This window comes from Bos javanicus, chromosome 7, assembly GCF_032452875.1.
Source record: "Bos javanicus breed banteng chromosome 7, ARS-OSU_banteng_1.0, whole genome shotgun sequence".
NCBI lineage: Eukaryota > Metazoa > Chordata > Mammalia > Artiodactyla > Bovidae > Bos > Bos javanicus.
This window is the reverse complement of record NC_083874.1, coordinates 51,046,048-51,285,416: the sequence shown is the minus strand read 5'-3', so window position 1 is coordinate 51,285,416 and position 239,369 is coordinate 51,046,048. Positions and strand designations below refer to the sequence as shown.

The 239,369-nt window shown below is 40.8% G+C and overlaps 8 protein-coding genes, 1 long non-coding RNA gene and 2 other non-coding genes across 24 annotated transcripts; 5 read left to right on the top strand and 6 right to left on the bottom strand.

Moving 5' to 3' along the window:
• Positions 1 to 19,679: 19,679 nt before the first annotated feature.
• LOC133251346 (SLC35A4 upstream open reading frame protein) lies at positions 19,680 to 24,684 on the bottom strand. The gene is made up of 3 exons (XM_061423683.1): positions 24,582 to 24,684; positions 22,774 to 22,872; positions 19,680 to 22,164 (listed from the first exon to the last, which is right to left on the bottom strand). Exons 1-3 carry the CDS (start codon positions 24,594 to 24,596, stop codon positions 21,967 to 21,969), a joined length of 312 nt encoding a protein of 103 aa, XP_061279667.1. The 5' UTR covers positions 24,597 to 24,684; the 3' UTR covers positions 19,680 to 21,966.
• On the bottom strand, positions 20,578 to 21,552 carry SLC35A4 (solute carrier family 35 member A4). Its single transcript, XM_061424852.1, has one exon. The coding sequence runs from the start codon at positions 21,550 to 21,552 to the stop codon at positions 20,578 to 20,580; it is 975 nt and encodes a 324-aa protein (XP_061280836.1).
• A 168-nt stretch (positions 24,685 to 24,852) lies between the features above and the next one.
• Positions 24,853 to 31,253, top strand: APBB3 (amyloid beta precursor protein binding family B member 3). Of its 5 annotated transcripts, none has more exons than XM_061423674.1 (12): positions 24,855 to 25,252; positions 25,524 to 25,687; positions 25,767 to 25,843; positions 26,621 to 26,681; positions 26,893 to 27,039; positions 27,162 to 27,289; positions 27,707 to 27,821; positions 27,961 to 28,045; positions 28,289 to 28,372; positions 28,585 to 28,748; positions 28,887 to 29,078; positions 30,708 to 31,253. In XM_061423674.1, the coding sequence occupies exons 1-12, from the start codon at positions 25,204 to 25,206 to the stop codon at positions 30,942 to 30,944; spliced, it is 1,503 nt and encodes a 500-aa protein (XP_061279658.1). In that variant the 5' UTR covers positions 24,855 to 25,203; the 3' UTR covers positions 30,945 to 31,253. The 5 variants fall into 5 exon arrangements, with proteins under 5 accessions (XP_061279659.1, XP_061279658.1, XP_061279662.1 ...); XM_061423678.1 differs by having other exon boundaries at positions 24,858 to 25,252; positions 27,162 to 27,291; positions 27,682 to 27,821; positions 28,633 to 28,748; XM_061423676.1 differs by having other exon boundaries at positions 24,859 to 25,252; positions 28,633 to 28,748.
• Positions 31,254 to 31,346: 93 nt separating this feature from the next.
• SRA1 (steroid receptor RNA activator 1) lies at positions 31,347 to 57,538 on the top strand. Of its 3 annotated transcripts, none has more exons than XM_061423680.1 (5): positions 31,347 to 32,051; positions 32,177 to 32,302; positions 36,629 to 36,837; positions 37,297 to 37,405; positions 37,529 to 37,979. In XM_061423680.1, the coding sequence occupies exons 1-5, from the start codon at positions 32,027 to 32,029 to the stop codon at positions 37,768 to 37,770; spliced, it is 711 nt and encodes a 236-aa protein (XP_061279664.1). In that variant the 5' UTR covers positions 31,347 to 32,026; the 3' UTR covers positions 37,771 to 37,979. The 3 variants fall into 3 exon arrangements, with proteins under 3 accessions (XP_061279664.1, XP_061279663.1, XP_061279665.1); XM_061423679.1 differs by having other exon boundaries at positions 32,004 to 32,051; positions 37,559 to 37,979; XM_061423681.1 differs by lacking the exon at positions 37,529 to 37,979 and adding an exon at positions 56,640 to 57,538 and having other exon boundaries at positions 32,011 to 32,051.
• On the bottom strand, positions 38,922 to 41,424 carry EIF4EBP3 (eukaryotic translation initiation factor 4E binding protein 3). The gene is given in 4 exon segments (XM_061423684.1): positions 38,922 to 39,263; positions 39,423 to 39,596; positions 41,255 to 41,284; positions 41,287 to 41,424. Coding segments are annotated over 4 exon segments (303 nt in total). The 5' UTR covers positions 41,357 to 41,424; the 3' UTR covers positions 38,922 to 39,234.
• On the bottom strand, positions 47,302 to 152,034 carry ANKHD1 (ankyrin repeat and KH domain containing 1). Of its 6 annotated transcripts, none has more exons than XM_061423665.1 (35): positions 151,587 to 152,021; positions 126,640 to 126,793; positions 118,164 to 118,320; positions 117,328 to 117,475; positions 116,418 to 116,565; positions 114,477 to 114,710; positions 111,957 to 112,051; positions 108,107 to 108,344; positions 107,680 to 107,871; positions 105,868 to 105,977; positions 95,881 to 95,937; positions 87,720 to 87,807; positions 86,161 to 86,288; positions 85,833 to 85,976; positions 84,410 to 84,512; positions 76,279 to 77,037; positions 70,301 to 70,446; positions 70,020 to 70,131; positions 69,412 to 69,557; positions 68,817 to 68,959; positions 68,169 to 68,382; positions 67,161 to 67,336; positions 66,785 to 66,947; positions 63,696 to 63,791; positions 63,120 to 63,236; positions 59,822 to 59,996; positions 58,346 to 58,802; positions 57,746 to 57,892; positions 55,721 to 55,870; positions 53,934 to 55,546; positions 50,830 to 51,048; positions 49,623 to 49,874; positions 48,904 to 49,079; positions 48,053 to 48,217; positions 47,302 to 47,774 (listed from the first exon to the last, which is right to left on the bottom strand). In XM_061423665.1, exons 1-35 carry the CDS (start codon positions 151,875 to 151,877, stop codon positions 47,715 to 47,717), a joined length of 7,773 nt encoding a protein of 2,590 aa, XP_061279649.1. In that variant the 5' UTR covers positions 151,878 to 152,021; the 3' UTR covers positions 47,302 to 47,714. The 6 variants fall into 6 exon arrangements, with proteins under 6 accessions (XP_061279649.1, XP_061279650.1, XP_061279651.1 ...); XM_061423666.1 differs by having other exon boundaries at positions 50,872 to 51,048; XM_061423667.1 differs by having other exon boundaries at positions 49,623 to 49,823; positions 50,872 to 51,048.
• On the top strand, positions 123,603 to 123,709 carry LOC133252269 (U6 spliceosomal RNA). Its single transcript, XR_009737882.1, has one exon. It is a non-coding gene; the product is annotated as a U6 spliceosomal RNA (small nuclear RNA).
• An 86-nt stretch (positions 152,035 to 152,120) lies between the features above and the next one.
• LOC133251348 (uncharacterized) lies at positions 152,121 to 195,375 on the top strand. Its single transcript, XR_009737589.1, has 2 exons — positions 152,121 to 152,726; positions 188,678 to 195,375. It is a non-coding gene; the product is annotated as an uncharacterized LOC133251348 (long non-coding RNA).
• On the bottom strand, positions 155,093 to 155,165 carry TRNAE-CUC (transfer RNA glutamic acid (anticodon CUC)). The gene has a single exon. It is a non-coding gene; the product is annotated as a tRNA-Glu (tRNA).
• On the bottom strand, positions 190,466 to 204,756 carry SLC4A9 (solute carrier family 4 member 9). Of its 2 annotated transcripts, XM_061423671.1 has the most exons (22): positions 204,275 to 204,756; positions 203,765 to 203,925; positions 203,358 to 203,471; positions 201,767 to 201,822; positions 201,466 to 201,623; positions 201,130 to 201,217; positions 200,620 to 200,774; positions 200,194 to 200,310; positions 199,838 to 200,012; positions 199,565 to 199,698; positions 199,136 to 199,398; positions 197,991 to 198,049; positions 197,590 to 197,778; positions 197,348 to 197,461; positions 195,995 to 196,156; positions 195,670 to 195,848; positions 194,960 to 195,032; positions 193,489 to 193,557; positions 193,111 to 193,284; positions 192,381 to 192,536; positions 191,933 to 192,025; positions 190,466 to 190,890 (listed from the first exon to the last, which is right to left on the bottom strand). In XM_061423671.1, the coding sequence occupies exons 1-21, from the start codon at positions 204,700 to 204,702 to the stop codon at positions 191,972 to 191,974; spliced, it is 3,078 nt and encodes a 1,025-aa protein (XP_061279655.1). In that variant the 5' UTR covers positions 204,703 to 204,756; the 3' UTR covers positions 190,466 to 190,890; positions 191,933 to 191,971. The 2 variants fall into 2 exon arrangements, with proteins under 2 accessions (XP_061279655.1, XP_061279656.1); XM_061423672.1 differs by lacking the exon at positions 197,590 to 197,778.
• A 13,891-nt stretch (positions 204,757 to 218,647) lies between these two features.
• HBEGF (heparin binding EGF like growth factor) lies at positions 218,648 to 230,628 on the top strand. Of its 2 annotated transcripts, XM_061423662.1 has the most exons (7): positions 218,648 to 218,999; positions 219,197 to 219,370; positions 220,681 to 220,734; positions 222,227 to 222,404; positions 227,687 to 227,842; positions 228,667 to 228,757; positions 229,171 to 230,628. In XM_061423662.1, the coding sequence occupies exons 1-6, from the start codon at positions 218,954 to 218,956 to the stop codon at positions 228,737 to 228,739; spliced, it is 681 nt and encodes a 226-aa protein (XP_061279646.1). In that variant the 5' UTR covers positions 218,648 to 218,953; the 3' UTR covers positions 228,740 to 228,757; positions 229,171 to 230,628. The 2 variants fall into 2 exon arrangements, with proteins under 2 accessions (XP_061279646.1, XP_061279648.1); XM_061423664.1 differs by lacking the exon at positions 220,681 to 220,734 and having other exon boundaries at positions 218,652 to 218,999.
• The last annotated feature ends 8,741 nt before the right edge of the window (positions 230,629 to 239,369 follow it).

The following is a 239,369-nucleotide window of genomic DNA, read 5'->3' as shown; positions in this document are numbered from 1 at the left end:
GCTCTTTTCAATGCTACTGGTCAATATATCTGTCTTCATGCCAGTACCATACTGTTTGATATGAAATCAGGACGTGTGAGGTCTCTAATTTTATTCATCTTTTCAATATTGCTTTGGCTTCTTGGGGTCCCTTGAGAGTCCATATGAATCTTAGGATGGATTTTTCTATATATGCAAAAAAAAAAAGCCATTAGGTTTTGATAAGATTTAATTAAATTTGTAGATTGCTTTGGAGAGTGTTGATATCCTAATAATACTGTCTTCCAATCCATGAACATGGGGTCATTTTCATTCTTGCAGCAATTTTTGTAGTTTTCACTGTACATGTCTTTCATCTCTTTAATTTCCAAGTATTTTATTTTATTTTTTGATGCTATCTTAAATGGAATTGTTTTTCTTAATTTCCTTTTCAGACTGTTCATTGTTAGTGTGTAGAAACTGCTTTATTGACAGACTGTCGGGACTTTTATCAGGTACTCTTGTACTCATTTTGGCTGTGCTGGGTCATCATTACTGCATGCAGGTTTTCTCTAGCTGTGGTGAGCAGTGTCTGCTCTCCAGTTACAGAGCAAGTTTCAGTAGTTGCAGCGCGTGGACTCAGTAGTTGTGGTAGATAGATCTGCTTTGCAGCATGTGGGATCTTCCCAAATCAGAGATCAAATGTGTGTCCCCTGCATTGCAAGGCAGATTCCTAACCACTGAACCATCACGGATGCCCCAGGTACTCTTAACTACTCATGCATAGTGAAACTGAGAGAAACAGACTTGGGTTAATTCCTACTTCCAAAGGCCCCTACATTGGACTTATCTACAGAGAGGGTTGCTGACCTAAAGTCACCTTGAAATGACGTTCAAACAGAGGAAACTGCACCTACACCAGGACAAGAAGAAGACAACATCAGAAGTAGACAGCTTACCCAAGATGCTAGACCTGATTCATATGATCATTGATCTTTCCTTGACTTCTTGGACCTTTGCATATAAATCAAATGTTTTTCTATCACGGGCACAATCCTATGCTTGTTTTTTAAAAAATCAATCCAGTTGTTGTGTTTATGGCCAATAACCTGTGTCTAGTACTTCCAGATTACCTTGGTGGATTTCTCCACTCCAAGGCTCTCACTAGATGACCCTTAGGAAATTTACCTTATTTTAAAATTTTTTAGAAATTACTTATCTGGCTGCACCAGGTCTTAGTTGTGACACATGGGATATATGATCTTCCTTGGGGCATGCGGGATCTCTAGTTGTGAGGAGATTTATTTTAGAAGAAAGAAAGTTCAGTCCTGTCAGACTACTCTTGATATTACTAGGTGGGATCCTCTCACCTGGCCAATAAATAATACCTGTTGTGATCTTCGCCATAAATATGAATTTTCCTCTAAAGTTACTCAAGCTTAATCAGAGCAATAAGCAAAAATTCGTGAAGGAATAAAACTTCCCACAATCATGGGATGGATTTATGTGGTTAACACCAGGCCGTGGTCATTTAAGTTTTAAGGTCCCCACAGTTGCAAGGGGTCACTCGTAATTGGGCTTCCCTGGTGGCTCAGACAGTAAAGAATCTGCCTGCAATGCAGAAGATCCTGGTTCAATGCATGGATTGGGAAGAACCCCTGGAGAAGGGAATGGCTACCCACTCCAGTATTCTTGTCAGGAGAATTCCATGGACAGAGGTGCCTAGTAGGCTACAATCCATGGGGTTGCAAAAAGTCAGACATGCCTGAACTATTAACACTTTTATCTTGGGAACAATTATATTATACTAAGAACAACCAGCCTAGCAACACTAGGAAACTGGACTAAGAGGCTTATGGAAAGTGCCAATTAAGATTGGTACAGAATAGACTAAGTCAGACGACCTGAGGATATACTGGGCTACATCTAATGCAAGTTTCTGGCTTAATTTTCACTTATGATTTTAATAATACTGCTAGCTATGTTATTTATACTTTGCCTGTTTCACAAGATTAGATTGTTTTTTCTTGCATAGCTAAATGTGTGACAGAGTCTCTGACAAAAATCCATAGTTTTATATGAGATCAATGATTGTAATAGAGTAACTCTAGATATGGGAAGATACAACAAAAGGGAATTTTTCCTAGACCATATCATATTAGGAAGACAGGTGGTCCAGAGTCCTTTGATTACTGTTGGTAAGACTTAGTCCAATAACAGCACACTGAGTAGCCTATCAGTGAAATCTTCACCAGACCGAGGAATGAGTCTTCCTAGCACCATGGGACAAAGTGGTCATGAAATGCCTCCCAAATATGGTTGAGTTTGTGACCATGAGGAGGCCCTGTCAACTACAAATTGGTACTTGCCATCTGCCTCTACAAGGATTAAATCATGTGCTGCTGCAGTGGCTGATTTTCAATGTCCCCTGAAAGGAGTTCAGGGTGGAGAGCAGAAATGAGACACTCTGTGCTCAGGGAAAAACTGGCAGGACAGGTCTTCAGATAGTTGGATATTGTCAGGGGCTGATTCTATGAGCCTAATCCTTGTATCTCCTTATATTTAGAAAAGCACCAAAATCCTTCATGGTGATGACTGTTCCTTTTGACTAGCAGAAACCTTCCGGAAAAATATGTGCTTGACTGCATATACTCTCCCTTCACCACAATCACATAGATGCTGACCTCCCCTTCCTCTCTAGAGCAGTTTCTCAGAGCTATCTGAGGTGCTGTCTCCTGGGATGCAGTCCTCATTTTCCTCGAATAAAACTTAACTTGCAACTTTCTTGTTGTGCATTTTTTTAAGTCAACAAGACCTGGAATCAAAGAACACTGGGGATTAGAACACACAAACATCAAACTATAAATACCTACTTGTGCTTAGCCATTACTACCAAAAGCATCATTTTTTAAATAAGCAGATGTGTGTCAATCAGTGCAAAATACAATAAAGACTTGTTAAAACAGAACAGTACTTTGTCTCAATGGCTATATAAAGGAGGTGGTTTTGTTTTTGTATACATCTGGTCTGACAGCAAGTTGTATTACGCATTTAAAGCAATACATGCCCTGAAAGCTTATATTTTCAGTTGTGTACTGAAATCAGAGACCATCTTTTTTTTTTCTTTTTATTAGAGCCATACTAGTGAGTATGGGAGAAGGCAATGGCACCCCACTCCAGTACTCTTGCCTGGAAAATCCCATGGACAGAGGAGCTTGGCAGGCTGCAGTCCATGGGGTCACTAAGAGTCAGACACGACTGAGCGACTTCACTTTGACTTTTCTGCATTGGAGAAGGAAATGGCAACCCACTCTAGTGTTCTTGCCTGGACAATCCCAGGGACTGGGGAGCCTGGTGGGCTGTTGTCTATGGGGTCGCACAGAGTCGGACACAACTGAAGTGACGCTGCAGCAGTGAGTATGAGGAGAAGGCAATGGCACCCCACTCCAGTACTCTTGCCTGGAAAATCCCAGGGATGGAGGAGCCTGGTAGGCTGCAGTCCATGGGATCGATACAAGTCGGACACAACTGAGCGACTTCACTTTCACTTCTCACTTTCATGCATTGGAGAAGGGAATGGCAACCCACTTCAGTGTTCTTGCCTGGAGAATCCCAGGGACGGGGGAGCCTGGTGGGCTGCCGTCTGTGGGGTCGCACAGAGTTGGACATGACTAAAGCGACTTAGCAGCAGCAGCAGTGAGTATGAAGTAGTACATCATTATGTTTTTGATTTGTATTTCTTTAATTACCAAGGATTTTGAGCATCTTTTCACATGCTTGTTGAGCTTCTTTTAATAAATATCTATTCAAATTTTTTGCCTAGTTTTAATTTTGTTTATCTTTTTGCCTTTCAGTGGTGTATAATGATGTTGAGCATCTTTTACTGCATGTATCTTCTTTGGAGAGATAGCTATCCAAATCTCTTCCTCATTTTTTTCTTGTGTAGTTTGTCTTTTTGTTGGTGAGTTGTAGGAACTCTCTATCTATATCTTGGATACTAGATCACTGTCAGACATATAATTTACAAATATTTTCTCCCATTTTGTTGGTTTTCATATTTTGATGTACAAACATTTTTAACTTTGATGAAATTCAGTTTATCATGTTTTCTTTTGTTGTGCTTGCTTTTGGTATCATATTTAAGAATTCACTGCCAGATTATGTCATGAGGATTAATTTCTCCATTTTCTTCTATGAGTTTTATAGTTTTAACTCTTAAATTTAAGAAATTGATCAGTTTGAGTTAGTGTTTGTGTATGGTCTGAAGTAAGGGTCCTGTTTCATTCATTTGTATCTGGATATTCAGGTGTAACAGTGCCATTTATTAAAAAGATTAATCCTTCTAATTAGGAGATAGATGGCCCCAGGCTGAACAGTTTCTCCCCTGTGGACAGAAACTCCATAAAGCAGGATGATGGAACAGGCTGGGTTCTGCCCAGATAAGTGATAAAAGACCACATATTCTTGAAGTTAAGGAAACCTCCCTGCCTACACATGTGCAGAAAGGCTCACTGGAGGTCAAAAAAGATGGGGGTGTCACCTCATAGTAAGTGAGGCAATCACCCACAGGCCTCTTCACTAGAATCCAGCTTGGCTAAGAGATGCACATGCGCACACAGGAGGACCCTGAGATATACCAAATACAGGCTCAGAACCAGACACAGCAAAGTGATTGGCCAAAGAAAACTTGGAAGAAATGCCCCATAAAAGTGATTCAAGCTACGATGAGGGTGCGACTGTCTCTGAGCCCACCTGTACGTCTATCCACATGTGCTATACTCTTTTTTGTCCTAACAAACCCTTGTTTCACTACTTTTTATCTTTGTGGGAATTCTTTTCTGCAAAGTCAAAAAGTCAGGGCTTTGTCACTGACCACCAGTCTAGTGGCTAGGCTCTGGTACCCTGACTGCCTAGACCTGACCTCAATCTCTGGTCAGGGAACTGAAGCCTCATCTCAGGCCGCTGCAAGCAGAGGTCAACCAAGATCATTTCCTCACTGAATGTTTTTGACGTCTTTGTCAAATCAGCTGTCCATAGAAACATGGGTTTATTTCTGGACACTTACTGCTCTTTGACTAATCTCTGCTTCTACGCCAGGACCACAGCATACTGTTCTATTACTCTTGCTTCACAATAAGTTTTGAAATCAGGAAGTATGAGTCCTCCAACTTTGTTCTTCTTTTATAAGATTTTTCTGAATATTCAGCACCTGTTGAAATCCATACGACTTTAGAAAGAGGAACAGTGGCTGAGAGTGAAGGAATGAAGGAACTCCAATATTACACTAACACTTTAAAAGAGGCTCAGAACACACCAAGGAAACCAGAACTGAAAGAGACACGTGTACTCCAATGTTCATCGCAGCACTGTTTATAATAGCCAGGACATGGAAGCAACCTAGATGTCCATTAGCAGACGAATGGATAAGAAAGCTGTGGTACATATACACAATGGAGTATTACTCAGCCATTAAAAAGAATACATTTGAATCAGTTCTAATGAGGTGATGAAACTGGAGCATATTATACAGACTGAAGTAAGCCAGAAAGAAAAACACCAATACAGTATACTAACGCATATATATGGAATTTAGAAAGATGGTAATGATAACCCTGTATGCGAGACAGCAAAAGAGACACAGATGTACAGAACAGTCTTTTGGACTCTGTGGGAGAGGGAAAGGGTGGGATGATTTGGGAGAATGGCATTGAAACATGTATAATATCATATATGAAATGAATCGCCAGTCCAGGTTCAATTCAGGATACAGGATGCTTGGGGCTGGTGCACTGGGATGACCCAGAGGGATGGTGTGGGAGGGAGGTGGGAGGGGGGTTCAGGGTGGGGAACACATGTACACCCGTAGTGGATTCATGTTGATGTATGGCAAAACCAATACAATATTGTAAAGTAATTAGCCTATAATTAAAATAAATAAATTTATATTAAAAAAATATAAATAAATAAAAGAGGCTCACAGAAAACAATGACCTGTCCTTTAGTTCAGTTATACAAGATGTTGGAGGGTGAAGCCATCTAATCCTGAGACCACTTTTGCTTTTGGAACCTGCCAAGATTGAGGAGAAGACAGTAAATCTGGTTGACCCTGCTGTGGGTGACATTTTGGTAGTAAAATATAATGACAGGCTGAACTAATTACTCTTTATTTTCACATAACAGCTGGTGGTGGTTTAGTCTCTAAGTCGTGTCCGACTCTTGCGACCCCATAGACTGTAGCCCACAAGGCTCGTCTGTCCATGGGATTTCCCAGCCAAGCATACTGGAGTGGGTTGCCATTTTCTTCTCAACGGGACCTTCCAGACGAAGGGATTGAATCTGGGTCTCCGATACTTCACTCGGTCCCCTGCATTGCGGGCGGATTCTTCACTGACTGAACTACCAGGGAAGCTCACATAACAGCTACACAACGAGATATAACAACAGGCATTGTTGGTAAGCATACAGTATCAGTATTGATAGGCAAATGTATGGGAAAATACAAGCCTTCTATGCCTACCCCAAACTGATTCCTCCAAAGGTTAGGCATATTCATCTTGTTACTATTGCTCCACCTGTTATATAGATGTACACTGAATACTCCAATATTTTGGCCACCTGATGTGAAGAACTGACTCACTGGAAAAGACCCTGATGCTGGGAAAGATTGAAGGAGGGAGGAGAAGGGGAAGGCAGAGGATGAGATGGTTGGATGGCATCACTGACTCAATGGACATGAGTTTGAGTAAACTCTGGGAATTGGTGATGGACAGGGAGGCCTGGCATGCTGCAGTCCATGGGGTCACAAAGAGTTGGACACCACTGAGCAACTGAACTGAACTGAACAAACTGAACACGAATATAGATGGCCAGACAGGTATGATTCTTTTGGTTGTAACAGATCCTTGGCGAAAAACCAGAGTGGTTTGTGATATAATGAAGAACATATCTGGTCTTCGTCTCCAGTTACTAGCACAAAGCTTCAAAAACCTTTGTAATTACCTAAGCAATAGGAATCTCTCTGTTATGCTAATGAGATAACTTCCGGCAGGGTCCCTAGATAGCTTCAGGATGGAGGAGGTTGCTCACCAGAAAAAAGAAAAGAAAAAAAAAAACAATTCAGGGACTTTCCCTGGCAGTTCAGTGATTAAAACTCTGAGCTTCCATTGCAGGGTGCGCAGGTTAGATCCCTAGTAAAGGAACTAAGATCTCGCAGGCCACGAGTGCAACAACAACAACAAAAAAAAAAAATGCAGATGAAAGGGCTGGAGTTGGATTCAGTCATATAATTTATGATTTAATTAATCATGACTCATTGAAAAATGCAGGACAATGAGGCTCAGGGAGCTTCCTGGTTGGTGAACATACTGATGTACTGGGAAGGCACACCCTCACTCCATAGAAACGAGATCCTTCACTCAGAACCCTGCCAGGCCTTGTCCAATGTCGACTTAAAAAGTGACTGAGCACAGCACAGCTGAGTTCTGTAAGTCATTCTATCAAAGTATGGAAGCTGCAGAAGAAGCGTCTGAAGTTAGGGCAGTCTTACTGCAACTGTGTCCTCACCTGTGAAGTTTGGCCAGACTCTGGGGATCTCGTGACAGAAGCAATTTCATCCTACATGGAACATGATTCAGTCACAGAAAGGAAAGAAGTACTGATAGATGTGTTAGGTAGTTAGAATAGGAAACAGGAATCCAGATTGGCAGCGGCTAAAAGACAAGGAAGGGAAAAGCCCACGAAAATGGAATAAAGGAAGGTCCGAGGACCGGAATGAGGAACTCAGGTAGAACAAACAGTACTCCTGGCTAGCCCAACTTACGTAGGGCAGGCCTAGTGGGGAGGAAAAAATGTATAAAAAGAGGAGCCAAAGGGCTGGGGGTCTCTCTCTCCCGTGTGCTGGCACGCTCCCCCACTCTCTTCTCTTCGCATCTTTGGAACGGCATTCCCTCATGCCTCGAGGATGTATTTTCCTGCTATTTTCTAAACAAATAGAGCTGTAACACGGAGCTGTAACACTGATCTGTCTAAGGGCTATAACACGGTCTGTTTGAGACCTGAGAGCTATAACACGGTCCGTCCGAGAGCTGTGACAGGCCGAGGTCTCTAACGTCTGTTGCTTCAAATTTTTGTTGAGATGAGACAGAAGAACCGGAGAGCATACACTGGCCTGACAGATGCTACAAGCCAGTCACCAAAAGAACACATGTGAGTCCACTTATATGAAATGTCCGGAATAGGCAAACCTAGAGAAACAGAAAGTAGATGAGTGATTGTTTAAGGGTCAGCATAGGGTGGGGGTTAATGAGGTTACAGTAAAGGAAATCCAGTTTCTTTATAAAGGGATGGAAGTATTTTAAAATTAACTGTGGTGATAGTTATACATGTCTGCAAACATACCAAAAACCATTGAAACACACACTTTAAATGGGTGAATTATATGGTTTTTGAATTATCTCCCAATAAAGCTATCATTTAAAAAAAAAAGAGTGGTTATCTTTTATAAATACATACTGAAATAGCTATGTGTGAAATATAAAGTGTCTGGGAGATGCTTCAGAAGAATCCACTAGGGGTGGAAAGGAGAACAGATAAGACTGGCCGTTAAGTTGATGATGGCTGAAGCTGAGTGCTTGGAGCTTCATTAAACTATTCTCTTCACAGTTAATGTCTGAAATTTTCATAAGAGGAAAAAAAGAAAAATTCCATGCAACAGGCTGACTCACTCAGAAAACAGAGGACCGTCACTCCTTAGTTATTGTTTAGAGGCCCTGCCCAGAGCCCTCAGGTCGGGGAGATGAATTATTGAGGGGAATCTGAGAGGCACAGAAGCCATGGAGTGTGGAGAGGCGATGGGCACAGGGGCCCCTTTGGGCCAGGGCCCCTTAGCCCCCACAGCCCTCACTGACAACCCACAGGCCCAGTTGACCGTGGTGGTGGAAGTAGAGAGGACAAGATCTGGTAAGAAGCCCCCACACATTCATCTCAGAAGTAACACAGCCTGGGAGAGCCTCCTGGGAGGGGGGTAAGGCAAGATCATCTCACTAGGAAACTGAGGCAAAGGTTGAGGGCAGGACTCGGGGGTCCCGGGAGCTCAGTGTCCCCCAGGAGAGTTGACATGAAGTCCACTTGTCTCAGGCCCCAAGGAGACCTGCTTCCCTACGCTCCTCCTGGAGGGGGCCAAGAGCATCCGCCTACTTTGGCCTGGGCCTCTGGAGAGTCAGGTAGATATGGGCTGGGCTGGGGTGTGTGTGAGTACAGGGGAAGATGTCAGTGACACTGTTGACTCCTGTCCTGCTCACAGGAACAATGCATCACCTTTGATAGAGTCCTGGGTTCTGATGCTGCTCAGGTAGGGGTATCTGCTAGGGTGATGGGAGATGGTTGGGAGCACTCAGAACCCTTGATCCTGGGGTGCTGAGTGTTTCCCAAGCTCTTTGCTCAGGGCGGGCTGGGTCAGGGCACCTGAGTTGGGGGTGTGCCTGTGTCTCCGGCAGGAGGCAGAGCAGGAGCTGTTAGCACGAGTCCGGCCGACACTGGGCTCAGTGGGCCGAGGGTACAGTGTGGCCCTGCTGCTTCGGGGTCGGGAAACAGAGGCGCCCCGGCTCGTGCCTCAGGTGAGTCCCAGAGAAGGCATCAGGCATAGCTGTTTCGAGGCTCACATGTTGCCTCCTCCAGGAGACCTCCAAGAACTTTCCCCTCCCCACCCTAGCTGGACTAGATGTCCCTCCTCGGGGTTCCTATAGCGCCCCAGAGTCCATACAGGTTGTTTTGCCAGCATCAGTCATGAAGCTGTTGAGAGGTCAGGGAAGGTGGGAGGCTGGGGTACATAGGGTGTGAGTCAGGGAGGGGTGATATGCAAACATCAAATACTCAGGCAAATATGATTTTCACTGTTCTTACTAATACTGATAAAAAAGTTGAAAGTTTTGTTTTTAGGCTTCATCAGAATGCCCCCAAACTAAAATAATTGCCTCAAAACCTTGTCATGAGCCCCTACCCTTGCAGACACCAGGTCCCACTGAAAATATCTGCTCACTTGTCTGGCTTCCTATGAACCATGAGCCCTGGGGCTATTTTTGTCTTGGCCACCATGTCCATGGCACCTAGCACAGGGTCAGGCATAGACTTTGCCCTCGGGAAATGTTGAAAAAGAAATTAATCCTTTCTCAATCTGCACTGGACCCCTTTCTCTACTTCAGCTGCTACAGATGCTGTTTGAAGAAGCTCTGCCCCTCAAGGGCTCTGACGCTGTGCTTAGCACTCTTAGCCTAGTACAGGTGAGGCCCTGGGGAAGGGGAAACCTGGGGAACCAAGGCCATGGTGATGCTGCCATAGAGCCTGAGACTCGAGGGCAACCTGAAGGGCTTGGGTCTCTGCTGCTCACCAGTGTTGGTTTGCCTTGCTGGGCTCTCCTTTTTTCTGCCTGAAATGGCTGAATTTTGGTGTCCTGCTTGGCTCACAGGGCCCTAGTGGGAGAGTCATGTGAGCCAAAGTCTGAGTAAACATTTGGTTTGTAACAGATGTTGTGCTTGTGTGATCTCAGCTCAGCACCAGTGGGAGGATCCGGGACCTGCTGACTCCAGGGGCAGGGAACCTATCCGTGCTGGATGTGGCTCCTCTGGGCTTGTGAGTGTCCAAAGCCCAGTGAGGTCTGAGAGCGCTTATCTTTAGGCAGGACTGACACCCCAAACCAAGTTGTTGGAGACTTCTCCCCACTGCCACTCCAAGGAAGAGAGGCTCTGAACTTGGGGTCTTGCTTACAGGGCCTGGGTTTGCCCCCAGGACTCCCTCTCACAGTCTTCCCTTCATCCCTCTCACTCTTCTCTCCACCCCATCCACTTATACCTCCTCAACTCTGTCATCACCATCCCAGGTGACCTGAGCATCTCACTGAGCAGAACTCCAGTTTATCCATCTATAAAACGAGAGCAATCCCAACTACCTTGTTTCCCACACTGGGCAGATAATAGGAGAAAAAAATAAGATCATGAGGATGAGAGGCTTCTAGGGGACATACTGAGCTTGGAGCCTTGGGGATGATTCTTATAGCCTCTAGGGATGCCCATGGGCTCCCCATGCAGAGATTCTGGGGGCTGGACAGAACCCTTGTGCTTAGGAGCTGAGTTCAGCCTTCCCTTCCTCCAGGGTGGTGGAAAATGCCAGTGAAGTGGAGGTATCTGACTCAAGAGCTGCATCAGAGCTGTACTTGCGGGCTGCATGTGAAGCAGGCAGGTGAGGACAGGAGAACCCCTGTCATCCCCCTCTCCACCCCCCCTGGTCATTTGGCCTGATCCTATGGTCTCCATCACAGGAGCTGCTCTCTGCTCACTGTCACCATGTCCTGCCTGGGGCCTGACCCTCCTGAGGGGCCTGGGACCCAGGGCATGTGGCAAGGAGCCTTGCGGATCCTGCAGCTTCCAGGAGAAGTGTAAGTCTCATGGAGGTTTTTAATAGCTTTAGGGAAGGGTTGGGGAGGGGGTGGCTAAAATATGGATGTAGAGGCCCAGGGCAGCATCAGAGTCTCCTCTTTCCCTCACTTCTGACATGCTCAAGGATTTGCTCCCTTTAGTATTTCTTGTAAAGTAGGTCTACCAGCAATGAACTTCCTCAAATTTTTTGTTTATCTGGGCAGATCTTATTTCTTGCCAGATGTAGAAATTTTAGTTGACAGGTTTTTTTTCCTTTCAACATTTTAACTGTGTTATCGCACTGCCTTTTGGGATCTATAGTTTCTAGTGAGAAATTGGTTTTTAATCTTATTGAAGATCCTTTGTACATAGTAAGTCTTTTATAAGTTTGGGGGTAATTTGGGAGCATTATTTCTTCAAATATTCTTTCTACCCTTTTCTCCTCTTCTCCCTCTGGGTCTCCCATTATGTACACGTGTGTACACTTGATGGCAGCCAACAAGTCTCTCAGGCTCATTTTCCTTTTTTTTTTTTTTTCTTTCTGCTCCTCAGACTGGATAATTTTATTTGACCTATCTTAGAGAAGGAAATGGCAACCCATTCCCTGGGAAATCCCATGGATAGAAATGTCTGGCAGGCTACAGTCCATGGGGTCACAAAGAGTCAGATATGACTTAACAACTAAACCACCACAACCGCACCCAGATTTACTTGCTCAAATCTGCCCTCTAGTGAATTTTAAATTTCAGTTATTGTACTTTTCAGCTCCAGAATTTCTACTTGGTTCCTTTTTATAATTTCTATCCTATTGATAATGACTGAGATCATTTTCTTGATTTAGTTTTCTGAAAATATCTAAGACAGTTGATTTAAATTCTTTGTCTATTGAATCCAGTGTCTGCTTCCTCAGGGGCAGTTTTTATTCATTTCTTTTTCTTTTTTTTTCCTTTGAGTGAGCCATATTTTCTTATTTACATGCTTAATTTTTTTTCCTGGAAACTGACCAATCTGAGTATTTTTGTGAAGACTATATTATTTACTGTGCTGGTCCCTTAAGTCTCCATTCTTTTTCCTCAGTGCTCTAACATTTTAGACATGATAACCTGGTAATTGTGAACGTTGGATTCTTCCTCCTTTCCAGGGTTTGACTTGTCGCTTACTGTGGGCATCAGCCATCCATTTACTAAGTTACTTTTCCAAACAATTTTTGCAAAGACTGTAATCCTTGCAGTCACTGAAATCTTCATTCTGTTATCTCAGTGCTTAGCCAATGACACAGAATTCCCTAACCTCCAAGAATGCATCCCCACCTCAAAAAGAAGATAGGAAAGGGAGGAAAAAGAAGAAGGAAGAGAGGAAGGGGAAAGGGAATGAGGAGAGAGGAATGAAAGGAAGCAGGAGGTGGGGAGGAGGATAGGAGAAATAAAGGAAGAAAGACAAAGAAAAAAAAACCTCTAGGTTTCTACACACTGACTGTGTGTTGGGTCAGTCCTTCAGTGCTTAGCCAGGCCATTTACAGCTCTGCCTTAGCTTTACATCCTGCTTGCACTGAGCCCTAAGTCAGCCAGAGGTGAAAGCCTATGGTCTTCTCAGCTCTTTTCTCACCGTGCACACTGCCTTGGACACGTGTGTGACTTTCTAGGTCCCCTAGTACACACGGCAATTTTTCAAAAACTCTTATTTCCCCCAAATTTCACTACCCAACTTTTCTGCCCAGTCTTTTCATGTGTCTACTACTTGCCCTGTTATTTATTTCTTGTTCTTTCATCTCTCAAAGTTTGGAGGGACCACCCTCTGGCATAGCTCCTCTGCCCCAAGGAAATTCTAAGACAAGGGAAACAAAGGGAAACTCCTTTGTCAGTCCTTTGTGTGAAACCCGGACAGTCAAAACAAACACAATTCCTTGGGAACGAGATCTACTCCGCTCTTTTCAGAACCAGGTACCGCCATCAGAAATGTGGGCTGTACTGGGGAGAAGGTTGGGGGTAGAGTAACTTAAAAACACCACAAAGACCTCTTACCATAGTTAAGTTGCTTTCTCCTGGTTAAACTTCACTTGATTGCTGTAAACCTTTGACTAACTCCTAGAGTTTCAGTAAGGTTGATTCTGACCATTTTTTTGCCAGATGGTTCTGAGGAGGGACAAAGCCCTAGAGTTCCCTATTCTGCCATTTTTGTTAATGTCACCTTGCTTTGCCATTTTAAAATTGGGTTGCATTTTTATGTATGTATGTATTTCCCCCCTGCAATGGAAGCACACAGTCCTAACCACTGAACCACCAGAGAATTCCTCAAGTTGTACTTTCATTACTGAAGTGTAAGAGTTCTTTATATCTTCTGGATACAAGTCCCTTGTCAAATATACAATTAAATCCTTTTTTACTATGAGGATGTATTATTTGTGTAACCTAAAAAATAATAAAATAAAGATCTATACAAGGTCGCAAATCTGTCTGGTGGTACACAAAAGTGACTGGAAATAGTCAACCTTTCATCAGAGTGTGATCTGGGCCAGTTCTCTCCCCATCTATCAGTGGGCATCTCTTTTCTTTCTCCCTCCCTCCCTCCCTCTGGCAGAGACTGTCCCCTGCTGCAGGTACTAGCTGGCAATGTGGCTGGTGAAGAGGTGGAGGGCTCTCTGACCTGGATTGCCTCATGGCTTCTGGAAGGAAACAACTACAGTGGCCTTCTTCTTCGCCTGGATCCTCAAGGTGGCTTGGGGTAGGGTGTGGTTTCTTTGGGAAGCTCTAGGATCTGGCATTATCTGTCACCCAACCAGTTGCAGCCCCAACCCTAGCAAGCCCAGAAAGGGATGGGAGGGCCAAGATTCAGAAAAGTCCCAGAAGGGTTCAGCTGCCAAAGCCTGGAAGGGTAGGGCCAACAGTAAAAGCCTCACCCTTTCAGTGGCCTTCAATGGTGTACCAAGCATTTTTATGGTGACTAAAACCTCTGATTATTACCACAACCTCATGAGGCAGATCAAATCCACGGGTGTGGAAAGGAAGACAGGTTTAATTTATAAATGAGGAAAGGGAGGATCAGAGAAGGGGAGGTGCTTGCCTATTTTCACACACTCTTTAAAAGATCAGGACTCTGTGAAATATGATGTCAGAGATATGGAAGAGGTCAAGTGGAGAGTATAGAACAAATAAGAATGGTCTTAAGTTGATAACTGTTGAAGCTGGATGACAAGAGAATGGACCTCCCAGACTCTGCATATGTCTGAAATTTTCTGCTAATAAGAGTGGGAAAAAAAAAAAAAAGTCTGGTGCTCTGTCTCCAAAATCAACAGACATACATTCATTTGGCCAACGTATTCCCAGACCTCACCCTACGTCAGGCCCTGTGGAATGAGGAAAATAAGCTGGGGCAGTTCACATTCTCAAGGACAAAGCAGGGAGTGAAAGAAGTGTGTTTATGTACAGACCAGTTTGGGATCATGGTTAAGGGCACAGGCTTTAGTGTCAGACAGAACCTGGCTTGAGTTTCAGCTTTGCCATTCACCAGGAAGTTGTTTGACCTCTGAGCTCCAGTTGCCTCATCTGGAAAATGTGGAGGGAGGCAGAGTAAATCAGAGTTGCTGCCTCATTGGAGCATTGTGTGTATAAAAGGAGACAATCCACAGAAAGCCTTAGCACAGTACCATCAAACACATGTAAATGCCTGATAGGTGTTAGCTATTTTTATGAACAATACTCTTAATAAAAATTAAAAGTATTACAAACAGTGTGCTTTGGATTTCAGAGGAAGGAGAGATTCATTCTGTGTCTCCCCTTACTAGGCAACCCCCTGAGCTTGTTCCAGTCTGCTTTGTTGGGGGCTGCAGAAAGGAGGAGGAAGGTGAAACATGTGAGGCCCACCCTGTGGGATGCAGTAGAAGAGGCCCGGGCCCGTCGAGCTGGTCTGAAGAGCCTGCGATCAGGCCTCCTTGGGGACGCCCTGACAGACAGTGGGCTCAGTCAGCTGGGCAGGGCACTGCGGGAGCTGCATGTGAGCAAGGTGAGGCCTGGGGGTGCCTGAGCCAGCAATGGCCAGAGCCTACCCAGAATCCTTTCTCTGTAGGTGGTAAAAGCCTGGAGCCAGCGCTGGGGAAGCTGGATGCTCAAAGCAGTCAAAACTGAGGCTGTGGGGCTCCCAGAACCACAGGTACATCTTTTCATCCAAACTCTTGGGAGCCCTAGATGTCTGCTGCCTTATTCTGTCTATAGCACACTGTAAGGCAGCCCTTCCTTCATTCATTAATGTTCTCATTCTCAAACATTTACACTGACCACTCACTATGTACTGGGTATAACATCATGCAGGCCCTGGAAAACCCCTGTCCTCATGGAGTTTACAATCCTCTGGAGAGAAACTATTACTCCGTGATCAGTGCTCTTAAGGGCTTATCCGAAGGGTTCTATGCAGGCACGCAAGTTAGTATTGGCAAGAGAGGGAAGGTGATCTCATGGAAACTTGAAACCTGAAGGAAGTGACTAGCAAAGATGAATGAAGGACATTCCAGGCAGAGAAAATAAGAGGAAAAGTCTCAGAGGTAAGTCCTTGGTCTCTTTGGGGGACTGCAACCAGCTCAATCTGCTGGAGGATAGAGTTTGAGGAAGAAAGTCCAGGGAGAAGGATTGGTGAGTGAAGCAGGGGCCTGGTCATGCAGGTCTTTGTAAATATATTGAGATGTTTGGACTTTGCCTTGAAGGTCAAGGGGAAGCCACAATTTATTTTAAACAAGGATGACAATACTGCTCCCACTTTTCAGCAAACGGAAACTCAGAGAAGTGATGTGAGTAATCCAGGGTCTCTGGGGTCATCAAAGGCAGCAGAGGTGCAGACATCCAAGTCTTCAGACCCAGAATAGTGCTTTCATTCTCTTAGGATGCATGGCCTCCCTTGGGCAGAAGGTGGCACTGTCTTCCATGATTTGTCACAGGGTGGCTAGAAGGTCGCCTCTGTCCAACTTCTGGTCCTTCCCTTTTCATAATTACTTAGTACTCATTTTTTACAGCCCTGGGCCTTGGGGATTAGGCCTATAAACTCCAAGTTATTGAACAGGGCTGGCCACTGCTTAGTGCTTTGGGTGCCTTTTCTCATTTAAGGCTCTCTACAACTTTTATCAGCTCCACTTCATGGATAAGAAAACGGAGGCTCAAAAGACTAGCCACCTGCTTGAGGTCATATAGCTAAGAAAAGGGGGTGGGGTGGGGCTGGGACCCTGATCCTGGGAGGAAAGGTACAGACTTCTCACTCATAATATATTCTCAGCAGGTGACACATTCAACAGCAAGCCCCAGCCCAGGTCTCCAGAAGGAGCCTCAAGGTGAAGCTGGTGCTTGGGGTGGAGCTGGAGGTCTTCTCCATCTTTGGTTACTTAACTGCATTCTCTTCCAGTGGCAGGAAGAACAGCATCTATAGGACCTGATCTCCACCAAATGCATCCACTCAGGGACTCTGAGGAACAGGTAATAACACCTCATGTACCCCAGAATAACTGGAAGTAAAGAGTCACAGAGTGCCAATAACATGTCTCCTGCTTACTTTGCCCTAACATCAGGGAAAAAAGCAGAGCTTCTGGCAAATAAAGGGCCTGTAGAGCTATTGGATTTCTAAGGATGGGCATAGGAAGGGGCTGTTTCCCTACTAGGGCCTCCATGGCACCTCTTGGCAGAAATTGGTATCTCTCCTCCTCCCTCACGGCCTGAGTCTCTGTCCAGGGCACAGGTTCTTCCAGGCCAGCTAGCCTCCTGATGCCATTCTAGGGGCTGCCCTGGTAATGGGGCTCTGCTGGAAAGGTTGGGCCCTTTATCCCAAGACTGTGTGCACACATGGGCTTCTGGCTGAACCTAGATCGATGTCACATAGGCCCAGCAGGCCCCAGATGTGGCCCTACACTTCTTCCTGGCTCAGGCCCAGAGGCACAGACTGCGAGAACAGCACCAAGTGTGGATCCAAGAGGAGCTGAAGCATATGCAACAGGAGGAAGAGGTGGTGGCAGGTGACCAGGTCAAAGGCCTAGTGGCTGAAGAGGTGAGGAGGGCCCAGTAGGGCCCAGTAGGGCCTAGTAGGCCAGGGCCCTGGCCAAGCAGGGGGCTGGGGGCTGGGATCTAGCCTCAAAGACTGGGCGACACCCTCTCTCATGGCCCTCACAGTTTTGTGGGGACAAATGAGGCAATTCTCAGTGCTAAGTGCTGTGAAAGAGGGAGCTAGTGACTCACTGGAACAAAGAGGTGTACCTGGACCAGGCTGGAATGGAGCAGAGATGGCATCTAAGCTGAGGCTTAAACGACAAACAAATCAGCCAGAGAAATGCACTAGATTCAGATCCACAGGGCAGTTTGTGCTCATCACATAGAGGCATCCGGTAAAGGTAACTTGTTTAAACAAGAAACAATACATGTGTGCACAGAGGTGGGGTCAGGGGAGGTGGGAGACATGTTTTGAGAAGAGAATTCCGTAGGAGCAAAAGTCCAAAGGGAAGCAATGGCAAAGTAGGTTCTGGATGTTGTGTATTTTCCATCTGGCTGGAGCCTGGCAGGTGTGCCGTCAGAGGCAAAGCTAAAGAGACCACCTGGTGTCAACACTCTGGATTTGGGCTTTACACCGAGGATGATGGTGAACTGTTGAAAGGCATGTCATCTCAGTCCTGTCCCTCACTAGTCATGTGAATTTGAGCAAGTTAGGTCACTTCTCTGATCCACTGTTTCCAAATCTATAAAATGGCAACTACCTCAAAGGTTATCATTACCTCAATTAAATCATAATATAAAGTACGTAGAGCCGAGCCTGGCACACAGGCTGCACTCCACAGAGAGCATGTGTTATCACTGAAGGACTCCAAGGAGAGGCAGAGATGGCACCGGGAGCAGACAGTGCTGAGATGTCAGCTGGAGGCCCTTCAGGCAGAACGGGATGCCGCAGAGCAGGACCTGACAGCCCTCTATGACCTACACGTGCAGGCTGCCCGGGCTCAGACATGCCATGTGCTGCAGGTCAGTTGGGAGAGACAGGGGGCAGGCCTTGAGCTGGTCCTAAGGCTACCTGACTGATGGGAATCTTGGAATGTGGGCACAGGTATTTCGAGCCTGGCGGGGGCTGTGCGAGGAGCAGGCCATGACCACAGAGCATCACTACCGCAGCCTGCTGGCCGGCATCTTGCAGGACTCCATCAGCTTGGCCACACAGAACCAGGAGCTCCAAGCCCAGAATAAGCAACTTCAGCAGACCAGGCTGGCAGAGCTCGTACTGGATACCTGCCCTGAGGAGAAATCTGGTGATCAGGAATCCAACAGGGGCACTTTCTTCTCTCCTCATTTGTAAAGGTCCTAGAAGGGAGAGGCAGTTGGGACACAACAGCCAAGCTTACCTCTACTAGATAAATAATCACATCACTAACCAGGATGCAATGTGCCAGTCCCTTGCTAAACACCTAATATCCATTTGATTTAGAGATTTCCACTACTCTATATGGAGATGCAGGAGACATGGGCTCCATCCCTGGGGGTCAGGAAGATCCCCTGGAATAGGAAATGACACAGACAAAGGAGCCAGGAGGGTTACAGTCCATGGGGTCACAAACAGTCAGACACAACTGAGTGCGCACATGCACACATACACACACTACCCTATATTGTAGTAGGTATCATTCAAGCTGCATTTCAGAGATAAGCCTATTAAAGCTAGGAGAGGTTAAGTGACTGTTCAAGGACAGTCTGCTAATAAGTGCTGGAGCCAGAATTAACACTCAAGCCTGGTTGGCTATAGTTCTACACTGCAGGCAGTAGTGGTTCAAAAGTAGTGTCCATCAGAATCACCTAGGGAACTTACTGAAGAGAAAAAAAAGAAATAAAAAAAGATTCCCAAACCCCAATCCCTAAGATTCTGCTTCAGCAGGACTGGGATATTATCCCCTCTACAAGCTTACCAGGTATTTCACCACAGGAGTGGGGCCTGACATCCCTCTGGTCATGAGAAGAGACGACAGGCAGGAATACCAGTGAGGGATTCAGAGAATGAGAACCAAAACTACCTTGAGTCCTAAGAGTTCTCTAGCCTACAGTCTATAATCTGTGGGCTCGCAAAAGAATTGGACATGACTTAGCAACTAAACAAGTTTTGTACTTCAGAGAAATTTCCAAAGCTCTGTGCCAGAGAAAATTCGGCTTCACAGAGCTCTCAAAGGAAATTACCATGTTGGCAAGAGCTGAGAGAAAGCAGCCTTTTCTCTTAATCTGTAAGTCACCCCAGGATTAAGACACTTAGGGAACCAAAGGAATGAATTATGTTTGAGAGGAGCTATGCAACACAGAAGACACAGGACAATCATGACCAACTGTAGGAATCACCTACATCCCAGAGCACTTTATTAAGACCTTATTGCATTTAGACACTGATTGAGTTAAGCAAGTTTCCCTGTGCTTGGTCCCAGGCCACTCCATGTAGAGTTTCCCCAGGCAGATGGGAGCTGGGTCGCTGCGAGCAAAGGGCAGGACCCAGAGAGGGAAGAATAATACCTCCGAGGAGCTCCAGAGGGGACAGTGGGCCTTGAGAGAGCCCTTAGGGTGAGCAGAGAGATCAGGAGTGTAGACTCAAGCCAGGGTCCAGGAGCAACATTCCCTGAGATGAGTCAAGCCCCAGTCCTCTCTGAGGATTCCAGAACAAAGGCTAGGTGTGGAGAGAGCAGGGGGTGTTACCTCCAGATGCTGCTGGAGCCACGGAAGCATGGCAGAGGCCTGGGTGATGGACATACACATAACCTTCGGCAACTGGGCTTTCCTACAATGACACTGGGAGATGAGCTATGTTATGGGGGAGCCATGTACCATGGTTGGGCTGGAGCAGCCAGCACCAGGCCTGGGGGGCTATGGGTCTGCTGGGGTGATCACAGCAGGCAAGGAAAGCCAACTGCATTCACGCAGGATGAAGCAGCATGCCTCCTCCATCAGCATAGGATAACTTCTCAGGCCTCTGAACGGATGCTCCCCTAATTCCTTAGTCCGGAAGTAGTTGTGGGGGGTGGAAGAGTTTTCTTAATCAAACCCAGCCTTCAAGTCTCCCAGGGATAACCTACCTCCAGAGACTAACGTGGCTGCTCCCACTTCCCCCGCTTTTCTTACAAGGCACTTGTTACAGGGCTGCTGAGGGGAGGGGTCAGCACTGGGAGGTGGCTCTGATGGTGGTGCCCAACCTACAGGTCAGGAGTCAGGATGGAGGTGGTGAGGGGCTAGCGACTGCCGTAGTACAGGCGTACTGCCAGGCCAATGAGCAGTGTGGCCAGGAAGAAGGCAGCGGTGAGCTGAAGCCGCAGCAGGGCGGCTGACAGCACGGCGTTGACCACTAGAGAGCAGGACACGACAAAGAGGCGTGTGATGCTGCTGCCGTGTTTCATGACGGCCGACATGAGCAGTCCATTCAGTGCCTGGCTCAGCACCACGAGTGCCATCCATCCCGAGAAACCCTCCAGGAGGCCCGGGCCGGGGCCACCACCTGCATGCAGACCTAGGTTCAGGAGCACACCAAAAGAGTAGAGGAAGAGGTTTTGAAGGGCCAGCGGCAGCCGCTGCCGCTTCATGAGCAGCTCTGTGTACACAGAGGACAAGCCGGAGATGAGGCAATACAGGATGAGAAGCAGCAGTCCCAGTGGAGTGATGTGCAGGGGCATGGGGCTCGTAGCAGCTGCTGAGGGGGGCCCGGGAAGGGTGGTCCCTGGGTCCTGGAGGCCCCCGGCTGCATAGCAGGCTCCGGCGGCCATCAGCAGCAGCAGCGCTAAGCCCTGGCGTGCAGAAAGGCGGTGTCGGAGGCAGAGGCAGTAGAACAGGGCTGTGCTTCCAATCTTGAGATTGCTCAGCACCTGGTAGGTGCTGGGGTCCATGTAACGTTGCAGGTAGATCACCAGGTTGTTGTTGGCGCCGTATAGCAGGGCTGACAGTGCAAACGGGGCGGCCTGGCGCCAGGGTGGGGTCCCCTGGGGCCATGCTTGCCAGCCCACCAAGAGGGAGAGGGCGCAGAGCAACAGCTTGGTCAGTTCAGTCAGCAGTACAGCCGAGGAGGGTCGGAAGGGCATACGGCCGTCCACGTGGCACAGTGCCAGCAATGGGGCATGGGCACCGTACATAGCAGTGGACAGGAGCAGCATCAGGGTCCAGCGGGCCTTCCTGGGATGGCCCAGGCCTGGCACACCCCCGTCCTCTACACTCATGCTCAAACTAGACCCTGGGTGGCCTGTGTAGCTAGCAAGGCGGGGTGAGGTGGGCTGGGGGTTGTGACACGTTCAGGGAAAATCAAGTTATGGAGCTGGCTCCCAGGAGGGAGGAGCCTTGAGAGAGAATACTGAGAGTCAGAGTTAGCTGCAGACTCCACAGTAAGGGCTAGAAGAGGAAGGGTGGATAGTCTTGGGGCCAGTTCCATGGGGTTATGGAGGCAAGGGGTTCAGGGTGTTGGCTGATGAGCCACTGTCCAGTCTCTGCAGGAAAGGAAGCAAGGCTGAAGGTGGTGGGAAAGCTGGAGACAGCAAATGGGTGAAAGCCAGGGTGGCCAGATATGGCATCTGTGGCTGAAGGCCTCCACCTGCTGCCCCCAGCTGCTCATCCTGCCTCCCTCATGGAATCCAGAGCTAGTCGGGCCCTTTGCGCAGTGATCGAAGATAGTCCCTCAATGTCTTCTCCACATTGGGCACAGCATATGCCTGAGCTACATATATGCCAGTGCAGGTGCCCACGGCAAAGCCCAATACTGCTGATGCCCTCAGTTTGGCCACCACATAGCCAGCCAGGAAGCCCTTGAGGAATGGAGAGGACAAGAATGAGGCATCCTGTAGAGGAAAATGTAGGAGAAAAGTCAGCCTGGCTTTCCCCTTCTCTACCTAGAAGCTACTCAAGCCGAGCTTAGCACATCCCACTAGCTACTCCTCCTTACTCTGGAAAACTGTAGTATGCTCCCCGAAGTTTTTCAAGATTCTGGGGCAGAAAAAGAACCTAGGAGTCATGACCACACAATGTCAGAACCCTGAGGTCTGAAAACTCTAACCAGAGAAGCCCACTGAGAGAGATGTCCCTGATGAATCTGAGCCCTGCGTGCTTCTCCAGTCTTATTTCCTAGAATGCTGCCCCTACTGCAGCCAGACCAAACTGCTTTCACCTCTCATGTTCATCATGCTACCTCCCACTACAAGGGTTTTGCCTGTGCTGTTCCACCTGCCTGGAATGTTCCCTCCTCCCCTCTTTACCCTGTTAACCCCTATTTAAGATTCTAGTTCAACTACCATTTATAGGGAAACATTCTTTGGGGTCACAGAGAACAGGAACTCAATAAACAACAACTTGCTGAATAAATCTCTACCACCCATTCAAAAGCATATTGGATAATAAAGCCTAAGGGGGGTGGGGTGGTGGTGGTAGGCAGCAGGCACACCTTTCTTTACCTGGCCTACACCACTGTTGACTTCATCTTCCACACGCTGTTGCAGGCGTTCCAGCTGGTTCTTGAGAAAAGCCAGGTCCTTAAGCTTGGGAAGAGAATCCTAGGACAAAGAAGAGGCTGGCTCCAGAAGGCTGACACAGCCCTCTACCCTGCTCAAGTCTGAGCCTGAGAAACCTCTTCCTATAAAACTTTCCTGATGTGATAGTAGTAAAAGAAGAAAGGCATTGAAAAATAAAGAATTCACATGAGGAAGGGATGACAGATGGGATCTGCATTGGTAACTTACAAACACTCTTACAGGAACTTTATACAGCAAGCAGTGTATAGGGGAGGAGAAGGGACAGCTGCTGCTGCTGCTGCTGCTGCTAAGTCACTTTAGTCATGTCCGACTCTGTGTGATCCCACAGACGGCAGCCACCAGGCTCCCCCGTCCCTGGCATTCTCCAGGCAAGAACACTGGAGTGGGTTGCCATTTCCTTCTCCAATGCATGAAAGTGAAAAGTGAAAGGAAGTCGCTCAGTTGTGTCTGACTCTTAGCGACCCCATGGACTGCAGCCTACCAGGCTCCTCCGCCCATGGGATTTTCCAGGCAAAAGTACTGGAGTGGGGTGCCATTGCCTTCTCTGAAGGGACAGCTAGGGGACCTTTAGTTAGGTTTATCAGGAAAGCACCAGTCAGTGAGTTAAGTGTGCATTCTTAGTCTCTCAGTCGTGTCTGACTCTTTAGACCCTATGAACTGTAGCCCTCCACGCTCCTCTGTCCACAGGATTTTCCAGGCAAGAATACTGCAGTGGGTTGCCATTTCCTCCTCCAGGGATTTTCTCCATCCAAGGATTGAACCCAAATCTCTGGCGTCTCCTGCACTGGAATCTTTACCACTGAGCCTCCTGGGAAGCCCATTAGTGAGTATAAGCTACCTGAAAGTCTGTCTCATCCAGTGTGTTTGGAGGCCTAACACAGGAACTGCAGATACTTAGTAAATGTATGAGCGGTGCTGAACTTCCAGACTAATGGTGAGTAATGGCCTGAGGCAGTTCCTTGGACAATTTGGGGGTAAACCTGATTTCTACCTAGGCTTCTCCTCCTTCCTCCCTAAAGCCCCCCCAAACGAAATGTGTGGATGTATGAGCTGGAGTTTGGTGAGGAGATAGGGAAGGTGGATGTCTGCAGGAGTATGAGTAAATGAATTCAGTGATTCTGGTCGTATGTAAGTATGAAATTAGTAAGTGCCCAAGGAATGTGATAGAAAACGGATGTGTCTCTGTGGTTTAGAAACTTCCCATCTCTAGAAGGAAAATTTCGGGGGTTAAGGAATGGAGTAGAGTTAGGAGTGTCTGCAAATAACTTAAGAATCGCTATGGTCCAAGAGTGGAAGGTGGGGGGACACTTGGGAGAATCCCTGGCTCTGCTTGCCTCGCGTAATGCTGTCACCCCACTTCCCTTTACTGAGGCAGTTGACAGGAGTAACTTCCCTTGTGGGCTTCCCTTGTGGCTCAGCTGGTAAAGAATCCTCTTGCAATGCGGGAGACCTAGGTTCGATCCCTGGATTGGGAAGATCCCCTGGAGAACGGGATACCTAGAACGGCTACCCACTCCAGTATTCTGGCCTGGAGAATTCCATGGACTGTACAGTCCATGCGGTCGCAAAGAGTCGGACACGACTGAGCAACTTTCACAGGAGTAAAAGTTTGCCCCCAGAAGAAACAAGGGGCACCCTCATCCAGGAGCCTTTCCAATTGTCGCCTCTCCCCAGGACTAAAAAGGCGGGAAGCCCACCCCCGACTGCAGACAATCCTGATGTCCACTCACCTTGTCATCCGCCATCTTCCCTGCAGAACTTGTTGCGCAGGCGCAGCACCGCCTCCCTCCTGGCAAACGCTGCCGCCATCTTTACTGAGGGCACAGGTACTTCCGGGGCATTTCAGGAAAAGGTGGAGGCGCTTTCCTGACGGTCCTCTTTTCGCAGATACTCCCACGTGACCTCTCTCATTGAGCTGCACCCCAGCCGCGCCAGGCTTCGTGTGCGCGTGCGCAGACGATCTGAACGCGATGATCTCACTTGTTCGCGTGTACGTTCTGCGTCCATTCTCCTGGAGGATCTTCCGCCGCTTGATGAGCTCACTGTTGAGCGGTGACGTCACCTTGTGCGCCGCGGTCCTTGAGCCTCCCCTAGACTTTCGGACGCGAACGCGCAGCCACTGGGAGATCTGGACGTCTTGTTTACACGCGCCACCTCTAGACTCCAGGCGCTACCTTGGCGGGTCCTTTCCCGCCCCTAGGACCCGGCCTCTGCTCCTCCCTGTGTTTGTGCGGCGCCCGTTGGCCTGGCGGATTCCAGCGCAGAGAGGCTGGACTTGTAGGCACAGCAGCTCCGGAGGCGTGCTGGGCTGAGTGAGGGCCGGCGAAGGCCGGCGGGAACGCGACCAGGGCTATGCTGGGCAAGGATTACATGCTGGCCATCATTCTGGTCAACTGCGATGGTGTGCACAGAGGGTCCAGATGGGAGGGTCGGGAGCTGAGGGAAAACGAGGGAGCGCGAAAGGCTACCTTTGGCTCAAAGACAGGGAGCCTGCCTTTAAGTTACTTGCGTACGTTATGTCTTGGGATGAGGACCAGGGGACAAATGAACCCAGATCTTTGCAATGCAGTATCCAAGGTTGGAAGCGCAAATATGGGTTCGAGGAAGGGTTATGACAGTGTTATTCTGAGTCCACAAATAAGCCCTCCCTCTCCAATCCTACGTTCCTGTAGACGACTTGTGGGGGGACCAGAGTCTGGAGGGGGAGCCAGGCCTGCCCCCTGGCTGGAGGAAGATCCGCGATGCTGCAGGTACTTATTATTGGCATGTACCCAGCGGTAGCACTCAGTGGCAGCGCCCAACCTGGGAGTCAGGAGATGCAGAGGACCCAGGCAAGGTAGGTGGAGTGCGAGGAGAGGGCTTGAGCTCATGTGTGGACCTAAGCTTGCCACACTGACCTATCCCTCTCTCTACAGAAGACAGAGGGAATTTGGGGACTTCGGCCTCCCAAGGGGAGATCCTTCTCCAGCCTGGAGAGCTCACTGGACCAGAGGTAAGGGGGAGAGGCCAGGCAGAAATGAAAAGCCTGGGGTTCCATAGCACTCAAAGATGCAGCTGGACCTGTTACAGTCTGCTTTCCAGCCCAAGTTCTGGGGTGGCACAGTGGTAAAGAATCCACTTGCCAATGCAGGAGATGCAAGAGCCGTGGGTTTGATCCCTGGTTCAGGAAAATCCCCTGAAGGAGGAAATAGCAACCTGCTCCAGTATTCTTGCCTGGGAAGTCCCATGGATAGAGGAGCCTGGTGGGCCACAGTCCATGGGGTTGCAGAGTCAGAAACTACTGAGCCACTGAGCACACACACATACACACTATGTTCTTGGTTCTGTCCCATATTCTTGATTCTCCCAGTGTTTCGTTTCTTGATCCAAGCTCTGTTTTTTGCTGTATGGTTGTTTTATGTATTCTGGGTCCTGACCTGTCATGTTCTACATCTTGCTGACTACCCTACCTTCTGTCCATGGAGGTTCCTATCCTGTGTTCAAGGGTCTTCTTGTCCTGATTTGGGGCACTGGTCCACATTTTGGACCCTGCTGCATGTTTGTAAGTTATATTCTATGTCCCGTGTGTTGAATTTTTCCTCAATTTTTAAGCCATGCTCTATATTACACTTATTTAATATGTCCTGGACCCTGTCTCCCTCTGAGTTTACATTTGGGACTCTATATTCTGCTTCTTATCCCACATCTTGTGCCCATCAAGTAGTCTGGTTCTCACCATTGTGCCTTCTGTAGGAATTGTGATCCTTTTATGAGCTCTGCTCTATTCCAGTAACTCTCTGTCCTGGTATGGTGAAGAATCCTACATCCAGAGAATGGAGCCAGGGGCTAAGGTAGTGACTTAAGCCTGAGGGCCAGCCCAGGACTTTGGGGAGGGTCCCCCAGGGAAAGGTCAGGGGTGACACTGGGCTGAGCAGAGGTGATAAAGGGTAGAGGGAGGTCTCCAGAGGGTTTATATATGTGGAGCCTGTGACACCCTGCCCACCCTACTTGATCCTCCTTCCCTTACTCAGGGGCCTTCTGTCCTTTCCTTCAACCCGTCAGTGCTTTGCAGTCCGCTCTCTGGGCTGGGTGGAAGTACCTGAAGAGGACCTGGTACCGGGGAAGAGCAGTATCGCTGTCAATAACTGCATCCAGCAGCTGGCCCAGACCCGAAGCCGCAGTCAGCCCCCAGATGGTGCCTGGGGTGAGGTGAGCTGGTTGACCCTTCGAGGTATTCAACCTAGCATCCAGCAGAGGTGGCTGTCCCTGAATTGCCTATTCCCCATGGCAGCCACCTTCATCTGAGCTCCGGCCTGACCTCTCCTTGGCAGGGCCAGAACATGCTGATGATCCTGAAAAAGGATGCCATGAGCCTGGTGAATCCCCTGGACCACAGTCTGATCCACTGCCAGCCTCTGGTGCACATCCGTGTATGGGGTGTGGGCAGCTCCAAGGGCCGGTGAGGACCCCCTGCATCCTTACAAGTGAGAGTTGCTTCTCCTTCCCCCTTGCAGGCTGTGATCCCCACTGATGCTCATTCCCTGTATTGAACCCCCGGACACAGGTCCTCTGACATGGACCCAAGCTCTGCCTCCCCTGCCTGATCCAGCCCTGGTTGGGGAGGGTGGGCTCCAGCCCAGCAGGGACAGACAGGGGAGAGTCTGAGAGGCTGGGCTGATTCTCTCCTGTGCTCCCACATGCTTCTGGAACAGTGACAGGTGAGTGACAGCCAAGTGCCTTGAGCTCCAGCCCTGATCTCCCTGTTCCATCCCTGCGTTAACTCTGACTTCCAGCCTCCTGCAGACACTGCAGGGCCCCCACCCCTACCCCAGCCCCATCTCTAGTCCTGCCCTACCCCCATCTCTGACCCTGCCAGGGACTTCGCTTTTGTGGCGGGTGACAAAGACAGCTGTATGCTCAAGTGCCATGTATTTCGCTGTGACGTCCCTGCTAAGGCCATTGCCAGTGCCCTACATGGGCTTTGTGCCCAGGTAAGGGCCAGGAGTCAGGTAGGGAGTGTGGGTATGGAGCTGGGTCTGAAGCTGCTAAGGTTGTTGGGTTAGGGTGGTATTGGCTCCCTTACCTCACTTCCCCCTCCCTTCACCGCATGCTGTCTACACTGTGTTTCAGATCTTGTCGGAGCGAGTGGAGGTCAGTGGTGATTCCCCTTGCTGCTCACTAGACCCCATTACCCCTGAAGACCTGCCTCGACAAGGTATGGGGGGCGGGGGGCAGGGCTGCAATGCAAAAACAGACTACTTTGGTGAAAGATGGGGAGGGAGATATTTAGTACTTCTCTGCAGATAGAGGACTTCTGAGGTATCCTTTCCCAGGGATCCCAAACCCTAAATTGGAGGAACATCCATGGCCTTTTTCCTATTTGCTCCAGTTCCCTTAGAAGGGTGGAGAAAGGGGTCATTGAGAGAGTACCCAGACCAACTTGGTGTATGTATTTCAGTGGAGCTACTGGATGCTGTGAGCCAGGCTGCTCAGAAGTACGAGGCACTGTACATGGGGAGCCTGCCAGTCACCAAAGCCATGGGTGAGAACTGAGTGGGCTGGAGGGCTTGGGCTGTGTAAAGGAAGTGGAAGGTGGAAAAGGAAGGATCTACCACCATTTCTCAGAGTGCTCCCATGGCCTTCTGTAGCCTGGAACCCCTTCTCCACTTAGGATTTGAAGCCTGATCCCAGCTATTCTGTTCCCATCTCTCTGAATCCTAAGTCAGTGAGAGGGGCTTAGACACTCCTTTGCAGATCCTTCTTTACGCCTGGGAGACACTGAGGTGGGCATGTCCCCCCTAGGCATGGATGTGCTGAACGAGGCCATTGGTACGCTCACCACCCGTGGGGACCGGGACACCTGGGTCCCTGCCATGCTCAGTGTGTCTGACTCTGTTATGACTGCACATCCCATTCAGGTACAAGCCAGAAAAGGGTGAAGTTGGGAGCTGTGGAGGGGTGGGCGGGGATGCTAAGTGGTTATTGCTTGCTATTGGAAGTGCTCAAGGGGTCCAGCTAGTATCTGACCCTTCAGTGATTAGGCCTGATTTGGTCAGGCAGAGGCTGGTGCAGAGGAGGAACCACTGTGGCAGTGTCCTGTGCGCCTCGTGACCTTTATTGGTGTTGGTCGTGACCCACACACCTTTGGTCTCATTGCTGACCTGGGCCATCAGAGCTTCCAGTGTGCAGCCTTCTGGTGCCAGCCCCATGCAGGGGGACTCTCTGAAGCTGTGCAGGCGGCTTGCATGGTGAGTCAGGGGTGGGAATGGGTGGGTGGGATTGCCCTGCAGCTGCTCTATTCTGTTCACTGGGGTTCAGGATTAGCAGCCTCTCCAGAGATCACAGACCAGCACGCCAGGGCTGACTGTGGTTCGGGAGTATTTTATTTAACCTTCACGCTGTTTTTAGTAGGTTTTAATTGTCAATATTTAAAGGCCAGGATATTTCACATAATAATAGCTATTCCTGTTTTTCTTTAAATGTCAGAAGCTCTGACACTTGGGTCCATATGCGTACATTTCAGCAAAATTGTGTAAGGGCTGTGCCTTATAGGGTGAACATTCTCTTTCCTGTTTTCTCTCATTTAGGTTGTTTTCTGGTATCTGGGCATATGAATGTGGGATATTTGCACTCAGTTCAATTCACTTACTCACTGAAATATAAGTAGTTGCCAGAACTCAACCATACTTGACCCTGGGAATTCAGTGGTGTGGAAAGCATGGTCTTTTCCCTCACAGAACAGTTAGGTTAGAGCAGAGATAGATGAGAAGGAAGTTGCACATCACAGGATGATGGATGCTTTGGCCCCTTCAGAGGTTCAAGGAAGCTCTCTGAAACAGGTGATAGAAAACTGAGAGTTGAAAGTCCAAAGAGGAAAGTTATCCAAGTGAAGGGGAGTGGTTTCAAAGATGTGCTGTCAAGTACAGGGAACCACAGTGGTCAAAGTGAGAGGGATGTCAGTGTCTGAAAGAATGTAATTTACCTGGAATACACCAGTGGGGGTAGGGTTGGTGGGTGGAGGAAGGATGGATGGAATGAGAGACAGGGGCAGAAAGAATGGCAGAATCCAGGGGTACTCTTTCTGCCCCCTTCTGATGCCTATGTCAGAAGCTTTCTCTGTCTCCTTTATACTTTAATAAAACTTTATTCCACAAAAAAAAAAAAAAAAGAATGGCAGAATCCAGGTCACAGAAGAACTTACAGGGTCGGGTGATGAGGTTGTTTCATCCTGAGGCACGATGAGTCATTGAAAGGTTTTGAGCAAGACAGTTAAGTCAAGTTTGTGGATTTGGAAGATGACTTAAACTACAGTACAGGTTTAAGATTTGGAAGACACCAGAGGAGTAAGAAGACCTTGTAAACCCTGTTGAATTCAGGAGAGAGAAGAACAGGGCAGTTTTGCACTGGGACTGGGTTGTAGAATGTCCCCTTGACGAGGGATTCCACTTTGCCAGGGGCCAGTCCACTGTAAGGAGAGAGAGAGAAAGCCAGCATAGTGGGAGGTATGGTTAAGAACACAGGCCCTACAATCAGAACTAGTTTTGAATTCTATCAATTTCTGACTCTGTTTCCTTGGGTGAATCATGTATTCTCATTGAATCTCACTTTCTTATTTGCAAAATGGTGATTATAACACCTGATAAATAACTGGATCAAGTAGAGTATGCAAAGAACTTAACACAGTGTCAGGCTTTCCTTAAATGCTCAGTAAATGCCAGGTTTTAGACTTTTTGTTAATGAGCTACCTGTAAATGTTGTAGGGGCTCCAGACATGGCAGGTTACCCGCTTCTTTCCTCCTGAGGCCTTGTCCTGTGGAAGCTTTCAGGGAGTCCAGGGGCCAGAAGGAGCTGGATCCTCACATTCCTCTTCTCCCTAGGTTCAGTACCAGAAGTGTCTTGTGGCCTCTGCAGCTCGAGGCAAGGCCTGGGGTGCCCAGGCCCGTGCACGCCTGCGGCTCAAGCGGACCAGCTCTGTGGACTCCCCAGGAGGTCCCTTGCCACTTCCCATGCTCAAAGGAGGGGTTGGGGGTGCAGGAGCAGCCCCTCGAAAGCGGGGTGTCTTCTCTTTTCTTGATGCCTTCCGGCTGAAACCCTCTCTGCTCCACATGCCCTAAGTTAATTGGGGAGGACTGGGGAAGGAGGCTCTGGGTCCACGCCCAATTCTGTACCCCTTCTTTCCCCAGGGGCCTGTAGCTCTCACCTTTTGGAGCTTTCTCTGCGTGCCCCATTGACACTTGCCCACCCTCTATTGCCCAATTCATTGTATGGGTGACTGAGAGGCCCTGTACCACAACCTAGGCTGCAGGCTCTCCTTTCCCTGGGTCCCTGTGTTCCTTGCCCCTGTCCAACCCTGGACAGTTGGCTCTACCTCAGCAACACTTTATAGCAAAATCAGTACAAATAAAAATCCCTCGGTGACCTCACTGGATGTAAGTATATTGGGCCTGGGACAGGGTTGGGAGTTAACAGCCTGTATGAGATGAGGGTCTGTATCTGTCCTTGGTGTTGGTGGCAGCTGGTAGTCACATAAGGGGATGGGAGAGTTGGAAATCTGACTTCATTTAACAAGTATATTTCTGAAGGACTTCTCTGTGCTAGGCATTAAGTCGGCATTGGAGGTATAATCAAATAGGGGCTCCACCTTCTGAGACTGTCAAATAAACGAAAGTCAAGGACTGAAGATAACATGCAGTACAACTGGGAAGTCTCAGAGGGTTGTGGGAGCTCAGGTGAGACACCTCAGAAGTACCTGGTCTGAGACACTTTAAAGTGTACTAGGCTTCCAGATAAATATATTCCAACCAAGAGAGTGTAAACGTTCAGGGAAGTGGACAGAAGTTCTGGAAGTCCACTTGGCTAGATCACAGTGGGGCATATGTGGGGCAGGAGCTTCTGGTGGTGTAAACTTGCTTCTGAGAGCAACTGTGATTTGGAGAGGGAACCCACAGGGGACTTAAGCTCCTAGAGCAGCACCTCCTGGAAAATAGCCCCATTTCGTACCATATAGTCAGCACTCCCGACTGTTAAGTAGCTGAAATAGACGGAGTTGGAGCAGGGTCTCGGCGATTTTCAGCGTTCCTGAATTGTCCATCCTGGAGGGTCCAGGAAATCTGCCCTGTCGGGGGCGTGTCCTAGCCGGCTGGGTGCGGCCGCCCCGGAAATGACGTGATGCCCCGCTGGCCGTGCGGAAGTGGAGATGGCGGAGCTGTATGTGAAGCCGGGTGAGCGAGGCGGGTGGGCTAGGGAGCTGGGTCCTCCCCTGGCCCAGGCTGGGGGCGGTTACCGTGTGGGGTGCGGACCCTCTGTCGCCCCCTCGGGCTCGCTTCACGTCTTCTCACTTTTGCAGGCAACACGGAGCGCGGCTGGAACGATCCGCCGCAGTTCTCCTATGGGCTGCAGACCCAGGCTGGCGGACCCAAGCGCTCGCCTCTCACCAAGAGGGTCGCCGCTCCCCAGGATGGATCCCCCAGAGGTGCGTGAGAGCCCTGTGTGCCGAGACCCCCCGAGAATGGGCTGTGCCGGGATAAGCTTGCCCCGCTAGCCTATTTTTCTCTTCTGAGGACTTACTGAGGGAGAGAGGTTGGAGTCCCAGAAAGGGGCTCGGTTCAGGCCTTTTTCTGAGCTCCTCCGAATCGATGGACGTGGATTTGGGTGGACTCCGGGACTTGGTGATGGACAGGGACGTCTGGTGTGCTGCGGTTCATGGGGCCGCAAAGAGTCGGACACGACAGAGCGACTGAACTGAACTATCTGTTGCCCAGGTTTGTCTCCAAAGAATCTGCTTTCGTTCTAGGTGACCTCATCCAGACTTACGGTTTTTAATGTAGTTTTTGTTACCAAATTATTTTCAAATTCTGTTCCAAACGTGGATCTTTTCTCGGAACCCCATGGTGGTACATCCATTTGTATGTTCTACCTCATCACTGGACTGTATGATAAGCATCTCAGACTTAACGTGTCATTCATGTAATCAGTATCATCTACTGAGCACCTGCTGTGTTTGAAGGCAAACTAGACAGCAGTGAACAAGACAAAAAGTTTTGTTTTCTTGGCGAAAGATGAAACTTTGGAGAAAGATGAAATGGTGGTAAGGACTCTGCAGAGAAATAAAACAGGGTGATGTGAGAGTCATTGGGTAACTAAGGTATCCGAAGGGCTGACATTTAAGCTGAAACCTGAAGGATTAAAAAGGCAGTCATGCAAAGATCAGGTGCAAGAGTATTCCAGGCATTAGAAACAGCTAGTGCAGAAGCCCAGAGGTAAGTTTGGCAAATTTAGACTAAAGGAATATCTGATGGCTAGAGCATAGTGGGCTAGGGATAGAGTTGAAGATGATCTGTGGCACTTTAAGGGCTTCCCAGGTGGCACCATGGTAAAGAGTCTGCCTGCCAGTGCAGGAAATTGAGGAAACACAAGTTCGATTTTTGGGTCAGGAAGAGCCCCTGGAATAGGAAATAGCAACCCACGCCAGTATTCTTGCCTGGAAAATTCCATGGACAGAGGATCCTGGTGGGCTACAGTCCATGGGGTTGCAAAGAGTGGGACATGATTGAGTGATGACTGATGTGACCCTGAATAGGGGGCTCAGATTCAGCTCTTTTCATCCCTCTATTATCCACACCTATAACATTGCAGAGTTACGATATAAATCAGTTTCTTAACCTTATCACTACTGGCCTTTTGGGCCAGATCATTCTTTTTTGTGAGGGATTGTCTTGTACATGTAGGTACATTGTAAGATGTCTGCAGCATCCCTGGCTTCTACTCACTGGATGCCAGTAGCACCCACCCAAAGTTGTGACAGTCAAAAGTGTCTCCAGAGGTTTGGAGGCAAAATCTCCCCAGATTGAGAAACACTGACTGACTTACATGTTTAAAAAGATCACTGTGTTTGCTCTGTGGAAAACAGATTTTAGGGAAGAAGTGAAAAAAACTATAACACAGGTAAAATATGATAATTTGGCCAGGGGTAGGAGTACTAGAGGTAGTAGTAATTGGATGGATATGGACAAAGTCAGTAGGAATGAGTAGATACAGTAGGTGAGGTGAAAGAAGAGGCTATGTAACTTACATTTTTTCACTTGAGGAACTGGATGGTGTTCATTGATATGGGATAACTGGGTTTTGGCAGGGTAGGAGAAAAGCAAAATTTCTGTCTTGGCCATGTTGACTTTGGGCTGCTACTTTGGGGAGAGCTCTAGGCCTGAATTATAGAAATGTGTCACTATCATATGAATAGTATTTAATGTCATGAACTTGAGTACAAAAAGTAAAGACAGGACTCAAGACAGAACCCTAGGGTTCTCTAGCATTTCAAGGTTGAAGAGAGAATTAGCAAAGGAGGCTGAGAAATGACCAGTGAAGTAAGAAAAGTAGAATTACTCTCTGGGAGAGAGTAGGATCTTGATTCAACCCTGATGAATGCTGCTGAGAAGTAAGTAAGATGGAGAAAAGGGACCACTTGATTTGACAGACGTAGCAATCACCAGTGATCCTAACAGAAGCATTCAGGAGTGATGAGAAGTAGGGCAGTACCTGAGGATGGAATGTGAGGTAAGGGAGAGTTCTGCGTGCTGATGGGATGGCTCAGTAGAGGGAGAACTGATTGCTCAGGGGAAAGGGATGACTGCAGGAGCAAAGCCCAGAGAAGGCAAGAGAGGTGGGTAGAGCCCAGCTGGAGAGAGAGCCTCTGGGAGAAGCGGGAGCCTTTCATCTATTAGAAGAGAAAGGAAAGTAGCTCCAGGTGCAGGTGGGTAGGCAGAACTGGTGGTGAGAAGATGAGTGTTCCTGTTTAATGACCTTTATTTTCTCGGTGAAATGTGAGGCAGGGTCAGAAGTAGACATCAAGGAAAGGAAAATAAAGGGAGAAGGTAGAAAAGTTTATAGGCGATAAGATGTGGAAATAATTGTTCTGAAGAGGAGAAAAAAGAGGCAAAGTATAGGATTTTCGGGCAGTGTTAGATGTTTTTTAAAATCTGTAGCTATGAATTTAAACCCATGCTCCCTGCAGTTGAAGGTGGATTCTCAACCAGGGAGACCACCAGGGAAGTCCCTGTGTTGCTGCTGCTGCTGCTAAGTCGCTTCAGTCGTGTCCGACTCTCTGCGACCCCATAGATGGCAGCCCACCAGGCTCCCCTGTCCCTGGGATTCTCCAGGCAAGAACACTGGAGTGGGTTGCCATTTCCTTCTCCAATGCATGAAAGTGAAAAGTGAAGTCGCTCAGTTGTGTCCAACTCTTAGAAACCCTATGGACTGCAGCCCACAAGGCTTCTCCGTCCATGGGATTTTCCAGGCAAGAGTACTGGAGTGGGGTGCCATTGCCTTCTCTAGGCAAGTCCCTGTAGCTATATCAATTTAAAGGGAGTGATTTTAATGCACCTTGAAAATCTGAGTAACTGCGCTAGAGGGTAGGAGGGGTGGACACTGTTGTTGAGAACAAGGCAGATGATGAGATGCTGAAGGAGAGTGGTCACTGGAGGTGAGGTCAAATTGACAGACCAATTAGATGAATTATCATCCATGTGCATATTAATACATGAAAGTAATTTTTGACTTTTCTTCTCCAGTATTCTCATTTCTCATAGTGATTCTGCCATCGTGTCATCAAAGTCAGATACCAAGAGTCACTCTTGGCTCCTGTCTTTCACCCCCATTCCATCAAGATTTGTTCTGTCTCCTCCTAAATAAATCAGACCACCCCATTTCCCCTTGTCTACTCTCACTCTAGTCCCTGCCAGCATTCTCTTTCCTGGACTGTTGTTAACCTCCCAACTGGTATCCCTGCCCTTCTTTACCTATTCTCATCGACTTTTCACAGACCATAAAGAGTGAACGCCATAAAACACAAGTTTAGTGACATCACCCCCTGCTTTTATAAACCTGGCAATGGTTTCCTGTTACCATTAATGGAGTAATAGCTCAAAACTGGGCTTCCCTGGTAGCTCAGCTGGTAAAGAATCCGCCTGAAATGCAGGAGACTCCAGTTCGATTCCTGGGTCAGGAAGATCCCCTGGAGAAGGGATAGGCTACCCACTCCAGTATTCCTGGGCTTCCCTGTGGCTTAGTCGGTAAAGAATCCACCTGCAGTGCGGGAGACCTTGGTTTGATCCCTAGGTTGGGAAGATCTCCTGGAGAAGGGCATGACAACCCACTCCAATATTCTTGCCTGGAGAATACCCATGGACAAAGGAGCCTGGTGGGCTACAGCCCATGGGCTCGCAAAGAGTCGGACATGACTGAGCGACTAAGCGCAGACAGCTCAAGACCAAACTCCTCCAAAGTCCTGCAGGGTCTGGACCCCTACTTACCTCTCCAGTGAAAGCTCATAATTTCTCAGTGTTAAGCATTTCTAGCCACACAGGCCTTGTTTCTGTTCCTTGAACATCAGGACTTTTCCCTTCTCTTGGGCACTGCCGTTACCTATACCCTCGTACTTGGTTCCTTCAACTCTTAATGACTGCATCTATCTCATCCAAGTTCTTAACTTTGTGAGCACTTTTTGCTACTCACTTTAGCAGCTGTACCTATATTCTTACACTTAATCATCGTAACCTTGTGAAATAAATGCTGCTACTGTAATATCCCCATTTTATAGAAGAGGAACCCAAGCTCAGAGGTTAAAAGTAACTTGCCAGATGTCACATTGTGTTGAATTAGGGCAAACTTTGACATCACCTTAGAAGGCCTTCCTTGAACAGTCTAGGTAGGGTCCTCTACTACTATTCTGCTTTACCACAGCATCCATTTTTATTTCTTTGTATATAAGCCACATTTGCTTAATCCTGCTTTATCTTTTCAGTCCCTACCTCAGAGACATCTCCTGGGCTCCCCCCAATGGGGCCTCCACCTCCTTCAAGTAAGGCTTCCAGACCCCCCCAATTTGTGGGGAGCTGTCCTCCCTCCAGAACGGAGCCCATGGATTCCCCAGTCGTTGAGTCTGAGACTCTGCTGGAAGATGTACTGAGACCTTTGGAACGGGCATTGGAGGACTGCCGTGGCCACATAAAGGTAAGTGGGAAAGCTCCCATCAACAGCCAGATGCAGGTGTGGCTCCCAAAGGTAGACCCTCTGACCTGATGAGCAGTCTTAAAGGAAAGTAGAGTGGTCTTAGGCCCTTAGAATCCCATGGAGAGAGGAGCCTGGTGGGCTACAGTCCATGGGGTTGCAAAGAGTTGGACACAACTGAGCGGCTGACACTTTCACTTTCCTTATTGTAAAGCAACACTATAGAATTAATTTTTAACCATCTGAAAAACTCCAGAAATTTAAAAATTCTAGCCATACACACATTTTCCTTGAAAAGAGATCCATAGATTTCATCAGATTCTTAGTGGGGCCTCTAATCTTTTCGTAAAGAACCATAACTCAGATTGAGTATAAAGTTCCTGGGCCAGACAGAGCATGTGCTGCCTACCCTGCCCCTGCAGGGCTGGCAGCACTGACTTGGAGGGTGCTTCTGTCTCGCAGAAGCAGGTATGTGATGACATCAGCCGACGCCTGGCTCTGCTGCAGGAACAGTGGGCTGGAGGGAAGCTGTCAATGCCTGTAAAGAAGAGGATGGCTCTGCTGGTGCAAGGTGTGGTGGGGTCCTTTGGTATAGCCTAACCCCTCATCCTGCCATGGTTGTCCGAGTTGGACTAGGTGCTGAGATTTTGACTGGGGGAGGGGGGAGGAGTGGCAGCTATATCTTTGGCTCCAGGTTGCTTGCTCAGCCCCTCTCTCTCCTCAGAGCTTTCAAGCCACCAGTGGGATGCAGCAGATGACATCCACCGCTCACTCATGGTTGACCATGTGACTGAGGTCAGTCAGTGGATGGTGGGAGTTAAAAGATTAATTGCGGTAAAGAGGAGTCTGTTTTCAGAGGAGGAGGCCAATGAAGAGAAATCCATAGCCACAGCTGAGCAGAATCAAACTGTACCAGGCATCCAGCATGACCTGTGATCCTGTGGGTTCCCCAGACTCATCTCACACCATCTCCTGTGCCTTGGCATGGGAGGCTTCTCTAACTTGACTCCTTTTTACCACTGGGAAGACGGTCTGCCCATGGGAAACTCTGGCCTGACCCATTTCTGGGGGAAGAGGTCTCACCTGGACCACAACGAGGTTGCTTTATCATACCATATGCATTTCAATAAAAACATCTCAATATAGTGGGCCCTGGGTAGGAGAGATGAGCGAGCCCTTCATATGTTCCCTCTGGTGTCCTTGACTGCTCTGCTTCTTGTTTTCCTCTATTCATCATGAATGGCCTTGCTAAGCATGAGTAGATTATCACCTGGCACTTTCCCCCAAATTACATGGAAACATACATCCCTTTCTGGGCTGAGTCATCTGTGTTTGGACGACTTTGTTTCAACATGGAAACAAAGGCTCAAATAGCATGGGGAGATTTTTTTCTCTTAAAAGGAGGAGACTGCTTATTTGCTTTGCATCACCCTTGATGTATGCAAGTGCTACAGAGATTATAACATAGCTATATAAACTGAAGGTGAAAAGGACCAGATTGTTGCAATATGGGAACATGATTTTTCCCCATGGGGGCAGGGGAGGGGGAGCAGGATTATGACTCTTTATCTGACTCACCAAATAAGCTGCTGCCTCGGTTTGGGCCCTAAGGTCTTCTAACACTTTGAGGACAACAGAACCAGGTGGAAGGGGCCAGGAGGTTCACATCATGCTGTGAGAAGGGAGAGTACAGGTTTTCAGTGTTGGAATAAGGTTGGTACTTACAAGTAGGAGGCAGAAAAGGCATGGGGAGAGACCAAAGAAGGCTGTAGGCTGGGGCAGTGCCTCTTGTTTCCTGCTTTGAAACAACTAGGGAGGGACTGCTAGAGAGGCTGATTCCGGGAAGGGTGCTTCCTGGAAAGGCTTGAACTGCCCTCGGCAGGGGTCAGGCTATTGCTGTTTATGGTTTGGCAGCTCCTATGACCTGTCCCCAAAGTCTGCCTCAGGGTCTAATTGCTGTTCAAAGTGGGCCCAGAGGGAGCTAGGAAGGGACCTGGGACCTCTAATCCTAACCAGGTTTGCTGGGGCCCTTACATTATGGCTGAGCTGGGAAGATCAACATTGAGGAGAACACTGGAGCCAAGACATTTCTTTGAATGTTTACTAAGCAGTCAGAAAGTGACATTCTCCATTCCCCTGGCCCAGCCTCAGCTGTAACCAAGTGCCAGGGGTTGGGAGGAGTGGCTACAGACCAAAGAAAGTAGAGCTAAGGGCTTGGCAAGTTGCCTACTCCTATCCCTGGTCTAGCTGCCTCAGACCCAACATGGAGGCCCAGAACCAACATATCACCCCCTTCCAGATTAGATGAGGCCAGTAGGCCTTTGGATACCCCAGAGAAAGGAGGTAGCGGCAGCAGCGTGACGGAGTCCTCTCATTCCACATGTGGTCATCTGCACTGGATCAGATGTCCATTCCAAACTGTTCATCATCTGGGGAGAGAAAGGGCAGGACTGGTTGCTGGGCTGGCAGTCTGTGGCTTCGGTGTTAGTTCAGACAGCCCCCTCAGAACTGACCCCCACCCCCAATCTACGTAATTGGGGCTTTTGGGTTCAAAGCCATATTAAAATTTTAGGGCCTGCTTTCCTTACCGGGTATCTCTTCCTCTGTCTCCTTCTGCTCCGTCAGCTCCTCTAGCTTGGGGGGTGGGGCTGTTGGAGGCGCTGTGACCCCGGGAATCTGGGGGAGGCAGCAGGGAGGCCTCCGGGCAGTGGGCGAGTTCTTGCACTCCAGCAGGAACTTTAGGTCGTAGATGATCCTGGTGCCTGTCAAGGGGTAGGGGCTAGGTAAGAGGCAGGAGCTTGGGTACAAAGCTGTTTGGGACCCCAGACACAGGTCTTTTAGGTGCCAAGGGGTTACATCTCCCCCTTTCTTAAGGGCTACTGCTCTGCAGCCCAGTCAGGATCTCAGCTGACTAGCTCTCATAGCACTTGGAAGGCTTCTGGGCCTAACCAAGATGTGTCTGAGCACCATAGAGCAAGTGGGGCATCCCAGCTGGTCTAGGCAGGGGCTTTTGGTTTAGGGGAGCTCCAGGAGCACCACCAGACTTGGAGCTCAAGAACTTCTGGAGGTTCCTGTCCTCTGCTGGCTCTGAACTTCACCTATTTGGTTCAAAAGGTAGGGCCTATGCCCCAGTCCTGGAGAGAGCCATTTCTTCAAGAAGCCCAGGTTCCTTTTAATGGAAAATAATATTAACAAAGCAAGATCAGTTTTCAGAGTGTTGTTGCTTCCAGGGCCTCTGAATGTTTGTATCAATCATTGTATGTATGTACACACATGCATCTATACCTGTTTAATCCATTATCTACCTGCCTACCTACCTGTCTATCTATTACGGGTCAATTCAAGCCAGTCCAGAAGTATGTGATTAACATTCCCATTTTCTTAATAGTAACTCCTTTATTCTACAATGAAAAACCAGAATCCCCTTATTCTCAATGCATTTATTTGTTCAATCTCCTGACCACACCAGCTGAAAACTTGACGCTGGGCAACATGGTCCCTCCCATCACACTTCAGCCCCACCAAGCGCTCTAGCCAACAGCTTGGAGCCAATGAAGGGAAGATAGTTCTCTGCCTCTTTCCACCTCTTGGCCCGAAGGCCACTCAGCTTGAGCTCAGGGGTACCGGGTTCCACCAGCTTCTGGTTTTTACCCCTTATGTCTCCCCAGTACTTCCATTAAATAAACAGTCACATGAACAAAAAAAAAAAAAAGGTAGGGCCTAGCCCTTTAGCCCCAGGTGGATGAGGAAGCCAAAGAACAGATGTGAAGGCTAGTGCTGCCACCTGGGCTTGGACAGGGAGGGGCAGTGCTCCTCCTCTGAAACCCAGGGACAGGCTCTTCTCATCCTGACCCCTCCCAAGTCCTGTCAGGCTCAGCTCAGCCCAGAGGACTTGGCCCCTGCCATGTCCTCACAAGGCCCTACCTCTTCTCACTCCTCCCCTTTGCCTGCGTGGCAGGAACCCCTAAGTAGGTGTGATTCCAGGCTGCTCCACCAATCATGCACCAGGCAACCCAGCCAGCACAGCGGCCTAAAGCCCCTGCCCCCGACTGCCCCCACCTCCAGCCCCTGATCCCCACCATTTGCATCTTTGCAAAACCCAGTTGCTTCCTGCTGAGGCCACACAGCCAAGGGGCCAAAGCTCCTGCTATAACTCCCAGGCAGCAATACTGGCAGGGGTGGGTGAACAAGGAGCCCAGAACCCAGGCCACAGTGATGATTTCCGCCCAGAGTCACCCGGAAAATAGGCAGAAGGCCATGTTGCATCACTTCCAGGTTTTAGGGAACCGAACAGGTTCCAAGAACCCACCCCGCTAAAAGCTAAAATATGCAAGGGGGCCTGCACACAACTCCAGTCCCGCACCTCCCCGCCCACGTTCCGCGACAAGGCTGCCTGTCGACCCTGGCCCGGCCCTCTGACCTCCGGGGGTTGCGGCGTATAGCGTGCCCCCGGCGTGCTGCCGTAGCAGTCGGGCAGCCCTTCCCTGCCCCCATGAATCGGGCAGCTGGTGGATGAGGGCATAGCGAACGGATAGAGCAGGAAGGCAGTGGCTGGTGCTGAGGACGCTGAGCGCAGTCTGTCGCGGACTCTGCCTACCATGTGCGGTCGCAGCCACAACACCGGGACAACGTCACGCCGGGGGCGGGCCGGCCGTCACTCAACCCGAAGATCCCGCCCTACCCTCGTGGAAGCAAGCCCCAAACTCAGCGAAAGTTTGAGAGTGTCCCCGGACCTGCCCTGGCCTCCAGTTCCTCCTGGCCCCAAATAGGCCAGCCTGCTTTTGCCTATGAGCGCTGCAGTCACTCAGTCATTTACTATTTACTATTTCCAGCGGGTGCTGGGAACGCGTGAGGTATGGCACACGTTTTTTGCTTGTATTCATCCATTCCTCTCAACAGTTGGACAGTAAGACACTATTATTAGTTAAGTTACAAGTGAGGACACCAAAGCCCAGAGAGGTTACGTCATGGTTGGAAGTCATGGATCTTGTATTAGGAACAAGTATTCATACTTGAGTGTGTCTGATTTAAGTGTGTGCCCCTAAGCAGAGCTATTATGCCCCCCATTAATCAGTTTCAGTACAGGGTTAAAGTGCCTTGATGGCCTGGTGCACAGACATTTGTTGTGGAGTAAGTGGACTGATTAAAGGATGAATAAAGGTTGGAAGATACAATAGGCCTGTTCTTTGATCTCTGCCACAGCTAACCTCAGTTCAGTTCAATCTCTCAGTCGTATCTGATTCTGCGATCCCATGGACTGCACGCCAGGCCTCCCTGTTCATCACCAATTCCTGGAGTCTACTCAAACTTATGTCCATTGAGTGAGTGATGCCATCCAACCATCTCATCCGCTGTCATCCCCTTCTCCTCCTGCCTTTAATCTTTCCTAGCTAACCTCACAACCTCAGAAAACTAAAGAAGGGCTGGGGGCTGGAGAGGAGGGCTTGGTTTTTTAGCCCTCTGGCAAGACAGAGTCTGGCTTTTTTTTTGGCCAAGTCTCCAAGCATGTAGGATCTTAGTTCCTCAATCAGGGATGGTATTCAAGCTCCCTGCAGTGGAAGCACTGAAGTGTGGAGTCTTAACCACTGGCCCAAGAGTGGCCTCTTAAAGGATTTTTTGATGTAGGCATGGTGATGTGAAAGAAGGCATGAAAGAGATGGTAAGAGAGTAAGTACTAAATTGAGTATACTAAAAATCTCAACTTGATCTAGTTTGCTGTTTGGCTTCCTCAAAATCAGTATACCCTTCACCAGTGTCCCCCTTCTCCTCCAGCCAATTAATTACAGGCCACCTGATTTCATGCATTTATCAGTATTACTTCAGCTTTGGCGTCACCAAATTTTCCTTCAGCTCTGATTTCTTTACTTATTAAAAAAAAAAAAAGACTATTTTACAAGTCACTGCTTCTCAAATTTTACTGTACACATAAATCACCTGGAGATCTTACTAAAATGAAGATTCTGATACAGTAATTAGAACTTGAAATTCTAGGCTTTTAATAAAATCCCAGGTGATGCAGACCCTTAGGTTTGCATGTCCTTAGAATCACACTTCAGGTAGCAAGGATATGAATGTTTTATTGTTCCAAAAAGGCTTTTGAGCCTCTTATAAAGTGGTATATACCTGAAAGAAGTGTTTTAATAATAAGTGCTGGAGCATAAGGCTTGGGATCAGATTGCGAGGAACCGTCTATGATAACTCAACTTTTAAGCAAGGTAAGTAGTCTAATGAGGAGAGTGGGAGATGGGATGGAGAATAGTAAGACTGAAGGTGAAGACTCCAGCCTAGTGAAATGGGGTGGGCAAGAAGACAGTGGCCGCAAGGACAGAGAGAAGTGAAGGGGATCCAGATACACAGAGGAGTAAGGATAAGGTGACTGATTTAAGGGTAGGGTGGGAAGGAGATAAGCTAGGATAAGTCCCAGTCTTCTGACTTGAGAGTCTTGGTAGTTTATAGTACCAACTAATATAATAAGATGGAGAAGGCAATGGCACCCCACTCCAGCACTCTTGCCTGGAAAATCCCATGGATGGAGGAGCCTGGTGGGCTGCAGTCCATGGGGTCGCTAAGAGTTGGACACGGCTGAGCGACTTCACTTTCACTTTTCACTTTCCTGCATTGGAGAAGGAAATGGCAACCCACTCCAGTGTTCTTGCCTGGAGAATCCCAGGGGCAGGAGAGCCTGGTGGGCTGACGTCTATGGGGTCACACACAGTCGGACACGACTGAAGTGACTTAGCAGCAGCAATATAATAAGGAAAACAAGGGGAGGGGCATATACTATATTGGGGAGTATAAAATGTGTGTGGAATGTTCAGATGGAAAACACTGGAGAATGTTAAGTAAGGAGCCAGATGTACAGGTCTGAAGCTACAGAGGGAGAACTCTGGGCTAGTGATTCAGATTTGGGTGGAGTAAAATCTAAGGCTGTGGGATAAGATTCCTTGGGGAGAAGATACACCAAAAGAAGAGACCTGGGCACATCAACATTTCTTTAAGGGGTAGTGGAGGAAGAGGATTTCACCAAAGGAGACTGGGGAAGACCAGTGAGAGCAGAACTACAAGACAAGTGTCAAAGGCTGTCAAGAAGGATCAGTATGGAAGTGAGGTCTCCCATCTATTAATCTCTTCTATAAAACAACAGCAGCAGTTACTATTACTATAAGACTACCACCAGAAGCTTACTTTTCTTGAGACACTGTGTGCTACAAGGGTTGGGGAACTAGAGAATAGGTAGTTGGATTTTAGAGAGAAAGCCAGATCCATTATCCATTCAACCTGCATGAAGGACCAAGAAAGATTTTAAATCAGAGGATTTTGTCAATACTTACTGACCATCAGAGTACAGGAGCTTTAAAAAGAAAAACAACTTAAACTCAGAGATCTGCTTAAACCTGTAGGGAAATACCAGGTCTCTGCCACCAGGCAAATTACTGTGAACTAACATCAGTATCATTAAAATAAAACAGGAAGAGATGAAAAGCAATCACAAAATAGGTTTGCAATCTCATCATTAGATTTACAATCTTGTTTTCCAAATTAGGTCTTTAAGCTTAGGCTCCTGCCTTTATTGGATGTGGTCTTAACATACTTAAGTTTTGGATACTCAACCATTTCCTATCAGAGAGAGTGAAGGCAAAGTAACCTGTCAATAACATTGACACATGGTGACAAATCTTTGAGCATGAATAGAAAATGCAGCATTATTACAGTCTCTCACCCCAGGACAGGGTCCACTGGGAAGATGTCACAACCAGCCACATTTCTTGGTAGAAGAACTCCAGGGCTAGAGAACAAGATGTTCAGAGGCTGTTTTCATACAGTTTGTCTGTCTCTTCCTAGGTTTACAATGTGGTACAAAGGTCTTAAAACAGTGGGACAGAACTGTGTATACTAAGTAGTCCTCCCTGTCTGGCTTGAAACTCTAATATGATCAGCCTTTCCCCTTCTAAAAGTCACCTCAAACTAAGGATGGTACCTCCTATACTAATTTTGAGGTTGGGAAGACTTGGTGAGAATTTACAAGATGGAAACTATAGTTCCAGGTCCTGAGATCTCTTACCTCTGGTTGGGAGAGGCCACCATTGGCTGTCCAACTCTCTTCTTCGGTCTGGTTAGCTGAGGTGATGAAATTTCCCCTTTGAGAGCAGGGACTGAAGGAAGCAGACTGGCCTATAAAAGGGCAAGTCAGCACACTGTAGCCACAATAGGTTTAAAGGGTCTTAAAAACATCAATACTGTTATTGGTGGTGGGATTTTATTTTATTGAACACTACTTGAAATAAGTAGGTTCAGAAACCTTGATGATACAGTTTTATTTCTTGAATGAGCTGTTATTCACAGGGTTTGATCTATGCCTCGGCAGGATGTTCCTTTTATTTTTTCAGCAGGATGTTTCTTAATGACTTGAGGGCTCACTATGGGTGTGTAAGGTTTTCTTCTGCCTCCACTAAATCCCCAAAATCAATAATGGCTCTCACAACAGCAGGCTTTTGATTCCATGTAAGAACAAATAGTAGGGGCTCTCAAACCTCAGCAATGCATCAGATTCTAGCAGTCCTATACCGCATATTCTCATTCATGAGACAAGTAAATCTGTTAGAACTAGGAGACCCTTTTGAGTTCAGTTATACTAAATTTCATTTTCAGATGAGGAAAGTGAAGCCCAGAGATGAGAAATGACTTGCCTAAGGTCACACAGTATTGAGTAACAGAAATGAAAAGAGGATTTAGTTTTCTGAACTTGTTCCACTCTACCCACTCTGCCTCCCCACAAATCCCTTGTATATTTGAAAATAATTAAGTTCTTACCTGAGCTAGGTTTAATCCAAGGTTCAGGTTGGTAAAATAGCAGTAAAGTAATGCCAGGAAGAGGCAAGACAGAGGAAGAAGAGATTATAGCAGGCAAAATGTAGTGGGGAGTAGGTTACTGGGATTCAAATAGAAAAGAAGGCAGTACAGATAAAAGGACAGGAAGGAGGGTATCCTAAATAGCTGCTACAAACTGCACAGCTGCTATCTGTTCCTAATTCTCCTAGGGGGTTTCTTATAATTGTATCTTCTTCTTTTGGGTTCTAGTTCCTGACCTGAGATAAAGTTTCTCATTCTGTTGTCCTCAGGGTGTAGAAGATATTGGAAGAGCTCTTCCAAAAATTCAAATGTACTTTAATTAGTTAAGATAGAACACCACTTACTTTTTGTCCCACTGAATAGTTTACTTAATATTATCTCTCACTATATGTTTCATCAAGAGTAGTTCCATTCATTTCACTAATATTCGGTGATTTTTTTGTGTGTGGGGGGGTGTTATTAGTGATAACTGGATACAGCAAGATATGCAGGTGATCCTAGGGTTCCTTTGTTCCCCTCAAGGTGAGGAGGTCTCTTGAGACTACCTGATGTGGTTATTAAGCATTACAAAGGCAGTAGCTTCAACACCAGTGATAGTTTCTAAATCCAATCAAAATAGAAAATAAGAAATCTTTCATATGTAATATAATATATAAGACAAAAGAACCAGGTATGTCTAACATAGAACAACATGGTGTATCTCATCTAGTGGTGGCTCTAGGAGGAGGGCAGAGAAGATTAAGAACTCCTGTTGGTATGAGAGTAGAAAAGTGTTTCTGGTATGGCTGTGCTCCTAGTTACTATTTTTCTGTGCAAGCTTCTTTGCCTTAAAGTATGTTCTGGCTTCTCTATCAGTCTCCAACATTTTGTTTTCTTTTTTAGATTGCTTTTATCTAAGACCAAGTAATTCAACCACATTACAACATGAACAAGTTGATAACTGTTCTTTTCATTTGGATAGTTTTTTTCTTCTCTATTGCATCAGATTCTTGGCATAGCCTATAGTTTGGCCAAAGCAATCCATTCCAGGGTTCCTGAGTTTAGTTTGTTGACCATATTGGCTCTTCATGAAACTAAGCTCAGAATTAGTCACATATTTATAAACATTCAGCTGATTTGACAATACAACAGAATTACATGAGTCACCCCACCCCCTCCTATGTCCCAACTCAAAACTTAAACACCTATAACCAAAATAAATCTTTAGATTAAAAAGTCAGGAAGCACAAAAGGAGTCTGAAGGGTGATCTGGGTGTCTTAAGTTTGTTCAGTGTCATCTGACTGAAATCCTACTGTTCTTATTAACATATTCATGATCCACAAAGAGCTAAACCTTTTAATGGCCTATCTGCTAAAATCAGATAGGATACATTACAGGGGCTTGAAACATTCTCACTTATAAAAATATATGCAAGAAAACCAAAGAACAAGGAAGTTTAACAGAGTAAGTATACAACTTATTCTAAAAGTGCTTTTGCAAGGCAATCTAAGAATGAACTCTAAAGTGTAAAATGTGAGAAGACTATTACAAATATAGTATTAACAACTTGGTTCAATATGATTGTGGATTGGGCAGTACCTGCATGACCACTGAAAGGATCACACCCCACTTCTAAACACTGTTCATCTTTTTATTGAATATTCTGGTAAATATTTCACATTAATACAGGCTACATTAAGTAGAGCCACTATATGACAAGAAATTTACTCAACTTTTTCCTTTTAAGTATGTAAACAATTGTACATGTATTTACCACCCTAAAAGGTTGAAATATGTAATCATCTAATTCTTTTCTGCATACAAGTAGCATTCAGTATGTTTAGCCCAAAGCACTAATTTCAAAATGGCTAAACTAACCAGAGAACATAATCAGGTGGTTAGGAAATCAATTTGTTCTTATACAATGGGCAATCAAATTTCCATTGCTAAAGCCTCAGAGAAAATTTCTTAGGCACATTAAAAAAAAATCCCCAGGGTTCTTCCAAGGTCAAAATTTCTCAAACAAGGCTAAAGAGTAAGACCTTCTAACTTAGTTGACATATTTGAGATGCATGTTTCCAATATGAGGTGCCCACGTGCCAGGCCAAATCTGAAAAGGGGGAGGAAAAATTGGAATTTCTAATTAGGAATCTTTAGACATTTACAAAACGAATATATAAATGCAATGGCAATTCACTGTTTCTGCCTAGAAAGAATACAGTACATGAAACAAAATGTTAAGTAGCATTATCTTGATACTGAAAAACTTAATTCAGATCAAGGTGGTAAGATGTCTTGACTTTTGATATTCAGAACTTGTATTACCCAAAGAATTAAAAGGATGACATGATAAATCTGAAAAATAAAAGAGCATTAAGTTCATTTTACCTGCTGGGCATCAGTGCATTCAGTTGAATTTTGAATAACTTTTATCATAGGGTTCCAAGAAGGATCTGGGTTGTGAAGTCCATTAAACAGAGGGCCTCCTGGAACATCAGCAAGCTGAGGATGGGAGGGTATTATGGTGCCTCCATACATGGAAATTGGTAGACCCTAAAACAGCAGAATGGTGTAATCATGAAGTGACTGTAAATGATGATTCCATAATACCAGCATAGATCTCTCTCATTTCCCTTCATTCAAAGAACTCCAGAGTATGTACAGCACCATTGTACAGTGTTGAGAAACCGAAAGTAGTTATCTACATCAGCAACACATTTTCACTGAGAATAGAGAAAACAACTAAACCCAATATTCAATGATTGGGAAATTTCCAATATTTTATGGACATATAATACCCCAACTTTTCCACATTTTAGATTTACTAATAAGCTTGTGCTAAGAAAAGGGAATTCTACACGATAGCTTGCAGCCACAGTCTGGCTTTACGGCAACCTGGAAGCTCTCAGAGCAGACAAGAGCGCAATGGTGAGCTCAGAGCCAGCTTTCCAGAGAGGGAGAGGCCTCCCTTCTCAGCTGTGGCAGCCAGATGCAAAGCAGCAAAAGTCAAATCTTCCAGGTTTGGAAAGAAGATGGCAGCATCTTCAGGATAGTTCGAGGACAAACTAACATAAACAACATAACCCACTTTTGAAAATAGATAAAAGATCTGACAAATTCATAGAAACAAACTAGTTATAACCAAAAACGAGAATTATTTCAGTACAAATTACTCCTTAACATGTGACTACATTGGCTGGCAAAGTGTTAAACAAGTACAATGATGTTTGTCAACTCACTTTAGAAAAATCCACAAAACTGCTCGCCATAGGCTGATGAAAAATGTTAGAGGGGGCTACCATTCCAGAATCATCTCTCTCCATTGGCTGATGCTGAGAGAATGTGCTTGGGTCTGACAATTGTTGATGCATTGGATGGTTCCCTATCACAGACTGTGACCAACCTGATAACCCTTCTAGAAAAAAGAATTGAAATCAAGAGTTAGATATTTATCTGGATAAAATAACAAAACATTACCACTGGAGTTTTTCATACTAAATTTAATCAAAAGCATTCCTTTGATAGCTCAGGACACATTCATAAAAATCTTTGCAATCCAAAAAAAAACCAAGTTCCTGTAACTGGATGTAGTCTTCAGAATATCCCAAACACTCTACCTTGTCCTTCAAAAGATTAAATGCTATCTGAAAGAAATCAAATGATTGTCCCATTCTCCAATGAAAAGCTTAAGAGGGAAAGGAAGTATGCTTTGAATTTTTAATTTCTAATTAACTCTATTTATTATATTTATTACTATCATACACATTACATCTATTATTAATATATAACCCAAACTAACATTCCAGACTTTGAGACTGGACTGGGCTCCTCAAAGGTTTAAACAATCCTACTGGTTAAGTGTAGGAATTAAGCTTATTTAGATAAGGAACTAAGTTTAAAAGGCAAAATCTCACAATTTACTCGATATCCCTCCAGACAGAGGGCACTATAACTGTACCTGACATGGCATTGACACCAAATGACCAGATTCCACTGTGTCCAACAGGAGCGACAAAACCGGTTCCCACAGGGGCTTGTGCGACAGACCCTCCTTGTCGAATTCGGGCTAGTCTCTCTGTTCCAATGGGGGGAGGGATTTTTCGATCCTGACTGGCACTGCCTCCTTTTGGTTGGCCCAATGTTGGTGGGGCAGAAGTGGCTGAAAGAGGTGAAGATGATCCCGAAGAAACAGATGGAATAGGAGAGTCACCTGGTGGCAAAATATTTCTCTATTGTTTTATTACATATAAAAATTCAAATTATAAAAATATGAGAAACCTTGTTGGAAAGATCTATTCCACAATACAGGTTCTGGAAAGAAAATTTTCATTTTGCAAGATCATTCAAATGAAAATATATGAGTTATATATACATTATCCTATACTACTACTGCCTGAAGCAAGTACAAATAGTCTAATTTTTTTTTTTTTAATTGAACTGAACAAGGCTAGAAAGGAAGAAGGCCCTATTTATTCTTGCTGTAGTTCTTTTGTCAAAGGACCAATATTCACTGACTACCTCATGATGCTCATTAAAAAAAAAATCAAATCCTGTTCACATCCTTTTAGAACTTCATCTATTCTAAATATTGAAATAAGTCAGAACAGGGGAATATTTTTACTTATAAATGGCAATACAGTTTCCTCAAATGTAAAAATAAATGAGGAATCATACCAAACTGATTAGATATTTAAATACAACCATTTCACAATACTGTCCTCAAAGCATCTTATAAAACTACTTCCCTTTTTTTTTTTTTAACTCAAGGCAGATATACTGAATGAGTTAATAACAAATGATGCTTAGATTGCTATAAAGTAACTAGATCCTTAGGTGGTGGTTTGGATACTAAAAGAGGTGACTCTTGATAAAAATGCCATGGTTCATCAGAAAATAGAGGATACAAAAAAGCTGAACTCAAACCAAGAGGGTAAGCAGCTTCTTCCTCAGTTTCTCTCTTTTCTTTGTACCTCTTTTCTTGATCCAAGTCTCAGTGTAACTTCAAGTCTGGCTTGAAAGAATAGCCTGACCCTTCTCAAGTTTTCTATCCTATAAACGACTGATAATTTTTGACATGACTGCAATACAAACCTTGGGTATTTGCATATAACTTAGATTACTTAAAATTACAATATGGTGTTCCCTATAACAAATGATTTAATAACTTATTAGAGATTCTTTGGGACGATTTCCTCCAGGATTCCTACATGAGTTTGAGGCGCTCGTCCAAGGGTGGGGAGAAAAATGTTGTCTGTTGAAACTAGGGGTCCCAACAGGAGCTGGCCCTTGCAGGAAAACCCGAGTTCCTGGTATGCTGGAAAAACTTGTCAGAGGAGCAGAAGAGGAAGATGGGGAGCTGCCTGATGGGTCAATGGACGGTAATCCTGAAATAAAACAGGTCCAAGAAATCAAATTAGCTAAGGCTTTAAAAAATGAAAGTCCAAAGTTTACTTAATTCCTCTTTAAAAAAGAAGAAAGCACACAGTTTATTCTGTGGATCACAGCAACAAGAATCCATTTATACCACACTATATGTCCCAAACCCATTTTTTTTTTCTTGCAGTCGAGAAGAATACCTCAGGCAGCACTAGATATAGAAAGTCCCGTGTTTAGGAATGGCAGTTACCTGGAGTATGTTTCAGATAAATCTCAAAGCCTTCATTGGAGGGGATATGAAATGACAACATGTTGTGACTAAGTGTTACCTATTACTTGGAAGAATAGCTGTTCATCTCTATAATTATAGTCATTCCCTATGCAAAATGAATAACAATTTACCAATTTTTTTCTTCCTGACAAGGAGGAAAAGCATACTATTAAACTAAAGATAATTTCAGAACTCCATCTTACCAAAAAAAGAAAATCAAAAGTTGCAAACTACATCAAAATTTCTATCAATATCTAGTTTATATAAGTCTGAATTTGATAGTCTTCTCAAATTCCATTGCTTTCTCTGGAGAATATAGTAGGGAAAGAGGGCAAGGATCTGGAAAAGGATTATAGGTGCTCATTTCATTTCAGGAAAAAGTAGTTAACATCAACATAAAAAATTCAAAATTCTCAGGCAGGTCTTTAGTATATTCACTGGGTTGTACAACCATCACCATAGTCAATTTTAGAACATTTTTGTCCACACTAAAAGAAAATGTATGCATTACCTGTCACTCTCCATCCTCCTTTACCTGATCCATATCTGAACCTTTAAGCAACTACTAACATTTTTTTTTCTCTCTAGATTTGCCTATTCTAGAAATTTCATATAAAAAGAATTATACAATATGTGGTCATTTGTGACTGGCTTCTTTCACTTAGCAAAATGGTTTCAAAGTTTATCTATGTTGTACCACAAATAACTACTCCATTTCTTTTACTTTATCTCATAATATCGAATATACATTATACTGAGAATAATATCTTCTTATATAGATACACCACATTTTGTTTTCCATTCATCAATTGATGGACATTGGATTGTTTCCACTTTCTGGCTATTATGAATGGTGTTGCCATGAGGATACCAGTTTTTGTGTAGGCATATGTTTTCTCTTGGGTATACATAGGAGAAGAATTACTGGATCATATGGTAACCCTTTTTAATTTCTTAAGGAACTATTTTTCCAAAGTGGCTGTAACCTTTTAAATTTCTGCCAGCAGAGTTTGAAAGTTCCAATTTCTCTACATGCTTTCTTGTTTTTTGAAAGAAGGTCAACGAAAGAAACCACCCAGGCAGTTAAGAAATGAAGCCAAGCTTAATCAATCCTGGACCCTGGAATGAAGGTCAAGGATTAATGCTTGCTTTAAAAAAAAAAAATTGTTTTTTAATTAGTAATAAGTAATTTTGATGTTACAGATCTGAATAATAAGGATCCCAAACCTGGTTTACTACCAAATTAGATGGATGATTTCCTTGACTTTCTTTTTTCCAGCCATTCATAATCTGTACATCTTCTGGGATATAGTATTAGAGTGCAAAGAGCTCAAACACTGGAATATGAAAGATCTCAAGCTCAACTCTAGCTAAGGCATCTAAATTCACGTATTAGTTACTGCCAGTCACGTGAAGGACTAATTTAAAAATTAATTAAATTTTACCACAGTCTGAGCATTGGCAATGAGCTCTTCTTTCATCCTGGGGCCTCTGAAAACTTTATTAGTTTTGACCAAAATGAAAAGTTAAAATAGCACCTATTTATAGAAAAAAAAATCCTGGAGAATAATATTTTTGGACCACAGATGGTCTTATGTAATATTTATTTTTATTTGAAAGATGATATAACAGCTGTGTTTTCCTGAAAAGTAAATGGAAACGTATCTGATAGAAATGCTAAGGCTCACAAATTTTAGTAAACTCACAAAGTTTAGTAAACTCACAAATTTTAAACAACTTAGATCAGTTTATAATTAATAAAATGGAGATGGGCTCTGGGAAGTTTTCCAACTGGAAAAAAAATGCTAAATAAGTGGCACTATCACTTCTTACCCCCATTCTAGGTCAGCCACAATTTCTAATTTGTTTTTTAGCATTTATTAGAGCAGATTGGACTAAATCAGAGCATTATAGAGCAAACTGGAACAAAATTTTGGCCCTTAGACTCTGGAAAATAGATTCTGGCTTTCCAAATATCTTTGAACCACCACTAGCCTCTTATCTTTCCAAATCTTTCTTATACTGCTTCAGTAGCTAATTTCTAATTTCAAGGAACAAAGAGCTGATTTGAAATTGTTTTTTAAAAGTAAGAGCGCATACACGACTGGATCTCTTCAAGCAGCTCCATCTACTATAAATAAGATGGGTTAAGACATCATTTAATATTCATTCTGAGCACCCATGACTGAAAACAAAGAATGTAGATTATGAATTGTAATCCAACATTTTTAAATCTAAGAAATGCAAACACTCACTTTGATTTAAAAAATGTCTGTGAATTTGGAATCCTTGAAGCATCCTATGGGTCCCTTTTATGAATATCTTATATCAATTCTAAGAAAATGAACTGACATAAGGTGTAACTTCCTTGATAACAGGTACAGAGAGATCATAAAAAAGAATATAAAGCAGTTCATATTTGAGTGACTAACCTACAACTAGTTTTTTGTCCACTCAATCAGCAGTCATTAAGGGGTCTTTACTGTTTATGATAACACCCTTATTTCTTCATGATCATGCAATAAATATTATGTATAAAATAAATGCTTTATTATCTTTGGAAGGTTAGATTATGTTGTTAAAGCCCCAAATTGCGCAGTCATGATAGTTACAATAACTTACCAACTGGACTAGTAGAAACTCGCTGGGAAGGTGATCTGAAGCCAGGTGCCTTGGAATTGTCAGGGTGCACGTTCTCCAAGTGTCCAAGTACAGAGCTACCCAGAAATGCTGACTGAACAGTGAAAGAGGCATCTGCAGCAACTCGTGAGGACAGAGGACCATCTCCCCAACCCTGGTTAGCTGGCACCTGACTGCTATCAAAGAGACTACTGAAGTGATTGAAAAGCGTGGCCGGGCCAAACGTAGGTGGCAAAGATTTATTTGCTGGGTTAATGTGCATCTGAGAACCATTCATAATGTTCATGGCTGAAGAAAGCTGCACTGTAGCTGGTGGGCCTTGAGGTGGTGTTAAAGGAACTGGATTTGTAACAAAAATGGACTGGGGATCCTGGTGTATAGTTGCATTTGGTACCACTGAGTAGAAAGAACCTCTGGGTTGCAATCGATGAGAAACTCGAGGTGCTGGTACAGCTAACTGAGGTAAATTACTGGTATCCTGATTATCAGCAGCAACCAATCTAGGTGATGCTAAAGTCAATGGAGCAGGTTCTGAATTAGATGCAAAAGGCATTGACATAGGACTTAAATCAGACACACTGGATGGCTGTGCTTCCTCCTGTGTGTTATTGGACAGAGGAGTGGGACTACCAGATGGGTGAGTTTCTGGAGCTCCTGGGGTGTTGCTGGCAGAGCTACTGCAGCTGTTGGCAGTTGAAGAGGGGGGACACAGGTTTGCCGTGGACTGGTCCTGTGTGGACAGTTTCTCTTTGGGGGCGGGCATGGCAGAGAAAGACTCCATCTTTTGTGAAGAAAGCTGTGCTTGAGAAGTACTTGCAGGCAGAAATGTGGTGGGAACTTGCCCACTAGTGATAGGTGCAGAGGAAACTGAAGGCAGGGAACTACAAGTGCTTGTCATAGAAGTAATCACTGTTGCTGGAGGGCTTGTCTTAGGCACACAGGCAAACAGCTGCTTTCTGACTGATGAAGGAGTCCGGGTATTAGTCACACACAGTTGCTGACTGGCAGCAACTACAGAAGAGACAGTGATAGGGCAACTGGCAGTAGCTAGTCCAGTAGACTCTGACGGTAGAACAGTTCCGTTCTGGTTAGGTAGACGGCCTGTATTATTATGCTTTGGAGAGCTGTTTGTGTTGCCAGGATTCACAGGTCTCACTGGGAATGGTCCCCAAGTGTTAGGAGAGGGTGAGAAGGTTCCTCCAAACTGGGCCATGGGTAAGCGAGGATGCCGAATCTGTTGCATGGTTTGAGCAGCCAACAGGGCAAAATGCGGGTGGGGATAAGCTAAGGGCAGAGAAACTGGGAAAGAAGAACGTACATTTGCTGGAACGTTCTTATTAAGTTTATTAGTGGGCTGGAACGTAGATAATGTTGTTGCCTGTGAAGTTACCAGACTTGGAGCACCCAAAGGAAATGCATTTTTACTGGAAGCTGCTGTGGTGCCTACTCCAGATGAGAAGTTTGCATGAATGGCTTTGATGCTGGCAGGTGTTCTGATATGGTTTTTAGGAATCAAGTCTTCCAGTTCCTTAGCAGGATCTTGAATAAGTGCATTAATAAGTTGAACTGCAGATCTTGTTGATTCTGTACCACCCCTGGGGAGAAAACAAACAAAAAACAAAACAAGATCAAAATCATAAAAAACTAGGTAATCTTTACCACGAATTAAAATTCTGATAGTACCATGGCTAAGAATAATGTGCTTCTAATACAGTTTAACTTCCTCACAGAACTAAATATATATATATATATATATATTTCATAATCACCTAATTGTGATCATTCTCTCGCCATTCTTATCTTTTTGTTTATCCACATCAATGTGGGCACCAGTAACATCTTGAATTGCAGTGATGTTGCATCCTCCTCTTCCCATTATTCTGGAAACCACTGAGGCTGGAACAGATAATTTTTTTGACCTATAAAATGAAGACCACATACATGAGCATATGAAACAAAAATATTTATTAAAAAAACATGTCTCAAAAAAAAAACATGTCTCAGTAAGTATGTTCATGAGTATCTGGAGAATAGTATTTATCAAACCTTAAAGAGGAAGTTATTAGAGGCTTTTATTTAGAAACTGACCTCTTATTATACTGAATTTAATTTAGTAAAGATGAAAAACACATTGCCATTTGAAAAAAATTATACTTAAGTCACTCACGATCTCAGCATTCAAACTATCACATGTTAACTGAATGGCAATGATCATATATATTGATACTTTCAAAATTAAAATAATGCATACCACATTGTTAAACTCTATATGAAAATGAGTACAGGCAGGTTATCAGTTTCAACGACTTTACTAAGCAATAAGCCTCGGAGTTGAATTACATAAAAAACAACTCACAAGTGTATGAATTCCACTTGTGTGAGGCATGCGAAGAGTTGATTCGTTGGAAAAGATCCTGATGCTGGGAGGGATTGGGGGCGGGAGGAGAAGGGGACGACAGAGGATGAGATGGCTGGATGGCATCACCGACTCGATGGACGTGAGTCTCAGTGAACTCTGGGAGTTGGTGATGGACAGGGAGGCCTGGCGTGCTGCGATTCATGGGGTCGCAAAGAGTCGGACACGACTGAGCGACTGATCTGATCTGATCTGATCTGAGGCAAGTGGAACTAGAGAGAACACCAGAGGCTGACACTGGGATCTGACAAGATGGCCTGGGTCTCTTGCAGGATTATTGTGGAAACTCAGTGTTTGCTGGCAGAACCAAAGGAAAGCAACATCCGTTATTTTCATGTGGTCACTGCTGACTGTCAAGATTACCCCCTTGAAGATTCCACCCTCAAACTTTGAACTATACTGTCCAGAAGAATACCCAGTTGCAGACTCTAAAATACATTTCATGATCAAAATTTAATATCCCAATGTAGACAAACTGGGAAGACTATATTTAGACATTTTGAAAGCTAGAGCATAGACTAGGCCATAAATAATATAATACTTAAATCAATCTAATTATTAAGTGCACATCATTTCTCCTGTTCTGCCAAGACTTCTTCCTTTTTTGTTTGTTTCTAATGGACAAAAAGTCTTAGAAAAATTATACAATAAAACTTCAGACATCTTAGTCCTTCGGTGATAAAGTGCACACTAGTAAATCTGTGTCTTGTCCTAATTCCCTGTTGTAAAGCATGAGCAGAGGCTTGAAATACCTTCTGGATTGTGTGAAACATTTTAAAGCACTGGTCCCCCTCTGTTTTTATTCATCATGGTTTAAGGATAGAGCAGTGTGAATAAAGAGAGTTGTCAAAGTTAGCTGCAGGGGTGTTTCTATTTGTCTTTATTTTTTTGAAGGAGAAGGAAGTTTTAATTTTATGAGCTCTTTCCCCACCTTTTACAGTGATCTAACTGCATTAGTTAAAAGTAGACAACGATTCTTTAGTGAACTCTATGTAGATGAACAAACTTGCCTGACTCAAAATGGGACCATTAAACAATATCATAGCCCTAATAACATTGTGACTTTGCTGTCAAGTGAATCTCTCTTAAGAAGTTTGTGACCTTTTTGTATGATTTGTCTGTAAACTGTTATATCTTATGCTTTAATAAAGTATTTTTTGTTTTTCCTAAAGCCAACATTTCTTGTATCATATATAAAATATACATATAAAATTTACATACTGTTTCTAATTTTGCTTTAGTCCACTCTGGATATAGTATGGCATTATAGTTGAAAATAATAGTCACATTCAAATTACTCATTAATTAACTGGGTAACCATCTCACAATAGGAGAAAACGAGGAGATAAGTTAAAAAGATGAGACTAATTGTACTTGCCTTCGGACAACTTCTTTCCATCCTTCCTCTCTTTTTTGCCCCCTTTTAGGGCTAGTCAGATTCAGCTTTATGTTTGGAGAACTTAATGGCAATGACACTGACTTGTAGGTTGTTGATAAGGAATTAGGATTCACTTCGCCTTCAAGTCTAAGAGAAATATCAAATCCAATAAAAGATAAATTTTAAGATAGAAGCTCAAGAGATTTGCTGAAATATTTGAATTAAAATTTGGCACATCAAATTATTAACAATTCAGAAAAACAGAAATAGGGCAAAGAATCCATCATTTATTTTAGTATTAAAATGGATTCAGAAGTCAAAAGGACTATATATAATCAATAAAATGACATAATTAAAGTAAAACCAAGGTATGCTAACATTTTCAACTTCAAAATTAAATCTTAAAAGTTCTAATAATTTCCTTTCATAACTAGCACACGATTAGGAGGACACCGGTTTTAAATGTTTCAGTTTTAAATGTTGAAGACAGATAATGTGGTAGACTTAAATTATTTAACACAACTTGTGTTACTTCAAGTTCTTGTGCCAGGTATGCAAAAGGAAAGGTAGGTACAGAGTTAACAAGTCAGAAAATTTTACCGTGTTGGAGTTTTGGAAGCAGCGGTACTTGTCTTTTCCTCCTGGGAATGGAGTAGCAGTAGGGGGTATCTCCTATCGCTAGAGGAATTCACATCCATAGTGAAATTTAATTCTTGGCTTTTACCACCACTGCTACTCTCACTGTTGCAATCTGTGCTGTCCAAGTTATCTGAATCACTATTCCCACCTGCACCACCACCTTTGCTTTCTCCGTTTATTTTATTCTTATCTGCCTTTTGCTGTGCTAAGGATATATGTTGTTCTGGTAATATTAAATGTGCAGTGGGAGGAGTCTCTTTGGTTTTGTTCTTCTTATTTTTCCGGTTGGTGCTAGGAGTTGTCACAACATTGGCCCTTTTTTTCCCAAACACATTTGTGAATGTTGCAGATGTTGCAGAGATTCCAATTGTGGTGGTGGTAGTCGCACTAGGAGGTTCTATGGGAACTTCTTGCTCCACTGTGAAAAAGGATATAAATCACACTGAGCGCCACGGATCTCAAAACAAATTGTGACAGAATATACCTAATAATTCATAATTCACTCTTAGTCATAATTTCCTTTTATCAGTATTCACTAGTAAATAAACAAATCTTTACAGTTGTGAGAATGAAAGTATCATATTTTGATGTCTAACTCAGTACAAAAACATTAACAGTCTTAAGCTTTGAAATGCTAGTCTCATGAACTAACCAAAAATCACAATACAGATTGGATTTAAGAAGTTTTTAAAATAGCATTTTAGAATTCGAATTCGAATAGAGCAAAATCATTTGCCTATTACTATAACTGCCAGACTGTACAATAAACAATTCTTTGAGAGTAATGGGCCCCAGTGCTATACAGCTTCAACACTAAACCTTAGTTAACTGAGGAACTAGACCTCTCCCCAGTTTCTAACTGGGGAATGAGAGAGTAAGGAAGAACCTGAAGAAAAGCTGGCAAACCTCTTATGGTATCACTTTAGGACATACATAATGTTTTTACAGGGAACTTAAATTACACCTGAATGTCTTCCCCTTCTGTTTGTCTATGTCACTTTACAATGTGAAATACTGAATACAGAAGTCAACTGTCAATTTCAGATTAAAGTAATTGAATATTTAACTAGAATTAGTTTTGAGAGCAAAAAGCACTCAAAATGAAGCTGCTGCTGCTGCTGCTAAGTCGCTTCAGTCATGTCTGACTCTCTGCGACCCCAAAGATGGCAGCCCACCAGGCTCCCCCATCCCTGGGATTCTCCAGGCAAGAACACTGGAGTGGGTTGCCATTTCCTTCTCCAGTGCATGAAAGTGAAAAGTGAAAGTGAAGTCGCTTAGTCGTGTCTGACTCTTAGCAACCCCACAGACTACAGCCCACCAGGCCCTCCGTCCATGGGATTTTCCAGGCAAGAGTACTGGAGTGGGGTACCGTTGCCTTCTCCCAAGCTGATAAACACAAAGAATTTTTATCATTAATTCAGACGGTCCATTTCTCACCATCTTCCTCATTCTCCTCTTCATCTTCATCTTCCGGTAGTTCTGAATTCTCCTTAGGTTTGTTTTCCTCGTCTTCTTCCTGCTTTCTTTTCTGCTCCTCTTTTTTCTTCTTTCTCTTTTCTTTTCTTTTCTCTCTTTTAGCTGCAAGAGCTTGCTTTCTGCTCTCCTCTCTTGACTGTGAATAAAATTGTTGTTTTAGTCACTAAGTCCTTCCCGACTCTTTATCTCATCTTAACAATAATGCAATGATTCAAAATAAATAATGAAATGATGCTTTTGTTTATGATACATGGGGTTTCTCATGTATGTCACTCTTAACACACATTTATAAAAGCAACAAAAGAAGAAACAGATATGCTGGATATCATCAAAATTAAAAGTTGTTGTGCTTCAAAGGGATCATCAATAAAGTGAAAAAACATAAAATAGGAAAAAATTTTTGCAAGTCTTACATCTGGTAAGGGTTTTGTATCAGGAATTGATAAAGAACTCTTATAACTCAATAATGAAAAGACAAATCAATCAATTAAAAATGGGCAAAGGATCTGGAGACATTTCTACAAACAATATACAAATGGCCAATAAACACAGATGCTCAATATCACAAACCATCAGGGAAAAGCATATCAAATCACAATGAGACACCCATTTCACTGTCACTAGGATGGCTAATCAAAAAGACAGATAAATCATGGTTAGAATGAGAAGAAACTGAAGACTTCATTCACTGCTGGTAGGATTATAAAATGATGCAGCTACCTTGGAAACAATCTGGCAGTTTCTCAAGTGGTTAAGCACAAAACTGCCATATGAGCTAGCAATTCCATTCCCAGATATATACCCAAGAGAAATGAAAACATATTCATACAAAAACTTGTATGCCATGCTTGCTTTGGCACCAAACTTACAAAAAAAAATTGAATACAGAAGGTTAGCATTACTCCTGCATAAGAATGCCATACAAATTCATGAAACATTCCATAATAAAACAAAACAAACAACTTGTATACCTATGAAGTGGAAACAAACTAAATGTTCAACAACTAATAAATGCATAAACCAAATGTTGTGTATCTATATAATGGGATATTATTCAGCAATAAAAAAATGAAGTAATGATATATGCTACAGTATGGATAAACCTTAAAAACATGAAGCAAAAGAAGCCAGTCACAGAGGACCAAATACTGTATGATGATTCCAAATATCAAACGTCTGGAATAAGCAAATCCATAGAGACAGAAAGTAGATTGCTGACTACCTAGATTTATGTGGCATTGTTTAATTAAAATGCAGCTGTTACAATCTTTATAAGATATTAACAAATTTCACTATGAAAATGTCCTTAGGAGGCCATTATAGAAATTATTTATTTTCAGAAAGGGGAACATGACAGTGGTTGCCTCACATCATAAAGAAAGCTTGAAACAAACAGAAAACACATCAAATTACTCACATTTCTATGGAAATTATCTAAAAAATCCTCACCATATGAAACTGACAATGAAGTCCAGTTGTCCTGGTAAAGCACTTTCCTCAAAACTATAATTTACAATTCTAAGTCACAAATAAGCTATTTTTAACATTTTTATTTATCCAAAACTAGGTATCAGCAAATTATGGCTTGAATGCTAAGAATAACTTTTACATTTTAAATGGTTGAAAAAAATGAAAAGGTAAACATTTCATGACATGCAAAAATATCACAAAATTAAAATTCTGATGTCCATAAATAAAATTCTACTGGAACACATTCATTTAACCACTGTCTGTAGGTGCTTTCATACTACCACAGCAGAGTCAGAGAGTCATGACAGTTTGTATGGCCTACAAAGCCCCAAATTTTACTCTTCTGCACTTTATAGTGTGGCCAAAGAAAGAAAAAAAAAATAAAGTCTCTAAACTGCCTATGTAAATGAGAAAGGGTCTGAGGACTGAAAGAAGAAACTGCATATTCAGTTAACAATTATTTTATCATTTTTGTAGCATAAGAGCAAAATGGCTGTTCAGGGAATTGCTGACCATACCCCTGGGTAGTTACACAAAAATAAAATTACAGACATGGAAGGAACCATAGAAGTCATCAAACTTTAAACTTCCCTTTATTTTAAAATGAGTATTATTTTTTCCACTTGTGATTTTAACTATAATCAAGTTTATCATGGAGGTATTAGAATTTACTTAATTTCCTAATGATAAAACTTTAAGGTTTTTACCTTTCCCCTTATTATAAGCTATTTAACAGTGAATGCATCTTTGAGCATCTGTCAAAGTATTTACCTTAGGCTAAATTTCTAAAAGAGGAATGACTGGAGTAAAGGTATGCTCTCTTTTTAATTTGTCAAATCATCTCCATTAATAATTACACTAATTTATACCATGTATCAAAAGTCATACCAAAGTGCTAATTTCTCCACATCCTAGCCATCAACAGCTATTATCAAACCTTTAAATGTTTTTTCCCCAAACATTTAAATTTTGAGTTTCCCTAGTCTGGCAAAGGAAATTTAAATCACTCTTTCACTGTGCATTTCTTTGTTTATTCATGAAGCTGTGCCTTCTCCATTTATTTACTGAAAATTTATATTTCTTTTTCTGTGAATTGCCCATGAAATTATTTTTCATTCTGGGCAAGTTATCTTTTGTCTTATTGATTTTAAGCAACTTTTTATTCTTTTTTTTAACAAGTTTTTTTTTTTTTTCTAAACAAACTAAGAATTGGTATCAAAATTTTGGCATCTCTAAAATGATTTTTCCCCTTTCTTTTATCATCAATGAAATATCTTAATGTTAAGCTATCTCACACATTCTAACTCTACTTGATTATAGTATTTATTCTTTTAATATAACTTCTGGGTTCATAAGAACACCCTCATTTTCTGAGGCACACTGAGCCTCAGAAAGGTGATCTTTTAAAAAAAAATTTCCATTATATTAGCACATCCAAGGAAACTTAGACATTTACTCTTTAAGAATTTAATAAACAACCGATACCCCAGATCTTATAATAAAGAAAGATTTCCAATGTCTTAATAAATTTCTGCCTACACTAATGGTAAAACAGCTTAGGCAATAATATCATGTAGAAAACTGTGACGTGTTTAAAAACTAATTCTTCACTTATATGGTTAAAAATATGTTTTGTATAACAGGTCAGAATAAAAAAAACTGATGGTAGTTTGATAATTTATCATTTTATAAAAAGAGATTTTGTTAAGATTATAGTCCTATAAGTAGCAAATGTATTCTACTAGATTTTCAACCAGTTCTAAAAAGGAAAATTATATTTCTCACTCACCTTTTCCAGATCAAGTTCCTTTAAAAGAATACTTGCATTCTTATTTGCTTCTGCAGCCTGTTGGTCTTTAGCCTTCACAATTGTCTCAACACATTGGTGACATTTTTTCAACAGTTCCTATACCAGAAATGGAATTATATAAATACGGAAACACAAAAAGAGGCCAATAAAACTTGAGTTGGTAAGTACACCAAAGTTCAGGGCTTAAAGCCCAAATTATTGAATATTTACTAAACCAAATCAAGTTATCCTTTGAATCTAGAGTTAGACTTAAAAATCAAAATAAGCTACCATTTTCTTAAAAAGTTTATGTGTTCTTAGAAAACTGTCTAATCAGACTAATAATCTAATGATAAAGTTTAGATGCAGTTGCTGTAATTACAGTCTGTATTAGGCAGAAAATCTCAAAATAATTTATAAATTATACTCATTCTTCATTTGCAAATGGAGAAACTAATCACTGAAAAATCAGGTTATCTGTCTTATAAAGGATGAAAAGAACAGGCTGTTAACATATACTTTGGTATATAATTCCATAAAGAATAAAAATGTGCTTCAACAGCATATTAAACCTACCTTATCAGTGATTGTTGCTATGTATCTCATGCATTCTATATCAGAAGGGAACTGATTGACTTCCTTAACCAAATACTGAACAACTTTTACATGACCCTGTAAAAAGTACAACAAAAAGTACACAAAAGAAAGCACTGAAAGCTGGCCCATATCCTTAAAAACTTAAGAGTAAAAGGTATAGTAACACTTCAGAATTTACTAAACTTAACAATTGAAACTATGAAAATATGAACAGAGAGAGCTAAGTACAACATGATGGGAAATACATGGAAGACCAAATGACATTTCTCCTAAATTTAATTTGCTCACATCCCACTGAAAATAGAAATACTTTTGAATAGAAATAGAAATAAATCTATTAATAAAATAAAAACTGGTGATGTGAAATATCTCTCAATATAAAAGGGAAACTAGATCTAAAAGAGGATATTCTAAATTCCAAAGCATTATTTTGCCCCTTTTTGCTTTTTCTTACTGTTCATGGGGTTCTCACCGCAAGGATAGTGGAGTGGTTTGCCATTCCCTCCTCCAGTTAGAACAACAGTTAGAACTTTACATGGAACTGATAATTTTGACTGGTTCAAAATTGGAAAGGAGTACATCCAGGCTGTATATTGTCACCCTGTTTATTTAACTTATATGCAGAGTATATCATGCGAAATGCCAGGCTGGATGAATCACAAGCTGGAATCAAGATTTCCAGGAGAAACATCAACAATGTCAGATATGCAGATGACACCACTCTAACCACAGAAAGTGAAGAGGAACTAAAGAGCTTCTTGATGAGGGTGAAAGAGAAGAGTGAAAAAGCTGGCTTAAAACTTAACATTCAAAAAACCAAGATCATGGCATCTGGAATCACTGGGGACAGTGACTGCAGCCATGAAACTAAAAGAAGCATGCTCCTTGGAAGGAACGTTATGATACACCTACACAGTGTCTTCAAAAGCAAAGACATCACTTTGCTGACAAAGGTCTATCTAGTCAAAGCTATGGTTTTTCCAGTAGTCATGTACGGATGTGAGAGTTAGACCATAAAGAAGGCTGAGTGCAGAAGAACTGATGCTTTTGAATTGTGGTGCTGGAGAAGTCTCTTGAGAGTCCTTTGGATTGCAAGGAGACCAAACCAGTAAATCCCAAAGGAAATTAACTCTGAAAACTCACTGGAAAAGACCTTGACTGAAGGCAAAAGGAGATGGGGGTGGCATAGGCTGAGATGGTTAGATAGCATCACAGATTCAATGGACATGAATTTGAGCAAACTCCAGGAGACAGTGAATGACAGAGAAGCCTGGCGTGCTGCAGACCATGGGGTTGCAAAGAGTCAGACACGACTTAGTGACTGAACTACAACAACAACTTTGGCTCTATCTTACTAAACTAAACAAGGTGGACTGTCATATTTATCTGAGTCCTATGACTTGAATCTAGGTGAAACATTTTCTAGATGGTATTATCAGAGGCTTGATGATCTGTAATCATTAAAAGTACATCTATTTTAACAACCAAACTTGCATAGTTTCCCCTAATACTAAGGTTCTAAAACATCTTCAAGAAGTAATCTGATGGGGAAAATTCCCTGGTGGTCCAGTAGTTAAGGTTCTGTGCTTCCAGTGCATGTGTATGGGTCTGATCCTTGGTGGGATAACTATAAATAAAATCTTGCACGTGCCATGGTGTAGCCAAAAAATAAAACAATAAAAAATAATTAGTCTGATGGTGGCAAAAGCCAGAAAAGTAGTTGCCTCTTGGGCAGGGAATTAACTGAGAATGGGAATGATTAAAGTTTCTAGGATTATGGAAGTAGTTTATATCTTTATGGGATGTGGGTTACATAGGTATATGCATTTATTAAAACTCATTAAACTTAGCATCTTAGATTTGTGCACTTTTAATATATATAAGTTATATCTCAATTTAAAGGAAAGAAAAAATCGGAAAAAATATTTAAGATTTTTTAAAAGACAGGTAACTTACATTGCTTTCATTCAATAGCTATTTACTGACCATCTAGTGTGTGTCAGGCACTGTGCTGAACAACTAGGTATAAATAGTGGTGAAAAAGACAATCATGAATCTTCACCTTCATAGATCTTCCAGTCTAATTAGGGAGTGAGAGTGAAAGTCACTCAATCATGTCCAATTCCTCACGACTCCATGGACTGTAGCCTGCCAGGTCCCTCTGTCCATGGAATTCTCCAGGCAAGAATCCTGGAGTTGGTTGCCATTTCCTTCTCCAGGGGATCTTCCTGACCCAGGGATTGAACCTGGGTCTGGGGCAGATTCTTTACTATTCAAGCCACCAAAGGAAGCCCCTAACTGGGGAGAGGAGCATTAAAAAACTAATACATGTTTGCATGTATAATTACAAAATGAGATAAGAAAATAATGGTGAACTATAAAACAGAACAAGAGAAACTTTTCAGATTGCAAGTTAGGAAAGGACTTTCTGAGAAATTATATTTAACGAGTGGACGTAAAGAATAACGAGAAGTGAGCAAGGTGAAAAGCAAGTGAAAGAATATTTCAGGAAAAGAAAGTGAGCAAAGGGCCTCAGGAAGTTAAAAATTTAGTGAATTCTAGGCCAGTGGCTGAAGTGTAGTGAGCAAAGGGGTACGGCAGTAGAAATGACTGGTCTGAGGCTGGCATGAGCCATATCATACAGGGCTTTGTAAGCCATGTTAAGTAGTTTATAGTCTATCACAATTTTAATGGGAAAGCTTTGTAATATACAGCAGAGAAGTAAACCTTAATGTATACAGGAGGTATAATAAATTTTTATGAGAGTCTACTTGTTTTTGTTCCTCTTAAACATCTATCTACCCGTAATATCTGCCCTGAAATCTCATGTTTTATGTACAAAAATGTAACAAAACTCTTCAAGATATGAAGTTATTTAACAGCAAAGTTGCTTATAGGGAACTACCATACAGCTCTTAGATTTGGCCATAAAGAGAGTACAGATAGCAGGGGTGTGTATATAGAAACAGCGTCAATTCCTCAAGACCAATTTATCTTTCTCCTATGACTTCAACTTAAAATTCAGTAGTTTTAAACAAATTCTGTCATTTTTGTCCACATCAAGTTACCTTTCGAAATGCTGACATAAGAGGTGTGATTTTCCGGTTATCAGCTCCATCCACATCAGCACCTGATCGCACTAGCAACTGCACCACTTCAAAATGACCACCATTGGATGCCAACCAAAGTGGTGTGTTTCCCTTCTTGTTACGAACATCAATATGGGCTCCCCTGTACAAATCAAAGAATGTTAGTATAGCTTGCTTCCTATGAGAAGTGGCTAACTTTTCCTTTTTTTCTCTAATTTATCTTTTCTCTTTTATAAAGCAGCAAATACTCTGTTCTTTTAAATGTCAAATAAAGTAAAACAATTTTATTAACTGTAAAGGCTCTGAAAAGTGAAAGGGATCATAGGAAATTTTTACAAATATAAAATTTACCTACCTATTAATCAAGAGCTCACAAAATTTGTAGTGACCTTTGTCCGCTGCTATTGTTAAAGCAGTGTCTCTTGAGGAAGGCACAGGGGGGGCATTGACATCTGCTCCTTTATCTAGGAGAACTCTTCCAACCTCTGCATATCCCCCAGAAGCAGCTTCCATCAAGGGGGTAAGACCAGTCTGTTTAAACCAAAAAATTATGTGGGTAAATTACATTGATTTCTTTAAAGGACTGAAACAATGACTTATAAGTGGATTCTATTTCTTATTTTCTCTCCCAAGAGAGCTAAGCAAAATTCACTCTTAAGCTTTACTAAAGTAGCAAGTGAAAATTGTTAGATTCTGTTAAGACATGCTAGACTAAATTAACTTATACTACCTTATGGTAATAAAAAACAGTTCATAACATCTCTGTTATTATAAATCTACATGAGACAGTAACTGTCTCTTTTAAGAAATAAAAAAGTGATAATCAGGGGAAAAAATAAGAGACTTTCATTCAGACATTTTCAATTTGGAATGACTACTAAATTGACCATTGTCTGGTTATAAAGAATTATACATAAGCTACATGTTTCAGGGGGTCTAAGTACCTAATAGTGCTAAGAAGAGAAATTATAAACACTGACATACTAACTCCTACTTTCTAAATGCTAAACTGTCATTAAATTGTCATAATCTGTTACAAGCAGATTATAGTTGCCTCAATTTTAGTTCCCTCAGTTTTGTAATTTATAAAGTAATTTTTGACTGAGATTTTTACCAATGGTAAAGCACCTGTCTCATTAAAGGAGATCTTAGCTGTCCTTAATAAAGTTAGGAATGGTGACAGTGTGTCAACGACCACTGGATAGCACTATTCTACAATCCTGCACTGGGGCAGGAATTTCCTAATTTTAACTTAGAAAAATTTAAAATAGCACATTCAATTTGAGTGTGCTATGCTATGTTATATTATGCTCTTTCTATTAGAAATATGTCTGAAGTAGTTGACAAGTTATAAAATGCTTACCTTTGCCCTATGTTCAACATTGGCTTTTCGGTCCAGAAGCAAGCTCACTACTTCCGCTCGGCCTTGGAAACAGGCCAAGGTGAGAGCTGTGTTCCGATTGGTCTCTATTTGGGCATTAATATCTGAACCCATATCAAGCAGCAGTTTCACTGCAGGAACATGTCCATTCATTGCAGCCAACATCAGGGGAGAAATACCTAGTTTACTCCCAGTCCTAAGGGGGGAAATGTGCTCAGAAAATTAAAATAATATGTTGCCTGTTGTTTTTTTAAAAGCAGAGAGAACATAAAAAATGTAAAAGTTTCAGTGAAAAGAAAGCTTTCTAACACCAAAGAATAGATTTTATTTGTTTAGTCTCAAAATTAGAAAATCTCATAATTAGGAAAATCTCACAATTAAAAACACAACCCCTATTCAGAGGCTATAAATTTCTAACTATATATAACAGTTTTCTGAAATGAAACCTCTTTGAAAACAGCCATGTTAGCTGAAATAAGCTCTGATTACTACAGGAATAATTGTTGGCCTTGCAATTTTAGTATTATCTTGCTTAAAAATGGCATCTGTCTAAATATTTAGGGGAAAACACTTAACTCTAAGGTCATAATTTATTAATCATGAATAATAAAATGAACAGGTGATAGATACCTTGAATTAATTTCTGCCCCAGCATTAAGCAGAATCTTAATGATATTAACATATCCTCCAGATGCAGCTAGACTCAGCGGTGTATAATCAGACACGTTCCTATGTTCTTTATTTGCACCCCGAGCCAACAGCAAGTCTACCACCTACAAAGTAAAATAGGAACAGAGAAATCTAGTTTACACCAAGGGTTCATCTTATAATGAATGAAGCACAAAGAAATCTTTGTGCTTCTTTAAGTTCTCTAAATATCTAACATTTTAATCAGATAGTAAATATTCAAATACCAGTACTAGATAAATGAATTCAATTTTATATCAAGGAATTCAGACCTATGAAATCCTAATTATATTGAAATAACAAGTTGTTACTCTTTCACTTCCTCAATTATTAAGTGACAAATTTGCATTTCATGTGTTACGATTTTGCTCCATTCAGAATAGATTCTTTAAAAGGACATTTACTATTCTCACTAAATTTAATATAAAGAATATCTCAAAACGCATGCAAGTTTTATTCATGTAGCTAAACTACTAAGCACATGCATATTTAAAATACAAATAAAATGTTTACAAAGTGAAAATAAACATCAGCATACTTCCTGACGTCCACCAGAACATGCTAATGAAAGAGGAGTATCCTTAGTTCGTTCAGATTGTGCTTCTATGTCTCCACCTTTATCCAAAAGGATTTCAACAACTCCAACATGTCCTGCTGTTGCTGCCAGGATCAGTGGTGTGAAACCTAAATCAGAAAATAAAAATCTCAGTCAAATTTGTGTTTTTTACTTATTAAGCCACTGTTTTTTAATTCTCTATTGTTTTAGGAGGAAGAAATCTTTAGGACAGATACTTAAAATCATTTAACATAAAACTGCTTTAAACCTTAATTTGTTACTGACAAAACCCCATAAATACTTGATAAAAAGAAAATGCTAAGTCAAAGAAAACTATTCCAGCTTATAATCATAATAAACTTTGATACCTTTGTATGCTCTACTTTTGGACCAAGGAAAAAGCAAACACAACTTGCTGTACTTCCCTGAATTTCTGAATAATAATTTGGCTCTGTAGATGAACAAATATGGATATACTTAATTGAAATATGCTAACCCATCTTTCCACTAAATAGTCCAGGAACTACTTACCCATAGTGAAAAAGAAATTGTTTTCTGACACTCAAGACTTTATTTCTAACACTTCTTACCTTTTTTGTCTCTGTGTTCAATTTTAGCATCTCGTGCTATGAGTACAGATACAAGTTCTTCATGGCCACCTGCACAAGCTAGGGTTAATGCAGTGTCATGATTGCTCTCAGTCTAGGAAAAGGAAAAAAAAAAAGAATTAAACTTTTTTCTGTTTATGGTGGGGTTATTGATTGAAGAGCAAATAATGTTAATTTCCACAATTAATGTACAATGAATCTTTTCCTTTCCAAAGAAAATTGGAATATGCAAAAAATAAATATAAATAAAGCAGTCTACTTACATGTGCATCAATGTCAACTGAAGGATACACAGGGGGTATAGACTGAGAAGCCACATTGCTTGGAGACTGAGAACAGGGTTCAGGTGTAAGACATTCTACGTTTTGAGAAGAGCTGTTTGAGCCAGTGGGCACTCTGCTACTCACAGCTGAAAAACAATATTCATATTGCTGAATTCTACTTAAAAGTAAAGTCATTTGTATACAAAAAAACACAGAAAACAGAATATTCTATAGCAGTAATACAATGTAGTAGTCAAATCACAAGCTTTTGAGTCAGATGGACATATGTTTGAATCCCAGTTCTACCAATGACTTTCTGATCTTGGGCAAGTAATTTAAACTCTCAGAACCTCAATTTCCTTATGTGTAAAATGGGATGATAAATATAGTACCTCCATTGTAAGGTTGTTGGGAATAGAATACTGAGCATGGTACCTGGCATTTAGTGAATACAGAAGAAATAGCAGCCTTTTACAGTGTCAGTAGGAAGAAAATAGTTTCCAATTGAAAAAAAGAATTGTAAATCTTAGTTTATAAAAGGCAATTAGATAAAAATATCCTGAAAATAATGCAAATTTTAAAAAAAGAAGAAGAAAAATAGAAGATGTAGAAGAAGGGAAAGAACAAGTCAGAGTATCTCTCTCATAAATAACAGAGAGTATGTATTTTTAAAATTCAATATTTACTCTGAAAATTTGCTAAAATGAATCAGTGTCTGAAATCAAATCGCTTTAAAAATGAACACTGGAACTTTTATTTGGGACCTCAAAATCTAGTGTCTGAAACTGAATTAAATGAAATTTTATCTTTGTGGCTCTGCATATTTCTTTTCTTTCATAAAAGACAAGAGTTTGCCCCATGGAGGGGGAAACAGGACCCATCTCAGAGGGATATTGTGAATTGTCTGTGAGATAATGTATAAAAGAAGCATTTAACAAGTGTTTGGTACGGTAAGTGCCCAATATATGTAATTATCAGATATTTTATAGGACTTTAGTTACTATCAATCACTGCATTGAAAAATAAAACATTATAATTCACTCAAGAAAGAAAAAACTCAGAAAAAATATATAATCAATAATATAGAAAAAGACAACAAAGTTTCAGTGATGGCAATTAACTTCCTCTTACCCATGCTAAAAGTCAATCAAAAACACATAAGTCATAAAGGAAAATGTAAGCATTTCAATGGTTGGAGAATGTTTTCTCTCTATAATTTTGATATGGCTGAATCCCAATCAAGGATACGTATGACCACAAGTATGAAAGATTAAGTGTAGTATGCTACTTCTTTATAAATAATAGCAAATTTTAAGGATGTTTCTACATGAGCTGTCCCTCCCTCCTCCCAACCAATATATATAAAATCATCTTGATCATATGAATTTCTGCAGCTTCTGTTACCACATAAATATACACAAATATTTAGCCGTATGGTTATAAATAAAAATGATTATAAACATTTGTTTTGCCTTACAAGAATGTGCATGAAAACAAAGCTTTAAAAATCTGTCACTGAATGAATTAAAAGCACATAGTATTTTGCTGCCCCCCTCAAAACAGCTGATAAGATTGGAAAAAAGTTCCAGAAACAAGACACTAAACTTTGATATATAGCACCTTTGTAACATTAAGATTTTAACAACAGTCTCATAATCATTAACACGTTAATAAAGAATTACTTTTCTATCGTTGTTAAATTTATTCATGCTATCTCTTTTTGTGATTATGAAAAACAGATATTCAAAAAAATTTAAATAGTTGACTACAGTGCTATGTCAGAATGTGATGGTATAAAAGACTTTTTTTTACAGAGTTGGTTTTTAAAAAATACTTTTGTACATTTAACAGCTCTATTATCAAAAAAGTGTTGCTATGTTGATTGTACATTTTGGTACAGCAGTACCCTAGGAACATTTTTTTCCTCCTTATAATAATGACAATCAGAAACATTCCACAGAAGTGACATTAAAAGGATAAATTACATATGAAAAGTTCTAAAGATAAAACTAGAAAATAGCAAAGATTTTAAAAGTATATGTGGAATAAAGGATTTATTAAGATAAAATTATACCAGGACTATAACAATTTCAAAAATCCTAAAATGCTTCCTACGTCTGAACAAAATGCCTCTGAAAATGACCAAAACAGATCATTATCATGAAAGTCACTACATAATTCAAATTAAATTTATGTACTATCCTAAAATGGGGTGATACTTTACTTACTTCTTTATAAAATTTAAGACAGTTTTGTAGGCAATATGGAAGACAGTAATATTGCAAGGTCTTAAGACATTAAATCACTGTAATCCAATTTAGGTAACAGTAACCATATTAAATATTTCCATATAAATAACAATCTATAAATAAAATATTAACATCTACTAGAAGAAATGATTACTTAAAGATATTTTATTGTAAATTCCCTCAAAGATAATTTTCCAATTACTTCATTCTAAAACCTAAATTGACTATCACCAGATTGCTTGAAGCAAGATACTTTTGAATTGGTACATGTTGAGAGCCTATTAAGATGCCAACAACATTAGCAATGTTCTAAAGTCACAAAACTGTGTTAAACCTTATATACAAATCATATCTTAACATAAAAATAACAAGGGAAATTGTTATTTGATACAATTTAGAATTCTAAGAAAATAATATCTTAAATATAAACTCAGAACTTCCAGTTGAATCAAATGCATGCATATTATATCTAAGGTTCTTAAACCTGGCTGAATTGAGTTTGAATCTTAACATTTAACTAGCAACTTAATTTCCATTAGCCTCAGTTTTCAACAGAAAAATAGATGGGAAATGGACTTATTTTTTAGTATTACTAAATAGCTCATGAAATTACATATATAAAAGCATTTAGCACTGAGCTTGGTAAATGGCAAGTGCTCAATAAATGTAAATAAAGAGGTATTAGTTGATTTTTTTTAACTAAGGAACTTTATATATTAAGAATGAAAATTTTGCTAGATGTTTCTAGAAGTGCTCAATGGTCAAAGCTATTTTGAATTTCTTTAAATTGCTGTTTATTTTTAGACCTTTATTCTAGACATCTGAACTGAGAATCACTTGCTATTATGATAACCTCGAAAGCCCAGCACTTATTTTCGGAAGAAATGGACCTGAAGAACCATGTTTCCAATCTGAGAGTAAACATATATTCTGGTTGGGACTATATCAAGTATGATACATCTAAGACTATATACTAAACTGCTGTCAGTCAACTAGTGAAGTTATGACATTAATAAATTATGTATCTAACTAACTAGCTTTCATGACAAATATTTTGAGATAGAACAGCAGTTAAAAAAAAAAAAAAAATCCTGGGACTTCCCCAGTGGTCCGGTGGTTAATTAAGACTCTGCCTTCCAATGCTGGGGGTGAGGGTTCAATCCCTGGTCAGGGAACTAAGGTCCCACATGCCTGGCATGCTGGGAAAAACAAAAAATAAAAAAACCCTTCTAAGAGTAAAACTTACTGCCATTATCTAAAGTAAAATCTTAAGATGTATTCTCTTTTATTAATAAGGCATGATTCATATAAAGGCATGATAACTAGATTTGATATAGGTGAAATTAATTACATCTTTGGCCTAACCTATAATTTTACTGACATATTAACATATTGTATAATCATGGAACTAGGTATTTACCTAATTCATCCTTATTTAATTTTTTTCACCTTCAATTAAGAAATTAAGAGAAATTCAGACTTAATAAAATAACATTTTAAATTTTGAGGCAAGTCACCCTTTTTGTTATATATTTTAAAATATAAGCTTCAACAAAATGAAAAGCTTTTAAATAAAGATAATTTTTAGGGAATTCCCTGGCAATCCTGGAGAATTCCCTGGACAGAAGAGCCTGGCAGGCTACAGTCCATGGGGTTGCAACAAGTTGGACATGATTGAGCAACTAACACTTCACTTCACTAGCAAGCCAGTGGTTAGGACTCTGCACTTTCACTGCTGGGTGCCAGGGTTTGTTTGATCCCTGTTCAGGGAACTAAGATCCCACAAGCTATGCAACATATAATTTTTAATGTATTGACAGATTTATACTTTAAAGCTTATTAACAAAAGAATATTGTACAGTATGGTGGGCCAACTGTGTCAGGAGACATTAATGTCTAAAAGAAATTAAATTTTATTCATTTAGATTAATGTTAAATATAATTAAAAGATGTTTTCTAAACTGATTTTTTGAAGTTTCATGTGAACTTTATAAAAGGTCACTTCAATTTAACAAATACTTCAGTGGAATAAACAGAATTTGACCTCCTCCACAAGAAATAGCCTTAAATACTACCATAAAGTTAACACCTACAAGTACCCTTTAGAGATGTTTTCTCCATTCTTTAAAAATAAAAGGACAGGTCCTAAGTTCCAACAAACTAAACTGATCAGTAATATGGGTTTCATAACTGCAAATGGAGTACTTAATTAGGAAGATTATAATGATATTTATAGAACCCTAAGTCTTAAAAATGTTCCTTCCAGGTCATGAGTTTCATTATTATTAATCCTAATCATACTTTACACTCTAATATCTGCTTTAACCAAATTAGAAATCAGAACCATAAATGAACTATAAAGTTATTCAATATTTATAACAACTTGCAATGCTAATAACACAAAGTTAATCTGAGTGAAGTGGCTATGGGCTGAAGATATAAAAAATAAAATTAAAGAATAAAGAATCTAACTCCTTAAAACATTTCCTAGCATTTTAATTTTCTTTATGAAAACTAAGACATTCCTCCTCTGCACAGCGATACCTATTACTTATCAGAGGAGCCTCAAAGGCACTCTTACAATAAACACTGGAAGTCATACACATGCCCAATAAAATTCCTGAATTAAGTAATTTTATTCCACATTTAAAAGATTCAGTAAAGATTAGGAAGACTAAAGGCTCACAGAAGAAGAAAGGAAACTGGGAAAGCATAACTGGGATGAGAGGAGGGGAGGAGAATATGACAAGAAGAAACAGACAACAGTAAAGAAAAAAAAAAATGTTGCAATCAAGAGACAGAGGACTGGCCTGCCTTTGAATATCACTCCAGCTACATCTTAGTTCTTGGTCTTCATCCACTGTCAACAGCCATTCTGGCTGCATTTCTGAACTGCGCTCTCATGGAGGTGATACATTCACCAGCCATCTTTAGGAAGGTAAATGATTAATTGCACTGTTTTCCCACTGCTGCAAGGACAATGAAAGGGAAAGTAAACTTGTGCACCTCATTTCATATCTAGTTGTAATTTTCCACACAACAATAAACAGAAACATATACTTTAAGTTTATAAGGCTGGTCTCTTTTTTGCTTTGGTGATTACCTGTGTGTGTTTGAGTGTGTGTGTGATGTCTGTGCGCTTTCATCAAGACAGTTACTACAAAAAGCCCAATCTCCAAATCATTATCAAATGGACAATACTTTTAATGTACATTAGATCTTCTAATCACACATATTTTAACAATATGGAATGCTTATGGTTTTTTTCTGAATATCCCTTTTAATTAGAATGTTTAAATTGATCTAATAAAATCATAAAGAAAAGCAATGTGATTTAGAGTTCTCATTTCCAAATATGAAAATCACCAATAGGAAAATTAAATGTCTAATCTTATATGATTATCTCTAAAGCCTGCAAAGAAATTCTATTTTGAGATCTCCTACCCAAGACATGAGACAGGGTGATTTTGATACCAAAGGTCTAAAATAAAGGATCATGACAACTTTATTTCTTTGCTTTTGCAAATAATGAAAAAGAAGAGGGAAAGCACACTTTTGTGTTTTAATGCTGTTGAGTTTAGTTAAAGTCACTTCCAAAACACCTCAAGAAATGATTTTATAAACATAGTTCTAAGGAAAAATACCAAGTTGGTGTTTTTGGAAAGTTGTGTAAAGAAGTTGAGCACAAAAATTAAAGAGAAATTATTATAGGTATATTTCTTAACCCACCTGCTATCAGGTCATCAAGAGTGTCGGTAAGCGTCTGGGCTGGAGTTGCAACCATTAGTCCATCTGGTTCTTGCACTAACAGCCCCTGATCATGTCCAGTAATAGCAATCTGAGGCTGTCCTATAATCTGATGATTACCTGATACTTTCTGAAGTTCAAGAGAATTTGTCCCATTAGAACCTAATTCACTGGAAAAGTTACACTGTGGAGATGATAAAGGCTGGACTGGGACAAAATCAATTTGTTCTGCCGATGGTGGAGACTGTTGCTCATCATCAACATCATTATCTTTAAATAAGATTGTGTCAACCTGAGGTAACTCTGAAAAGTGATCCTCTGGGAGACTACCATCTCCTTCCCCTTCTGGGAAGACTCCTCTATGAGAGCACTGCTGGTGTAGAGATACTGTGTCTTTCTGACCTTTGGTTTCCAGATATTCTTTGGTAAATTGCTGCTGTGTTTTCATCTGCAACTGCCTTTCCACTTTCTGCAGTTCTTTCAGTATTTTCTTCTTCTTCTGGACTTGCTCTTCTCTGTTCTTTTTAAGTTCTTCTATCTTATCTTTGTTCAGAGGTTCACCTTGAATTAACTCCAATGATTTAAGCTGTGCTTTTTCAATAGCACTAATTCTTTGTCCCAGTTCATTCAGTTTTCCTTCAGTCTCCTCTACTATGCACTCCAAAGGCTGGTATGGGTGAAAAGGTGGCAGTACGTCCTGATCTGCTACCTGCAGGGAACTGGACTTCTGCTTGGATGTACCTAAGCACATGAAAAATGTTTGAAAATGTGCCATGCTAAAAAAAAAATAAAAATAAAAAGAAGAAGAAAGAAAAAAAAAATCCCCACCCTCTCCCCACCCCCACCCCCCCCCCACATCCTCCCTCCCAAACCCATATAACTAGCGCTGCAGACGAACGCTCAAAGATTCACACCAGTTGTAGCTAATGACCAGACTCTTCGATTTTACATAGCACAAACAGGGATGTTGCCAATTCAAAAAAATGTGACTTTTTTAAATTTAAAAAATGCAATATTTAGGATTGGATGATTTTGGAAAACAAGACAGGGGTAGGGAGAAAAGGAAAATCAAAGAGGAAAGAATCTCAAAATTCTGCTTATTAAATTGGACTTTTTAAAGAACATAAAATCTAAAGCAGAACCAAAATAATGTTGAGGGTATCATAAATGTTAGCTTAACTGACCAATTTTTCTTTTTACAATATTAACTGTGTACATACAGATTACTGCAAGAAATTATAACTTGTAGATCAAAGTGGGGAAAAGTGTTTTTCAAATTACCAAAATGTTTCTTTTATTATTTTAAAATATAGGTTGAAATTAATTAAGATATAACCTTCTAAATTGTTCATTAATTAAGTCAAATACTTCCATAAGTGTTTAAGTTCACTACCTGAACACTGTATTAAACTTATATTACAAAGGACAATTATTCTGAGTTTAAGTAAATACTTCACGTAAAAATCTATGAGAGAAACAATGAACATTACCTGGGAGAAAATCAGACTTCCCATACAGGAGTACTCATATTGGCAGTGTACATTAAAAATGAAATAATTATACATTTAAGTGAAGGTTTTCAGTCACACTTAAACTTACTCCCCAAAGGCAAAATAATTATCAATAATCCTAACATGGACATAAAATGGAAGAAATATATAATAACCACTTTGAGGCCAGTTTAAGGTTTAATCTTATTTAGGAAGAACTGGGGCTATTCTACAGTAAAAAGGAACAAACTACTGATATATACTACAACATGGATGAACCTTGAAAACATTATGCTAAGTGAAGAGTCCAGGCACAAAAGACCATATATTGTACAATCCCATTTATATCAGATCTATAGAGAAAAGACAAATCTAGAGAGACAGGTAAGGAAAATAGTGGTTGCCTGGATTACAGTCGTGAGAATGCAGGCTGATCACAAAGAAGCATGAGAGATTTTTTTGGAGTGATGGATCCAAAACTAGATGGAGGTGATGATTACACAATTCTGTAACTTTACTAAAAGTCATTGGATCGTACATTTAAATGAATTTTATGGTATGAAAATTAAGCAATATTAAAGTTGTTAAAAAAAAACAGGTGAAAAATAGTTGTCTATTCTCAAGGATTGTGGTCAATATATATGAATAACATATGTAACTTCAGAGTTTTAAAAACTAGCTCATCCAATGCATTCAAAATGAGTCCTAGGTCCAAAAGGAAAAAAAAATAATCCTTTAGATGTTTAATTGCTCTGAACTGCCAGAGATTGACAAAACTACTGGACAAAACAATCAGAGATTTAACTGCGTCTTTGTTAGAACTCAAAACTGCAGGTAGCTCAAATAACTGCAACATGTTATCATAAAAAGCCTAACAGATTTTCCCCTAAATACTGTCTTTAACAAGGTCATACAATCACAGTTCCAAAATCACTATGATAATTACCCATATTCAATTTTATATTTCTATCTGAGCAAAGTGGTGGGAAGAGATTTTATCCTTAAAGAGCAAAAGCTGTTAGCTTGTAAGATAATTTTCTACCTATTTCCTTAAGATTATATGGAAACCATGGTTTGCTTTACTTGTTCAAAGTACCTCATGACAATTAATGGTAGGAAAAAGGAGTTTAACTGCCACAGAATCTGCAAGCTCAGCAAGGAAATTTTCAGTTGTGTAACAAATTCAATGACATCAGCAGAGTAAATTCTTAAGTTCCGCAAGCTCCTCCAACATTATTTTAAAACACCCTTGTATAGTTCCTATGTAATTTGTATTTAAGAAAACTAGGTTAAGAGTTCAACACTAAGACTGGTAATTAATTATGACCACTTTGGACATTCTCAGATTTAAAATCTTATATAAATAGTAAGATCCAAAATAAGACAAGAATTTTGAGAATAGTAACAGAAAGAAATGGCTCTAACTTGTTAACAAAATACAAAGAGCAGAAGATTAAAAAGAGTAACGTATTTAACTGAAATTGAGACGAAAAGCCCTAAATTTAGGCAGCAGGAAAAGCAGAGGATGGTGAAATTAATGCACAAAAGGCAGTTCTTCCCCAAACATCCAATGACTGAATATCAGTAACCATAGAAGTGTGCGATTGCCTAGATACATATCAAAGCACTAATAAAAGCTATAATATCATGAATAAGTCAAGTTGGTGAAAAACAAATTATTCCTAGAAGCTGAAGCAACTCCTTCAATTTGGAGGAAAAGGAGAGAATGTTAAACAAGTGTCCTTTTAGCAACAAAGTTTTCAGTATGTAGGAAAGTAGCAGCGTAAGATGTCAGAATATAAAAGAGCTCCTTCTTCCTCAAACATCTTGTACAGTCAGAGAGAAATAAATAAATCTATTCATTTGGTAGCACTGAGTGATATCATAAATATTTAGGAACATAGGTGAAGTTACCATCTTATCTCTTTGGCGTGGTTTCTATCCTACTTCCTCAACTTTCACTTTTCCTCCGTTAATTAAAAATGTTTCCAATAGGAAACTTTGATACAGAGAGAGCTTGGAATGTGGCCTTTATTTTTTATTGGAAGTGAGAAAATGAGGTAGATTATATACTTGTCAAATATTTGGTTTACTACAGAAATCAGTTTAATTCTATTAATCATTTTTGTGTCTAAACAATTAGTCCTCTGGGAAACAGAAAAATAATGGCCAAAGGAAAATAATGAATGACCTACAACCACCAAGGTTAAGCAAGTGTCCAAAAATAGAGTATCTGTGTTATATGCTAATAGATTAAATCAACTGCTTTTACTATAAGCAGTTATATGTGAAAAGATATTATTAAATTTGGGCAAATGTAAGTCCATACTGCCATGATTACTAATGGAAATCTACTACAGAATATTATTAGTAAATCTTCCAGAGGAATATTCAACCTCATTTACTGTACATATACTTTTTCTATATAATTTTAATGCTTTGCTATTAAACTGAGAACTTTTCATGTTACCTACTCCAATAAACAACTCAGGGATATAAAGCAGTATGTTAACCTAATGCTTACTTTTCATGTATATTTGTTTTCAATCTTTTCCCTACAATTTAGAATACTCCGGCTTAAGTTCTTAAACATCCTCTTTAAACACAATGTTACTCTGCTTAAAAATTCTTAATAATTTTCTCTTGCCTTCAGAATAATCTATATTCTTATCCTGGCATTTATTAACTTATTCAACAAATATTTAACAGCTAGTACAAGCAAGCCACAGTGGACCATACAAAGACGAGCAACATAAACCCTGCCCTCAAAGAGCTTACAGTCTAAAAGGGGAGATAAAAATGTACAAACTGAAGCATTGGCAGGTATGGAAATGCAATGGGGTGTAAAATATAGTAACCTTACCAATTGCTGGTGGGAGTGTAAACTGCTGTAGCATTCTAGAGAGTGAATTCATAGTACTTTGTCAGATAAACATTATGGTTTTCTATGACAGGCAATTCTGCTCCTGAGTTTATCCCAAAGAAATTCTCATACAGATCCATAAGGGGACTGTACCAGAATTTTCACCATAGCATTGTCTGTGTTGGTGGGGAATGAGACACAATTTGGGTACCCATCACTGAGAGAAAGGACAAGTGAAAAACAGGATATACAGGATAAATACTATGCTACAGGTAGAAACAATCTAGAGGTAGACATATGGATAGGTCTTAAAAACTGTTGGGCTTCCCTGGTAGTCCAGTGTTTAAGAATCTGCCTTACAGCAGGGGACATGAGTTCGATCCCTGGTCCAGGAAGATCTCACATGCTGTGGGGCAACTAAGTCCATGCACCACAACTACCAAGCCCACATGTTGCAACTACTGAAGTCTGCACACCTTGAGCCTGTGCTCCTCAATAAAAGAAGCCACCTCAATGAGAAGCCTGAACACTGTAAAGAAGATCCAGTGCAGCAAAATATAAATAAATAAAAATAATGTTGAAAAAATAATATATGAAAAAAGTAAAAACCAAGCAGGATACACAACATAATATCACTTGCGTAAATTAAAATATACATAAAGAAGTGAACATTTTATAAGAACTTGTAAGAACAAAAAAATCTACAAATTAAACACATTAGAAGGACTGCCTAAGGGGACGTATGGGTGTGGAGAGAGGGATAAAAAGGAATAAAGTAAAACAAGACAGGAACCATGATGACAAAGTCCAGGAATTAAGTATGATTAACTCAACCTTCCATACTTGAAGTTCAAAGGGGAAGTGAAGGTGCAGGAGTGACCATAAACAGAAGGAAGATCCAATAAAGTACCACAGGAATTCAGAGAAAAGAAATGACTCCTTAAGAGGAACTGAGGTGCACACAAAAGAAGTGTATTTTTTATCTTGATATCATTTTAATGTTTTGCAATAGATTAGTTAGTTCTAAGCTATACAACTACATAGAATCATCAGACTCACAATTTAGGATCTCAGTAGAATCAGTTACTACAAATAAATTACATGCAAGAAGTGGCTTCAGTCAACAAATTTCTTTACAAAATTAAATTTGGGTGGTGGTGGTCCCTGGGAACCAATGTTCCCTGATGGTCCAGTGATTAAGAATTTGCCTGTCAATGCAGGGAACATGTTGATTCCTATTTGGGCAACTAAGCCTGTGTATCACAAGAGAAAGTACTGCAATGAGAACCCTGCACGCCGCAACTAGAGTAGCCCCCATTCACCACAGCTAAAGAAACCCATGTGCAGCAATGAAGACTCAGTGCAGCCAAAAATAAATAAATAAATTTATTAAAAAATTAAATATGGAAAGACAAAGGTTTGATATTACTTATATATCCTTTCCCAAGTGTACTCATAACTATAGATGATAAAGCTAAACAATGCTATGAAACTGAGCATATCACTCTTACCCAGCTTCATTTCTTTTTTTATAAAGGTATTTCTGAGGCCTCTATCAATGTCAGCTAGGATCTCAAATCTTTGACAACTAACAATGGATAAGTGAAATTAGTTGCCTAAACCAGGAGACTATAGTCAAGATGGATGGAGCCTGGACGAATGGTGCACATGAAAGAAGAATGTTTGAGTAGAATATATAAAAAAACACCTGGGTAAGACTTATGGGCATGAATATATTTTAAAAGGATGCAAATATGCATAAAGACTTCAGATAGGAGTAAAATGTTATAAACTTGAAAAGATGATTGCTAAGAGGAAAAGAGTCCTAGAGAATAAGAATCCTCTCTCCATCCCTAGCTACATATGCAATGCATATATCTATGGACTTAGAAAAAACAAAAACAAAAGGATCAAACAGCAAATTCAACACTCAAAGGAACTTCTCCAGAGACATAAGTGAGAAATTTTAGGAAGAAAAATTAAGGAGAAAATAATATATCTTTAATAATTTAAGATAGCTTTTTCTATCCACACAGGTGTACTTTTACATCATCAATTTATTTTTCCTAATTTATAATCATATAATATTCTATGATGCACTCAAACACAACGCATTATTACACCTTCATCCTGCAAAAATAAATGTTGGGGTTGGCAACACCGCTTGGTATCTGGCAACAGCAAGTGCCAAGTGTCTAGATACAAGTGTTAATTTTTCCTGCCCTAATAATTTAGTAAAATGAAAGATTCCATAAAAGGTAGGTTCAGTTTAATACTATTCAGTAAGTAATAAAACATCAAAGTGAAGAAAATAAGTAGATATTAGTATAAGAAGATATTTCAGTAAGCAAAAATACAATTACTCACTTAAGTATCAACTTAGAAATCATGACCCAAACATTTCAGTTGACTTACATAGTAGATCTAAATTTAAAATGCCTTACTTCCTTTCTGTACATACTGTGTCCTTCCTAGCTCATTTCTTGGTTATTCTGTGGCTCTGTGTCAATAAATATTTTTTCAATTATTTCTTACGTAGTACTGAATTTCCCTACTCAAAGTTACTACAGTCTTCTATAGGATACAGTCAAACAAAAAAACAACAAAAACTGAGGCTTTTAGGTTCAAATACTTTACTAAAGTCTATTAGCTGGTTAGGATCCTCAGATTCTTAACAAGTACATGCTTAATTTGCTTTTTATTTCTTAAGACTAAAAATAGCAGTCTTCATTTTCTGAAGTTAGAATAGCTCGGTAGCCAATGGAAAACTGCTAGAATTAGCTTAAGTTGGAGAGACTGCAGGTTATTTTTGAAATTAATAGTTTAGAAATGAAGTAATCCTTGGTAAAGGCACTCAATACTCTAAATTACTAAAACTGACATTAAATTTGAAAGAAGTTTCTGTTTGGTGCTGTACAGTCGCCTTACCAACTTTACTTAAAGCTATATTTTTTAAAAAAGTTGTATTAAAGATACTGAAACCTACTTACACACTTGATTATGATTTCAAACATCTAGAACTTGTCATATAATGGATGAAATATGCTTATAAGTTGGTTTTATCTGTAGTAGTTTTTAATACTTTACATACTACCTATTTATTTCAGAGAACTCAGATATGACAACCATACATGATTATCAAGTGAAGGTACTTTATATCTACAAATGAAAATATAGCAGAAAAAAAACAGAGCTCATAAACTTGAGTCCTTTAAACAGTGTATCCTCTTCAATATTCCATTTGACTGTTTTTCATATACTTTTTAATAGTTATTTGTCTATGTTCACATACTGACAGATGTTAATCCATTCAGTGAAATGGATTTCATGAAAGAAACTAAATATAATTCTTAAATTGACATTCACTGAATTGCATCAATGATACTAGGACTTGACTGACAGCAAACACATATTTTCATTCCTCATATTATAGTATTATTTAGCTAAAGCATTGTGAAATGAAAAATGAATGCCTGATACATTTTTGCTACTTTAATAAAATGAAGTACTTGGTATATGCTTATTTTTGGCATTGCCAGATGAAAACTACACCTGGAAGTACGTTACCATTTTAATAAATCATTTTCCTAGTACTTCTGTCTTTCCTATTTTAAATGGTATACAAGATGATTAGCATTTGTCAGAATTACCTACCTCAATTCTAGATATACAGTAACTGTGTACCATGGAAGTATCTTTATGAATTCATACATTAGGTGATAAAAATGCCCATTTTAAAGAAAATAATTCAAGAACTAACCTTTTTGTACTCCTAAAACAGCAGGAGAGTTCTCCTGTAAAGTTCTGTCAGGTTCCTGAGGAGGTACAACCATGGCAAGTGTATGCATTGGCACACGTGGAACCTAAAAAATCAACTCAGAAAAAAATGATCTCAGACCAAAGAATAAAACAAAGGTCCATACATGAAACAGAGATCTTGTTTTAGATTTTCTTCATATACCACCAAATGAAACAGAGATCTTATTTTAGATTTTCTTCATATACCACCAAATTAACTTTTTTGTTTCTTTAAAAGAATAAGAGGGAAAGGAAGATGAAAAAGAAGGAGCAGCAGCATTGTTTACCAAGCAATAATTTCTGAGAATACTGATAGGGCAAATTCAGGCAATCTACACATAGTCCATGATTTAAGCTAAATGGAATTAATATCACTCTCTTGTTAAGGAGACAGCCTTGCTGGTTTTAATTATAGCTAGGAATAAAAGTAACATGATCAACTGACCAATTTACCCTTGTTCAAATTCTATAGGGTCAAAAGAAAAAAATCCAACACATTTCCCAAATTAGTGTATTTTAGCAGTTCTCAGGATACCGTTGTAGAAAAGAACTTAAGACATCACTGAACTTTGTATACTTATTATACTCTCTACATACTCTCTGTATTTTTAGGTAGGTTTAAAAATTAATGAATATTTGGTGCATATATCACTCACACTTTCCTGGTTGATAAGAGTAGCTATCTTTAGAATATCTCTAGAAAAGGTATTTCCAGTATATCTCTTAAGAGTCCTTTGGACTACAAGGAGATCAAACCAGTCAATCTTAAAGGAAATCAACCTTGAATATTCATTGGAAGGACTGCTGCTGAAGCCAAAAAAGACTTTGGCCACCTGATGTGAAGAGCCAACTCATTGGAAAAGATCCTGATGCTAGGAAAGAGTGAAGGCAAAAGGAGAAGCAGGTGGCCCAGGATACGATGGTTAGATAGTGTCACCAACTCAATGCACATAAGTTTGAGCAAACTCCAGGAGTTTGTGGAAGACAGAGGAGTCTGGCATGCTACAGCTCATGGGGTCGCAAAGAGTTGGACATGACTTAACAACTGAATAAAAACAACCAGGATAATTAACAGTCTTGGGAGGTACTAAGGGAAAAGCTTTCTCTTGGTTAACAACTCTAAAGACCTAGCTGAATAAAAGGACAACTTGGAATGCTTATATGGTATTAAGTGTGCATTTTTTTTTTTTAAACCAAACACTATTTTCAGTAAATAAAGACAATTAAAAAATTTCCATGTACTTTTCAAGAAAATCTCAAAAGAATTTAGGACAAGATTTATTCAAATTTTAAAAGAGAAATAAGCCTATTTTATCTAAGACTAATTTTAAACAAAATTTCCAATTTGAAGAATATTTATAAGTTTAAATTCTATTTTATATTACCTGAGATTGATCTTGAGAAGGTGGGGTAAGCTGAGACACATCTGTGGTAGGAACTGACAGAACATTGTTTGGATAATCCAAAAGATAAGAAACAACATTAGTATGACCACCTTTTGCAGCTTCAATGAGCATTGTTGAGCCATCCTGAGAAAAATTGATATTGTAATTAATTGTCAGTTTCTTTTAATGATTACTAAACACATTTAGTTTCTTAGCTCATATAAAATCAAAACTTAAACAGTAATGAATATTAATAATATTAAGCACTAAAATATCTGAAATATATTTTAATAATGATATATAATTTCCTTATTTTGAAGTAGAATACCTTGAGACGATGAGTAGGGTCAGCCCCATGAGCCAAGAGTAGCTCCACCACTGCCAGGTGACCTCCTGCACATGCCAGTGACACTACTGTATGATCATTATTGGCTGTAGCCCTATTCACATTAGCACCTTCAAAGAAAAATAAAAAAGCAATCTTAGCAAAGCCAGCTCAGACAATATGATTTTTGAAACATTTCTGAAATACAACATAGACATAAAAAAGTACAAAAATCATACACGTATAGTTTGAAATATTTCTCAAAGTGAACATAATTGTGTAACCAGCACCCAGATCAAGAAACAGATTATCCACATACCAGAAGCCCCACTTTGTGTACGCTTTCAGTCACTACCCACCCCTCCAATGATAAGTACTATCCTGACTTCCAAACTGATTTTAGGTTTTGAACTTTATATGAATGAAATCACACAGTGAACTCTTTTTGTGCCTGGCTTCTTTCACTCAGTATAATATTTGTGAGAGTCATCTACACTGTTGCAGTCCATTCATTCAATGCCACTTCTAAGATGAAAAATCTAGATTAATAAATATATATAGTTTAACATATATACGAGCACCAAATAATACCATTGTATGTAACTCTTTAAAGACATTTTTGATCTACTTCTAAAATGTGGCAGTATAGCCAGGTCTCAAGGTAGAGAACTTTTGAAACAATACTTAAGAGAAATATAATTTTTCATATTGTGTATTTTAAAAGTTAGAGACCTGGATATGAAGAGAAGACATAAGATCATCTGAATATATTAAAAGGCAATTTAGTAAGTTGTTCAATAGCTCTGTACAATATAATCTAAAGAAAGTCTAAATGCAAAATCTTTTCTTAGCCTCTTTTTTTGGTAAGTTAATTTTGATCGCCAGGAAAAAAAGACTTTATTTTTAGTTCAACTACCTTTTAAAATCCCAATGGATCCAATTAGATAAGACTACAGCAATGTTTGGTCCTCCTTCTTCCTTAATACCAGATTTATTTTATGAAAGAAAAATAAACCTATGGGAAACTAATAATTATTTAATTTTCAAAACTACCCAGCTGAACCTAATCCTAACTTACATTAAAGTACATTTAGCGGGGAGGGGAAAGTACATTTGGGAAAGGCAAGGTACATCAATAAGCATCCTTACATTAGCAACATGAGATTATTTCTAAAGCTGTTAATACAGCTGACTTAACTATATAAACCATAAACAATGGTAGTAGACTTTCTCCCCTCTATCCTTCCCTATTTCCAGCAGAACTGCCTTAAGTGCTGAACAATACTGTATCTACTATACATAGCTGGACATTTTACATTCGACTTTTCCAACTTTTGGGAGTAAGTATATACTGTTTGGTTGATGAAAATTCAAACTTGAAACTAATAAAGATTCCAGCAAAGTACCTTATGAACTCTGCTTCCTAAGAATATACAGCAATAAGAGACTAGAATTCAATACGTAGACTACAGGTAAAGTAGCTTTAACATAAATTACAACAGTTTAGGAACTTTTTACAGAAGTTGCAGCTTCTTGAAAATTCTCATTTGTACTTTCTTTACCTTTGCTAATAAGAAACTGCACAGTACACAAATGACCAGCTCTTGCAGCTTTCATTAAAGGTGTTCTTCCACCTTCAGATTCATGCTCCTAAAGAGACATAAAATAATCCGTTAGTGCCAATTCATTAACCATCCATCTTAAATACTTAGTAGCAATGACATAAGAAATAATGAAGATTTAATACTCAGTCAATGCAATCACTTATGCTGCTGCTGCTGCTAAGTCGCTTCAGTCGTGTCCGACTCTGTTCGACCCCATGGACTGCAGCCTACCAGGCTTCTCCATCCATGGGATTCTCCAGGCAAGAACACTGGAGTGGGTTGCCATTTCCTTCTCCAGTGCATGAAAGTGGAAAGTGAAAGTGAAGTCGCTCAGTTGTGTCCGACTCTTAGCGACCCCACGGACTGCAGCCTACCAGGCTCCTCCGTCCATGGGATTTTCCAGGCAACAGTACTGGAGTGGGGTACCATTGCTGTTACCTACCTCAAATCCTGGAAAATACAGGATTAATTTCAGTCCACACTAGTTAGTGTAACTTTCTAACAGCAAGTTCAGTTTTGCACACCAAACAGTAACCATTAAAAATTAGACTTATGTTTAGTTTGATTCCCAAAAAGAAATAACTGCATTTTTTTTCCCCCTAATACTAAGTTTCCCTAATTATTCATCTGAACTCTGAAAAAGGAACCTTAATTTTATGAGGTGATTATGAGGATCACATCATATCAGAAGCCAGTAAGAGTTGTATCAAAGATGAGAAACCAGTCAAACATTGTGGTATTTCAGGAGTAAAGGGAAAAGGAAAAAGAAAAACACAAATGAGCAGATTTTTTTAGAGTAAAATTAAATGCTTGAACAGCCAAAGGCAAAAGAAGCAGTCTTATAATAGCAGAAAGATTGTGTTCTTCCTAGGAAGTTTACCAGCAAGAAGAATGAATGATAAAATAGCTTCCAACCATTCTTTATTAACTCTAAGGGCCCATGGACAGAGGAGCCTGGACGGCTGCAGTCCATGGTGTCGCAAAGAGTTGGACATGACTGAGTGACTAACACACACACACACATGAAGAATGCATAACTATAGACAATGCCAAAATAATGTGGTTTTAGAATGGATTTTGAACTTGAAAATTCAAGTGTAGATAAATGTAATATTCCGGCCATTAACTTCAAACAAAACAGAATACACATCATGAAGAGCTTACTCAGAAAGACATAGAAAGTCATGTCAATACACTATACACTGGAATTCTATCAGCTAAACACTGGAAAGAAAGTGCTCCCTTTAGCAACTGCTATTTACCTTCTGTCTCAGGGCCCTTTTCCTTAAGCTGCTATCTCTTCCCTATAACACTTGTTAGCTCCTTTTCATCCTTGATTGTTTCAAGTGTTGTGTCCTCAAGGAAGATCATCCTGAACCTTCTTAACTAGATCAATTTTCCTAATATCAACTTATAAAGAGTTCTACGAATTGCTCCTTTTTAAGTTTCAAACACATATTAGTTTGTGTAACTATTTAGGGTTACATGTCCACCACTAAAATGCAAGCTTCATAAGAACAGCAATCATGTCCATTTCTGCTTACTATTATATACCTAATATCTAAAATGATTAAGTACTTGAATACTGTTTACCAAGAAGGTACCTAAGCATAACTGACCTCTCAAATCTTCCCTCTCACAGAAATGAAGCTTGAAGTTTAAATTTTCTACTAGGTAAATAAGAGAAAGAGAAGTTAACAATAAATTAAAAGTAGTAGCTAAAATTAGATTAAGAAATTGATTATCTGCATCAGATAATACATTTTATTAGATCATGGGTGGGCAACACTAATGTCGTTTTTCCTTTTTTGGGGGGATGCTTTCTCATTTCTTAAGCCTGGCAGTGACATCCATCAAAGCAACCAGATCCCATGAATAGTGGCAAAGACAAAAGATTTTGAAAGCCCTGTTTAGAATAAACTTTTAATTAACTGTTAATTCTGTATATTTAAAATATTCCCATAGCTGTTAAAAATAAGAAATCAAAGAGCCTCACCTCAATTTTGAAATTTCAAAATTCAACATATTAATAAAATTTTGGAAATAAAAGGTGTTAAAAGCTGCCTATTTTATTTTCCTCCCTATAAATATACATCCATTCCTTTGGTTTTGAACAATTATGTTTGAGGAAACAGCTGATAAGACAATGCTGCAACTTTATAATGGATTTACACTTCTTGTCCTAAAATTAAAAATGTATATCCCACAACCTATATCACTTGACCCAAAATATCTGATCACTAAATCTTTCTTTTAGGATAGAAATCAAATTTGTTTATACAGTTGACCCTTGAATAACATGGGGCTCGAACTGTGTGGGTCCATTTATATGTTGATAACTAAGTACTACATTACATGATCTGTGGTTGGTTGATCACAGGGATGCAGAAACCAGAATTACATGGGTAAAGTTACATGCAAATTTTCCACTACACAGGTGGGCATCCCTAACCCCCATGTTGTTAGAAGGTCTGCTGGCTACTTAATGAATAGTACTACTATTCACTTACGAATGTTGGGTTTATTATTTCAGCCAATATTTGTTCAGTATCAATAAAATTTTAGAAAAGAAATCACGATTTTCCCCTGCATATACAAAATTAATTTTCAAGGCAACAAAATTACTTTTCAAGGCTACAAAGTTAGATACTGTGCAGTTTAACTTTTCTTTCTCTTTTGAAGAAAACTAAAAAATAAAGGGATTATCTATTCTTTGAACTTTTGGTAAAGCTCACTGATAAATCCTTCTGGGATGCTCTTACCCTTTTAGGAGATGGGTGGTTTTGAACTATTGACTCAATTGTAAAAGTTATTGTTTTATTAAGGTATGTGATTCTAGAACTTCCTTTTTTTGCGCTGCACAGTGCAGCTTGCATGATCTTAGTTCATCAACCAAGGACTGAACCTGGGAACTCGTCAGTGAAAGTGCAGAGTCCTAACCACTGGATCACCAGGGAATTTCCTGGAATCATTTTTGATAATTTATATTTATAGAAAATAATCAATCATTTCATCTAAGTATTCAAACTGATTGTTCATACTGCCCTATAAATTTAGTCCTCTACTATATCAAAGTTATAACTCCGTTTAAGTTTATACCATGTATCTGTGCCTTTTGCCCCTTTGAAAAAAGCTGGTCTTACCTACTTCAGAATTTTTTAAAAATCAGCTTTTATTTTGCTGTTTACCCCTATTTTTTAAACTCTTTTTTTGTTTACTACTCAATATTAACTTTTTTTTAACCTTATATCCTTCCTTCTTTGTGCTGTTGTTCTTTGAGTAGATTCACTTCCTTTCATTATAGACACACACACACACACACACACACACACACAATTTTCCTTCTAGGGACCACTTTAGCTGTATCCTCTCTCCCAAGTTTTAATGTGTAGTTTTAGTGATAACAACTATTTTGTAGTTTTTACTGTGATTGCCTTTTAAACTCATGAATTATGTAAAAGTATATTTCCTCATTTTCTAATTGTATGGGATTATTTTTAAAAAGGTTTTATTGTCAATTTGTAATTTTAAAACTACAAAAGATTAGAGAATGTAGTTCATAGCATGAAGAAGTTTGTTTTAAAAACTTTTTTTGTGGGCTACCATGTATCATTTTTATGTATATTCAATGCACTGGAAAATATATTCCATATTTATTGGAAACAAAATTATAGCTCTCTATAAGAACAAACTTGATTTTTCTATTCTTAGCAATTGTTTTATCTGTCAGTTTCATGGAGAAGTGTGGGAAAAAAATCCTATGAGCAGAAATGTAGAACTAATTTTCTTGTAACTATAATTTTCTATTTTAGTTGGAGGGTAGATGTTAGATACTGATAAGTGACTGATTGTTATACTAATGGGAGGAGCATTTATTTATCTCTAAAAATAATTTTGGCTTAAAATTCCATTTTGTTTGATATTAATATTGTCTTACATAACGTTTTCCATTATTTTGTCAATCTTTTCCCTGTCATTTTGCTTTAGTTCTTTCTCCTGAAAACAGAATTCACTAGATTTTGATTTTGAATCTAATTCAAACTTCTCTGCCCTTTTAACAAATGAGTTGAATAGGTTTGTATTTGTTCTGATTAATAAATTTTTCTTAAAAAAAAAAAAAAAAAAAAAAGATTCTTTAAAGTTATTCGGTACCTGATTATTCTCTCCAGAACAACACAAGAATTCTAACACGGTTTTTAAACTTTCTAACATATCCTGCTGAATTACATACTATTTCTGTCTAGATTTTAGCACTACTTTGTTTTTAAGCATAAAAATTTAAGTTTTATACTCACAAATTTGTATTTATAGTTTACCAGCTTCTGTGCCTACCAAGGCTTCTTGCATCCCACACCTTCCTCCAGGGTTCTTTTTTCTTCTTATTGATGTACATATATTTTAGTAGTTCTTTTGGCAAGGGTCTGAGGTGGTAAACTCTTTTATTCTTTGTAGATCTGAAAATATCTACATCTGAAAATATAAGTATGTCTTCTTCTTTGGAATGCTAGCAGAGTACAGAATTCTGTATCATGCTATTATCTTCTGATATTTGGAGGATATTACCCTCTGTTGTTTTCTGTAATTATTATTGTTGATGAGAATCTATTGTCAAAAAGGTAAATGGTCTTCCTTTGAGAATAATTCATTTTTCCTATAATGGCTTTTAAGATTTTTTTCTTTATCTTTAAAATTCTGCAGTTTCATTTGTTCTTCTTAGTGATTTTTTCAACCAAGGATTCCTGTCAGCCTTCAGTTCTAGAAAATTCTCCATCAGTATCCCTTCAAGCATTTCTTAGTGATTTTTTTCTAAGACTCATGTCAGGTTTCAATTCTAGAAAATTCTCCATCATTATCTCTTCAAGCATTGCCTTTGCTTGCTATTTCTATTTTCTCCTTCAGCAACTTCAAATAAATATATGGTAGAGCCTATTTCATTTCTCTCAATTTCTCTTTTATATTTTCCATCTCTTTATTTTTGTGCTGTATTTATTTATCATTTGATTAAATCTTTATTCAACTGTCCAACATACTGTTTATCCTATACATTTTTAATATAAATTTATTTAAATTGGAGGCTAATTACTTTACAATATTGTATTGGTTTTGCCATACATCAACATGAATCTGTATCCTATACATTTTTATTTTCAAAAATTTTTTTACCTGAAAGTTTAAGTATTTCATATCTACTTGACCTTAATTCATAATTATCAGCTCCTATTTCACTGCCTCTCATTATTTTATGGCTACTGTTCATAGTTTAAGCATGTTTAAAATCTCTGATTAAAGTCTTTTATTTCGATTTTCTTGGGCCTATATTCTCCTAGTTTGCTGGCTGTTTGCTTGCATTTTGACTATCTCTCTTGATGTAGATTTGCTCCTGAGCTTTACAATTTTTCTTATTTGAAAAAGTTCATTTTGCATGGCAGTTGGTTTTTTTTTTCTTTTATTTCCATTTATAAACTTATCCCTTCTCATCAGATGGTCTGAAAGTTACCTTAATCTGGTCCGTTTCAGAAGTAGACCTTTACCTGGCAACTTAAGCTTCTTATCCCATGAGGTTATTTCTGTTCTTCTTTCTTCTCACTATATCAAATAATGATGTCCTCCAAGTTCTTAGCTACACTGCTGTCTTTGCCTCTTCCCTCTATGAAGAACAATCTGCTAATTTCTAACAGTAATCCTGGGCAGTTGCTTTGAGTTTTTTTCCCACCCTGCTTCACAAGCTGGGCAATAATAAATTAGGTACCACTTTCATGCTTCAATCAAGTAGACTAAATCTATTGGCCTGCTCTATGTGAGATACATTCAGTTCTTATTCCCTTAAAGATGAAATTCAAGCCCCAAATAGCTTCAACTGTAGATCCAGAGTCCATTTTTAGTCCACAGTTCTTTAACCTTGTTTCTGAGTATAGCTACATGTTTTTAGTTTAGTTTGTTACCCTCGCATATTTTATTTACTGTATCTATGTACTTGACACAGAACAGAGAGGTTTCAAAATATATTAAGAGACTTTACCCTCTTGAAAGGAAGTCATTTGTTACTTGTATTTAAACAAATTTGAGACAGGATTAATTCAACATACAATAGGAAGGAAAGAAAAAATTTTTTTGGCCTTTAAAAAAAAATTATCAGGAGCTTTGTGTATTGCACAGTTTAGAGATCAAGAAAAAATTGATAAAAGTTTTCCAGCTTTAAGTAGTAAAATCTTAAAATATGTATATGTTATTCCTTAGTGAAAAGTTATTTAAAAACTGGGAGGTCCTATTTAGTTTATTAAGGTAAACTAACCACTAATACTTAAAATATATTGATAAGTAGATATTTAGAACTTACAAGTCTGCTACACTTTTTTTCATAAAAAATGTACTGCAAAGTTCTGGTTCTGATGCATAAATACTATGAGAAAAAAGGTACAAGTTTTTTTCTACTTGACTTTAGATAACAAAAATTTTAGATTAAGGTTTTTTTCCTTTAAAATAAGTCAATTTCCTTAAAAACCACAGTCCGGGCCACCCAAGGTATTTGTTCAAGATTGTCACTATATCACAGAGACAGTGCTTCTTGGAGTTGAAGGTGGACAATGTCTTGGGGTAAGGACCAGAATCAGAGGGAGGAAAAGGAGATTGTTTATACTATGTTATGTACTAAAGGATTCTTACATCTCCCTTAGTGAATATGCTCTTCCAACCCACTACTCTGTATACTGATCATTACCTTAGCAATTTGTTACTGATCAGATTCATATCCTTCAATAGAACTGAGATGGAGAAAGATTAAGAGGCACCATATTAGTGCTTGTATTTAGCTCAGTTTCTAAAAACATGTAACAAAGACAAAAACCAAGTTCATTCAGTTTGGATGGAGGAAGGATGATAATAAAGCAAAGATGAGAACAGAACTCAACAATGATGCAGAATAATCTACAGACTCTACAGTATAGACAGCAGAGTCTCTACAGACAGATAGCAGTGTTTCAAAGTATGGAATATAAAGGACTTAATGAGAATCTCCTGGTATATCATCTAAAGTGCAGACTCCCCATTTCAGAGCTGCTGAATCTGAACCTCTAAAAGGAGGGCTGCAAACCTAATTTTTAAAATTATCCTCCAATAAATAATAATAATAAAAATCCCAAGTCTTAAGACTTACAGCTAGAGATAGATTTATAATCACATTTCCTTTAACAAACCCAGAGAGAAAGAAATAACTTTATGTGAACTAACACTCAGTTTTACATTCTTGACAGGAGCCAGAGTTACTACATAAACTGAGCAAAAGTTTACATTTTCACCTAATATTTTGTGAAAGAAATTTATTTACTCTATTCCAAATAGAATGAATATATAACAACTTCTTGTTCCAAAAGCCAATAAAGGTGATCCTTAACAAGCATTATGATTAAAAGTGGCTTGATACTGAAAAATTTATTTTAGATGGCCTAAATTGTGATACAATCACAACTCACTCTTAATTTAAAAATTAAGTACTGCTCCTGAGTGTAAACAAATCTCTCTGAATTATAATGGATATTAAATTTGCTTGACTTTTAAAACCATTAGGGCAAAAATTCCACACATTTTTTTCAAAAGAAAAGAAATGCTTGTTTATAAACAACAATTTCAGAATGAGGCTACATGAGAGGATATTAAGAAAATTTTAATTTTACAGAAATTAGGGCATCAGCTAGTAAATGTGTCACTATTTTTTGTTGTTGTTGTTTGAGGATTATATAAAAAATAATCCACTGTATCACTCTAAATCTGAGTTTCAGACTTTTGTTGAACAAAGCTGAATACAAAAGGCTTTATGACTGAGGGATATCTTAACTCTCTCAATAAAGGAGAATGCAAAAGAACTATCTGAATAGGAAAAACTATTTTCACCTAAGAGGTTTTTTAGGAATACTACATAAATGAATACTAAGGAAGCAAACCTCTAGTAATATAAATCTCTTTTTATTGGAACTTCATAATCTTTTTCAATTGAAGAGTATTTCCTTTGTCACCCAGCAGGGTCCTGGAACTTCTTGGCTGGAATTCAGATACCCAGAGTTCTGGTTACCTACATCATCTATTCTTTATGTAGTAGCTTACAAGCATCAAAGGCCACCCTCACCTGATGCTTGGCCGGATCTATGCCCTCCAAAATAGTCTTCATGTCCTCCTGCTTGTCCTGTGAAAGGAAAAAGAAGAACTCACGGATCTAATTCCAAAAATGAAAATCACATTTGGCCATGAAGACCTTGTGACTGGTACTTCAGGTGCTGGGCTTTGTTAACTTAGGATCTTCAGCTAAAAAGATTCCCATATATAGAGACCATAATCTCATGAACAGAGTATTATTTCTTTAAGAGCATGATAATATGGTCTCTACCAATATAATTTTAACATAAACCTTAACATATGCAGACATAATTCTGCTAAATGTCTAGAATTCATACCTTTGTCTTCAAATACAACTAAAACTACAGGAAAAAAAGAGCAGTATCTTAATATCTAACCAAGGGAAATAATTAAATTGAAAGATCTGTGAATATCAGAAACTGAGAGAAAAAGTAGGGAAAGTATTGTAAGATGATTAAACAGTTCTGTAGTACCTCCTCCTCCCATTATAAATGCAGTCAGTCCTCACACTTCAACTAAAACAGGAGACTTGAAAGAACTTGAGAGATGGAATATCTGTATTTTCTCTAGATCTTAGACTCCAGATAGGAAGAAAGTTCTTGCAGATGAGACAGGAATATAGCTGAAGAAACAGCAAGGAGCACTGCAATCACTGACCAGAGTCAACTATATCTCCAAATAAAAGAGATGTGGCCTAGAGAAATCTTCACTCTAAGTCACTCCTACCTCCTACCCTGGAAGATGTGCTTACCTAAGAAGGTGCATGCTCCTATGGCAAAGATTTAGTGAGAAAATATTCTGAGACAACTATATGATATGAAGAAGCTGACTGTTAAAGCTCACTTGTTCTTCCTTTCTCATCCACATATGAGTTTCAACAAAAACAAGTCCCATTCAAATATGAATAGATAAGCACAAAGTATCCAACACAGAACATATTAAGAAATTCTTAAAAAAACAGAAAGAAAATTTAACCCAAATATTCCCTACACTTTCAAAAAATTAAAGGGAATACAAATGCTTTAAACAGTGGGACAAAGTGATATAAGAGCAAGAGGAAATTTAAAAGTGAGTTGGAAGAGCAGAAGATACTAAGTAATGAGGAAACCATGAAAACCACATTAGAAGCAGCGACAACTTTGCAGAAAAAATAGGGCCCTGATGGATGATCCCTATTAAGAAAGAATACAGAGGAAAAAAAAAAGAAGTGAAAAGAATCAGACATAAAGATAATACAAATAAGGGAGATTCAATATATGGATAATAAATGTCCCAGGAGAAAAAAGAATAGAAAAAAAAGTGTTCTATAGAAGAAGAAAACTGAAGAAGAAGAAAACTGGAAGAAGGATGATACTAGAAGAAAACTGGAAAAGGATGATAAGGAGGAGAAAGAAAAGGAGAAAGGAAAGAGGATGAACTAAAATCTTCAAATAGAAAGCATTCATGATTTTCCAGGAAAAACTATTATAAAATAATACACACCAAGATACATCCTGGAGAAATCATAAACATTTAATATAATGAAAGAATCTTATGATAATCCAGGCAGAAAAGAAGTCGCTTACATATACTTACATACACTGGGGAATATTCTAGCAGGCTTTTGCAATATTTAATACCAGAAGATAATAGAACAGAGGGCTTAGAATTTTGAGAGGAAAAAACCCAGTGATTCAATAATTCTATATATGGCTACATGGTGGGTCAGTGGTAAAGAATCCGCCTGCCAATGCAGGAGACACACAAGACGCGAGTTTGAACCCTGGATTGGGAAGAGATTCCCTGGAGGAGGAAATGGCAACCCACTCTAGTATTCTTGCCTGGGAAATTCCATGGACAGAGGAGCCTGTTGGGCAATAATCCATGGGATCTCAAAGAGTCAGACACAACTTAGTGACTGAGCATGCACGCACGCACGTTCATTTATAAATACAACAAACAATAGTCCTAAAAATGCAAACACCTGTAAACTTTTTTTGGTGGAGGAGAGTAAATTCAAAATAAAATACTAATATCAGCCAGCCAAAACTTGAGTCAAGTTCAGGAAATCAGGAATTCAGAATCTATATAATATGAAAGACTAGTAAGGTAAACAATGAATCCACCTAAATATACAATTAAACAACTTTGAGAAATAGGATCATAAAACAGAACATAAATGTTGTAAAATCATAACAATGTAAAAATAAAATAACTCATGAAAATTCTATAATGTAAGACACAATCTCCTCTTCAGAATGGAGTTAATAAATATTGTCTAAATATTAGATTTTTTAAAAATCAGTTTTTTAAAAAGAAAGTAACAAAATATTTCAAAATTTGCACTTGTACATGATGTCTGAATACTTCTCCAGGAAATAACTTTATATCTGTGTTTTACATAGTTCACCAAAGCTTTGGGAGCAATTAGTGAGCAGCTAACAGGGCTACTTGGAACATTGTGATTTTTTAAGATAAAAGAAACATGGGGGCTATGATCAGAGATTAGAATATTAAATTATAAAAAAAGAAAGGAAGGAAGACAGAAGAAATCTAACTCATTTTAAGGAGAATTAAGAATCTGGAGACCTCGACTGCTAATAGAAGTGTAGACTGGTTCAGCATTTTTGAACAATTTAGCAGCAGCTATCAAATTTCTAGATGTGGACCCTCTGATAACCAGCAATTTCACTTCTAGGAATTTACCCCTATAGATAAACTCACAAAAGTAGCAAAGATATATAAATGTACATAACAATATTTGGTGTAGCACCATTTGTAATATTTAAAGATTATAATAACTCAAATGTTTATGAATAAGTAAGTGGTTAATCAATTACACAGCACACAGGAAACCTGTGAAAAAGAGTGAGAAATCTTAGGGATTGATAGGAAAAATATTATATTAAAAAGAAAAATGTTTCAGAACAGTATACGTGATAACAAATCTATTCATATAAAAAAGAGACACAGCTCACAAACACAGAATATATACATGCTTGGGTGTACAGAAATATCTAGAAAGACACACAACATACTGCTCAAGTTAAAAAAAAATCTTATGAAGATTTCTATTTTGTAAGATTTAATACAGATAACAAACTGATCTTTCAAAATTTTTGTCTTTTAAGATAAGTCCATATCAAATCTTAATTTCCAGAAGTAAGAAACCAGAGGGTGCTAATATATCCACATTCAAAATACCCAGTTTCCACTAGTTCAACTATTCTAGGAAATCCTCCCCCAAAGTTCATTTGGCTGGTAGAATAGTCTAAGAAAAGCCAACAGAGGTCAGAGAGCTTACTTTCTATGGTTAGGGAGGAAAATCAGTGACAGGCCACTACAATATATTCAAGGGGCCCAATTTACTCAGTGCAGAAGTGCTTCAATTTTTACTCCAATGTTAAAAATAATAAACCTTAAAAGCTATGATCAACTCTACAAAGAAAATCAGTATAGTAAAAACCAATTTTCTATTTAAGTAAGGAATTATACAAAGCACTAAGCATTAATTAGAGTATGTATTTCTTTCAATATGTGACTTTTCATCATATCTATATAAAATATCTCCAGAAGAATAGAAGGAAAGAACAACACTGATTGCTAATAGAGAGGAAAACTGGGTGCCCATGAGACACTTTAAAACATAACAAGTTTTGAACCATGTAAAGGCATTACCTATTTAAAAAATAAGAAAAACTACAACTGATTTGCGTAAGACCAACTATTACTCAATACGGCAAAGATGCAGAATTAGCAACATTGTGTACCTACTACACTTCTTTAGGTTGGTTCTACTTATTTTCTTTGATACTGCATCTATAGCAGATTATGAACATAAAGAAAGAAACCATGTCCTATCTTATCCCTAGAAAAACTTGTCTTCCACCCTTACTTTCAAGATGGTGAACATCTTGAAGCAAAACAGTATTTCTAAATTCCCAGCCACTGAATATGTATCTTAAAGAAATTTTGAAAAGTTTGAAGCCACATAAGATGAGAAGAGGATGTAACAAAAGTTTATTCTGCTACCTGAAATAAAATTTAACTGAAGGAAAAGAAGAATAAATTCTTAATTGAATAATTCCAAAGATAACTGGAGAGATTTTATTCTTAAGGAAACAATTTACTTAAAAATTCATGTCAAGGAAACTCTTCCTACTTCTTTGACAGTATTTAAATAGGAAAAAATATTGATAGTAAAAAGACAGGGTGGAAGACATAATGATTTAGCATTGTATTGCCAAATAATCCTTACTGGGGTGGCCTTGCCAAGTTACTGTATTTTCTAGGGATTGGCAACTTTTATCTATTAAAATATTTTATAGTAAGCTAAATCTGCTAATTATTAACTATAAACACCATCCAAAATTAAATAATTTAATACATTTAATATACACAAAGATTTCAAGAGATAGAATCATTTGTGTAACATATCACTGCTCTTAATGATGAGTCGCAACTAAAATTTCATTTTCTTCAAGAATCCTATAGCACTTTACACATTCTTGGGCTAAGCACTCATCTAGTCCATTCAATACCTCCAAACAAGTAGCTGCTTAACTTGTTCTTTAAAAAAACATAAAATTAGATTCCTTAACACACATCATTAAAGATCTTCTGGTCCAAACCCCTCATTAAAAAAAGGAAAGGGGGGAGAAGAGGAAGAAAGAAAAAAAAAAAAAAAAGCCTAGGGAGTCTCAGTGATTTGCTAGCACATTCAGCAGAACCAAAGAAACAATATTTACATGACTTGGGTAAAATAGTCCAGAAAATAATACTAGATTTCATTTTACAGATGAAATTATTGAAGCAACTATTTACTTAAGATCAGTGGTTTTATGGCTATAATGAGAATTTAGGTCTTGTCTAATGTTCAGAGCATCTCTAATGAAGACTTTTTTCTAAATAACCTAAGTGTAGCCCTCCATTTAGATACAGGATTACAGGGTGCTTTCTGCAGGTACTTCTACCTTTTAGTTGATTTATTTTCAAACAGCAATGAAGGCCTATAACATGCTAAAATAGATCATAAAAAATCTTTATATGAATACAACTAGAATGTATTTACTTTCTCTAACATCTATGTCAGTTGTTTATTATGGGAAATACTACTTGAGTTCCTCTTCTAAAATGAAAGGCCAAGGAGCTGGAGACAAGGAAGGAATACTAATTTATATATTATTCTCCCTTTCCAACCTTAACTTTGTGAAGGAAAATTCTGTAGATGACAAGTATTTCTTTTATGTTAACAAATGTATCAAAGCTTTAGTGTTGAAATTAACATGCCATGATGAAAATAGAAAGATTCCACCATCTTCACAAATGGTTTGAAAAACACAAACACACAAAATCAATGTAACTCTTCACAGACTTCGACTTATAAGTAAGTACTGGGAATGTATTATACAATATGGTAAATATAATTCACACTGTATGTTATATATGAAAGCTGTTAAGAGAGCAAATCCTAATAGATCATGTGACAAGAAATAAATTTTTTTTTCTATTTCTTTAACTTTGTGTCTACATGAGATGGAGGAGGGCATGGCAACCCACTCTAGTATTCTAGCCTTAGAATCCCATGGACAGAGAAACCTGGTGTGCTATAGTCCATAGGGTTGGACACAACTGAAGTGACTTAGAACACACAGTATATGAGATGATATATGTTCAGTAATTTATTATGATAATCCCAAATTAAATTTATACAATGTTGTATGTCAAATGTATCTTAATAAACCTGGAATAAAATTTTTTTAAATAAAACACAATAAAAACTCCTATATATAGAGATAAATATATATTTTTTAAAAATATATATAGATAAATATATATATTAAATATATATATCTCTCTCTCTCACTTAAAAACAGAAAAAACAATACTGACATGTTAACCAACACAGTGTTGCCACCTAAACATACTATTATTAGGGCCTTTGTAAACTCTGACCTGACGCAGTCATCTCTCATAGACATGGAACAACTCTCTAACAATAAAACGGTTGGACATGGAAGCCAGGAAAACAAAGATAACAAAGTAAGTCAAGATTAAAAGTAATCTTTTAATCTTTTAAAAGTAAGCAAGCCAAAAAATGAGAAAGAAGCAGAATAGTGTTTTACAATCCAAATTATACTGTTGAATAGTTCATGCAAATTCTCCACCTTGAACATAAAAGTAATAGTGAACAGGGAGCTAAAGGACTGTGGTAAAAGAAATCAAGCCATGTAAGTGCTTTAGCTGAAGTAAGCTATCAAGATACGAACAAGAATGAAACATTAAAACTCTGTCTTCTGGTCTAAAAACCAGTAAATAGGGAGAAAGGCCTAGAGTAACAACTATACAGGACACCAGGACAGTGACTCAAAGACTATGGAACTGAATCAACTTCAGTTTTTGTTTTTCTAATACTGTAGATGTTGATTTTAGTTTTACTTTTTACCTTTTGGCAGCACAGCTGTGGGATCTTAGTTCCCCAATCAGGAATGAAACTTGTCCATGTATGCCCCCTGCAGTGGAAGCGTGATCTTAAGCACAGGACCACCAGGGAAGTCCCTCAACTTCAGTTTTGAAATGGTATTTATTAGTTATTTTTTGCCAAGTAATTGAGTAACAAATTTGTAAGGACACTGATAGTATATTTCTTTTCAGAGAAACAAGATTAGTTTTCAAAGGCAGGTGTCTTCTCTTTTTTAAAAAATTCCTTTTAGATTTTAAATATATTACAGAATGCTAATGTTTTTTAATAAAAACTTTCTTACAATGGATTTACATCATATTATACCTGTCATTATATCAAATACTAAAAACAAATTTGGGCCCAATAAAAGATGCTGTGCTGAGAAAGTAGCACATAAAGGAATACTATCTTTCAGTATACAATGATTCCCATTACAGTGGTAACAAGAGGTACAAATAGCAGGGAGATATGGATTAGGTGATTTGTTCAAGGCTCTCTACTTATTGAGTAGTTAAAATGATTCTGCATGTTAATAGGGAGAATTTTCAAAAAACTCTGCAATTAACAGACAGTTTTTATTTCATTTAATTTTTGATTTCTAAAAGGAACATTTTAAATGGCTTATTTAAGACTACTAATCTCATTCAAAGGTTTTTAATAATGGACTATTGACATTTATGTAATTATTACAAAGTTAGACAAGTTACATATCAATTCATAATCTTCTAAATATGATGGATATTCAGTGGTTTTTTTATTAAAAATATCTATAAATACTTTTTCATTTTAAATATTTTTAAAACAAGAAAAAAATCAAACCTCAAATAACTAAGATTCAAATGAGAATATGCACATATTTTGAGGATCTACCTGAAAAGCTCAAGTATACCATCAGTTCTGGCTGAAGATTTTTTTAAAAGCATTAAATAAAAAACTGTCTAGATTTCCTTTAAAACTAAGTTCTAAAGTATACCTCCTAAACAAGTAGAGTGAAAAGCCTTAAAAACTCCCAGTTTCATCTCAGAAAACAATAAAAGGAATTCAAATAGTTGCATTACATTTTTATAAAACTATAATTAACATCCTGATTCTAGTATAGAATATTTTAAAGAATGAGAGACAACAGCTTTTAAGCTCCTTTAAAAAACATATAATAACAAAGCCTTGAATTGTGGCAAAAGTTAAGCTCTAAAAATCTAAGAAAACATGAGGTTAGTCCAGATTGAGTTTCAAACACTGACTTGTGAGTTCTTATTTAAAACTGAAGGTAAAAATAGTTACCCACAAAATGAAGATTCTCAAAAAAAACTATTTACCTTAAAGAACTACCAAACCTAGACATCGAGAACACATCTATGGGATCCAGAAATGTTAAACAACTCAAGTCCATGCAATAGGAGTATAGAGTTTTTCCAATTCCAATCCACAGTCCTAAACAGACACTAGGAGATGACAGAAAAGAACGAAGGACAAGAAAGATGCTGCCTTTTTAGGTCCAGTTAGCAAGAATTATCAGTCATTTTTTCCTCAGGATTCAAGGACTGATCTGCCTGCACTTCTTGTTTTTCAGTAGGTCGTTCGTTGCCCACCTCTGGCTTATACTAAATCCTGAAATTATTTATAGGTTTTAAATATCAAACTTACTATACTTTTCCAAACTTTCCACATTTTCTATAAAGAACAAGAATTGCTTTTTACAATCAGGAAAATAACATTAAAATTGAAATATCTTTCCCCAGACAGCAAAAGCATGAAACAGGAACAATTTTTTTTCAATGGAAAATTATATATGAAATAATTCAAAAGTAGAAAAAAGGAAAAAGTTATGCACATGAAATTATTAGATCTAATAATTTACAACAGTGAAATATAAAAAGTAAAAGTTCAATAATAAGTGAATGATGATGGCTCATCAACTTGATGGAATATTATGGACAAGTTACAAACATAGAGAATATGTAGGAATAAGGAAAAGATTATGATAGAACACACAGCTGGAAATTATAATTTAATTATAATTACATATAAATGTGAATACAAAGATGGTTTATAAAGTAGAAAACAATTATGTTAGAATAACAGCATTAGCTCTGTACTTAAGATAAATATTTATCTAAGCCATTTTTTAATCTTATATTTTGAATGTAAACATATGACAAATGAAAACCTATCTGCTTGTTTAATGAAATTCTTCTAAGGAACTTTAATCACAAGCAACTGACCTAATTACAGAGGACTATAAGACATTTAAAAATATTTCATAACAAATTTTTAACTGTCAAAATCAGTAAGTTTTGCTATACTTTATACTGCATTTAACAGGTAATTTTTCTTTTTCCTATTTAATATTTTTAGAAGAACTCCTAGCAAATAAATTAAGGAAGTGACTTTGCTATGGAAAAATGGAAGAACAATGAATTTTATAAGAATTCAGAGGATAAGAATATTAAATTTGCTTCTAGTATCTAAGCTTTTATGCTCTATCCTATTTATTTCAAGTGATCAAATACTTCAATTCTTAATTTTTATAGATGACCCAAAGCAACTCTTAAGGAAGGCAGAAGATTAAGATCTATTTAACATACCTGTCATAATTTTCAAACACAAAAATTACACCTCTTAGAAATTCTAACTGGCAGAACCTCATTAATGAGAATGAATGCTAGTGTTATCATTACCATAGTTAGTAGTAGTAGAAATCATGATAAACAAATAGCATAATTACACTATATTCTTATTTTAGTTAATAACTATTTTCCACAATGTTCTGAGGGATTTTGGGAGGAACTGCTGTTACAAGAAATGGATTAAAAGACAATACTTAGAAAGTTTTCTCCATATAAGGGAAATTAGTAAAGTTGATTGTCTACAACATTTATTAACTATGTGTGCCTCACATAGATTTTTAAGAAATACATAAAGGAATTGTGGAAGAAACCTCAGAAAGCAGTTTAAAATACTCTCACAAAAGGCAAACATTTCAGCAAGAAGCATAAACCTTCTAGTGGATATTATTTTACAATTTCCCATTGTTGTAAGGATTATTATACTTATGAACCTGCCATCTAATTTGAAACTTTAAAAAGCCAAAATAGAAGATATTAAAATAATAGAAAAAGAATGAAATGCTCTATAATGTTGTTAGGAAGATGACAGTAGTTTTATTTTAAATGTCTAACTGATTAGAAAAACATAAGAAAATCACTCAGTGATTTGAACGGTTATTCTATTCTATAAACAAATCATTGCATTATAACTCATACAGGGCAGTTAAAAAGGTTCAGGAATGTTAAATGGGACTGGGGTGAGAGAAAGAAAGAAATAAATGGTTTTACCTAGAAAAAAACAGTATGCCCTTTTAAAAATTATTTTCAAATACATTTAATAAATGCAACAACTAAGAACAAGTAGCCAGATTTTCAAGTTATTTTATATAAAGCATGCGAACTATTGATCTGCTTTACTAGTGTTTTCTAAATGTTAAAAATAAAGGAATTAACATTCATACAAAAATATGTGAAATTAAAAATCTCTTACTAAATCGGCCCCTGCTTGAAGTAAAACATCTGCAACATCCGTGTGTCCATTTTCACAAGCGTAGGTTAAAGCTGTGTCTCCTGTTGCTGTTGTAGCATGAACATTAGCACCTGGCAAGCAAAAAAAATTACACATTTATTCTGTGAATTTTAAAATTATATTAGATAATTTGATTTTATAATTTGGTGAAACTCATAAACTCTAAATATGAAAACATCAGAATATATTTTAAGAATCCTAATTTTCCTTTAAAAATGCTTTGAAAAAATGCTTTTAGCCATAAAGAAACTATACCAAACAACTAAAAACTATAATAGTCTGTCTATATATCCCCAGTAAGATATACTCTAAGAAATAAAAGAGCTGCTAAAACAAAAAATACAAAAAATATAAGTTTTCAGAAATCATATTGGCAGTAGTTTTAGTTTCTTCTGAAAAATTTTATGAATACTTTTTATGATTACATAAAAAGTGATTCTCAAGCCACGAGACAGTTTCATAAACTACCCACTTCAAATTAGCAAAAGTTGCTAAATGTGAGAATTAATGGTGACATGATAGAAAAGACAATGTCAGGAGCTCTAAGTTCGAATATTGGCCCTGTCACTTATTAGCTTGATTTGCTTAGAGAAGCTATGTAACATGATTGTACATTAGTTTTTGTATCTATAAGATGTGTGTAATATTTCTTAATAGACCAGTGGCCAATGGTAATTAATAGAACACATGAGCTGAGCAGAATGTCTGATATCCAGTGATTTCTTAGTTAACATTATTTATTCCTTTTTTTAAAAGTCCTTTAACAATACCATGACTACTTAGAGGGATGTGGGAAGAATGAAGACTGGTGAAGAAAGACTCTTAAATAGGACACAGACAATTACAGAAAATAATGAGAGAACAGTAACTGAATAATATACATACATATACTATCTATAGCAAATAATAATTTTTGAGCCAAGGAAGAGGTCAGCTTGTATGGTTGGTTTGTGCAATGGTTCAAAATCTAAACAATCATTCAAACCGTTAATGATCTGGATTAATAAATTATTTTAATAATAATTCAAAGGAAAAATTGATGCTGGTTATAATCAAATTAACAGTGAAAGCCCAAAAAGGATCAATAAAGTTTTGCTAATATTTCATTTCCCTTTATACATTAATTTCCTTATACATCAAGTTTTAAACAATTTACTAGACATGGATTTAAAAAAATTACTTTCAAAGGAAATATAAAGGCTTACATCTGCCTGGATCAATATATATATATCAATTTTTTGATATATTCTTAACTTGCTCTATATAAAACTATATGTAAAAATACTGATTTCTTACTACTGCTTCACAATATATAAAGCACAAATTATTTTATATAAAGACCAAATATTTCTGCCAAAAAACAATTTCCACTTTTTCATTCATTCTTTTTTTTTTTGAGAAGTAAGAAATGTCAAGAAATGACATTGTCAAATGTTATAGAGGTTATCAAATTATAACCTCTATGTCATCCCTATATTCTCTTACTGAAAGACTGTAGAAGGAGCTAATTTCTCCCCTTCAGAAACTACAAATCATTCAATGGAAAGAGAAGATCAACGGGAAGTCTTACCATCACTAAGCAAACATTAACTACTTTATAAAACTTTTTTTTTTTTTTAAGACATTTTTGGAGATTTAAAAGCCTAAGACGAGAGTTAAATTGTGGAGCTGTTTTTCAACCTTTGTAGAAATGAAAAAAATAGAGTTAATTGTTAAAGTTATGAAAAGCAATATAAAATTCTTTCTCCAAAAGGCGTTATTAAAGCCACATACCAGCAGCCAGTAAGTATTTAACCAACTCCAGGTGTCCCTCCTGAGAAGCCTCCATCAGAGGTGTGGAACAGCCGAGTTCTATGTCAGCCCCCGCCTTAATCAGGAAGTCTGCAACTTCAGAAAAACCTCCACAGCAAGCCAACGTCAGAGCAGTTTCTTGGGTTTCTTCTGTCTGAGCATTTATATTTGCTCCTGGGAAAAGCATAAAAATAGATAAAACTATAGTTACAAAAGACTTACAATTAAGTGTTCTGATTTCTGATAATTATCTCTTATTTTTTCTGTTTCTGGTGTTCCACCCAGGGTGTTGAAAACTTATTTTATCATCAATGCAAACAATATCTTAGTTGTAATAAACTTCAGTGATACTGACACAAAAATTCAAAGGAAATTGATTTTTTTAATTAAAGAAGTAGAACTATTTTACCTTGCGCTAAGAGTAGTGCCACCATCTCTTCATGTCCCTCCCGAGCAGCTTCCATCAAAGGAGTATATCCTTCATCATTAACTTCTTCAAGATTTGCTCCCCTTTCAATAAGCAGAGCTGCCAATTCAACATGTCCTCCACAGGCAGCCAGAGTTAACGGCGACTCGAATGAATCCGCAGGCATATTCACTTGAGCACCACTATCCAAAAGCAAACGTGCTACCTCTACATGTCCATCCTGCAGATTTTCAGAAGTAAAACAAGAAGAAAAGAATTTTTGTTTTGATATTTTTTAAGTGGGAGAAGAAAAGCAACAGATTGTGGAAAGACAGGAGGGAAGAAAAGGAGAGGCAGCTTAGATGCATATATATTATCATACACATCTGAGAAGTTTTGAAATCTGTCTTATCAAAAGTCCATTAAAATTATTTTACCTTACTTTAGAGTAAGCCCAAAATTTTCCATAAGAATCAAACTTGGTACATACAGTTACAATTTCAAATAATTTTTAATTTCTACATTCTCTGAAGTTCAAAAAAGTATTAAATCCATAGTCATCAGTAACTCAAAATAAAATAATTACTATTTATACTACAGCCAGGGTCAAATATAGCTATAGCCTCAAACTTAAGTGTCATGTTTAAGTGTAGAAATTGTGTTAGATCTATTTAAGAAACAAAGACTGAGAAAAAATAACAACAAATTCTGTGAAGTCATTATCATTTGGGATTATATCACCAAGGTAAATCCCTGTGGACTGATACTATCTTATATTTTTTCTTATCACTAGTTTGTTGTAATAAGGCAAAGAATTTTACAAAGATGCAAAAATTACTCACTTGTAAATAATTTTACCATGAGCCTATCTGCATAGATAGGCAATTAACAAAATATTCTCATGGAGGTACCCATTCTACCCCTTTATCATCATAAATACATTTCTTTAATTTCAAATTCTTTGCTTCAAAATTTTATGGGTCTTAACTCCTGTGGAAAATAAAGATAGAGCTGGTATGTTGTTCTTTATTTTAAAAAATGACCCAATATTGCTAATGAAAAGTAAACAGAGTAGAAAAATACGGTTTTATAAGGTTGGGAAACTCTTTTACTGAAGAACTAATGAAAGAAACCTTAAATATTAGGTTTCAGTATCTATCTAGAGTTTTATTATACTTAAATAAATAAGTTAGTTATAATCACTTTAGCTTTAATATGAACAAATACTTCACATTAAAATAAAACACATTTTTACCAAATTCCTATATTGAGTTATTTGGTATCTGAAATATACACCTAATTTAAAAGAAAATAAGGGTTTATAAGTGTCCACAAATCAGGGAACTACTATTGCACCCAGCTTCTTTAGGTTCCCAAGAAACTGTTTTGTATGAATTTAATTTTTGAAGATTCTTTGTATATTGTGCTAACATACCTAGAGTACAGACCTTAACAGTGAAATTGTGCTAAGAACTTTTTAAATATTAATGTGCAGTATTATTTCTAACAAAGGAAAAAAGAATACGAAAATAAAATTAAAAAAGAATAATCCACTCTTTAAACAAAAATAATTTGACCATATTTAACTGTACAGTTCAGCAGCACTAAATGCATTCACATTGTTATGCAACTCTCATCATCATTCATCCCCCAAATTTTTCAATTTCCTAAAATGAAACTCTGTTCCCATTAACCACTAAGTCCCCATTCCTCCTCCCACCTCCCCCAGGCCCCTGGGCATCTAACAACGTACTAAGAACAATCAACTCTTTGGCTTCCTTGATGGATCAGTGGTAAAGAATCCACCTGCCAGTACAGGAGACATGGGTTCGATCTATAGTCTGGGAAGATCCCACATGCCACAGAGCAACTAAGCCCGTGTGCCACAACTACTGAGCTTGTGCTCTAGAGCTGAGGGGCCACAAGTACTGAAGCCAGAGTGCCCTAGAGCCCATGTTCTGCAACAAGAGAAGCCACGACAATGAGAAGCCCACGCACTGCAACTACAGAGTAGTTCCTGCTCGCCTCAACTAGAGAAAAAGCCCGTGCAGCACTGAAGACCCAGAGCAACCAAAAATAAATAAATAAAATAATAATAATCCACTCTTAAAGGCCTAATATCAATATTAATTTTTTTTTTAATTCTAAGAATTCAGTCTTAGCCATTGAGCAGTAGCTGGGATTGGCCTTACCCTCCTATCACAAACTATAAAAATTGGGATAAAACTACTAGAGGCACTGGACAGCAACCAAGCTAGGGTTAGAGTTATAATCACTGAAAGAAGGAAGCATATGAGATAAGTGCTACATTCACTCTAACTTTTTCTCTTTAGGCATCTTCCAAACCATGGCCCAAGGAAATAAAGCCTAAACAAAGAATGAACATCTTTAGGACCAAAGAGTTAAAGACCTAGGAGTAAAAGCAATGCTGAAATTAAGCCTCAATAGGATCAGGGTGATTCACTGGTAATTTAAGTACCTGATAGAACAGAATTTAACAGTCTTAAAAGAAGGACAGGATAATCCAGAGCCTTGAAAAGGGATCATCTACAGCATATGACTTACAATAAAAAACAGTTAGACAAATCAAGAAGCAAGAAAAGGTGACTGACCTCAAGACATAAAATAATAAAAACTGACCCAGAATTGAATCAGATATACAAGATAGAAGAAAAGAACTTCAAAACAACTACTACACTGCCTGTGTGCAGCAATGAATACTCAGCACAGCCAAAAATAAATAAATAAAATTTAAAAAGAATAGAAAAACAGAGAAAAATCAGTGAAACCAAAAATTAAAGGCTCATCATTACGTTCATATGCAATCTAAAGGAACCCTGAATAGCCAAAACCAACTTGAAAAAGAAAAACAAAGCTGGAGGACTCATACTTCCTGATGTCAAAACTTAAACAAAGCTACAATAATTACAACTTTGTGGTTCTGACTTAAAGACAAACATACAGGCCAATGAAAGAGAACAGAGAGATTAGAAATAAACCTTGCATGTACAGTCAAATAATTTTTGATAAGAGTGTCAAGATGATTCAAATGGGAAAAGTCAGTCTTTCTAATTTTGATGCTGGGAAAACCAGATAGTCACATGCCTAAGTGTGAAATTTAACACTTAACCTAATATCATATATAAATTTACTCAAAATGGATTAAAAACCTAAAAAAAAGAGCTAAAACTATAAGAAAATACAGGACTAATGCTTCATGAAACTGGATTTGGCAATGACTTCTTGGATATGGTATCAAAGGCACAAGAAACAACAACAAAAATAGATGAGATGGACTTCTGAAAAACAAACCAACAAAAGCACAACTTTTGTGCACAGAGGAGACTATGAACAGAGTAAAAGGGCAGTCCATGAAATGAGAGAAAATATTTATCATTTATCTGATAAGGAATTAAGATCCAGACAATATAAAGAACTTCTAATATTTATCAACAGAAAACAAGCTAATTCAAAAATGGGCAAACGATTTGAATAGACATTTCTCTAGAAGATATACTGCCGTAGAAAACAGTATGGTAGTGGTAATCCTCTTAATTATACTTATGACATGTGTATTTTACCATGATGAGAAAGCTGGAAAGAAAATAAAAGTACATGAGTGTGCTGGAAATAACATAGCTAAGGCTGCCTTTCGTATGATTTCCTACATCAATAGATTTACTATGAAAAGCTAAACACTGCACACATCCCCTTCAGCCTCTAATAACGTACAAAATTTTCAGATTCCTCACCATCTCATAACAATTTTTCCAAAAAATAGTAATAATTCTCAAAGGCTTAAATACATATGACTCTTTCGTCCCATATAATCTCAAGTGCAATTTAAAATTACCATGCAAGCCTCCATTAAGGCAGTGTGCATCTCATCTGTTTTGTGCTCTTGATCTGCACCAGCATCAAGCAGAAAGCGAACCATGTCCAAATGGCCTTAAAAAAAGAAGAAAACAAATTTTAAAACTATATTTCTCAAGAACTATCAATTTAATATATAAGTATTAAAATGGGAAATATTTTTCTTTCAGATGTCTATACAAAAATTTATAAGAGAACTTATTTTGCATTCAATAAATCAACAATTCTACAAAGCCAATCCAAAATAGTAAGCAGGCTCTCATCAAGGTCTTATCTAGGTTTTAAAGATCAAATTAGTCCAAAGCACATTAATTCAAGCTAGGTAAAGCAATAAAATGGTAATACTTATACTTTGATTTAATCTATATAAACTATAAATCAAAACATTGAAATAAAACAGAATGCCAAGTAAAGTACGTTTGGATCATATTTTTCAGAAATAAAGCTTTAAAACAATAACCATAAACTCACTGTGGCAATGAGCAGGCACAGAAAACTCCACTTAAAATAATTTCAACCTTCTTGATACATTTAGTATATAAAAAGCCTTAATAGTCAATAAGAAAAAGACAAACACTCCAGTAGAAAAATGGATGAAGGACATGAAATGGCAATTCAAAAAAAAGAAATGAAAATGAATATTAAACTGATGAAAAATATATTAAACCTTCCTACTAAACAAATGCAAATTAAAATGAGACACCATTTTTTACTATCAAAATGGCAAATATTAAAAAGAATGATAATACCCAGTGTTGGTGAGGGTGTAGGGTGGGGTAAAGGGCACTCTCAAACACTGCTGGTGGGAGTGTAAATTGGTTCAACCTTTCTAGAAGGCAATTTGGCAATATGTATCAAAAGCCTTAAAAATGTCCATACCCTTTGACCCAGCAATTCCACTTCCAGGAATTTATCCTAAGGAAATAATCAGAGATTAGGCAAAGATGTCTGCACAAGGATGTTATCACAGTGTTTTTAATAATAGTGAAAAACTGGGAACAATTCAAGTGTCCAACAATAGGCAGTTATGGTGCATCCATTTGATGTATTTGGCAGAGATTGCTAATTCCCTACCCAATATCCATTCTTTCATTTTCATCCTGATTTCATCTCAGTGGCAACATGCCTGACTAAAAGACTACATTTTCCTGTCTCCCTTGCTGCTATGTGTAGCCAATGGGATGTAGGAGGGACTTACAAGGCAGAACTTCCAGGAAGACTCCTTAAAGATAGCTGACGTTGGAAGGCATTCCTCATTTTGCCCTTACCCCTTGCATCCTTCCTAGAATATGGACTGCTGGAGCCCTAGCTACCATCTTTGAGCACAGATAATAGGTAACCTTGAGAACAGAAACCACACACTAGGATGGGTGGAGCAGAATGCTGATATCTTAATAAAAATGGAACTGCCTTTTCAGTTCTAGATAGCCTATTTTTGTAACTTAAAAAAATTTTTTTTAATCCACACCACTTGCAGGATCCTAGCTCTCCCACCAGGGATTGAACTTGGCACTCGGCAGTGAAAGCATGGAGTCCTAACCACTGGACTGTCAGAGAATTCCCAGAATTGTTTTATATAAATGAGAATGAGTTTCTCTTTTGTTCAAATCATTATTAATTTAGGTTTTGTAACAAAAGCAGCCAAATCTACTCCTAATTAAAATAGTGAAATACCATGAGAATATCAAAAGTTGTACTACAAAAATACTTATTGAGATGGGGAAGTGTTCGTGATAAGCAGACTATAAAAGTGTTAGAGTATGACCATTTAGTTTTTAAAATGTATATATACATTTTGACCTGTGGACAATGTGGAAGGTTAGGGTACAGTCAAAAATCCACATCACAGTTGGCCCTCTGTATCCATGGTTCCATATCCGAGGATTCAACCAGCTTTGAACTGTTTAGTACTACAGTACATATTTATTGAAAAAAATCCATATGTAGTGAACCTGTGCAGTTCAAACCCAAGTTGTAAGACTCAAGTGTGTATACATTTGTTTATAAATATACCTAAAAAACACGCTGGAAGTAACTATACTAAAATATTGTTTATATGCTTTTTAAATATTTAGATGGTAACATTATATGTCATTGTAAAATTTCTTTACACTATTCTGTTTTTTAGGATTTATATATCATGTGACTATTATTATTTGAGTGTGTATTATTTTTGAAATAAAGATTGGAAAAATCATATAAAACAAAAGTTATTAAAGAATGGAAACCCTCTAAGTCTGTGCTAAGAATTCCGGTTGACTTTACAGCTAGTTGAGTAAATTTTGAATTAAAATAATAAGAAAACATATACTATGAAACTATACTATAGGAAATACAGGCTAAAATGGACTTTCTATATAATGTCTCAGAAGCTAGATAATTTTATAGCACAGGGAAAGTATAAACAATAAAAAATTAACTCATACTCAGTATCCAAATATTTAAATATTCAAAGTTATTATGAAAAAACTCTATAAACATATATACATTTATAGAGTACCTTTGTAGCATGCAAGTGTAAGAGCACTTTCTTTGAATTCATTAGAATGAGTGTTGATGCCTGCCCCATGATCTAGAAGAACTCTTGCAACTTCCACATGACCTGCACTGGCTGCTTCCATTAAGGGGGTATGTCCATTTTCATTATGATCTTCTATATTTGCGCCTTCATTAAGTAGCACTTTCACAATATCAACAAATCCTCCAGCACAGGCATAAGTTAATGCAGTGTTGCCTAACAAAAAGAAATTAAAAATTATGATAAAACTGATACAATTCCTATTATACTACTGCTCTAGTTCTATTGCTTCAATTACCTTACATAAACCACTACAATTATTATCTCAAGTTTTTCATTGTATTGGTTAGAAGCATCATCTGAATTTTATCACTAATTAAAAGGTTTATTATAAATGAGCCAATTTACCTCTCTTCATATTTCCTTAGCTTGTAAAATAAGATTGTCATCTTGAAAAATTACTTCAATATATTTTAAAGTAAAATATTCTAATGTATCAAAGTATTGCTTTTTCTTACAACACTACACAACTTAGAAACACTTAACATTTTCTATGTGTATTCATTTCTTAATTTTCTTTTACTTCTCCTTTATCTTTAAACATTTATTCATAACACAATTCATTGATCTAGATACATTTTCTTTCTGAAATATATGTTTAGCCTACATTTATGAGACCCAAGGAGACAGAAATAAATCTCCCTCAGCTTAACTCCTTCAAAATAAAAATTTATTTAAAAGGTCATTATTCTTTGATCTGCCACTTATTTCTTTCTTGATTTGTTTTGAGGACTTTTATTATTAAAGGGAGTAGGGAAATGGTTTAACTACCCAATAGTATGAGACTGAAGAAGACTGTTTTAAAGGCTCAGCAAGAAAATTATCATTTCAAAGCCAAAGTTGTTCAGAATTCAACTGTTTTAACAGTCTCAGACATTAAGGATATTAATTTTACTACAACTATGGCAAAATGGTCAGCAAAGTGACCTACAATCCCTTCTAAGAAGTCATGGTCATTTAAAAATAAATTAGGTTGCATTTAACATTTATTTAAGTATGCTAACATATACTCAAATGTCACTTAATGGAACACTGATATGTTTTCATTATTGAAACTGTTTTTTAAACCATGTGCTTGCTTGAGATTTAGGAATCTCATTACTAAATGTATATTTTCTGCAACTCAAGACATATGCGGAGAAGGCAATGGCATCCCACTCCAGTACTCTTGCCTGGAAAATCCCATGGACGGAGGAGCCTGGTAGGCTGCAGTCCATGGGGTCGCGAAGAGTCGGACACGACTGAGCGACTTCACTTTCATGCATTGGAGAAGGAAATGGCAACCCACTCCAATGTTCTTGCCTGGAGAATCCTAGGGACGGTGGAGCCTGGTGGGCTGCCGTCTATGGGGTCGCACAGAGTCGGACACGACTGAAGCGACTTAGCAGCAGCAGCAAGACATATGACCAAGAGTAATAAAGAACCTTACTAGAGTAGCTTTCATGTTGCCAGGAAAATACCTTATTAGTAAATGCATTCTGTACACTTGACATAAAAAACTCTATAAGGTTTTGACTCTCAGGTTAATATATACAAGGTAGTTGCTATTTAAATGAGACAAAGAATTGTGAAAGATACAGTTCATTAATTTGCCTCTTTAAAACATTATATATCATTGTGGCAAAGAAATTGTCTCCAGCAGAAAAACTGTCAATCCTGATCAAACAGAATGTAAGAGTATTCCAAAGACTTCTGAAGATAACAAATTAATCTATATTTTACTCAGAAATTCTAAACAATGGCTACGATTTTTCTGTATATTTACAACCAACTATCCCTAGGAATCAAATTTTTTTCTCTCTCAGGTTATAGTTATTCACATCAATTTATTTTCCTCAAATGAACACATCACTTTCGACATACCTGTTGCAGACTGTGAGTTGACATCTGCATCATGAAGAAGCAACAATTTCACAATATCTAAATAACCTCCACTAGATGCTGCCATTAGGGGAGTTATATCTCCTTTATTCCCTCTGTCTTCAACATTAGCATGCATAGCAAGCAATACCTTTAAAACACATAGGCACATGGAGAGAAACTGTCAATTCTTACAATTAATAGTACTCTAGGTAATATACTGAATCTGGGAAGATACTCTTTTAGAATGGAGACAAGTAAAAATAAAAATAATCACCTTTGGGGAAAATATGCTAGTGTTCACTGCTCAAAAAAAACACTGGTTAAATGTTATATTTTATAATACCATTACATATTATCTCTAAGTAAAGTAGGTAATCATATAACCATCCAATTATAAAATTTAACTGCTACTGTCAAAAAAATTGTATTATGCTTAGGATTATCTAGCAAGAGAACAGCAAACCTATTCACAAGACAGAAACTAATTGGTAAACACGTGGCTATTTCCCAATATTGCTCTAACAGAAAAAAAAACTAAAAAGAATTGGGATAATCCAGATGGAATGAAAGTAAATCAACATTTTTCATTATAGTTGTATATGATTTCTAATGGCAAGTTTAAAATTTACTATTATTAATATTATCTCTATGTGGTTTTTTTTCCTTTCCTTTTTTTCCCTATGTGTCTCTCATTCATTAGGACTGTTTTTGAGTAAGTGGCAGAAAAAATGGACCATGACAAGCTGCATGCACAGAGAACAAAAATTAATTATGTATCAGTTTCTATTTAACCTACTGCCAAAAAAGGAAAGACCCTGGTCTCTAATGATGATTTTTTTATTAATGATAAAAATAAATAAAACATCAAAATCTTCCACAATTCTGATCACTAAAGATTACTTCTGCTTACTTGTGCTAATTCATAATACCCAGCTGAACAAGCCAAACACAGCAGGCTTTCTCCTTCTTCAGTATGTTCATTTACACTTCTGCCTTCATCTAGCAGTTTACGAACAGCATTCACATCCCCATCAGAACAAGCTTCTGCCAGACTGCGACTGAAAACAAACCAACACAGAAAAACTCAAGGTCCTATGATAATGAATTGTATTAAATATATACAGTTAGTTATACAAAGAAAAATGCTGATATTGTAAGAAAAAAATTATTTGAATATTTATTTGCATACTAATTTTTCATGTATGTGGACCAAGCCAGAAAGCAATAAGTAAATGTGAAAACAGCTGTCATATTGTCATGTCATATTAAGTTTTAAATAAACTGTATAAAGCATTAGATGAACAAGTTTTTAAACTAATGTTATGATTCCCAAAGACGTATTTATCTTAAATTTTACTCGGTAATAGTGAGGTAATAGAAGATGAAAATCTGAATAAAATTTTTATTGCAGAATGACTAACAAAATCGGTGAGTCTCTAACTCTAATAATGTGCATACAAACAGCCCATGTTTCTCGTTAAAATGTAGATTCTGATTCAGTAGATCCAAGTGGGGTCTGAAATTCTACATTTCTAATAAGTTCTCAGGTTATGCTGATGCTGCTAGTTCCAAGTGCCATGTTTGAATAGCAAGGACCTAGATTACTGCATTAGCAACCCATTTCATTTATTATTACTCAGGCGGTCAGTTTAGAGTTTCAACTATAACCTTTGGAGTAAGTAACTTCATTAGAAATGAAAATCAGATACAGAATTGAATACTCAGCAGAAGTCATTAAACACATACGTGTCTACTTGTCCTGCACTGTGACTGTTTTCCGCCCTCATCCGCGTCAGTGCAGCGGCAGCTTCATCCAGTGCACAACTTACTGAGGATGTCAGTCTTCGGAGTACCTCAGGATCTGCAAAGGCTTTACCATCAGCAGTTGACAATTTGCCAATTCCTTCAGTGTGCATCAATTAGATGGTGCAGGGAAAGAAGAAGCATAAATGTATAAATTGTAATTACATTTCTTAACACTATTATCTAGGGCAAAATGCATGTGTAAGGCTGACAATTTAAATTTTGCCACTAACATCAAAAGGCCATTCATAACTACCTATGTTTTAGTCTTTTCATCTTTACAATTCACATAACACTAATTTGTCCTCTACCTAACTCCAAATATAACTTAATGCTTACTGTAAAAAAATGGATGAGATTTCTATCAAAGTATAATTACAGCATCAGATCTAAAGTATAAGATCCTATCTATCTATTGATATTTTTAGTAGTAATGAAGGAAATATTCTTTAATATTACAACAAACAATCCAACAGTTTCTTCCTTTGATTGAACAGCCACCTAGAACCATTTTCTGGGTAAACATGGTAAATTAAAATAAATTATCATATTTTACATTTATTATGTGCTTTTAAATGTACCAGACATAAAGGAATAAAACGTAGCTCCTGTCCTTACAGAGCTCACAATCTGGTTGGTCTAGGCTGCCAATAAATCTTTTTCTCTAGATTCAGTGAGGAATCAGTAACAGAAAACTTTGTTGATAATATCACCACCTGTTACTGCTGAAAATGAGAGGAAAATAGCCAATAAAAATTTATAGAACAAAAAAAAAAGAAGGGAAAAATTGCACAATAAGAGAAAAAATAGACATTGTGATGCTCTCCAATTAAAACAGTATGATAGTATGACACCTGCACAGAAAAATAATTCTATCAAGGATATATAATAGAGCCCCCAAGATCCTGGATTATTTGTGAACTCAATATATGACAAAGGTGGCACTTCAAATCAATGGAGATAAGAGAGCTTATTTCCTAAACACTGTTCAGAAGTTGGCTATTTGAAAATTAGGTAAGATCTCAAATTCATACCATTTACAAAAATAAAAACCTGGTAGACTTAAATGAAATCTGAAAAGTACTATTATACTATGTAGTATTCTTCTATTGCTGATGTTAAGGAGGATTTTCTAAGCATGAGACCAAATCACGAAAGCTATAAAGTAAAAAATTAGTAAATGGGATACTAAACATGTTTATTTTCAATAAAAATTTCTATATAATTAAAGGCACTATAAATAAAATTAAGGCAAAATAAAAACTGGAAAAATTAACACACAATTAATTTATATCATTTATAAAGAACTACCACACAACTTGTTGATAACATTGACTGAACACAAACTATGAAATTGACCAAAAGAACAAAGGTGTGAGACCCTTTCAAACAGTTGATAGGAAGGTATACTGACATAAACTTGACATTTCTATTGATAAAAGTTATCAAAATTTTGAATGCAAAAATATCCTCTGACCTAGCAGTATCACTTTCTAAAACTCTGTCCTATGAAGATACTTGCACAAGCAAGAAAAGTCATGGATATATATGGATATAAACTATAGCAGTATTTGTGATATAAAAAAATTGGAAATAACCTAAAAATATCAACATATAATGTTATAGAAGGATGAACACAATAAATTAAGTGAAAAAAAGTGAAGTCGCTCAGTCGTGTCTGACTATTTGTGAACCCATGGACTATAGCCTACCAGGCTCCTCTGTCCATGGGATTTTCCAGGCAAGAATACTGGAGTGGGTTGCCATTTCCCTCTCCAGGGGATCTTACTGACCCAGGGATCGAACCTGGGTCTCCCGCATTTTAGGCAGACACTTTACCATATGAGCCACCAGGGAAGTCCAAAAAAGAAAAGTTAAAAAAAGGAAAATTATGATTTGTTAATATGAACCTATTTAACTTAAAAAAAAAATCATGTATTTATAAAACTACAAGTGAAAGTCTGAAAGTATATGTAAATCCTGACAAGTATACATAAACCTTTACAATCAAATTAATACATCTCATTCTGTTTTCAGTCAGTTCAGTTCAGTTGCTCAGTCGTGTCCGACTCTTTGCAACCCCATGGACTGCAGCACACCAGGCCTCCCTGCCCATCACCAACTGCCAGACTTTACTCAAACTCATGTCCATTGAGTCGGTGATGCCATCCAACCACCTCATCCTCTGCCGTCCCCTTCTCCTCCTGCCTTCAATCTTTCACAGCATCAGGGTCTTTTCAAATGAGTCAGCTCTTCACATCAGGTGGCCAAAGTATTAAAGTTTCAGCTTCAACATCAGTCCTTCCAATGAATATTCAGGACTGATTTCCCTTAGGATGGACTGGTTAGATCTCTTTACAGTCCAAGGGACTCTCAAGAGTCTTCCCCAAAACAACAGTTCAAAAGCATCAATTTCGGTACTCAGCTTTCTTTAGAGTCCAAAGCTCACATCCATACACGACTACTGGAAAAACCATAGCCTTGACTAAACGGACCTTTGTTGGCAAAGTAATGTCTCTGCTTTTCAATATGCTGTCTAGGTTGGTCATAACTTTCCTTCCAAGGAGTAAGCATCTTTTAATTTCATGGCTGTAGTCACTATCTGCAGTGATTTTGGAGCCCCCCAAAATAAAGTCAATGGAAACACTGTTTCCATTGTTTCCCCGTCTATTTGCCATGAACTGATGGGACTGGATGCCATGATCTTTGTTTTCTGAATATTGAGCTTAAGCCAAAATTTTCACTCTCCTCTTTCATCAAAGATTCTCTTTAGTTCTTCACTTTCTGCCATCAGGATGGTGTCATCAGCATATCTGAGGTTACTGACATTTCTCGCAAAAATCTTGATTCCAGCTGTGCTTCTTCCAGCCCAGCGTTTCTCATGATGTACTCTGCATGTAAGTTAAATAAGCCAGGTGACAATATACAGCCTTAACATACTCCTTTTCCTATTTGGAACCAGTCTGTTGTTCCATGTCCAGTTCTAACTGTTGTTTCCTGACCTGCATACAGGTTTCTCGAGGCAGGTCAGGTGGTCTGGTATTCCCATCTCTTTCAGAATTTTCCACAGTTTATTGTGATCCACACAAAGGCTTTGGCATAGTCAATAAAGCAGAAATAGATGTTTTTCTGGAACTCTCTTGCTTTTTCCATGATTCAGCAGATGTTGGCAATTTGATCTCTGGCTCCTCTGCCTTTTCTAAAACCAGCTTGAACATCTGGAAGTTCACCGTTTATGTACTGTTGAAGCCTGGCTTGGAGAATTTTGAGCATTACATTACTAGCCTGTGAGATGAGGGCAATTGTGTGGTAGTTTGAGTATTCTTTGGCATGGCCTGTCTTTGGGATTGGAATGAAAACTGACCTTTTCCAGTCCTGTGGCCATTGCTGAGTTTTCCAAATTTGCTGGCATATTGAGTGCAGCACTTTCACAGCATCATCTTTTAGGATTTGAAATAGTTCAACTGGAACCATCACCTCCACTAGCTTTGTAGTGATGCTTTCTAAGGCCCACTTGACTTTGCATTCCAGGATGTCTGGCTCTAGATGAGTGATCACACCATGGTGATGATCTGGGTCGTGAACATCTTTTTTGTACAGTTTTTCTGTGTATTCCTGCCACCTCTTCTTAATATCTTCTGCTTCTGTTAGTTCCATACCATTTCTGCCCTTTATTGAGCCTATCTTTGCATAAAATATTCCCTTAGTATCTCTAATTTTCTTGAAGAGATCTCTAGTCTTTCCCATTCTATTGTTTTCCTCTATTTCTTTGCATTGATCACTGAGGAAGGCTTTCCTATCTCTCCTTGCTATTCTTTGGAACTCTGCATTCAAATGGGTATATCTTTCCTTTTCTCCTTTGCGTTTCACTTCTCTTCTTTTCACGGCTATTGGTAAGGCCTCCTAAGACAGACATTTTGCTTTTCTGCATTTCTTTTTCTTGGGGATGGTCTTGATCCCTGTCTCCTGTACAATGTCATGAACCTCCATCCATAGTTCATCAGGCACTCTGTCTATCAGATCTAGTTCCTTAAATCTATTTCTCACTTCCACTGTATAATCATTAGGGATTTGATTTAGGTCATACCTGAATAGTCTAGTGGTTTTCCCTACTTTCTTCAATTTAAGTCTGAATTGGGCAATAAGGAGTTCATGATCTGAGCCACAGTCAGCTCCCGGTCTTGTTTTTGCTGACTGTGTAGAGCTCCTCCATCTTTGGCTACAAAGAACATAATCAATTTGATTTCAGTATTGACCATCTAGTGATGTCCATGTGTAGAGTCTTCTCTTGTGTTGTTGGAAGAGGGTGTTTGCTATGACCAGTGCATTCTCTTGGCAAAACTCTATTAGCCTCTGTCCTACTTCATTCCGTACTCCAAAGCCAAATATGCCTGTTACTCCAGGTGTTTCTTGACTTCCTACTTTTGCATTCCAGTCCCCTATAATGAAAAGGACATCTTTTCTTTTCTTTGGGTGTTAGTTCTAGAACATATTGTAGGTCTTCATAGAACCATTCAACTTCAGCTTCTTCAGTGTTACTGGTTGGGGCATAGACTTGGATTACCGTGATACTGAATGGTTTGCCTTGGAAACGAACAGAGATCATTGTGTCGTTTTTGAGATTGCACCCAAGTACTACATTTTGAGACTGCATCCAAGTACTACATTTTGGACTCTTTTTTGGACTATGATGGATACTCCATTTCTTCTAAGGGATTCTTGACCACAGTAGTAGATATAATGGTCATCTGAGTTAAATTCACCCATTCCAGTCCATTTTAGTTTGCTGATTCCTAAAATGTCGACGTTCACACTTGCCATCTCCTGTTTGACCATTTCCAATTTGCCTTGATTCATGGACCTAACATTCCAGGTTCCTATGCAATACTGCTCTTTACACCATCGGACCTTGCTTCCATCACCAGTCACATCGACAACTGGGTGTTGTTTTTGCTCTGGCTCCGTCTCTTCATTCTTTCTGGAGTTATTTCTACGCTGATCTCCAGCAACATATTGGGCACCTACTGACCTAGGGAGTTCATCTTTCAGTGTTCTATCTTTTTGCCTTTTCATACTGTTCATGAGGTCCTCAAGGTAAGACTACTGAAGTGGTTTGCCATTCCCTTCTCCAGTGGACCACATTTTGTCAGAACTCTCCACCATGACCCATCTGTCTTGGGTGACCCTATACAGCATGGCTCATAGTTTCATTGAGTTATACAAGGCTCTGGTCCATGTGATTTTGTATTATATATTACATTTATAATTTAGAAAAGAATTTTAAAAAATTCTTCTTGAAATGGCCTTAATTCTCAAACAACCTTAAAAAATATTTTCAACTTTTTTTTTTCAGTTAAAATAGTGTCAAGGATTCTGTCTTTAGTGCTCATTTCAGCAGCACATACACTAAAATTGGAACAATACAGAAAAAATTAGCATGGCCCTTGTGCAAGGATGACACGCAAATTTATGAAGCATTTCATAATTTTAGACCTATATGTAAGACTAGAAACTATAAAACTCTTAGAGGAAAACATAGGCAGAACATTTGATGATATAAATAAAGGAAGAGTCTCTATGACCCACCTCCTAGAGTAATGGAAATAAAAACAAAAGTCACAAGTGGGATCTAATTAAACTTAAAAGCTTCCGCACAGCAAAGGAAACTATAAACAAGGTGAAAAGACATCCTTTAGAATGAGAGAAAATAATAGCAAATGAAACAACTGATAAAGGATTGATTTCCAAAATATACGAACAGCTCACACAACTCAATACCAGAAAAACAAACAACCCAATCAAAAAGTAGGAAAAAGACCTAAACAGACATTTCTCCAAAGAAGATACACAGGTAGATGGCTAACAAACACATGAAAAGATGCTCAACATTGCTCATTATTAGAGAAATACAAATCAAAATTACAATGAGATATCACCTCACACTGGTCAGAATGGCCATCATCAACAAATCTACATACAATTAATGCTGGAGAGAGTGTGGAGAAAAGGGAACCCTCTTGCAATGTTGGTGGGAATGTAAATTGATTCAGCCACTGTGGAAGACGGTATGGAGATTCCTTAAAAACTAGGAATAAAACCACCATATGACTGAGCAATCTCACTCCTAGGCATGCCCTGAGGAAACCAAAATTGAAAAAGAAACATGTGTCCCAGTGTTCACTGAAGCACTATTTACAATAGTGAGAACATGGAAGCAACCTAGATGTCCACTGACAGATAAATGGATAAAGAAGTTGTGGTACATATACACAATGGAATATTACTTGGCCATGAAAAGGAACACATCTGAGTCCGTTCTAATGAGGTGGATGAACCTAGAGCCTATTATACAGAGTGAAGTAAGCCAGGAAGAGAAAAATAAATATCTTATATTAATACATATATATGGAATCTAGAAAGATGGTACAGATGAATTCATTTGGAGGGCAGCAATGGAGAAACAGACATAGAGAACAGACTTATTGACATAGGATGGGGGGAGGAAGGAGAGGGTGGGATGCATGGAGAGAGTAACATGGAAACTTACATCACCATAATTAAAATACATAGCCAATGGTAATTTGCTGTATGTCTCAGGGAACTCAAACAGGGGCTCTATATCAACCTAGAGGAGTGGGATGGGGAGGGAAATGAGAGGGAGGTTCAAGAGGGAGGGGACACGTGTATACCTATGACTGATTCATGTTGATGTTTACAAAATCTGTGAAGCAATTATCTTTCATTAAAAAATTAAAAAATTTTTTAAATATATTTATAAAGGAAAAAAACCTATCTTTAGAAGTCTAGTAATATTTAACACATTCTCATAATTGAAAACAAACATAAGTCTAAAAATTCCTCTTAAATGTTATAGGCTCATGCAATGTACAAAAAAACAAATGAAAATACTAATGCACAAAAAGAAAGTATTCATTAAGCAACTGCCTTGGACAGGGCTTCGAAAGTACATTTTAAAAAACATTTGATAGGGACTTCCCTGATGATCCAGCAGTTAAGAATCTGCCTTACAATGCAGGGGATGAGAGTTTGATCCCTGGTGGGGGGACTAAGATCCCACATGTAGGGTACCACAACTATTGAGCCCAGGTACTCTAGAGCCCTTGTTTCACAACAAGACAGAAGCCCGCATGCAGCAATGAAGAGCCTAGGAGACCCAACAAGACACCGGAGCCAACAGAAAAGGAAAAAACACCTGTAAATTCTTCTAGATTAAATTCTTATGTATGTGTAATGTACACATGTATTTACATTAAATAAATATAGGGATGAGATTGGATGGCATCATCGACTCAATGGACACGAGTCTGAGCAAACTCCAGGAGATAGTGAAGGACATGGAAGCCTAGCATGCTGCAGTCCATGGGGTCACAAAGAGTCAGACACAACTAAGCAACTGAACAACAACAACAATAAAAGAAGGGAATATCATACAAAGTAAACATATCTCAAAAGCAATATACAAAGATTAGAAAAAGATAACTTCCCTCTTAAAACAATTTTAGGAAATGAAAGGCTTTCATTACAGTGTGATGGAAATTTTGTTAGGCAAATTGTGAGAAGGTTTTAGAATATAAAATAGTTATTTATTATAGAAGTATATATTACTTTGAGAAAGCATGCTTATCACAGAATTTTTTTTTCTGTTGCTTCAAAACAAGAAATTGACAGAGTTTGGTAAATTCTGGTCCAATTTTGTGTTCAATTTTTACTTAAATGTCTTCGAAGTTAAAAAAAACAATCTACAATTAAGTTACAGACTAAAGTCAGTAATCATGTGCACAGTTCCCTAAATCAGCTAAAAGACTCATAATTTGATGGATTTAATTTACCTCACGCATTTTAATTTTACAATGTAACTGGTAATAAGTTTTCCTTAATAACTAGCTACTTATCTAATACTTTAAAAATGCTAGTGTTATTGTACAGCAGGGAACTATATTCAATGTCATGCAGTAAACCATAATAGAAAAGAATACATATATATATATGACTGAATCACTTTGCTGTATACCTGAAACTAACACAACACTGTAAATCAACTATACTTCAATTTTAAAAAAAGTTAGTGCTGAGCCTAGAAATCACTCATTGAGAACTTTCAAGCAAGAATTTTTTAAACATAAAATGTGAACATTTTCTTTAGGAAATTTTTAAAAAACCATAAGTTTTACAGACTTCAAACTTTATATAGTATATAATTTGGTGATAATCTTGTATAACTTTGAATAGAGATGGAGTCTTTTTTTTTTTTTTTTGCTGCTCACAGGATCTTAGTTCCTCCACCAGGAATGGAATCTGGGCCCTTGGCGGTGGAAGTGTGGAGTCCCAACCATGACCACCAGGGAGTTCTCTGGAGTCTTTTAAAGAGATGAGAAAGAGAAAAGAAAAAATAAAGTACCTGCTGCTTCCAGCAAGGCTTCTAGTCGTGCCTGTGTCTCTGGATCCACAGTGCGTAAGTCTGCTCCTTCTGCAGTGCTTGATAAGAATATCTCTGATGTTGTTTTAAGCACTGGGTTATCCAAATCTTCTTGGTCCAAAATAAATGATTCAACCTGTTTATGAATTAAAGATGCAATATTCATAAAGCTGATCTTAATATAGTTAGAATACTACAATTGAAGGTCATAGGACTTCTGATTTGGAATTTAAACATAACCAAATAAATTACTGCAAAAACAGGAGATTATGGGGAAGGACTTTTAGGGAGCCTCTTCAGACACACCAGATTCAAGTTTCCTGGAGAGCAATGAATCTTCTGTGCCCACCACAGAGCCTGAAAAGCAGCATTTTTTAAATGAAACAAGTACATCAACACAGCCCCTAGGAAGACATATACAGGACTAGATAGTAAAAAGATTAGATAGCATAAACAGGTCATTGAGGTATAGTTTCTCCTCTTTTCCAATCAATATAGTCAATTCTGACTCTTACACTAAAGAAAAGAATATTTAATCTACTGTCAAATATCTTAAGTGCTCTAGACAGGAAAACTTTATTAGGTTAGGAATCATAGCCATTTGTTCACTGCTCTATCCTCTGAGCCTATGAATATCTTGTTATTCAATACAACTTTGCTGAATAAATAGCATAAGTAAAATTAACTTATAAAAATAAACATGCAACCCTATAATTTTAAATTATTTCTAAATTTTCTTACCAAATAAAATATGTACAACCTTTTGGGGAAGCAATTTGGAAAAATGAATCAAAATGCTTTAAAAAGTACTTCTCTGATCCAGTAATTTCATTTAAAGAAATCTCTAAGAATCTACCTGGGCTTCCCTGGTGGCTCAGTGGTAAAGAATCTGCCTGCCAGTGCTGGAAATACGGGTTTAATCCCTGGTCTAGTAAGATCCCACATGCCGCAGAGCAACTAAGCCCTTTCGCCACAACTACCTAGAGCCGGTGCTCTAGAGCACGCAAGCCACGACAACGGAAGCCGCGCGCTCTACAGCCCATGCTCCACAAAAAAAGAAGCCACCACAATGAGAAGTCCGAGCCTGCGCCAACTAGCGAGTAGCCCCTGCTCAACCACAACTGGAGAAAAGCGTGTACAGCATCAAAGACCCGGCACAGTCAAAAAAAGAAAAGAATCCGCCCACAATGCGGGAGACCTGAGTTCAGCCCCTGGGTCGGGAAGATACTCCGAAGAAGCAAACAGCAACCCCCTCCAGTATTCTTGCCTGGGAAATCCCATGGACAGAGGAGCCTGGGGGTCTGCAGTCCATGGGATCACAAAGAGTCGGACACGACTGAGTGAATAACACTTCCATTTCCATCTTTAAAAAATTATCTGAATGCTAGGAAAAAATGCGCAGGGATGTTCATTGCAGCATTAACTAAAATTCCAAAAGTGAAGTGAAAAAAACAACAGGGGATTTGTTAAGTACATTTTGTATATTCATAGGATGGACCACTATGCAGTCATTAAGAATAATATTTTTTGAAGCATGTTTAATGGCTCAAGTCATAAAATTAAGTGAAAACCACAAGATTTAAGAGTACAATCTTTATTTTGCAAAAAGTATGTATGTATATGTATGCAAAGAAGATCATATGAGTACTCATGTATATATAATCATGAATACATATTTATATACCTATATATGTCTATAATATATAAATATGTCTAACCAGGCAGGTTAACATACTTGTAGACAGAAAAACAGGAACAGAAAGGTTAAGTACTTCTCCAAGGCTGCATAGCTAATAAATGGCAAAGTCACATTTCAAACACAGGCCATGTGACTCTTAGACATTAAGCAATAGATAGTAACACATTCATAAACAAAGTACCACAGTATTTGGATTACATTATTTGGAATATTTGACTAGTTGGTGATCAATTTTCACAATGGATACCAAATAAAGATATCCTAATACAGACAGTAAAGTTAAAATGATGTTGATATATTTTTTATCCAATGATGTGCTTTAAAGTAAATCTTTAACATCATATCCAATAACACTGAGCCATGTACTGTGTTTTAATACAACTTCTTTAATATGTAATTATAGACAAAGATGTCATTCTAGATCAAAGCCAACAGATAAATGTATACTATTGGTTTTCCAGTGACTTGAAAGGCAACTGCTCATACAAGAAAGAGCTTGTTGCAAGCACAGGAAATTATTACATATTTTTAGATACATACATCTGCAGTTGTAAGGACAGTTAAAACCACCATTACAAATTCTGAAATTTATTAAAAATTTTTTAAAAATTTATTTTTTAAAATTTATTAAAATTCTGAATTTATTAAAAACAGTATTTAGATGCTAATATGTCTATTTTATAAAAGCACTGGTCTCATACACCATTACACATATTACAAAGATAAATACAGATTACATCTATCATGTAACATTTTAAAAATCCAAAATAAGGATATCCAATTTTCTCCCATTCATTCTCCAATATTTACTCAAGTCCTGTTTTATACAAACTACTATGAGAATACAAAAATGTGGTAGAAGAAATGTCAAAGACACCAACAACTGTCACAAAAGGCCTCCAAGAGAAATAAATGGTAAAACTATATGCATTAAAGAGAGAGAAATCACTTCCTGCCCCAGTACTCTAAGCAGACTTTGCACAAGTAGAATCTGAACTAGGCTTTGAAGGCTGCATAGAATTGCACAGGTGGTCAGACATGTAGGTGGGGACTAAGGGAATGAAATTAAAAAATGGACTTGAAGATGCATTTAGAAAGTGACGAATGATCCACCCTCAAAAATATAAGGTCCTTTGTACACTGTTAGTAGAAGCATAAAAGATGAAGTGCCTGTGGGACAGTGTTTGGCAGTTCTTCAAAAAATTAAACACAGAATACGACCTAGCAATTCCACTTCTATGTATACACCTAAGAAGATTGAAATGTACATGTTCATACAAAACTTTGTACACAGACATTCATAGTTGCATTAAGCATAGTAAACAAAAAGTGGAAACAACCCATATGTTAACCAGTAAACTGATAAACAGAATAATAATATCCATACGATCGAATTTTATTCAGCCAAGTTCATGTGCTTAGCATGAACAAAGTCAGATGCAAAAAGTCACATACTGTACAAATTCGTTTATATGAAATGTCCAGCACAGGCAAATCCAAAGAGACAGAAAGATTAGTGGTTTACTGAAGAGCCGGCAAAAGAGGAATGGGAATGACTGCTAACAGTATGTATTATGAAATTATTACCACAATAAGTTAACATCTATCACCTCACATAATTACAATTTTTTTTCCCTAGTTAGAATCCACTTAAATTTTTAAACATAGTTTTAGGCATTTTATATTTAGCTTCTGACCCAAAAGATCAAATTTTAAATATCTGTAACACTTGTGGGGAAAATCTTAAGTTCCCAGAATGAGTTATACATAACTAGACACAAAAATGTCTTGAATACATTTGTGCCGATTTGTGCCAAAAGGTACTCAATTCTCATACTTTTCTGCCCTACTCTCTGTAAAATCTTAATTGTCTCAGGATTTCCCTGGTGGTCCAGGGGTTAGGAATCCACCTGCCAACACAGAGGACATGGGTTCAATCCCTGGTCGGGGAACTAGGATACCACAGGCTGAGGGGCAACTAAGCCCATGCACCTCAACTACTGAGCCCAAGTGCTCCAACTACTGAAGCCCTCACACCCTGGAGCCTGGGCTCCACAACAAAAGAAGCCACCACAATAAGAAGCCCATGCACCACAACTAGAGAGTAGCCCCTACTCACCACAACTAGATAAAGACCAGGTGAAGCAATAAAGAGCCTGTGTGTTGCATCAAAGACCCAGCGCAGCCAATTTTTTTTTTAACTTAAATAAAAAAACAAAAGCCTGTCTCAACATGCGATCAATAAAAGGATAAAATATCCAGTTATGCCCATTACTTTGGGACTATTTGGAGGACTGCTTTTGGCAGTTCATAAATATCTTACCTGACAAACCTGCTGAAGCACATACTGTTGCAATGCAAATTGCAACAGCATTACCTCAAAATGTATCTGGCCAGTCAAGATGGAAACCATTTTCAGAAACATGGAAATGTTAATTAAGACCAATACCATACATTTAATATAAAGGCTCAATGATATAACACAAAAAATGTCTAAATAATAGATAAGTTCAAAGTAATGTTATATCTAATGAAATTAGTCTTCATTATGCAAATGATGAAGAAGCAACACACAGCTTATGGATCAAATACAGCTAAAGGATCACAGAAATTTCCTTATTGCCTAAAGATAGAAAGCTCACCCCTATCCAGCAGCTACATTGAGCAGCAAACATAATGCAACAACCTACAGTGGTACTGTTTTTATAGTAATGGCAAAAAAGTTTATTTCCAGTCTTAAACATGGCAGATTTCTTTTCCTACCTCTGATTAGGTACAAAAATAAAAGGTGGAAGAAAAAGGATGTGAGGAAATCTGGCCCACAAAAAACTACATGTTTTTTCCTTACATATAGGTTTTTTTCCTTACGGGCATCCTTGGTGGCTCAGACAGTACAGAATCTGCCTACAATGCAGGAGACCTGGGTTTGATCCCTAGGTCAGAAAGATCCCCTGGAAAACGAATTGGCAACCCACTCCAGTATTCTTGCCTGGAGAATTCTATGGACAGAGGAGCCTGGGAGGCTACAGTCCATGTGGTCACAAAGAGTCGGACACGACTGATTGACTAACACTTTCACAACATCTAAACATCTTTCATCTAACATCTTTCACAACTATCTCATCTAAAATGCTAAAGGCAAACTCTTGAGGTCTTCCTCGTCAAAAGTCTTTCTTATCCTTCCCTTTTTCTAAAAAAAATATGTCCAGTTTTTAGCTTCAACTAGAATTTAAATAATTCTAGTATTCTTGCCTGGGAAATCTCAGAAGAGCCTGGCAGGCTACATACAGTGCATGGGTTGCAAACAGTTGGACACAACTTAGCGACTAAACAGCGAGAAGGGAAAAGAGCGGAATAAGCATTTTGTCCCATATGACATTTCAAAAATAAACCACTGGATGGCAATAGTTACTAGGGAGAATAACCACAGACTCAGCTATTATCACCTAAAATAAAACCCAGCAACCCTAGCCAAAATCTAATTAGAAAAAAACCATTAATTAGCCTAAGCTATGATTTAGCCAAAACTTACTTCCACCAGAAAAACAAACAACAAAAAAACACAATTTCTATCAAGTAAATAGTGCTAAAATTAACATTTTCAATAATATTAATATGGTTTAAGTCATATGACAGCAAAATAAAATCTCACCTGTACATTTGTTACCTTCTCTAAGGGTAAATTTCTGGAAATAGTGAGGGCTAGTTAATAGAGGAAATAGGTTAGTAAAAAACATTCTATCATAAAACATGTATGTAACATTTCTGTTTATATATTCTCTAGTTATATGGTCATATCATGCAAAAAGCAAATAAAGAACACCAACAAATGCCTTTTCACTTACAAATTATGAAATTTTTATTTTTAACATGTTAAATACATTTGTTTTTTGAGTTATGGACTGAAATATTAGTAGTCACAAATATTGCTTCTGGCAATCCTTAAGAATAATCATCACTCCCATGAATTCCCACCAGAGCTATTTAAGAGAAGGGGCTAAATCTTTATTTTTCACTAACTCTTCTTACAAACCTTTAAAAATAAAGCTTCCTTAAGAAATTCAGATTTGATCATTAAAAGTGAAAATGTTTAAATAAAATATTTAAACATCCAAAATATTATATATATGTTTAAATGTATTTGCTATTACTTCTCTTCTCTCTTGTTTAGTTTGTATCTGGAGAGAGAAACTTGTCTTACTTTTCCCACCCAAAGTAAGCCCTCAACTAAGTCAGAATCACACCAATTTTAGAATGCAGGTGGCTTAATACTGGTTTCTACTTGGAGCAGCAAAAAGGATGGGTCAGCATTCCCAGAGATAATTATTGAAGGACACAGTAATTCCTTTTTGCAAAAAAGGTGGTACTCCAAACAGTCACATTCACCACAAACATGCTCCAAGATCCATTCAAAAGGAAAAAGTAATACAGTTGCAATTTGAGACCAAATAATGACAAATTTAGCAAAGAGTTTTGCTAATACTGTTAAGGCCCAATATAATCAGCAACACTGGAAATAATGGAATGAAAAGACTATCCACCCTGCCACAAAAACTTCAGATCCACAATCCTCTTCTCAAAAAAACATCAATGGTATCTTGGGATTTCTGAAGTTAATTAACTTCAATAAGCACAAGAGAGAACCACCAGGCTTTTCCTAATTCTCAGTTAAAGCTGAAGAAAATTAACTCCACTTTTGTGGTGATTGTTGTTATTTAGTTGCTCAGTTGTGTCCCACTCTCTGCGACCCCATGGACTGTAGCCTGCTAGGCAAGAATATTGGGATGAACTGCCACTTCCTTCTCTGGGGGATCTTTCCACCGAGGGATTGAACCAGAGGCTTCTGCTGCGTCTCCTGCATTGCAGGCAGATAGTACTCCACTCTGGTCAACCACAAAAACTTCATTTTTAAACCATATCTTTAATACTGAATCTATTATTTTTTAAAGTTTCTAAACATGGGAGAAAGGAAATAATAGCTACCATTAAGTGCATTTTCCATATATTATTCCACTCAATCATCTTTACTACTCAATGAAGTAGATTAACATCTTCATTTTAACTGAAATTCAGAAAAGTCAAAGAGACTTATCCAAGATGACATAACCATGAGCAGATCTGAAGCCATGTACTTCAGACTCCAAAGCTCACACCATTTTCACCAGACTAAACTATATTAAGGGACTTCCCTGGTGGCCCAGTGGCTAAGACTCTGTGCTCCCAAAGCAGGGGGTCCCGAGTTCAGTCCCTGGTCAGGGAACTAGATCCCACATGCTGCAACTAAGATCTGGTGCAGCCAAATAAATAAATATTTAAAAAAAATAAAAAAATAAACTGTATTAAGTGACTGTTCTAAACATTGGAGTATGACTAAAACAATTACATACTAACCAAATATGTACTAAACAGAGAATCTACAAGTATCATAATGTCAAAGTTTAAAAGTAAGAGCAATGTCAGGAAAAAATCTTTAAATGTGATAGATTATCAAGCCACAAAGAGTTCTTACACAGACAAAGCATGATTTTATTTAAATACTTCTGGTAGCTACAACTACATTATTTCTAACAAACAAACATATAACAAAATTTGTGCCACAACAGGTTTTTTTAAAAAAAGAAGCTTGCTCACATACTCACTAGGAAAGTCACAAGGAATGAAGAACCTGGCAATCAAGTCCAAGAAAATCTTAATGTTGAAAATAGAAACATCGTATCTGCCCTATCATAATAAATGGGTAAGACTGAGGTTAGAGAGAAGTCCTGGCTTCTACTCATTACTCTAAATAAAAAATAAGCATCAAACACTCCAAAGAAATACTTGATTTGAGTAAGTTAAAAAGAGCCTCAAACACCCATAAACCTCCAATTCATACCAATAATGGGAGGAGAGCATAATGACTAAGAGCAAGGAGTCTTAAAACACTAGCCCACTGTTGACAGTGCCATCTTAGCTAACTCGTTTTACCGCTCTTAGCCTTATTTTCCTCAGCTTATAAAATAAGGATAATAGTAGTAACCACATCACAGGGTTATTGATGATTAAGCAAGACACTATATCTAAAACTGCACAGCAGTACTTACTTAACACCTGGTAATCACTCAACAAATATTAGCTGTTATTACTATTACCTTTTTTATTATTAAGGTCAGTTTATCTCTTACTCTCTACTCCACAAAAATATAAAATCCCTTACACTGTCTTAGGCTAACAAGTAATCTGAGCATATTAAACACTATACATATATATTCAAGATACATTGGCTTATTAAATCCAACATTTAATAAGTACCCACTATGTGCCAGACATTCTACTACATACAGGGAACATAAAAATAAATGACATGACTCCTGCTCATAAGACAGATAATCAAATAAATGCAATAAAGTACTAAAGATGCTGTTTAACAGGGAGTTATATATGGACAACATGGGAACACAGAGGAAGGAAGAAATGGTCAGTTCTAGCTGGGGCAGTAATGAAGGAAATCAGAGTTGATGAAATGGAACAAGAAAGTATCCAACAGGATGGGGAAGAGGGCCATTGTAACGGCTGCAGAGTAGTAGTTATAAGCATGGGTTTTATATTCCAAGAAACCTGATTCAAACCCTGGCTCCATTATTACTAGATGTATAACTTTGTGCATGTTATGTAACGTCTCTAAGCTTCAGTTTCCTCATCTATAAATTGGGAATATCACTTTCTTCATATGATAGTTGTAAAGTTTATTTTAGAATATAAAGGTAAGCATTTAGTTCACTGGACAATAAAAACTTAGCATGTAGTAACTATTATCCTGATACTAGAACCCAAAGCAGTGAAGTAATTTACTCCGGACGTTTAATAGCTTGCTATGTTCAGAGAACTACAGCAAATTTGGTATGGCTGAAATATAAAAAGCAAATAAAGGAGGATACAGCAAGGAAAGAAACAGAAACCAAATCCTAAATAACCTGGTATGCCACACCAAGGAATTTGATTTATCCTTTATCTAAGGAACGGGAAGGCTTTTTGCCAAAGGAGTGACATGACTGAACTGGCATTAGACAATTTACTGTGATAGCAGGGTAGAGAAGAATTAGAGGTTTAATCATAGAGGTATTGAATAGATAGAGCCAGGTATTACTACAGTAAGTGTAAGTCAAAGATGATGGTTTGATTTACAGCAGAAGCAATGAGAATACAGAGAAAGAAACAAATAAACAAGATGTTAAGAAAGAAACTACAGGGTTCAGTGCCTGTTTGGATGTGTGTGGTAACAAACAGCAGATGCAAGTTCCAAGGTTTCTAACTACACTGACTAGTTTTAGGGCAATGCAATTTACAGGTGGGGAGAGGGCGGGGGAGGGGGAAAGCAATGAGTTCAGTTTTAGGACTTGAATCTGAGATGTTTATGGAACATACATACAGTAGGCAGTAGGAAATGCTCTTAGACTACTAAAATAGGTAAAAGAGGGAAACCATACAGGTATCTAAGAGAAGAAAGCTCCTATGAGAGTGAAGTACAAATGCCAAAAGCTCTGGAGCAGAACATGCTTGGAGAGTTTACAGAACATAATGTAGTAGTTGTGGTTTTGCTCAAATGTCTTATGCTAATGAAATTTGTATCCTTTCATTTTAAATCACTGCCCCTTTAAACTTGTCACTTAAAGCCCATCAAACTCTTGAAAACACTCAAACATCAACCTTTAGAGTGATCATCCAACTAACACAGGGCAATGATCCCTATACTGCGGTAAGGATTTTAGGCTGTCACAAGACTAGGAAAATATTAAATGAGGTTATGCAATTAAGGTACACACGCCTTGAACAAACACTCAAATATAATCTGTTACTATGTAAAAGTAGTTTAGAAGGGGAAATATAATTTGTATAAATAATTTACCTTGTTTCACATTTCTCTGAAATGTTCATGTTCCTGAAAAGCCTGATGTCTTTAAGGGTAGGCACCATATTTTTTCATCTTTGTAATCTAATCCTAAAGCCCAGAACAAAGCTTAACAAATAGCAGGTTCTAGTTAAATTACTGTGGAATCTGCAATACCAATCAGAATTCTTAAACAGAGTGCCAAGGGTTCTAATCTCTGAAAGATATAATTTTATTATGTAAGATGTGAGTTCATGAAAGAGGCCCTACCCCAAACTAAACATTGCTTTTCCTCAGTAGAGACTGAGAACATGCTTTTAACAGACTAACAAGGAGATAATACACAGTAGTAAGTACTTTTGATAATGTATTTTTATATTATTCAAAATTTTGTGGGGGAAAGGGTGGTAATAGGTCAAATCCATGCTCCTGATTTAAGTATAGCCTTAAATAATAATCTCTTCAAACCAAAAGAAAATAAACTTTTCTTTGTTGTCAGTCAAGTCCCAAGCACATCAGGTACTAAAAGATAGTACACATTCTCACTATTCAGAGCCAAACTAACTAGTAAATTAACATAATTGAGACCATTTGGGCAGTAATATCTAAGATTTGTTTGTGTAATAACACAGGTGATAACACTGGCTTGGGTGTCAAGCGAATAGTATGTTACTCAAATACTGAATTCATACCTCTTAAACAACTGTCAGAAGATACCAGATGCAAACACTCTAATTGACATGTTTTACACTTTATTCTAGTTACCTGTTTATTATTCTGGAAAAAGAAATTCTGTCCATATTCCTCTTGAGGCTATATATACAGTCCACATCAGACGCACTTAGACTACAACTATTCAAACTAACCACCTCCTTCCTCTTCAAGTTAGTCTCCTCTCAAATATATACCCAGTTTCTTTCTGGGAGGGGATGCATAAAAAGACACTACAACAACTTGTTCTTCTGATAGCTTGCAAACACAGGTTTAATCATAAGAGTTCCCAACCATCCACCTTCAGTGTATACAAGAGGAGCAGAAATTTCAAGAGATGAACATTATTAATGGAGAAGGGGTGGGTTTTGTGTGTGACCACAAATTCTGTAGCATACAAAACACCCTCTATTAAGCCTCTTCTGAAGACTAAAGAACAAGAACATATATAGTAACCCAGAAAGGCCAAAAGAATCTCGAAAAAAGAACAAAGTGGAAGACTTAACTTCCCAATTTCAAAACTTACTACCAAAAAACTGTAGTAATCAAGACAGTATGGAACTGGCATAAGACATACAGAACAGTGGAATAAAACAGAAATAAACATTCCAAAAATAAACCATTATATTTTAAAGTCAAACGAATTTTGAAAAGGGGGCTAAGACACTTCAATGGAGAAAGAAATGTCTTCTCAACAAATGGTGCTGGGACAATTAGATATCTACATTTAAAAGAATGAGGTTAGACTTCTATTTCACATCTATAAGATCTCAAAATGGGTCTCCCCTGGTGGTCCGGTGGTTTAAGCATCTACCTGCCAATGCAGGGGACACAGGTTCCATCTCTGCTGTGGGAAGATTCCAGATGCCACGGGGCAACTAAGCCTGTGTACCACAACTGCTAAGCCCACACTCTAGAGCCCCCGAACCACAACTACTGAGCCCACAAGCCACAACTACTGAAGCCCATGAGCCCTAGAGCCTATGCTCTCTGCAAGAAAAGAAGCCACCGCAATGAGAAGCCACGCACCACAACTACAGAGGAGCCCGCACTTGTCACAACTAGAGAAAGTCCACACATAGCAACACAGACCCAGTAGAGCCAAAAATAAATAATTTCTTCAAATCTCAAAATGGATCAAAGACCTAAATGTAAGAGCTTAAAGTATAAAACTCTTAGAAGAAGAAAACAAGAGTAAATCTTCATAACTCAGAATTATGCAATGGTCTCTTAGACATGACACCAAATACACAAGCAACAAAAGAAAGAGTAGGTAAATATAAAAACTGGGCCCAACCAAAGATTTTAAATTTAATGGCACAATCAAGAAAGTGAAAAGATAGCTGACAGAATGGGAAAAAATATTTCAAAATCACGTATCTGATAAGGGACAGTATCCAGAATACATGGGGTTTTTTCCCCTAAAAACGAACAAACATAATTCAACAATAAAAAGATAATCCAACCAAGAAATGGGGAAAAGATTTGAAAAAACACTTCTCCAAAGACATGCAAATGGACAACAAGCACGTGAAAAGATACAACTTCACTAGTCACTGGGGAAATGCAAGTCAAAGTCACAATAATCTCCATACCCACTAGGATGGCTATTAAAAAAATGTTAGCAAAGATGTGGAGAAATTAGAACCTTCATATACTGTTGGTGGGAATGTAAAGTCATGAAGTTGCTATAGAAAACAGCCTGGTAGCTTCTCAGAAAATAAAAGTTATGATGTGATCAAGCTATACACTCAAGGGAAATGAAAAGATATCATCATAAAAAACTTGCATACCAATGTTCATAGTATCATAATTTATAATAGTCAAAAGATGGAAATAATCCAAACATCAACCAATGAACAAAATGTTGTATATCCACAAAACATTTCAATTTAGTACTGGCACATGATAAAGTGAAAGTGAAAGTCATTCAGTTGTGTCCAACTCTTTGCAGCCCCATGGACTAGACAGTCCATGGAATTCTCCAGGCCAGAATACTGGAGTGGGTAGCTGTTCCCTTCTCCAGGGGATCTTTCCAACCCAGGGATTGAACCCAGGTCTCCAACATTGCAGGCGGATTCTTCCAAGATCAGACGAGATCATGTGTATTCAGGGTGGTATAGCCGTAGACTGCAGGTGGATTCTTTACCAGCTGAGCCACCAGGAAAGCCCGATACGTGATACAACATGTAGAAATCTTGAAAACAATATAATAAGTGAAAGACATGAACACAAAAAAATCACATATTGTTTGATTCCATTTATACGAAATTTCCAGACTAGACAAATCCAGAGAGGCAGAAAACAGATTAGTGATTACCAAAAGCTGCAGGGACAGCAGAATGGGAAATGCCTGCTAATGGGTACAAGGTTTTGTTTGGGGTGATGAAAATGTTTTAAAACAGATAATGGTGAAGGTTGTACAATTCTGTGAATATATTTAAAAACAACTGAAATTGTACAATTTAAAGAGTGAATTCTATACTATGTGAATTCTATTTCAATTTTTTCAACTTTAGGAATGTGAATTCGAATAATACTTTTGAAATTTGTTAAATTTCCTATCTTGATAAATAAATACACTGTGGTTATGTAAGAGAAAAGGCATGATGTATGCAACCTACTTTCAAGTTATGCAGAAAATAAATTTGAGAGACAGAAGGATACAGGAAAGGGATAAAATGAACACAATTGGTCTGTCTGGACAAAGGTTATATGGGGGGGAGTTCTTTGTACTATTCTTGCAACTTTCTAGTAAGTTTGAAATTATATCAAAATAAAAAGTAGCAAAAAAGAGGGAGAATATATCCTTGGTATCTGCTCTTTGATAATGATAGTTTATGTCACATGTCATTGAATTAGCAACTGTATATTTTTTAAAAGGCAAAATCAGAAATTTAGCAGAATAGGTAAACATGAGAAAAAAAAGTCAATTAGAAGCTGATTAAGTGCTGCAAGTACAGTGTACCACTCAAGGTATCAACTGACATGGCCTTTACTTTCTGACTCGGATTTCATAAAATGCCTATATGAAAACTTTAAAATTCTACATTATTAAAGAAAATACTACAGGTTCATTTATCTAGATTTAATACCAGATCGAGATAATTTTTTCAAAACTGAACTCACCTCTAGTGATAAAAAGAATAAAGATTATTATTTCTAGCATTTAATCAGTATGTGAAGCATTGTGATCAGTCACAAATTAGTTAATATGAGGACAAACTGGGGAAAAAAACCCACCATATTAGAGAAACATCTACTTACAGCACAGTATTCCACGTGAACTGGATTCAATGGCTTTGGGAAGACATTAGTGAAAGTTCAGTCTTCCAATGTTTCGAATGTTTTGTCAATCTCAAGCTTTTTGATTTGCTAATATCAACTGTGGTGAATCAATTAAGTAAGATCTATACTCAAACTTGTTCTCATAAAGCAATCTATAGATTCAGTGCTGCTGCTGCTGCTGCTGCTAAGTCGCTTCAGTCGTGTCTGACTCTGTGCAGCCCCATAGATGGCAGCCCACCAGGCCCCGCCGTCCCTGGGATTCTCTAGGCAAGAACACTGGAGTGGGTTGCCATTTCCTCCTCCAATGCATGAAAGTGAAAAGTGAAAGTGAAGTCGCTCAGTTGTGTCCGACTCTTAGCAACCCCATGGACTGCAGCCTACCAGGCTCCTCCATCCATGGGATTTTCCAGGCAAGAGTACTGGAGTGGGGTGCCATTAATCCCTATTAAAATCCTACAGCATTTTTCACAGAAATACAAAGACCAATCCTAAAATCCACAAGCAATCTTAAGGAAATGTGACATCTTGCCGCTGCTGCTGCTGCTTCGAAGTTGCTTCAGTCATATCCGACTCTGTGCGACCCCATAGACGGCAGCCCACCCGGTTCCTCGGTCCCTGGGATTCTCCAGGCAAGAACACTGGAGTGGGTTGCCATTTCCTTCTCCAATGCATGCATGCATGCTAAGTCACTTCAGTCGTGTCCGACTCTGTGTGACTCTATGGACAGCAGCCCACCAGGCTCCTCTGTCCACAGGATTCTCTAGGCAAGAATACTGGAATGGGTTGCCATTTCCTTCTCCAAAAACAATCTTGATAAAAGAACAAAGTTGGAGGACTAATGCTGCCCAATTTCAAAACTTAACTACAAAAACTACAGCAATCAATACAGTACAATACTGGTATAAAGTCAGTCATAAAAACCAAAGAAATAGAACAGAAAGTCCAGAAAAAACTCTCCCCCATATGACCAATTAATTTCAACAAGGATGTCAGGGCCATTCAAAGGAGAAATTATAGTCATTTCAACAAATGGTACAGGAAAAACTGGATATCCACAAGCTAAAGAATACAGTTAAGACTGCGATCTTACACCATATACAAAAATTAACTCAAAATGGCTCAAATATCTAAACGTAAGAGCTAAAAGTTTAAAATTCTTAGAAGAAAACATTGGGAAAAAAATCTTCAAGACACTGGATTTGGCAACAACTTTATGGATATGAAAGGGCTTCCCCAGTGGCTCAGGGGTAAAGAATCTGCCTGTAATGCAGGAGTTGCAGGTTCGATCCCTGGGTTGGGAAGATGCCCTGGAGGAGGGCGTGGCAACCCACTCCAGTATTTTTGCCTGGAGAATTCCACGGGCAGTGGAGCCTGGCAGGCTACAGTCCATAGGGTCTCAAAGAGTTGGACACGACTGAGCAACTTTCACTTTCACTTCCCAATTAGACTGGAAGATCTATGAAGGCCAAGATTCATGATTATTTTTTTCACCATTGTTTATACCCAGTTGTTCTGCACAGTGCCTGACATACACTAGATGGTCAGTAAATAGCTACTGAATGGAGAACAGTGTGAGACTAAAGCAACTTAGCACACATGCACGTTATGGATATGAAATCAAAAGCACATACAATAAAGGAAAAAATCAGATAAACTGAACTTCATCTAAATTAAAACCTTTCTAAAAATTCTTTTATTTATTAATTTGGCTGTGCGGGATCCTAGTTGGGGTGTGGGACCTACGATCTTTGCTGCAGCATGCAGGATCTTTTAGGTGCAGCACTTTTTAGTTGCAGTATGTGGGATCCAGTTCCCCAGTGGGAAATGAACTCAGGTCCCCTGCACTGGAGCTCAGTCTTAGCCACTGGACTACCAGGGAAGTCCCTAGAATAAAACCTTCAATCCCTGGTTGCAGAACTAAGGATCCCACGTGCTGCTGGGCAACCAAGCTCCTGCACAGCAATTACTGAGCCTGAGTGCTCTGGAGATCATATGCCACAACTACAGCAGACTTGCCCCAACAAAAGATCTTGCATGATGCAACAAATACCCCACGTGCCAAAACTAAGGCTCAATGCAGTCAAATAAATAATATTACAACTGTTTAAGCACAAAAGGACAACAGAGTAAAAAGGCAACCAGTGGAATATGAGAAATGTGTGTAAATTATATTTATATATATATATATGATATGATAAGGGATTAACATCCAAAGAACTCCTACAATTAATGAAAAAACAACTCAACTAAACATGAGCAAAGGAGGAATTTCCCTGGCAATCCAGTGGTTAGGACTCAGCACTTTCACTGTGGGGGTGGGTGGGGCCAGTTCCATCCCTGGTCAGGGAACTAAGATCCCACAAATTCCAAGATGTGGCCAAAAAAAAAGGGCAAAGGATTTGAATAGACATCTCGCCAAAGAAGAGACACAAATGGCCAAGAAGCACATGAAAAGATGTTCAATATCACTAATTTTTAGGGAAATACAAATCGAAACCACACCCATTAGGATGACTAGTCTCAAAATCGAAAACAAGAAGATTGGCTAGAATATGGAGAAACTGGAAACCTTGTGCTTTGCGAGTGGGAATGTAAAATGGTACAGCTGCTATAGGAAAGCAGTACTGTGGTTCCTCAAAAACTTAAAAATAGAATCAACAGATGATCCAGCAATCCCACTTCTAGGTATATACCAGAAAAGAATCAAAAGCAGGGACTCAAAAAGGTATTTATACACCCATGTTCACAGCAGCATATTAACAAAAGCCAAAAGGTAGAGAAGCAATCCAAGTGTCCATCAACAGATGAACAAAAATGTTATATACGTAACAATAGAATAGTATTCAGTTAAGTTTCACACAAGCTTCCCTCCTCACTCAGAGGGTAAAGAATTTGCCTGCAATGCAGGAGACCTGGGTTTGATCCCTGGGTTGGGAAGATCCCTTGGAGGAGGGCACGGCAACCCACTCTAGTATTCTTGCCTGAAGAATCCCCATGGACAGAGGAACCTGGTGGGCTACAGTCCATGGGGTCGCAAGGAGTCGGACACGACTGAACGACTAAGCACAGCACAAGTTTCACACATGCTGAAAACATAGATGAACCCTGAAGACGCTATGCTAGGTAAAATAAGCCAATCACCCAAAGCAGAAGAACTGAATGATTTCACTTATTTGAGATACCTAGAGTAGACAAAATCACAGAAAAGGAAGTTACTTGTGATTAAGGGGCTGGAGAAGGGAGGACAGGGCGTTACTGCTTAATGGGTACAGAGTTTCAGTTTTGGAAGATGAAAAGGTTTTGGAGATGGCTAGTGGTAATGGTTGCACAACAATGTGAATGTACTTATAACCACTTTAAAATGGTAAATTTTTTATTTTTCTGGTAGTCAGGTGGTTAAGACTTCTTGCTTCCACCACACGGGATGTGAGTTTCATCCCTGGTCTGGGAACTAAGATCCCACATGCTCAGGGTGACAAAAAAAACAGGTAAATTTTCTGTTGCACATATTTTAACACAATTTTTTTTAGCCCTTTTCCTTCTTTGTTAAGTGTGTAAAAAAGAGTCCTCATTTTACAAACTCAAATCAGACAAGTATATGAGGGTATATAATTGGCATATTTATAAGCTGGATCCAACAAAAAACTCACTGCACACACAATCCAAAATACATTTGTCTGTATATTTACACAGTAACTCCTACAAAGTAAATACAAAGTTACTTCTCATCACTTTAGTTTAGTACATATGTGATACATGTACTGAAACATATACAAACATATTTAAAACAAAGGAAGTTTTTTTCAACCAGAACATCAAAGGCAACTTTTTTCAACTCATTATTTTCTGCAAATATACAGCAAGGTTAATTTTAATGGTTCTGTTCAGCTTTAGTAAGTTATGTGTATGCTCCTGAAATATAGCCAAAGTTTTAGATTTTAATTTCCAAGGTAACAGTACTTGTGACTTTGTTGTTTAGTCACTAAGTCGGTTACGGGCTCGACTCTTTTGCCACCCCAGGGACTGACTGTACACAGCTCACTGGGCTCCTCTCTCCATGGATTTCCCAGGCAAGAATACTAGAGTGGGTTGCCATTTCCCACTTCCTTCTCCACAATTGGGGGAAAAAAAGAAGGTTAAAATGGTGAATTTTGTTATGTTTTACCACAATTTAAAAAACTGTTCTCAACCTAACTGTCCTCATCACATAGCATCATAACAATTTAATAAACTGTTCTGTTCAGCTCTTTGGTTCCTGGGGCTAATCCCTGGGAGTTTACTTGCTTTTTTTAAAAACTGCAAACTAATGCAGGTGAATCAAAACATTAGGATACAGTGGGATATCTACATAAAAACAAACCAAAAAACCCATTTTTACTAACAAAAGCAGCATCCATTCAGCGGAAAACTTTGTGAGAACAGGAGGATATACAGTGGAGGAAGAGCATAATGTACTCTTGATAAACTGTTGCTAAATTTCAGCTTATCAAGTAAAAAAGCTTTATATACAACTTTGCTTTACTCCTGGTTTAGGTAAAGTTGACCAGAAAAAAAGGTAAACCCGTCAACCATCATAAAGCAAATGATCTTCATTCACAAGAACTGTACACTGTAAGTTACTATAAGACAGCACACAGATTTTAATTTTTATAAATTAAAACCAATGTTTCCTATTAGTGGCAAAGGTGCAAAGTTGGGTATCTGCCTTTCTATATTGGTACTTTTAATATTTAATTCTCTTAAAATGAATAATGAGAAGGCCTGAACTTTTCAAGTTTAAGCGCAATGACAAAATTACCTTAAAGTTGTGTTACTCTGATCCCCAATGGTACATCTTTGACTGCCTTCTTAAAATAAATTGATTCACATGGCAGTCATCAATTTCATTATATAATATAAAAGCTTTTCAACAAGGTCAACTACAGATTATATGCTAGTTTGAGACATATGTTTCTTAAGTAAGTGTTAGTTGTTCAGTGGTGTCAGACTCTTTGTGACCTCATGGACTGTAGCCCACCAGGCTCCTCTGTCCATGGAATTCTCCAAGCAGAATACTAGACTGGGCTGCCATTTACTTCTCCAAGGGATCTTCCCAAAAGGGGCAAAACCTGGGTTTCAGGCATTGCAGGCAGATTGTTTATCATCTGAGCCACCAGGGAAGCTCATAGGCATTTCTTAAGCAATTAATTATTAATAAATTCATGCGTCAGAAAAGAAATAGTCAGCAGGACAATACAGCAGTTAAGTACAATAGGAGTCACGTGACCTATTTTCTACTATAAATTAGCTGTGTGATCCTGAGCAAGTTATTCAGATCAATGGTTCCCAGACTTTTGAGGCTTTACCCAGAGTCCTAACATGAACTTTCCAATTTGATATTTTGTCAAACACAGATATTTTAAAAATTAATTTTCATAACAGTACAAAGGGCATTAACTCAAAATAGAAAAAAAGTGGGAAAAGATTGCTTATGAGAATTTCACTACATTGTCCTTACTTTTCTGACTTCATTATGGACTTATAAAACTTCAATATAGATTAAGCAAGTAATTATTGGAGGCAGAGCATTGGTAACCAAAAACTCTGCCTACTTCTTAATGTGAAATAGCATGAGTTCTGGATTCAAATCCTAGCTTTATTGATTTCTAGCTGTATAAATAACACTAACCATATTTTATTGCTTTCTGGATTGATCATTTCTCTGAACCTACATTTATTCATCTATCAAAGCGTAGATAATACCCACCTCAAACGGATGTTGAGTGATTAAATAAAATAACCGAAGTATATACCATGGTGTGTGTGTTAGTCGCTCAAGTCGTGTCTGATTCTTTGGGACCCCATGGACTGTAGCCCACCAGGTTCCTCTGTCCATTGAATTCCCCAGGAAAGAATACTGGAGTGAGTTGCATTCCCTTCTCCAGGGTATCTTCCTGACTCAGGAATCGAACCTGGGGTCTCCCGCATTACGGGCAGATTCTTTACCGTCTGAGCCACCTGGGAAGCCCTTATATATATGGTATTGGACTATAATAAGCATTCAGTAAACAGTAGCAGTTACCTAAAAATGAGATGAGACAGGACTATCACCAAGATTCTGTGACTATATAGACAAGCAACAGGAGAGGAAAATTGTAAATAATAATGTCCAAGAAGATATATTGGAAGAGTTCATTTATAATGCACTGAAAAAAAGATAAAGAATTTATTAAAACTTTGGTTCTGTAGGAAGGTAAATTTCCAACTCAAGACTAATACTAAAATTTTATTTATCTTATCTCATTGAATCAGAAGACCAGAGTTGATTTTCAGAGGTCATCATTCTACCACCAGATAGGCTCAGAAAAGAATGTGCCTAAACTCATCTCCAAAGCTTCATTCTTAACATGTTTTATCACTTTGATTAGATAAAAAGTCTAAATTCTTATCAAATTCACCATTTAAAAATCTCACATGAATAGTATGTTATCTTTTGTATAATAATGGGGAAAATAAAACTATACATTTGTATTTCCATAATGATATTCTGATAGGACATCAAGACATTAAAAGTATAAAGGGCAGGTCAAGACCTTTTTACTGTGTTTGCATTAGTCTTATGAACTATGCAAATATAAATCACCTATCAAAATGTACTAAATAATAACCAAAAGAAAATCTCTACATACTTCAAGTTTCACAACAAGGTTTTCCTCTACCCATACCTAGTCAACTCTGTTTTGACCTGCCATTCATACAACTATACTCATCAATGAATGATTTTATGTAAATAGAATGAAACTTGTGCAAGGTTGGTACTCATGTAATATAAAAAATTTGTTATTGTCATAATACGTCATTTTTCCTTCAACTGACATTCTCATCTCTCCAAAATCTGCTCACTAGAATACAAAGGTATATTTCCTATTTTATCACTGTGTGTGTGTGTGTGTGTGTGTGAGCTCAATCGTGTCCGACTTTTGCGACCCCGTGGACTGTAGCCCACCAGGCTCCTCTGTCCATTTGATTTTCCAAGCAAGAATACAGGAGTGGGTTGCCATTTCCTGTTCCAGGGGATCTTCCCAACCCAGGGATTGAACCTGAATCTCTTGCACGTCCTGCATTTGTAGGTGTGTTCTTTACCACTGTGTCACCTGGAAAACCCTGTTTTATCACTACTGCTGATAATTTATGGAATAAGGCCTTTCTACCTTTAACAAAGTCCCCATAAAAGTTTTTTAGAAATTCATTTTCATGGGCAATAAATGAATTTTTCAAAAACAACATAGCATTTTAAAGTTTCCTAAAATTATAAATTTATCATGGAAAATTTATAACATTAAACCTGTCAGTACCCACCCTCTTTCAATTTCTCTCTTGTTCAGTTATGAACATAAGCCCTGAGATGTTATTAAAAGCAGTGACTCACCTTGTTTACCTGAACTTTGAATATAGAGTACTGATGACAAAATTGCCATCCCAGATAAGAGTGGGCCTCTAGACCAGTGGTTCTCAGGGGTGATTTTGTCCCCAAAGACATTTGGCTTTGTCTAAGGTCATTTTGGGGCTTCCCTGGTGGCTCAGTAGTAAAGAAAGAATCCACCTGCCAAGCAGGATTCGATCCCTGGATGGGGAAGATCCCTTGGAGAAGGAAATGGCAACCCACTCAAGTGTTCTTGCTTGGAAAATCCGATGGACAGAGAAGTCTGGCAGGCTACAGTCCATGGAGTTGCAAAAAGACATGAACACAACTTAGTGACTAAACAACAACAAAGGACATTTTTAGCTGTCACAATTAATTAGGTGTGTTCTACCAGCATCCAGTAGGAAAAGGACAGGGATGCTGCTAAAAAGTCAGGAGTGCCCCTCACAACAAAGAATTAATATAGCTCCAAATTTCGATACGTTTCAGTTGAGAAACTTTGCTCCATACAGTAGACTGTAAATAACCCTAAAGGAAATGATCCATCTCCTATTAGAGAAAATCAGAAGGAACCTCTGTATGGCTTGTGCGTTTGACTCTTAACATAATTTTCAGGGAAAAAAAAAATCCCTACAAAGCTTTTGCTATAATTTGCTATAAAATGTTAAACCCAATTTCCTTTTGCTTTTACCTAATTGTAAATATAGCATCTGCCTCAGATTAAAAAGCCTCAACAATGCTTTCTAATTGCAATGATTTCTAATTTATAATCTTTTAAGTGTGTATAGGAACAGGTAAACATATATGCATTGGCTTATATAGGCCTAGAAATTTTACTCAAAGGAAGACTGTAATACTCATTACCTCTAAGTGGGATCTGAAAGGTCAGTAGGGGTGAGGAGAACTTTTTACTTTTCATATTATATCTACTATCTACACTGTTGAACTTTTAACCATAAGATTATATTACTTTATTATTTTTTTAATTTTAAAAGGAAGATGTCACACACGTATACATACAGTATATGCATACATTCTTAACACAGAAAAATTAAAGGTCATAAACTTCACCAAAACCCTCTCTTTAGAACTTTATTTTCCTTTAACCTTACTTTAAAAAAAAAAAATTACAAATCTAAAATTAACATTTAAAAATTATTTTTTAAATAATTTTCAACCTGATTTCTATTCTGAAAAATGGGTACATTTCAAAGGAATCCAGGGCAAGTTCTGACTCCTCTGTTCAAGGCCCTTGACAGCTAATGAACATGCTCAACATGTCTGAAGAAATACAAAACAGGTATCCACCCCAATGTTTAAAGCAACAAGAATCAATTCTAATATAAGAACTTTACAAAAAGATCCAAGCTTCTTCTTCAAACTAAAAGGTCTTTTGACTCAGCCAGCAAGAGAAAGTACCTTGTTTTGTCTTTTTTTTTCCTCAGATGTAGGCTCTAACAATGAATAGAAAAGAAATCCTTAAAGTATTTATATCTTTGTATACCAAATATCTACTCCCTACTCAAAATCCTTCAGCTAATTCTAGAGCAAATGCTCTAAGCCTCCATATTTCTTATTCATTTCTCACCTACTCCTGCCCCACTTGGGGAACAAGACAAACTTCACTCACATACTCTTCTGAATGTCTACATTCTAAATATTTGGTTCTAAAACATCTAGAGGTATAACGAAAATTAAAATTCTACTATTATTCATCAAATGCCAGTTGGGTAAGTATTTTTTGAAGAATATTACTTATGATCTTTTTACACTAAATGAAACTCAAAGGTAATAATAAGGGAGAAGACTATGATCTTGTCAGAGAGAAATGAGAAAATCCAAGAAATCTGCTTGAGAAAAAAAGGTCATTTCACTCACAAAGGCACAGACTATACCCTACCACACATTCAACATACACTAGATATTCCAGGAATTTCTTTTTTTATATGATATGGATGAATAGGACATAAAAACAAAATTTCCTTTCTCCTCAGGTTAAGAAAGAATCTATATGCATATTGAGCATTATCTTAGACTAGGCTCAAGTTTGTGGGTACTCTAGAAATCTCTATCCAAAAGTGATGTCTACCTATATACACTTAATATCTAAATCTTTTAAGCATAGAAAATTTAGGAGAAGAAGAAGTTCTTCTACCATTAGCCTAACTGGCTGAAGGAATCGTGAATAATTTCTATGATAACACCAAAGAAAATCACACAAAAGGTGTGAATTCTGCTCACAGCTTTTAACAGCCTGGTGTGAAGACTCCAAATGAAATAAGCTGTGTGTATGAACAAACCTTGCAAAACTGGTTACTTCAAAAGCTCATTTCTCCAGATATAACACAGAAGCCCATAGAGTTAGAGATTCATAACTACGGAGGCTCACTAGCACTCTACCTCTGACGAAATTTAAGACTACTACTGAAGTAAAAACAAATGTGTGATCTCTCACTTCATCAATGACAACTGTGCAAAAATGGTTCAGAAAATCAAGAACATCATCCTTCTATCACATTCAGACCAAAGCAAACTTTTTCAGTCTAACAAGTTTCAAAGAAAAACAGACTCTAATCTTTACTTCCTAGGTAAAAAGTAACTATATTCTAGGTTCATCTCTCATCAATTTTCATTCAAAGTCTAAATGAAAGCCTTCCACAAGCTCAGGAGTGGAAGTGCCCCAGAGACACTCTCCATAACTGCCTACTCAAAATCCTGTACCACCTTGGCTTAGAAGTTATTTCTCTTTTGGTGAAAATAAAAGACAGAGACATTCAAGGAACTGTCTCCTTTACAACCCACAAAGTTTATTCCAAGCAAAATACTGGGGTTAGAAAAAACTAAAAGAATTCCTGTTCAGATCAAGAATGGTAAGACTGCACTAATTGTATTCTACAACCCATAAATACAGTTTCTCCTTATTCCTCTCAATACAACAGCCAGAACAGCTGTACATACACAGAAGCCCCTGTACTTTAAGACCAAGATCAGAGGTTAAAATAATTGGTCATAGGGGATGAACCAGGCACCTTAGAATCAAAATAGAATACTCTGAGCTCTTAGAACAACAGTCACCACAGGACAGAACTATAACAAAGCCATAGTCAGGGGGAGAAAGTACAAACGTCAAATATCTCCTTTAGCCCTAGAGCCCGAAAGTTGATGCCTCCCATTCCAGGTTGCCTAGACCTAAAAATGTCCAGTATGCGCCTAACAGCTGAAAGGAATGAAGGTCCTGATAACAAATTTCCCTCACTGCAAAAGGTTTCCAAAGAGGATCTCATCTTCTCCAAGCCTAAAAATCTCCAGAGTTCAGCCATCCAGCTGTTGCGAAGCCCAAACGAGAACTGGAACCTTCTCTTCCTGTCTAACTTCACACAGTCCCAGGTGCAAGGACCCACGTGACTTTTCAGCGCAAAAGCAGAGAGCTCCTTAGTACTCACCTGTCTCAGACCAAACTGGAATTAAGAACCCTCCTTTAGCACACAAGTAAGGCATAAGGCAAATAATGCCCAATCCTTCAACTCAGAGAAGAGACACAGTACAGTGGCAACGTTCTTTACGCAAGCCAGCCCTCTCTGTCTGTCTCTCACCCTCACCCTCTCTCTGTCCCGCTCTCTCAGTACCAAGGGCAGGGACTCTGGCAAGACCCCGCCCCCACCCTCGTCTCCAAAGCGGGGTGGGCGGGAGGTGCCCGAGGAGTCCCGCTTCCCGCGCGAAGCTCAGAGACCAAAGGACTCCCTATTGTGGGTCTATGGATGGTGACGGGAACCGGTCCGACTCGAGCCGAAGAGTAAGCCGAGGGCGCACTAGGCCCGCACCGCCGCCACTGCAGCCCGGGAGCCGATCGCTGACAGTGAACGACTCCATCTGGGCAGCGGGAGGGTGGCCCGAGCCCTGCGCCGGCCCAGAGAGAATTCGTGTCTCAAGCTGTGTAGAAAGCAGGGGTCCTAGAGCCGTACCTCGGACACCTCGTCCTCGTCGCTACCAGAGGCACCACCTCCACCCCCGGTCCTCAGGACAGCAGCCGCCAACTTGAAATCCAGCGCCGCGTCCCCTCCGCCTGCACCGCTGCTGCCTCCACCGACTCCCGGAGCCGGCCCGGCCTCCCCGAAGAGTCTCACAGTGCGGATTCCCAGCCCGACCCCTCCCGGCGGAGGCGGCTCCGAGGCCCCGGCTGGGGCGGATCGCGGAGCCACCGAGTCCAAGTCCTCCTCAAAGGAGGTGCCGCCGCCTCCGCCGTCGGTCAGCATGGTTCGCACGCGGAGCCGGAGACGCTGCCGAGTCACTCGCGGCCGCGGCCACCGCCGCCGCCGATCCCGGGAACGAGAGAAGCAGCAGGAGGAAGAAGCGTCTCCTTCCCCCCGTCCCAGCAGCGCCACTAACTTCTCACTGCCTAACCTGCTGCCTCCCGCCCCGCACACTCGCCACTGGCTGCAGCTCCCCAGCGGCTGCAGATTATTGGTCAAAGTGACCCGTCGCTCAGGCTCTTCGTCACGCGCTGTTCGCTGGCTCGAGGCCCTCAAGCTGCGTTGACCAGCGCAGGCCTAGGCGGTTGCGAACACCCGCCTCCTATTCCCCACGCGCCGACTTCCGGTCTTTTTCTATGTCTATTGGCCAGTCTCTCTGACTATCGCCTCACGACCTTAAAATGGATTAGTTGGCCTTGTGGTCAGTCACAGTGACCCCAGACAATGGGAAACTTCATTGGCGACATAAAGTGTCGGTCACTTTGTCACAGGACGTCGCGTGGTACAATTGGTCAGTAAGGATACCATTCATCCCGCCCCCATCTGAGGTGACGGGAAAGGGTTGGGGAATTTCCACTCTTGATTAAAATGACGGCTGCAGTGACGACCTGCAAGAATTGGTGAGATTTGGAGTGAATTCACCCAGGGCTTAGTAAGGCTCTTACGTCAAGTGTGCAAGAGGCAAGGAGGTAACGCAGCTCCCACCTGTCGCTCTCCGCCAGGCGCGGAGAGTTCCTGCACGGGGATTGGAGGGAAGAAGCTATCAGTCTCAGCTAGGCTCCACCTTCCTGCCAATCCCTGGTTGGAGAAGCGGTGCGTCAGTCACTAGAGAGGTCGCCTCCTCTGGGACAGGTGAGGCTGTGTAAACTCAGCTTCAGTCTCTGGGTGGGAGTGGGGGATTAGGACAGGCAAGTGAGCGGGGACGTTCCGGCTGCGTGCCACCAGCCTTTCCGAGCGGAGCCTAGACCGCCGAGCTGAGGGAACCAAAGAGGCTGCTGAGGATGACCGCCGGGAGGCGATTCGGCCAGCCTGCCTGCCTGGACGTGGCTGGGCTCGGCTGTTCTACAACCTGCGGGCGGGGTCGCCCCGCGGGGCTACGTTCTCTTGCCTGTTGAAGGCGGCGGGCCTCAGGGCTGGACAGCGCCATGCCTCAGTACTGGGAACTGTCCCACGAAGGAGGGTGGGAAGGCCGCGACAGCGTGCGGAATCACACCGCGGGGCAGAACGCAATGGTTCAGGGTGCGTGCTCTGGCGCAGTTTCGAGTTTTAGTGCCGCCACTTACTTGCTGTTGTGACCTCCCGGCGTTAGTTGTTTAATCTCTGTGACTTTCAGTTCGTCCGTATGCAAAATGCGGATAATATTAGTACCTCCCTGATTGACTTGTTGTTTTGAATAAATTGGTAACAACTTCAGGTTCTTAGCAAAGTGCCAAACTTATAGCAAAGACTCATTTTTTTAGTCACTTTTCCGGAGTCCTCCACCTACCCCTGGCAGCCAAACTAATTTTTGTCAGGTCTCTGATGCGAAACAAGGCTAGCTAAGGGGGTCTTCTACCCTTAGCTTTAAGGAGCGTTCTCTTTACCTCTATTATCTTTCTCTATCGCCTTTGTCAGTGAGGGCTTTAAAAGTTTGAATGGCGAATATTCTTTGACCCAGAGAATGTCCATATGAGTTTAACCATGAGAGACTGGCTAAAAACAAAAACTTTGGTATTGGCTACTCTCTTGCAGCTTTAACAAAGGGCTTTGTATATCTTGATTGTGTAATTTTTAAAATTTCACCTCCCTTGAACTGGAATCTAAAAATTCTACCAAAAAATTATTTTGAAAATGACTTTTAAAATAAATTCTGCCAAACATTTATTTAAAGAGCTTTTTGAAGATGGTGAACATTTGGTAAATGCTTGCTTTGGCATTTCACATGCCTAAAAGAGACTATTTTCCATGAACAGAATATTTTAGGTAAATATTCCTTCTAGATAGTACATCATAGAAAGTGGGGGAAAAGTACCTTTTCTTGAAAACTGTTTTGATGTAAAATGCCATGTACACTGGCTTTAGTTAGAATTTATGGAGCTTAATTACATTATATCTTCAGTAGGCATGTGTGACTAGGTCACAACTCAAATTAATAGCACCAACAAAAGAAACCCAGCACTGCCCAACCCACATCAAAGCTGGATTATCCAGAATTGGTATGGCTACATCCTTAGGCAAAAACAGGTATTGACTGGTGCAACACTACAAAGGAACTGTTTGTCATTCTTACCACTAATACAAATATAATTTCTGATAAAGCTCCCTGAACAAACTCTTTAAATTCATTTAAACAAATGTAATGAATCTCAAGGACTGACAGAAAGAAAATCTGGATATATACATTTCCCCCAGTATATTTAAAAAAGAAAAATACACTCTCTACTTAGTTCCTAACAACTTATCCTGAGTATAACTGAGAAAATATGATTGAGCAATGACCTTTGTTTCACCAAGAACTGTACTGGAGACACTTGTCAGTAGTTTGACAGTCAGTATTCGAGTTAGGACCTCTCAGTCTCCTAGATTTTGGTGACTGCTATAAAGAGTCTACATTAAATATAATTTAATATTTCCATATATGCAAAATTCTTGTGGTTTTACAAATGTGAAAACTAATTGAAAAATCATCATATCAAGTAACACATTTGATAAATATATAAAGTCATTCTCAGGACTTCCCTGATGGTCCAGTGGTTAAGACTTTGCTTTCCAATGTAGGGGGTACAGGTTTGATCCTTAGGAGGACTAAGATCCCACAGCCTGTGCTGTGCAGCAAAAAAAAAAAGTCTTATTCAGGGTAAAATATCAGTAAGTATTAATGTGATTTAATGGGTAACCTTGGTTTTGATATATATTAAGATGGTATTTACTACTGGGAAAAAAAAGATACACTGATATTTCAAATTCTGAATAAGTAGTGGAGTACAATATCCCTCTTAAAAGTATATTTGTTGGAAATTAACATTAGAATAAAATATTTCCCACAGAAAACCAGTGGGAATATTTATTAAGGTGTAGTTGTAATGTGTTGCAAAGCACTGTCTTCCTTTTGATCATCTTTCAGACAGAGAAGCAAAAGGGAAGACTGTATAGCCCAAGGGTTTTTTGTTTTTTTTTTTTAAACTGCATCTTTTGTTTATTTATTTATTTGCTACACCACACAGCTTGTGGGATCTTAGTTCCCCAGCCAGGGAATGAACCTGGGCCCTCAGCAGTGAGAGTGCAGAGTCCTAACCACTGGACCACCAGGGAATTCCCCCAAGGGTTTTTTAAATTATGAGGTAATAAAAGAATTTATTCCTCATAAGAAATATGAGATTGACAACTGAATTGTAGATACAGGGCCTTTAGACACATGTAGTACTTTACCATGCAACTTGCAGTTTCTCAGGACATTTAATTTCTGCATATCAGTTCATCTCAGTTCAGTTCACCCATGTAAGGAGAGAAGGCTAAGTAAACCAACCAATTTGTTCCTGTTGGGTGTTATGTCATTTAACCTTTATAATAACCCTATCAAGATTTCACCCATTTTACAGATAAGAAAATTGAAACTCCAAAAAGGTTAAATAGCTTACCCAAACATATAAAGCCAGTATATTAAAAGGCTAAGATTTGAATGGGATTTCCCTGGTGGTCCAGTAGTTGGGACTATGCACTTCCACTGCAGGGGGTGGGAGTTCAATCTCTGGTTGGGGAACTGGGATCCCATATATGGCCCTGCTGCTGCTGCTAAGTCTCTTCAGTTGTGTCCAACTCTGTGCGACCCCATAGACAGAAGCCCACCAGGCTCCCCCGTCCCTGGGATTCTCCAGGCAAGAACACTGGAGTGGGTTGCCATTTGCTTCTCCAATGCAGGAAAGTGAAAAGTGAAAGGGAAATCGCTCAGTCGTGTCCGACTCTTAGCAACCCCATGGACTGCAGCCTACTAGGCTCCGCCATCCATGGGATTTTCCAGGCAAGAGTGCTGGAGTGGGGTGCCATTGCCTTCTCCGATATATGGCCCACCAAGGCCAAAAAATGAAAAAGGCTAGGATTTGAATTTATTTCTGCCTGCTCCTAAAACCCATGTTCTTCCCACTATATCACATTGATTCCATGGTACACTCAATGGCAGAAGAACTTCATCAATCAGGTAAACTGATATAATACTTCAACAATTAGCATGCTGCTGCTGCTGCTAAGTCGCTTGCTTCAGTATTTGATCTCTTTTTCATAACAGTTGGAGACATTTAATTTAAAACTGTCTTCTGGTTTCTCCAACTATGTTAGTTTATTAGACCGTGTAATTTCACATTAAAAAATCTGAGTAATATATTCACATAGTTCACATTTCAAAAAGAATTTTAAAAATGCAATGAAAGATGTCCTTTTACTTTATCCACTAAACACCCAGAACCCCTCTTGTAAGTAAACCATGTTATTAGATTTTTAAGTCTCCTTCTAGAAGTGTTTATACCTATATAAGCAATTATGTACATGTCTATTTTTTCCCTTTTTAACATAAATGGCAGCTTACAATCCACACTTCTGTATCTTGTTTTGTTCACCTAATATATTCCAGAGATATTCCATTATATATACTGGAATATATATATATATTCCAGTATATATAATGATCTCTGAAATTCTTGTTTACTGCTTCACAGTATTCTGTTAACCAGGGATACAATAATTTAGTGTTTATCCAGTTCTATATAGTGTTGAACATTTAGATTGTTTCCTTTTTTAATATAACTTTATTTATTTTTGGCTGTGCTACTCCGGCTTTTCTGTAGCTGCGGCAAACAGGGGCTACTTTCTAGTTGCACAGGCTAGTGCACAAGCTTCTCATTGTGATGGCTTCTCTTGTTGCAGAGCACAGGCTCTAGGACCTTTGGACTTCAGTAGTTTCAGCAGTGGGCTCAGAAGTTGTGACTCACGGTCTTAGTTGTTCCTCAGCATGTGCAGTCTTCCCAAATCAGGGGTTGAACCGTGTCTCCTGCATTAGCAGGCAGATTCTTTACCACTGAGCCTTGGGAAGCCCCACACCCCTTTTTTTTTAACCAAACAATGCTGCTGCTGCTGCTAAGTCGCTTCAGTCGTGTCCGACTCTGTACGACCCCACAGACGGCAGCCCACCAGGCTCCCCCATCCCTGGGATTCTCCAGGCAAGAACACTGGAGTGGGTTGCCATTTCCTTCTCCAATGCATGAAAGTGAAAAGTGAAAGTGAAGTCGCTCAGTCGTGTCCGACTCTTAGCGACCCCATGGACTGCAGCCTACTAGGCTCCCCCGTCCCTGGGATTTTCCAGGCAAGAGTACTGGAGTGGGGTGCCATTGCCTTCTCCGAAAACAATGCTACTGATGCCTAACTTTCTAACCTACTGTCCATCCTCCAGGAAGTTCTGGGCACAACTTTGTTCAATTGAAAAACCATACAATTGCAACTAAATCGAAAGCTACCACTTATTTACGCCATAACTGAATATACCTGCAAGATGTATGAATCAAGCATATTTTAAAAAATAATGAGCTATGCCTGCAGCTGGACTACCCACCACACCGCCTAAGAAAATTATACCAAATTATTCAGAAAATTTACTGAGCCTACCCCAAAATGGGAAAAGTATATGTATGTATACACTTAAATACACTTGTGTGTTTGTGTGTGTGTGTGTGTGTGTGTGTGTATTTCAAACTTGTAAAACTATCAAGTATATAAATACCTCTTGTGGTAGAATCACTGAAGTTCTCAATGATGGAGAGAGGAGAAAACAGTTAATATCCATTTTCTTTCTTGGGATTCTGTCATGATTCCATAATCCTTAAATTGCTGGATAAAGGACAACATGTCAAGGAAAATATGCAGTAGGGTTGAGTGAAAGTAGGATTTGATGGGAGGGTCTCTAAACTGGGAATCAGAAATACCAAGTCTACTTCAAGTGACTAGTATACTTCTGTGTGTGATGCTATGCACCTTGACCAAGAAATTTTGTGTGTCCAGTTGACCTTTTGAGGTACACTTTATTTTTTATAGTTAATTTTTGTTCTCTTTTTTCTTAAATACTTTTTTAAAAAATATTTATTTTTAGCTGTACTGGGTCTTTGTTGTTTCATGGGCTTCTCTCTAGTTGTGATTGGCAGGGGCTACTCTCTAGTTGCAGTGCATCAGCTTCTCATTGTGATAGCTTCTCTTGTTGCAGAACATGAGCTTTAAGGTTGTAGGCTTCGGTAATTGTGGCATGTGGACCCAAGAGTTTTGGTTCCTGGGCCATAGGGCACTGACTCAATAGTTGTGGGCTATAGGCTTACTTACAGCATGTGGGATTTTCCCAGACCAGGGATGGAATTGTGTCTCCTGCATTGGCAGGCAGATTCTTTACTACTAAGATACTTGGGAAGCCCCTTGAGGTACATTTTAAAGGTACATAACTTAAGAGACATTCCATATTACAAAGCATAGTCATCACTTCCAATCAAATATCATACATGTATGGAAAAAGTATGATATGTTACATGTAAAACCAAGCTGTTAATAGTAATTATCTTTGGATAATGGAATTATATGGAGATTTAAATTTTTTTCTTTTTTGAATATTTATATTTTCTAGACTTTTCTTTTTTCCACAGTGAAGATATATTTTTTGTGTAATAAAAATTCAAATAAAATATTTCAAATTACTTTTGCAATTTTTCACATATTCATTCAACTCACATTTATTTAATTCCTGTTATACATGGTACTTTGCCAAATCTTTAGAGAAAACATAAAAGAAGCAGATGATTTCAAGTACCTCTTTTCAGTTACACTGATGAATATACATATTAACTAAGATTAGGTAGTAAAATGCAAGTGGGAATAATAGAGAATAGTATTAAACAACAGAAAAGCAAATTTGACTCCTGGATAAAGCACAAGCTGGAATCAAGATTGCCAGGAGAATTATCAATAACCTCATATATGCAGATGACACCACCCCTATGGCAGGAAGCAAAGAAGAACTAAAGAGCCTTCTGATGAAAGTGAAAGAGAAGGATGAAAAAGCTGGCTTAAAACTCAGCATTCAGAAAACTAAGATAATGGCATCCGATCTCATCACTTCATGGCAAATAGATGGGGAAACAACGGAAACAGTGAGAGACTTTATTTTGGGGAGCTCCAAAATCACTGCAGATGGTGACTGCAGCCATGAAATTAAAAGATGCTTGCTCCTTGGAAGAAAAGCTATGACCAACCTAGACAGCATATTAAAAAACAGAGACATTACTTTGTCGACAAAGGCCCATCTAGTCAAAGCTGTGGTTTTTCCAGTAGTCATGTATGGATGTGAGAGTTGGACTGTAAAGAAAGCTGAGCACCAAAGAATTGATGCTTTTGAGCTGTAGTGTTGGAGAAGATTCTTGAGAGTCCCTTGGACTGCAAGGAGATCTAACCAGTCAATCTTAAAAGAAATCAACCCTGAATATTCATTGGAAGGACTGATGCTAAAGCTGAAACTCCAATACTCTGGCCATCTGATGTAAAGAACTGACCCCTTGGAATAGACCCTGGTGCTGGGAAAGATTGAAGGCAGGAGGAGAAGGGGACGACAGGATGAGATGGTTGGACGGCATCACTGACTCAATGGACATGAGTTTGAGCAAGCACTGAGAGATGGTGATATACAGGGAAGCCTGGTGTGCTACAGTCCCTGGGGTCACAAAGAGTTGGATACGACTGAGCAACTGAACTGAACTGAATAAACTATTTTGCAGTATTGAGTAGATAGAAAGTAAAAGAGAAATCAAAATACATTAAGTTTAGGCAAAAGCTTTGATTATTATCATTTTGAACTTGGAACTAACTAAGGAAAATAAAAGTAAAGCCTTCCAAATGGAAAGGAATGGCTAAAAGACTAATTTGGTCAGTGCAGGGAAATCAGAAAGAGGATTAAAGAGAAATTAGGTTAAAGAAATGTTGAATACTGGACTAAGGGCTTTAAATTTTACTTCATAGTTATTGAAAAGAAAAAGTTACCAAGATAAAAATTGTCACAGGGAGATTACATCTTTTTGTTTTGTTTTGTTTGGGCTGCATTGTATGGTTGGGATATGTAACAAGGAGGTACTGGAGTCTAGGAAACAAGCAGTCTTGCTGTTGTGTTTAGTCCCAGTGTGAGGTAATGAAAGCCTGAATCGGGGGAGTGGCTTTCAGAATGGAGAGAATGGAACTGTCAACAAGCATAAAAATCAGCATGACTTGGTGCCTGATGAAATGTGGGGAACAATAGAGTTAGGAACAAGTTACTTCAGAGAAATAAGTACAAACTTTCTGAAGAGAAATGTGGCACTGTGGATCAAGATCCTTTCTTTAAATTTTTATTTCCTCCTATTGTTGTTGTTCAATTGCTAAGTCATGTCTAGCTCCTTGCAACCCCATGGACTGCAGCACGCCAGGCTCCCCTGTCCTTCATTGTGTCCCAGAGTTTGTTCAAATTTATGTCCATTGAGTCAATGATGCTATCTAACCATCACATCCCGTGCTGCCCCCTCTCCTTTTGCCTTCAATTTTTCCCAGCATCAGTGCCTTTTCCAATGAGTTGGCTCTTTGCATCAGATGTCCAAAGAATTGGAGCTTCAGTATCAGTCCTTCCAATATATATCAAGGTTGATTTCCTTTAGGATCGACTGGTTTGATCTCCTTGTAGTTCAAGGGACTCTCAAGAATCTTTTCTAGCACCACAATTCTTCTTTATGGTCCAACTCTCACATCCATATATGACTACTAGAAAAAAGAACTGACTGTACCAATTGCTGATAAGGATGCAAAACAACAGGAACTCTCATTCATTACTGATTGAGAATGCAAAATGGTACAGCCATTCTGGAAAAGAGTTTGGAAAGTTCTTACAATGCTAAACATGCTCTTTCTTACAATCTACAAGTGCAGTATTAAGTATTTACACTCATTTGAAAACTTATATCCATGTAAAATCCTTCACGGAGATGTTTATAGAAGCTTTCTTCATAATCATTGTTTCTGGAAGCAACCATGATGTCCTTCAATAAATGCACGGGTAAGCAAACTGTGATACAGCCATACAGTGGAATACTATAAAAAGGAATGAGCTGTCAAACTATGCACAGACCAAGATGAATTTAAAATGCAAATTGCTAAGTGAAAGAAACCGGTTTGAAAAGGCCACATACTGTATGATTCTACTTATATGATATTCTGGAAAAGGCAAAAGTATGGAGATAGTAAACAGATCAATATGCCAGGGATCGAAGTAGGGGAAGAGTTGAATAAGTGAAGCAGAGGGTTTTTTACAGTGGTACAGTTCTGTTATGATATTGTATTCTATATGATGGTGTTCATTTAGCAAACCTATAGAACATTACAGTACAAAGAGTGACGTTTAATATATGAAAAAAATTTTTTAATCATTTAGTAGGCCAGGGGATCCCAGAATGGAATGCAGACCATGACTAAAGAATCTAATTGTATCACAGATGTGTGAAACAACCTCACTGAAGGGAGCAGAGGAAAATATACTGACCTATGTAACTTTGGAAATGAGTGGTGGCTGTAGGGCTGAGCTTCCCTGGTAGCTCAGTTGATAAAGAATCTGCCTGCAGTGCAGGAGACCTGGATTCGATCCCGGGGTGGGGAAGATCGCTTGGAGAAAGAAATGGCGACCCACTCCAGTATTCTTGCCTGGAAAATACCATGGACAAAGAAGACTGGTGGGTGGCTCTAAGACTAAAAACAAAAGAAACAGCACATAAGCACTGTACTATTGTTGATCAAGTTGTTTCCCATGGAGATACACATTAGCAGTTTTGAAACAACTATGTATATGTACGGGAATTGAACAATTATGTAAATAGATAACAGATGGTAGGAGCCTACTTTCTCACTGTTGGAGTGGAACATGGCAGATAAACAAGGGGAATAGACTACAGTGATCTGTGAGGTGATGGCTGTCAGAGTTGGAAACATCAGTATGAACTCAGTTTAATACAGTTACAAGTAGATACATGTAGAAATATATGTAGGTATTTATATATACACAAGTTAGATACACACTTTTTTTCTTGCTCTGTCAGCTAGAAATGACATTCCAGTAGCAACATGCACACTTGATACCCAGATCTTGGTTTTTAATATCATGCTTCAATAAAAGGAACCATGGATGCTTAGAGAAATGACTGATTCTGGGACTGGGGCAGGAAATATACAAGATGAGCCTAGATCATCTCATAGTGCCAGAAAGTAAGAAAGTACTAATCATACACAAAATAATGAAGGTATCTCAGAGATACAGGAGCTAACTGAAAGAATTCCCAATGGCCAAAGCTGGGACAATTTGAGCAAATAAATAGTAGTGGATTATAACCCAAAGTATAAAATAAATATGAGTTCACATGAATATAAGTAAATGACTGAATAAATGAATGGAGAGAATAGATAAGTCTTCCATGTAGAAAAATTCCAAGTTTATGTAGTTACTTGCTCTCAAGGAGGTGAAGCATTCCCTTTTCCTTAAGTGTAGGTTGTGCTTAGTGACATCCTTCTAAAGAGTACAGTATGGAAAAGGGAGGGGGAACAGTAATTTTATAGTAGAGAAAACTGACAAACACTACTTCAGCCAGGTATCAAGACTAACATCAACAGTTATGAACCATGTTGATAGTATATATCCTTGACATTATGTGCAAGTAGTCTGAGAAATGTCAGTCAAAATGACACTAAGGAGACATGATGACTAAATGTAATGTGGTATACTGAATGGGATCCTGGAACAGAAAAAGGATATGAGGTAAACAAGGAAGAAATCTGAACAAAGTATGGACCTTAGTTGATAATAATGTGTCAACCAGCTAATAATAATATATCAGTGTTGCCTCATTAATTGTGACAAATGCACCATACTAATATAAGATGTTAGTCACAGAGGAAACAGGATGGGCTATTTGAGAACTCTGTACTGTCTTTGCAACTTTTCTTTAAAACTATTCCAAAATTTAAAGTTTTCATTTTAAATTAAATTTTAATTACTTACATTCATTTTGTTTTTATTGAGTTTTTCCAGTTTTATTGACATATAATTTTTGACACTAATTGTATTAGTTTAAGGTATACAACATAATGATTTGATATATGTGCATGCGTGCATGCTTAGTCGCTTCAGTCGTGTCTGACTGTTTGTGACCCTGTGGAATATAGCCCGCCAGGCTCCTCTGTCCATGGGATTCTCCAGGCAGGAGTTCTGGAGTGGGTTGCCATGTCCTCCTCCAGGGAATCTTCCTAACCCAGGGATTGAACCTGTGTCTCCTTTGTCTCCTGCATTGCAGGTGGATTCTTTATTGCTGAGCCCAATTTGATATATGTATATATTTGCAAAATTATTATCACAATAAGTTTAGTTAACAAATGTCACCTTACATAGTTTTAGTTTTTTTCTGTGATGAGAATTTTAAGATCGACTCTCATAAATTTTTCTTTTAGAAAATGCTTATTCCTTGGACTTCTAGGAATTTAAGAGTTAATCAGACATGGCACAAAATATATAGCAAAAAAAAATAAAACCTAAATATCTAACAGGAATTGATTGATGTTAGCTGAATGTGGCTATACAATTTGATCCTATAGTCACTAAAAATGAAGTTCACATTATATTAAATAGAAGATAAAATTATAAAACAAAGGGTATGTAGTAATCCCAATACACTAAAATGAGTAGAATATTCCCATACATCAAAATCCCATACACCAGGAGAGAGATTATCTGTGGATGGTGGGATAATGGGTGATTTTTATTTATTTTATTTATGTTTTCAAATTTTCTATAAGTAATATATTACTCTAGTGATCAGGAAAAATTTAATGAAGTTAAATTGTGTAAAAAGTGTAAAAAGTGTAAAAAAAAATCACTTTTGGTATAGAGTCAAGTAACTGATCAAATAGGATATTTATTGGCAGTGTTAGAAAAATTAAGCAGGAATGATTCTTTTTCAGATGAAGAAGTCTGTTTGTTTCAGAAAGCAATGTGAGGAACTTAGCCAATATAGAACATTGCATGGTAAGTCAGCAAGAAACCCTCAAGAGAAATATACTGAACAGAAGCAGATGTAGTCTTTACCGTAACTGGAAACAAATTTTTAAAAGATGTCAAGTTGTAGCTTTTCACAAAAGAAACATCTCTTTGCAAAAAGTCATGTGGTTAGCAATGAAAGTTAAGTCACTTACCCCTGAGGTGGGTCCTTGGAGAACATGTTTTAGGTTTTGCCTGTACTAAAAGATACATACATACTGCAAATGTTACTAGTAGCAATTCTGTGTGCTTCCCACCATCCTTCAGTACTAATTCAAAGGGAAAATCAAGAATAACACTGAGGAATAAGAACCAGCAAGTATGTAGGGGTTCTGGTTCAGCCGAGATGCACTAGTCCACAGGTGTAAAGTACATTGACAGGAACAGGGTTCAAAGAGAATGCAATCAATAGATGCCTTGGAGAAACCCAGAACCCTACCATGTGCATCACAATGAAGCTCCTACCTCTCCTGTTCCACAGTTAGAGAACCTGAGGCTAACCACTCCAAACATCCGCTTGTGTCCTACAGCTTGGGCAGCCACATCCATCCTCTCTAGAAGCTCTTCTTGGGTGGTACCACAGCCTTCTTCCATAGACTTTAGAAAGTCCCAGGACTGGCAAAAGTTTGGAATCTCATGGTTTGAGCATAGTTAAGTAGCAACTGATGAGAGAACAGTTAAATAGTAACCCCCACAGCAAGAATCAACTTATTTTTCAAGTCATAGTGGTCTCATTCAGTTCAGTTCAGTCGCTCAGTCGTGTCCAACTCTTTGCAACCCCATGAACTGCAGCACGCCAGGCCTCCCTGTCCATCACCAACTCCTGGAGTCCATCCAAACCCATGTCCATTGTGTCGGTGATGCTATCCAACCATTTCTTTTTTTTATTTTTTTATTTTTTTAATTTTATTTTATTTTTAAACTTTACATAATTGTAATAGTTTTGTCAAATATCAAAATGAATCCGCCACAGGCATACATGTGTTCCCCATCCTGAACCCTCCTCCCTCCTCCCTCCCCACACCATCCCTCTGGGTCGTCCCAGTGCACCAGCCCCAAGCATCCAGTATCGCGCATCGAACCTGGACTGGCAACTCGTTTCTTACATGATGTTCTACATGTTTCAATGTCACTCTCCCAAATCTTCCCACCCTCTCCCTCTCCCACAGAGTCCATAAGACTGTTCTATACTATCCAACCATTTCATCCTCTGTCGTCCCCGTCTCCTTCTGCCCTCAATCCTTCCCAGCATCAGGGTCTTTTCAAATGAGTCAGCTCTTTGCATCAGGTAGCCAAAGTATTGGAGTTTCAGCTTCAACATCAGTCCCTCCAATGAACACCTAGGACTGATCTCCTTTAGGATGGACTGGTTGGATCTCCTTGCAGTCCAAGGGACTCTCAAGAGTCTTCTCCAACACCACAGTTCAAAAGCATCAATTCTTCGGCACTCAGCTTTCTTCACAGTCCAACTCTCACATTCATACATGACCACTGGAAAAACCATAGCCTTGACTAGATGGACTTTTGTTGGCAAAGTAATATCTCTACTTTTTAATATGCTGTCTAGATTGGTCATAATTTTCCTTCCAAGGAGCAAGCGTCTTTTAATTTCATTGCTGCAATCACCATCCACAGTGATTTTGGAGCCCAGAAAAATAAAGTCAGCCACTGTTTCCACTGTTTCCCCGTCTATTTGCCATGAAGTGATGGGACCAGATGCCATGATCTTCGTTTTCTGAATGCTGAGCTTTAAGCCAACTTTTTCACTCTCCTCTTTCACTTTCATCAAGAGGCTCTTTAGTTCTTCACTTTCTGCCATAAGGGTGGTGTCATCTGCATAGCTGAGATTATTGATATTTCTCCTGGCAGTCTTGATTCCAGCTTGTGCTTCTTCCAGCCCAGTGTTTCTCATGATGTACTCTGCATATAAGTTAAATAAGCAGGGTGACAATATACAGCCTTGATGTACTCATTTTCCTATTTGGAACCAGTCTGTTGTTCCATGTCCAGTTCTAACTGTTGCTTCTTGACCTGTATACAGGTTTCTCAAGAGGCAGGTGAGGTGGTCTGGTATTCCCATCTCTTTCAGAATTTCCACAGTTTATTGTGATCCACACAGTCAAAGGCTTAAGTCAATAAAGCAGAAATAGATGTTTTTCTGAAACTCTCTTGCTTCTTCAATGATCCAGCAGATGTTGGCAATTTAATCTTTGGTTCCTCTGCCTTTTCTAAAACCAGCTTGAACATCTGAAAGTTCACCATTCACATATTTCTGAAGCCTGGCTTGGAGAATTTTGAGCATTATTTTATTAGCATGTGAGATGAGTGCAATTGTGCAGTAGTTTGAGCATTCTTTGGCATTACCTTTCTTTGGGATTGGAATGAAAACTGACCTTTTCCAGTCCTGTGGCCACTGCTGAGTTTTCCAAATTTGCTAACATATTGAGTGCAGCACTTTCACAGCATCATCTTTTAGAATTTGAAATAGCTCAACTGGAATTCCATGGCCTCCACTAGCTTTGTTTGTAGTGATGCTTCCTAAGGCCCACCTGACTTCGCATTCCAGGATGTCTGGCTCTAGGTGAGTGTGAGTGATCACACCTTCGTGATTATCTGGGTCGTGAAGATCTTTTTTTGTACGGTTCTTCTGTGTATTCTTGCCATCTCTTCTTAATATCTTCTGCTTCTGTTAGGTCCATACCATTTCTGTCCTTTATTGAGCCCATCTTTGCATGAAATATTCCCTTGGTATCTCTAATTTTGGCATGTAGTAAATCAGCAGTTTTGAATCAGAAGAGCTCTTAAGGAGTCCTTTAGTCTTTTTAATAAGTACTCCTCCTTTTAATAAAGGAGGAACTGGAGAAATGGGTATTAGGGTCAGTATCTTCCAGGAAAATCTCTGGTTCCTATATGACCCCATCTATCTAACCCTCTGTTTCCTATAAAAATCCGAGGTACATTGTTGCTTACCAAAGTGAGAAGACAGCAAGCCCAGGATTCCAGCTCGGGGAGGAATTTTGGCTTACACGTGAGAACTGAGTCATTCCGAAGGCTGATCTTGGAGACTCTTGTGGAGTGTTTGAACTGAACTCAGTTTACCACACCCCTTGCTCATCAAGGCAGGCTCATAAATCAGGAGACGCAGCATGGCTTTCACCTGCAGGGCAGCTACAAATGCCACCTCCCAGATGTTCTGCCCTAAAGAAGTGGCATAGTGTCTGCTATGGCCCCAAAAAGATACCTATGGACAGTCTAGTTGAGACATGCATCTGGTACAAATTCACAGAAGCTACAAGAAAAACTGTTCAGGACTCTGCAATGAAACTTCTCACTTAGAGAGCCCTCTTAAATCCTGGCATTGGCACACCAGTGACAAAAAGAAAAGAGCCAGAGTTGAACTTTTCCAGCAGAGATAAGTAGATGCAAAAGGTTTGTCAGTTGAAGAAGATTGCTTCATCAGTACAAGAGTTATGTGGGACAAATGTCTGAGAAGTGGGCAAGCCTGTCAGTGGCCTCTGGGGTTTGGCTAAAGCCCTTGATTGTCCCAATGCCTCTGCCCATAATCTGGCAGGGTTTTTATACAAAATTGAGCCATAATAGAGAATCCTAAGAAAGCAGCAATATTGATCTATCTAGTAGGGATTTTCGATGAGTATTAGGATCCCTGAAGAGTGACCAAAGGATTCAGAAATATTAAAAAAAAAAAAAACCAACAAATACCCTGGAGAACAATAGTGAGACCACTATTCAGACCCTGATTGTCTCATGTGAAGTGAAAGTCGCTCAGTCATGTCCAACTCTCTGTGACCCCCATGGACTATAGCCCACCAGTCACCTCTGTCCATGGGATTCTCCAAGCAAGAATACTGATGTGGGTTGCCATTTCCTACTTCAGGGGATCTTCCTGACACAGAGGTCGAACCCAGGTCTCCTGCATTACAGGCAGATTCTTTACTGTCTGAGCTACCAGGGAAGGTTTTTTTACACTCAAAAGTCCTATGTTGCTTTCTCATATACCTTTATCAGGTGTGTAGATTGATACAGTCTTTAGGGAAATCAGTTTGGAAATGCCTTCAAATTTTTAAATGTACATACACTGCTTGATTAGCAAGTCCACTTCCAATTCTGAGGGGTATAGTGCACAGAGACACTCACATATGAGCTCAGAAATATTTGTACAAGCTGGTTTTAGAAAAGGCAGAGGAACCAGAGATCAAATTGCCAACATCCGCTGGATCATTGAAAAAGCAAGAGAGTTCCAGAAAAACATCTATGTCTGCTTTATTGACTATGCCAAAGCCTTTGACTGTGTGGATCATAATAAACTGTGGAAAATTCTGAAAGAGATGGAAATACTAGACCACCTGACCTGCCTCTTGAGAAACCTATATGCAGGTCAGGAAGCAACAGTTAGAACTGGACATGGAACAACAGACTGGTTCCAAATAGGAAAATGAGTACATCAAGGCTGTATATTGTCACCCTGCTTATTTAACTTATATGCAGAGTACATCATGAGAAATGCTGGGCTGGAGGAGACGCAAGCTGAAATCAAGATTGCCGGGAGAAATATCAATAATCTCAGCTATGCAGATGACACCACCCTTATGGCAGAAAGTGAAGAGGAACTAAAAAGCCTCTTGATGAAAGTGAAAGAGGAGAGTGAAAAAGTTGGCTTAAAACTCAACATTCAGAAAACGAAGATCATGGCATCTGGTCCCATCACTTCATGGCAAATAGACAGGGAAACAGTGGAAACAGTGGCTGACTTTATTTTTCTGGGCTCCAAAATCACTGTGGATGGTGATTGCAGCAATGAAATTAAAAGACGCTTGCTCCTTGGAAGGAAAATTATGACCAATCTAGACAGCATATTAAAAAGTAGAGACATTACTTTGCCAACAAAGGTCTGTCTAGTCAAGGCTATGGTTTTTCCAGTAGTCATGTATGAATGTGAGAGTTGGACTGTGAAGAAAGCTGAGTGCCGAAGAATTGATGCCTTTGAACTGTGGTGTTGGAGAAGACTCTTGAGAGTCCCTTGGACTGCAAGGAGGTTCAACCAGTCCATTCTGAAGGAGATCAGCCCTGGGTATTCTTTGGAAAGAATGATGCTAAAGCTGAAACTCCAGCACTTTGGCCACCTCATGCGAAGAGTTGACTCATTGGAAAAGTCTCTGATGCTGGGAGGGATTGGGGGCAGGAGAAGAAGGGGACGACAGAGGATGAGATGGCTGGATGGCATCACTGACTGGATGGACGTCATGAGTCCATCTGCTGGATCATGGGCTCGATGAGTCTGAGTGAACTCCAGGAGTTGGTGATGGACAGGGAGGCCTGGCATGCTGCGATTCATGGGGTCACAAAGAGTCGGACATGACTGAGCGACTGAACTGAACTGAACTGATTCATTGAAATCCTGCTTCTCTGTCAATAAGAAAGTGGCTAAAAAAAAAAAAAAGTGGCTAAATAAGTTGCAGTATGGCTATAAAATAACTTAGTATGTATTTGTTAATAAGAATGAGTGAAATCTGTAAAAATTTTAAAAATACATTTATTTATTTGGCTATGTCAGATCTTAGTTATGGCATGTGGGATCTAGTTCCCTGGCCAGGGATTTAACTCAGGCCCCCTGCATTGGGAGTGTGGAGTGTTAGCCACTGGACCACCAAGTTAATCCCTGTGAGTAATCCCATATTCATGGTAAACTGCTGAGTGAAAAAGTGCAATTATTTCTGCTTCTGAATAAAAATATTTGTACATTTATTGTTTGAATTTGTTTATGATGAGAATACAATACTTTTGTAATAAAAGATTTCCAAAAGCACTCCCATTACTACCTTAAAATTAAACTATAGAAATTGGTAGATGATTTTTTTAATTTAAAATATCTTTATTGTTGTTATGTTACTTATCCAATAAATTAAACTTGGGGGGAAAGCAAATTAGTTAAAATTTAGAATGCACCTTTTTTTAGGTCAAATGTAGGGAATTATATTTAACTCAGAGAAATGTCAACTTAGTAGATAACTATTTTACATATATTTCCAAACATACACACATGCATATATTGCCAGTTCTCATAGTATGGTTTATAGACTCCTGGAGGCCCCAGAGCCTTTTCAGGGCTGTGAGTCAAACTGTTTCCATTATCATTCTATACTACATTTCACCATGTTGACTTTCTGATAGTACAAAAGCAGTGGTGGGTTCAAACTGCTGGTGCCTTAGCACTATTCAAGGCAATGGTATCAAACTGTACTAGCAGTTAATGTAGTCTTCCCTAATCAGCACTCAAAGGGGAAAAAAGGCAAGTTTACTATGAATATCCTTAATGGAGTAGTAAAATTAATTTTATTAAAACTCAACCCTTGAGTATATATATTTTAAACATTCTACCTGAGGAAATGGGAAATATACATAAAGCACTTCTATACATTGCTTGTCTCAGATACATTGATTGCCTCAAGGAAAATCACTTAGGCAACTATTCCAGTTGCAAAGCTGAACTAACCACTTTTTCATGTAATACCATTTTTACTTGAAAGTGTGACTGACAGATAAATTTTGGTAATTCAGACTTGTGTGTTTGGCAGACATTTTCTGGAGCCTGCCACTTGAAAGGAAACAGCTGACAGTATCTGTTTCCAGTTATAAAATTCAGGCTTTGGGGCAAAAATGAGGATTTTGAAAAATTGTATCCACAACCATTGGTTTACTGTTTCCCAAAACATAAAGATTTTTCTGAAGAGATAATTATGTTAACAAATGTGGTTTTTTAAAGTTATATTGTTAAATGTGTCAGTATTTCCAAGTCCTTCATAACTCAATGGACCAATATTTCCCGAATGATCAATATTTGATGTTGCAAACCCATAAATGAATAAAAGAACCATCCAAAGATAGACCAATGGATTTTAATGTAACAGAGCATGAAAACTTTATAGTTACGTTTTAAACATTTACAAAACTAACAGTCATTTAATTTTGGTGTGGTATTAAAGAAAATAACTAAGCTTATCTGGAAAAGCCATTAAAATATTTTTCCCTTTTCCAACTCATATCTGTGTGAGTCCAAACTTGCTTCCTATTCTTCAACCAAAACGCTATATTGCAATTGACTGAATGTGGAAGCAGATAAGAGAGTCCATCTGTCTTTATTAAGCCAGACATTAAAAATTCCACTCTTCTCATTAAATTCTTTTTGTTTTGAAAGATACATTTTTTCATAAAAATATGTAACTAGTGTTCACATTTATGAAATCAAATTACAGATTTAAAAAAAATTCTCAGTTTATGGACCTCTCTGGCGGTCCAGTGGTTAAGACTCACACTTTAAATACAGGGGGCACAGGTTTGATTTCTGGTCAGGGAACTAAGATCCCACATGCCACACAGTATGGCTGAAAAAAAAATTCCTCAGTTTAAATTTCTGATACAGTAAACACTGATAGACAAAAATATCAATATACAAAGCCTACATATATAAATAAGAGCTCTTTGAGTCTGTAATAATTTTTCAGAGTGTAAGGGGTTCTGAGACCAAAAAGTTTCAGAGCTGCTGCAGCATTGTAGTATAGCAGTTCCAGTGGAGGCAGAAGAGTGGAGTAGATGACCTGTGGAGACTCTGCTGGGTTTTCAGTCTTTTCCCAATCAGCCATCACTCATCATTAGCCGAGCATGGGAATAAGAGGTCTGAACTGTGCTCTGTGTATCTTTGATATCAGTCTGTGAAAGGGAAAAGGTACTTCTTTCCCTTCTTCTCCTTGTCTAAGTCTCCAGATAAGACTTATGGGTTATGCTGAGTAAAGAGACTAGGAAAGGGCAGATGAGAGTGATGCACCTTGACAGCCATTAAGGAGTTTATTTAGAAACCCCAGAGTTAGCCAGTAAAGACAAACTGTCAGGGGCCACATCTGGTCCACTTGGGTTCAATAGCATGGACAGGAAGGAGCCTGCGACATCCCTAAAGCAGTAATCCTTGGATTCCCTTCCTTCTGCTTTGGCCTATTTCTTAAAATGGCCTAAACCCTTTAATGACCCTCCCTGGTAGCTCAGCTGGTTAAGAATCTGCTCGCAATGCGGGAGACCTGAGTTCGACCCCTGGGTTGGGAAGATCCCTTGGAGGAGGGCATGGCAACCCACTCCAGTATTCTTGCCTGGAGAATCCCCATGGACAGAGGAGACTGGTGGGCTATTGTTCACAGGGTTGCAAAGAGTCGGACACGACTGAGCAAGTATGCACAGACCCTTCAATGGCCTTAAGAATGAACACTTCTTCTGGGCCATAGTACCACATAGTTAATTAAATCAAAATGGAAAGAAATCAAACTTAAAGAGGAAAAAAATGTAAACCAACACAATAGTAACTGCTACTTTTCCTTATTTCTCCCCTTCTATCTCCACATTCACCTAAGCTTCTCCTTTACCTCCTACCTCTCTCCTGGTCTGAGCCCTTCTTCCCTTAGGCCATTACTGATTCATTAGGGATATAGTCACTAGGATGGGGAATTTAGGCATAAGGCATTTCACCATGATTTGAGTCTCCTCTGTGCCATTAAGATAAGAGAAAGCCTTAAGTGAACTGCAAAGAAATAGAGGAAAACAATCAAATGGGAAAGACTAGAGATCTCCTCAAGAAAAAGAGATACCAAAGGAACATTTCATGCAAAGATGGGCACAAAAAGGACAGGAATGGTATGGACCTAACAGAAGCAGAAGATATTAAGAAGTGGCAAGAATATACAGAAGAATTATACAAAAAAGATCTTAAAGACCCGGATAACCATGATGGTGTGATCACTCACCTAGAGCCAGACATCCTGGAGTGTGAAGTCAAGTGGGCCTTAGGAAGCACTACTACAAAAAAGCTAGTGGAGGTGATGGAATTCCAGCTGAGCTATTTAAAAATCCTAAAAGATGATGCTGTTAAAGTGCTGCACTCAATATGTCAGCAAATTTGGAAAACCCAGCAGTGGCCACAAGACTGGAAAAGGTCAGTTTTCATTCCAATCCAAAGGAATGAAAGGCAATGCCAAAGAATGTTCAAACTACCATACAATTGCACTAATTTCAGATGCTAGCAAGGTAATGTTCAAAAAATCCTTCAAGCTAGGCTTCAATAGTACATGAACCAAGAACTTCCAGATGTATAAGCTGGATTTAGGAAAGGCCAGAAGAACCAGAGATCAAATTGCCAACATCCCTTGGATCAGAGAAAAAGCAGGGGAGTTCCAGAAAAACATCTATTTCTGCTTCATTGACTATGCTAAAGCCTTTGACTCTGGATTACAACTGTGGAAAATTTTTAAAGAGATGGGAATACCATACAACCTTACCTGCCTCCTGAGAAACCTTTATGCAGGTCAAGAAGCAACAGTTATAACCAACGTGGAACAACAGACTGGTTCAAAATTGGGAAAGGACTATGTCAAGGCTGTATATTGTCTATAAGGCTATATATTGCTTATTTATGTCAATGCAGAGTACATCATGTGAAATGCTGGGCTGGATGAATCACAAGCTGGAATCAAGATTGCCGGGAAAAATATGAACAACCTTAGATGTGCAGATGATATCACTCTAAGGGCAGAAAATGAAGAACTAAAGAACCTCTTGATAAGGGTGAAAGAGGAGAGTGAAAAAGCAGGCTTGAAACTCAACATTTAAAAAACTAAGATCATGGTATCCAGTCTCATCACTTCATGGCAAATAGATGGGGAAAAAGTGAAAACAGTGACATACTTTATTATCTTGGGCTCCAAAATCACTGTGGATGGTGACTGCAGCCATAAAATTAAAAGATGCTTGCTTCTTGGAAGAAAAATTATGACAAACCTCGACAGCATATTAAAAAGCAGAGACATCACTTTGCTGACAAAGATCCATATAGTCAAAGCTATGGTTTTTCCAGTATTCATGTACAGATGTGAGAATTGCTCTTGAATTGTGGGGCTACAGAAGACTCTTGAGAGTCCCTTGGGAAAAGACCCTGATGCTGGGAAAGATTGAGGGCAGGAGGAGAAGGGGGCAACAGAGGATGAAATGGTTGATAGCATCACTGACTCAATGGACATGAGTTTGGAGCAAACTCCTTTACTATCCAGGAAATAGTGAAGGACAGGGAAACCTGGCATGCTGCAGTGCATGGGGTGGCAAAGAGTCAGACATGACTTAGTGACTAAACAACAACTGTGCCATTTACTGGCTGTGTGATCATGCAGGTCAATTTCTTCTGGACACTCAGTTTCTGTATCTTTCAAATGAGATGATCTTCCAGCTCTGTGATCCTATAGTTATTAATAAACAGGAGATATGTCCAGGCTGGAGTTAAGGATTCTGAAATAAATATGTTGTCACTGAAAAGAGCAGAGGATCAACAGAAGGAACATAGCTCTAGTTTGCATCACTACATATTATCCCCTTTGGACATGGATATATTCATGGGAGATGAACAAACACAGGTTTCTGAAAACAACCTGCAGAAACCTCCTAAGGCTATGGTTCTTCCCTTGGGCTCACTTAACTAGTATGTTCCTAGAGTTGGTATTGGAGAATTCCCCAGTTCTTGCCCAGCAGTGGTAATTCCTTTGGTCTTGGAGACCCTAGAGGTTTTCAGCCTCCTTGTTGTGACTCTGCTAATTAGATACCAGGTTCTGGCCCCTACCATTCTTTTTATTTTTAAACACCTTTATTGAAATATAATTCACATACCACATGATTCATCCAAAGTGTATAATTCAGTGACTTTTTATTATATTCACAGAGTTGCATAACAATCATATCTATTTCAGAACATTTTCATCACCCTTAAAAAGGAATCCTAAATCCATTAGCCATTATCTCTCAACATCCTAGGTTCCCAGTCCTAGGCAACCACTTGTATCCCTTTTGTCTCTATATATTTGCCTGTTCTGGCTAGTTCATATAAATGGAATCATACAACGTGGTCCTTTGTGGTTAACTTCTTTCAGTTAGAATGATACTTTCAATGTTCATCAATGTTGTAGTATGTACCAGTGCTTTGTTCCATTTTATTGCTGAATAATAGTTCACTGTATGGATATAATACATTTTGTTTATCTATTCATCAGTTTGAGTAGCTGGGTCATTAACACTGATGTACAAGTGTCTATTTGAGTGCTTGGTTTCAATTCTTTGGGGTATATACCTAGGAGTAGAATTACTGGGCCATATGTTAATCCTGTATTTAACTTTCTGAGGAACACAAACTGTTTTCCAGAGCTGCTATACCATTTTACATTCCCACCAACAATGTGTGAGGGTTCTAGTTTCTCCACATCCTTACCAATACTTGTTATTTATAACCATCTTAGTGGATATGAATGATATTTCATTGTATTTTTGATTTGCATTTCTCTGATGGCTAATGATGTTAAGCATCTTTTCATGTGCTTATAGGCCATTTATATGTCTAAATGTTTACTTATATTCCTTGTCCACTTTAAAAAACATTTATTTTTATTTTTTTTTTTTGGCCATGCTGCACTGCATGTGGGATCTTAGTTCCCTGACTAGGGATCGAGTCCATGCCCCCTGCAGTAGAGTGTGGATTCTTAACTTCTGGACGACCAGGGATGTTCCCCCCTTGTCCACTGTTAAATCAGGTTATTTGTCTCTTTTATTATTATTTTGTAAGAGTTCTTAATAAATTGTAGATAAAAGTCCCTTAAAAGATATATGATTGCAAATATTTCTCCCATTCTATGGGTTGTCTTTTCACTTTCTGGACAGTGTCATTTGGAGGACAGAAGTTTTAAATTTTGGTTATGCCCAATTAATTTTTTTATTTTGTTATTTGTGCTTTTGGTATCATATCTAAGAAACCATTTCCAAATCCAAGGTCATGAAAATTTATACCTATGTGTTCTTCTAAGAGGTGATTTAGCTCTTACATTTAGATTTTTGATCCATTTTGAATTAAATTTTGCATATGGTGTGAGGAAGGGACCAACTTTATTCTTTTGCATGTAGATATCTAGCTTTCCCAGTATCACTTGTTGAAAAGACCATTCTTTCACCATTAAATTGTCTTGGCACGCTTATCAAAAATTAATTAACTATAAGAGTGAGGGTTTGTTTCTGGACTATCAATTCTGTATGTCTTTCCTTATGCCAGTATTGCATTGTCTTGATTACTGTAGCTTTGAATTAAGTTTTGAAATTGGAAAATGTGAGTCCCCCAATACAGTCCTTCATTTTCAAGATTGTTTTGGCAATTCTGAATTGGCCTCTCCTATTCTTACCCCAAGGGACAAGGTCTCACCAGCACTACTTCTTCCAAGGTATACATTATACCTACAACCCTAATCCTCAGACACTCCAGCTTCATCTTGAAATTTTCTCTCCCTCACTCCTTCACTCTAGATAAATGGGCCTTTTCTCAGTCTCTCAAACATTCTGAAGTTCTTCCTGCCTGAAGGCCTTTGCAGTGATATTCACTTTGCCAAAAATGCTTCCCCTCTGTTCCCTCCTCCCTATTCTCAAGACTTCCTTTTTGTCATTTAGGTATCTGCTCAAATGTTAATCTAAGGTAGTCACTCACCCTCTTTATCACATTAGCTTGTATTATTGTATTTATCAGTGTCTGAAACAATCTTATGTATGTATATTTATATATTTATTTTCTGTCTCATCCTAATAGAATGGGTACTCCACAAAAAAAAGAGATCTGATTTAACAGTGAATTCCAACACATAAACACTACCTGACATAGGATAGATATTTAATACATACATATTTGTTGAATGAATGAATTGATGACTCAAGACCTGCACAGCCCATATACTGGGATACAACACCAAAAAAAAAAAAGTAAGAAGCAGTGAACTTGTCCTCAAATCAGGATTAAGTACTTTCTATGTATTTATCTCCCATTTAGTACCAGTCAACAATTCCTCCTCCTTTTATTTGAAAGTTTCTGGGACTTCCCTCATGGTCCAGTGGTAAAGAATCCACCTGCCAATGTGGAGAACGCACATTTGATCCTTAGTCCGGGAAGATCCCACATGCCGAGGAGCAACTCAGCTCTTACATCACAACTGCTGAAGCTCATGTACCTAGAACCTGTGCTCCACAACTAGAGAGAAGCTCCCGCTCGCTACATCCAGAGAAAACTTGCTTGCAGCAACAGAGGCCCAGTGCAAGCAGCCAAAAATAAATAAATAAATATATTTTTAAAAAGTTTTCCCCAAATCCTCCTTCTAACTCATGACTACATTTGAGAAGTAGATACAGACACATTCCTGCCTCTCCCAATAGCTGCTCTGAATGACTCTCAGAAAAAATGACCAAAAATGTCTCTGATCATAGTATATATAGACAAATGCGCACTCAGGTCCATTTGCAAAGACAAAAATCTGGAATAATGGGAAGTATGAGGCACAGGACAAGAGGACAGAAGAACACAGAACCAAGAAGATGAGAACCAGAACCTTAGGGAGAATCAGAACTTCAAGCAGACAAACAAGGAACTTGAAGTAGAGAACCCAGAAATTCACATTATAAAAACCTTTGATTTTAATTCCCATTGAAGTTTGAGAACCACTGTTCCATAGCTACGGACTGGAGAGAAGAGAACCTAGGATATGGAGACATTTTCCCTGGGGCTTGGGAGGCTCTAATAACCCTCTATGTAGCAGTAGGTCTTTCATCTAAAGAACTTAAAGAATGTTATAGGCATTAATTAACTCTTGTAGCACCCTAGAATCTAGGCTCTGGGCCCCATTTTACTGACAGAAAACTGTAGTCTGTGGGTTAGAGCCTGGAAAGGAATATCTCAGGCTCATATGGTCTGGACTGAGCAAGATAAGGGCTAAGTTTGAAGCCAGTGTTGACGGCAAAATCTTTGCTCTGTGACAGTGGTTCCCAATCTAAAGACTGTTGAGCTCTTGGGAATTCCCTGGTGGTCCAGTGGGTAGGACCCCATGCTTCCACTTCAGGAAGCACAGATTCAATCTCTGGTCAAGGAACTAAAATGTTGCCCTGGCACAACCGAAAAAAAAAAAAAGACGATAGAGCTCCTAAATTCATGTGTATGTTTACCACTCCTTGACTGCAGGCAGATGGTAATTTGACTGATTCTTTGTCACTCAGGTCTTACCTTAAGATCACCTCCTCAGAGAAGCCTTCCCTGAACATTCATCTTAAATAATGTCTTCTTCCCATCCTTATCATACTACCCTATTTGATTTTTATTTGCCATTATCTGAGATGATCTTATTCATTGCTTTTTACTTCTCTCCTTCACTATAATGTGAATTCCATCAAATCAGAAACCTTATTTGATAGGACACTGTGGATGTTCAGTAACTGTTTGTTGAATATTTAAATAAGTCTTAGTGAAGATGTTTTCTGGGAATCCCTTGGTGGTCCAGTGGCTAAGACTCCACACTCCCAATGCAAGAGGCCTGGGTTCAATCCCTAGTCGGGTAACTAGATCCTGCATGCCACAACTAAGACCCGGTACAGCCAAATAAATAAATAAAGATAAATATTAGGGGTTTTACATGGTGGTCCAGTGGTTAGGACTTTGCCTTCCAGTGCAGGGGGTGTGGGTTTGATCCCTGGTCAGGGAGCTAAGATCCACATGCCTCATAGCCAAAAAACCTAAAATTAAAGCAGTATTGTAACAAATTCAATAATGACTTAAAAAGAAATGTTTAAAAAAATTTTAAGCATTTAAATGAAGGTGCTTTCAACAATATATAGATGCTGTTAAAATGAACAAAATATACAATTATCTAAAGTTTAAATGATACTTTTGGTACATATTCTTTCAATCAATAGACACTTGGACTATTCTTTATAACACTAAAATAAAGCATCAGAATTTCCATTTCTGGCATTATGTGGATTAAAATTTCCGAACAACCTAAACACTAAATGCTAGGTTAAACAAATATAATGCTAGGTTAAATATACTTTTTAACTTTAAAATTCATAGATGAACTGGTACAATAGTAAAGAGAATGATCCCCAAACAAACACGTCTCTGTAAAACATTTTCTTGCTACAAGAATGACACCATGTTCTTCTGGCTTTGCTTCCATGTCACCAGCCTCTCAGTCTTCTTCTTTCCCAGTTGCTCCTTAACCTCCTAACACTGGAGTGTTCCAAAATTTGATCCCTGAATCTCTTTTCTAAGTCCATTCCCTTGGCCATCTTACCTAGTCCATTTTAAATATACTTTATATACTAATAAACTTATAAATTTTTATTTGATTCAGACCTCCCCCACTGAACTTTTCAGATTTCCATGACCAGCTGCATATTTGACATCTCTGCCTTTTTATCTAAAAAGCATTATACTTAAAATATGAACTCAGTCAATGGCAATTCCATTCTTCCTGTTACTTACGTGAAAAACATTGCAGTCATCCTTAACTTCCATTTTTTTTTTCATATCCTAAATGAGCAGAGGGAGGAAAATGAAAAAGAGAAATAAAAGACAAGAAATCACAATCAATTCTAAATAAGACAAGAAAAGGGAAAAGAAACAGAGAAACAGAATAGAAAACCAACTATGTTAGTAATTACTCTAAATATAAATGTCCTGAGTTCTCTAACTAAAAGACGGATTGTCAAATTGAATTAAAAAAACTATCTGGCTATGTGCTATTTATAATAGATACACCTAAAATATCAAAACACAGAAAGACTAAAATTCAAAGACTGTAAATGTACAATATAGGTAAATTCTAACCAAAACAAAGCTGAATTAACTGTATTTTTAGAAGACAAAATAACTTTTAAGCAGAAAGCATTCCTAGTCATTACAAAATAATAAACCAATTAACAAGGAAGATATAACAATTAACCAGGAAAATATAACAATTCTAAACTGGAAAGTGCCCAACACCACAGCTTTTAAAAAGATATAAAAGCAAAACTTGACATGTCTACAAGGAGATATTAATCAATTTATTATCAGAGTAAGTATATTGAAATACCTCCTCTGGTATTTGATAGTTCAAACAGACCCAAAAAGAAGTTATGAAATACATAGAACATTTTAAACAGCACCATTAGTAGGCTGTCCTAATAGAAATAGATAGCAATTGCTCCCAAAAATTGGAGCATAAACATTCTTTTTCAAGCATCTATGGAACATTTCCAAAAATCAACCACACACATAAAGTTCACCTAACAAATGTCTAAATGCAGTTCAGTTCAGTTCAGTCACTCAGTTGTGTCTGACTCTCTGCAACCCCATGAATCGCAGCACGCCAGGCCTCCCTGTCCATCACCAACTCCCGGAGTTCACTCAGACTCACGTCCATCAGGTCAGTGATGCTATCCAGCCATCTCATCCTCTGTTGTCCCCTTCTCCTCCTGCCCCCAATCCCTCCCAGCATCAGAGTCTTTTCCAATGAGTCAACTCTTCGCATGAGGTGGCCAAAGTACTGGAGTTTCAGCTTTAGCATCATTCCTTCCAAAGAAATCCCAAGGCTGATCTCCTTCAGAATGGACTGGTTGGATCTCCAAATGCAGTTAAGTTAGATCAAAAAATGGGCCAAAGAATTAAATAGACATTTCTCCAAAGAAGACATACAGACGGCTAACAAACACATGAAAAGATGCTCAACATCACTCATTATCAGAGAAATGCAAATCAAAACCACTATGAGGTACCATTTCACACTAGTCAGAATGGCTGCGATCCAAAAGTCTACAAGCAATAAATGCTGGAGAGGGTGTGGAGAAAAGGGAACCCTCTTACACTGTTGGTGGGAATGCAAACTAGTACAGCCACTATGGAGAACAGTGTGGAGATTCCTTAAAAAACTGGAAATAGAACTGCCTTATGACCCAGCAATCCCACTGCTGGGCATACACACTGAGGAAACCAGAACTGAAAGAGACATGTGTACCCCAATGTTCATTGTAGCACTGTTTATAATAGCCAGGGCATGGAAGCAACCTAGATGTCCATCAGCAGATGAATGGATAAGAAAGCTGTGGTACATATACACAATGGAGTATTACTCTGCCATTAAAAAGAATACATTTGAATCAGTTCTAATGAGGTGGATGAAATTGGAGCCTATTATACAGAGTGAAGTAAGCCAGAAAGAAAAACACCAATACAGTATACTAACGCATATATATGGAATTCAGAAAGATGGTAACAGTAACCCTGTATACGAGACAGCAAAAGAGACACTGATGTATAGAACAGTCTTTTGGACTCTGTGGGAGAGGGAGAGGGTGGGATGATTTGGGAGAATGCATTGAAACATGTATAATATCATATATGAAACGAGTCACCAGTCCAGGTTCGATGCACGATACTGGATGCTTGGGGCTGGTGCACTGGAACGACCCAGAGGGATGGTACGGGGAGGGAGAAGGGAGGAGGGTTCAGGATGGGGAACACGTGTATACCTGTGGTGGATTCATGTTGATATATGGCAAAACCAATACAATATTGTAAAGTTAAAAAATAAAATAAAAATTAATTAATTAATTAAAAAAAGAAATCAGCTATAAAAAGATAAGGGGAAAAAAGTCATATGTTTGGAAACAATTTTTTTTTTGGCTAATCTGCGCTCCACAGCCCATGGGCTCAGTAGTTGTGGCTTGTGGGCCTTGTGGCTCGTGGGATCTTAGCTCTCCAATCAGGATCGAATCCACATCCCCTGCACTGGAAGGTAGATTTTTAACCACTGGACCACCAGGGAAGTCCCTGGAATTTTTTTTTTTTTTTTTTGTATCTTCCATCTTTTATTTTCACCTCTATCATCCGAAAGAATGACAAGAAAAGATTTCCACCCATTCAGCAGATTGGCCTGCTGTCCAAGCTTTATGAAAGTGATTTCTGAAAAAGCTGAAGCACTTCACCCCATCCCTCAGTGGCAGCCATGTGACCCATCTGCCCTCAGTCATGGAGCTTCCAATAGGGCAGGAAGAGTCTTAGGAACACACCTGACACTTGTCTCGTTCAGCACAGGCTGTTGCCGGCTGTGTCCTGGTGCTGGAGAGGGTCTTCATTTAATACATGTTTATGGAGGAAGGCAGAGTAAACTGAGAACGGTTACTAGAGCCATTAAGAGGCTAACTATATACCCTTAGAGTCTTCTGTATTATATCCAAACCCCCCACGGAGACATGGAGAAAATATATCTTAATCTCGGATAGGTATCTTAGCCAGCAATGGATTTACTATGACAGCACTGCGTCTAAGAATGCTTATTAAAAGTAAGTTGCTTTGACTGGCATTTAAGACTTTCCTGTTTAATGAAAGATTTTATATTTGTAAAGAAAATTTGTTTCTTCTTTTATATTTGTAAAGAAGAATTCTGAATACATATACATTCTGAATTTCCACCTGGAATTTCAAGTGCCTACTTTACTAAGTGTTATTTGGAAATTTTTTAAAATATATTTTTTAACAACTTGTGGGTCAAAGAGAAATTCAGAGTAGAAATTAGAAAATACTTAGAAATAAATGGTAATGAGGATACTATATCAAAACTGGGGTGCAGCTAAAGCGGTACTATGAAGAAAATCAATGGCAGAAATAAAGTTCAAAATAATGAGCTAAGAAGTTAGAAAATTAACAGAATAAACCACAGAAAATAGAAGGAAATAATAAAGAGTAGAAATTAATGAAGTAAAAGGATTAATAGGGAAGATCAACAAAACCAGAAGTTAATTTGAAAAGACTAATAAAATAGACTAACTAGCTAACTTCTGGCAAGAGTGACCAAGAACAGAAATAGAAAATGCAAATGATATTAAAAATTCAGAAATGTATAAATATTTACAACAACAACAACAAAATGATAAGGGACTATAGCTAAGTGTGCTACATAGATTAAACAGACAAAGGTTTTGATAACTTTATGCCAATAAATATGAAAACATGATAAAATGAATAGATTCTTATAAAAATACAAGTCCACAAAACTGGCTAAAGAAGAAATAAAGAGCCTGAAAATCCTATAATCTGTAACATGAACCTAAAACTGTGCTAAAAAAGTATAATCTTTCCCAGAGATGAGGCCATGGAGCTTATGATACAGCTAACCATCAGAAGCTAGGTTGGGGCATACTGTGATCTGCATTCCAAAAAACTGATCAAGTTAGGGATTTTTACTTCAAAAGTGCTGCCTATGTGATGAAAGGGAAAATTAGGACTCTTCAATTTTAAAAACTACATTTAAGAACTTAATACTTTGGAGAAGGAAATGGCAACCCACTCCAGTATTCTTGCCTGGAAAAGTCCATGGACAGAGGAGCCTGGCGGGCTGCAGTCCATGGGGTTACATGACTGAGCATGTGTGCATGAGGGTGGAGGGTGATGGGTTGGTAGCAATAAACTGATAGAACTAAAAAAAAAAAAATGAACTTAATACTTCATATTTCCTTTCTCTTATGGATACAGATGTCATTGTTTTAGTGCCTTTCATCACCATGAAAAAATTACACCACTGATTCAGGCTCCCATGTTTGTTTCTTTCTTTGGCTGCACTGGGCCTTAGTTTGGGCACTTGGGATCTTCAGTCTTTGTTGACAGCATTCTAACTCTTAGCTGTAGTATGTGGGATAGAGTTCCCTGACCGAGGATTGAATCCAAGTCCCCTGCACTGGGAGCCTGGAGTAGCCACTGGAACAACAGGGAAGTCCCCTCCAATTGTTTAAATCCTTATTTGAGGTCATAAATTAATATTAATAGACTATGTACTGTCTTTTGCATTGTGTACCTTCCCCCAAAAGTTACTCTCAACCAGTGTTGCAAACAGTGAAGCAGATTTCTTAAATCATTCTGGGAAAGCATGGCAAAAGAGACAGTAATTTTCATTTTTGAGGGCTAAAAAATGAAGCAACGAGAAGCCCAAATTACCAAAATAATGCCGCTAAAACCCACCTTGGACCAATGGAAATAAGATAAAGATAGTATTTTCAGTAATGAAAAAGGCTGTGTGCTTTGGAACCACAGTTTATTGTTTACAGGACGTTTGGATTGTCATGTTTTGGGGAAAAATTTTTAGGCTGTCAAATAATCCAATAAAAACCTTCATTTTGAGAATTCCCTGGTGATCCAGTAGTTAGGACTTGTCACTTCCACTGCTGGGGGGCCCAGGTTCAGTCCTTGGTCAGGGAACAAAGGTCCCTCAAGCGGCAAGGCCAAAAAAGAAAAAAACAAAAACAAAAAAATCAAACTTCATTTTACCTTTGTTAATTATAAATTAAAGTTAGATTTTTTCCCATCCTAAAAATATATAGTCTTCAATTTAAAAAAATCTTATAGCCATTAAAGAATTTGAATGAACTTAACTTTTCTCAAAGCAAGCACCAGGTCCAGATGGCTTCAGGAATGAATTCTTGGAGTCGAAAGAAAAATGGATAATTGATCATGGTAGAGACATACAATGGAGTGCTACACAGCAATGAGATGAGCAAACTACAGCTGCAGATATCACATCAAAGATTCTCAAAACAATGTTGAGTTAAAAGAAGCAGCCAGAGAACTCATACTCTGTGATTACATTTATATAATATTCAAAAATTGGCAAAACAGGGCTTCCCTGGTGGTACAGTGAATAGGAATCTACCTGCCAATGCAGGGGACTCGGGTTTGATCCCGGGTCCTGAAAGCTTCCACACTCAAAGAAGCAACTAAAGCCCATAACTACTGAGCCCAAGAGCCACAGCTATTGGAGCCTGTATGCTCTGGGGCCTGTGAGCCACAACTACTGAGCCTGAGGGATGCAACTACGGAAGCCCATGCACCTAGAGCCTTGCTCCCCAACAAGAAAAGCCACTGCAATGAGAAGCACATGCACCTGCAAAAAGTAGCCCCTGCCCACTGCAACCAAAGAAAGACTAAGTACAGCAGTGAAGACCCAGCACAGTCAAAATAAATTATAAGTAAATAATTTTTAAATAGGCAAAATAATAAATACATAATGGCACTACACTCCAGTACTCTTGCCTGGAAAATCCCATGGATGGAGGAGCCTGGAAGGCTGCAGTCCATGGGGTTGCTGAGGGTCAGACACAACTCAGCGACTTCACTTTCACTTTTCACTTTCACGCATTGGAGAAGGAAATGGCAACCCACTCCAGTGTTCTTGCCTGGAGAATCCCAGGGACGGGGGAGCCTGGTGGGCTGCTGTCTATTGGGTCGCACAGAGTCGGACACGACTGAAGCGACTTAGCAGCAGCAGCAGCAAGCATCAATAAATGTTAAAACTATAAGGAAAAGCAAGAAAATAATTACCATAAGATTAAGATGTGTTTAATGGAATTGGGGGTGCAATATGTAAGGTACATACAGAGGGATTTCTGAGGTACTAGGATGCAGGTCACAGAGAAGGCAATGGTACCCCACTCCAGTACTCTTGCCTGGAAAATCCCATGGACAGAGGAGCCTGGTAGGCTGCAGTCCATGGGGTTGCGAAGAGTCAGACACAACTGAGCGAATTCACTTTCACTTTTCACTTTTCATTTTCATGCGTTGGAGAAGGAAATGGCAACCCACTCCAGTGTTCTTACCTGGAGAATCCCAGGGACGGTGGAGCCTGATGGGCTGCCATCTATGGGGTCGCATAGAGCTGGACACGATTGAAGCGACTTAGCAGCAGCAGCAGCAGGATGCAAGTCAAGAAGCAACTATTATAACTGGACATGGAACAACAGACTGGTTAAAAATTGGTAAAGGAGTACAACAAGGCTGTATATTGTCAGTTCAGTTCAGTTCAGTCAGTCAGTCACATCCAACTCTTTGTGACCCCATGGACTCAGCATGCCAGGCTTCCCTGTCCATCACCAACTCCCAGAGCTATATCAAATTCATATCCATCGAGTTGGTGATGCCATCCAACCATCTCATCCTCTGTCGTCCCCTTCTCCTCCTGCCTTCAATCTTTCCCAGCATCAGGTCTTTTCCAATGAGTCAGTTTTCTGCATCAGGTGGCCAAAGTATTGGAGTTTGAGCATCAGTCCTTCCAATGAATATTCAGGACTGATTTTCTTTAGGATGGAGTGGTTGGATCTCCTTGCTGTCCAAGGAACTCTCAAGAGTCTTCTCCAACACCGTAGTTCAAAAGCATCAATTCTTCAGTGCTCAGCTTCCTTTATAGTCCAACTCTCACATCTTATACATGACTACTGGAAAAACCATAGCTTTGACTAGATGGCCTTTGTCGACAAAGTAATGTCTCTGCTTTTTAACATGCTGTCTAGGTTGGTCATAGCTTGTCTTCCAAGGAGCAAGCATCTTTTAATTTCATGGCTGCAGTCATCATCTGGAGTGATTTTGGAGCCCCCCAAAATTAAGTCTGTCACTGTTTCCATTGTTTAGCCATCTATTTGCCATGAAGTGATGGGACCAGATGCCATGATCTTTGTTTTCTGAATGTTGAGTTTTAAGCCAACTTTTTCACTCTCCTCTTTTCACTTTCATCAGGAGGCTCTTTAGTTCGTCTTCTCTTTCTGCCATAAGGGTGGTGTCATCTGCATATCTGAGGTTACTGATATTTCTCCTGGCAATCTTGATTCCAGCTTGTGCTTCATCCAGCCCAGAATTTAGCTTGATGGACTCTACATTAAAGTTAAATAAGTAGGGTGACAATATACAGACTTGACATACTCCTTTCCTGATTTGGAATCAGTCTGTTGTTCCATGTCCAGTTCTAACTGTTGCTCCTTGACCAGCACACAGATTTCTCAGGAGGCAGGTCAGGTGGTCTGGTATTCTCATCTCTTGAAGAATTTTCCACAGTTTGTTGTGATCCACACTGTCAAAGGCTTTGGCGTAGTCCATAAAGCAGAAGTAGATATTTTTCTGGAACTCTCTTGCTTTTTTGATGATTGAACAGATGTTGGCAGTTTGGTTCCTCTGCCTATTCTAAATCCAGCTTGAACATCTGGAAGTTCACGGTTCATGTACTGTTAAAGCCTGGCTTGGAAAATTTTGAGCATTACTTTGCTAGCGTATGAGATGAGGACTATTGTGCAGTAGTTTGAACATTCTTTGCCATTGCCTTTCTTTGGGATTGGAATGAAGACTGACCTTTTCCAGTCCTGTGGCCACTGCTGAGTTTTCCAAATTTGCTGGCATATTGAGTGTAGCACTTTCACAGCATCATCTTTTAGGATTTGAAATAGCTCAACTGGAATTCCATCACCTCCACTAGCTTTGTTCGTAGTGATGCTTTCTAAGGCCCACTTAACTTCACATTCCAGGATGTCTGGCTCTAGGTCAGTGATCACACCATCGTGATGATCTGGGTCATGAAGATCTTTTTGTACAGTTCTTCTGCGTATTCTTGCCACCTCTTCTTAACATCTTCTGCTTCTGTTAGGTTCATACCATTTCTGTCCTTTATTGAGCCCATCTTTGCATGAAATGTTCCCTTGGTAGCTCTAATTTTCTTGAAGAGATCTCTAGTCTTTCCCATTCTATCGTTTTCCTCTATTTCTTTGCATTGATCACTTTAAAAGGTTTTCTTATCTTTCCTTGCTGTTCTTTGGAACTCTGCATTCAAATGGGTATGTCTTTCCTTTTCCCCTTTGCCTTTTGCTTCTCTTCTTTTCTCAGCTATTCATAAGGCCTCCTCAGACAACCATTTTGCCTTATTGCATTTCTTTTTCCTGGGGATGGTCTTGATCACTGCCTCTTCTACAATGTCACGAACCTCCATCCATAGTTGTTCAGGCACTCTGTCTATCAGATCTAATCCCTTGAACCTATTTTTCACTTCCACTGTATAATCATAAGGGATTTGATTTAGGTCATACCTGAATGGTCTAGTGGTTTTCCCTACTTTCTTCAATTTAAGCCTGAATTTGGCAATAAGGAGTTCATGATCTGAGCCACAGTCAGCTCCCAGTCTTGTTTTTTTCGCTGACTGTATAGAGTTTCTCCATCTTTGGCTGCAAAGAATATAATCAATCTGATTTCAGTATTGGCCATCTAGTGATGTCCATGTGTAGAGTCTTCTCTTGTGCTGTTGGAAGAGGGTGTTTTCTATGACCAGTGTGTTCTCTTGGCAAAACTCTGTTAGCCTTTGACCTGTTTCATTTTGTACTCCAAGGCCAAATTTGCCTGTTACTCCAGGTATCTCTTGACTTCCTACTTTTGCATTCCAGTTCCCTATAATGAAAAGGACATCTTTTTTGGATGTTAGTTCTAGAAGGTCTTGTAGGTCTTCATAGAACTGTTAAACTTCAGCTTCTTCAGCATTACTGGTCGGGGGTGACTGGTATATTGTCACCCTGCTTATTTAACTTACATGTAGAGTACATCATTTGAAATGCTGGGCTGGATGAAGCACAAGCTGGAAGTAAGACTGTGGGAGAAATATCAACAACCTTAGGTATGCAGATGATACCACTCTAACTGCAGAAAGTGAAGAGGAACTCAAAGAGCCTCTTGATGAGGGTGAAAGAACAGAATGAAAAAGCCGGCCTAAAACTCAGTATTCAAAAAACTAAGATCAGGCATCCAGTCCCATCACGTCATGGCAAATAGATGGGGAAACAGTGGAAACAGTGACAGACTTTCTTTTTCTTGGGCTCCAAAAATCACTGCAGATGGTGACTGCACCCATGGAATTAGAAGACACTTGCTTCTTGGAAAGAAAGCTATGACAAATCTAGACAGCATATTAAAAAGCAGAGACATCACTTTGCTGACAAAGTTCCATATAGTCAAACCTATGTTTTTTCCAATGGTCAGGTACAGGTGTGAATGTTGAACCATGAAGAAGACTGAGCACCGAAGAATTGATGCTTTTGAATTGTGGTGCTGAAGAAGACTCTTGAGAGTCCCTTGGAATGCAAGGAGATCAAACCAGTCAATCCTAAACTAAAGCAACCCTGAATATTCATTGGAAGGACTAATGCTGAAGCTGAAGCTCCAATACTTTGGCTATCTGATGCAAAGAGCCAACTCTTTGGAAAAGATCCTGATGCTGAGAAAGATTGAAGGCAAAAGGAATGGGAACGACAGAGGGTGAGATGGTTGGGTAGCATCCCTGACTCAACGGACATGAATCTGATCAAACTGCAGGCAATAATGAAGGACAGGGGAGCGTTGAATGCTGCAGTCCGAGGGTTTCAAAGAATCATAAATGACTTAGTGACTGAATAACGCCACCATCAATGACAGGATACCTCTCACCTGAGTGTTGGATACATGTGTTCTTTTAAAATTTTTATTTATTTATTTACTTGTCTGTTATTTATTTTTTTAATTGGAGTATAACTGCTTTACAATATTGTGTTACACTCTGCTGTACAACAATATGAATCAGCTATATGTATACATATATCCCCTCTCCCCCCATCCCATCCCATTCCTCTAAGTCATCACAGAGCACCAGACTGGGCTCCCTGTGTTTAACAGCAGCTTCCCACTAGCTATCTGTTTTACCCATGATAGTGTATATATGTCAGTGCTACTTTCTCAATTCATCCCACCCTCTTCTTCCCCTTCTGTGTCCACAGTCTATTCTCTACGTCTGCATCTTTATTCCTGCCCTGCAAATAGGTTCATTAGTGCTACTTTCTAAATTTCATATATATGTGTCAATATAAATATTTTTCTCTTTCTGACTTCACTCTGTATGACAGACTCGAGATTCATCCACATCACTACAAATGATCAGTTTCATTCCTTTTTATGGCTCAGTAATATCCCATTGTACATATGTACAACATCTTTATCTATTCATCTGTTGATGAACATTTAGGTTGCTTTCATGTCTTGGCTATTGTAAATAGTGCTGCAATGAATACTGAGGTACATGTGTCTTTTTGTTTGTTTGCTTTTTGTTTTTTATTATTTTTTACATGTGTTTTCTTGAATTATAGTTTCCTGAAGCTATATGCCCAGTAGTGGGATTGCTGGATCATATGGTAGTTTCATTTTTAAAGGAACCTCTTTACTCTTCTCCACAGTGGTTTTATCAATTTACATTCCCACCAACAGTGCAAGAGGGTTCCCTTTTCTCCACACCCTCTCCAGCATTTATTGTTTGTAGATGTTTTTATGACGGCCATTCTGACTGGTGTGAGGTGGTGTCTCATTGTAGTTTTGATTTATATTTCTCTAATAACGGGCAGTGTTGATCCTCTTTTAATGTGTTTGTTGGCCATCTCTATATCTTCTTTGGCAGGTGTTCTTTTTATTGTTACTCCTTAACTTCACTCCTAGGTATATACTCTGGAGAAATTCTTGCCCTTGCAGAAGACATTTTATATACTCTTTTATATATATGATATCTTTCCCAGCTTATAAAGTTATTTATTCTATGCAAAAAGAATAAGTTGGATATGTATGCAGTACTGACATGGGGAAAACATCCAATGCATCCTAAGTATCAAGCATGTTATAGAACTCAAGAAACCTGAACAATATATACTAAAAGGTGAGCCCTAGTTATCTCTGGAATGGTTTCCACTTCAAAATTATACATTTCTAGAGTGTTCCAATATTTTGCAGTAATCTCATTCACTTCTGTGGTTAAAAAAAATTAAGTTTATTCTTAAACATGTAAAAACACTTTAAAATAGAGGAGTACTTATTCTGGAAAGAGGGACATTTTTCCCTTTTGCAAACTGAGAAGAGTTCCCTGGCAACCCCCTGATTGTATAAAAGAGAATCTGTGAGGATAGAAGTTTCAAAATGAGAAGGGCTGCTAGACTTAGGTTCCTTTAATGGAGTAAAGAGTAAATGGGGCCTGGTCAGTCCCTCTGACTTACCAGACTTTCCTAACCACAAAGCAAGCCTGCTTGTTCCCTGCCACTCTCCACCCCCAGCTCAGGAGGGTGACTGAGGTCTTGGCCAGCTGCCTTCCAGTCCTGCCCCAGTGTTCCAGGCTCCCAGCTGACTGAGCATCTGGCAGTTAAGCCAAAGGCCAGTAATTTCCTGACTTCCTGAATAAATACCTGTGAACAGAGAGAAGACATAGTGGGGTCAGAGCAAGTGCTCAGGGACACAAGTAAAACAATGAACACAGCCAGCAGTAGTAACCAGGAGTAAGGCGAGCTCAGAGATCTCGTTCTGGGCTAGACCATGATTTGCCCTGTCTCCCTCTAGCCCCCAGAATTTTCCACTGCAGCTGGTGGGGACTCAGGCTCTTGGACTTGGGGAACCATGGAGAGGACAAACCCTAAAGAGTTCATTTTATCAAAGGGGAAAAATTCCAGGCTTTTGCACGTGCTGCACCCTTTGCCTAGAACGTTTTCCCTTCATCTTATCCTGACTAGCTTCTGTTTGTTCTTCAGTTTTCAAATTATGGACCACTTCCTCTTGGAAGCCCTACCCAGCTCCCACCACTTCACCACCCTCCTTGGAGGCCTCTCTGCTGCCACAGCCTCTCCTTCCCTGAGCCAGCACTAGCCCACTCTAACAGTTTCCAGTGTGTCTTTCCCACAGGAATTTTAACTTCCTGAGGTCAGGAACCGTGACTATTATACCACTAGTACCTGGACACTCCAGAAGTGCTAAGAAAATATTTTGAGAAATAGATGAATAAAATAAAAGAATGGCAGAGAGGGCAAGTGACAAAGAACCCCCCACGCCCACTTGTTTGTAGTGTGGTTCTTGGCAGCCTCTGGAAGGAGCCTCCAAGGCTCAGCAAGCAAGCAAGCTGCTGGGAGCTTTATCCTCTCTTTCTCTCCTCCCATTCCTTTCCATTCTTTTATCTTCGAACCCTTCCCTTCCCCAGTTCCCATCCCTGCCAGGTTGATGTGAGCTTGAGCTCCCTCTACTGGCTAGACTTCAGTGCCACAGGGAGCCAGGCCCAGGTACCCTCTCTTGTTTCCAGCTTTCCTCTGGAGAGATTCTCCTACCCACTCCCACTCTGGGGTTCATGAAGGACTGGAACATGTAGAGGAAACAGCCATTCAGCACACAGACGAGCTTTCCACCACCAGAGCCCCCACTGCCCCACCCTCGACCCTGGGGGCATTTCCCTCACACCCTTACCTCAGTTTCCTGGGTCTCAACTCCATACTGCTACTCCAGCTAATTCACAGAGATGTTGATTTCCGGAGCCTTTGGCTGATACATCAGTTCTGACTGTGGAACAGAGATCTCAAGATGAGTTGGGAATAAAAAGACAAAAGACTGAGAGAAAGAGCAGAAAGAAAAGGACCCAGAGAGTGAAAGGATATAAATCCACCTTAAGACAAAGATCCTGGGTAAGACAATCCACTTAAGAGTTTTGTCCCCGACCATTTCCAACCCTCATACAGCCCTGGACTCATATGAAGAAAAATTTCCCTCACTCCTTCAGTGTGCCTATGTTAATACAGAACTAGGAGGAGTCACTGTGTTGATCAGATCTTCAGACTTAATAGAGATATTATACTTCAGTTAAACTCCTGGAGATGACTTCTCTCCCCAACCCCTGCCCTGTTCTCCAGGAGCTCACATCTTCACTGTCACTTCCACTGAACGAGTACTCTGGCTCCACTCCCTTTTCAGGGATGCTTCTCTCCTTCTCCGGCATCAGCTCATCCAGCCAGAGGAGTTCCTGTGGCGAGAAGATCCACTCCAGTGCTTTTCGGACTCCCACCAGGCCCAGCAACTGCAGGGATAGAAACAAAGCCAAGAGCTGTCAGCAATAGCAGCAGGAACGTTAACAACAGCCGCATTGTGTATAGTTTCAGTGAATGCTAACACATTCGTATGAGGTAGACATGATAGTTATTTCCATTGTACAGAGGAGGAAACTGAGACCCTGGGAGCTTACTAACTTCTCAGAGGTCACAGAACTGAGATGTAGTAACCAGATTGGTTCCAAAGCAAAGCCCATGACTCTTAACTTCCTCAGTGGGTAAGAACAAAGCCAGAAGCTTACAGTATCACCTAACTGGGTAAAAGAGTGCCAGCCTTGCCTCTCCCAGGTCCTCAGTTTCCTTCTGGGCCTTCTATCCCTACCTGTGGTTGACGAGCCCAAAGAGGTTGGGAAAGGAATTAAACCAGATATCCCAGGTCCAGAGCCTCACAGTTATCCCTTGGCCATCTTTCCTTGTCCTGAGATTCCCAACCAGGCAGAGCCAGGACAAGTGACAGAGGAGAGATTCTTCCTCTTGTGAGGCCTTGACCACCCTCCCAGGCTCAGAGCCACCAGGACACCACCCAACCCTGCCACAAGTCACCATGATGGGGAAGATGATAGCTGCAGGGGTAGACTTGATTATCCAAAGCAGACCCAGGCAGGCAAGCTGGATGGCTGTGAACAGGTGGACCCTGCTCAGGGGCACATGCCGCAAGAACAGAAGGTCTGGCTGGTGCTTCGCTGGTATCAATAATAGCTGCACCCTCTTCGTGAACTGGGGGAACAAGGGGAGGAAGAAAACAGGGTACTCAGGTAGTCTGGAGGGTGTCACTGTTAGCTATCCAAGCCTAGCTTGGAGGTCAGAAGGCTCCCTTGGTCCCCTCTCCATCCAGAGTGTGGCAGCAGAGGCTCTGTGCCCAGGAGAAGCAGGAAAAGAGGAGGAGAACTAGCAAATGTAGGCAGGAAGTAATGGGCTCACCTGGATGCTGCTAATCGCTGTCACCCCCATGTACAGGAAGATGCCATAGAGAAGAGGCATTGGGATGAACTGGTAGAGAGAATTGGAGAGCTGGCAAAGCAGTTCGCCTCTGCTAGCTGCCCAGATAACCCCATTTAGCCCCCAAGCCCAGCCTCCAGCCTCCAAGATCTAAACATACCCACTTTGCATGCCTGATTTCATTGAATGTTCACATCAGTCAGATGAGGTAAATTCTATAATTGTCTCCATTTTACAGATGGAGAAGTTGGATTTCAGAGAGGCTAAGTAACTTGCCCATTGCCTCTCCACTCCTCTCTCGCATTCCTCTCTGTTCTCTCTGTTCCTGTTGTACTGGCCCCCTTTCCTTTCCTCAATATGCCCACATTTACTTCTACCCCTTTGCAAGGCCTTTTGCTTTGCTAGTCCCTCCACCTAAATGCTCTTCCCTGACCTCCCTCTCATTACTCCTGTCATGACACCCCAGAAAGGCCTTGCCATTAAGTGCACCATTAAAATCACCCCACCCTCTTTTATTTTCATAGAAGTTATCACTATCTGAAATTATCCTATTTTATTGTTTTAATTGTTTTTATCTGTCTCCTCTCACCAGAATGCAAGATGTGGATGACCTCTTTTGATCACCACTATATCCCCGGTCCCTGGAACAGTACTTGGCATATGGCTTATGCTCGGTAAATATCTGCTGAACGGGAGTCACCTAGTTTAGTCAGCGGCTGATCCAGTCCATCTGGCTCTTTCAACTACTCTCCTCTCATCCAGCTTCCATGACCTTTCCCTCCCCTAACCTCCTGTCATCCTGCCAGTGACTCTTGTGTGCAATTCTCCACACCCTCCTTGACTGCTCTGCTGTACTGGCTTGTTGAACCTTTCTGCTGTTACTTGTTACATAATTTTTATTCATGTGTATGTGTTGCTGACAGGGGCTTGGTTCCATATTCTTTTTCAGTATCCTTCCCCTTCCCATTCCCTTCTCCCAGGTGCCTCTCAGAGCCTTGCACTCCAGCAGGTATTCTATAAACATCTGGTGAGGGAGATGTGAAGGGGTTTTGCCTCAGAAGTTTTCCTGGATTGTGATGATCATGTTCTTAGTCTAAGCCTCATTGAGTATGGAGTAAGAGTAGCTAGTGCTTGGCCCCTGGGGATGATGGCGTGTCTCTACTTGGCTCCACTGGGTAGAAAGCCAATTGGGTCACAGTTCAGGTTCTCAGATAGATCTGAGAAACCAGGTCTCTTGGTGGTCTCTTGTAAGTTCCTTAACCTCTTTAACTTTCAGCTTCCTCACTTTAAAAGTGTATATGCTTCTCATGGGTTATGCCAGGATTAAATGAGACTGTGGGTGAAGAAAACTTAACACAGTGCCCAGTATGTAGTAAATGTTCAGCCAATGTCAATTCTTGCTATATTTATTATTTTTACTGCCTTGACCCTGATGCTGGCTTGTTTAAGGTACCTTGAGTATAGGTGCCAGGAAGATGGAGATTCCTGTGAGGATGAATACTGCCAGGCCCGTCAGCCTCTGCTCTCTGTGGGGAAAGGAGGAGTTAGCTCTGGGGGAGCCCCTGGGGTGCCAGGTTGGGGGCCCTGGCATGAGGGAAGTGGAGGGATCCCCTGATAGTTCCCTGGAAGGGAGGGGATCTGAGCTTGGTGTGAAAAATTGGTGGAGAAGAAGGGACAGGTTACCTCTATATGAGGGTCCCAGTCCTCTTCAGCAGCTCAAGTTCAAAGTTGGTCTTTGTTTTTATTTTGATGGAAAATTAAGCAATCTTATACCACCATAAAAACTTTTACTTCATAATGTACAAAGTTGATTTCCCATACTCTCAACAATTAGATTGCATTTCCAATAAAATTGTTTTTGTGATGTTACTCTATAATATCAATGAAGTGCTTCTACACGGAGTGGGATTCTTAGGTGGCACCTCATCCTTGCTCAGCCTTCGCACTCACCTCCATGATGCTCCCCTGGAGGCCCCTCCCAGTCCCATGACTGAAGGAGCCCAGCACCCACCCATTCACCCCACTTCAGTGCTCATGGGGCAGTGAGAGAGCCCTCTGGAGTCACCAGCTTAGAATTTAAGTTGCCCAAATAACTCTGCGCTGTACCCAGTACCCGACTTTGCTGCCCACGTCTCATTCCAGTCTCCTGAATACTGGCTTTACCTGATGCCCAGAAAGCTGGGAGCCTCCCCTGGGGCACAGGCTCTGCTCTCTCTCCGAAGACTGTCCATGTGGGCCAGGGAGATGACAGTGGCTGAGACATACCAGGGCAGCCCAAGCGCTGATGTGAAGGGCATGAGCACAGCCACACAGAAGAAGTCCAGGTGGAAGCCAGCTCCCTTCTGCAGGCGGTGTGGGGCAGTGAGGATGAAGCTAGCCCAGATTTGGGCCCTCTGTCCTCTGGGGTGAGAAAGGGGGAACCCAGACCCCACCCTGGAGCTCCTGTCCCTTGGGCTAGGGACCTGGGGTCTGACCCTGCAGGCCTTACCCGCAGTCTGTATTCAGCACGGTTGAGGATGACCCCTGTGATCTGCTGGTCCATGAAAATGAGGATAGACAATAGCAGAGCAGGCAGGGCAGCTGCCACACTCAGCCACCAGGGGTTGGCTCCAAAAGGTGACACCAGCCAGCCACGTCCAGGGAGTGTGGGCTGGGGAAGAGGAGTCCATGGACAAATTGGAGAGGCTATCTTAAGAACACCTCATCTACACACTCTAGCCATGGCATTCTTCCACAATGCCCCCCTCCCCACCCACTGTAAGACACTGGATGCTAGGTGGGAGCAGTCTGTGTGTGTACAGCTGGTTCAGCGCATCCCAGGGCAGAAGGACGGAGACCAGCCTGGGGGTTGGGCTGGAACCAGGGGCTCTGGACTTTGAGTCTTAGGGTCCTTCCCTCCCTGTAAGAGGAGGAGGTAGTGGATGAGGCCCACCCACACTTCTTGATGTACAGAGCACTTCTCCCTAAGCAACCTCCCTCCTCCCCCACCAAGAGCCGGGCAACTCAGGTTCAGACCTGCCTTGATCTGGGGCTGGGGCAGGGATAGGGCTGGGTGTGTCTGCGTCTGCTCTGATTACAAGGCGTCTGTGTCGGGGAGGGCCTCAGTTGCTATCTTGGGTTCTGAGCCCCTAAGGCTGCCTTGGAGCCTTGGAGCCACCCTGCTTTCCTGTCCTGAGGGAAGCTGGAGGGGAGGTCTCCAAATGCACCGACAAAGTTTAGGTACTAAGTGAGCGCTGAGCCTTGTCCTGTGCACTGTCATGCCCTGGGCAGGGAGCTCTAGCTTGACCCCATCAGAGCAGGCAATTGGGGGTGCAAAGTAGAGAGTGGGGAGTAGTAAGTAGGGCCATGCCGAGGGTAGGGAGAACACAGAACAACAATAACTAGCATTAATTGAGGTGTTGGTATGAGTCAGTCCCAGTAATGTGACAGTGCTTGGGACTATGATCTTCTGTGAACCTCAAAACAAGCTATGAGGCAGAAACTATTGTTATTTATTATTTCCATTTTATAGATGAAGAAATTGAGGCTCAGAATGTGGGTTAACTTTCCCAAGACACACAGCTAGGAAGTGACAGAAATGGGACTCAGACCCAGGGCTGGCTAACCAGAACCCACTCTTTTAACCTCTTACCTGCAACAGTAGCTACCTATCCTAGGCTTACTATGTGTCTGGTACACAATGTGCCCTCACAACAATTCTGTAAGACCATTATTATACTATTTCTATCTTATGAATGAGAAAACGGAAGGCTAGAGAAGTGTGGTATCGATTCATCTTCCTCCTCTAGGGTCCTGTCTGCTGACCCTGCTTTGCCCTCTCCCCTCCATGCCCAGCTCTCACCTTGAACTCTCTGGGCACCATGAGCTTCGGTGTGGCTAGGCCAAGGAAGGCATCGAGGCCACAGCCTAGCAGGATGGCCAGGACTGAGGAGAAGTCACCCAGCATCTTGCGTACCTGGCCACCCAGCGGACACTCAGTCAGGTTCAGGCCACCACCCCCTCCTTCTTCCCCCTTTCCCATTTGCAGACAGGGCCCAAGGCCAAGAGCCAGTTCTCTCCCACAGAAGTCCAGGTGACACTCACCACGGAGGGGAAGAAGCGACTGGTCTTTACGTGCTTGAGGGCCATGGCAAAGAGGAAGGAAGTAAGGAAGAGGAGGATGGAGAAGAAGGCAATATCTGGGACTGTATGACAGCCGGGCCCACGAGGATGGCCTCCCCGCTGGGCACACTCAGGTGGGGGCAGCAAGGATGCATTGACCAGGCCTAGGTCCTGTGTGGAGAGGTCATCCAGGTTGGGATTATGGGCAGTGGGATAAAGGTCCACTGATGCCCAATGAGACTGAGGACACCAGATAAGACATCTCCAGCCATAGCAAATGGTTGGGCCTCAGTGGCCTATGAAGGGTCAGAAGAGCCTGGAACCACTAACTTCTTTGACCTCCACCCTCTCTTTCTCAGGCCCTCCCAGGAACAGGCCCTCACCATGCTCAAGATGTCATCTCTGTCTTCAGGGTTTGTGCTTGTCCACTGAGACTCATTTCCTGGGAAGCAGAGAATTCAAGTGAGTTTTCTTCCCCTGGGAACCTTCTCCAGCCTTAATTAGAAGCCTAATTTCACAGGTCCAGCTGAACCAGAGAGTTCTTTGTTCTGACTCATCTGTCTGCTGACTCCAGTCACTACCCAGTCTGTTCTCAGGACACTGCCTCTTGCCCTTATCCCTTCAAATTCCCTCCCTATCTGTATCCCTGGTGGCTGGCACAGGACCGGCCAAAGCAAGTGCCTAGTAAATGACTGAGCACACACATTTGTGTGTTTCCACCAGCATCAGAATTATTGTTGTTCGTGCCTGGTACAGAGTCTGGCACTCTTGAGAGGATGCCTATTCCCCAGTCCTGGTGTTCCTGGCCATGTGGAAGGAAATGTGCTGGTGCAATAGTCCGAGCTCCTCTCCACCCTGTCACTCACATGGCCCAGGGGAAGAGTGGTGATTTATTTGGTTGGTGACTTTGGGAGAAGAAGCTGGGCATGCTTGGTCCTGCCCCTTCCTCTCCCTCTCTAGGGAGTAAGCACCCTGCATGCATTGAGCTCTGCTCCTCTAGGGTGAGACAGTCCCTGTCCAGCATGGCCATGACTGGGTGAGTAAGTCAATCCAATTTTGGTTTCATCATTAGGAAGCCCACATACTCATAGATATAACCATGGTCTTCTCTTAGCACTGGCAGAAGTAAAAGATGAAATTGGGCCTGCTCTGTTGACTTATTTTTCATCTGACTCAGAACCAAAGAAAGGAAGTTTGCTGCTGGCTACTGGGTAGGTACTCAGCATTTTGCTGAACTTAACTAAGGGGACAACAACCCTTCCTGCATCCTCCCTTATTTTGCCAAGCTCCCTATTTCCCTCGGGCTTCCCAGGTGGCTCAGTGGTAAAGAATCTGTCTGCCAATGCAGGAGATGTGAGTTTGATCCCTGGGTGGGGAAGATACCCTGGTGAAGGGAATGACAACCGCTCCAATATTCTTTCCTGGGAAATCCCATGGACAGAGGAGCCTGGCAGGCTACAGTCCATGGGGTTGCAAAAAGAGTTGAACATAACTTAGTGACCAAACAACAAGAAGTTCCCTCACCCACCTCCTGGATCTGGGTACTGGCAGAGACAGCCATAGATGGGAGAGCCAGGTCTCTGGATGGGATAGGCATGGGTCAAGGTCAGCATTTTTCCAACAGCATCATAGATGAAGATGAGACTGATGAGAGCACAGAAGCCTTCCTCGGTGAAGCGGGTAAAGTAGCGCACCAGCACGCTGGCCTCCGTGGCCACCAGCACCAGGCAAAAGATGGCCACCCAGATGCCAACCCACAGGCGGAAGGGCAGGTAATCCAGGCTGTGATCTCTGGGGGAGGTAAGAGACAGCAGGGTTTGCCTGGGCCCACTCTTACTCCCAACCTAACCCAGGTCAGGTGCCCCTGGAGCCAGTTTCTACCCTCCCCTACTAACCCAGCTGAGACCAGGCTGAGGGTGTGCTAGTGAGGTCAGGTGAGGTGGGGGAATTCTCCTACCTGCTGAAGGAGAAGAGCAGACGTTCAAAGACCAGCACTGGCCCGGTGCTGCTAAGGATGGTGAGGGGCTGGCCAGCCATCAGGCAGAAGGCAGCTCCAGTCACTGCCGTGCCCAGGAAGCTTTCCAGCACCCCCTAGAAGCCAACAATGGCCCCTGTCAGGACAGGTACCCAAGTTCCCTGGGAGCCTCCTCAGCCCAACCATAGACACTAGAGGAGGGCCTGGGCACGGCTGGTTGAACACAGAAGATAGGCCTGCTTCCCACCCACCCACCTGCGCACCGTCGGTGGCTTCTCCCAGCAGACCCCCAAAAGTGATGGCGTTAGTGATGGTGGCCAGGTAAATGTAGAGCACGGCCGAGAAGCACTGGGGGTGCAGGGCGTCCAAGAAGTCGCTGGGGTACCACGAGGCCTTCCGCCGCACGTCCTGGACAAGGCCCCCGAACAGCCTCCCGCCCATGGGTTGTCAGTGATCCAGGCTTCAGCATCCCAAGTCCCTGGGGCCAGGTGAGCCTCCCCCCGCGTCCCCCACAGTGACTGCACACCTCAAGCCCATGACACCCCACTGCCCCCGCCCCCCCCCCCCCCCCCCACCCAAGGTACCCTGGCTTCCACCTCAGCACGCCTCACCTGCCTGTCCGCCGCAACTCCGGGTTAGCCGCGTGCTGTCTGCGGCCGTGCCTGTCCTCAGCTGGGGTCCTTCTCCGGACAGAGGGCCCCTTGGCCACCCGCAATTGCGAAGGGAGCCTGAGGACCAGGGGAACCCGAGTTGGCTAAGGCTCTGCTACCAGACCGCGACTCGGCGCCAGAGTTCTCGGCGATCCGCCCCCTGGCGGCGGGTTGTGTGTTTGCGGGCTGGGGGCGCCGCAACTCCACAAGGTCCAGGTCGCCTTCTAATAGTGAAAGCCAGGCTCCAGCACGGGAACGTACTCAAGGTCTCACAGCCACAGAGTGGTCCAGCAGAACGCAGGTCTTACCCTTTCCTCTCGCCCCCCTCCCCCACTTCCCTTCCTCAACACTGGAAGGATCTCTATGGCATGATGACCCCCCAGATACCTTTTGTGCTCAGAGGGCAGGCATTTAGGTGGGGGAATCCGAGCTGTTGGGTCCCATCGACCTGGAGGGAGCACTGTCACTTCCTCTAGGAAAGCATCCAGGGCTGCCAGAAGGTCATGAAGGCTGCTGGCCCGCCGAACTCTCCACTGAAATTGCTGGGGATAGGGGCAAAGAGAGGCACTAAATACAGTCTAAATACAGATCTGTTCTTACATGCATTTTCACAGTTTCAAAACTAGACACAGGCCACATAGGCAGATGAGTCATTTAAGCATTCATTCAGGCATGCATGCATTCAGGGAGTATCTGTGGGTGCCTACTGTGTGCCAGCTCTGTGCTAGGTAAGGGGGGCTGTGGTGGTAGCCAAGGCAATTTCAATCCTCCTGCTCACAGACAGGAAGCCACATTCTGCTTCACTGTCGTACTCAGTCACACCTAGAGAGTACACACACACTCACTTGACACAAGCCTATGTGCATGCACACAGACACACATGCCTGTCCAGCTCACCAGGTCACTGAGGAGGATGGCCACTGCTCGGCCCATCTCATGGTAGCCCCTTCCCAGTGTAGGGGGACCGAGGAGCAGGCAGAAAAACCTGAGGAAAGAACCAGGTCCTGGAGAGAATCAGAGGCTGCTATCTCACAGGGCAGCCCTGGCCTCTGACCTCATTACTACTCCCCGTATACATGCTCACACCGTCTTTGCAGCTCTAACCACTACCCCTCCCTAAGCACCACCCCCCACACACCCTAAAGAACTGGTCCCAAAGACTTCCTAATACCCTCCTGGGTAAAGGCCTTTTCTGGATTCCAGGATCCCTGACCCCCAACTCAGCCACCTCACCTGCTGGGGAGGGGCACCTCAATAAGGGGCCCCAGTACCACCGGATCCCGCAGTCGCACAAAGACCCCCAGTGGCTGTTCCAGGAAGCCCAGCTGTCCTGCCAGCACAGCTCCTGCTTCAGCCCCTGCAGCGAACTTCTGTCTTAGAGGGTTCTGATGCTGGGTGGGGGTTCAAGGAGACACAGACGATGAAAGGTTATTCAGGGGAGAGGATGTAGGCAGGACCTTGACTGATGAGGAGCCCAGTGGAGGGTGGCTCCCCTGACCTCTCTCCCAGCCCTGCCCTTGGAAGGGCCACAAACCTGTTCCTTCAGGGGGGCTTCCTCCTCCTGAGAAGCCTCTCTTGGATGGGCAGATCCTACAAAACAGGATTATGTTTAAGAGCACAGGCTTTGGGGACTTCCCTAGTGGTCCAGTGGTTAAGAATCCACCTGCCAGTGCAGGGAATATGGGTTCAGCCCCTGGTATGGGAAGATCGCACGTGCCACAGAGCAACTAAGCCCAACTAGAGAGCAGCCCCTACTTGCTGTGACTAGAGAAAGCCCTTGCTCAGCAAGGAAGACCCAGCACAGCCAAACAAATAATAATAATAAATAAAAGCTATATCGTAATCTGCAGAAGGCAATGGCACCCCACTCCAGTACTCTTGCCTGGAAAATCCCACGGACAGAGGAGCCTGGTAGGCTGCAGTCCATGGGGTCGCTGGGAGTCGGACACGACTGAGCGATTTCACTTTCACTTTTCACTTTCATGCATTGGAAATGGCAACCCACTCCAGTGTTCTTGCCTGGAGAATCCCAGGGACAGGGGAGCCTGATGGGCTGCAGTCTATGGGGTCGCACAGAGTCGGACACGACTGAAGCGACTTTGCAGCAGCAGCAGTATATCATAATCACTGCAGATGGTGACTGCAGCCATGAAATGAAAAGACACTTACTCCTTGGAAGAAAAGTTATGACCACCCTAGACAGCATATTAAAAAGCAGAGACATTACTTTGCCAACAAAGGTCTGTCTCATCAAGGTTATGGTTTTTCCAGTAGTCACGTATGGATGTGAGAGTTGGACTATAAAGAAAGCTGAGTGCCAAAGAGTTGATGGTTTTGAACTGTGGTGTTGGAGAATATTCTTGAGAGTCCCTTGGACTGCAAGGAGATCCAACCAGTCCACCCTAAAGGAGATCAGTCCTGAGTGTTCATTGGAAGGACTGATGCTGAAGCTGAAACTCCAATACTTTTGCCACCTGATGTGAAGAGCTGACTCATTTGAAAAGACCCTGATGCTGGGAAAGATTGAAGGCAGGAGGAGAAGGGGATGACAGAGGATGAGATGGTTGGATGGCATCACTGACTCAATGGAGATGAGTTTGAGTAACCTCCGGCAGTTGGTGATGGACAGGGAAGCCTGGCATGCTGCAGTCCATGGGGTTCCAAAGAGTCGGACATGACTGAGCAACTGAATTGAACTGAACTGAATATCTATATATTATAAAAAACCACAGGCCTTGGGGGTGGATCCACCAGGGTTCCCTGACCAGCTTTGCATTGTTATGGAAACTGGAGCACACCTACCCCCTGCTACTCCTCAGTTTTCTCATCACTAAAATGAGGATAATTATGGTATTACCTCCCAGTGTTGTTGTGAAGATGAAATGATCTGCTGTGTGTAAAGCTCACCACGATGCCGGCCAAGAACATCTCTTCATGGAGCTCTGGCCCTTGTGCTTCTAGCCCTTCCTCTCCCCTCAGGACTGCCCCTGCTGCTTCTCACCCTCGAGTCCTAAGTTGAGGTCTGACCCAATGCCAGGCCACTGCTGGTCCAGGAAGGTGAGGGGAGACCTGGGGTCCTCCCACCCCAGGGATTTTGGTCTTGGGCCCAGGGAGGGCCCTCTTACCCCAGCAGGGGCTGGTGCATGGGGTCTGGATGAGGTGCTGGGGTCTCTGCAGCAGCAAAGCCTTCAGCTTCCCTCTCAGCTCTGGGCTCAGCGACTCCACTCTGGTCACTTGCTCTGGAGAACAGAGGTGGGGCTCCCATCCTTTCCTGAGAACTCCCTGCCCCTGAATTCTTCCCCTTTCCCCTCTGCCCAGGCTCCTTTCCCTTCCAAGAGTCTCAGGGAACACAAGTCCAACCAGTGGACTTGCTCTTCCCCTCTGCATTTCCACCTCTTCCTTGTGATACAGGGGTGGATAATTCTCAAGAGTAGGGTGGGGTGGGCTCTGGAAAATTCTAAGACTTCATGGGGAAAATCTTAGAGAAATCATGAGGATGCCCAGGCCCTCCCAGCAAAGGGTCCCAGGGCACCTGTGAGCTCCTGGAGGCTCAGAGCTGGACAGTCCAGCAGGACAAGGCCCTTGGCCAACAAGCTGCGGAGCTTCTGGAGGCTGGGCAGTGCCATGGTGGGCACGTGGGGGGTGCTCCACCGGCCTGCACCCACTTCCAACTTCTCCTCAAACAGCACCCACCTATGGTGAGAGGGGCAGACAGTGTTACTGGGGGCATCTCTCCCAGGTCCAAGAGTGAGGATGCAGGAGAGCCAAGGAAGGTGAGACAAGGGTGAAGTCATGGGCCCAGTGGTACAGAGCCCCTCCCCAGGGAAGTCACCCCCTCATCTTGGATCTTGGGGAACTCAACCAGACTGCAGAAAAGGCTGAGCACCATAGAGCATGAGGGTCTGAAATGGGGAACACAAAAAGAAACTCATGATTGGAGGTGATAATACCAACCCCGCACACAGGAAGAGCTGGGGTCATGGAGGAGGACCCAATGGGGGAAGGGGAAGGACCCAATAAAACTGTCCTGGATCCCACTCACCTGCCTGTCTCTTTCCACTCGGGTGCGTGGGGCCAGCCCAGCAGCTCATTCAGCTGAATGAAGAGCGGAGGGTCCTTGGGTACCTCCAGTTCCCTGCTGTCTGTGTCTAAGGGGCCATCAGGGCTGAGGCCAGAGCCAGGGCCACTGTCCAGCTCTCCTGTGGGCACATTTTCACTAGCACTGGAGATGTCAGACTCCTCTTGACCTGGCAGCTTCATCTCAGTGAAGCTTCTACAAACTCTCAGGGACTGGTGTGGTCCTAGGTTCTGAGGCCAGGGGCCCTCTGGCTGGCTGCATTTATAATGCACCCCCCACCCCGCCATACAACACAAACAGAGCCAGACCTGCTGACTCCAGAGCCAACTGGTCACCTCCCCTGTGGTTGTTTTCCCCTCTTGGCTAGCCTGAGTGTGAGGCCAACCTAACATTTTCCAGGCTCTCCAGAAACGCCCAACCTGGAGCAAAAGTGTTATGCGTGTTTCCTGTGGGATCAGGTCTGACCCTATTGTATTTTGTGTAAATTAATGGGAGTCTATCACTGGCTTGGGTCTGAGGACTGACCCCCAGATTATACCACCCCATACTCTGTATCAAATACAAACACAAAATACAGAGGACTGTTTTGGGTGTCACCAACACACCCTGAGGATATACATTTGGAGAAACAGAGGCCTACTAAATAACTGGGTCTGTAGAAGTTAGGCAGACTAACGAAGAAGGGAGACAGCAAGCAGAGACCCTGTCATTAAATGAGCTAATGATGGAAAGTGGAGGCCGTTCATGGAGAACATAGGTCCGCATCTTAACTTCATTTGTTCAGCCACACCTGGAAACTTCCTAATTTAGCTGTGTGCCTGGGATTGGCCTCTCTAACTCAGCCCCCCAGTGAAGATGGAGGAGCCACCTAGGGTGTGTGTGTGGAGGAGTTCCTGGAGCTAGATGAGCAAGGGAGAACATGGTCTGTTAACATGCAAGTCCTATTGACTCAACCTTCAAAACAGACCCAGAATTCAACCACACCTCCCTACTTCCAACATTACCTCCTTGTTCCAAGCTATAATCACGTCTCACCTGAATTATTTCAGCAGCTTTCTAATTTCTTATGGAGATCTCTCTGCTTCCACTCTTTCATTCTCCACAAAGCAACCAAGAGGACCTTTTTATATTATTAGTGTAAGTGAAAGTCACTCAGTTGTGTCCAACTCATTGCGACCCCATGGACTATACAGTCCATGGAATTCTCCAGGCCAGAATACTGGAGTGGGTAGCCTTTCCCTTCTCCAGGGAATCTTCCCAACCCAGGGATCGAACCCAGGTCTCCTGCATTGCAGGCAGATTCTTTACCAGCTGAGCCACAAGAGAAGCCCTATTATATTATTATTTTAATAATCTTGTTATTTATTTTTGGCAGTTCTGAGTCTTCGTTGCTTCAAGGGCTTTTTTCTAGTTGCATGAAGTGGGGCTACTCTTCATTGCAAGGTGTGAATTTCTCACTGCAGTGGTTTCTCTGGTTGCAGAGCTTGGGCTCTAGGGCTTGAGCTCAATAGTTGGGTGCACAGGCTTAGTTGTTCCATGGCATGGGAGATCTTCCCAGAGTAGGGATCGAAACTGTGTCTCCTGCATTGGCAGGCAGATTCTTTACCACTGAGCTACCAGGGAAGCCCTATTATTTTTATTTTTAATGTTTAAACTACATTTCCATTTCATTCAAACGTAATGGTCCTTTTATTCTGCTGAAAATCCACACAATACATTCTCATTACTCTTAGTAGAATAATTAAACTCTGTCATGACCTGAAGATCTGATCTATAGTCTGGCCCCAGCCCACCTCCCTGATGGGCTCTTACTGTTCTGTCATTGCTCGCTCCTTTCCAGCCACACTGGCCTCCCTCTGTTACGTGAAGCCTGTTCCTGAGGGAGGGTCTGTGCAGCACTTTTTCTCTCTGCAAGAAGGGTTTTTACCCCAGATTGTCACAGGACTGCATCCCTGTCACCTAAGTCTCATTTCAGACATTACCTACTCATGGAATTCTTAGTTTCTTCATCACTTTTCTCTGTTTTATTTTCTCCCCGGCAATTGTCACTACTAGTAACTGCCTTGTTTATTTATTTATTTTTAATCGTTTATTGCCTACCCCTCCGCACACACACACTGGAATGTACAGTCCACAAAGTAGATATTTTATCTATCTTCTTCACCACTGCCCCTAGAGCACCTAGTGGCACTCAATAAATACCTGTTCAATGAGCTCATAGAAAGGGCGGGGCTAAGGGAAGCGCTGCGCTTCTTCTGGAGACCACACGAGGGCGCTGCTCCCCGCGGACTGGATCGCTAGAGCCGCTCCCTTGGGCCAAGCGGCGGAGTTTGCTTCTTGAGCGGGCCCATAGAGTGCACAGATGGAGGGGCGGCCCGAAGGAGGTCCTTGAATACTTTGCCTTGCCTTGGGGTGTAGCGGGGAGCAACGGCCTGGGGCGAGAGACCCATCAGGCTCATCTGATGTGGGTCAATCAAACCCCCCACTAGATACCTGGGACCCATTTCCTCTCTGAGAAATGGGATTCAGGCCAGTCCTCCCCACCAACTCCAGGTCTGGACTTGTGGTAAATATCTCCAAGTTCACGGAGGTCCCAGGGCAGGAATTAGAGGATCGAGTCACCATATTACCAGTTGGGAATGAGTGCTGAGTCTGAGGGGGGGAATTGGTTTCAATCCAGGATGAATAGAAACTGGCCTAAGAACTGAAAGTTCAGGGAATCCCTGTGACCACTCCTTCAAGAATGCATCCTAACCCCAGGGGCCAGTGACTCAAGGGAGCCTGAGGGGGACAGGAGCTGGATTTAGCATGAATACCCCCTCACAAACATGTCCTCCCTTCCCACCCCTACTCCAGCTAAAGTTCAGAGGGTTTGCCCTGCCCTCTCTGGCCCCAGCTACTCTGGCTCCCCAGGCTGCCTATAGTAGAAGGCCACCATGCCTCCATCCTCTCCAGACCCTTTTTTCTCTTAAGTCTCAAGTGCTCTGAGCTGCACAGGTTGATGAGGGAGTGAGTGAAGATCTGTCTGTGGGCATCAGTGGTCTCCCAGACAGGGCCAGTGAAAGTGTGCTGTCTGAGAGATCAGTACTGGGCATGAGCCCTGGAAAATGCCCTGGCCCAGGATGCAAAGACTTGGTTCTCCTCCTGGCTCAGTCACAGACTTGTCAGGTGTTCTTGAGCAAAGCTCTTCCCGCCTCTGAGCCTGTTTTCTTCTACCAAAACTGCAACAGTGTTTAAAGCAGACCTTTAGCAGTACATGGGGGAGCCCTGTCATCAGCTGGCTGCCTGGGTGTAAATTCCAGCTTGGTCACTGTCTAGCAAGTGGAGAAGAGATTTATCCTCGCAGAACCCGAGTTTTCCTATCAGCAGGAGGGGAATAATAAACGTGCCAACTTCATAGGCTTTATTAAAGAAACAATGCATGTAAAATAGGCCTGGTAAATAGTAAACACAATAAAGCGAGGCTGTTACTATTAAAAATGATGAATATAGTCACTTCTAGAGTGGAGAGAAAAGAAAATGTATGCTGAAATGTCAATTGCATCCAACCACTGTGCGTGGCACATTTTCTTATATTATCCTTAGGACAAGCTTTTAAAAAACTTTATTTTTGGAGGGTTCAGAATGGGAAACACATGTATACCTGTGGTGGACTCATTTTGATATTTGGCAAAACTAAAACAATTATGTAAAGTTTAAAAATAAAATAAAATTTAAAAAAATTAAAAAAATTTTTAAAAATAAATAAAATAAAAAACTTTATTTTTACAAACTTCTAATTTATTTTTAAAAAACTGTTTATGTGAGTCTAATTATAGAAAAAGTTGCAAGAAAAAAAAGTAAGTCTCTGGCTGGTACCTATCATCCAGCTTCCCCCAGTGGTAACATCTCACATAACAACAGTACAACATCAAAACCAGAATGATGACATAAGTACAACACTGTTAACTAGACTGCAGGCGTTATTCAGGTTTCACTTGTTTCTATTGGCACTCATGTGTCTGTGTGTGTTTGTGTGTATAGTTTTATGCAATTTTATCATATGTATAGATTCACTTACACCCAACTGGACAAATTGCTCCTCAAGACTTGGTTTTCTCATTTATAAAATGGGAGTGAGAATGAGATGAAATAATGTATGTAAAGTGCTTGGAACAGCACCTAAAATTGAGTAGCAAGTATTCAATAAATTTAAGTTTTTTTTCTTTTTTTCCCCCAGAAAAAAAGCATTTTTTAGAAAAAAATGACTTATAATATATGAATAACTTATATTTGTTATAGAAAATATCTTCCCTGGTGGCACAGAGGATAAAGAGTCTGTCTGCAACACGGGAGACCCAAGTTCGATCCCTGGGTCGGGAAGATCCCCTGGAGAAGGAAATGGCAACCCACTCCAATATTCTTGCCTGGAGGATCCCCATGGACAGAAGAACCTGGTGGACTACAGTCCATGGGATCGCGAAGAGTTAGACACGACTGAGCGACTTCACATCACATTATAGAAAAAAACAGAAAATATTCATAAGATTAAAACTAAAATAAATTTTCAAATGCCCATACCTCAAATTTTTACTCTTACCACAAATTTTAGGTGTATTTCATTATCCTTATTTTATTGTAAAGACACTGAGGCTCAGAAAGGAAAGCACTTTGCCATAGTCACTAAGCTTATGAATGAGGAGCCACGATTGAATGCATACTCTTGCCTCCAGGAGCTCACAGCTGTGGGGCAGCAGACAGGCCTATGAGTCATACCAACCCAGAGCAGACTGGAATGAACAGCCACTGGTGGTTTCTGAACACTTGTTATGTTCCAGTCACTGCCTGAACACCTAGCAGGTTATCTCAGTGAGTCTTTGTAGTAGCCCTTTGAGATAGCTAACATTCTCATTTCTGGTGAGGAAGCAGATGAGGCTCAGAGAGGTACCTTGCTCAAGATCAAAACTAGGGTCTGGTTGGCCCAGGGTTTAAAAAGGGGTCAGTTGCATGCCTCAACCTGAGCTTCAAAGCTCCTCGCTGAGGGATTCAGACAAGGTGTGGAATGTGTGTGGAAGGAGGGTCTCTCCAGCTGGAGCTTTGGGCTTCTCTCGTCCTGGAGCTGGGGTGCCCTTCTCTGACCCCACTTTGACCCCAGACCACCAACATCCAGTCAAGACTTGGGAGCGTACCCTAACAGCTGAAGCCTGCTTCCACTTCTCACAATACCCAGACTCCATCTGGAGTGGAAGAGTGAGAGCCTATGAAAGGAAATCGTGTTAGTTGCTTCAGTCATGTCCGATTCTTTGCAACCCCATGGACTATAGCCTGCCAGGCTCCTCTGTCCATGGGATTTCCCAGACAAGAATACTGGAGTGGGTTGCCATTTCCTTCTCCAGGGGATCCTCCCAACCCAGAGATTGAACCCAGGTCTCCTGCATTGCAGACAGATTCTTTACCTCTGAACCACTTGAAAGAAAGAAGCAGAGGAAAAAGAGCAAAACTGTCTGAATCGCTCTACCAGGCGCCTCTGACCCAGACTGCCAGGCTCAGGAATTGTTGGAAAGGCAACTGCAGGTATGTGATTGTTGAGTTTCAGAGTAATTACTTATGCTCCCCTTACTTCCAGAAAAGGTTTAGACAGCAAGAGACATAGAAACAAGTATTTAGAGAATGATTAAAGAACCCCGTAATGAAATGAAATTGGAGAAGAAAGAAATAATTGTCCTCAAAATGCTGAATAGGGGATAATTGCTGTAATTGAGCATCAAAGCTTAACTGTGAGCTTCCTGGCGGTGGATGCAAAAAGGGAACATATGAATTCTACACTTGCATTGTCTCATAAAAGGAAGTACTTCTACCAGATACCAGATGAGCCAAACTTTCTAACACTGAGCTACAAGAGAATTTATTGTACTTCATTCAGGCACTGGCCAGGGGCCTTATATGTAGTAATATCTAGAACAGTGCTTTTATAAAGGATACAGATATTCATATTCCATGTGAATATGTCTTATGTTAGTGGTTCTCAACCCTTTCTGAATCAGTATTTCCTTTTTTATTACAAATATATTAACAACCCTTTAATATTCTGAAATGAAGTTAACAATAATATCCTATCTGCACACTTTTCTCTTTAAAGAAAGTCAATATCCAGGACATCTCTGGCGGTCCAGCAGCTATAACTTCACACTCTCAATGCAGGTTGTATGGGTTCCATCCCTTGTTGAGGGACTAAGATCCCACGTGGTGTGCCACGTGGTGTGCTCTAAGCATTAAAATATATACGTGTGCGTATGTATATATGTGTGTATATATATATATAGTCAATACCCTAATTAATATAAAAGTGATTAAAAATATGATATTTGAATATCAAATGCTTGGCCACAACTACTCTAGAAATCTCAATGAAGTAGCCCATTACTTGCACCTACACAGACTTGTCTTGAATGTGACAACTACAAATATAAATATAGGTTTTTTGTTCAGCAACTCAAATACCACCAACATTAATAATTCACGCTTAATTCCATTCCTGGAAAACAGTGCAAAAACCATTTTTGTGTTTTTAAAAAATATTTACTTATTTATTTGGCCTTGCTGCAGGTCCTAGCTGCAAGATGGATCTTCAGTTGCAGCGTGTGACCTCTTAGCTGCAGAAGTTCTCCAACCAGGGATCAGACCCAAGCCTCTTGCATTGGGAGCACAGAGTTCCAGCCACAACACTACCAGGGAAGTCCCTCTTTTTGTGTTTCTGTGTGAATTAGGGATGAACCTAGGTTCAAGTAATTGTAATCAAGAGTTTTACCCATATGAGTATCTGGTGAGACACTCAACAGCAGTGTGGAATGTGCGGCAATTTTTTCCCTCATAAATTGCTTATTGACACATCTGTCCAAGTCACCTTTACAAACAACCCATCAAGAATCTTAAATGTCATTGAAGCATCCTCCAATTCCCAGGGGCAATTCTTTTTTTTCCATCTCCCAAACTCCTTTTATTAGAAAACTACTGGAGAATGTCGTCTACCAAAAAACAGAGGTTTGGATCGAATACATACAGATATGGGGGTCCGGGGTTCAGAAGATCCAACGCAAGGCAGAATCAGAAGGAATCCTGAGGGTGACAGTAACGGGGAACCAGGCTAAGACAACACTGAACCCACATTGTTAGAGAACTTTAGGAGTGATTTCTTCAAGAAGACAAACTTAACATAACCCTCAATGAACTTGAAGATTTTGAAAAGAGATTTACATAACTGAGGAAGTGTTTGGATTTGAATTACTACTAAGTACATAGAAAATTAACCCAATATAAAAATGCCAGAAAATCATTTCACTCCAGGGAAAACAAAATGCACTGGAAAAGACAAAGTAACCATAGTATACTATAAGATTTACCTATGAATAGATACCACATTGCTGTTGTTTAGTCCCCATAAATCGTGTCCAGCTCTTTGCAACCCCATGAACTGTAGAGAGTCACCAGGCCCCCCTGTCTGTGGGATTTCCCAGGCAAGAATACTGGAATGGGTTGCCATTTCCTTCTCCACAACAGGCAGTTCTTAATAGTGTGAGCCCAACAGCTTTCCCTCACAAATAAATGCCTGCTGCTGCTGCTGCTGCTTCGAAGTCGCTTCAGTCGTGTCCAACTCTGTGCGACCCCATAGTCGGCAGCCCATCAGGCTCCCCTGTCCCTGGGATTCTCCAGGCAAGAACACTGGAGTGGGTTGCCATTTTCTTCTCCAATGCTTGAAAGTAAAAAGTGAAAGTGAAGTCGCTCAGTTGTGTCCGACTCTTAGCGACCCCATGGACTGCAGCCCACCAGGCTTCTCTGTCTGGGTTCCTCAATTGGTGACAATGAAAACTTTCCCACAGATTTCTAAAATGTTCCTTAAGACTTAGTACCTCTTCCTTTGTGAATCATTGTCTTAGATCAATCCTAAGTTATAAAAAAGAACAAATGGAACTTCCTTGGTGGTCCAGTGGTTAGGACTCTGTGCTTCCACTTCAGGGGGCATGGGCCTGATCCCTGGTTGGGGAACTAAGATCCTGCAAGCCACTAGGCACAGCCCCCAAAATAAAATAAAATAATAAAAAGGCAAATGGATGTTGTTAAATTGCAGCTCTCTGTGACCAAATTTCTTTCCTTTTTTTTCTTTAATTATTTATTTATTTTTGGCTGTGCTGGGTCTTCATTGCCACAGGGGCTTTCCTCTGGATGTAGCGAGCAAGGGCTACTCTGTAGTTTCAGTGCTCAGGTTTCTCACTGCTGTGGTTTCCCTTGTTGCGGAGCATGGGCTTTACGGCACACGGGCTTCAGTAGTGATGGCTCACAAGTTCTAGAGCACAGGCTCAATAGTTGTGGCGCATGGACTTAGTTGCTCCCAAGGCATGGGAATTTCCTGGATCAGAGATCAGAACCCATGTCCCCTGCATTGACAGGTAGATTCTTTACTACTGAGCCACTAGGGAAGCCCCGACCACATTTCTAAGGGGAATGAAACTTACACATTCCTGGTACAGGATGTGATGTGATCTTGTTCCAAGACTGAGCTCTGGAGATGTTAATAGTAGTTCTGGCCTATTCATATAGTGCTTTCCCTTTTGCCAAGCACTTTCAGAGATGCTATCTCCTTCAATTGTCAAGAGCCCCCTAAGAAGATTGTTATTCTCTCCCCATCAGAAGACAAAGTTGAGGCACAGAGAGAAAGGTTATCACATAGAAAGTTTATCACATCTTGTAGATCAGGCACTGTAGATCGTCATAGAATTGTCTTGGCAAGCCTTTTCACAGCAACATGACTGCAAACAGTTCACGATGGACATCACTGGCCAGTGCCTGAATACAGAACAATTGTTTCAAAGTTTCATTTTACACAGAGGAACCTGAAGCTTGAGGAGGGAGGCAGGTTGTGTGATGCACAAGAATCACGTAGCCGTCTATGCTAGGGGATGACTGAAGGGGTAAAGTCCTGGGACTGGAAATTTAAATCTCTTGAAGTCACAGAAATGGGCCCAGAAATGGAGGAGGATGGCCTGGAATCCAGGCCTTCGCCAAGCACATCATAAATCCCTTTCCTCCACATCTTCTGTGGATGACATGGGTTCCAGACATCCTCTAACCTCCCCCTCCATCCATCCCTACTTTCACCCTATTCAAAGGATCTTGACTCCAGGCAATCAGACAGCAGAGCCTCTCCACCCCCTGGGTATGCATGAAGCATTATCTGGCACTTCCTCCAGGGGCCCCCAGTCAGCATAGGAGGTGCAAGGGGACTTCAAAGGGTAGACCTGAGTTCAAATCCAGCTGCACCCCCAAAACTGCTGGATCAACGGGCTCTGATGGGGAAAGAGATATGGATGAGAGAAATCATACTGGGATAGGAGCAATGACCCCTTACCCTGAGTTTCCAAATTTGGGTAACTGGGCCCATGGCCACCTGGTGATAGAAGTATCTTCCATGGAGGAACCCCTCCCTTAGCAGTCTCCCCAGCCAGCTGAGCTCTGGGTCCACTTAGCACTCACTTCTCCGGGTCAGAATAGAAGGAGAAGGCAGCTGTATCCCTTCCCCATGGGACACATGTTGTGAGTCAGGACTGCTTTCTTGGGTGGAGGTTTCTGAAACTCTGAGTGGCCTTGCAGAGCCACTGTCTCATTGGTAATTATGGCCATCTCCCAGCAGAGAGGGACCACTTCAACTGAGGATGACTGGTCCAGGTTAAAGCAGCACCTTACTAAACTCCCACTGGAAGGAAGGGAGGGAAGAATGAAGGAAGAAAGGAAGGAAGTGGGGAAGGAATAAAGAGGAAGAAAGCAAATCTGCTCTTAACTGCAGCTGTCACCAAGTCAGCACCTACAATGGGCCAGGCATCATATTCTATGATTATTGCCCCCATTTTGCAGATGAACAAACTATAGATAAGAGAAATTGACTAACATGTCCAAAGTTAGAAAGCTAGAAAAATAGCAGAACCCAAATTTGAACCCATGACAGTCTGGCTCCCGAGAGTGTACCCATTTCGTTAACTGCCCTGATGCTCTTACCTAGGCCTCCTTCCAGTCTGTGAGGCAGAGATTCTTACCACCTCCCCCAGGACAGATGGAGCACTGAGCCTCAGTGAAGCTGAGGACGTTACTGTCTGTAGAGGCAGAGGGAGGGCGGCCATCGTCTCATGTGTTTGTTCAGAGTAGCGCTGAACCTTAAGAGCACAGGCCCAGAAGAAAGAGAGGAATTCTAATTGAGTCTGAGATTCTTGATAACTGGGTGGCATTGGGCTGTTACTCACCTGTTTTTAGCTTTACCCCTTTAAAATAGGGAGGAGTATCTAGTCTTAGGGCAGTTGTGAAGATCATGCAAGATTATGAGCACATGGGAAGTGTCATTGCTTAAAGCTCGACCGTCTCTGCCTCAGAGGTTCAGATTTTGCTCAGATGCTTAATTCGTTACCCTAGTTAATTATGTAGACCAGTGCTTTAAATCCTGGTTGATGTCAAACTTACATGCTCAAAATGTAAATGTTTGGGCCCTACCCCAGGAAGTTTTGAATTAGGAGGACTGGGATGAGGCTTGGACCTCTTTATCTTAAATAAATTCTCAGGTAATTCTGATGCACAGTCAGGTGTGGGAGCACAATTGACCTGCATAGACATCTCAGCCACATTTGGAGAAGGGACTCAGGTGGGTCCCTTCATGTCCCCTTCTCCCCTTTCTTGTCACCACCAGCACCTCCTCCCCACTGGCTTGAAAGTGCTCTTCCCAAATGTAGGTCTGTGTGGCCTAGCAGAGAGTCAGTGACACTCAGGGTCCCATGAAGCCTGCCTTTCCAGAGGCCTGGGAAGCCAGCACAGAGCTGGGAAGCAGGATGCCAGGGTTTCTCCTGTGGATTTGCCCCCTTGGGACTCACTGGTGGCCCAGGGCCAGCAGGTTTCCAAGCCTCAGTTGCCCATTGTCCATCACTAGATAGTTAGGGAAAGCAGAGTGGCCTGTCTGCTTCCTCAGGAGTGTGTCCTTGGTGCTTGAACGCCAGAGAGCATGAGGAGGCCTGGGTGGAGAAAGGGGAGGAGGTGAAAGAATCCTTTATAACTGTGCTTTCCCACTGACATCGCCTTTGATGCTCACAGAGATAGGGAATAAAAACCAGCATCTGCCTGGGGCTTGGGGGCTTCCCTGGTGGCTCAGTGATAAAGAATTTGCCTGCCAATGCAGGAGAGGACCCCTGGAGAAGGAAATGGAAACCTACTCCAGTATTCTTACCTGGACAGAGGAGTATCATGGTGGACTACAGTTCAAAGGCTTTCAAAGAGAGTCAGACATGACTTAGCAAATAAACAATAACAACAACCTGGGGCCTATAACATCCTCTGTTATCTGTCCTTGGTCTTTGCTTTAATGTTATCTAACCCTCCCTCCTTTCTGGCCTTCTTGCTGTTCCCTGAGTGCTCCAGGCTTGTTTCCACCTCAAAGTCTTTGCCCGAGTTGCTCTGCTTAGAATACTTCAGCAGTGGATCATCACAAAGCTGGTTCCTTCTGTTATTCAAGCATCAGCTTCCAGGTCACAGGCTCAGAAAGACCTTTGCTAATCAGTCACCAAATCTAAAGTGTTGTTCCGAGCACTGGGACATAGCATCCTAGAGTATACCATTAAAATTTAACTTTCATCTTAGTATTTGTCATCATAGGATCTATTTTCCTTTTTAATTTATTTAATGTGTTGCCTGTCTCCCCCTACTGTAGAATGTGAGCTCCATAATAGCACATCCTTGGCTGTCTTGTTTTTTGCTGTCTCTTAGTGCCTGAAAAGTGTTCGGTTATTGTGGAATAAATGAGTTAATGATACTGCCCCAGAATGAATTGTGATTCCTTTTTCTATTTTTTAAATATTTTTAATTTATTTTTGGCTCTGCTGGGTTCGTTGTTGTGCAGACTTCTTACTGCGGGCTTCTCTTGTTGAGGAGCACAGGCTCTATGCACCCAGACTTCAGTAGTTGCAACTCCCAGGCTCTAGAGCATAGGCTCAAGAGTTGTGGCTCTTGGGCTTAGTTGCTTTGTGGCACGTGGGATCTTCCTGAACCAGGGATTGAACCCGCATCTCCTGCGTTGGCAGGCAGATTCTTTACCACTGAGTCACCAGGGAAGCCCCTCCTTTTTCTATTTTTGAAAATTAATTTATTTATTGGCTGAGCTGGATCTTTGCTGTGCGTGGGCTTTCTCTGATTGTGATGAGTGGAGGCTACTCTCTTGTTGCATAGCATAGGCTCTAGCCGCAAGCTTCAGTAGTTGGGGCTCGTGGGCTCAATAATTGTGGCACACAGGCTTAGTTGCTCTGCAACATGTGGGATCTTCTGGGACCAGGGACCGAACTTGTGTCCCTTGCGTTGGCAGGTGGATTCTTAACCACTGGACCACCAGGTAAGTCCGTGATTTCTTTTTCAGATTAGAGGACACTCAAAGTTCTGAGAGAAGTGACTGTCCCCAAACCATTCCAGGCCTTTTGAATTCTTTCTCCAGGTCCTTCCTGTAAAAAGTGAATGACATACAAACGTAGCTGGGGTGAGGCTCACAGGTGTGATGAAAACTTGGAGTTGCCCCGTGAATGGGCTACGACTGATGTGAGGGTGAGAGGGCGGAAGGAAAGAGCCTGTGAGAGGCAGGCTGAGACAGGAGAGCAGGGTGTGGCCCTGGCAGGGGCCGGGGGAGGGGTGACCTGGCTGCGTGTCAGGAAGTGTTCCCCCCACCTTCCCCTGGGGAGAGCCCTAACCCTGAGGCAGTTTTGTTGTGGGGAAGCAGGTTGTCAGGCAGCTGTTGAAGGAGAACAAAGGTGTGGCCTGGGTGGTGACTGTCTACTGAGGTCCTAGGCCCGATACTGATCACCCAAAGGAGCAATCCCACAGTGGCACTTGGCCAAATAGGCGATAGGTAAGCTTCCTCCTAAAACCAGCCCAACCACACATGAAGCCTCAGACCTGTGGGGAAGGGAGAGAAAAGAAGTCTCTAAGGAAATGGAATGGTCAATGTAGAATGCTTAGTAATAATAATGATAATAATATGGCACATTTACTAGAACATGTCTGTTCCCTTGATCAATCTTCAAGAAGCTCTCTATAAAGTAGGCATTACTATTTTTGTTATTCCCATTTGAGAGACGTGGAAACTGAGACTCAGTGAGATTAAACATCTTGTCCAAGGTCACACAGTAAGAAGCCAAGTCAGGATTCCAGCTTAGGTCTATAGTGATTCCAGGGCACTGTGGAAACCTAAACCTGGGGGTAGTTGCTAGGGGCAAGTTAAGAAGCCAGAGCCCCATGGACTCCTGCAGAATTATGGATGGGGAGGGAGAGTGGAACAGGCTGTGTATAAATAGCAGGCCTGTTTTTATCCCTACACATGGGCTGAAGCAGGCAAGCAGCTCTATCTGGCACAATTTGAGGGCTCTGAATGCCAACCCAGCCTTGTGTCATACAACTCCCGCCCCAGCATGTCCCTGGGAGCTGAAATGCCTACTGAGAGTTATTTCTTTGGGTCAGGACATTGACTCCAGAGGATTTCTGTAAAAATACATAGATTGTTAGAGAAACACATCAATCTCCTGGCACCTGTTGAAGGTGGCAACCTAGGCCAGCCAGCTGGGTCCTGTGGGAGGGGGCTCAGCTTTTCTGTTGAAGAAGATGGCGTTCAAAGACAAAGAAAAGTATGAGGCTTGTTTCACAGCCTGTGTTTCTTCAATCCCAGAAGCCTGGGAATTATAATCCAGAGTTCAAAAATCCTAATGGAGACTATGTCATCTGGGACAAAGATGGAAAGAAGCCACTCCAGTGGATGGAAGAATACTAACTTCCTTTGCTTTTGCTGGGTTGATACCAGATGCCTGCAGCTGCACTTGCTGGCATTCATGTGTTTAATTTTTAAATTATAAATGAATTAATTATTATTTACTCCTTGATTTGTGGGTAGGCAAAGAAGCAGGTTTCTGAAACTCAGAAGAAGACATGGGCGGAGATCTCTGGTTTAGAGCACGGATAACCGAAGAGACCAGGCCTGGAAGAGAAGAAAGAACGAGGGGTGTCCAAGGGCGAAGCGCAGCTCAGCGGTCACAAGGTTGCAGCGGCGGACCAGCATTTGGGGAAAGGTAGGAACTGGTCCCCGCCACCTGCCGGTCAGCAGCCCTACCCACAGTCAGGCCGCGGCTGCACTGGCCTAGTCCCAAAATATGTGAGCGCCGCCCCTTTCTCCCGCCCCCTTTCCCCGCCGCGCCCGCGGGGTCGGGAGCTGAGCGGTCGGCGCCTGGAGCCCGGCCGGCATCCCAGAGCGGGAGGCGGGAGGGGGCCGCGGGGGGCGGGGCGGAGCCTCGGCGCCTCCCGGAGCCTTATTCCAGGCTGCACGCCGAGGAGTGCTCAGTCGACCCAGGGAGCTGCGCGCGGCAAGCAGCTGGCTCTCTTGCTTGAGGCACTAGGGCTCGGGCGGTCGGACAGACGGAGTGAATAGAGAGACGCCCAGCGGCCGCGAGCTCCGCGCAAATCCCAGGCAGGCTTGCACCCAGAGGCCGGCAGCCGACCGTGCCCGCCGGGATCTCCAGAGCTTCTCCCGCCCGTCTCCCGTGCCAGCGTCCGGTGGTCGCCGCCCCCCAAAGTGATTGCTGCCTCGCCTCCGCCGAGTCCGGGACCATGAAGCTGCTGCCGTCGGTGGTGCTGAAGCTCTTTCTTGCTGCAGGTAAGCGGGCTGCCGCCGCTCCCGGAGGTCTGGGGGGATGGGGACTCTGCTGGGGGCACGGGGGAAGATCGCTGCAGCGTCCCCGGCGCGAGCCACTTGGTGGGGCCCGTGCTCCCTGGCTTGCGGGAGCCGGCCGCGGTGCATGGCGACTGGGGTCTGGGCTGGGGGTCTGAGGCGGCCTCGCCCCTTACCCGCAGTGCTTTCGGCGTTGGTGACTGGCGAGAGCCTGGAGCGGCTTCGGAGAGGCCTGGCTGCTGGAACCAGCAATCTGGACACCCCTACTCAATCTACGGACCAGCTGCTGCCCGCGGGAGGTGGCCAAGGCCGGGAAGTCCTGGACTTGGAAGAGGCAAACCTGGACCTTTTCAGAGGTGCGTGTGGGGGCTGCCCATCTTCGGACCCTGGTGGTCAGTTGAAGTATCATAGGATCTGGCATTTATGCCGATTGGGCACAGTTGTGGTTTGGAGCTTTTCAAGAGAGGACTTCAAGGAAAAGCCTCTTGGCCTGACAAGCTCCCTGGGGGATCCTAGAACGTAGGTCCTGTTATCTTTTTTGTCCTCGGGTCTCACATGCCACATTGCTGCCCGTCTGCATACTTGGGGGCAAATTGAGACAGGCAAGGTGCTTGGGTTTTGTGTGTTCTTCTCTGAGGTAAGCTAGGTGACAGGAACAAGGACTGGTTGAGATGCTTTCCCTAGAGTTTCTATATAAAAATGTGCACAAGATCTAATTTCCACATTAATTGACTATTATGTATAAAATCACAGATGTGGAGGTGCTAGGCACATACCAGGTGTGCAGGATTAGTCTCCTGCATCCACCTGTCTCCAGGTTGGGGAAACAGTGGGGAATGAGGAACACTTGGTCCTGCCAGGTGAGGCCGGCACCTCTTGGGGAGGCTGTGAATGGCGAGCACTGGGACCCTAGAGAGCTGTTTTGATATGCTGGGTGTCCACAAATCCTTCACAAGCCTGGATACTTCCTGACCACTTGGAGGCCCTGAGAGGGGCTCCAGAGGAGGAAGGGCCAGGTGGGATCCTTCAACCAGCAAAGGTGCTGTGGCCAAGTACATACAAGTGCAGGGCAGAGTCCAGAGCCTCCAGTATCGCCTGTTTCCCTGCCCCCAGTCACCTGCAGAGATTCTTGAGGGTGGAGCAGGGACTGAGCCCTGGAGCCCCGGAATGACTATATTTGGTTGGAAAGATACCCACCTGTTCTAACTCTGCCTGCTTCTCTGCCACTCTTCTTCTTCCTTACCCAGGGATTACCTTAGGTGCTGTCCACTCCAAAGCTGAGGCTGGGCTCTCACCTTCCATCCTTTCACAGTAGCCCTCCAGGGGGCGGGGATCACCCCTGGCCTGAACAACCTGGATTCTCCTGGCCCTCTCCTAGGAAGGGCAGAGCTGGGCTGTGACTCACTCTCCACCCACACAGCTGCTCCTCATACCTCACAGACCTGACTCACTGCTCCCTCTCCCCAGCAGGAGCCTGACTGTCACCCTGTCACTCTCTCCCTCCCTTTTCTGATTGGCTCGTTTCTCCTGCCTCAGTTTCACCACAACTGTGGTCACTAATTTCCTCTGAGCATCTGCTTCTTCTGAGTTCTGAAGGGGCCTGGGTCTGCACGGTAGGAACAGGGGACTATGGGACTATTGGCACCTGTCTCTTCTCTTTTCTCAGGTTTGCTGGGCAAAGACTATTTTTCAAGTCTAGGGATCCTGTCACCTGAAATAAGTAACTGTTACCATTTACTAAGTGTCTTCTGTGTTCTAGTCACTTAACATGTTATTGTGAATTAATTAATCCTGCTGCAACCCTCTGAAATAGGAACGCCTGTTCACTTTTTACCAAGAACCTCAGGGTTCAGAGAGATTAAGGGACTTGCCCAGGATCACATGGCTGTAATTCGAGCACCATTCTGCTGACTTCAGAGCCCATTCATTGTCTGGTTCCTGGCTCAGCATCCCAAGTGCTCTGGGCTTGTCTGGAGGAGGACACTGCTGGGGTGTATGAGGCAGCTTAGTGTGTTGGGGAAGAGCACTGGATATGGAGTCCAGAGACCACATTTCAGATCCCAACCTGCATGACCTTGGTCAAGTCAGTACCTTTTGGGACCTCAGGTTTTTCATCTGAAAATGGAAAGCCATATATTTTGAAGTAAATTCTACTTTCAGAATCCTAAGCCTTCAATCTAATAATGTATGATGCTCACCCTTCTGCCAGACATGTGCCTATAGCCATAGACAGCAGGCACCTTTTCTTCTGCTGGGACAGGGAAGGGAAGACTGGCGTCAGACCCCTGGGCTGATGGGCATAGCCCAAGGTCAGTCCCAGCTGGATGTCTGTGTGAGATTGTTTTTCTCCTTTGAAGCATGGAAAGAATGGAGAGAGCCATCATTGTTCTAGTTCCTTTTGATAGTTCTTTGCTCTCCGTCTTTCTGCCTCTTGGGCACCCCATCCTAGAAAGCAATAAACAGGACATCTGGGGATAAATGTAAATGGGCCTTCGAGAAGTAGTGAACTGCAAAGAGCACCGAGCAGGGTAAATATTTTGCTTGATGTCAAAAAAGCAAGGCTCTTTGAAATTAGCACAATATTATAAATCAATTATAGATCAATAATATTTTTTAAAATTAAAATTAAAAAAAATTTTTTTAAGTTAAGAAGCAAGTGTCTGACCAAGGATGGCCTGCTTGCTGTCCCTGAGCTGGGTTCTGGTCTGGGCTTATGGTACCCTGGTGCTACAGGGTACCCCAGAGGGTACCGCCTGGGCATTATTATTATTTTAGAAACCTCTTTCCTCTAAAATACCCTCCAAGTGCCTTCTCCAGAAGCAGTTTTTATCTCTGACACTGTCTTCCTGTAAGTGGGTCACTGAGTGCAACATCAGGAAATGAGGCTGATTTAAGGCCAAAATAGAACCAAGTGGGTATGGGGGAGTAGGAGCTGAGTATAGACAGGGGTAGGAGTGAGGTCGGTAGAATTGCCCAATCAGCTGCAATTACTCTACTGAAGCTAGCATTCTTAGAATGAGATTCTTAAAATGAGGTTGTGAAATACCTTCGTTGGGACCCCCCACCAGCCTCTACTTCCTCTACCACTTTTGGGTGGTCTGCCCAGACTGACTTTAGGTAGAATCAAAGTGTCCTTCCAAACACTGTGCTGTTCTGATTTTTTTTTTCCCTTGAGGGAGTCAAAGACTTAACAGGGTACTTTTCTACTGCAGCTGCTTTCTCCTCCAAGCCACAAGCTCTGGCCACACCAAGCAAGGAGGAGCGTGGGAAAAGAAAGAAGAAAGGCAAGGGGTTAGGGAAGAAGAGAAACCCATGTCTTCGGAGATACAAGGACTTCTGCATCCACGGAGAATGCAAATACGTGAAGGAGCTCCGGGTTCCAACCTGCATGTAAGTGTCCCTTCCCTGTGGCTGTTATCAGCTCAGTCTGTCAGCCTAGTGGCTGTTCTTCCATTATCACTGTTCCTTGAATTCATAAATCCACTCAGTTTCTTCTCACCCTCTGGGAGGAAGTTGGGAGGAGGGGAAATATTTTTAGTCAGCGGAAGGGGCTCCCCCCAACATAGGATGCAATTTCCTGTGGCGTGGGTTTGTGACGCTCTTTCATCTTTGGGGGCATTTCCTGCTTGTTCAGAAATGAGCATGTGACTAGGAGAGCTGACACCTGAAGGCAGGTTCTTCATCTCTGCCTCATGCTCTACTCCAGATGGGAGAAGCAAGTAGGAAACACGGCAGAGTGGGGCTCCTGGGCGGAGTGCAGCTCCCGTGGCCTCCTTTCCTAAGTCCTGCAGGCAGGTACGAGGTGCCTTTGGACGTGTGCTGTGCAGGTGTGCTCAGACAAATGTGCATGTGAGTGAGCAGATGTGGGTTAATTGTAAGGCATGGCAGGATTGTACAGAAAGCAATCATTGTGGGAGCAGGGAGAAACCCTTCTTCCTCACCCCAGCGAGGGCCAGGATGTGGGGGACGTGGTGGGTATTGACCTTTGGCCATGGGGGTGGGAGAACACTTCCTTTGTGCAGGATTAACGGAAAATAGAACCCATCTCAGTAGGCATCAGCCCCCGGTCAGACGGCACCACCCCTTCCCTGGGCAGGGGTGTGGGTGGAGGGGCCATGGGTTCCCCAGCTACTTTGCTAGGCTGAGCCCAGCAAACGGCTGCCTTGGCAGTCCCTCAGGGATGACGACACTGCCATGCTCTGTGGCAGGCATAATGTCACCACTGTACCCAAGACCCACACCCACATCAGGCTGCAATCATGCTCTCTCTTCTTTCGGGCTGGAGTTTCTATGGGGAGGCAGCCTCTGTGACCTGGGAGACTCTGGGCAGATCAGGAAACTACTGTGTGCACACTGCCTCCCAGCGTGGCAGGAAGGCTTGGCTGCCTGGCACTTCTGCTTCTGTGATTGGTACAGATCCTTTGATTTTTTTTTTTTTTTTTTAAAGCTTCCTTTTGCCATCTGGTCTCATATAGCAGAGTTGCCCTGTATTTGGCAGTAGGATCCATCACCCCTCTCCATGTCCACAGTCACTTGTGGGTCGTCTCCTTTAATATCTGTATCAGGAACTTGGTGTTGGATGGGGGTGCTTAAGAGTAACCTAAACAGTTCCCATATTATTCTCCCAGAGGTCTGGGGACAGGGCAGGGAATGTTTGTCTTAAATTTGTAAAATGGCCTCATTAACACAGGGTGGAGGCAGTCACTCTGAGGGTTGTCAAGATGGATTCAGGCCAGGAATCTGTCTGGGCTGAACTGGCCAGGGCACTGGTGGGTGGACTTCCATTGCTCAGCTGAGAACCCTTGTAAGGCTGCTCTCCTGCACACCTGGGCTCGACCGACCACCTAAGCCCAAAGAACCTAGGTAATGGTGTCCAGGGCCAAGGTGCCCCTAGGGATGGTGATGAAGACTGTGATGATGCCTTCTCTCCTTTTTCCTGGAGCTTAACAGTTTATATTTAATATGAATTGAGCCCAACAGGTATATGTTGACTACCCACTTGGTGCCAGTTATTCTAGGGGATGGGAAAATATAGCCCTGTATTCTCAAAAACACTCTGCTGGTTAGGCAGGGCTTACTGTCTCTACTTGAAAGATAAGGAAACTGGAGCCCGGAAGTAGGAAATGATTTGGTTTGAGATCAGCAGCTAAATAAAGTGGGTGGAAATAGGACAGGCACTCAGGTGCCTAACTTCCAGTCCAACATGCTTTTCATGCCCCCAGGCTGCACTAGGTGTTGGCTTGCTTCCTTCTTCCCCGTCTGTTCTTACAGAGTTGGAGCACAGTTTTATAGAGAGCAGCTATTATACTAGAGGTCTCTTAAGGCTTTTACTAGTTGAAGAACATGTTGAAGTCTGATGTGACTACTTTGTCTGCTTCCAAGGCAAGATTTTCAAGGGGCTGGATTCTGTGTCTGGTTTTTCTGCCTCCTGCCTCCAGCCCTTGGTACTCAGGGCAGCAGACAGCAAAAAGACATAGAGCTCCTGGTTTGGGAGAATGTGACATCTGGGCACCTAAATCTGGGGCCCTTTGTGGCTCCTTCTAGCCTCCAGACCCAGCAACCGCCAGCCAGGGTGTGTCCAGGCTGCCGTGGTAAGCTTGAGGCTGGCCAGCTTCCTAAACCAGCCCTCCACAGCCATCATCCACAGGAAAACCCTTTTGTGTCACCAGCCAAAAGTTACCCTCAAAGAGCAGTTTCCTGGGGCTCCTGACGAGCTGCTGACCCAGAAATTGACTGCAAAATTTCCTGTGGCTGGAGGAAGCCTAGGGACAGTTAGCCTGAGGAGGACTCAGGGCTGAAAGAGGGCTGAAAGAGGCCTCGCTGCCCAGTTGCCAAGAAGCAATAGCGAGCCCCCCTCCCCTTGACTCTGACTCTGGTACCCCTTTCCTAAGGATATGGGCAGTATCCTCTGGAATCTGATTAACTCCCACACAAGTGGGATTTGGCCTTTATTCAGTGCTTTTATCCATATTATCTCATTTGATCTTCATAAAGCTCTAGTGAGGTAGGCACTTATTATTCCTGTCTTTCACATGAGAAAATCAAAGCTTGGAAACGTGACCCTCCCTTGCTCCAGATCACCTGGCTAGAAATAGTAGCAGAGCCAGTCTGGAACTCATATATGCAGAGTCCCCTCTGCCAAATGGTGCCCCTCCACCTCCTGGGATAGGCATGGAGAAATCCAACTTGGAAGATGTCTCTGGACTCTAGAGGGTTCTGTTATAATACACGTTCTGAAACAGGCCACAGACTTGGGTAGGAGGAACACGTCCCAGTTTGATGGGTCGCCGGCTCTGGGCAAGAGACACGATCTTGTCACCACCCTGGGATGCTTGGAATGCCCCTTCCCTGGGGGAGCCAGGAGTTGTCTACAAAGGGAGGAGGAGGTGGGTAATATTAGGATGTTTACATTATTATCCTTTTGACTCAGGGTGGCGGAGGGGGTGGAGGGATTATGTAACTGAATTGCGGGACTCTGAGACCAAGCTTTATTTCTATCATCTGAGTAAGTACCTGTGGGGTTTGAATGATGGGCTTGAAGTGAAAAACAGACTCAACTTCAGCTCCCCTCCCCCCAGGAAAGCACAGTCTCTGAAGTCAGCCAGATTACTGGGTTGAATCCTTACTCGACTCTACCACTTACACGCTGTGTAGTCTTCGGCAGGTTATCTAACAGAAGTCCAACCTCTGTCCCTTCATCTTTAAAATGGAGATAGTAACTCCTACTTCAGAGGGATATTTTTAAGAAGAAGTGATCCTTGTAAAGCCATTAGCACAGTACTTGGCTCATAGTAAACCTATAATGTGTGCTATTAATTATTATTTATTTATCATTCAAGATACTAATAATTAAGAAATCAGAGTCAGACAACCCCCAAAAATCCATCAAGCCCATCAGATATGTGTTTCCTTGGGGTAACAGTGTTCAGAATGGAAAGAATTATGAATTTGGAATTTGGCCCTTCTGCTCTCTAGTTTTGAAACATTTGGCAAATTCTTTACTCTCCTCTGACCTTAATCTTAGTCTTTCAATATGTAAAAGAGGCTATCGCTGCCTACCAGGGTGTTGTCTTAGTTAAGCTAGTTGATAAGAATAGTGTCTTGTAAAGTGTGGTGCACAGGTGATGTTCCAGGGTGCTCCTGAGAGCATCCTGTATGTCCCGGCAGGAAGAGGGGTCATTGTCTTGCCCACCTGGGTCGATGGGACAGTTGTGTGGAGAGGCTGGGCACGGAACTGTGTGCTGTGCTGTGGGCCTGACCTACTTTTATCTTGCAATGAGATGGTTCTCAAAATGTGCAGGAGATGGGAGAGAAAGAGGTGCTGGGCAGGATGGCAGGGGCAGCCTGCCCCTGGGCCTGCGTCGGTCTGTTCCTTGGAACTTGCCTGCTACCCTTCCACAGGAAAAAGAGGTGCTTTGCTCTGAGGAACCAGGTGCCTCACCTTCTCCCCAGAGGATGTGCAGTTCAGAATAAAGGGCCCCCAACTTCTTGGTGCTTCCTTTTGCAGCAAATGGACTAAAGGCCATGGGCAGACAGGGCCACCACATCCCTGACTAGGCATTCGTGGATGCGAGTGAGCAGCATGCCGAGTTCAGCATCAGACAGTCTGCATCTGTGTTTCTGCCCTGCTGTGTGACCATGGGGAAAATTTCTCTGCCTTTCTGTGACATGGGCTCCTACCTACATCAAAGGATCTGTGGGCTGCTCAGATAAAGAAAGGGACGTGAATGTGCCTGATCAACAGTGGGCATTTCTCAGTCTTCCCAAGAGCTTTCAGGAAAAGTTTTGTGTTAGAAGAGGCTGTTGCCTGTGATTTCTTTCTTTTTCTTTTTGGCCATGCCCTGTTGCAAGAATCCTAGTTCCCTGACCAGGGATCAAATCTGCCTTGGAAGCACAGAGTCTTAACCATTGGACCTCCAGGGAAGCTCCTGATTTATTTCTTGAGTGAAAAAAGCCGAGGGGGTTGTTTCTGATGATCTAAAATGCGCTGGCAGGACAGCTGGGCAAGATGTTTTTCTTGCTTTGTTGCTTTGTCTTGGGATGATAGCTGGATGTTCAGAGGTCAAAGGCCAGAATTCAGCTTTCAAGTTGGGCCTTGCACCCAGGGGGAGCTGGGAGTTAAATGAAGGAAACTTGAGAAAAATGACTCCTGGCAAAGGAACAAGGCCTATTAATAGGCTGGGCAGTGGCAGAGAGGGACTGGCTGCTGGGAGCATCGGTGGGGAAGGCTGGGTTTATTTCTGGGTCAGAGTGATGAGGGGCCTCACTAGAGAGAGTGATACTGAATCCCCTCAGTTCAACCCATGTGCCTAAGTCCTCAGAACTGACTGAAACAACATCTTTACACACATGTAGTTAATCATCCACACGTGGAACCTATCTAGCCAAAACCTGCAGTCCTTTCTTTTTTCCTGCCTGGAGCAGGATTCTGGGGCCAGAAAACCAAAGGGAATGAAGAAGGGGAGGGCTTGGAGTGAAGGAGGAAGGCCACAGAGCCTTTAGAGGGGCTTCCAAAGAGCCTTGTACTAGAGAAGAATAGAGGAGCAACAGGGATCACAGAGACAGAGAGGCTGAAGCTGTGAGGAGTGGAGTTTGGCTTATGTAGGCAGCCCATCATCAGGAGTGAAACCAGACCACTAACTTTGTCTCTGCTTTGTTCTGTTTTGGACCAGCTGCCACCCAGGTTATCACGGAGAGAGGTGCCATGGGCTGAGCCTTCCGGTGAAAAATCGCTTATATACGTACGATCACACAACCATCCTGGTTGTGGTGGCTGTGGTGCTATCATCCGTCTGTCTGCTGGTCATCATGGGGCTTCTCATGTTTTGGTGAGTGTTACAGGCTGTTTCTGAAAATCACTTCTATTTCTCCTTCGTTAGGATCTTTTATCTGATGGTCACATGAGCCCTCCAAACCTCCAACCCCACCTCCTACTCCCCCTACCCTCTGCCAAATTCTGGGCTAAGAGCCTGACTGACATTCCTGGGTATGGGCCCTCCAAGAGCCTGGCTTCTTTGGTATGACGTATGTCCAGTGTCTAGAACCCAGGGCCAAAGTCACCAGGTCATAGGAGGTCCTGTTCTAGCAGGCTCTGCAGCCCTCCCATGAAGCCACATCTTCACACAGTTCTTTTTCCTGACTCTATTTTCTGTTGGCATCAGGATGTGATTTGGTCAACAGAGCATGAATGGTGCTATTGGTATATTTTTCTAAATCTGAGGCATCCGGACCTCAGGCCACACTTCTGATCCTGCTTCTGTTCTAGATCGGAGGGACCTATTAATCACTCTGTGCCCATTTATAAGCAGTGCAGCTCATCTGTTGTGAGACCTGGATCTAATTACCTGTCTTTCTAAGAGCTGTAATCTTCCAGGGATTGTAATCTCTGTTCCCCTACTTCATAAGCATGTTGTGAGGATTGTATAAATTAGATGAAAACTCTTGGCAAATTGTGACCTGCAATTAAGAGACGGGCATCCTTTGGATATGGGCATTTGGACCTTTGGGCAGAGGTCTGTTGACCCACCATGTCCTCTGGGTTTTTCCAAGTGTGAAGAGAACCACTGCGCCAGAATCTTTTAGGAGGGCCAGCTCTGGAACCCACACCCTGTTACAGCAGGCAGAACTTGCTCACAAAACTTACCTTCCTCAGGTACCACAGAAGAGGAGGTTATGACGTGGAAAATGAAGAGAAAGTGAAGTTGGGCATGACTACGTCCCACTGAGAGGAACCTGCGCTCAAGGTAATGGTCCATCCTTTGCCCCATGGTACCATCACCGCCTTTCCTGGATCTAGGAAGAGATCCAAGCATGCTGGATTCTTCTTTCTAGGCATTTTTCTCTTGACCTGGAAGTTAGGGGGCAGGCTTCCATGGAGTCAGGGACCCATTGCGGAATTATTTTCAAAAAGGTTGTCAGTGCTGCATCTCTACTTAGGGTGAAAGTTGCCAGAGAGATACCCAAGAGAGATGCCTGAGAAGACAGCTTCTCCCATCCTCTTCTCCTCTCCTTCCCACCCCTTCCCAGAAGATCTTTCCACTTCTTTTTGTTGTAGTTGTTTGTTTTTAGATTTTCCACTTCTTAAAGCTGGACCTAGGAGACTCTTAAGACCTCTTAAGCTGGATCCAGCTTTAAATACCTTCTTCTTGTACTTTAGGAATCAGCTGGGGACTGCTACCTCTGAGAAGATACAAGTTGATCACAGATTCTACAGAGGGGAAGGACTTCACAACTAGCCATGAAGATTCCTTCATCCCCAGTTGCCATCTAGATTGGGCCTCCCATAATTGCTTTGCCAAAATACCAGAGCTTTCAAGTGCCAAACAGAATATGTCCAGTGGGATCTGGGTCAGAAGAAAGCAAAAGTGAGGGACCTTCGTGTCCTGATTCTCCTGCACCAAGCCCTACTTACCCCCATATGTTTGTTTGAACACTTCTCTTCTGGATTAAAAATGCCAGTTAAATTCCATATGCTCCAGGATCTTTGACTGAAAAAACAGAAGGAGAGGAAGAAAGAAAGATTTGGGGACTGGAAGAAAGTAATAAAGATCGAGAAGCCATGTACTCAAGTCACCACCAAGGGATCTGCCATTTGGACCCTCCAGCGCTGGATTTGATGGGTTAACTGTGAAATACCATAGACCTGAGAACTCTGAATTTTGGGACTTCTACCCAGATGGAAAAATAACAACTATTTTTGTTTGTTTGTTTGTAAAATGCCTCTTAAATTATATATTTATTTTATTCTATGTATGTTAATTTATTTAGTTTTTAACAATCTAACAATTTTTCAAGTGCCTAGACTGTTACTTTGGCAATTTCCTGGCCCTCCACCCCACATCCCCCACCATCTGGCTCAACATTAGACTCTTCTGCTGCAAACATGAGATGGCTCTGTGACCCATCTGTAGTCATCCATTGTCTGTCCACATTTCTGAAGATCTTCCATGATCAGAGTGCCACAGGGGGAGTTCTGTATGGTCAGGATGTAGGAATTAACTTTGTCAGATCCACTCTGTGAGTTGGACTGCAGTCTTGCCTAGGCGATTGTGTCTACCGTTTGTGTTTTGAAAGCCCGCGGTGCTGATGTCAAGATGTAACAGATATCAGTGTTATCCTGTGTCCTCTCCCTGCCCAATCCCAGAAGAGGTTGGGCTTCCATGCCTCCAGCTTTCCTGGCCCCTCACTCTCTGTGGGCCCAGGTCCACAGAGTGGGAACTCACTGTCCCTTGTGTCAAGACATTTCTCTTACTCCTGCCGTTCTTCTGGTGCTACTCCATACAGGGGTCAATGCAGCAGGGGATAACCTAGAGAAGGTATTTGCAAAGAAAAAGGCTGAGGAGGAACAGGAGACATTGGAGCTGACTGTTCTTAGTAATTGATAACCTACCAATTGCTACAGAGAAGGATGGAGGTGGGGAGGGCTTTTGTGTAATCCCACCCACCTCACCCAAACTACAAAGGTATGCTGTCATGGTCCCTTCTGGAAGTTTCTGGTGCCATTTCTGAACTGTTACAAACCTGTATTTCCAAACTTGTATTTCTAAAACTGTATTTCCAAACTTGGTTCTTGTTTATACTTTGCAATTCAAATAAAGATAACCCTTACTCTGTAGTCTTCTGTGTGCTTGTTTTAACTGGGAAGTGGTTTAATGTAGGTATTTTCTAAGCCCTGACTCTCTGTTGGGCTCTACATCAAGTCTGTTTATACTATCTCAGTATCCCCAACAATCCTGTGTAGGAGCTACTGTTGTCCCATTTTTCCAGAATCAGAAACTGAGGCTTGGAAAGTCTATGTAACTTGCCTGAGGATACCTAGTTGGTAAGTGACAGAGCTGCAACTGGTAATCTGACTTTTATTATTTGTCTTAATACTTACATGATAGCATATCTGAGGCAAGAGAGAACAGACTTTCACAAAGGAAAGGTTGTAACCAAGAAAGACATCTACTCTTTCAGTCAGCAGACCTTGGCCTCAGGGCCTGACCCTACTATGCTGTCTGTGCAAGCAGGCATTGCTCCTGGTGGAAACAGGCACATTTGACTCCCCTCTCGTGCCCTACATTCCATCTATCATCCATCAGCCAATCTTGTCAGACCTATCTTTTGGATATATGCAGAGTGCAGCCACTTCTTATCACGGCCACCATCATCATCTCAGTCAAATTCGCCATCATCTCTCACCTAGACTTTTTTTTTTTAACTTTTGATTTTGTCTCACCACTTGTGGGGACCTTAGTTCCCTGACCAGGAGTTGAACCTGTGCCCTCAGCAGTGAAAGTGTGGAGTCCTAACTATTGAACCACCAGGGAATTCTCTCTTACCCAGACTCTTGTGATGTCCCCTTTCTTCCTCCTCACTCCCATATAGCCCATTTCCAACATAAAACTCAGTGATCATTTAAAACATAATCCAGATCTTGTCTGCCTTGCAGGCCTTTCCCGACCACCCTGTTACACAATAGCACATTCCTTCCCAGCCCACTCTTGCTCTCCTTGTTATTCTGCCTTATTTTTCTCCACTGCCCTCATCACCACTAACATATTCTTATTTGTTTTTGTCTATCTCTTCCTACTAGAATGCTAGCTCCATGAAGATTGGGGTGTGGACATTGCTCCAATCCCAGATTGTAAAACAGTGTAATTGAGTTGTAGGCACACAATATTTGTTATGTGGGTAAGTGAATGTAAGAGATGAGTAAAATCCAGTCCAAGGCCAGCAAATGGACAGATACGGGATGCAGTACTGCCCTGGAAGTGTGGCTAGGTTTAAAGAAGGGTCTTTGTTGGGGAGGATGGATGGGGATGACAGGGTGAATGGAAATTGGGGCAGGTCATGGTGCCCTGGATAGACTGGAGGCAGAGATCCATTGGGAGGCCATGGAACAAGAGCTAATGGATGCCCCCTCCTCATCCTCTTCTCGTAGAGAGTTGTGACACTGTGAAGTTTCTCCAGGAGCCCACATAGAGATCTTATATCTTTTTGAATATCCAGAACTGAACACATGCACACCTGTAACCAAGCACTTCCAGGGATATACACAAGACAAATGAGTATGTGTGCTCATCAAAAGGTATGTGCAAGAATGATCTTAGCATTATTCACAATAACTGAAAACTGGGAACTACCCCATTGCTCATGAGTATTTGATGAAGAATAAATACATTGTGGTGCAGCTATATAATGAAATGTTAAATAGCAATATGGATGAATCTCAACATACTCCAGTATTTTTGCCTGGAAAATCGCAAGGACAGAGGAGCCTGGTGGGCCACAATCCATGGGGTTGCAGAGAGTCAGACATAACCGAGCACACAGCACAACATACTGTGGAACCAAAGAAACCAGACTCAAAAGGATTCTGTGTGATCCCATTTATTTAAAATTTTAAAACTAATATATAGGGAAAGAAATCAGGAAAGGGATTGCTATTAGGATCTGTAATGACTGGAAGGGGACAGATGGTGATACTTCTGGTGTTCTGATAATGTTATATTCCAAGATTTAGGTACTGACTACCTAGGGGCCCCCTCACTTTGAGAAAATTTATTGAGTGGGATTTGTGCAATTTTTTTATAGGTACTAAACTTCAAAGATTCTTCTTTGTTTTTTCTTTTTTTTTGTTTAAACTTCAAAGATTCTTAAAACTTGGGTAGGGGACTCTTTTGCTATTTGCATTATGCAAAGCTCTGTAAAATACCAATGTATTACTGTAGTAGTCAGAAAAAATGGTATAGATGTCAGAAGTAATTAGAGTATGAGTTACTTTGAACTCTTCATGGGGCTCCCTTTCCTGCTTCTAAGCTTCAAGCCTCTAGTCCTCACACAGGCTGGGCTTTTCTGAGCACAGCTAATGTTTCCTGTGGGCTCTGGGCTTCCTGCCTTTCAGCTGCTTTCTCCTCCTGCCCCTGCTGCTGCTGAAATCTCTCCTCAGCATCCTCAGAGGAGGTCCCTTGGGCATCTACCTGGCTGATACAGTGACTCTGGGAGCCTCTGAACCATCAGCCACTTTTCAAGATTGGTCAGCAGAAGAGATTGGGCCCTTGTGAGTACTGAGAAGCATCTACCTCTTGTCTATGAACTTCCCTTTCAGCAGCCTTGGAGAGACTTTATTTTATGATGTTCATAATCATTGTTATCAGGTTAATAAAGATTTAACAGTCATTGAGTGCTCACTGAACCGGGTCCGCTGGGTTAGGAGAGAAGTGCTCTGACTCTCCTGTGTTGTAGTTGCTTAAGTTAAGGGGTAAAGTTAGACTGTTAACCTAATCCTTTAACCACTAACTACATTCCCAAATGAGTTCTTGGGGTCATATTTATCTTCTCTTCCTCCCAAATCCAAAAACAATATAGTGAAGAAATCCCATCAAAGGAATCTGAGAGAGCAGCTCCTCAGAGTTTCTTCTCCTGCCCCAAGGTGCCTTATTAGGGTGCCAGGGGAGGAGCAGGAGTGTAGCCTGATACACACTTGAGCCCGTGTCTAGGCTCCACTGTTTCATGCTGATACCTGACCTCTCTGAACCTTCCTTCCTACCTATAAACTAGACATACTAAAAATACCCACCTGGAAGAGTTGCAGAAATTATATGTGTGAGTAAAGTGCCTTACTCAGGGCCAGCCAAATGTTAGATGCTCAGTAAATGTTGATTATCATCAGCAACCTGTCCAAAAAGCTAATTAGTGGCACATCCAGGATTGAAACCCAGGCTTCTGATTCTCAGTCCACAGTTCTTTTCCTTAGAAACAAGCAATACTTTTCAATTGTCTTACATTTTGTCATCAGTTTTGGTTTTTAACAAATATCTGTGGATTTAAGAAGCCATGGAACAGCAACTCAATCCAAACATATCACTTCAACTTGGCTGGCCTGAAATTTTTCCCTTTGTCAGCGGTGCCTGAAATTCAAGCTTCCTGTTTGAGAATGCTAATACTCCTGGGAACAGCCATGTGTTAAGAGGCTAGCATTCTTAGTTGACATAAGTCATTTTAGCTTCATTCATTCAGTGAATATTTGTAGAGGCCTCTCTGTCAACTTCCAATGAAATCCATGCTCTGAAGAAGAGGGAGGGCATTTTGATGGAGTTGTGGGAAGCAGGGGAGGGAGAAGAAGTTGTCTTGTAGCAAGTACATTCATTTACTCATTCAAAAAAATTGACTGGGCACTTATAATGTGCCAAGTACTATCCTTGTTTCTGGAGAACAGTGAACAAGAATGACACGTGGATCAACAATACATGTGTAAATAAAGAAATAGAATAATTTCAGAAATATACAAGTGTATTCTGCTAGAGAGTCAGTGGGGCTAGAATTAATTTATATAGGTGGCTCAAAAAAGGTCTCTCTGAGGAGATAACATCTGAACTGGGACAAGACAAAATCAGGCACGCAAAGAATAAGCTTAGTATGTATGTGTGACAAAAAAAGAACCCCTGAGCTGCAGCATAGGCATTGGAGATTTAAAAAGGAGGTAAGGACCAGATCATGTGGGGCCTTGTAGGCTGTGGTGAACAATCTGGAAGCCAGTGGAGTGTTTTGAGCAGAGGAGTGATATGATTTGATGTACGTTTAACACATATGACTTTGATATACAGAGAAGGAGTCTTAGGGGACAAAAGTTAGGAGACCTTTGGAGTCATCCAGGCAAGACAATGGTGGCCAAGATTACGGTGGGAGCAGAGGAGGTGGTGGTCAGATACAGGATACATATTGGAGGAACCACCTATAAGATAGGCTGGTGGATCAAAGGTGGGCACTATGGGAGAGAGAAGAATCAAGGTTGATTTCTTGGATTTTAACCTGAGAAACTGGCCACATAATGGTTCTGTTCATCAGGATGGGAAGGAACAGGGCAGGCATGTTCACAAGGGCCACAGAAATCAAGAATTCTTTCATGGACATATTAAGTCCAAATGAGGTAAAGAAAGGCACTACAAGTGAGAGTGATGGGTGGGAAAAAGATGCAAGGAGGAGAAAAATGGAACCAAAAAGGTCAATAAGAAGGACTTGAAGATAGAAAAAGGAAAAAAAGAAAAGACACTTGACATATGGTATTTCACAACTCTTCTGTTAGAGGATCTTATTTAATCCTTATAGTGCCTGGGGGAGATGGGTAGTATTATTATCTCCAGTTTAATGGAAGAAGGCCCTGAAACTCAGAGGAATGAATGCAATTTGGTGTATGCTGCCTAATCAGGCAGGGCCCAGGCTCCTCACTGACCTCAAGCTTCTATCTTGACCCCTGTTCTCCAAAGAGAGAAGAAGGCTCTGTGTTTTCCTTCTTGCTGTAGTAAGGTGCCCAAGCTGAGACAGGCCTCTAGGAATAGGACACCAGGCAGTGTCATTCTTGGAAAAAAGGAAAAGGCTAAACTTGTCTGAGAGCAGAAGAGGGAAGTTAGAATTGCCCCTTCCATGGTTGGTTTCTGGAGTGTCAGGCCACCACCATGTTAATGTAATTTGGAGGTTGTTGTGGTTTGGATTTTCTTTTTGAATTTTTAAAATTGCATATTTTTTCTTGATTTCCCCCTTGACTGATGGAGAAGAAAATGGGACCTCTTAGCTCACTGCCACCCACACAGCTGTAAAGGAAGCCAGCCCTCTTGCTCTTCAGAGAATATGTCCCCTCCCTTCTTTCTTCCCTCCCAGCATCTTGGCCATTACTAAACAACAGGGCATCTAAGGAAAAGGGCTCCTTTCAGAGCTGGAGTGCTGTAGTTAGTGGCTCATAGTCTGTGTGGGAGGCTTCCCCAAAGATGTATGATGTGGGTGCAGCAACCAGACAGATGGGAGGAATTAAGTCACCCTTTTCCCCAACCCTCATTTCCTTGTAACCTAGAAGTCATTGGGTTGGTTTCCCTATGATGAGAGACTGGTTTTATTTTTGTTGTCCTCCAGATTTCAACAGCAGGCATGCTTCACTGAGAGTGTGAAAAAAGGAAGAAGCTACCAGCTTGTTCTTCCTTATGCCATTAGTGTCTGGGTTAAGCCTGGTTATGTATACCACACTCTCACCCAAGACTGTCTAGGAAGGCTTGATTTCTTTCTGTTTCTTCGGTGGTACTGAGTGGATCAGTGGCCCTGGGAAGCCCTGTGCTTGGTAAGGAGGGCCTGATCAGGTCCATTTGCATGTAAGTGTGCTCTCCTGCCCAGCGGATGCAACTCCAGACCCCAAGATTCAAGGCGAGAGAAGCCTGATCCAAGTTCCACCCTGCAGGTACAAACATCCTTTCCTAGTTTGGACACCTGGAGAAAGTCCACAGGTCCCAGTTGCATTTGTCACTCCTCCTCTGCGCTTTCACAGCACCTGGGCCTGGACAATGCAAGGAAAATTGGTCCTCTTCTCATAGCAGCTTTGGTTTTCCTCTCCCATGGCTTCCATTGCACTGTGTATGGTCATTGCTCATCTGTTTTTCCCACTGTGAGCTCATGGAAGTCATGGAGAGTGTTCTTTTTTTTTTTTTTTTGAAGAGTGTTCTTTTCCAGCTCTCTCTGCCTGTACCTGACACAGTTCCTAGCTCATCAGAGGCTCTCACTAAATGCTTGATGCATGCATGAATGGACAATTGAATAAATGAATGAATGCATGAATAAAGAAATGAGTGAAAATAGGGGAGAGGTTAAGAGTTCAGGCTCTGCATTAGACAAAGCTGGGTCCATGGGATTTTCCAGGCAAGAACACTGGAGTGGGTTGCCATTTCCTCCTTCAGGGGATCTTCCCAACCCAGGGATTGAAACCCCAGCTTCTGCGGCTCCTGCATTGCAGGTGGATTCTTTACCGCTGAGCCATCCGGGAAGTCCTCAAATCCTGACCAGGCCAATTTCTGGTTGTATAATAATCTTAGACAAGTTATTTGACCTCTCAAAGCTTTACTTTTTAAAAATTCTTTTCTGTTATGGTTTATCATAGGATATTGAATATAGTTCTCTGTGCTAACCAGTAGGACCTTGTTTATCTGTCCTATATAAAAGCTTAGCTTTGTTAACCCCAATCTCCACTCCATCCCTCCCCCAACCCACTCCCCCTTGGGAACCACCAGTCTGTTGTCTATGTCTGTGATTCTGTTTCTGTTTCATAGATAGGTTCATTTGTGTTATTTTAGATTCCAGTTATGAGTGATATCATATGTTATCTTTCTCTTTCTGACTTATTTCACTTGGTATGATAATTTCTAGTTGTATAAAGCTTCACTTTTCCTATTAGGATTTTTGTGAGGATTATGGTGCATGTAAAGCATTTATCATAATACCCAGTGTGAAGGACATACTCAGTCCAGGATAGCTATTGACAAGCTCCGACTTCTAGCCCTCTGCTGGTTTTTCCCATTGTGGATCTTGTTGGCAGTCTCCTTGCCAGACTCATGGCTGTGCGGGTACAAGTCAGAGTCAGGCTATGGATGTGCATACAGCACTGGGCTTTCCTGAGAGGGGGGAAGCTCTGACAGGGTCCTGCCTGGAGCCGGGCACAATAGGTCAGCGGCTATCCCCATTATCTCAGGCCTTCTCTACGGGCAGGCGTCCTTAGAAAAAGTAGGAACAGGGCTTCTTTTAAGGTGTCTGGATGACAGCCACATCAACTATGTGACCTTTTCCTAGGAAGCCTGGTTTCCATGGTGAGCAAGGCGTGTTCTTTCTCAAGCTATGGTCTGTGGTCTGTGACTTGTGGCCCTCTCTGGAATCTGGTGGCAGTGGCCCCAGCAACTGGGTGGGGACATCTGTCCAGAGGCTTCCCCTCCAATATCTCCAGGGTGTGCAAGTGCAGAGATAGCCTCCCAGGCTCTCCAGTGTCCACACCAGCCCTCTAACCTGGAAGGATTTGCCTTGAAGTACTGACATTACTTCCCTATCCCATGCATGCACACTTACTGGCTCCTGGCCAACTGGCTGCCAGACTAGGCAGAAAGAAGGGGACTCTTTCTGTGATCCCCCATCTTAGGCAGAGGCCCTGACCTCCTCTACCTCATTCTGGCAGCCTGGGCCGGGAGAGGGCCGGCCTCCCTGGCCTTGGCAGAGTATGTGTTTGGGCCCAGGCTCTGCAGCTGCCAGAACAGGAGCTGAATGCCCAGTGCGTCTGCCAAAGCTTGCTAACTTCTTTCTTCTCTCTCAGAGCTATGCAAACGGAGGCCGCTGAGGAATGTGGTGGCAGCGAACCTCCCCGCCACCGCCTCCCTCCCGCTGTGGCCTGTGCTCCCCCAACCCCCCAGGCTGGAGTCACATCAGAAAAATGCTGTGGAAGAAAGAAATCCCCCAGTGTGTCATGACATTACATTTCCGCCTGGTGCTCAGAAACAAGAAAAGTGGGGTGGGGGGAGGTGGAGGTGGTGTGGTCATAGTTGGATCCCTGTGACTGCCTCACCTCTCTGCTTCCCTGGGGCAGATCACCTGCTCCCTTGGAGCTCTGTTTCCTCATTAAGAAATCAGAGCACATCACCACTGACTCAGATCACAGAGAAACTCTGAGAATTAACTGCTATCATGAAAGAGCACTGATATTCCTAAGAGGCTGCTGAGAGAGGCCATATTGCAACTTTTAGTTGATAGTTACTGATCTAGTTTACTGAGATCATATGTTCATTTACCGTCATACAGTGATTCCTATTTTGTTCTAGAAGCTAAGAACGCAAGAGTGAACAGGACTCAGGCTCTGCCCTCTTGGAATTTGCACTCTAACAGGAAAGATAGACAATTAAACAAGTCACACCAATCAAGTATCAAGAGACTTGTGATGGGCAGTAGGCAGTGCCAGGTGGGTGAGCCTGCTCCAGGGGTCAAGGAGGCCACTTCTTGAGGAAGTGAAATTCAAGCTGAGTCCTAAAAGATGAGCAGATGTGGCCCAGGGGAAGAGAGGGGTTAAGCTTGTTCTAAGCAGAGGAACAGTCAGTTGGGGGAGGGAGGATGATATGAATGAGGAACTGAATTTGCTGTGACAGGAGGGCAGACAGCTGGGCTGGGGTCAGCAGAGGAGCGAGGAGGTAGAGGGAGGCTGGCTCAGATCATGCAGGGCCTTCAAGACACTGCCAAGGAGTTTATACTGGATCCGCAGGGTGATAGGGAGCCAGCCTAGGGTATAAAGTAAGTGTGGTACCCCAATGTTCAGAGCAGCACTCTTCACAGTAGCCAAGACATGGAAACAACCTAAATGTCCATCAACAGGTGAATGGATAAAGAAGATATAGAAAACTTATGGTTACCAAAGGGGAATAGAGGTGGGGGAGGGATAAATCTGAAGTTTGGGATTAACAGATACATACTACTATATATGACATATAAATAGATAAACAACAGGGATCTGTTGTATAGCTCAGGGAACTATATTCAATATCTTATAACTGCCTATAATGGAAAATATTCTGAAAAAGGTTT

Bases quoted from the DNA above. Each gene is read 5' to 3' on its own strand.
- SLC35A4 (XM_061424852.1), bottom strand. From the start codon at position 21,552: ATGAGTGTAGAGGACGGGGGTGTGCCAGGCCTGGGCCATCCCAGGAAG.
- LOC133251346 (XM_061423683.1), bottom strand. The intron at 22,165-22,773 runs GTAAAGAAAGGT...TTTCCTCTACAG, and splicing joins TCAACAGTGGTGTAGGCCAG to GATGCCTCATTCTTGTCCTC.
- APBB3 (XM_061423674.1), top strand. From the start codon at position 25,204: ATGCTGGGCAAGGATTACATGCTGGCCATCATTCTGGTCAACTGCGAT. The intron at 25,253-25,523 runs GTGTGCACAGAG...ACGTTCCTGTAG, and splicing joins CATTCTGGTCAACTGCGATG to ACGACTTGTGGGGGGACCAG. The intron at 28,749-28,886 runs GTACAAGCCAGA...TGATTTGGTCAG, and splicing joins TGACTGCACATCCCATTCAG to GCAGAGGCTGGTGCAGAGGA.
- SRA1 (XM_061423680.1), top strand. From the start codon at position 32,027: ATGGCGGAGCTGTATGTGAAGCCGG. The intron at 32,052-32,176 runs GTGAGCGAGGCG...TCACTTTTGCAG, and splicing joins GGAGCTGTATGTGAAGCCGG to GCAACACGGAGCGCGGCTGG. The intron at 37,406-37,528 runs GTGTGGTGGGGT...CTTTGGCTCCAG, and splicing joins GATGGCTCTGCTGGTGCAAG to GTTGCTTGCTCAGCCCCTCT.
- ANKHD1 (XM_061423665.1), bottom strand. From the start codon at position 151,877: ATGCTGACCGACGGCGGAGGCGGCGGCACCTCCTTTGAGGAGGACTTG. The intron at 66,948-67,160 runs GTAGGTAAATTT...TGATTTGTACAG, and splicing joins TGTGAGCTCTTGATTAATAG to GGGAGCCCATATTGATGTTC. The intron at 57,893-58,345 runs GTAAAATTTTCT...TATTTCTCTTAG, and splicing joins GCTTCCAAAACTCCAACACG to ACTTGAAGGCGAAGTGAATC.
- SLC4A9 (XM_061423671.1), bottom strand. From the start codon at position 204,702: ATGTTAGGTTGGCCTCACACTCAGGCTAGCCAAGAGGGGAAAACAACC. The intron at 201,218-201,465 runs GTGAGGTGGCTG...TTCTTTCCTCAG, and splicing joins GAGGTGCCCCTCCCCAGCAG to GTTTTTCTGCCTGCTCCTCG. The intron at 197,462-197,589 runs GTGAGTGTCACC...CTGGGTGGCCAG, and splicing joins GTCGCTTCTTCCCCTCCGTG to GTACGCAAGATGCTGGGTGA.
- HBEGF (XM_061423662.1), top strand. From the start codon at position 218,954: ATGAAGCTGCTGCCGTCGGTGGTGCTGAAGCTCTTTCTTGCTGCAG. The intron at 222,405-227,686 runs GTAAGTGTCCCT...GTTTTGGACCAG, and splicing joins CTCCGGGTTCCAACCTGCAT to CTGCCACCCAGGTTATCACG. The intron at 227,843-228,666 runs GTGAGTGTTACA...TACCTTCCTCAG, and splicing joins ATGGGGCTTCTCATGTTTTG to GTACCACAGAAGAGGAGGTT.